General features: G+C 43.6%; 11 protein-coding genes, 1 long non-coding RNA gene and 3 pseudogenes across 13 annotated transcripts in view; 10 read left to right on the top strand and 5 right to left on the bottom strand.

Annotated features, from left to right (window-relative positions):
- The window catches only part of LOC146219452 (uncharacterized), a 5,329-nt gene extending 483 nt beyond the window's left edge, over window positions 1–4,846 (bottom strand). The window contains exons 1-5 of the mRNA XM_084695262.1: window positions 4,754–4,846; window positions 4,001–4,501; window positions 3,783–3,863; window positions 2,288–3,679; window positions 1,826–1,984 (exon numbers count right to left, since the gene is read on the bottom strand). Of these exons, the coding sequence (XP_084551388.1) occupies window positions 1,826–1,984; window positions 2,288–3,679; window positions 3,783–3,863; window positions 4,001–4,501; window positions 4,754–4,846 (2,226 nt within the window). The remainder of the gene's footprint in view (window positions 1–1,825; window positions 1,985–2,287; window positions 3,680–3,782; window positions 3,864–4,000; window positions 4,502–4,753) is intronic.
- Window positions 4,847–11,193: 6,347 nt separating this feature from the next.
- Window positions 11,194–132,167, top strand: LOC146219453 (NACHT, LRR and PYD domains-containing protein 12-like). Its single transcript, XM_084694358.1, is given in 13 exon segments — window positions 11,194–11,335; window positions 12,324–12,427; window positions 13,722–13,780; window positions 76,173–76,289; window positions 80,370–80,424; window positions 80,529–80,757; window positions 80,994–83,091; window positions 97,436–97,606; window positions 112,994–113,167; window positions 117,105–117,162; window positions 117,592–117,689; window positions 128,562–128,608; window positions 131,413–132,167. Coding segments are annotated over 13 exon segments (3,762 nt in total). The 5' UTR covers window positions 11,194–11,310; the 3' UTR covers window positions 131,940–132,167.
- LOC146219454 (stonustoxin subunit beta-like) lies at window positions 17,811–29,679 on the top strand. 2 transcript variants are annotated; one of them, XM_084694362.1, is made up of 8 exons: window positions 17,811–17,860; window positions 17,972–18,200; window positions 18,439–20,215; window positions 20,345–20,512; window positions 21,127–21,297; window positions 26,011–26,184; window positions 27,773–27,819; window positions 28,993–29,679. In XM_084694362.1, exons 2-8 carry the CDS (start codon window positions 18,020–18,022, stop codon window positions 29,526–29,528), a joined length of 3,054 nt encoding a protein of 1,017 aa, XP_084550488.1. In that variant the 5' UTR covers window positions 17,811–17,860; window positions 17,972–18,019; the 3' UTR covers window positions 29,529–29,679. The 2 variants fall into 2 exon arrangements, with proteins under 2 accessions (XP_084550488.1, XP_084550487.1); XM_084694361.1 differs by lacking the exons at window positions 17,811–17,860; window positions 17,972–18,200; window positions 18,439–20,215; window positions 20,345–20,512; window positions 21,127–21,297 and adding an exon at window positions 23,783–23,970.
- On the bottom strand, window positions 103,219–105,021 carry LOC146219455 (uncharacterized; annotated as a pseudogene).
- A 7,289-nt stretch (window positions 132,168–139,456) lies between the features above and the next one.
- LOC146219456 (hemopexin pseudogene) lies at window positions 139,457–139,741 on the top strand (annotated as a pseudogene).
- A 666-nt stretch (window positions 139,742–140,407) lies between these two features.
- On the bottom strand, window positions 140,408–143,656 carry LOC146219457 (uncharacterized). Its single transcript, XM_084695263.1, has 3 exons — window positions 143,555–143,656; window positions 142,833–143,451; window positions 140,408–140,526 (listed from the first exon to the last, which is right to left on the bottom strand). Exons 2-3 carry the CDS (start codon window positions 143,434–143,436, stop codon window positions 140,408–140,410), a joined length of 723 nt encoding a protein of 240 aa, XP_084551389.1. The 5' UTR covers window positions 143,437–143,451; window positions 143,555–143,656.
- Window positions 143,657–143,718: 62 nt separating this feature from the next.
- On the bottom strand, window positions 143,719–145,746 carry LOC146219458 (uncharacterized). The gene is made up of 6 exons (XM_084694360.1): window positions 145,586–145,746; window positions 145,238–145,340; window positions 145,016–145,128; window positions 144,767–144,812; window positions 144,495–144,596; window positions 143,719–144,276 (listed from the first exon to the last, which is right to left on the bottom strand). Exons 1-6 carry the CDS (start codon window positions 145,744–145,746, stop codon window positions 143,743–143,745), a joined length of 1,059 nt encoding a protein of 352 aa, XP_084550486.1. The 3' UTR covers window positions 143,719–143,742.
- An 11,250-nt stretch (window positions 145,747–156,996) lies between these two features.
- On the bottom strand, window positions 156,997–160,872 carry LOC146219459 (uncharacterized). Its single transcript, XM_084695264.1, has 8 exons — window positions 160,766–160,872; window positions 160,418–160,520; window positions 160,196–160,308; window positions 159,945–159,990; window positions 159,673–159,774; window positions 158,947–159,450; window positions 158,729–158,809; window positions 156,997–158,625 (listed from the first exon to the last, which is right to left on the bottom strand). The coding sequence occupies exons 2-8, from the start codon at window positions 160,508–160,510 to the stop codon at window positions 156,997–156,999; spliced, it is 2,568 nt and encodes an 855-aa protein (XP_084551390.1). The 5' UTR covers window positions 160,511–160,520; window positions 160,766–160,872.
- A 9,994-nt stretch (window positions 160,873–170,866) lies between these two features.
- LOC146219460 (pyrin domain-containing protein 1-like) lies at window positions 170,867–171,699 on the top strand. Its single transcript, XM_084694364.1, has 2 exons — window positions 170,867–171,125; window positions 171,560–171,699. The coding sequence occupies exons 1-2, from the start codon at window positions 170,867–170,869 to the stop codon at window positions 171,697–171,699; spliced, it is 399 nt and encodes a 132-aa protein (XP_084550490.1).
- A 634-nt stretch (window positions 171,700–172,333) lies between these two features.
- LOC146219461 (NACHT, LRR and PYD domains-containing protein 3-like) lies at window positions 172,334–175,729 on the top strand. The gene is made up of 2 exons (XM_084695265.1): window positions 172,334–175,343; window positions 175,474–175,729. Exons 1-2 carry the CDS (start codon window positions 173,509–173,511, stop codon window positions 175,727–175,729), a joined length of 2,091 nt encoding a protein of 696 aa, XP_084551391.1. The 5' UTR covers window positions 172,334–173,508.
- An 18,058-nt stretch (window positions 175,730–193,787) lies between these two features.
- On the top strand, window positions 193,788–207,431 carry LOC146219462 (ribonuclease inhibitor-like). The gene is made up of 4 exons (XM_084695266.1): window positions 193,788–193,792; window positions 197,558–197,731; window positions 198,189–198,362; window positions 207,320–207,431. Exons 1-4 carry the CDS (start codon window positions 193,788–193,790, stop codon window positions 207,429–207,431), a joined length of 465 nt encoding a protein of 154 aa, XP_084551392.1.
- A 5,502-nt stretch (window positions 207,432–212,933) lies between these two features.
- On the top strand, window positions 212,934–228,372 carry LOC146219463 (E3 ubiquitin-protein ligase TRIM65-like). Its single transcript, XM_084695267.1, has 5 exons — window positions 212,934–213,167; window positions 213,232–213,320; window positions 217,225–217,404; window positions 226,501–226,547; window positions 227,604–228,372. The coding sequence occupies exons 1-5, from the start codon at window positions 212,934–212,936 to the stop codon at window positions 228,140–228,142; spliced, it is 1,089 nt and encodes a 362-aa protein (XP_084551393.1). The 3' UTR covers window positions 228,143–228,372.
- A 20,090-nt stretch (window positions 228,373–248,462) lies between these two features.
- On the top strand, window positions 248,463–250,223 carry LOC146219464 (uncharacterized). Its single transcript, XR_014750982.1, has 3 exons — window positions 248,463–248,595; window positions 248,988–249,049; window positions 249,140–250,223. It is a non-coding gene; the product is annotated as an uncharacterized LOC146219464 (long non-coding RNA).
- Window positions 250,224–256,214: 5,991 nt separating this feature from the next.
- LOC146219465 (prolactin receptor-like) lies at window positions 256,215–260,003 on the top strand. Its single transcript, XM_084695268.1, has 7 exons — window positions 256,215–256,297; window positions 257,638–257,735; window positions 257,852–257,984; window positions 258,526–258,695; window positions 259,412–259,581; window positions 259,704–259,845; window positions 259,954–260,003. Exons 1-7 carry the CDS (start codon window positions 256,215–256,217, stop codon window positions 260,001–260,003), a joined length of 846 nt encoding a protein of 281 aa, XP_084551394.1.
- Window positions 260,004–273,144: 13,141 nt separating this feature from the next.
- Window positions 273,145–288,358, top strand: part of LOC146219466 (protein NLRC3-like) — a 17,206-nt pseudogene continuing 1,992 nt past the window's right edge.

Consider the following 288,358-nt stretch of genomic DNA (forward strand, 5'->3'; position numbering starts at 1 on the left):
TGGAAGCGGGTCTTAATGTCACCCGATCTTTCTTTCGACACAGGCACCCTGGTATTCACATACAAGATGTACTTTGCCTAAAACCTGTAGTAGACCTCATGTTCTGTTCTGTTACCTCTGAGCTGTCTCAAGCCTCCTCCATGCTGTTTCTCTGTCTCCTGCCTCTGGCTCTCTTATGGAATGCTCTGCAGGGTTCTAAGGTGCTTGAGTTTGTGTGTCTTTTTCATTGAAGAATTGAACCACATGGAGAGTCTAAAAGGGCTTCTTGTCTTAACCCTCTGTTGCATTGTGCACCGTGTTACAAAATGTTTACATTAAAATGATGCCACATTTGAACTTTAATGTTCAAATGTTTGAATGTTGTACTTCAATTGTTTGAACCCTAGTGTAGCAGAGACTATATATTTTCATTTTTATGTATATATTTTGTATATATGTATATTTGTAAATCAAAATAATGAACACTGACAGACACACTATTTTCAGTAAATCCCCATACATAAAAAGTCAACCACAAAAAAAGACATGGCTTCAAATGACATTTTCTTTTGTGCTCAGGCTCTGTGATGAACACAGGTTCTGTCCAAGGGGTCCATATTGATGATATTGCCTGGTCCTCAGGTCCCTCTCACTGTTGGGGAGCCTCTCTAGTCCTCCTCTTCTGAGGAGGCAGAGCAGCAGGTAAAGAGCTTCCTCATTCGACGGAGGAATCCTCTTATCCCCCCCCTTATCTCCTCCCCTCCATCCTTCTCCTGTTGTCCGCCCACTGAGGAAGAAAACCTGCATTAACACTGTATCTGCATGTTCTCCACACAGCTTCCTGGTATATCTGAGAAGTGTGTATGTAGTAGAACGTGTGCATGTAGCTTCCTGGTAGCTGAGAAGGTACTCACCAATGCAACTCTCCTGTTCCACGTCAGCCGGGACCTCACTGGTCTGTGAACAGACAATACTAAGCATGTAAGACCATCAACTATACTGTAGAGCAATGGCATCAACTTCCAAACTGATGTATATTCATACCACATGTGCAATGGTAATATTCAGTCTGATGAAACGTGTCAACAAAAGAATGATGTCATGTTCACACCATGAGGAGTCTTGGAGCCTCCTGAGGGAAGAAACCATGGATGCTCAGCAGTGGCTCATCTTCTAGAAGCAACAGCATCTTGGCAGAAGCTCCATCCAGGGTCTTGCTGCTGGTGAGGCCAGCTTCCAGGGCCGGGGTTGTGGTGCCTCTGAGGCCAGCCTCTAGATCCAGGGTCTTGGTGCTGGTGAGGCCAGCCTCTAGATCCAGGGTCTTGGTGCTGGTGAGGCCAGCCTCTAGATCCAAGGTCTTGGTGCTGGTAAGGCCAGCTTCTAGATCTAGGGTCTTGGTGCTGGTGAGGCCAGCTTCTATGGCCAGGGTTTTGGTGCTGGTGAGGCCAGCCTCTAGATCCAGGGTCTTGGTGCTGGTGAGGCCAGCATCTAGATCCAGGGTCTTGGTGCTGGTGAGGCCAGCCTCTAGACCCAGGGTTTTGGTGCTGGTGAGGCCAGCTTCTAAGGCCAAGGTCTTGGTGCTGGTGAGGCCAACCTCTAGATCCAGGGTCTTGGTGCTGGCGAGGCCAGCCTCTATATCCAGGGTCCTGGTGCTGGTGAGGCCAGCCTCTAGATCCAGGGTCTTGTTTCTGTTGAGGCCAGCTTCTAAGGCCAAGGTCTTGGTGCTGGTGAGGCCAGCCTCTAGATCCAGGGTCTTGGTGCTGGTGAGGCCAGCTTCTAGGGCCAGGGTCTTGGTGCTGGTGAGGCCAGCTTCTAGATCCAGGGTCTTGGTGCTGGTGAGGCCAGCCTCTAGATCCAGGGTTTTAGTGCTGTTGAGGCCAGCCTTTAGATCCAGGGTATTAGGGGTCGGGGTTGTGGTGATGGTGAGGCCAGCCTCTAGATCCAGGGTCGTGGTGATGGTGAGGCCAGCTTTTAGATCCAGGGTTTTAGTGCTGTTGAGGCCAGCCTTTAGATCCAGGGTATTAGGGGTCGGGGTTGTGGTGCTGGTGAGGCCAGCCTCTAGATCCAGGGTCTTGGTGCTGGTGAGGCCAGCCTCTAGACCCAGGGTTTTGGTGCTGGTGAGGCCAGCTTCTAAGGCCAAGGTCTTGGTGCTGGTGAGGCCAACCTCTAGATCCAGGGTCTTGGTGCTGGCGAGGCCAGCCTCTATATCCAGGGTCCTGGTGCTGGTGAGGCCAGCCTCTAGATCCAGGGTCTTGTTTCTGTTGAGGCCAGCTTCTAAGGCCAAGGTCTTGGTGCTGGTGAGGCCAGCCTCTAGATCCAGGGTCTTGGTGCTGGTGAGGCCAGCTTCTAGGGCCAGGGTCTTGGTGCTGGTGAGGCCAGCTTCTAGATCCAGGGTCTTGGTGCTGGTGAGGCCAGCCTCTAGATCCAGGGTTTTAGTGCTGTTGAGGCCAGCCTTTAGATCCAGGGTATTAGGGGTCGGGGTTGTGGTGATGGTGAGGCCAGCCTCTAGATCCAGGGTCGTGGTGCTGGTGAGGCCAGCTTTTAGATCCAGGGTTTTAGTGCTGTTGAGGCCAGCCTTTAGATCCAGGGTATTAGGGGTCGGGGTTGTGGTGCTGGTGAGGCCAGCCTCTAGATCCAGGGTCTTAATGCTGGTGAGGCCAGCTTCCAGGGCCGGGGTTGTGGTGCCTCTGAGGCCATCCTCTAGATCCAGGGTCTTGGTGCTGGTGAGGCCAGCCTCTAGATCCAGGGTCTTGGTGCTGGTGAGGCCAGCCTCTAGATCCAGGGTCTTGGTGCTGGTGAGGCCAGCTTCCAGGGCTAGGGTCTTGCTGCTGGTGAGGCCAGCTTTCAGGGCCGGGGTTGTGGTGCTTGTGAGGCCAGCCTCTAGATCCAGGGTCTTGGTGCTGGTGAGGCCAGCGTCTAGATCCAGGGTCTTGGTGCTTGTGAGGCCAGCTTCAAGGGCCAGGGTCTTGGTGCTGATGAGGCCAGCTTCTAGGGCCAGGGTCTTGGTGCTGGTGAGGCCAGCTTCCAGGGCCAGGGTCTTGGTGCTGGTGAGGCCAGCTTCCAGGGCCGGGGTTGTGGTGCCTCTGAGGCCAGCCTCTAGATCCAGGGTCTTGGTGCTGGTGAGGCCAGCCTCTAGATCCAGGGTCTTGGTGCTGGTGAGGCCAGCTTCCAGGGCCAGGGTCTTGCTGCTGGTGAGGCCAGCTTTCAGGCCCAGGGTCTTGGTGCTTGTGAGGCCAGCTTCAAGGGCCAGGGTCTTGGTGCTGATGAGGCCAGCTTCCAGGGCCAGGGTCTTGGTGCTGGTGAGGCCAGCCTCTAGATCCAGGGTCTTGGTGCTGGTGGTGCCAGCTTCTAAGGCCAAGGTTTTGGTGCTGGTGAGGCCAGCCTCTAGATCCAGGGTATTGGTGCTGGTGAGGCCAGCTTCCAGGGCCAGGGTCTTGGTGCTGGTGAGGCCAGCCTCTAGGGCCAGCTTTGAGGCCTTGCCTCTTTCCAGCTTCCCCTCAGCAGCATGAGCCTCAGCCTCCCTCAGGGTGAGGTCGAGTTCAGACTCAGCCAGAGAAGCTGCGGACAGCTGAGATGCAGTCAGATGTCTGGTCTGACTGGTCTTCATGTCACCTCCAGCACTGGCCAGGGCCTTGATGTCCTTCTGGTCCTGGATGATGGCCTTGATGGTGAGGCCTTTCTCCATTGAGGCAGACCAAGACTGGAGGGAGAATTAAGGTTCAGTTGCCATTGAAAACAATCTCCCATTTGGTCACGATTACACTGAACCCAAAGCCAACTATGAATCAATCTGCTTTCTTCACCTTTTCTGCCTTGGGATCAGTGGCCACGGTGATGCTCTCCTTGATGCTGAAGGAGCTCTCAGCACCTGGCTTGTTATGACCCTGTTGATAGACAGTTCAAACAGTGAGACTTAGTTTAAGAGCTAGTTTATGCCCATATGTTCTGGAGCTGTCGTGAGAGAAACGTGAAATGTGAGTGATTTTGACATCTATAAGCTACAGACTGAAAACACAATGACCTTGTTCCCCCTTGCCAACTCATCGACCACCTTCCTGGTTGCCTCCAGAGAATGCAGGTTGTAGCTGTCATTCAGCAGGCAGAAAGTAGTAGACTCCACCTCAAACCTGTCAAAGACAGCCTTCACCACATCCCGGGCCAGAGCTGAGGTGATGAACACAATCTTGTGCACCGGGACGTCCCCGTACGGAGCCAGGACAGAGGTGACGGTGTCCTTCAGCAGCCACCGGATCTCCTCCATGGCAGCCTTGGCCCTCAGCCCGTCTACGGAGGTCCAGGTGGTTCCTCCCTGTGTACCTCCACCCAGCAGGTGGCGGAAGGTGATGGTGACCAGCCTGGGGGTGAGCTCTCCAGTTTCCTGCAGGAGACTGGGAGCTCCGGGGACCTCAGAGGTGGAGTGAGAGGGCATCAGGCTGTGAGGAAGGCCAGAGAGCAGATGTCGGACCTCTGTCTCTACAGACGGTCTGAACATCATGTTTCTACGAAGTCCCTCCATGGTGACCTTCACCAGAGAAAAATATAAGAGAGTTAGAGAGATAGAGAGAGAAAGAGAGAGAGATAGAGAGAAAGAGAGAGACAGCGCGAGGAGAGAGAGAGAGAGAGGGAGGGAGGGAGGGAGAGAGAGAGAGAGAGAGAGAGAGAGAGAGAGAGAGAGAGAGAGAGAGGAGAGAAAGTTGTCAGTCAGGGAAATAAAGGAAATCCTTTGTTCCAGAATGTGAAGTACTGTTTCTCTACACCAGGTTGTTGTCCATACCTTTTTGCCAAACAGCCCAGAGAGACGACACTCCTTCTCGGTCTCTCTAAGAATCTCCTGCTGGATTTTCAGAAGCTGGTCGCGTCTCTTCATATACCAGACCTGAGTACAGAAACACCATCAAAAGATCAATTCTGTGCAATCACACACTAACACCTTGAATAAATGAATGTGACACTGTTACTGTCTTCAATATAGAGACCGTAATACAAGTCTTTGGTTCTCTGGGAGTTTATACTGTGAACAAGGTACACTATGAAGCTCTCACCCTTATGGCAGTTAGCTGTCGCAAGTCTTGATTGCAGGCCCGACACCTTCAAAATAGAAGAAATGAGCAAACCATCCCTTTTTGAATGACAATTGTTTCTCTCTCTCTCTCTCTCTCTCTCTCTCTCTCTCTCTCTCTCTCTCTCTCTCTCTCTCTCTCTCTCTCTCTCTCTCTCTCTCTCTCTCTCTCATACACACACATTCACACACAACAATCACATATACACATATGTGCACAGACATGTATTTTGTAACTCCCGACAGAAATACTAAGCCTGTCTCACTTTCTGATGAAGCATTCTTCCCCAGAGAGCCACTCGGTGATGTCCTTCAGAGTAACCGAGGATGGAACCGCTCCTTGCTCCAGTAAGGACATGAACTGCCTCATGGTTGTTCTCTGGGAGACAGTTGTGTCAATGTCTATGCCAGTCATCATATATAATGCCACTGTCATCAACCACAGTGATACTGTTGCATTTGGTTATGGTTTATCACCACAATCTTACCTCATCCAGACATTCTGGTGGTGTCAAAAAGTCATACAGCTCAGTGAACTTCACAGGAGCATGTGGATCAATGGTGGGAAGTTCCCAATTCATGGCTGCAGGTCCGTGTGGAGAGAAACATGTGTATCAAGACTACAGGGAGTAACATTGGTGTACAGGTTTGGTAATGTTATGTTTTATATCGAATTATTTGTGTTGAAATATTGTTTTTGAGGACAAAAAAACACACTACATGAGACTGGTCTCCTGTTGAGACACCAAAAGTCATGAATAGGCCTATACAGTTTGAACATAGTACATTGTTTTGTACATACTGTAGGCAATAACCTTCTTAGGCGTTAACTTACCTCGCAGTGAATGAGGAATTTGTTGGTTTGTCTTTCGTTTTTTGTGTAGTTGTAATTGTAAAGAGGCAGTGCTTGTGTTCGATGATTTCTGCTGTGTTTGGTACATCATATTCATGGTAACTTTAGAATGGAATGTTTCGACACTGTGATTCATTCATTGTGACAATGGTTTGGAATTCCATCAAACGTGTTTGATCTTCTTGGGATTGTCATGGATACAAATAAATAAATAAAACATTTTAGCACCCTAATAGGTCAATCTTTTATTAAGTTAATGTTAAAAATCACAATATTTACCAATATCTTTTGAATTCTTATTGCTATTCAAAAATATGCATGTCACAATAATCGCTATTCCAAAAAATTCTCAACAAGAAAATGAACATTATATAAATGATCATCAAGATTTTACTGCTAACTAAACTGTCATCCATCATGGGGAATCAAACATAGGTTTTAACAAATTAAATGTGACAAAAAACTGTTAGTGTGATAGATTTTGTTGTTGATTTATTTTATTTTGAAATCTGATCAAAAAGTTCAATAGGTATTAAAAACAGTCAACGGGGCATAAAATGGAAATTCATTAATATACAGTGTTAATCTATGATCGACTTGTTGAGCCTTTTGAGAGCTGTGATTGTTTAGTCATACCTGCAGAGGCCGGTAGGGGGAGCTTTCGGCCACGATGCCTCATTCTCAATGAAGCTGCCAGAAGAAATGCATGTGTGTGATAAAGAGGGGTGTTGGTGGGGGGGGTCTGACTCCAGCACTCAGGGACTCCTCCAGGCTCCTGCACTGTGTTGTGTCTATCTGATGACTCTAAGAGCGTGGAGGGTGGTGTTGTCACTCAGGGACTCCCTCAGTTTAAGGAGGTGGGCAGCATCGCCACTCTCAGTCAGGTATCTGCACCCCAGTCCTGGTAGCCAATCACAGCACTTCTCTCCAGTTGTCAGACATGTCTCCCCTCCTCTCCTGTGGCTGTGTCTCTGGGCTTCTTTCCAGTGGCCCTGGTCCCAAGTGGCCCCAGCTGGGGAGCTCAGTGGTGCTAATCAGGGAACGAGCTGGAAGAGCTTGGAGAGGAGTGCAGCAGGGGTGCTGTCCATGGTGCTGATGGCAGGTCACTTCCTGCTGTAGAGACCAGGGCTGCTGTCTGATGGCAGGTCACTTCCTGCTGTAGAGACCAGGGCTGCTGTCTGATGGCAGGTCACTTCCTGCTGTAGTGACCAGGGCTGCTGTCTGATGGCAGGTCACTTCCTGCTGTAGAGACCAGGGCTGCTGTCTGATGGCAGGTCACTTCCTGCTGTAGAGACCAGGGCTGCTGTCTGATGGCAGGTCACTTCCTGCTGTAGAGACCAGGGCTGCTGTCTGTCGAAACTCACCAAACATTACAAAATAAAGTTTCCACTACAGTTACTGTCATACATCTATGGCATTGACTATTCAAAAAACATGATTACCTCCACTAATACAATTTTGATCATTGATGTGGATGATTCACATCAAAATGCCAAACCCAAACGGGAAATGCTATTAATTGTTTAATCCGTCACGACTTAATAACTTCTGCTAAACTTGACGGTGTCAAATGAACGCCAAAATCACTCAGGAAATGCATGTCACTCTCTGTATATGGTTAATATTGCACGCAGCACAGATTCTTTACCACAGATGATATATACTGGCTGTGCTGTGCAGCTCCAAGACAGTCATGGGAAAATGCCCTTGTCTCAGTGAGCCTGACTCTGGCTCATCCATGACCCACAGGAGGCCTGAGGCAGGGTCCACCTCCACAGGATGAGACACAGTAACAGGTGGGCTGAATCACTCCGTATGATGCTCAGTTGATCCTGTGGATGATGTGTAAACCACACTGGGCTTCCTCCCAGCGGGGGCTTTCCAGAGAGAGCTGGCTGAGCGCTCAGGCATTTCCCAACCCTCCCTGAGCCGCACCATGCCAGCTGGATGGAACGCTCTCATCCGTATGTCACCCCGGTACAGACACTTTCCCTTCACTGGCGCTGAGCAGGCCAACATTACACTGCAGTTCGCAGCGATGAGCCGATTTCCTAATGTAATGGGAGCCATCGACTGCACTCACGTTGCTATGAGGGCCCCATCTGATCATGAAGTCGCTCATGTGAACAGAAAACCCTTCCACTCTATTCATGTGCTGTGATCTGGGATGCACTCATGTGTTTGACACATGTTGTGGCACGGTGTCCTGGCTCTACTCAGGATTCATTTCTCCTGTGAAACAACAATGTGGGGAACAGACTTCACACAGGTGCTGTGCAGGATGGCTGGCTTAGTGCTCATATATGTCATTTAGGATCATTAGGCTACGGTCAAATAAGGCAATGATCTTGTATTGGCATCGGAGTATGTGGTTAATGTATACCCGTAGGTGACCATGGTTACCCGTTGCAAACTTGGCTCCTCACCCGCTCACAAACCCCCAGAATGAGCAAGAGCGGCGCTACAATGCTGTACATAGTGGGGCTGGGTCAGTGGTGGAGCGGACCAGAGGGCAGCTGAAAGGCTGTTGGTGCTGCCTGGATACAACTGGTGGCATGCTGCTTTCCAGTCCACAGAAGGGGTGTGGCATTGTGCTGCATGCAGTGTGCCGGGATGCAGTGTGCCGGGATGCAGTGTGCCGCGATGCAGTGTGCCGGGATGCAGTGTGCCGGGGTGCAGTGTGCCGGGGTGCAGTGTGCCGGGATGCAGTGTGCCGGGGTGCAGTGTGCCGGGGTGCAGTGTGCCGTGGTGCAGTGTGCCGACATGCAGTGTGCCGGGATGCAGTGTGCCGGGGTGCAGTGTGCCGGGATGCAGTGTGCCGGGGTGCAGTGTGCCGGCGTGCAGTGTGCCGGGATGCAGTGTGCCGGCGTGCAGTGTGCCGATATTGCAGTGTGCCGACATGCAGTGTGCCGGGATGCAGTGTGCCGGGATGCAGCGTGCCGGGGTGCAGCGTGCCGGCGTGCCGTGTGCAGCGTGCACGCGTGCACGTGGTGTGCCTCCCTCCACCACAGGCCGAAGCAGAGATGGAGGAATCTGACCCGGGGCCCCCGAACATGAGGCCCAATGCAGCAGCCTTACAGCTTCAGTCAGAGGTCAAACACAGCATGGGGAAAAGCCAGACAAGATGGATTTACTTTTTGAGTTATTTTATTGCGTCACATAAGTTCAGACCATCATTAACATGTCAGACTTCTGTCCCTGTTTCCCTCATGGTGTTCACAATGTGGTTTTGTGACTGCAGCACAGCGCAGGTGAGGACACGGCCAGTCTGTGACTGCAGCACAGCACAGGTGAGGACACGGCCAGTCTGTGACTGCAGCACAGCACAGGTGAGGACACGGCCAGTCTGTGACTGCAGCACAGCACAGTTGAGGACACGGCCAGTCTGGCGTCCCTCAGCAGTGGAGGCACACGGTGCAGCTCTATCTGCTGTGGAGATGCTGCCACACATGGGTCCCCCCTCTCCCCCTCCCCCTCCTCCCTTGATCATTCTCACCACAAGCAAACACATGGCCGGGCGCCCCAGAAAGGAGCAGGAAGGCCACACTGGATATAAACAGGTAACACCTGGTGGACAGGTGTGCTTCATGCAGCTTGGCTTTTCCACAGGCTAGAGAGCCTCCACAGAGCCAGGTCATACATCACTGGATACGTCTCATCTTTCCCAGCAACATTAACACCAAGAACAACATTAACAATGGTGAACGTCGCCTCACGTTCCAAATCCATTATTAATCAGCTAGTAATCAGAAGGTTGCCGGTTTGATTCCTGGCCGTGCTAATGACGTTGTATCCTAGGGCAAGGGACTTCACCCTACTTGCCTCGGGGAATGTCCCTGTACTTTCTGTAAGTCGCTGGTTAAGAGCGTCTGCTAAATATAAATGTAACATAGCCTATTTTTATTCTCATTAACATTGAACATAAGACATCAACGTTAACCCTAGCATGTAGCTACCCACCTAGCATCCATTACGCTGCTAATCGGTTCACACTGCAGTTAAACAGGTGGTGGAAGAAATACTCAGATTCTTTACTGAACATAAACACTACAGCTAATATAACAAGGAATCTCTGCCAAGTGTCTTTTATTGTCATGTCAATCCTATACATGAAACAGTACACAATGAAACCAAACAATGTTCCTCCAGGGCTCCAAGGAGAGGGTGACAGACAACTACATAGCATCTGTATGTGTCTGTCTGTGGTTCACATATCTTGAGAGCCATTCATCTGATTTGGTGAGACGTACACACACCTCTGTGAAGCACCAACTCTTGGAATTGCGTTAATGGAAGACACCTTGGGAGGAGCAATTCAGTGAGGGATCCCCTCCTCCAGAGACGGTTGGTGAAAGAGAGGTGCAGAACACAGGCATAACATAGTCATACAGCAGGGATGTGTCAATGGGTGCTGAAACACCAACATGCAGTGTTCAACTTGGGCCAGAGTTGGTAAATGTCAGTTTAAGCAGAGGTAGCCACAGGGCTGGGGACTGTGATCAGCGCAGCATCACAGGCAGGAGGATGAGGAAAGGGACCGGGAACTCACTGTTGTCTGTCAGGGAGACTGATGTCCAGCTCTGACAGACTACCACAGATCCATGTCCACTGGTGACCAGGTCCAGCTCTGACAGACTACCACAGATCCATGTCCACTGGTGACCAGGTCCAGGATTAGCAGACTACCACAGATCCATGTCCACTGGTGACCAGGTCCAGCTCTGACAGACTACCATAGATCCATGTCCACTGGTGACCAGGTCCAGCATTGGCAGACTACCACAGATCCATGTCCACTGGTGACCAGGTCCAGCATTGGCAGACTACCACAGATCCATGTCCACTGGTGACCAGGTCCAGGATTAGCAGACTACCACAGATCCATGTCCACTGGTGACCAGGTCCAGCGTTGGCAGACTACCACAGATCCATGTCCACTGGTGACCAGGTCCAGCGTTGGCAGACTACCACAGATCCATGTCCACTGGTGACCAGGTCCAGGATTAGCAGACTGACGACCAGGCAGATGCTGACAGCTCAAACCCCCCACACCACAGGGGGTTCAATTCAGTGTTCAGCTCTCCTCCCCTCTCCTCCTCTATCCACTCCTCTCTTCCCCATCTCCTCACCTCCTCCTCCCCCTTTCTCCCCTCTTTTTTGGGGCATGCATGCACCCTTACAGAAGTACGTTCCAGTAATGAGACTCCAAACAGGATCAACTGGTCCAACCACAAGTGTGTGTGGGTGTGACACATTCAAATATGTACTGTATGTTCATGAACAGTACCAATAACAACAGCAGTAAGAGGAGTCTTCAAGGTTGGGATCAGATGAGTACAAGGCAGCATTACAGGTGATCAGACTGTCAGCATTACTGTCAGACACACACAGAACCAGATGGAGCACAGAGAGGAGGCTGATGGTGAAACCAGAGTTTTATAAAGGTCAGTAGAATGGTGTTTATTCACATGTTGGAGAGTGGATGATTTACTGTCAGTCCAGAATAGTTTATGATTAAGTAAATGAGCATCCCTAACCCTGGTCTGATGTCTTATCCTTTCAAATACTGCAGGTGTGTTTGTTTGACAGCATCGATCTTAGGCTGTACAATATAACCTTGTTTCATGTCCATTAAACATGTCTAGTGTGTCTGTAAATGTGATCTTAGGCTAATGTGTGTTAGCAACACTGTCTAAACAGTCAGTGGTTAAGGACCTCCTACCTGTGATGATTGACAGCAAGGGGATGTACTGTGTTATCAGTTAACAGTGGCTAGGGAAGGAGACAGGCAGTGACATTTGACAACACTGTATATGTGTAATACAGGGTTTAAATAATGTTGTGTTTTTGTATCATATTTGGAGTGCTTTGGTTCTCTTTAGACTTGGACACTAATGCTAACAGCTTTTGATGATGGGTCAAGGAGCTGGCTAGCTCATGACAACCCAGGATGACATAAACTCAAAAACTTCAATGCACCATCTAGTGTAAACCTGTTCCACATGTTCATCTGTGCACTGGTGAAGGTTTCATTTGCACAGTGCAAGAGTATCCTGAGCATGAGAGAGACCCTGATCAGAGACAGGACAGAGAGAGGAGGGTTCTGGCAGGGCAGGTGATCAGAGACAGGACAGAGAGAGGAGAGTTCTGGCAGGGCAGGTGATGTAGGTGTCACACCCACAGCCATGCTCCAGCTTGTGCTCATGTTTATATGTGCCCTAGTGTTTCCCTGTGGTCTCTGTGTGATTACCTGCACCCGTGTCTTGCTAAGAGTCTGTGAGAGGTTTGGAGTTTGCTTGTTTGTCATAGTTTGTTTCACCTGTGTCTAGTTTGGTGGAGTTTGTATTTATGGTTCCTCCCCTGGTCAGTCTTTGTCACTTCCTTGTTGTGTACATGGTGTTGTGTACGTGTGAGTATGTCCTCTTGGCCCAGGTTCTTGGAGGAAAAGGAAGCCTGAGTGTTTAGTTCCTGCCTTGCCTGCCTCTCCCTGTGTTGGGGTCCAGCCTCCACACTCACACTGTGACAGCAGGCTGCAGGTGAACCAGGAACATCCACACTTACAGCACTGAACACACTACTGGGAAAATCATGTTACAGGATGACAAGTCAGATTTATGGAATGATTAGGGGTTATTGTACATTGAATTTGTCCATAATGTGTTTATGTGATCTAATTCAGTCAACATTCTTCTAAGTTATTGGACCCACAACTCCTGGGAACACCTAACATTTCTGCTGGGAGCGTCAAGCCAAAACCAGCTGCATTTCCTCCTACGTGACATTCTATAGAAACCATGTTGCAGCACAGGACTGGAATGTAGCAGAGAGACGTCTAAACCAGACAAACGAGAATCAGACTAAACTCTACAATGTAGAAAGGGAGGCAGGGAGAGAGATTAAGAAGGGGAGTGAGAGAAAGAGGAAGGGTGGAGGGACAAGGACCATATGTACAGAAGATGGGAGAAAAAGAGGGGGGAGTTTGAATTCTGTGTGAATCTTTGTTAGGTTTGCAACTCAGACATCCTGACTACCTCCACCTGTATCTCCCTCCAGCTCTCCTCCACCTGACTACCAAGACCTGTATCTCCCTGTACCAGATCTGACCAGATCAGTTTATCCTGATTCATGGTCTCTGTACCAGATCTCTGTCTTAGTGGCACCTTGAGGTCCCCAGTGTCCATAGCAGCTGGAAACACAACAATGTTACTGTATATAGACCCTGTTAACAGAGGGTCTTTGTTTACAAAGCGTTTGGATTCATGAGTGTAAACCATCCTGGACTCAGCACAAGTATTGTTGGAGTCAGAGCAGTGAGGTAGTATAACTGCTCCTGGATACAGAGGTAGATATAGTCATCCTTTATAGTACCCTCCAGGTCTGCCTTGTGGAGTGGTTGGTTGTAGTGTGGAGGTTGTAACCTGCAGTATATATACATGTGGAGGTTGTAACCTGCAGTATATATACATGTGGAAGTTGTAACCTGCAGTATATATACATGTGGAGGTTGTAACCTGCAGTATATATATACATGTGGAGGTTGTAACCTGCTGTATACTGTATAAGGAGCTTCCTGTATTGATGGCCTTACAGGAAACAGGACAGCTGCATGACATGCTGGTGTCCAGAGACAAGTTGCTGGTCTCTCTACTCACTGAGCAGCCCAGTCTCTCTGGAGAAACATCACGTTTCTGTCAGATGCAAGTCTGCACATGATGTCACTGAGGGACTCAAAAGGCCTTAATACTGGATGGGAAAAGATCCATGTATCAACATTGTAATCTGTGTTTTAGAATTATACTAAGCAACCAACAAAACATTACTGTGTTTCAGGGCACTGCCTCTAAAATGAGTCTCTCTGCAGAACATGACATGGACACCAAAGCTAAGAGGTAAGATGAGAATCCATAACTGTTCATGACTGTTCTCCATCTCAGAGCTCAACAATGATATCATGACATCATCATTAGTCAGAATAAATGAGAGACTGAAGGTCTGTCCTGTTGTGTTGAAGCCAAATCCAGCAGGAGAGACCAGCCTCACCTGTACCCAGCTGTGTGTCCATGAAGAGTGACAGGTCTATGGAGGCACCTATCGTGTTCAGTGATGGAGCAGGACCTTCTAATGAGGAAGGGTATGTACTGACCTCTGCTGGTGTTCAATGTTATGTGATGAAGGTGACATGGTGTGAAGAAGCCATCTCTACTGGGACTCAGAGTTCCTAGTATTATAATGTATTTGTCTTATAGTTTATTTGTGATTATAATGATAGTTTTTAAATGTATTTGGGCCCATATGAATCAATGCAGCATTTCTTATTCATGTCAGAGCAGAACCTGCTGTTGTGTATTTTTATTCAAGTTTTCTCCAAATTTCAAGTACAAAAACTGGTCAGGAATCTCAGCAAGTTTGAAAATGTCATTCAGTCTTCACAAAGGTTTCTTCAGGTAGTGTGTGCTAGGAGGTGTGATTGTGAAAACAGTCTTGTAGAACAGTTGTTGGTAGAGGGGAGGAGTAACACTATTAGCATAGGGTGCTAAAGTCTTCACTCTGGTGGCAGAACTAAGGTTAGGGTTAGACTAGAGCAGCGTGATAACTGGAGCAGGGTCATAACTGGAGCAGGGTCATAACTGGAGCAGGGTCATAACTGGAGCAGGGTCATAACTGGAGCAGGGTGATAACTGGAGCAGGGTCATAACTGGGGCAGGGTCATAACTGGAGCAGGGTCATAACTGGAGCAGGGTCATAACTGGAGCAGGGTCATGACTGGAGCAGGGTCATAACTGGAGCAGGGTCATAACTGGAGCAGGGTCATAACTGGAGCAGGATCATAACTGGAGCAGGGTCATAGCTGGAGCAGGGTCATAACTAGAGCAGGGTCATAACTGGAGCAGGGTCATAACTGGAGCACACATCTGTGTGTGTCTGTGAGGCCCACATCACCAAAACAATGTTACTTTACATATATTTGTCACAACCCTGCTCCTGGAGAGATACCATCCTGTAGGTTTATATTCCAACTCTGGTCCTTGAGAGATACCCTCATGTAGGTTTACGGTCCAACCCTGCTCCTGTAGAAATCCTCTCCTGTAGACACAAACAGCAGCTCTAACTAGTTCAGCTAACCTGAATGTGAGCTTAGAACACAGACGTTTCCTCCTAGTGGAAGCCTTCAGTTAAACCAGTCCTAAACTAACCAGGTACTGTATTTTTTGGAAATAAAGTCACAGTTTAAACCCTGATAAAAAAAATTCTTGTGGTGGTGCGTCTTATATTTATAGCACGTTTTTATAACAAAACAAGCGAAGCAGGTTCATGCTGGGGGACGCGAGACCTAGCGCGTCAGCAAATCGTCATCACGTGTCAAGGTACACCCTCCTAATAGGGCGGGGTATATAGCAGGGATCCCAGGTCCTGCATTGCTAGTGCGACACAGACACTCTCGGTCTCCTGCGGCCTCCACCTCCCCGGCCTCCTCCCTTTTGTCTGGTTTTTCTTTTTCTTCTTCCTCAGGGGGAATGCTTCGCTGCTCTCTGCCCAGATGTCGAGACGGTGTCTCAGGAGACGGTGTCTCAGTTGGGTGCGGCAGGGGGCCGCTGCGAGCACAACCATACGCCAAATCAAATATTACAATAATGTATTGTAACGTGTAATAAAGTATCAAGTAACATAACATTACTGAGGTCTCCTGCCTGAAACAACATTAGACAACAAACAAAACAACAACACTTTTTTCGTGAATGCTATTTAAATATGAGTTAATTCCCGGGTAATAGAAGACATACATTATGCAATGTATAATGTGTGTTACACAACGGCATGCTGTAAGAACGCCTATACTCGTGCATTGCTTGGTATTATTGTTCCCGTATCAAGTGCGGCCTATATTCCAGTGCAGTTTATACTCCGATTTACAAACACAAAGCTCCCATTCTGGTGGGGTGCGGTTCATAGAAAATGCGCCTTATTTTCAGAAAAATACGGTAGTTATAACTTTTAAGTAGTTATACATTTTAAAATACTTGACATATAATGTCAATACTGAGTTTTTCTATAATAGCTTTACATGCAATAAAAAGAGATCAGTGACTGACAAACATAACCTCCCTCTTCCTACACACACATTCACACAAACACACATACACAAATGTATGGTCACCCTAGTCATAACCTCCATGCACACACACACACACACACACACACAGACAGCATGAGAGTCAAAGCCCTGCAGGTACCAGGCCTGGTATGAGCACAGACCGGGCGGGGCTCAGCCCACTTAGACTGGTTGAGACCAGAAGGTCTTAAACTCCTGGGTGGAGGAGTGCTGCAGTGTCTAAAGCAGGCTGCTAGCAAACATGCAGCCCTATGTGAGGTGGACCCTGATGTCATTCTTCAGTGTCTGGTTGAAACACACTGTGGTGGAAATTCTGAGAATCAATTGTAATAAAATGGTACATGTCTCTCCATACCTATTGATTAACGAACAAACAATTGAACACAGAAACAACCATCTTTAACACACAAACATTAGACAATACACAGAACAATCTGCAGATTGGCTCAAACACGGAGAAGGTCTAAAGTCATCACCTGTCTCCTGCATTTCATTCATCAGACAATAACACTAAACCATGTGGCCATGAAACATACGATGTATGTTCCTCTAAAAGCACCAAAATACCTCAACGGATTCTCATGCCCAACACATCTTCAGCTGCAACATTTGCTTTTCTACAGGTACACTCTAGCACTTTTTGAGGTTCATGTTGTTTAATTGTAACTTATTTATGTCACACCCGCGCACGGGCGCCAGCCCTCTAGAGGGGGACATTCACCCTAGAGCACCTAGCACCAACCTTCTTCTACACTGGGCTCCACACCTGTGGTGATCAACACTTCCTATTTAAGCACTGGGTGTCCTTCCCTCTTCACTCTGTCATGAAGTTTGTTTGTGTAAGTCCGCCTTCTTGGTTTTGGATGTTACCTTTGTTTCTGAATTACTTTTTGTTGGACTGAACCATCCTCCTGTGGAGCACCCCTTTGTTAACCTTTTTTGAATAAATCATTTTTGTTGCACCTGATCCGCGCTCTGCATGTGTAAACCCCGGCCTGACAGTTTAACTACATGCTCTTAAGGCAGGCTCAGTGGTGGGGCAGTGCCTGGACTCACTGGGGACTGTGGTGGAGATACGGATGCGGGGCAAGCTCTTGGCCATCATGGGCAATGTCAATCACCCCCTCCACCATGTCCTGGCAGGACAGTCCAGCAGCTTCCGTAGCGGGCGGCTCAACACCCTACGTTCTCGGACTGAGCGTTTTAGGAGGTCCTTTGTCCCAGCTGTCATAAAACTATATGATTCCACACTGTTTTCCACTATACATCTTATCTACACTGTACATAACCTTATTGTATTGTATTGTCTGTTTGTATTGTATCGTGTTGTCTGTACATATTGTCTGTAATTATTGTTAATATGAGAGCTGTGAGAGATACCTGAATTTCCTCATGGGATTAATAAGGTATCTATCTAGCTATCATTTATCTCTTATGGTTCTTCCCTTTGGCACTTTTTTGGTTTTTCACAATGTATGCTTCAAGTTTTGGCTACCCGCAATGTTGTTGTTATGATCAGTGACCTATGCACTTTTGTTAAGCTCTCTCTTGAAAGTCGCTTTGGATAAAATCGTCTGTTAAATGAATAAATGTAAATGTATGGTTTAAGGAAATTATCGATTACTCAGACAGCTAGTAAACAGGAAACCCCCTCATCGAAAGGAACTAATCAGTGCCATCTAGTGGTATAGAAGATAGTTTACTCTGTATCACTCTTAAACTGAATCTGTGTATGCATGAATGGAGACAGTTCAGTATTTTGGTCGGTTCATGTGTTTAAGTAATGTCATCTCTTGTCCACAGAGATCAACAGAAGTCAGACCAGAGTCACCATGACGACTTGTCTTCTATATTCACAGTGAGTTTTGTGTTCATTTAAAGTACAAACAAGACAATAATCATTTTAATCCGATTGTACTACTATGTATAGAGTTCCTGGTTCCTCTGATATCTTCCCTCCCTGTTTCAGGTGCTTGAGGAGACTGTCATCAGGTTTGTAAAGGAAGAGCTGAAGAGGATGAAGAGGATTCTTAGTCCAGATTTCCCAGAAGGCTTAGAGAGTCAGAGGGAGGACCAGGAAGTGGTGGACCCTGAATATCAGAAGCAGGAGAGCAGTGCCAGAGAGGGAGCTCTGAAGATCACACTGCACGTCCTGAGGAACATGAACCAGAAGGAGCTGGCTGACACGCTGGAGAAAAGTAAGAGACTCCATATTTAGTTTTAGTTGACCGACTGATGGTTTATGATGGAGATACATGTTAAGAGAATCAGAGTAACTTTCAACTGGCAAAGTGCAATGATGGAAAATCAATGTTTATGTATAAGCCATCAATGTCTGCCATATTTAGAATCTGAAAAACTATTCTGAACTGTTAAGTAACTTTCTCTTGCAAACTAAATCCCTGTGAAGAATAACATCTGTGTTTGGTCTTTCAGGAGATATTTTTCGTCATAGCCTCTCACGTAAATTAAAATCTAAACTGAAGAAGAAGTTTCAGACTGTCTTTGAGGTCATAGCTCAACAAGGAAACCCAACTCTTCTCAATAAGATCTACACAGACGTCTACATCACAGAGGGTGAGATTTCAGAGGTCAATAAAGAACATGAGGTGAGACAGATTGAGACAGCATCCAGGAAATCAGCAAGACCAGAGACAGCCATCACATGCAACAACATCTTTAAACCCTCAGCTGGACGAGACGCACCTGTCAGAATTGTTCTGACAACAGGAGTTGCAGGCATTGGAAAAACTGTCTCTGTGCAGAAGTTCATCATGGACTGGGCTGAGGGACTAGCCAATCAGGAAATCCAGTTCATCTTTCCTCTGCCGTTTCGAGAGCTGAATCTGTTGGATGGAGAAGAGTTCAGTCTGATGGAACTTGTCCATCACTTCTTCTCAGAAACCAGACAATCAGGAATCTCCAACTACGACAAGTACAACGTTCTGTTTGTCTTTGATGGTCTGGATGAGTGTCGACTGCCCTTAGCCTTCAAAAAGAACAAGAGTTGGTGTGATGTCACAGAGTCCACCTCAGTGGATGTGCTGCTGACCAACCTGATCAGAGGAAACCTGCTTCCCTCTGCTCTCATCTGGATCACCACTCGACCTGCAGCAGCCAATCAGATCCCTTCTGAGTGTGTTCATTTGGTGACGGAGGTACGAGGGTTCAATGACCCACAGAAGGATGAGTACATCATGAAGAGATGCAGTGATGAGACTGTAGCCAGGAGAATCATCTCACACATCAAGACATCTAGGACTCTTTACATCATGTGCCACATTCCAGTCTTCTCCCTAATGTGTGTGACAGTCCTGGAGCACATGCTGAGAACAGAGAAGAAAGAGAAGATGCCCAAGACCCTGACTGAGATGTACACAACCTTCCTGGTGTTACAGACCAAACAGAAGAAGGTGAAGTATCATGGGAAAACGGAGACAGATCCACACTGGGATGAAGAGAGCATTAAGAGCATTCTGTCACTTGGAAAACTGGCCTTTCACCAGCTGTACAAAGGCAACCTGATTTTCTATGAGAAAGACCTGACAGAGTGTGGCATTGATGTCAGTGATGCCTCAGTGTACTCAGGAGTGTTCACACAGATCTTCAGACAGGATGGTAAAGTCTTCCAGGAGAAGGTGTTCTGCTTTGTCCATCTGAGCTTTCAGGAGTTTCTGGCTGCTGTGTTTGTGTTTCTCTCATTCATCATCAACAATGAGAATCTGATGTCTCAGTCCACCTCAGACACATCTGACATCCACCTCTGCAAGAGTGCTGTGGACAAGGCCTTGCAAAGTAAGAATGGACACCTGGACCTTTTCCTCCGCTTCCTCCTGGGTCTCTCAATGGAGTCCAATCAGACTCACTTACGAGGTCTACTGACTCAGACAAGATGCAACATACAGAGCCATGAGGAAACAGTCAAGTACATCAAGGAGAAGATCAGAAAGAATCACTCTCCAGAGAGATGCATGAATCTGTTCCACTGTCTGAATGAACTGAATGACCATTCTCTGGTGGAGGAGATCCAACACTACCTGAGCTCAGGAAGTCTCTCCAGTGAGGAGCTCTCATCTACACAGAGGTCAGCTCTGTTCTTTGTGTTGCTGACTTCAGAAGAGAAGATGGACGTGTTTGACCTGAAGATATACTCCAGATCAGAGGAAGGTCTTCTGAGGCTGCTGCCTGTGGTCAAAGACTCCAGAACTGCTCTGTATGTATAAAGCTATTTTAATAATGATATGATTTAGGACATATTGTGATGTGATATTTGATTATCGTATGACCCTATCGTATAAACTATGAGTCTGATGAATTGTCATGTTCTCCTTATGTCATGCAGGCTGAATGACTGTAACCTCTCAGAACGGTGCTGTGAAGCGCTGGCCTCAGCTCTCCCCTCCTCAGAGTTTACAGAGCTGGACTTGAGTTACAACAACCTGGGGGATTCAGGCATGAAGCTGCTCTCTGCTGGACTGGGGAATCCACTCTGCAAACTGGAGACACTGAGGTCTGTAATTACATTCACCAAGAGACAACCAATATTACACAACACACTGGTTGTACGTTTGTGGTCTATTAAAGGTACAATGGGGCCGGCCAAAGAATATTCAGGGAAACCAAGGTTTGTTGTCCACAAGTCATTCAGGTACAAGGCAGCAGGCAGGCTCAGAGTCAGGGCAGGCAGGAGGTCAGGACCAGGGGAACTAAGAGGCAGAAAAAGTAATCATGAGACAATATTAAAGTTATAATAGTATTGTATTTGTATGGTTTATTTGAGACAATATTCAGCTCTGGAAAAAATTAAGAGACCACTGCACTTTTTTTCCTTCTTAAAAAAAAAGTGAGGAACAGAAGGGTAACATTTGCAGTGGCTTCTTACATTTTACACTTATGTTCCTCACTCATTGTCCTTCTCAACATTTTTAAAAAGGAAAGAAAAAGGTGCAGTGGTCTTTAAATTTTTTAAGGAGAGAAGCTCTATATGAGAACACCTTGTCAACCTGATGTTTTCAGCTTGCAACAGATATTTGCCACAACACCCATGGGATCAGACTGATATTCGATTCTACTTCTAAAGGGTAGAATTGCTTTTGATCCCTCCCTAATGATAAACTTCTACAGGCTGTCAGGCTGTCACATCACAGAGGAAGGCTGTGCTTCTCTGGGCTCCGTGCTGAAGTCAACCTCCTTCCTGAGACAACTAGATCTAAGTAACAATGATCTGAAGGATGCCGGCATGAAGCTGCTCTCTGCTGGACTGGGGAACCCACTCTGCAAACTGGAGACACTGAGGTCTGTATATTTATGTTCTACATGAGCCATTAGTAAGGTTATAATTGTACAATGTATTTGTGTGGTTGATGTAGACAACAGAGTTGAGTCTCAAGTTGGGTATAAACTTCATGCAAAGAATGAGATATGCCTTCTACTCTAGTCATCAGTGAGGACTATTTAGATAAGAAACAGGCAGATTTGCTGCATCTGAAACATTCAAAAAGATATGTCAATGTTTCGTTAGACAGGATTGTTTTCTGGAATATTCCACCGGTACAATCCAGCACAGTGAAATCAGCTTCTCAGGCAGGTTAATATTTCACATTGGTTAATGGCTACTATTTCATTGTGTTCAAGTCAAATGTTATTTGTATAGCCCTTTTTACAAGCAATTTCACAGAGGGCTTCACACACGGCCATAAAACTGCACCTAAACCAACCTAAACCCTCAAGAAAGACAATGACAAACTCTCTGGAAAACTTATAGTTAAAACATTTAAGAAAGCTTGGTAGGAGCAATTCAGTGAGAGTTCCACTCTTCCAGAGGTGGTGAGTGATTCAGAGAGGTGCAGATCATAAGCAAAGCATAATCATGCATCAAGAGTAGCGATAACAATAAAATGTGCACATGGATGTTGAACACAGATATTCCAACTAGAGTTCCAACTCAGTGCTCTGAGTTGGCACGTGTCAGTTTGGGCAGTGGTAGCCACAGGGCTGGGAAGTAGGATCAGCACAGCATCACAGAACAGAACAGCCAGGTAGATGGACAGGAAGGAAACAGGAACGCTGTGTGCTCCATCATGAGCCCCAGTAGCGTTTTTTGGCACAAGCTACATGAAGAGAGGGGCTGCAATTTCCCAACCGCGGCACGTCATATGCAGTGGCGCCTTAATGCACAGGCTTACCTGGGCTTAAGCCCGGGGCCTCGACCAATCAGGAGGCTCTTAATAACAATACAAAATAATAATGTTGATTAACGTCCGTATTTGCGGTGTCAGTACTCTGCTCTACAGTGGCATCCGGTGGTGGATGTTGAGGGAGGCCCACCTCCCCCTTATCTAAACAAAATGTAACAAAATGTAACAAAAACTATAGAGGGTAGAGTGTGCTTGCTTGCGTTGGTTGCAAATGGGTACATTTATGAAACAAGCCGAAACCCCTTGAGACAAGCAATTTTAACAACGGTGTCACCACCGGCAGTATTTTTCAGATGGAATCGCGATTCAAACAGTAGCTACCATCTGCTAACTGAAACTATGCCCCTAAACGCGACTTTTTGGTCTCTGTCAGTCTAGAGCCCTGCTGGAGAAGCTGCATTGTGCTACGAGCAAGCTAGCCTAGCTGCTGTTGCTAACCAAACTTCAGTAAACTGAGGGGATTGTTTGAATGCGCCGGAAATTAAAAATGTTTCTTTTTACATACATTTTAGGCTGTGGCATTGAAGACAGAAGACCACACAAGCTTGAGTTTAAATACATTATTTAATGTGACATTACTTACTGTACATGCAAGTCTTAAATTGCTTAAATTTATAATGCTGCTACACCATGGCACGATACAATACTTGCTGTGAGTGCAACAGCAATGCACGTTATATCCATGCGTCGTTGCTAACGTGTGCTGACGTTGTGACGTAGGCTGCACAGTTCCCTTCGTTGACCCAAGGCACTTTTTGCCACAAAAACTGAATTTCAGCCTAAACCATGCAACGGAATGTAAATAAAAATACAAGCAACTCAATTGCTACCAACACAAAACTTTTGACATTTGCGATTAGCGGGCGGGGGGGCCTCAAAAAATGAAAAAAAAAACGTCTATAGCCCAGGGGCCTCAAGTGCTATTAAGACGCCCCTGGTCATATGTCCGTGTTGCTGAGATACAACAGGTAGTGCGTTCGTGTGTTCACACCCATTGTCGGACGTTCATTTGGTGGGGGGGGTCGGTTATGGTGGTGGGCGGGGGTTATGGTGGTGGGCGGGGGTTATGGTGGTGGGCAGGAGGCGCCAGTTGTAAACCTTGTTGTGGGGGGGGGTGGTGCAGGGGAAAACCTGGATCCTAGAACCAAATGTGCTCGGACGGCCACTGATGAGGCCGATGTCCACTTGGCAACTTCGTCCAATGTTGGCAGAGCAGCAACCTGGCAGGTGTTGACAGCTCAACTCTCCACACCACAGGGGGGTGAGGGGGGGAGAAAAAAGTAGGATTAAAGAATGCAAAGGTACAAATAAGTTAAAATAACTGTAAGGCAGTTCAGTCATAAGACTGACTAAAAATAACAATAAGGGTTTTTGATGGAACCCTAAACACCAAGACAATGCCAGCCTCACTAATTGAAACATGAAGTCTGTTCCAAAGGAGAGAAGCTCTATATGAGAACACCATGTCCACCTGTTGTTCACAGCTTGAAACAGTTACTCGCCACAACACCCATGGAAAATAATCAGACTGATATTCTTTATTTATACCTCTACAGGGTAGAATTGTTTGTGATCCCTCCCTAATGATAACCTTCTACAGGCTGTCAGGCTGTCACATCACAGAGGAAGGCTGTGCTTCTCTGGGCTCAGTGCTGAAGTCAACCTCCTTCCTGAGACAACTAGATCTAAGTAACAATGATCTGAAGGATGCCGGCATGAAGCTGCTCTCTGCTGGACTGGGGAACCCACTCTGCAAACTGGAGACACTGAGGTATGTATTTATGTTCTACATGAGCCATTAGTAAAGTTATAATCGCACAATGTATTTGTGTGGTTGATTTATACAACAGAGTTGAGTCTCAAGTTGGGTATAAACTTCATGCCAAGAATGAGATATGCCTTCTAGTCAGTGCCGGTCCTTCCTATAGGCGACATAGGCAGCTGCCTAGGGCGGCATGAAGAGGGAGGAGGCAATTTCCGAAGTGCAGCCATTTAAGTGAACCCTCCCGCTGTCCTTGAGTCTCAAACACACTACCAGCAGGGGGGTGTTGGGGGGGGGGTTGAAGGTGAACCTTGCCGAGGGCACTAAATGTGCTAGGACCGGCACTGCTTCTACTCTAGTCATCAGTTTGATAAGAAACAGGCAGATTTGCTGCATCTGAAACACTCAAATATACCGTACATATAGATTGGCATATATTGTATTTAATGTTTGTTTAGTTTACACAGAATGAACATTTTTATGCAACTGTTTCTGAATGTGCAACATGATTGCACTCTCTTTGGGTACCCTTAACAATCTGTATGCCATTGCCTTTCGCAAAGAGAGAAATGGAGGTACTCTCATCTTTAGCCCCTTTATAGACTCTGCTACCTAAATCGGAAGCACACAATCTCAATTTCCCATTGTGTATGTGTGTGTCTGTGGTTGTTGTGATGTATTCTTTTTAACTTTTCACGAATGTTAGGGTCCCTAGGTAAAGTAAGTTAAAAAAAATAACTATTTGAGGGTTTTCTCTGCTGTTAAATATAATAGCAGTCCTGTTTGACCCTGAAGACAACACAAGGGTTAAGATATACTATTCATCATATTATTATACATGTACCTGGGCAGTGAGTTTAGCATCTGGAGGCTGTTGTTCCTGTGGTTGACGCCTCTTCCACTACATGAAGGGTTTCAAATTAGGAAGGGCAAAAAAAGTGTGCTTGATGTATAATACTACTGTATATACTGTATATGTATGGAAGTGGCTATTCACATTTATTCTGACATACTTTACTTTGTAGGATGGTAACTTGCTCAGTTGTGCATATATGTCAGGTTTTTTAAAGCAAATGGTTCAGAGAGGAGCTGCTCGGCCTACTGCCGTTAGAAGGACACACAACTGGCAATATAGTCTTTGGGAAAAAAATGTTTAAGACATGGTCTGGATATGAAGCGTGTGTGCATGCTTGTGACAGATGGGGCTCCATCCATGACAGGGAAAGTGAATGGTTTGGCAGCACGTTGGTCCGCTGTTGCACCTCAGTTGATCTCCTTACACTGCATTGTACATCAGGCAGTGTTGTGTGCAAAACTAAGCTCAAAACGGCAATGGACAGGGTGATTCTGTTTATTTGGCTCTTTTATTGTTTTTGTATGCACCTTTTGCTGTGCAAACTGACCAAAGTAAAAAAAGCGAATAAACCTTACATATTTTTCAATAAATTAGTTTGTGTTGGTTTTAAAATGTGTCATTACGAGCAGCCTCGCCACTGAAATGACTGGCCCAGCTAACCGACTGGCCCAACTGAATTTGTAATTTAATGGTCTAGTGCTAGCTTTGCCAGGCTGAGTGGAGAGGAGAAAGTGCTCTGCTGTACTGTCGCTGTTGTTTATTAGGTTGTCATGACTTTGTGAGTGATTAACTTCCTGTCACTGTTCAGTTGCTCATCCTCCTAATTGTGTAATTGTGATATTTCATAGAATTCTGAAGCAGCGGCGGCAATGATTTACGCTACATCGAGCTGTCATAGAACTCGGTTTAGAGAGAACTTATTAAAGGGAGAGGTCACGTGGCCGTGAACATTGCTTTCTGCGATGGTGGATAGATATGATCCATGTTCTATGTCTCGACTCGGACGTCTTGATGTTCCATAGAACTACTAGCACCAAACTGAACTCAAACCTTCCTGAACTGGGGGGAAAGGTCACTCTGTCTAATGAGGAGGAGGAGCAGCTATGACAACACCTGCCAAATGAACCCCTCTGTGCTGACTCACTCTGGAGGCCCAGATGGATTCTGTCCCAACATTCATCCTCTTTCTACAGGCTGTCAGGCTGTCTGGTCACAGAGGAAGGCTGTGCTTCTCTGGCCTCAGCTCTGAGGTCCAACCCCTTCCACCTGAGGGAACTGGACCTGAGCTACAATCATCCAGGAGAAAAAGGATTGAAGCTGCTCTCTGCTGGACTGGAGGATCCACACTGCAGACTGGAGAAACTCAAGTAAGGAGATGTTTGTGTTTTTATATACCTCTTATTGTAATGTTGCTTGACACTGAAAGTATGTTCATAGGCCTTGCATTTCACGATGATACAATTACAGACTGCATGGATTATTCAACCTACATTAATAAAACATACCTGGTGATCAACTACAATTTATTGGGAACATCTAGATGTGTGTTGAGCTGTGGTACAACTATTATTGGTGAAACGACCCAAACCCCATCTCTGCAATCATAATTAATAAAGGCTGGTTTAAAGTACTTCTTCCTGCCTCTATGTATAAATGCTCATGGGTAGCCTTAATGGGTTCCATTCAGACCTTCACATTAAGTATTTTACTGTTATATGTCAACAACACATTATCACCTGGCTATACCCAACGTTTAGATCTGTTTTGGGGTATTTATGCAAATGAGCACATACCCAATTAGATTATGCACCGTTTGCCCATCCTAACAAAATATTTCAAAAAACGTGTAAAAAACGTGCAATACATTCTCGCGGTGCGCTACTGGGAGACGTGGAGGGAAAGGGGGCGGGGGGGGGGGGCAAATGGGTGTCTGATGTGGTTAAGGGTGTTCAGCTATGTCGAGCTAACGCCCGAACGGTCCAGTTCAGAGCAGAGCCGACGGGAAGAGTGACCACAAACATCCCACAGCTGTCTTGGGGTCAGCACTAAACATCGGGCGTGTGAAGACGAGAGAGAGAGAGAGAGAGAGAGAGAGAGAGAGAGAGAGAGAGAGAGAGAGAGAGAGAGAGAGAGGAGAGAGGGAGAGAGGGAGGGAGGGAGGGAGGGAGGGAGGGAGAGAGGGAGGGAGGGAGGGAGGGAGGGAGGGAGGGAGGGAGGGAGGGAGGGAGGGAGGGAGGGAGAGGGAGAGGGAGAGGGAGAGAGAGGGGGAGGGAGAGGGGGAGGGGGAGGGGGAGGGGGAGGGGGAGGGGATATTTGTTTTTGCTTTTTCCTTACTCAGGACATATTGAGGATACAAAATCAGTTGAGTTTGCTTCTTTTGCAATTTGTCCTACCTTTTTTCACAAAATGACTGGAATGAGGTTAAAACCATAGACTGTATGTCTTAAAACAATCATGTGTCTGGTAGGCCTAAACAAAATATGCCCTACCTGTTTGAACTGTTTTCATATTTAATTTTCAGCTGCTTCCAAGTGTGTTTTGTGCCCATAGGATTGTTTCACCACTTGTTCAGCTGTAGTAAGACGTGTGGTTAAATGTCAAATAAATAGACTGCATTAAAATGTACTCATTGACCAATTGTCTGTCTTTTGCAGTAGCAGTTGTTGTTTATCTTTCAGAAAATGTTTTCATACTCGCCTACACACATGAGAATGTCTAATTCCTGTGAATTAGAACTGAACTAACTCAGATCAGCTTTTCTGGAACCAATATCTCTGTGCTTCCCATCTCATCTCAATATCTCTGTGCTTCCCATCTCATCTTCATCAAGTCAAAGTTCCGGAATACAGAGGAATACATCTCAGATGATAAAGATATAAATAATAGTCAGTTGCTAAGTCACTTAGCAACAGGTGAAGTGTCATTTCCTCATAATTCCTCTGCTTATCCCTACAGTGTGGATCATGTTGGAGAGTGCAGGATCAAACCTGGTCTTAGGAAATGTGAGTATTGACTGCTACTTAGTTCTAGTACACAGGGTCATACAGGGACAATACCATTAGTGACTTTGACACTGTCAGAAATGGACACACGTATGTGCCCTCCCTTCACCCTCCCTTCTCCTCTCTCCTCCTTCCCCTCCCTTCTCATCTTCCCTGTCCACCTCCCCTCTCTCCTCCACCCTCCCTTCTCCCCTCCCCTGTTCTCCTCTTCTCCCCTCCACCCCTCCTTTCATCCCTCTCCTCCCTCATTCTTCCCTTCCCTTCCCTTCCCTTCCCTTCCCTTCTCCCTCCCTCCCTCCCTCCCTCCCTCCCTCCCTCCCTCCCTCCCTCCCTCCCTCCCTCCCTCCCTCCCTCCCTCCCTCCCTCCCTCCCTCCCTCCCTCCCTCCCTCCCTCCCTCCCTCCCTCCCTCCCTCCCTTCCCCTCTCTGCTCTGCTCTGCTCTCCTGTCCTCTCTTCCTCCCAGTAGCTGCTGTGCGTTTCCCCTCCCTCCTCCCTCCCCTACACCCCACTATTCTCCTCTCACCTACCTTCATCTCTGATAGAATGTATTTCTGTCTGGAGGCAGGTAGGCTGAAAAGAGAGGCACGATACTGAATAAAGTTTTGACCTTGTTTATTAGGCGACGTCGGATCACGCAACCAGTCAGAGTAGATTGGTCAGCATGAGTGAAAAACATGTCTGTCAAATGGCATTTATGTATGGCTGGACAGTACAGATAGCAACCACCAAACATGCCCTTAAACAGTACACATTCCAACATGAGCTTCTTTGTGCATCTTCCTGCATTTTATCTCTCCAGAGTTTGCACAAAGCACATTCCCAGATCTATATGTGTCCGTCCAGGGGCGCACGAAGCGACCTCGTGACCCCAGCTAGGGACAGCCTTACATATAGGAAATCTGCATATCAATCTCCTGTTCCCCTTTCCTCTCTCCTATCTAACCTCTTCCCCTCCTCCCTCTCCTCCAACTCCACCCCCAGGGCTCGCAAAGAACTTGTCCAGTACCGTCCGGAAGCGCAAAATGAACCGTCCAAATAGAGTAGATAAGGGGGGTGGGGGGAGAGGAGGTCAGGGGGGTGGGGGGAATGAAAGGGGGGGGGCAGGAAGAGGGAGACATTCTAATGTGAATGATGATGATCGGTAATATACTGTGTCTTGGTCTCCCCCATCAGATGCCTGTGAGCTCACACTGGACCCAAACACAGCATGGAGAAACCTCTCTCTGTCTGAGGAGAACAGAAAGGTGACAAGGAGGAGAGAGGAGCAGCCGTATCCTGATCACCCAGAGAGATTTGAGTGTTCACAGGTGCTGTGTAGAGAGGGTCTGTCTGGGCGCTTTTACTGGGAGGCAGAGTGGAGTGGAGGATGGAGGGTTCATATAGCAGTGACATATAAAGGAATCAGCAGGAGAGGATGGGGTGTTGACTGTGTGCTTGGATACAATAACAAGTCCTGGAGTCTGCAGTGTCATGGTAACAGTTACTTTGCCTGGCACAAAAATAAGAGCACTGCCATACCTGACCCCCCCTCCAGCTCCCACAGAGTAGGAGTGTATCTGGACTGGCCGGCCGGCACTCTGTCCTTCTACACAGTCTCCTCTGACACACTGACCCACCTGCACACATTCCACAGCACATTCACTGAGCCCCTCTATCCTGGGTTCAGGGTTAATCCTGACTCCTCTGTGTCCCTCTGTCAGGTAGAATAGTCCACACACACACTCTCACACACTGTGCTTACATAGATATTACTGAAGATTTAACTGTATTGTAGGGCTGTTTTGGCAGCCCCTTTGTCACTGGTCCCCCTCAACAGTTGAAGAGGGAGGTGGACCGAGGAAGACTGAAATTATCATTAAAAGTTGTGTTCTTGTAAATATTATTCTAAACAGCTTTTAATGTCGTGTTTGATATGCTTTTGGTTCTTATTTTATGTATTACATTGTATTATATATATGCTATAGAGCTTTCTGATAATGGGTAGTCATGCCAGCCGCGTATTGACATAAGCATTGATAAGTATTCTTATTGCCCTCTGACGTCATCTTCAAAATGAGCGATATCAACGAGTCAGCTGCTGAGTTTTACTATCCAGATGATGCTGAAAAGATTTGTAATCGAAAGTGAGGATGAAGACTCTTTGAATCATGTGTCGTTATTTTGTGTTTTTTAGTATTTTAGCAGCACCATGTTGTCCGCTTTCTATCAAAAGTAATGAGTTGCTAGGCAACACATGAAACACACCATGAGAAGACTTGAGAGCAAGCTACTAATAGCCTAGAGGTACCATTTATTTTCATTTAAAAAATGAAAAGAAGCTATAAATGCCATATAATAAACTACCGTATTTCTTTGAATAAACGCCGCGGCGCTTATTAAATAAAGTTCATTTTTGATGCAGCGTTTACTCAAGGGCGGCGTTTAATTAGTAAGAGAGATTTCGTGAATTGTAGCTGCAGTGCAATGATAGACAACTTTGTTGCTGGCATTTTGACAAATGAATCATGCAGCTAAAAACGCAGGTTTCATTTACTACCGCAGATCTCACCAGATCTCACCAGGCCCCTTAACCGTCAGGTGAAATTATTGAGTGTTGAGCTTAGCGAGGCACAGGGAAATGTACTTAAGATGTACAATACACATGAAGGGTTGCTACGATATGTTTTAATGAAAACTACATCCTGCACATAGTTTACAATATCTAACCTTGGTGCTGCCTCAGCCTATAGGCCTATACGTGCATTTTATGACGTTTAATAGCCATGTCTAAATGCATTTAATTAGGCTATACCAGACAGTAAACGTTATGTGATTAGCATTAGCCTACCCTGGTGGCCGAGTTTCCCACTCATTGCTGTTGGGCTGGGGGTCAGACATAGCGTCCTCTTGAACACTCTACGCCACAAATCCAAATGAAGATAATTTTGCCAGCTTTGCCACCCTTTCATCCTGCTCTTTGCGTTTGTGCCGCTTCCTGCAGCCACTTTTGTGTTTAAAGGGCATGGGGTAGCCTACTTATCGCTTACTCAACACGCAATGCAACACAACACAACAGGATGGGAAACAATAGCAACATGTGTGGATGGGCTATAACAATATTACCCAGACATCCTTGCTATTTTCGATATCAATAGCAAAAGGCAAATGAGGCAAGATGAATTATTTGCTGTTGTTAAGACTGACTAAAATGTTTATTGGGCAGGTGATAGCTCATAATTATGAATAACTGATACCAAAATTGAGAAATGTTTGCGAATTGATGGGACTGGATCATATGTATTTTTTTCAGTGTTTTGAGTGGAGCGAGGGGCCCGGTCTGTTCTTCAATGTGACAGCAGATGATTTGGCCGATAATGTTGTCTCACTTCTACGATGAGATCGAGGACGGGCCCCCTTTTGCCATGGGCCCTAGTGCAGCTGCACTCCCTGGACTCCCTATAGTTACGCTACTGCCTCCTTGTCTATTCTTTGTCTCTGAGTGCGGCAACTCCCTTTCTCATTGGCTATCAATTAGGTGTGCGTTGTGTAGAAATCTGAAGCAGCATGCCGAAACGTTAATACACGTTAACTTTCAAACAGAAAGCTGTGCAGAAAGTTATGTAGTACATGAGTAATACATACTGGGGTTGAATGTAACTGATTAAATAACAGTTTTTTCAGATTTTTGGGGTGCGGCGTTTATTCGAGGGCGGCGTTTATTCGAAGTAATACGGTACTTATTACTAACCGAGAGTGAGGTCATGCCGGGAAATATCAAACTGACGCTGGAACATCTCTCCTCTCCTTGTTGTGTCTCCTCTCCCTCCCTCTCCTTGTTGTGTCTCTGCCCTCCTCTCTCTCCCTCTCCTCTCCTTGTTGCGTCTCTGCCCTCCTCTCCCTGTCCTCTCCTTGGTGTGTCTCCTCCCTCCTCTCCCTCCCTCTCCTCTCCTTGTGTCTCTGTCCTCCTTCACTGCACTCTCACAGTGCGTCTGGATTTCCACTTTACAATCCTCATCACTCTCCTCCATGTGTCTTCTCTCCCCCTGCAGTGAGCACATTCTCCCTCCCCCTCTCTCTCCCCACTTTTATTTCCTTGCAGCAGTTGATCTCTCTCTCCCTCTTTCTGTACCTCTCTCTCTCCCTTTATAGTATCTTCTGTAACTGAATAATATGTTTATCATTTAGTCTGAGATCAAGTCATGTTTAACTATGTAATATCTCAATGTATTTGGTTATAAAGGTCCATTTATTGTAGTCACAGGAAATTGTCAGACTGGAACAGACTGTTGGTTAGCACGCTCTGTTGCAGTTTGGTCCAATTCATCAATTGTCATATCATGTAATAAAGGCATTTCCTACTTTTAATGAGGGATTCTGCATTTTTCTACAACATGGGTACATCAAGTTTTGATGGTGGTTGTGTCCGAGTAAGAAAATAATTCATGTGCTTTGAAAGATGTTGTCAATGAATGCATTTTGTGCCTAAGCAATGAAAATGTATCTACAGTTTAGCTCCATGTATGAAGAGTTGTGACGTAAGTACTGTAAAAATGTGAAACTAAATAACTGGAATCAATCTGTCCATCTGTTGATTGGCTGATGAGCTTCAACAGAGCAATAGTCAGGTCACACAGCTGACTGAGTGGACTTGATTTAAGGGTTAGAGGCTGAGCTAATGATACCTGATGAGAGAGGGGAGGGAAGGAGAGGAGGAGAACGGCGTCCTCAGTTGATCCATTAGGAGAGAATGAGGGCGAGAGAGAAGGACGAGTGGGACTGAGGATGACATGCAGGAGGAGAGAGAGAGAGGAGGAGAGAGGGGGGGGGGTAGGGGTGCCATGTCCCAGTCAGAGAGGGACAGGGCAAGAGAGGAGGAGAGTTCCCCGAACAACGTTCATTAGGGGAGTTTAGGGGGTTTGAGTGATACTGGGAGGGCGGGCCTGAGGGTGGGACCAGTGATGGGGTGGGGGCAGGGCTCAAAATTGACACCCGCCAAGCGCCAATAGCGTGTAGATTTTTGGGCTGGCGATTAAATTGTGTCGATGCTCCGCCATTTGGCGAGTGAAATTGCGGAGTACAGCTCCCGACTACCGCGCCCGTTATGGTAAAAAAAAAAAGCTTGCACCGCAAACAGTTGTGCGCGCATCAGAAAACCGGGAACATACCTTTTATAAAAGTTAGAGATTGACACCGATAATACAAATAGTTCGATTTAAAAATACAAATAAGGTCGAGGATGACAGCATTTAAGAGAGAAAGCAATTCCCCATTGATCTGTCACATCTGAATTTTGATTTGGGTCACGAAACCAGGGTTTTTCCTGCATAGAGAATATTTGGGCGCGCGCCTAAGCTGTTTTACCGAGCGCCTATAAAAAAAAATCCCGAGCGAATGAAAAATGTCGCCTATGAAAATTTCAGCGACTATGTTCTCAATAGTATGTTTCAAGTAGGCTACAGCCGAACCCTCGTTCTGTTTGAATCAATAGTAATCGAGTTGATAAGCGTGTCTTCTTATCTGATCAATACGCAACTGTGAGGTGCGCGAATGGACAGAGTGGCCACTAAACTGTCGTTCCGCTGCGAGGGCCGGTGTTGTATCACCCGATGCATGACTCTCTGGATTGGCACCCCCTCGCGGGAGCGCACGCGATTCAAAGAGTGAAGGATTTCGTCTTGATATCGCATCCGAAAGAAGGGGAGACACAAGTCTCACATTATACCGTCTTTGTTGTTGAATTCAAGAGAAGGATGTCTGTTATCTGTGTAAATATCAGATGCTATTTTCAACACAAAATCCTTAAAATTCGTCATTCAAACGGTATAGTAAAGAACGCGAACCAACATTCTTGCTCCACGACATCGCATACCGGCCCGACATGCACGAATACACCAATACAAATGCAAATGAAATTTCCACTCAAAATGCTGACAAAGGTTTGATTAACGATTTCCAACGCAGCCTCCATTGGTATTCTTAACGTGGAATGATAGTGTAGGCACAAAGAAAAAATAAAAGGAAATTGCAAAACACCTGGGAATAAATACATTGATTAGAATATATATATATATATAGGCCCATATATATATATTTTTTTTGGAGCACCGAAGACTCATTTTCACCCAGGAAAAACCCTGCATTCTGAGAGTGATTTACAATTATATTAAAATCATAGGTAAAGGTTGTTTACGTCAAACAATTTCAGCGTACGTCTGAAATGCCAGGTTTAATTCTGGCCGGTAAAAAATATTATTGGCTGGTAATTTTTTTCATCTACCATCCATTTCGAGCCCTGGGTGGGGGGGCATAGCGGGGAGGGAAGGGGGGCTGGTGTGTTTGATACGTCCTCCTCTAGGGAGAAATGGGGCAGCATCAGCATCCTGAGATGATTCCATACTGGGTAGTGGAGCGGAGGGTTGGGGTGGCACGGGGGCAGATTTCTGGGCATGGGGGCCAGGAGTAGGGTGGAGGTCTGGGGGAGGGAGTGGAGGACTGGGCTCTCAGTGGCCCCCACCCCCCGGTGCTTCTGCTCCATGGACAAACTCCCCACCAAGGGGGAGAAGAGGTGGAAAGGGGGAGGCGGGGGGAAGGGAAGGGGAGAGTGAGGGACAGAGGGGAACAGGAGTCCAGGGGGGGCCTTGTGCTCCTGCAGCCAGCACCCCCACATCCTCCCTCCTGCGTCCTCCTCCACCCCCCCTTTCAACATGGGAAACAGGCACGGGACAGGGGAAGGCAGATCCCCCATCAAGAATGTTGGAGAAACAAATATAGAACATGACGCCCTGTAGGAATACTCACGGTGGAAGATCGAGGCCCCAAACAAAGAGTGGAAAGTGATAGTCTCACAGGCAGCAGGGCAGTGTGGGGTGATGGAAAGAGCAGCTGTAACGTATAGGAGAGTTCGCTGTTGGAAAGAGTATTGCCATGGCAACTAACGGAGCCGGGAGGACGTTGTATTGAAGGCACTTCAGTCAAGGAGTTAAAGAGTTAAAAGTTGTTCTTACTTTCAGAACAGTAAAAAGAGCCACCTGTCCAATATATCCAGAAAATAAACCCCCAACTAGATCTTTCTGAATCTGAATCACATACAGTACCAGTCAAAAGTATGGACACATTTTCCCATTCAAACTTTTGACTGGTACTGTATGTATTCATTAAGACCCTGTAAAGGCCCACCTTCGGACCATTTCGCAAAACACACAGGCTGCAACGAAACATGGGTGACTTTGGTCATTTGGATGAAGGCTGCCCCTAGACATTTACCTGTAATTCAACATTGGAGATGGTCAGTGAGAGCCAAGGTAGAAAAGGATGATACCTGGTGGGACTTCCCTGCTTTCTGCCTGCTGAGGCAGAGGAGGGCCTTTCTCATTCCAACACGTTTGTCAGTGTTCTTCTTCCCCGTCCTCTGGCCTGTGAACACAGTCGGTGCTCAGGTTCCTCCAGGGGGAGTCTGGATAACACGAGGACAGATAACATGGGGAAGGAGCCAACTGCACTCACCCTTATCTCATCACACAAGTGAGTTCAAAGAAAGACCTGCTGACTGATATCAAGTAAAAGATGTATTTGGAGAAGCACCCACAGCAGTCAAATCCCATCCTGTTTTTCCATCCTGGGATCCTCCTTTTAACACCAAGCCAGCCCCTGAAGAAAATATGTGAAGTCAGAGGAACTTTTATGCTGTCTGATCAAGGTGAGTCCTTTCTCTCCATACAGCTGTTGTCCAGACCCCTATGTGTGTTCCATCTCTGAAGGACCAGTGCATCTGAGTGTGGGGCTAGGATGTGTAAGATTGTAGGACTTACCGTGGTTACAGGCCTTAGCTTACCAAACTGCAGGCAAAACTATTGGCCACATGAACTGCCCCAAGCCATGGGAAAGGTGGACCCTGGAGACCAATGTGAGATTGTCTCACTAGATGTGGAGTCCCCTATACGACTAAAGAGACAGGCAGGGTTGGAACAGGATCCTGTGATGATTTTTACCGTAGATGTAGGTTGTATTCCTGTCCCAGATTGTAGTTCCATCTGGGATGCAGTTAGAGACTGCACTAAACTAGAGGCTGGAGAGGCCCAGCAGGTTGAGGGGAACACAGAGAGAGGCCGGCCCCTCCAGCATGCCCCTATCATGACCAAAAGCAGGTGTGGGCTGATCACTTGTGGCTCTGTGACTATGGGACTGAGGTCCACCCTGCTGGAGGACTGGGACATGTGCTCCTGTCTTTCTGCTTTGCTTCTCCTCAATTGTAACTCACGTCAAGCTCAAATAATAACTGTTATATTTGATTCAAAAGAGTGTTTGCGTTTCCTTAAGTAAGAAACTAGAAACGACAAAGGTTCTATCTGGACCTTGATACTTGATAGTCATAAATAATTGTTACATTAAATATTGATAAAGCTACCGTTATTTTAAATGAACCCATACTATACCGTCTCAGCACAGCTGGGAATGTCCCAGACAGCGCTCCATACTACCATGTGTTGTCCAATCACATGCGTTACTTAAATCACTTCACGGAACTCAGACAAAGTGAAAGTTCACAATGCTTGTTAGGAGGAGAGAAACAGCGAGAGAAGCAAAAGCTGAAGATCGGGAGAGGTTGTAGAATGGTGTGTTCAGATGTCAAGGTATCTCCATGTGTTGTCCCACACTCTAAACCACCAGGACCAGGATTCAATACAACATGAACCATCTTCTGTCCTTGATACCACAACACTTGGAAAGTCTTGACATTGTTTTAATGAGACAAGTTTAGCACCACTAGGGGGCAGCATTAAGACATGGCTGCATTGTGAACCACTTGTCTGGGCCTCCTGTTTGTGTGTGTCTGTGTTCACCCCACTACCACAGTACAAGCACACACACTTAGTTAACAATGAACACCCCCCCCCCCTCTCTCTCTCATCTCTCTTTCCCTCTCTCCTCTCACTCTCTTCCTCCTTCCCTACCTCTGTCTCTTTTCCTCTCTCTCCATCTTTCATGTTTTTTTACTCCCAATAGCTACTTTAAATGTCAAGTGTTTTGCTGGCATGTGTGGATACATAATTGGAAGAAGCCTGTGACAAAGTGGGTGAGAACGCTCCTCTTCTCACCACATGGGTTAGGGTCAGAGGTCACCACTGTACCATGTGTGTTCTTGTTCCTAGGATTTACCTGTGCTATTTTAACAGTGCTTCAATTACTATCTCTGTTTGTTTGTGTTAGCATTTGGTTACAGCATCAAAGCACATACACACCACACTGCTAGCATAGATACCTTTCATTATGATGCAGGATGGAACATAAAAACAGGTTTGATTCATTATGTTCATACTCATCATTGCTTGTTCCTTCCAATCATACATACATACATACATACATACATACACACACACACACACACACACACACACACACACACACACACACACACACACACACACACACACACACACACACACATACACACACACACACACACACACATACACACATACACACATACGTTCTTATAGTTATACACATATAGTTGACAGAGTATTGTGTATAGTCTGCGGTCCTGTCTCTCCTTCTCACCTTCCCTATCTTTCTTCCTCACCTCCTTATATCTCCTCCCCTCCTCACTTCCCATATCTCCCCTTGCCTTCTCTCCTCCTCTTTCTACCTCTGTCCTCAAATCCACCTATTTACCCTTCTCTCCTCTCTCCTCCCTTCTCCTCCCCTCCTTCCTTTCTCCCCTCATGTTAGGCCATGCATATACCCTTACAGAAGTGAGTTCTAGTAATGACACTCCAAGCAGTGAGGGGTTCATGTTTGGAATAGTGAATTATACCTAATGTATACACCACCTTAAGTAGAGCTTAAAATAAAACTGAATCCATTTCCTTGTTTATTAATTACTGTCTATTTCCCCATCATTCTTATAAGTCATGGGACCTACAAATCTTGGCAGCACCCAACATTTCTACCTGCAGCGTCAAGTTCCAAACCATTGCATTTCCTCATACATGAAATGGTTTCTACAGAACAGGCTGACAGACAGATAGACATCAGACAGCAGGAATGATGTGTGGAGTTGAGGAGTGAGGGCCTGTTGTCAAAAAGAAGAGCTTCATATCCCTTTTCTACATATGTAATACATTCCATCAGTTACAAAAAGAAAATAGATTAACATTGTAAACATTTAATAATTTATGAATGAAGAAAGTCCAAGTCTATCTACTTTTTGCCAAAACTCACAATGAATGTCACAGACTCTATCTTTAATTATCTCTGTCCTCTTTTCCTCCCCCCCTTTCTTTCTCTCTCTCTTTCTCTCTCTCTCTCTCTCTCTCTCTCTCTCTCTCTCTCTCTCTCTCTCTCAGTTCAGTTCAGTTCAGAATGCTTTATTGGCATGACAGTTCGGGTTGAGCAGTATTGCCAAAGCAGTCCCTATTGAAAGGACATTTTACAGTAATATATGTATCATAGCATTTACATTATAACAATAATAATATGGCAGTACACTATAACAGTAGCATAGTAAGAGTAACAGTAACACATAAATGCTTGTTAATATACAGAAAGGTTTTAACAGTTGTACAGGGTTGGTTCACTGTCCCTCAGGTTGTGACATTGAGAGACATATCTAGCGGCAAGGCTTGCAGTCGGCCCTTCGCCCAGAGATATCCTTAATTTCTCGTTTAAATTAAGCTCTGTGTAGTTTTCAATTAATTCCTTACATTTTTCCAGATATTGATCTCTTATACTTCTATATTTGTAACATTTAAGTAGGAAATGTTTTTCTGTTTCAATTTCCCCTGATGTACAGTGTCCACAGATTCTGTACTCTTTAGGTAACCATGTTTTTTTTATGTCTTCATTTTCGATTGCAAGGGTGTGGTCACTCATTCTGTATTTAGTGAGCAGCTGTCTCTGCTTTATGTCCTTAACAGTATATAGATATTCAGCCATTTCATATTTTCTATTTAGACCCCGATAGCAATCTAATTTGTTTTGTGTCTTGGTTTCTTTCTCCCAGTGTTCTACGTAGGAGTTTTTGTTTTCTGTTGTGATTAGTTTAATTCTGTTTGGTGTTAGTAAAGGTGAAGAAGGTGTACCAGGTGGTAACTGGTTAACTGGTTAGTCTCATAACCAGCTGGCACAGGGGGCTACTCTCAGGGTTACCTTCATGGACTGCAAGGGCTTTAGATTGGAGGGTTTCCTCAGGACTGGATTTTAAATGGGTGTAAAATGTTAATGATCTTTTCTGGATTTCTAATGTTAAAGGGAATCGGCCTAATTCTGCACAACATGCATTTGTGGGGGTTTTTCTTTGGATATTTAATATATTTCGACAGAAATCAGCATGTAGAGTCTCTATTGGGTGTTTTTCCCAACTATTGAAGTCTAGATGGCTGAGTGGGCCCCATATCTCACTTCCGTAGAGAGCAATAGGCTTGATGATGCTGTCAAATATTTTACACCAAATATTAATTGGGATGGTTATTTTGTAGAATTTTTTTTTATTGCATAGAAAGCTCTACGAGCTTTTTCTTTAAGTGCATTTACTGCCAAGCGGAAGCTACCAGAGGCTGTCATTTGTAGGCCTAGGTATGTATAACTCATTGTGTGTTCTATAGTTTTGTTTCCCAGTGTGAATATGTGCCTCTTTTCCTGACATTTGGGCTTTTTTTGTATGACCATGATTTTGGTCTTTTTATATTGACTTCCATTGCCCAATTTTGGCAGTATTCTTCGAGTAAAACCAATTGCTGTTGTAGTCCTTCTTTTGTGGGTGACATCAAAACCAGATCATCTGCGTAAAACAGGGATTTGATTTCTGTGTCGTGGAGAGGGAGGCCGGGTGCAGTTGATTGTTCAAGGGTCTCTGCTAGTTGATTGATAAAGATGTTAAACAGAGTGGGGCTTAAGTTACAACCCTGGCGGACACCCATCTTTTGAGAGAAAAAATGTGTGTGTTGTTCTGCAATTTTAATGCTGCATTTGTTGCCTGAGTACATAGATTTGATGATGTCAAATGTCTTCCCTCCAATGCCACATTGGAGGAGTCTGTAGTACAGTCCCTCATGCCAGATGGAATCAAAGGCTTTTCTAAAGTCCACAAAACAGGTAAAGATTTTGCCATTTTTTGTTTGGTGTACATTTTTTTCAATTAGTGTATGTAGGGTGTAAATGTGGTCTGTGGTGCGATATTTTGGAAGGAACCCTATTTGAGTTTTGCTGAGTGTACTGTGTTCATTAAGGAAGTTTAGGATTCTGTTGTTTAAGATACTACAGAATAACTTCCCCAGATTACTGCTCACACAGATACCTCTGTAGTTGTTGGGGTCACATTTGTCTCCACTCTTGTAAATAGGTGTTATTATGCCTTGATTCCAAATGCTAGGAAAGTGTCCAGATTTGAGTATTATGTTGAATACCTTTAGTATTCGCTGTCAACTGATCACCACCTGGTGGTGAGTTGGCTCCGATGGTGGGGGAGGACGCCGGTCAGGCCTGGCAGGCCCAAACGTAATGTGAGGGTCTGCTGGGAACGGCTGGCGGAACCCTCTGTCAGAAGGAGCTTCAACTCCCACCTCCGGGAGAGCTTCGATCATGTCTCGGGGGGGGCCGGGGACATTGAGTCCGAATGGGCCATGTTCCGGGCCTCCATTGTTGAAGCGGCTGACCGGAGCTGCGGCCGCAAGGCGGTCGGTGCATGTCGCGGCGGTAACCCTCGGACCCGGTGGTGGACTCCGGAGGTGAGGGATGCCGTCAAGCTGAAGAAGGAGGCCTATCGGGCTTTATTGGCTGGTAGGACTCCTGAGGCAGCTGATGTGTACCGGCAGGCCAAGCGGAACGCGGCTCTGGCAAAAACCCGGGCATGGGAGGAGTTCGGCGAGGCCATGGAGAATGACTTCCGAACGGCTTCAAAAAGGTTCTGGACCACCATCCGGCGACTCAGGAGGGGGAAGCAGTGCTCTGTCAACACTGTATACGGTGGGGACGGTGCGCTGCTGACTTCGACGGGGGACGTCCTGGATCGGTGGAAGGAATACTTTGAAGACCTCCTTAATTCCACCAACACGTTTTCCGACGTGGAGGCAGAGTCTGGGGACATCGGGGGGGGCCCTCCTATCTCTGGGGCCGAGGTCGCCGAGGTGGTTGAAAAGCTCCGCGGTGGCAGGGCCCCTGGGGTGGACGAGGTCCGCCCGGAGTTCCTTAAGGCTCTGGATGTTGTAGGGCTGTCTTGGTTGACACGACTCTGCAACATCGCGTGGACATCGGGGACAGTGCCTCTGGACTGGCAGACCGGGGTGGTGGTTCCCCTCTTTAAAAAGGGGAGGGTGTGCTCCAACTTTAGGGGGATCACACTCCTCAGCCTCCCTGGGAAAGTCTATTCGGGGGTCCTGGAGAGGAGGGTCCGCCGGATTGTCGAACCTCGGCTTCAGGAGGAGCAATGTGGTTTTCGTCCTGGCCGTGGAACAGTGGACCAGCTCTATACCCTCCGCGGAGTCCTGGAGGGTACATGGGAGTTCGCCCAACCAGTCTACACATGTTTTGTGGATTTGGAAAAGGCGTTCGACCGTGTCCCTCGGGGGCTCATGTGGGGGGTGCTCCGAGAGTACGGGGTACCGGATTCCCTGATCGGGGCTGTCCGGTCCCTGTACGACCGGTGCCAGAGTTTGGTCCGCATTGCCGGTAGTAAGTCGAACTTGTTTCCGGTGAGGGTTGGACTCCGCCAGGGCTGCCCTATGTCACCGATTCTGTTCATTACCTATATGGACAGGATTTCTAGGCGCAGCCAGGGTGTTGAGGGGGTCCGGTTTGGTGACCTCAAGATCGGGTCGCTGCTTTTTGCAGATGATGTGGTCCTGTTGGCTTCATCGGGCCGTGACCTTCAGCTCTCACTGGAGCGGTTCGCAACCGAATGTGAAGCGGCTGGGATGCGAATCAGCACCTCCAAATCTGAGGCCATGGTTATCGACCGGAAAAGGGTGGAGTGCCATCTCCGGGTCGGGGAGGAGATCCTGAACTAAGTGGAGGAGTTCAAGTATCTCGGGGTCTTGTTCACGAGTGAGGGAAGAATGGAGCGCGAGGTCGACAGGCGGATCGGTGCGGCGTCCGCAGTGATGCGGGCTCTGCATCGGTCCGTCGTGGTGAAGAAGGAGCTGAGTCGAAAGGCGAAGCTCTCTATTTACCAGTCGATCTACGTTCCTACCCTCACCTATGGTCACGAACTATGGGTAGTGACCGAAAGAACGAGATCGCGAATACAAGCGGCCGAAATGAGCTTTCTCCGCAGGGTGTCCGGGCTCTCCCTTAGAGATAGGGTGAGAAGCTCGGTCATCCGGGAGGGGCTCAGAGTAGAACCGCTGCTCCTCCGCGTCGAGAGGAGCCAGCTGAGGTGGCTCGGGCATCTGATTAGGATGCCTCCTGGACGCCTCCCTGGTGAGGTGTTCCGGGCACGTCCCACTGGGAAGAGGCCCCGGGGAAGACCCAGGACACGCTGGAGGGACTATGTCACTCGGCTGGCCTGGGAACGCCTCGGGGTCCCCCAGGAAGAGGTGGTGGAAGTGGCCGGGGAGAGGGAAGCCTGGGCCTCCCTGCTTAGGTCGTTGCCCCCGCGACCCGATCCCCGGACAAGCGGAAGATGACGAGACGAGACGAGACCTTTAGTATTCCTGTCTGCATTTCTAGGGAGCTACTTTTAAGCATTTCATTTCTAATGAGGTCGGGACCACAGGCTTTTTTGGTTTTAAGGGACTGGATCTTTATTACCAATTCTTCCTTTGTAATCGGGAAATCAAGTGGGTTTTGGTTGTTCTTAATGGTTGCTTCTAGTTTTCTTAATTGCTTGATTGTTAGATTTTGGTTTTGGTTCATACTTTTTAGTGGGATTTCTTCATATAGGCTTTCAAAGTGGTTTTTCCAGATTTCCCCATTTTGGATAGGTGGTACCACTTCTCTTGAGGTGTTCATGTTATTCCACCTTTCCCAGAATTGGTTTTGGTCAATTGACTGTTCTATATCATTAAGTGTTTTATACATGTAGTTGAGCTTTTTCTTTTTAATAGTTTGTTTATATTGTTTGAGGATTTCGCAGTACCTCAAGCGTAGTACATGGTCCTCTGGCCGGAGGTGTTTCAAGTTTGAGTATTTTCTCAGTTCCTTTCTCTTTTTTTTGCACTCATTATCAAACCATTTCTCTTTTTTAATTTTGTGAGGTTTAATATTTACTTTCTGTAGGCCAGCTTCTTTTGCAGCATTATGAAAGATATGGTTTATATCTCTCACGGCCATCTCAACACCCTCTTGATCAGCATCATATTGATTTTGGTCACAGAAGCATTTAATTTTGTTGGTCATTTTTGTTAAATTTAAAGCTAATGTAAATTTGTTGGCACTGTCTGTGTCCCATCTGTAGGGCTGGATAAGTTTGTACAGTTTAGAGGGATCAGTCATTGTGCTATTATTGCAATTTGGCTTTTTCAGGAACACATTGATTTGATTGTGGTCTGAGAGTGGGCTTTGCTGCCTTACAGTGAATGCATTGAAGCAGGAAGGGTCTATGTCTGTGGCAGCATAGTCTACTACGCTGCTTCCTAGTGTTGAGGAGTATGTGTACCTCCCTAAGGAGTCCCCTCTGATTCTGCCATTTAGGAAGAACAGGCTTGAGGTGCGACAAAGATGTATTAATTCCCTCCCACTATTATTTACTACTCCATCTAGACTATTCCTCTGAGTTATGCTTGGTGTCATGTATAGAGGACTCAGGCCAAACACATGGTTGTTGCCCTGTGGGTCTATATGGTCAGGTTCGGTTCCTGTCCTTGCATTCAGGTCTCCGCACAGCAGCACATTTCCCTGGGACTGGAAATGGCTAATTTCTGTGAGGAGGAGGTTAAAGATATCCTCATTGTAGTAGGGGGATTCTGCGGGGGGATATAAATTGCACAGAGGTATATATCTTTTTCTATGCTGCTAAGTTTTTGTAGTTTTAGCCAAACGTGTGACTTCCCTTGTTTGACGACAGCAATGTGGTTGGCCAGGTTCCCTTTGTACCATACCAGAATTCCACCAGAGTTTCTACCCCGGTGGACAGTGCTCAGTTTCAATGAGGGTACTGAGACTTCATAATATCCATATGGACAGTAGGTTTCTACGTCTGCATTGCACCATGTTTCTGTTAGGATAAGGATGTCAACATTTTCAATAGATTTGAGGAATTCAGCATCTGTACTCTTCACACCTAATGCTGAAGAATAAAGGCCCTGAATGTTCCAACAGCTTATGTGAAGTGAACTCATTAAATTAGCAAAAAGAACCTTTTTTCGTGAGACAGGATATAAATGTAGCTCTGTAAATGGATCGATTAGATATAAATAAGTATATGTAGATAATAAAAAATAAAATAATTATATATAAAATAATAATAATAAAAAAAAAAAATAATAATAATAATAAAAAAAATTAAAAAATAATTAAAAAATAATAATAATAGTAAAAAACATACACACAAAAATACATAAATAACGATATACTGTATACACTGTGTATAAATATATATATATATATATATATATTTCTCTTTTTATTTTTTATTTTTTATTTTTTTTCTCTTTCTCCTCGTCCCCTCCCTCCTCATTATTTTCCTCCCTTCTCTTCCTTACCAAGGTACCAATGACTAATGTACTAATGAATTGTGGAAACAACTCTCCCCATCCCCCCACCCCTTTTTTTTTTTTTTTTTCCTCCTTACTTTCTCTCAGAATGTAGATGTGACTGCTCTCAGTTTGTTGCCAGTCTGCTACATAAGTAGTGGAGCATGTTTTTGATTTCTCCTAGTTCTGATGAGTCTGTGGGTGCAGGTTGGGCGAGGGCAGTAGCGTAGCTCCGCTGGCTCAGCTGTTGGGGGGTTCTGGTAGTGGGAGGTGCTCTTAGGTTGGTCCTTCTGGCAGCTGGTTGCAGGTTTGAGGGGGAGGTCTGGTTGGTCCTTCTGGCAGCTTGGTGCAGGTTTGAGGAGGAGGTCGGGTTGGTCCTTCTGGCAGCTGGGTGCAGGTTTGAGGGGGAGGTGGTGGGGCATGGGTCAGTAGGTGCCCCTCTGCTGTTGTGTGCTCCTGGAGGCTGAGGGATGTATCTGTGGGGTTGGGGAGGGGGTGGTCCATAGTGGCCTCCTCTTCTAGGGCCGAGAGGGGGGGTTCCTAGACTGCGACCCAAGGCAACGTCTTTTAAGGTCTTAGCAAATATCTTTACTCCCTCCCTGTGGAGATGCAGTCCATCATAGAGGTCCCAGGTGCCGATGGTCTGGTGGTGTGCGAGGTAGATGTTAGGAAGGGCTGCACATCCTCTGCTGATCTCTGTGTTGATGTCATGGATCACGTGTGGGGGGGTGTCGGTGCGGGGTAGCAGTGTTGATATGACTATCTGTGAGTCAGGAAATGCTCTGCAGGCCTTTTCAGCAACTTTCCTTATTGCTGTAGCTGTGCCATGGCGAAGGGAGTTAAGGTCATTTGTACCCGTATGGATCAGGATGAGTTGTGGGTTCCCAAGGGTGTGATGGTTGAGCAGCTGCAAGGCTTGACCTGTGTTTCTACAGCGTTTGTATAGGACGCTTTGTCCAGGAAAGAGTTTGTTGGTGTCAATGTACTTTCCGTTGGAGTCCATTAAGAGAACCACCTCTGGACCTTGCTCCTCTGGAGTGGGGGGGGTAGGAGGGTTGAAGGTCTGTTGTGTGGCATCTTGTGTATGGTTCTCCTCAGGGTTAGGGTCAGGGGACCGTTCATTGGGTCCTGTTTGTCGGCAGGAGGGAGGGGCAGCATGATGATGGCAGGCCGTGGTGTCTGAGATGGTGGTTTGGATCTGGTGGAGTTGATCCTTAAGGAACTGTAAAGAACTGATCATTTTGACCTCGTTCTTCTCTGTATCTTCCTTCTGTCTTGACATCTGCTCATGGAGGACTCTGTTCTCTTCCTTCAGCTCTTTCAGTGTTCTTCTGAGGTCTGAAATTGTCGTCAGACTCTCTGTTTTGATTAGCTGGATCTCTTCTTTGAGTTGCTGGATGGAGCTGCTTGCTGGTTTAGTGAGCCTGGCCTGGGTGAACTCTTTGAATTCAGCCAAGTTCATCTCAAGTAGAGCTAAGCTTTCCATCATTTTCGGCTCCCTGTAGGAGGACTGTACCCTTAGTGTAGTACGTAATTTTCAGTACTGGATTGTCAGTGGCCAGGTTCTCATCTTCACATATTGTGAGTCTACCACCTCTTCCAATGCCCTCTTTTACTATATGTTGATAATGGTTACATAAGGCTATCTTCCAGGCTTTAAAACATCCAGTGTAGAATATAATATTGTTCTTGGTCCTTCTATTATTTTGCTGGACGTAGTCGGCAAAGAGAGTGTGGGGATGGTCATGTAGAGTCTTTTCTTTGTGCTTTTTCCTAGCATTTAGACTTGTACAGTTTATAGGGTATTTTACTTCTAAGCTAGCTCCTTGGCTGTGCTGTATACTGCTACCAGCATTGTTGGTTGTCATGGTAATCAGGTATTGTTTATGGTTCTCTAGCTAGCCAACTGTCAAAACTAGCAACAATGTTAACTTTTGCTTGCTCAATTGCCCTGTTATATGTAGACCAAGAAAGACAAGAAAGACCTTTTCACTTTACCAGGTTTGACCAGGTTTCTGTTTGTCTTCTTGGCTTCTGTGAAAGTGGCTTTGGGTTCGGTTGCCACTGTTTGTCCAGTAACTGGCCAGTGATGGGTTGGTTGTCGGTTGTTGACACTTGAAAGTTGTTCTTTGCTGGAGCTAGTTTCTCTTCTTATTAAGAGATGAGTATCTTTTCTTTTTTTTTTCCTGTACTATAAGAGAGAAGGTTATACCCTTTCTATTATTTATGTTTTCAGAGTTATTTACGCTCACTGTCTCACTTTTTGGTCCATTTTTTGAAGATTTTTAGGAGCTCATCTTTCTTGTGGCTGCTTCTCTTGTGGCTGCTTCTCTCTCTCTCTCTCTCTCTCTCTCTCCCTCTCTCTTTACCTCCTTCTCTCTCTCATCCTCCTCTTTCTATCTTTCTCCCTTCTATTTGTCTCTCTTCTTTTCTCTCCCCCCTTTTCTCAATCCCTTTCTGTCTTCCTCTCTCCCCACTTTCTCTGTGTATTGTCTCTCTATCTCTCTCTCCCTGTCTAGTTTTCTCGCTGCCTCTGCCTCTGTCTCCTCCCTCTTTCTCTCCTTCTCTCTTTCTTTCTGCCCTTTTCTCTCTCCCTGTACTTCTCTTTTTCTCCATTTCTCCGTCTTCCTCCCCCTTTTCTCTCTTCCTCTCTCTTTCTCTCTCTCTCCTTTTGTCTCTCCCCCTGCTGTAAGGGACTCCTGGAGACAGTGTAACCCCCCTCAGTCTCACCATGTGTCCATCTCTGGGTTATCTTTTACCCAGAGGTTTATGTCAGACATAACACTCTCTGGTACCTCAACTGGTTAGACTAGCTCTGTCTTCTGTCGCGGGGAGAGACAAGTTCAACAACTACGCTTCCTCATTCATGACACGGTTTTTACACAACAGAGGCCGACAGACTGGTAGACATTAAATATGGACAGGGATCATGTGAACAGCTGAGGAGTGACTGGCTGGTTCTCAGAAATAAGAGATTTATATCAGTTTTTCATAAATATAATACTTCAGTTCCAAAGATATTTTAAACATTTAATAATTTATACATGAAGCACACCTAAATAAAACTAGTGGCATCTTCCAAGTTAGAGCCTTTGGTCTTTTTGCAGAACCCTACAATGAATGTCACAGAATCTGTCTTTATCTCTCTGTCTCTCTAATTCTCTCTACCTTTCTCACAATCTTGTCATCTTCTTTCTCATTCCCTAACCCTCCCTCTTTTCTCAATCCCTTTCTTGGTCTTCTTTCTGTCTCTTTGTGTATTTCTCTCTTTCTCCCTCTTATTCTTCTCTTTTCCCTCTCTCTCCCTGTATCTCTCTTTCTCTTTTCTCTCTCTTTCTCTGGCTTCCTCTCTGTCTCACCCTCCTTCTCTCTCTCCCCTTCTCCTGTCTTTCTCTGTCTTCCTCTCTCCTTCTCTCTCTTCCCATTCCTTCTCTCTCTCCCCATTCCTTCTCTCTCTCTTCCTCTGTCTTCCTTTCTCTCTGCAGAACCTAGTCCTCCATCACTATGGAGGACTAAATGTGACAAAATTAAATACATAAATAAATACATAAATAAATACATAAATAAATACTTAAATAAATACTTAAATAAATAAATAGACATCTCTAAAGTGATGTTATTGTTAACATGTGGCCTGTTCACAGTCCCGTTTATTGAAGCAAGCGCATGATCAGGTAGAGGGTCAGAGAAGTGTGTGCGTCTTGGTTGTGCCAGGCTGCCAGCACAGTTCTACAGCTCTACACCAGGCATAAACCATTACAGGTTACGTTTTAGGGCCATTTAAGGTTTTGTTCAGGTTTTATAAAGCCTCAAACACTGCAGTTCCATGAGGACAGTTCTATCAAATGGCTTAAGCATTTTTAGCAAATTCCCGCCTCTTTACATTTAAAATGAAATGCACATTTCATTTTAAATGAAAAGGGGCGGGACATAAGCCATTTGATAGAACTGTCCTCATGGAACTGCAGTGTTTTAGGCTTTATAAAACACAATTTTTTCCTGAACATGTTTAAATGGCCCTAAAACGTAACTTGTAATGGTTTATGCCTGTGGAGCTGTAGAACGGTAGCCTGGCTCTGCCCTCCTACGTACTTCCGCTCAATTTGGATTTTGCTTCTGTACTTGGTCTGGGAGCTAGGCTCTGAAGTCGGTTTCTATAAACACATTTTTTGTAGGTCCAATCAGCGAACAGAGGGAGTGGCTGAGAACGATGACGTTAATGTCGTGCACTAGTTTGAGTAGTTCAGTAATGGCGGCGGAGAAAGATAAGAGCGAAAGTATTCTGCGGTTGTGGCAGCAACGCTGCCGAATATCCATAGGTTAAAGCCAGAGCAAGAACATTCCTTGCTGAGTTTAGTTGGTGGCCATGATGTTGTGGCCCTCCTCCCCACGGGGTTCGGGAAAGGTTTGATTTTACAGCTACGGCAGCTAGCTCCGTTACAGTAGTGGTGAAGGAGTTGGCTAAGGCGAACGCTTGCGATTGGTTATGGCAAATCAGAGTGGCTCTGGGCAGATCCAATAGTTTTAAACTTCAACAGAGGACCCGCCTTCAAGGAAGTTAACGTTTGTCAATGGAGATATTCCAGACCCTCTGTACAAATGAAATGTACGAGGGTCTGGTTAGGACCAGGCTAGTAGAACGGTGCTGGCACAACCAAAACACACACACTTCTCTGACCCTCTACCTGATCATGCGCTTGCTTCAATGAACGTGACTGAGAACAGGCCACATGTTAACAAGAACATATCTGGTTCAATCGTTTTCAAAGTGGACCATTTGCGTTTCAATAAGATTGAATATGTCTGCTCCTTGATTGACAGCTCAGGTCTGACAGTTTGCTATCAAACACAGTGTCCAATCACAGTGCTCCAAGAGTAAAACATTGCCGTCCAATAAGGACAGGTCTGTGCAACTGCTTATGTCCCGCCTCTTTCATTTAAAATGAAATGCGCATTTCATTTTAAATGAAAAGAGGCGGGACTTTGATAAAACTGCTTATGTCTCGCCTCTTTTCATTTAAAATGAAATGCGCATTTCATTTTAAATGTAAAGAGGCTGGACTTCGATAAAACTGCTTATGTCCCGCCTCTGTCCTCATGGAACTGCAGTGTTTTAGGCTTTATAAAACACAGTTTTTTCCCCTGAACATGTTTAAATGGCCCTAAAACATAACCTGTAATGGTTTATGCCTGGTGTAGAGCTGTAGAACTGTGCTGGCAGCCTGGCACAACCAAGACGCACACACTTCTCTGACCCTCTACCTGATCATGTGCTTGCTTCAATAAACGGGACTGTGAACAGGCCACATGTTAACAATAACATCACTTAAGAGATGTCTATTTATTTATTTAAGTATTTATTTAAGTATTTATTTATTTAAGTATTTATCTATTTAAGTATTTATTTATTTAAGTATTTAATTTTGGTACATTTAGTCCTCCATCTCCTCCCTATCTTGTTCTGTAGTACAGTGTTGTCTTCTATTCAGGTTCCACGTCCTACTTTGTTCAGGCAGCATCACACACTCTAGCCAGCCAATGTTAGCAACTAACCCTATTTCTCCTCATCTCCTCCCTCGTCCTCCTCTATCCTCTCCTCTCTTCCCCATCTCCTCCTCCCTCCTCCTTTTGCCCCACTTTTTTGGGGCATGCATGCACCCTTACAGAAGTAAGTTCCAGCAATGAGAATCCAAACAGGATCAACTGGTCCAAACACAAGTGTGTGTGGGTGATTGTATGTGGGTGTGCCACTATCAAATATGTACTGTATGTTATTGTACATTACTGTCAGACACACACAGAACCAGATGGAGCACAGAGAGGAGGCTATTGGTGAAACCAGAGTTTTATAAAGGTCAGTAGAATGGTGTTTATTCACATGTTAGAGAGTGGATGATTTACTGTCAGTCCAGAGTAGGTTGTGATGAAGTAAATTAGCATCCCTAACCCTGGTCTGATGTCTTACCCTTTCAAATACTGGAGGTGTGTTTGTTTGACAGCATCAGAATCAGAATCAGAATGGGATTTATTCGCCATGAAAGTTTGCACGGACAAGGAATTTGCTTTGGCAGGAAGGTGCATACAGTAAACATATAGGAATCTTAAATTTAAATATGTGGTCTAACTATACTAAGGATACATAAACTAGCAATACTAAGTGGAATACAATTAAAATAAAATATACAATAAAGTAAAATATAAGTTGCCAATTTACAATATAAAATACAATATAAAATACAAATATTACAGGAATTGAATGTAGTGCAAAATGTAAATAGTTTTTAATACATTCAGTCAGTTTGAGCTCTTGGCCTTGTTGAGGAGGCCAACAGCGGAAGGGAAGAAACTGTTTGTGTGGCGTGAGGTTTTGGTCCTGATGGACCGCAGCCTTCTGCCAGTGGGGAGTGACTGAAACAGGGAATGTCCAGGGTGGGATGAGTCAGCCACAATCTTCTTCGCCCGTCTCAGGGTCCTCGAGGTGTGCAGGTCCTCGAGGGAAGGCAGATTGCAGCCAATCACCTTCTCTGTAGTGCGGATGATACGCTGCAGCCTGCTCTTGTCCTTGGCAGTGGCAGCAGCGTACCAGGTGGTGATGGAGGAGGTGAGGATGGACTCAATGATGGCTGTGTAGAAGTGCACCATCATTGTCTTTGGCAGGTTGAATTTCTTCAGCTGCCGCAGGAAGTACATCCTCTGTTGTGCTTTCTTGGTGAGGGAGCTAATGTTCAGTTCCCACTTGAGGTCCTGGGAGAGGATAGTGCCCAGGAAGCGGAAGGACTCCACAGTGTTGACTGGGGAGTCACACAGGGTGATGGGGGTGAGTGGGGCTGTGTTCTTCCTGAAGTCCACAACCATCTCCACTGTCTTGAGAGCATTGAGCTCTAGGTTGTTCTGGCTGCACCAGGTCACCAGGTTGTCTGCTTCCCACCTATAATCAGACTCGTCTCCACCAGAGATGAGCCCAATGAGGGTGGTGTCGTCCGCAAACTTCAGGAGTTTCACGGACGGATGACTGGAGGTGCAGCTGTTGGTGTACAGGGAGAAGAGTAGAGGAGAAAGGACGCAGCCCTGGAGAGATCCAGTGCTGATGGACTGGGAATCAGAGACTTGTGTTCCCAGCTTAACGCACTGCTTCCTGTCAGACAGGAAGTCTGTCATCCACCTGCAGGTGGAATCAGGCACGTTCAGCTAGGAGAGCTTGTCCTGAAGCAGAGCGGGGATGATGGTATTAAAGGCAGAGCTGAAGTCCACAAACAGGATCCTGGCGTAGGATGCTGGGGAGTCCAGGTGCTGTAGGGTGAAGTGGAGGGCCATATTAACTGCATCGTCCACAAACCTGTTGGCTCTGTAGGCAAACTGCAGGGGGTCCAGTAGAGGGTCTGTGATGGCTTTAAGGTGTGCCAGCACTAGGCGCTCAAAAGACTTCATTACCACAGAGGTCAGGGCGACGGGTCTGTAGTCATTATGTCAAGTCAGCCTGGGCTTTTTTGGCACAGGGATGATGGTGGAGGATTTGAGACAGGCTGGCACATGGCAGGTCTCCAGGGAGGTGTTGAAGATGTAGGTAAACACCGGAGACAGCTGGTCAGCGCAGTTCTTTAGGGTGGCTGGAGAGACAGAGTCCGGCCCAGCTGCTTTGCGGGGTTCTGTCTCCTGAAGAGTCTGTTAACTTCTCTCTCCTGAATAGAGAGGGTCGTCACTGTAGAGAGGGGGAGGGGGGAGGCCTCACGGGTGGAATGGGGTTGTTCAGGACTGTCCAATTGTCTTTCTAAACGACAGTAGAACTCGTTCAGTTCGTTGGCCAGAAGAGAGTCGTTAGTGGAGTGGGGGGCTCTGGGCTTGAAGTTGGTGATCTGCCTGAGGCCTCTCCAGACAGAAGCAGAGTCGTTAGCAGAGAACTGGCGCTTCAGCCTCTCTGAGTACAGTCGTTTAGCCTCTCTCATCGCCTTGCTAAACCTGTTCTTCGACTCCTTGAATCTGTCCCCGTCCCCACTCCTAAACGCGGCCTCTTTGTCAAGCCTCAGCCTTCTGAGTTTAGCTGTAAACCAGGGTTTGTCGTTGTTGTAGCTCACCCTGGTGCGTGTTGGTATACAGCAGTCCTCACAGAAGCTGATGTATGATGTCACCGCCTCTGTGAGCTCATCAAGACTATTGGAGGCAGTCATGAACATATCCCAGTCAGTAGAGTCTAAGCACATCCGCAGTTCCTCCATAGTCTCACTGGTCCACAGTTTCGATGTCCTCACAGCAGGCTTGCAGCGCTTAAGCTTCTGCCTGTATGCAGGAATCAGGTGAACCATGGCGTGGTCTGAGTGACCCAGTGCTGCTCGGGGAACCGCATGGTATGCTTTACTGATTGAACAGTAGCAGTGTTCCAAAGTGTTCCCTTCTCTGGTAGGGCATTTGATGAGTTGTCTGTATTTGGGGAGTTCTTGAGTGAGATTGCCTTTGTTAAAGTCGCCAAGCACAATAACCAAGGAATCCGTATTTTCATGCTCCACGCACATTATCTGGTTGGCGAGCACACGTTGAGCCTGGTTGGCGCTAGCCTGAGGGGGCATGTAGACGCCGACCAGTATGAATGAAACAAACTCACGTGGCAAGTAAAAAGGTTTACAGTTAATGAAAAATGATTCCAGATCAGGAGAACAGTGCTGCAGAATCACTGTCACATCTTCACACCAGCCACTGTTAATGTAAAAACAAATACCACCACCTTTTGTTTGACAGAGAGCACAGGGTCACGATCCGCTCTCAGCAGTTTGAAACCTGCTAGCTGTAGCGCAGAGTCTGGGATCAATTCACTCAGTAAAGCACAAAACGGAAGATGAATGAAAGTCTCTGTTTTTCCACACCAGTAGCTGAAGTTCATCCAGTTTGTTGCTCAGTGAACGCACGTGTCAGAAATATTTATCTATCAAGCATTGCACAGTCAGTCGATTAACAAGTTTAAGAAAGCTTTATTGCTTGCGGCCGGCCCACAAGGAGACAAAAACATCACACGCCGTTGTGCTACAAAGTTTGTCCGCTAGCATGTTGCGCTAGATACCTATTTAAGCAGAACCGCTCTTTACAGTCATTGGTTAAGACAAAGGCATGCAAATGTTCCATTGCTCTTCTTCATTGGCTCCTTGCAGACCTGGCGCGCGTGTGTGCGTGCGTGTTTGAGTGTGTGTGCCTTTTGACCCCTGTAAGCTTGACCACATGATTCACCCAACACAGATAAGGCCAGACATCTTTTATGGCCTCTCCAGTAAGAGAGTGGTCAGCCCAGGTCACCTTGTTTACATATGCCTCGTGTTCCCCAAAGTTCAGATTTGGGGGTAGGCCTCTCTCTACACACAAGGAATGCTGAACACAGAATCATTCTTATACAGGATAAATGTGTTACATCTTCAATTTTCCCAACATATCCCTCCTGTTTATCCTGAATAAAATGTCTTATTCCCAAACCACGCCTACACACAGTCAATAAAATAAAAATACATAAAATAATTCATAAAAATCAAAAATGTGTAAAATTCAATAAGACTACACAGCATTATAGTCTAGTAGTGTGAATGCTTGGACATGAAGGAAGCCAATGGTATTGGGATAAAAACCCTTCATCACTCAACAGTGATCATTTGACGTCTGTTGCATTCACCAACAGACCTGGACGTCATCTCAGATCTCCTTCACACAAAATCAAAATAGAAACAAAGATTGCAACAAAGAAATCAATACAGAAATTATCAGGATATAAGAACATGCCTACTTGTTGTCAACATGATCATCTCTAAAACCATCAAACATTCAGTACACTGTCAGTCAGGTTTTTCTAAGACAGGCCCTGATTGTGCTCTTCCTCTCCAGGTTAGGTGATAAGCATTTCTCTCCAGGTCAGGGAGTCATAAACCTCAGTTACCCAAACAAAAACCTGTTTAACCCTTAAGTCACCCCAGATTTTGTCTCCAAATGTACTCCCCCAGTCAACCTTATCTCCATTTTATAGGTGGCAAAAGCTTCTCCCCCTCCCCCGAAGGTGATCTCCTACAGAGCAGTCAGGACTTACGATCAACAGACATTTCTTTCCAGCCTGCTGCTAACTCTTTTACAACCTTTGCATGATAAGACACATTACTTTGGCACAAATCCTGAAATCTCATTACATGTTGTCAATTTCTGTTTCTTTTCAAATTAATATAAATTTTCTGTAGTAGAACCAAGTTTATCAAAAACTAAACATGAAGCTTAAATGCAATTCCCAAGTAATACTTCATCAAGTCACAAATGAAACAGCATTGTTATCACCTCTTCCGACAGACTATAACTGTTCTCAAAACATTCAAACTTCTGCCCTGGAACATAACAAATCAACTGGAACGTATTTACGTAACTGGTAGAACGTATCATGATAGGAGTGTTTGTACCTAAATTTTATTCCACAGAAAGGTTTCTAACCTATCTCAAGATTAAAACTTCACTTCTAAATCTATTTAACATTTGCATTGTTATCAATGAAACAGTTAGATCTTTACGTCTCCTTGTTTCTTAAAGTCCAATTTGCTGAAACGGATGCCATGATTGTGTGCATGATGATTGTGTAATCTTCTCATAGAAAATGTAGTGTAGTTGATCAAAACGGCAACCTCAACGCACTGTACTATAGGCACAGCGCGGAGTTTTCCTTAATTGGACGTCGAACAAAATGCACGCTTGACTCACATGTACCATGTCATCCTCTCTGAAACTAGCCAGGAATGACCTTGTTCACCTTGGGTCATTTTCCAGGACTTAACGTGTCAAATCCGTCACCACAATCCAGTCTCCTTAGGTCAGGGACCTCTCACTGGATTGAGACAGCATCTCTCTCCTGTCTGGAATTTCAGAAGAAGTAGACTAGACCAATTAAAATTACATTCTTACAGAGGTCAGTTGAAAGCAACTGACTCGTCATCGGCCCATTCCTGAATCTTTACAACATTTTTTTAACTCAATAAAGTTCATGCATATCTTGTTCTCACACAAATCGGGTATGCTAAAAAAGTATTTCTTAAAGTTTTTCTTGAATAGTTTGCAAATCCATATGCTGTGAACACTCTTTCGTTATCACTCCCTCCTGTTGAGACATGATTAAACTCATGGCTCACTATTATAGCCTAACGAAATAGATTCTTCAGTAACATAAGTTCTTCCTGTGAATTTACACAACCCCTCATTTTGGTGACAATTCTTGCATATCTCTCAAGACAGTCTCATCCCCATTATACCTTTTCTAATGTAAAGACAGACCTGTATGGCTGCCTCTTTTGCTGCCACATCTGCTTTAGCATTCCCAGAAAAATAAAATCAATGTCATCAGTATGAACTTCTAGTTGAGCAAACAAATTCTTCATAATCAATATCTTTCCTTGTAGATAGTCACTGAGGTTAAAACATTGCATCTTTTAACCATAGCGAACAGTAATGAGATGCTATTTCATTGTTCAGTAAACATAAAACTATTGTCATAATGTTGAAGCACACATTATACCCTGTGTAATCTGTTGAATCAGTTGGAATAGCACTGTGCCCAGTTGCGGTCTAGCTTGGCGCATGCAAGACAGTTGGACTTCCCTTTTTTGCGAGTTTAAACATTATCCATTCCAACCACTAATTTTCTGTCAGTAAAACCAGTTCTTAATACTAGTGTGTTCTGCTCGTCTCAGCGGTGTTGTCTTTATCTGTCCTATTGTTTCCACTAGGAGCATCATACAGGAGCAATCACTTTTTCAAACCATAGTATAGGGAAGAATATTATTAATATTAGCAACAGTAAGCTAAATATGGTACCACAGATGTCACAATACTACGGGTGAGGAAATGGGTCACCCATCTTTTTTCTACCTTTCCCTGCTTACTGTCTCCTATCTTTTTAGCCTATTTAGTCTACACCCTATGTCTCTGTTGGCCGTTGGTTTCTTCACTGAGGTTGAGACGCGCCTTTCTTTAAGAGAATGACTCCCCTTTGTAGTCAGACTTGTGCCTCAAGACTGTGGTGCGTAACTAATCAGTCCCTGTATTAATGTCCCTTACTTTCTTACAATGTGACAAGAATCTCCAAAGTGTCCTCTACTATTTTGACTGCAGTGGGTGTGGTGAGTAGTACCTGTTATGGTCCCTCCCACCTGGGCTGGACCAGTTCTTTCTTTTAATAACTTTAATCAATACCCAATCTCCTGGTTTGACTCATCCACGCTTTGGTTTACTGCTTCACCTGGAACAGAATTTAGCAGAAGATATCTCTTTTCTAGTTAGCATTTTGTATAAAATCGGTTAACGTTTTGATCCACCTCTTCAGGAATTTGGACTACTTCTAGTAGAACCAACACAAGTTCTTCAGAATTCTTATCTTTCCAAGTGATCATTGCCCTATTTTTCCATTGTTGAGCAAACATATATGACAAGAAAATAACACGTCATTTGGTATTCAACTCCTATTACTTATGTCTAGAAATCTGTTTCTTTGTTCCCTTTTAAACAAAGTCAACTGTTAGTCTAATTTCTTTCACTCCAAAAACCTTTCTTTGTTTAGACCTGTTAAGTTTAAGACCTATGTCATTTTAGATTCTCTGTTTAACCAAATCACACCTCTTTTTGTCAAAGACATGATAAAAACCATTGTCATCCCAAATCAGAATTTATTCTGTATGTTTCTCAAATGAAAATATAAACCACATGATGTTCTTAATGTAGCTATTAACCAAACATTTTTTCCCAACTATATTTTATATAAAGGTCATATAGGTAGAACTTCATAACCTGCTTTGGCTGCAGTCCAAAACAAGCTAATTAGCACGAACCATCATAACCACAATTTATCAGACTTAATGAGTCTTCCCAAATTCTTTCAGAACAAAGGTTATAATAACCCTCCTTATGCACTAATACCATTCATTAATACAATCTCACCACAGTCTAACTGTTTATCCCAACCATTGTGTCATGCTCTTGACAAAACATCAAAATGAAACTTAAAGCCAAATTACAATCAAACTCAAAATAAAAGTATATTTTAGTTATTTTCTCTTTCTCATTTGTAACCAAATTGAATCCAATACCTTTATCAAAACTCTTAAAAACCCTAGATTTGACTATTTTGACTTAAAATGTTTTCCCATATACCTAAAGTATATGCGATAGTTCCCTTTTCAAAACATCAAAGTGTTTAAACCAATAAACAAAACACATTCCTTTGCCAAATAAAAACAACCTTCCTGTGTAAACACAAACTTCCCATAAGTTCCCATAACACCCAAGGTTGCCATTATTGACTAAATCTCACTTTTGATTTCAAAATTAGCCTTCTACTAATTCTCTGAGCCACATTTTAATTTGCTTTAAACTATCGTTATCATAATGTTGTTTTATCAAATCAATGTTCGGACAGTTAACTGCTCCTAGACCTAAGTCACTCATGCCAGTATTTCGCTCCGTAATCACGTCAACCAAACAATGCCCTTTAGACAAAAGAAAATATAAATTCTCCCTTTTTCTGTTTTAAACCTTTAAATTCACAATTTGACAAGAGTAACATAAGCCCGAAAAACAAAACCTTATTCTATAACTTCTCAAAAGTCTTATCAAAGCATGTAATACAGAATACTCCTTTGAATATTCTTATATTTACCAGCCATTGTGCCCTCGGCATGCGTAATGCACGGACAATTCTTCAAATCTCAATTTTGCGGACCAAAAACCCTAAATGAAAATATTTAATTTTAATATTTTATAGTTTGTATTATGATTTAATGCAACACTCTTGTCACTTTCTCAATTACTCTTAATTTTTAATAACTCAAATCTATCACTGTTTCCATCAGCGCCCGCTTCAAACTCGAATCAAACAAACAGCGCGCTCTGGAACAAAGCAAAAACTTTTTTTTCTTATTTTTTCTTTGAACAACACAGATGGTTGGCGTTTATCTTCTATTCACTTAATTTTGCTCTATAACTCTTCTGATTGTAGGTATTAGAACCAATTTTTAAACCAGGGGTGTAATTTCTGCATTCTTATTGAATACCTTCACACAGATATGCCTCTTATAAATACAAGTTCTGGTCGGAAAGGTTTCAAAAACCTCCCTGTTTGGCTAGGAATTACAACAAATGTTGATCACGCATTTGTTAACCACCAAACTTCGAATTCATCCAACGAACAAATCTTTCAGCATTAATACTCACATAATTATGCAGAATTACCCTCTGGGAACACCTTTCCTCTGAATTTCTGAAACTCATGTAAAATGTACTCAAACAACCAAAAACCTTGTTAGCAAATATTTCAAAATACTCATCACGTAACATGTTTTAAAAATCACCAAATTAATATCAAATTCGCCTATTTCTCTAAATTTGCGTCTTTTCAATCTCTCAATTTCTCTGCACGTGCGTCATGCGGTTACTCATCTTTGATCTCATATGTCAAGCTGCAATTCCTTTACTAGCCTGTACCCGCCGCCATCGCTGTTGATTCTATCTGTAAACTATGACAAATACCTTTGCCATTTTTCCTGTCTCTCTGGACACTCACAAAACCACAGCCTTGATCTTTCCGATCCAAGCGCTGTCTTTCTGGCAATTTTTTCTGACATTATTCAACAGGCAGCGGACTGGCAAATTCCTAGAATCATGTCAGCCCTCTTTGTGATTCATTTGAGACAAATTACCACATTATCCTCACTCTTTAACCCAAAAAACGGAATTCAAACTTCAATTTCACCATTGAACCCAAATTTTGGTTTCCATATTTCTAAGCAATTCACACTTCCACTGTACAACTTTTAAAACAAGTAACCATGGTTATATTTATATAGAACCTCGATATTTACAATTCTATCAACTCTTAGTACTATTTTAATAACAACATAAAAATGAGGCCTTAACAACAATCGCAAATTATTCCCCCTTGTATACACTTCAGTCCTTCAGACTGGATCTTTTTTACGGGCGCACGGAGATATCTTTTACCTGTAGCCTTCTCACAGGCTGTGGACAGCCTACCCGCTTCACTGGTATTCTACAGAACTTAGTAAAATAGGTTACTAATGCTGCTTCCCGGACTCCGGCACCACATCTTAGCAAGTATGACTCTGTGATTAGTCTTCACTATCTCACAACTGGATCTGAATTAAGCAAATGTAGGTGATAGAACTGCACGTCTAATTTAACTTTAACTTAAAAATCGAGAGTTCAAATTCTGCATTGTACACTGAAAAGTCCTATCTTTTGTTCACACATATATCTGAGTCCTGGTCGTCCAGGCCTCAACCTGTTCGTTTGGCTAGGATTTAATAACACATGTTTGTAAGGCAAGTGTCTACCACCAGACCCAGATCTATCAAAACAATTACATCTCAGCAACAATAAACGCACTAATGCAGAACTCCACTCTCTAATGGCATGTCAAACGCCTTTATCACCTGTAAATTACAATTCCCAATTCATCAGCAATAACAATCAGTTATTATGTGTCAAATTCAACCAATATACATTTACAGGTCAAGATCCATTTAGAGTTTTAGTGTACAACTTCACAGCGGAGTATTTCATCCCTCAGTTTTACTGCAATGGCATTCCCACATTAATCAGCAATAATCTTTCCATTTGGTTAGGTATTTAACTACCACCAAACTCAGATATATTTCAAATATCTCAGTTCTGGTCGGTCAGGCCGTAACTGATTCTGTTTCCCGGATCTCCCGGTGCCATATTCTTAGCAAAACCTACAGTCTATTTACTTCACCGATCTTTCTGCTCCTAATACGTCACAGATCACGGATCTCAGTAAATATGACGCCCTACTTGCTGCACTGGGCTTTAACCAGATCTTAGCAGATAGGGATCAGAGTGCACCTTTAACGACTACACTATGGAATTTTTCTCAACATAGGCCTAAAATAAAACAAAGTTGACTATATATATACAATGTATTCTTACCTTGTCCATCAAAAGCTGTGCCTCTTAGCTAGTCCAGAATTCCGTCACCTTTCCACCCCCAAATCCCCTCCCCCCCAAAAAAAAATTTGCCTCTTTTTAAACAGCCATATTTGCTGCGAGGTTCTCCATCGTCATGCACGTCTGCACAATTTTTAATTCTTGGTTATTGGGTTCTGGATGGTGGAATGGATGTTGGAATCCGGCTCGAAGGACCATCGTGTCAGAAATATTTATCTATCAAGCATTGCAAAGTCAGTCGATGAACAAGTTTAAGAAAGCTTTATTGCTTGCGGCTGGCCCACAAGGAGACAAAAACATCACACGCCATTGTGCTACAAAGTTTGTCCGCTAGCATGTTGCGCTAGCTAGCTATTTAAGCAGAACCGCTCTTTACAGTCATTGGTTAAGACAAAGGCATGCAAATGTTCCATTGCTCTTCTTCATTGGCTCCTTGCAGACCTGGCGCGCGTGTGTGCGTGCGTGTTTGAGTGTGTGTGCCTTTTGACCCCTGTAAGCTTGACCACATGATTCACCCAACACAGATAAGGCCAGACATCTTTTATGGCCTCTCCAGTAAGAGAGTGGTCAGCCCAGGTCACCTTGTTTACATATGCCTCGTGTTCCCCAAAGTTCAGATTTGGGGGTAGGCCTCTCTCTACACACAAGGAATGCTGAACACAGAATCATTCTTATACAGGATAAATGTGTTACATCTTCAATTTTCCCAACAGCACGTTGGAGAGAAATATCCCCGGTAACACTGTGCGTGCCCCACGCCGACGGAGTCGTACCAGTGCACCGGCTCGTTTGCCTCTTCTCCGGAGCTTCGCTGCTAGCACAAAGCCGAGGGTGGCTTTGACTATAATTCCCACTAACTTATTCCCACAACAGCATCATCCCCTCCAGACTGGTCTCCAAGCTTGTGGACCTGGGACTAAGCACCCTCCCTCTGCAAGTGGATCTTCCACTTCCTGACGGGGAGGCCACAGGTGGTGAGAATCGGTGACCGCACCTCATCTGTACTGATCACCAACACAGGTACCCCCCAGGGCTGCGTGCTCAGCCCTCTCCTGTTCTCCTTGTTCACCCACGACTGTGCGGCAACGCACAGCTCCAACTTCCTTGTTAAGTTTGCTGACGACACAACCATCGTGGGCCTCATCTCTGACAGTGACGAGTCAGCCTACAGGGAGGAGGTTGACACCCTGACATCATGGTGTCAGGACAATAACCTCTCTCTCAACATCAGCAAGACCAAGGAGATGATTGTGGACTATAGGAGGCGGCAGGAGGAGGAGCATGCACCCCTACTCATCAACGGATCTGAAGTGGAGAAGGTCAGCTGCTTCAAGTTCCTCGGGGTGAACATCAGTAACGACCTCACCTGGTCTGCTCACACGGACTAGGTGGTCAAATCGGCCCGCAAGCGCCTCTTCTTCCTGAGGAGACTGAAGAAGTTTGGTATGGAGTCAGTCATCCTCACTAACTTTTATAGATGCTCTATAGAGCATTCTGACTAGTTGTATCACAGTGTGGTATGGGAGCTGCACAGACAGGGACCGCAAGGCCCTACGAAGTGTGGTCCGTTCAACTGAGTTCATCATCGGCAGGAAGCTCCCAGCCCTACACAACATCTACCACACACGTTGCCCTAAGGAAAGCCGGCAGGATTCTAAGAGACTGTTCCCACCCATCCTTCAGTCTCTTTACCCCGTTGCCTTCTGGCAGGCGTTACCGCAGCATCCGGTCGCGCACACGCAGACTGGACAACAGTTTCTACCCAAGGGCCATCAGGCTTCTGAATGGACTCTGATATGGACATTGATTTACTGCACACTAGTCACTTATACACTGTCACTTTAAGCTACTGGTTGCACTATCAGTAACATTGCACTACTGTACCTCACTGTACCGCCACCAGGCTCCTGTATGGTCATTGACATAGTCACTGATCTGCATTTTGCACTATTGTATTGTACTACACCTAGGTTAGAATAGGTTATAGGGTTGAAATAGGTTTTATGTTGCATTTAGGGCTAGTATAGTGTATTATTTATTGTTATCTGTAATTTAGGAAGTTTTAGTATTAGGGTTAGTATAGTCGATTATTTATTGCTATCTGTATATTTAGGCAGTTTCACTTATTTAAGCTCAGCATAGATGTAGAGTATGTTCTGTGTACTTATATGTTATGTTATGCCAGGTTCTTGCGTTGTCTTGTCTTAAGAATTTCAGTGCCCAGTCTGACCTTGTGTTGTTCTGTGTACCTGACAATAAAAGACTTTAAACTAATTCTGCCGCTGGAAGTAGAAAAGTGGGAAATAAATCCACAGGAGTTGTAGTCCTGATGTTTAGAAGTACTGCTCTTGTTAGAGAACCCCGGAAATCTTGGCAGAACACTGAATTAACAGACAAAACAAGACAAAACAGAGAGCACCTAGCTACCGCGGCTGCCTTCGTCGGCGCCATCTTGATTAATAAGCAAACTCAAAATCTCTCACAGACTCTTAGCAAGACACAGTTGTATGGAGAGAGATATGTCTCAAAAGTATTCGTAAATGCAAGTACCATGATCCATAAATGTTTCACGATTTACAAATGTGTTTTGCGATCCACAAAAACAAAATTCTAACTCGTGATTTGTACGTTTGTATTTACATAAATGTGCTATGATTTGTACACATAGATGTCCATTCGTAAATATATCGTTTGTAATTTCTTAAAGTGGAACTGAACTGCGATTAGACACAGTGATATTATAATAGTATATACATTTAATGACTTAAAAAATACATATAACATACAACTCTATGCCATATTCTATAAATAATCGACATTTCTTGTGTGTAAATTATGAACTTAAAAAGAACTGGGCGCCGCCATGTTTAAATGACATACACATCTGACGTCACGAGAATGGTTGCTCTCAATTTAAACCCGTCAAACTGCATTAAAAATGGAAGAAAATCGACCCATCATACCCATCCCTGTTCATCCTATGGCGTATGCTTACGAACCACTACGTTATTATGTACCCGCAGGACCGCAGTTGTCCCATATGATGCAGAATATGTGTTTTTGTCGGATGTAAAGATGTAAATATAGTTAACACTCACAAGTTGAACAACACCGAGTGGTGATGTACTTGTAGCTAGCTAGCTACTTGTCGTAACTGCAGACAATGTCAACAGACAGAATCGATCTGATCAAAGACCTGCATAACCTGGGTGTTTGGTGGTCCACCAAAATGATCGTTCATCATTGAGCACAGGCTCTTTCCCATGCTGTGTGAGGAGAAAGACCTTTTATGTTAGCTTACACAGGATCAGACCGAACATGTGTAACCCAGGGGCGGTGTGTTCATTAGGGCGATATGGGCGACGCACTGCCAAACGGGAAAAGGAAGGGATTTTTTTCTAATCAATTATATCACGGCAACAGTCGTTATCAGTGTTCTAATCTAGACGTCTGATCTGCCACTAAATGTCCAATCAGGCGAAAGTCGTGCTTCAAATGGCCCCGCCCCTTTTGGGGCGATTTCAGTCAGGTTGAAAATCGCCCCTGAAGTCTCTCATAGACTCTCATGTAAAATCTTTTTTTTCAAATATCAGAGCTTTCAATAGGCTACAATCTCTATGGGTTCCGGGAGGGCTTGCACTTACTCGCTTTCGTCATACGTAACATAACCATAAACGTAACTAAGAAAAGAGTGGGTAGCAGCGTCAATCACTTACTAACTGTCAAGATGGCTAGAGTTCAGTGCAACTCGATTGTCTCTTTGAAAGAAGTTCCTTTTTGTCGGTGAACAAATCAAGATAAATTGGCAACGAAACAATTAGGACCTCCCAGACCAAATTTAATAATTCAACAGGTTTCTACTAAAGGGGGAAAGTCTTCCACCCGAGGATTTTCCAAAAATTGGTATGAACGAAAAACCTGGCTAGCAGGCTGCGATGTAGCTAATGCAGTCTTCTGCTACCCCTGCTTAACAACTGGTGTAACGGACATGCACCATCTTTCAGAAAAGATTAAGAAACATGAGCTGTCAAAGACCCACATGGATAGCTGTTTGAGATTGTCTGCTTTGGGGAGAGTGAACATTGCCACTCAACTGGATGAGGGATACAGGCTAGCTGTCCGCCGCCACAACGATGAGGTTAGCAAGAACCGCCACATCCTCAGCCGGCTAATCCAGTGTGTGAAGTTTTGCGGAGTGTTTGAGTTAGCTTTGCGAGGCAAAGATGAAACTGAGGACTCCACCAACCCTGGTATTTTTCTTGGACTTGTCAACTTTGTGGCACAGTTAGATGAGGTGTTTGATGACCATCTTAAAAATGCTAAAGTTTTCAAGGGCACATCAAAGACCATTCAAAACGAGCTACTGGAGTGTATGCTAGCGGTCATGAGGGAACATATTGTGGAGGAGGTGAAGTCGGCGAACTTCGTAGCTATCCAAGCTGACGAGACCACTGACGTTTCTACACAAACACAGCTGGTGCTTGTGCTGAGGTACATAGATAGCAACCACAAAGTACAGGAGCGCTTTTTTGAGTTCCTTCCCATCTCGGAATCAACCTCAGTCTCAATCGCCAGTGTGCTTTTGGAGAGACTGAACGTTTATGTTCATTTTTACAAATCTATACAATTGGCCAGAATATGGTTGTTCATATTTACAAATCTATACAAATGGCCAAAATGTGGTCGTTCATTTTTACAAAGCCATACAGATAGCTGTGTTTACCTTTTCTAGAAATTATTTTCAAATTCTGTTTTCAGGCAAAATGTCTATGACTGTTCATTTTCACAAATCTATACAAGAGAGCAGAATATGGGAGTCTATAAAAATTTCTTATTACCAATAACTTGCATCAATGTTTTCAGTAGCCTCTATCAAAAGCTCCTGCTTGCTTGTTGTGAATTATGCTCAAGTGCACATATTTCCAATTCAACAATGAGGCCTTTTTGAAGCAAGTAATGTGTATATCAGAATTATTTAGTTAAACTTAGCAGCACCTCATCATTCTGGTTTGGTCTTCAATGTGTAAAGCCAAGATGCCCAGACCACACTAGCTCAAGCCTCACTTGTTCACTCCCCTATTTGGGACAACGTAACTTTGCTTTTATTAAGTAGCACTTTGGTCATATCCTACATTCCACAAAATGTAGTTCGAAAGATCCACTTCTCAACAATTTGTCTACTTGTTATTGCCATGCTGTTACTATTTATTGTGTAAGAGTGGATTTCTCTTTTACTCTTAAACAAAAGCTCTTGTTGATCCTGCAATCTGAACAAATACCAAGATGCTGTATTTTTAGCTGATATTTCATTTGTTTATGGAAATGCATATTGTTTATGCAGTGTTGAGGAATGGGAAAGAACACCCTTGATTATTTTTACTGTGATAACTTATTTTGCTTTTGTAAGCCAACACTTTGGAGATCAGTCAATAAATGCTCCTGGTATTGACTTATTTGCTGCCCCTGTCTTCATGTTATTGCTGGACATATCTTTTTTTAAATGTGTGTAGGTCACCTAAATCATCAGAAAAATTGCCCCCCCTGAGATTTTTTTCAGGACCCGCCACTGCCTACACATAGCTGGTAGCCTAAGTTTCAGTTACTAGTAGCCCCTTCAAGTTGTGTGAAACATGCTCACTGGTTGAGTTGATAACTTGTTCGCTGCTAGGTTAAACAAACTACAGTGTAGGAAACGTTACGTAACGGAGCTAGCTTTGGCTACTGTACAATCAGATGTAAATGTATGAGCTAGATAGCGTAGCTATGTCAAAAACGCCATTGTGTGTATTAATGTTAGCGTATTTAACAGGTTTATAAATATAAACCACTTCTGTAAAGTGATCCCTGCAAACTCTGAATTCGGGGACAGCTGGCGGGCTTTGGCGCTGTATAGATGCAAGCCATTTTCGTAAAACCGGTTGCCGCTTGGGTAGGACATGATAGTGAATGCCTTATGTCTTGTAAAATGTGTTTGTACAACCAGCCAGTAAGATCCTACTTAACACCTTGTTTTAGCTGGTTCGTTTAAAGCAATTTATACCTCTGTTCTCCCTGAAAATCTATCAATGTCTATCTTGATGACTGCTAGCAGACGGCAGTCACAGTACCTAACCATTCTCGTGACATCACAGACATGACGATTCAAAGATGGCTGCGCCCATTAGTTAAATAGAACAGTTTTAAACGTTTTTATTAACAAATGGAACATTTTGCTCTTTTAGTTGTCTGATAAAGTTTTGTGATTTTATTTAAATAATTATATGAGCCGTACTTCATAAATCAGTTCAGTTCCACTTTAAAATACTTAACATTTTGTGTGTGCATTTCTCATGGTCTGTCATTTGTAAATCTACAATTCGCTTGTGAAGTGTTGAATCTGCATTTGTGGATCGCCCAATACACGCGTGCAAATCCTTCTTCCTATGACATAATTTTGAGACAATCTTTTCGGTCTTTTGAGATCCACTGTTCTCCTGATCTGGAATCATTTTTTATTAACTGTAAACCTTTTTACTTGCCACGTGAGTTTGTTTCATTCATACTGGTCGGCGTTTACATGCCCCCTCAGGCTAGCGCCAACCAGGCTCAACGTGTGCTTGCCAACCAGATAATGTGTGTGGAGCATGAAAATACGGATTCCTTGGTTATTGTGCTTGGCGACTTTAACAAAGGCAATCTCACTCAAGAACTCCCCAAATACAGACAACTCATCAAATGCCGTACCAGAGAAGGGAACACTTTGGATCACTGCTACTGTTCAATCAGTAAAGCATACCATGCGGTTCCCCGAGCAGCACTGGGTCACTCAGACCACGCCATGGTTCACCTGATTCCTGCATACAGGCAGAAGCTTAAGCGCTGCAAGCCTGCTGTGAGGACATCGAAACTGTGGACCAGTGAGACTATGGAGGAACTGCGGGTGTGCTTGGACTCTACTGACTGGGATATGTTCATGACTGCCTCCAATAGTCTGGATGAGCTCACAGAGGCGGTGACATCATACATCAGCTTCTGTGAGGACTGCTGTATACCAACACGCACCAGGGTGAGCTACAACAACGACAAACCCTGGTTTACAGCAAAACTCAGAAGGCTGAGGCTGGACAAAGAGGCCGCGTTTAGGAATGGGGACGGGGACAGATTCAAGGAGTCGAAGAACAGGTTTAGCAAGGCGGTGAGAGAGGCTAAACGACTGTACTCAGAGAGGCTGAACGCCAGTTCTCTGCTAACGACTCTGCTTCTGTCTGGAGAGGCCTCAGGCAGATCACCAACTTCAAGCCCAGAGCCCCCCACTCCACTAACGACTCTCGTCTGGCCAACGACCTGAACGAGTTCTACTGTCGTTTTGAAAGACAATTGGACAGTCCTGAACAACCCCATTCCACCCCCCTCCCCCCCTCTACAGTGACGACCCTCTCCATTCAGGAGAGAGAAGTTAACAGACTCTTCAGGAGACAGAACCCCGCAAAGCAGCTGGGCCGGACTCTGTCTCTCCAGCCACCCTAAAGAACTGCGCTGACCAGCTGTCTCTGGTGTTTACATTTATTCATTTCATTTATTCATTTAGCAGACGCTTTTATCCAAAGCGACTTCCAAGAGAGAGCTTTACAAAAGAGCATAGGTCACTGAACATAACAACGAGATAGTCCCAAACATTGCAAGCAGCCAAAACATGAAGCATACATTGTGAAAAAAGCTAAACAAGTGCCAAAAGGGAAGACCCATAAGAGCATGTAGTTATACAAGTTACAAATAAAACAACATGAACCACAAAAGTGCAGGACTGTACCTGTAAAAGAACAATCAACAGTAAAATATTACACAGCAAGTACAAGACTTAACTTCGTTATATCTAACCTACAATAGCAACAAGTCACTCAATAAGAGTCGTAGTGATCCTGGAGGAAACTAACAAATCCAGCCAAGCATTCTTAAGTGCCGTTGTACTCCCGGAACAAGTGCGTCTTGAGCCTTTTCTTGAAGGTGGGGAGACAGTCAGTGTCCCTGATGGAGGTGGGGAGCTGGTTCCACCATTGGGGCGCCAGGCAGGAGAAGAGCTTGTGTTGGGACCGGGCAGTCTTGAGCGGTGGGACCACCAGGCGGTTGTCTGAAGAAGACCGTAGGTGACGGGTGGGGGTGTAAGGTTGCAGGAGAGACTTGATGTAGATGGGTGCAGTCCCGTTCACTGCTCGGAAGGTCAGTACCAGGGTCTTGAATCTGATACGGGCGTTGATGGGTAGCCAGTGGAGGGAGATGAGGAGCGGCGTAACATGGGAGCGTCTGGGTAGATTGTAGACCAGGCGGGCCGCTGCATTCTGAATCCTCTGAAGAGGGCGGGTTGCACATGCTGGGAGACCAGCGAGCAGCGAGTTGCAGTAGTCCAACTTGGAGAGGACCAGTGCTTGGACTAGCAGCTGGGTGGAGTGCTCAGACAGGTATCTCCTGATCTTTCGGATGTTGTAGAGGGTGAATCTACAAGACCGGGAGACTGCGGCGATGTGGGCCGTGAAGGAGAGCTCGTCATCCATTGTAACCCCAAGGTTCCTGGCAGAGGATGAGGAGGTCACCGTCGCAGATCCCAGGGTGATTGACAGGTCGTGGGAGATGGAGGGTTTAGCCGGGATGATGTTTACCTACATCTTTAACACCTCCCTGGAGACATGCCATGTGCCAGCCTGTCTCAAGTCCTCCAGCATCATCCCTGTGCCCAAAAAGCCCAGGCCAACTGGACATAATGACTACAGACCCGTCGCCCTGACCTCTGTGGTAATGAAGTCTTTTGAGCACCTGGTGCTGGCACACCTTAAATCCATCACAGACCCTCTACTGGACCCCCTGCAGTTTGCCTACAGAGCCAACAGGTCTGTGGACAATGCAGTTAATATGGCCCTCCACTTCACTCTACAGCACCTGGACTCCCCAGCATCCTACGCCAGGATCCTGTTTGTGGACATCAGCTCTGCCTTTAATACCATCATCCCCGCTCTGCTTCAAGACAAGCTCTCCCAGCTGAACGTGCCTGATTCCACCTGCAGGTGGATGACAGACTTCCTGTCTGACAGGAAGCAGTGCGTTAAGCTAGGAACACAAGTCTCTGATTCCCAGTCCATCAGCACTGGATCTCCCCAGGGCTGTGTCCTTTCTCCTCTGCTCTTCTCCCTGTACACCAACAACTGCACCTCCAGTCATCCGTCCGTGAAACTCCTGAATTTTGCGGACGACACCACCCTCATTGGGCTCATCTCTGGTGGAGACGAGTCTGATTATAGGTGATAAGCAGACAACCTGGTGACCTGGTGCAGCCAGAACAGCCTAGAGCTCAATGCTCTCAAGACAGTGGAGATGGTTGTGGACTTCAGGAAGAACACCGCCCCACTCACCCCCATCACCCTGTGTGACTCCCCAGTCAACACTGTGGAGTCCTTCTGCTTCCTGGGCACTATCCTCTCCCAGGACCTCAAGTGGGAACTGAACATTAGCTCCCTCACCAAGAAAGCACAACAGAGGATGTACTTCCTGCGGCAGCTGAAGAAATTCAACCTGCCAAAGACAATGATGGTGCACTTCTACACAGCCATCATTGAGTCCATCCTCACCTCCTCCATTACCACCTGGTACGCTGCTGCCACTGCCAAGGACAAGAGCAGGCTGCAGCGTATCATCCGCACTACAGAGAAGGTGATTTGCTGCAATCTGCCTTCCCTCGAGGACCTGCACACCTCGAGGACCCTGAGACGAGCGAAGAAGATTGTGGCCGACTCCTTCCACCCTGGACATTCCCTGTTTCAGTCACTCCCCTCCGACAGAAGGCTGCGGTCCATCAGGACCAAAACCTCACGCCACACAAACAGTTTCTTCCCTTCCGCTGTTGGCCTCCTCAACAAGGCCAAGAGCTCACACTGACTGAATGTCTTAAAAACTATTTACATTTTGCACTACATTCAGTTCCTGTAATATTTGTATTTTAGATTGTATTTTATATTGTAAATTGGCAACTTATATTTTATTGTATATTTTATTTTAATTGTATTCCACTTAGTATTGCTAGTTTATGTATCCTTAGTATAGTTAGACCACATTTACATTTAAGATTCCTATATGTTTATTGTATGCACCTCCCTGCCAAAGCAAATTCCTTGTCTGTGCAAACCTTCATGGCGAATAAATCCCTTTCTGATTATGGTTTGTCGTAGTTTGTTTCACCTGTGTCTAGTTTGGTCGAGTGTATATTTATGGTTCCTCCCCTGGTCAGTCTGTCGCTTCCTTGTTGTTTCGTGTACATCGGGTTATGTACGTGCTGGTGTCCAGAGACAAGTTGCTGGTCTCTCTACTCACTGAGCAGCCCAGTTTCTCTGGGGAAACATCACGTTTCTGACAAATGCAAGTCTGCACATGATGTCACAGAGGGACTCAATTGGCCTTACTACTGGATGTGAAAAGATCCATGTATCAACATTGTAATCTGTGTTTTAGAATTATACTAAGCAACCAACAAAACATTACTGTGTTTCAGGGCACTGCCTCTAAAATGAGTCTCTCCGGGGAGAGAGAGGAAGGGGGCACTGCTTCTAAAATGAGTCTCTCTGGGAAACATTACATGAAAACCAAAACTAAGAGGTAAGATGAGAATCCATAACTGTTCATGTTCTCCATCTCAAAGTTCAGCAGTGATATTATGACATCATCATTAGTCAGAATAAATGAGAGACTAAGGGTCTGTCTCTGTTGTGTTGAAGCCCAGTCCAGCAGGAGAGACCAGCCTCACCTGTACCCAGCTGTGTGTCCATGAAGAGTGACAAGTCTGTGAGACGACCAATCCACCTCAGAGAAGAATATCGTATCTTTGAACCAAAGTATGAAACATGACGTTCTACTGTATTGATGTTGAAGACTTCCTGTCAACACCATAAACAGGACCCTATGTGATGAGTAACAAGTCATTGATGATTCTGATCTGCCAGGGCTCAACAGCAGAGACCTGTACCCAGCTGTGTGTCCATGAAAAGTGACAGGTCTATGAGACAACCAATCCACCTCAGAGAAGAATATTGTATCTTTGAACCAAAGTATGAAACATGACGTTTTATTGTATTGATGTTGAAGACTTCCTGTCAAATCAAATCAAAATCAAATCAAATTTATTTGTATAGCCCTTTTTACACGCAAGCATGTCACAGAGGGCTTCACATACGCCCATAGAACTGCCCCTCAACCAACCTAAACCCTCAAGGAAGACAAGGAAAAACTCCCAACGGGAGAAAAAATGGAAGAAACCTTGGGAGGAGCAATTCAGAGAGGGATCCCCTCCTCCAGAGACGGTTGGCAAGAGAGAGGAGCAGAACACAAGCTAAACATAGTCAACTGTCAACATCATAAACAGGACCCTTTGTGATGAGTAATGTAGGTGGTGAATTGTAAGGCCAGAGACGCTTCGTGTTTGTCCCCGGTTTGTCCCTGGCTTGGGAAACAATTTAATTCTGGTTAGATGTTCAGGGAGATAATTGACTCGTTAATATCTGACTCCAATTTTAGAAATGTGCACAAGTGCGTTACCTGTAACCTTGAGCGCTAAACAGTTAATGACATGAAACTCTGACGTATCAACCAGACTAGATCAAAGTTTTCACCGCCGTAGCGTGATAGATATGTTTCAAGGAGAACAAGTAACTTAAAATGCGCAATAATAGTTTATTATCTAACTAGAGAGGGTACAATTTCTGGGGAAATTGTAGGGTGTGCTTGCTTGCCTCAGTTGCAGGTGGGTCCATTTTCTACGGTGGCCCTGAAGTGCAAACCACACCCCCCTAATATGAGTACATCCCCCAAATGAAAATACTCACCCCCAATACGAGTCAAATCCCCCCAAATCGGATGACTTGTTCACCTCCCCCCAATACAAAAACGCGCTCCCCCAAATGGAAAACGACATTACATTAACTCAAAAACACATTACATTAACTCTGAACGGAAAGGGTAGGTACTACACTTTAGCGCTGATTGGATGCAGTAGGCTAGCTAAAAAGAAATACAAAATTGATCGACAGAAGTACAAAATGCAATAGCCTGGCAGAGTTAGGTGCACCATTTGTTTGGCTATCGAAGAATGTAGCAAATACTAGGCTACTTAGGCAAAAGTATTTTGTGTTAAATGTAAAAATCGAAGGCCAAACAACTATTCTGGTCCACGTTACTCTGTCATTGTGGCATTTCGTTCTTCTGTAGTGGACTATTCGTTTTTTCTTCTGAAAAGGCTACTTATATTGTGAAACAATATAATTGTTTCATAGGAATGACCCTGATTCAAATAAAGAGTAGTGTAATGACTCTGAATTGTAAACATTAATGTTTCCTCTTTCTTTCCAATCAAAACGATTAAGTTCATGATAATGACAGAGTTACGTGGACTAGTTGTTTGGCTATCGATGTTTACGTTTAACACACAATTTATGCTTTTGCATACGTAGCCTATGCTACAAGCTTCGATACCCAAATAAATGTCCTGGTGCACGTAACTCTGTCAGGCTATTGCATTTTGTACTTCTGTCGATCAATTTGTTATTTCTTGTCAGTTAGCCTACTGCATCCAATCAGCGCTAAACTGTAGTACCTACCCTGCGTTTTTGTATTGGAGGGAGGTGAACAAGTCATCGGATTTGGGGGGAGTTGACTCGTATTGGGGGGAGTATTTTCATTTGGGGGATGTACTCATATTAGGGGGTGTGGTTTACACTTCAGGGCCACCGTAGTTTTCCCTTCTAGTGATATTTCAAGCATTTAGCCTACTCATATTGCATAATTCATTAAGAACACCCTTTGAAACAAGGAACCCCCTTTGAAACAAGCTGGTGCGTTCACACTGCAGCGGGGCGGGCAGAGCGGGGCGTCGTCTTCCAATTCATTTTCAATGAAACCAGGCATTGATGCTCGCGTAGGGCATTGTGGGAAGGCGAGCGGGGCATCGACGCTCGCGTAGGGCATTGTGGGAAGGCAAGCGGGGCATCGAAAGTTGGATTTTCTCAACTTTATGTAAATGAGGAGCGTCAAAACGCTGGCGTTGGCCAATCGGGTTGGTTTCTTGTTTCTTGTAATGTAGCAACTGTTGGTAATGGTAAACATTTCTAGGTTTAACAATTTCAAGATGGAAGAGCAACTCATCGTATGTGTCTTCATACCCAGTATTGTATGATACGTCTATGTTCGATTACAGAGACTTAAACAAAACAAAAATGATGCCTGGCGCAGGGTTGCTGAGGTTGTAACTTTCTTCTGTGCTAGCTATATAGTCTAGCTAGCTCACCAGGCACACAATTGACATCCAACGTTGAAATGCTGGCTGGCAGCCACTCGCTATCCATGCAGTGAATGTGTAGTGGCTAGTCATAATCTAGCGATTGATTTGCAGAGATTTCGAGTAATATAATAAAAGGGTACACATGTCAACGTTTATGTCTGATGTATCTTTTTTGTAGATAAGATCATGTCAGATCTAGAAAGCGTATCGGATTTTTGCTTAATGTGTGTAAAAGTTGTATTTTGTCTGCACATTTGCCATGACATTATACAAACTACAACAGTGATTTAAGAGAAAACTACAGCTCTGAATGAATCTGTCTGACACGCCCCCGAGCGTGGTGCACTGTGGGAAGGCCAGCGGTGCAGAGCGGTAAAAAACGCTGCAGTGTGAACGCACCATAACAACGTTGTCACTGGCAGTATTTCAGATGGAATTGGGATTCAAATAGTACCTTCTGCTAACTGAAAATAAGCCCCCCCAAAACGTAAATAAGTTCGATATTAATTTAGGGGGACATGGCTAATTCAAAAGCAGTTTGCTAGAGGCAAGCTAGCTGCTGTTGCTATCCACTCTCCACTGATTGTTTGAAAGCGCAGGAAATTAGAACGTTTCTTTTGTAAGGGATAATCTATAGTAGACCCGACAGGGCGAACAGCACCCCGATGCGAAGCGGAGGGGTTTTGTTTCGCCCTGAAGGGGCTTATTTCCCCGATAATGATAACACAGAGAACGTCTCTATCACCTTGTATCCATGCGTCGTTGCTAACCGGTGTTGACGTAGTGACGTAGGTTAGTGAGTACCCTTCGTTGACAGAATGCACTTTTTTGCCACAAAAACTTTGTAACCGCCTAAACTGTGCAACGGTACGTAAATCCGAATAGAAGCAACGCAATCGTGACCAAGACAAACTTTTTGACATCGACGTTGTCTATGTAGTCCAAATATTGACTGAGCCTTAGGGGCGCGAAAATAAACAATAATAATAAAATATATATGTGAGATAACAATTGTTTGTGCTCGCCGAAGGCAAGCACACCCCAATAAGAAGCAAAATCATATCAAACATGACATTAAAAGCTGTTTAAAGCTATATTTGCAAGAACGCAACTTTTAATGATAATTTCAGAGTCTTCCTCTGTCCACCTTCCTCTTCAACTGTTGAGACCACCTCTCCAGAGGTGTGTCATTAAGGTGTGATTGTCATTTTAGCATTCATGCAAATCAACGACTGTCCCAGATGAGTGTCTGGGTGACCAGTGACAAAGGGGCTGCCAAATACAGCCCTACAGTAACAAGTCATTGATGATTCTGATCTGCCAGGACTCAACAGCAGAAACCAGCCTCACCTGTACCCAGCTGTGTGTCCATGAAGAGTGACAGGTCTGAGAGACAACCAATCCACCTCAGAGAAAAATATCGTATCTTTGAACCAAAGTATGAAACATGACGTTTTACTGTATTGATGTTGAAGACTTCCTGTCAACACCATAAACAGGACCCTATGTGATGATTAACAAGTCATTGATGATTCTGATCTGCCAGGGCTCAACAGCAGAGACCAGCCTCACCTGGACCCAGCTGTGTGTCCATGAAGAGTGACAGGTCCATGGGTCAACCTATTGTGTTCAGAGACAAAGACATTACTACTGAACAGAGGTAAGAACATTATCTATTAATAACATTCCAACTTCCAGATTCAGTGATGGATGAGGACCTTCTAATGATGAAGGGTATCTACCGACCTCTGCTGGTGTTCAGTGATATGTGATGAAGACAGTGTTGGAAGGTCCTCTGTTGTCTGCATTGATATTATGACATCATCATTAGTCATTACATTTACATTTATTAACTTAGCAGACGCTTTTATCCAAAGCGACTTCCAAGAAAGAGCTTTACAAAGTGCATAGGTCACTGATAATAACAACAAGATAGCCCCAATGCATTGCGGGTAGCCAAAAACAAGAAGCACACATTGTGAACAACCAAAAAATAAGTGCTAAAGGGAAGAAACCATAAGAGCATGTAGTTAAGCAAGTTACAATTAAACAACATGAATCTTTTAGTGCAAGTGTACCTGTAGGAAAGCAATAAAAATAGGATTAACTAAAACAGAATACAACTGTTTAAATCAGCTACCACTAACCAACAAGAGCAACAGTCTAAGCAAGAGTCATTGTGATCCTTGAGAAAACTAGCATTGGGTTCAGCAAACCATTCCTAAGTACCGTTGTACTCCCGGAACAAGTGCGTCTTGAGCCTTCTCTTGAAGGTGGAGAGAAAGTCTGTGTCTCTGATGGAGGTGGGGAGTTGATTCCACCACTGGGGGACCAGGCAGGAGAAGAGCTTGTGTTGGGACCGGGCGGTCTTGAGCGGTGGGACCACCAGGCGGTTGTCTGAAGAAGACCGTAGGTTGTGGGTGGGGGTGTAGTCAGAATAAATGAGAGACTGAAGGTCTGTCTCTGTTGTGTTGAAGCCCAATCCAGCAGGAGAGACCAGCCTCACCTGTACCCAGCTGTGTGTCCATGAAGAGTGACTGGTCTATGGGTCTACCTGTTGTGTTCAGAGACAAAGACATTACTAATGAACCGAGGTAAGAACATGTCTATTAATAACATTCCAACTTCCAGATTCAGTGATGGAGGAGGACCTTCTAATGATGAAGAATATCTACTGACCTCTGCTGGTGTTCAGTGATAGGTGATGAAGACAGTGGAGGGAATGTCCTCTGTTGTCACCTATGCTGGTGTTTAGTGGTATGTGATGTAGGTGACCTGGAAGTTCTGGAAGTATAAAGTAGTAATTTGCTTCTGACATTCCTACTAACTATTCCTAGTGGGTGTCATTCTAGTGAGGAAGGGTGTGTACTGAAGTCTAGAACTCCTAGCCTGGCTGATGTTCAGACTATGTGGTAGAGGTACACAGTGACAGCCAGCTGTTGTTTAACATGATTCCTAAAACTGGTTGTTCCCATCCTTGATTGTGATTGGCTATATCGCGTTCCATGCTGTTGTAAAATCCAGCATAACCTTACAGGTTGTCCCATAGACATATATACATGTCTATGGGTTGTCCTCATAACATTCTTTAACATTCCATATTACTGCGAATATTTCAAATAAAAAAAGACGGCAAAGGTGTCCATCTGGCTGTTGCGTGGCAACGATTTATGTAGGAACTATACTTTGTAGTGGCGGAATAATGACGGTTTATTATAAAAACTATTTATGAAACCATATGAAATATTTGTAGTAACAGTTTTAGAAAAGCAATAAGCCCTGCGAGTCTGTGTTTTGCGCTGATTTTAGAACAGGTAAGAGTTTTTTTGGCACTCCGCTTCGGGCCTAACAACTCCCCTTACCTGTTCTAAAATCAGCGCAAAACACGGCCTCTTGGGGCTTATAGCTTAAGTCATTAACATGTGTAAGTGGTGCATGTCTTCTCTAGTTATCTCTGGTCTTAACCACTAGACCACCATCAGGCACATCAACCCCTGACCTCCTTCTTGTGTTTGATCAGTGAGAGACAGGAACACAACCTACCAGTCCACTGTGCTGCTTCAGGGTTTCCCGCAACACTTTGCAGTTAAGACAGACGTATTAGCAATACTCGCCTGCTGCCTGGTCTACGTTGTCAAAAAAAAAACAAATTCCGCTGTGTTCCTGCCAGTTTTGTCCCTTTCATTCCAACGGCAGTCTCACTTCTCTAGAGAACTTCGGTTTTGGAGGAGAACCCTTGACAATACTGACAATAACACAGAGACATTTAGTCTTTTAGCAGACGCTCTTATCCAGAGTGACTTACAGTAAATACAGGGACATTCCCCCCGAGGCAATTAGGGTGAAGTGCCTTGCCCAAGGACACAACTTCATTTAGTCATGGACGGGAATCAATCCGGCAACCTACTGATTACTAGCCCGATTCCCTAACCGCTCAGCCACCTAACACAACAATAACAAACTGTCAAGAAAACAAAAAAACTGTAACTTTCCAAGACCAAATGTGCTGATGCAGTAACCTCCATCCACATGAACACAGCATGAGAGTCCACCTACCGAGCTGCTCTCTCTAATGCAGGAGAGACTCAAGCAAACTCCAGGATGAGCATGTCAGTGTGTTTGGGAGTTAGAACTGCTCTACTTTAAAAGACTTGAAATGTACACATTGAATTTACATACAAATAAAAGAGATCAGTGATCTAGTGTTGGTGTGACTCCCTACACATAAACTCCCTACACACACACATACACCCACATTCACACACACTCACTCACACACACACACACACACACACACACACACACACACACACAGCATAACAGTCAGAGTCAAAGCCCTGCAGGTAACAGGCCTGGTATGAGCACAGACCGGGCGGGGCTCAGCCCACTAACATTACATTTCTTCATTTCGCAGACACTTTTATCCAAAGCGACTTCCAAGAGAGAGTTTTACAAAAGTGCATAGGTCACTGATCATAACAACGAGATAGCCCACAACATTGCGGGTAGCCAAACATGAAGCATACATTGTGAAAACCAAATAAGTTCCAAAGGGAAGAACCATAATAGCATGTAGTTAGACAAGATACAATTAGACAGCATGAACCTCAAAAGTGCAAGAGTGTACCTGTGGAAGAAGCAAGCAACAATAATATATTTCACGGCGAATACAATAATTTAAGACAGTTACAACAAACCAACAAGAGCAACAAGTCTCTCAATAAGAGTCATTCATTGCGTTTACATGATGGAATCAATTTTAATCTAGCTTTATTCGGATAATGCGAATTTTGGGGGAAACTGCTATTATCCGAATATATGGTAGTGAATAAACCGAATCACTGGCCGTAAGCATGTCATATCCCAGTACAATATGTGGCGCTGTTTTCATTACAACTAGTGGTGATACAGCCTTTTCCGCTTGACCTCTTCACCACTACCAACAACATCAACATTTCGAGAAATACAGCGAACGGAGAGCAAGGTAAAGCTACGTCCCTCTACATTTCGTGCATGCTGACAATAGGAGTACTGCAAATGCAAACGGCGCTATTGGCTCGCGTTGTTTGTTTGTTTCTGCTGGGCCGGCTCCCGGCAGTGACAACTTATCGTCTTTTTCGACTACCAGGTCACGACCTGGGAGGGCGGTGGCATTTCTCAAGCATGCGCAAAGACGCAGAGTCCAGTTCATAGTCCAATTCACCGTTTACAAGCATGCAATGTCCGAATTATCAACCGACTCGGACCGAGTTATCTTGGGGTGTCGATCGGATCGTAGTTGGACCGCAATTATTCGAACAAATGTGTTTACAAGAAACGGATAATTCTATTTCAGTCCAAATAAGCCAGTATTTCAAATTCATGTAAATGCGGTGACTGTGATCCTGAAGGAAACTAACATCAGGTCCAGCCAATCATTCCTAAGTACCGTTGTACTCCCAGAACAAGTGCATCTTGAGCCTTTTCTTGAAGGTGGGGAGACAGTCAGTGTCTCTGATGGAGGTGGGGAGTTGATTCCACCATTGGGGGGCCAGACAGGAGAAGAGCTTGTGTTTGGACCGGGCGCTCTTGAGCGGTGGGACCACCAGGCGGTTGTCAGAAGAAGACCGTAGGTGGCAGGTGGGGTTGTAAGGCTGGAGGAGAGACTTGATGTAGTCGGGTGCAGTCCCGTTCACCGCTCGGAAGGTCAGTACCAGAGTCTTGAATCTGATGCGGGCCGTGATGGGTAGCCAGTGGAGGGAGATGAGGAGCGGGGTAACATGGGAGCGTCTGGGTAGATTGTAGACCAGACGGGCCGCCGCGTTCTGAATCATCTGGAGATGGCGGGTTGCGCATGCTGGGCGAGCAGCGAGTTGCAGTAGTCCAACTTTGAGAGGACAAGTGCTTGGACTAGCAGCTGGGTGGAATGCTCAGACAGGTATCTCCTGATCTTACGGATGTTGTAGAGAATGAATCTACACGACCGGGAGACCGCAGCAATGTGGGCAGTGAGGGAGAGCTCATCATCCATGGTGACCCCGAGGTTCCTGGCCAAGGATGAAGGGGTCACCGTAGCCGATACCAGGGTGATTGAGAGATCATGGGAAATGAAGGGTTTGGCCGGGATGATGAGGAGTTCTGTTTTGGCGAGGTTCAGCTGGAGGTGGTGCTTGGTCATCCAGTCGGAGATGTCTGTGAGGCAGGCTTCAATCCTAGCTGAGATCCCCGGATCAGTCGGTGGGAACGACAGGTACGGCTGCGTGTCATCAGCGTAGCAGTGGTAGGAGAAACCATGGGAGGTGATGATTGGTCCAAGCGAGGTGGTATACAGGGAGAAGAGGAGGGGTCCAAGGACGGAGCCCTGTGGGACACCAGTAGAGAGCTGTCGGGGGGGGCGACACTCTTATACAGTGAGTCAGGTGGCTGAACGGTGAGGGAGTCGGGCTAGTAATCAGAAGGTTGCCAGTTCGATTCCCGGCTGTACCACATGACGTTGTGTCCTTGGGCAAGGCACTTCACCCTACTTGTCTCGGGGGGAATGTCCCTGTACTTACTGTAAGTCGCTCTGGATAAGAGCGTCTGCTAAATGACTAAATGTAAATGTTATGTAAATGTCTGTGTGTATGCATGAATGGAGACAGTCCAGTTTTTTAGTCTTAGATATTATATCATGTGTTGTCATCTCTTGTCCACAGAGATCAACAGAAGTCAGACCAGAGTCACCATGACGACTTGTCTTCTATATTCACAGTGAGTTTTGTGTTCATTTAAAGTACAAACAAGACATCATTTTAATCAGATTGTACTACTGTGTACAGAGTTCCTGGTTCCTCTGATATCCCTCCCTGTTTCAGGTGCTTGAGGAGACTGTCATCAGGTTTGTGAAGGAAGAGCTGAAGAGGATGAAGAGGATTCTGAGTCCAGATTTCCCAGAAGGCTTAGAGAGTCAGAGGGAGGACCAGGAAGTGGTGGACCCTGAATATCAGAAACAGGAGAGCAGTGCTAGAGAGGGAGCTCTGAAGATCACACTGCACATCCTTAGGAACATGAACCAGAAGGAGCTGGCTGACACTCTGGAGAAAAGTAAGAGACTCCATATTTAGTCTTAGTTGACCGACTGATCGTTTTTGAGGAAGATACAGGTTAAGAGAATCAGAGTAACTTTCAACTGGCAAAGTGCAGTGATGGAAAATACATGTTTATGTATAAGCCATCAATGTCTGCCATTATATTAAGAATGGGAAAAACTGAACTGTTAAGTAACTTTATCTTGTAAACTAAAGCCCTGTTAAGAATAACATCTGTGTTTGGTAATTCAGGAGAGCCTTCTTATCATAGACTCTCACGTCAACTCAAATCTAAACTGAAGAAGAAGTATCAGACTGTCTTTGAGGGCATAGCTGAACAAGGAAACCCAACTCTTAATGAAATCTACACAGATCTCTACATCATAGAGGGTGATAGTGGAGAGATCAATAAAGAACATGAGGTGAGACAGATTGAGACAGCATCCAGGAAATCTGCAAGAACAGAGACAACTATCACATGCAACACCATCTTTAAACCCTCAGCTGGACGAGACACACCTATCAGAATTGTTCTGACAAAAGGAGTTGCTGGCATCGGAAAAACTGTCTCTGTGCAGAAGTTCATCACAGACTGGGCGGAGGGCCTAGCCAATCAGGAAATCCAGTTTATCTTTCCTTTGCCGTTTCGAGAGCTGAATCTGTTGGATGGAGAAGAGTTCAGTCTGATGGAACTTGTCCATCACTTCTTCTCAGAAACCAGACAATCAGGAATCTCCAACTACGACAAGTACAACGTTCTGTTTGTCTTTGACGGTCTGGATGAGTGTCGACTGCCCTTAGCCTTCGAAAAGAACAAGAGCTGGTGTGATGTCACAGAGTCCACCTCAGTGGATGTGCTGCTGACCAACCTGATCAGAGGAAACCTGCTTCCCTCTGCTCTCATCTGGATCACCACTCGACCTGCAGCAGCCAATCAGATCCCTTCTGAGTGTGTTAATCTGGTGACAGAGGTACGAGGGTTCAATGACCCACAGAAGGATGAGTACATCATGAAGAGATGCAGTGATGAGATCCTGGCCAGGAGAATCATCTCACACATCAAGACATCAAGGACTCTCTACATCATGTGCCACATTCCAGTCTTCTCCCTAATTAGTGTGACAGTCCTGGAGCACATGCTGAGAGCAGAGAAGAAAGAGAAGATGCCCAAGACCCTGACTGAGATGTACACAGCCTTCCTGGTGTTACAGACCAAACAGAAGAAGGTGAAGTATCATGGGAACACTGAGACAGATCCACACTGGGATGAAGAGAGCATTAAGAGCATTCTGTCACTTGGAAAACTGGCCTTTCACCAGCTGGACAAAGGCAACCTGATTTTCTATGAGAAAGACCTGACAGAGTGTGGCATTGATGTCCGTGATGCCTCAGTGTACTCAGGAGTGTTCACACAGATCTTCAGACAGGATGGTAAAGTCTTCCAGGATAAGGTGTTCTGCTTTGTCCATCTGAGCTTTCAGGAGTTTCTGGCTGCTGTGTTTGTGTTTCTCTCATTCATCAACAACAACAAGAATCTGATGTCTCCATCAGTTTCCACCTTCAGCAAACTTTTGGTTCTTTTCAGAAAGAACCCAGAAGTCAGATTCTACAAGAGTGCTGTGGACAAGGCATTGCAGAGTAAGAATGGAAACCTGGACCTTTTCCTCCGCTTCCTCCTGGGCCTCTCAATGGAGTCCAACCAGACTCACTTACGAGGCCTACTGACTCAGACAAGTAACAAGACAGAGAGCCATGAGGAAACAGTCAAGTACATCAAGGAGAAGATCAGAGAGGATCCTACTCCAGAGAGATGCATGAATCTGTTCCACTGTCTGAATGAACTGAATGACCATTCTCTGGTGGAGGAGATCCAACAGTACATGAGCTCAGGAAGTCTCTCCAGTGAGGAGCTCTCATCGACACAGTGGTCAGCTCTGGTCTTTGTGTTGCTGACTTCAGAAAAGAAGATGGACGTGTTTGACCTGAAGATATACTCCAGATCACAGGAAGGTCTTCTGAGGCTGCTGCCAGTGGTCAAAGACTCCAAAACTGCTCTGTATGTACAAAGTAATTTGATAGTAAATATGATTTAGAACATGTTGTGATGTGATATTTGATTATCGTATGATCCTATCGTAAAAACTATGACTCTGATGTGTCATGTTCTCCTCATGTCATGTAGGCTGAATGACTGTAACCTCTCAGAACGGTGCTGTGAAGCGCTGGCCTCAGCTCTCCCCTCCTCAGAGCTTACAGAGCTTGACTTGAGTAACAATCATCTGAATGATTCCGACATGAAGCTGCTCTCTGCTGGACTGGGAAATCCACTCTGCAAACTGGAGACATTGAGGTCTTTATTTATGTTCTTCATGAGACAATAGCAAAGTTACAATAGCACAATGTCTTCGTATGGTTGATTTTAGACAATATAATTTATTCTCAAATTGGGTATAAACATCATGCCAAGAATAAGATATGCTTTCTGTCATCAGTGAAGAGTAGTTTGATAAGTATTTGACAGTATTCTGCATACCTTGGTTATAACAAGTGGTTATTTGAGTTATTGTTGCCTTTCCATCATTTTGAACCAGTCTGCCCGTTCTCCTCTGACCTCAACAAGGCATTTTGGTCCACACACCTAGAGATGGTTGTGCGTGAAAATCCCAGATCACCAGTTTCTGAAATACTCAGACCAGCCTGTCTGGCACCAACAAGTTGCTGCCATGTGATTGGCTGATTAGCCAATTCTGTTAACAAGCAGTGGCCAGTGAGTGTATTTGGGTAGTGTTAACAATCTGCCCTTGTCCAAAGGGTAATCAGCTTATCTGAAAGGTAAACTCTTAATCTATTTTGCATGACGACACAACCTGTCATCCATCACACACTTTGTGAACATCTGGGGTTTCCCTCATCACAGTGCAAAAAGACTGAATTTAATCTGTTGACACCACTTGTTTTATTATAATACTGACATGAGCAGTCATGGCTTTAGCAAAGAGAGAACTGGAGGTACTGTCATCTACAGCACCTTTATAGATTACAACCCAAATCAGCAGCACTGCACGTAAAGGCCCTGTCACACCATAACGTTCCGATCAACGTTCTCTGAACGTTCTAATCATTCAATTTCGAGCGTTCTAGGGCGAGGTGGACACATCTGGCGTGTGACTAACGCATGACTAGCGTGGGACTGACGCATTAGTAGCGCGTAACAGCGACCAAGAAACGATGAATAACAACCAAGTACCGCTAGGGTAACGACTGACTAACGATAGCCAAACGCATGCAACGTTAGTCAAACATTCCACAAATGTTTTTCAGAGTTATCCAGCGTTTAAAATTAAACGTTGAAAAACGCTGGTCTCCATGAGAACTTTTGTGCATGTTCAAACCTTTTTTTTGGACCAGCATTCTCCGCCGATTACCGCCGATTACCAGCGTCACCAACGTTCACACAACGCTCCTCTGGCGCTATACCAGCGACCATGGACGATTACCAACGTTTTTTCTAACGTCATACGTTGACCAGAACATTATGGTGTGACAGGGCCTTTAGGGTCAGCATGTTAGGGTCAACTAAGAAAAATAAGCATTTTTAAGCTGCCCCCCCCCCCACACACACACACACACACACACACAGTTGCGTAGAGAGGTATAGGCTTTGAGATGTTAATTATGAACAACCTTCTCTATCGCAACACTGGGCCCTCGTGGGATCCCCAACATCTCAGATTGACACACAGAAGCAGCAAAAATCAACTGTACTTTATTGGATATACAACTCATAATAATAAAGCATTGACATGGTAAAAGTCAAGAGTTCCCAAAAACGAAAACGTATCAAATAATCAAAACAGTAAAGCATTTTCAAGGACAAAAGTTTTGTAGGCAGTGTGTAAGCGTGATTGACATAATGTGAGGTTGTATTTATTTTTTGACCTGCGAACATTTTGGACACAAATTTCTAAACCATGCGCGGTTTACGCTGCGTCTGTTTATGCGAGTTCGGTAGTAGTGCCCGCTATGCTTCCTCATTTTGCATAGTAGGCTGTTTATCAAACCTGACACTCATCAGGCAGTCAGCGCATATTCCGCCCTCAAGCGCAATTAGCGCGCCTCTAAAAGAACAATGGTCCCGCATGTTTCTATCATGGATCTTCCTATGGGAAAAACAGAATGCAAGCTTAAATTTAGTAACGTGCATGAAGTAACCGCTAACCTGAAAATATTACAGTGCCGAACATTTACATTTATTAATTTAGCAGACGCTTTTATCCAAATAGACTTTTAAGAGATAGCTTTACAAAAGGGCATAGGTCAATGATCATAAACAACGAGATAGCCCCAGAAACATTGTGGGTAATGTAAAGTGTGTCAAATCTGGGTGGTCAAGAATGATACAAGGTTAAATACCAGACCAAGTTATTTGTAGTTTATTAATAAGTAACTAGAACATGCATTTCCTGCTGAAAATGCGTTGGAATGCTGAAATCTGAAGTAAAAAAAATCAAATGGCTGAAAATACAGAAATGAGAAAATACCCTCAAGCTGAAATTAATTTAACAAATGTATGACTTACACAAAAGAGGGAGTGTGGAAGCTGAACTGCATCATCTAACGAAGCTCAGTGCTTAAAAACTATGCGGGAGAATACGTTTGAACGTTGTGAAGCAATCGAAGAAATAGTTGAATTTCAAGAGGCAGTGTTCAATGTTTTGATTGAATGAAACATACAGCAGTAGTAGGGCAGATACAGGAAGACACAGCGACACTTTGTTGCAGAAGGATGATGGTGCACGTTTTGTCCGTGGACCATACAAGGATTAATCAAAATAATCATGTAGACGTGTTTGAGTAATCACATTACTAACTAGAGAGCATACAATTTCTGGGGAAATTGTGAGGGTGTGCTTGTGGCTGCCCCAGCTTTCCATACACTCCTGGTGTTTACATATTTCAAAAAGCATTTAAGTGTATGACTACAGTTCTGACCATTGTGTTCCCTTGATAATAAGTTTGTAAAAATGACATGCATCACTCAGATGGAGGAGAGGTGATACTGGTTGGTTGGAAGAGAAGGAGGCCAAATGTAGCTCATGAAGATGCAGCGCTAGATAACTTATTAAATTGTAATCAGATATAAACAACTTGTTGGTTGCCCTATTATGTCCTATTATCCTCCTATCATCGCCCTATTATGTAATTTGAACGCCCTGAACGGCATCATTTGAGTAATGAGGGCAAGCGTAGGCTTATTGATTACTTAAAAAACGTTAAGTTTCATTATGCATCATAGAGGAGCCTAGTTAGAGAAGGATTTAGCAGTTTAATATTAGAAGCCTATTTTATTAATAATTTTCAGAGTAACCTCAAACCTTTCTTTTGTTTCTTTGACCTTACATTTTCTTTGAGGGCTTAGTGGTCTCGGTTTAACATCATTATTTATAGCGACATAATTACCGGACACTGTTAGCTCGCAATGTAGACAAAGAATGCCCCTGCAACAAAGTTGTAACTTGGTAACAAGTAGCCAGCTAGAAACCGAGCAGAAGTTTGTAGCCATATAAAGGCCTATAAATATAGGCTACTTAATTTGGCTGCAAGATTCGCTGATTTTGAGTGTCCAAGATATGATGGATTCTGATCTGGATCAACAGTCTAGCCATGTAGCTAAGGCTTGTCCGGGAAGAGTACATTTTTTTTTTACGGCAAGTCTGGAAGATCAATTTAGGCTAGTGCTACTTGCCCCGATGCACTGGACAAGTTATTAAAACTCAAACAAAATAAAATGCAATGTTAGGCCTACTTCACGTTATGTGCCACTTGTTACGTCTATCGATTTTATTTGAGCGAATTCTGCATCAGTAAAACCACCAACCCAAGATCTCTACAGACCAGCTAATTTCCTGCTCAACACTTCAACGGGGGCTTATTACTTGAAAGATGAATTAGGCTATTTACGGTCGTCTCAGTTACACCATGAGGGGTGGGAAATACTGTGATTTGCTTAAGAAGGCAAATGGCTAGTAAAACATAACATTTCATAATAATTTCAATAAATCAAGCAGCGCAGCAAGACCCAGTAAAATGTATATCCTACAGCTAAGCAAGGCTGAAGCAGGCTGACATTAATTATTTTCATGAACAGACAAAGTTTTGACATTGACAAAGTTTAGGCTGTGGCAATGAAGTTCAGGTTAGTAGTCAGATACTTTCACCTATTGAAAAACTTTTGAGTAAGGGGAAAGCCAAACATGTTCCGTCGCCGTTTGACTTTCTAAACATCTCTAAAGAGATGTTTTTGTTAGCTACTCATTAGTGTCTCGGGTAGGCTACAGCGTTGCAGTGAGCCGCCACACTGATTTGAAACCACAGGTAATGGTCATTTCACCAACAAATCGTTTATTAATGTCAAAATAAATCCTACCACAAAAATGTATTTGTGAGGAATGTTTATTTTAACGATTGAAAACAGATGCATCATGACCACTGTAGTATGTGTTGCCCAAGCAACAGAGGCTAATGTCATGATGCTAATGCTTCAGTGAAATAGTAGACTACCGTTTCCGAAAGTAGATGTGGGCCTACTTACTTAATAATATCAGCTAATATTGTACATTACATTTCACAATTATGTTTCACACCACAAAGTAAAATGATTAAATATCACCCTGGCCTCTTTGCTTGTGGCGTTTCTGCAGCTGCCTTGCAGATTAGTATCCCCCAAGTTAACAGATGGGAAACTAATGTTCTGCTAGAGATAGTCACGCGAGTTTTCGTGACGTTGGTGACGTTAGTGGCGTCAGTGACTGTGGCTAGCAAGTTAGCCACCGTTAGCTTCACTTTTTGCCACAAAAACGTAATTTCTACTTAAACCGTGCAATGGAACATAAATCCCAATACAACCAACGCAATCGCTACCGAGACGAACCTTTTGACATCGCCGTTGTCTATGTAGTCCAAATATTGAGGCATCCTTAGGGGGGCGAAAAGAAACAATAAATAATAAATAATATATATGTGAGATAACAATGGTTTGTGCTCGCCGAAGGCAAGCACACCCCAATTACACATGTAAACGGAGTAATTGTATTATTGGCATAAACTGACAATTGCTATCGGGTTTCTCATGGTCAAGTGAACGCACTCAGTGGCGTAGTAGAACAAAACAGTAGCATTAGCATAGTAGTTAGCAAAATAGATATTAGCAGCATCTTCAGAATTAGTAGTTGTAGTGTGGCATAAGATATAGCAGTATCAGTAGTGGTAGTAGTTGTGTTGTGGTGCTCTTAGTCTTTTAATGAGACGAGTTGACTGAATCGCTTGTCTTGTGTCTCCACTAATCAGCTAATACGAGTCACCTGTGTAAGAGAATGGCGCTTGTTTGTGTGGTTGCCACGGTGATGGTGCAGCTATGGCTGCTAATGCGCTGAGGGCAGAGAATACCAGAAATTTAGCAAGAATCCACACCTCAAACAAGTTAACGTAGACGCAAAACTATACGTCCAATCCAAAAAATACAGATATTTTCTGAGACCCAAGACTCTTCCGAAACCAGAGATGTCCTTTATATGTCTGTGTGTTCAGAAATACGACTATAACGGCAGTTTATAAATCTTGTTATTTTTTGTTTTCTGTGACGAATTTGTCACCACATTTGCATTGGACTCTATGGGGCAGAGGTGGACTTTCGTGGGGCTCTGAACAAATGTGTAAGTCTTTTGGATTCCACAGACAACTGTCTACAACCAGCACAAAATTAGCTATCTATTGATCCAAAAACGAACCATGAAGAGCGAAAATTGTGGCAATGCTGGCAAACTAGAAATATGTTTTGAACGACATCCGAAGCTCCCCTCCGCTCTAAGCGATTCAATCTGCACTCTGGGCTTTCTCGTAAACACCCATGTAAATCTCAGAAACGGTTTGAAAAAGTCATAAAACATAATCAGTGATATAAAAAAAAAGTTTAATAGATATCAAAAAGCTGAATTACATAAAAAAACGTTTTAAAGTTTAAATGGTGGCTCTAGCTGAAAGATTGAGGAAGAAGAAGGATTTGGAAGTTGAAGAAGTTTTAAGAAGTTCGAAAGGATTTGAAAGAACCCATGTTAAAAAAATATTATGAATATTGATTTATATTAGTTCAACCATAAGAGGTACAAAGCTGAAAAGTTATAGCGCCCATGGCCTGAAACTGCTGAATTTTTTGATAGCTGAACGGTTTTAATAGCTGAAGATTTGAAGGCGCTGAAAGGTTGCGCGGAAGAAATAGAAGAAGTTGAATAAAGATTCAAAAAACAATAGTTGGAATGCTTCCAACAATGATGTAATCACAATGAATACAACACACCAGAATTTTCTCAGTCTAGAACAGTAAAACCAGTCGATGATGTCATGCAGCTTCACAGAGCAAAGAGTTACAGAGTAGATTAAACAAAAGCATTCGTGAGAAAGTAGTCTTGACAGAAATCAGAGAGAGTTCTGCCCAGTCCAAATTCTGTCTCCCTGTCCTTGGGAGATAGGTCTTGTACCCCCCAAGAGAAGGAGGTGTTTGTCAGGTGATTGGTCAGAAGACCACAGGGAAGGAGTCTGGTCATCCAATTAGGTGTCCAGGGCATGAGTTGTAGGTCGGGGTGGGTAGTCCAAAGACCTGGGGCCTCATGTATAAAAGGATTGCGCAGCTTTCATACCAGAAGATGGCGTACAGCCAAAACTCGAAAAGTACCTACGCACAGAAATATTCAGATGTATAAAACCGGTCGTACGCCAGGTCCTGCGCACCTTTCCTTTATAAATCACAATCAACTGCACGAGATTGACCGCACGTGAATGAGCCACTGACCCCACCTTGCCTTCTCCCATAAATGAATATGCAGATGGACCTATAAATGCGCTCCTGAGGTCATTTCTTTGTCTGAATTACCATATTTCTTCAAATAAACGCAGCCCTCGAATAAACGCTGCACCAAAAATGAACGTTAAACACCGCAGCGTTTATTTGAAGAAATACGGTGACTGTGAGATCAAGGTACTGACAACAGAGGTGAAGGCGAGAAGATGTGTCCTGTTTGGTGGCCTGTCATCAGGTATTAGCGACAAAAGAAAGTCGGCGGAGTGGAAAACTGTCACAATTTGCGCCCTTTCTTGTTTTTAATCTGTAGCACTTTGAGATTTTATGAAAGTGCATTACAAATAAAATCATTATTATTATTATTATAGGGCCATAAATGCTGTGGGGTCTGCCGGACCACGGCAGAAATTAAGAAGAAATGGTCAGATGTAAAACTTTAAATGAAGAAACAAGTGGTGGCGCATCGTAACAGCATGGCAGCTATAGGGTTAGCGTGACATGCATTTCCTGAGTGATTTTGTCGTTCGTTTGACACGAAGAAGTTATTATAATAAGAAGTTATTAAGTGGTGGCGGATTAACCAGCTATATAGCATTTCCCGTTTTCGGTTTTGGAATTTTGATGTGATCATCCACATTAATGATCAAACTTGTCTCCAGCTGTGTCTCCAGGAGAAGGGGGGGGCTGTTTCTCCAAGAGAAGGGGGGGGCTGTGTCTCCAGGAGTCCTGGGGGGCTGTGTCTCCAGGAGAAGGGGGGGGGGGGCTGTGTCTCCAGGAGAAGGTCTGATGAGTACGGGGGCGGGTGGGGCAGGGGGGAAGGGTGGGGGAAGGGTGGGGCAAGGGGAAAAGGGCATCTGACGAGAAAGGGGGGTAGGGCCTCCAAGGGAATGGGGCATTTGAGAGTGGGCTGTAAATCCAAAAGTGTATCAGACCAGATGGTCTGATTGGTTCTGCATGAGCAAAAAGATCCATCCTCCACAGCCCATACATCACCTTATCTCTCAGGCCGACACTTCCACTCCCATTGGTGAGAGGCCTCATTGTGCTCACACCAGTCCCTGAGCATCACCATGTTCCCTCCCATGTCAGTGTGCTGACCTTCAGCATTCTTACACACACACCAAAGCTACATTTCAGCACAACATAAGTTACCGCACAGACCCAGAAACATCCTGTTGCATAATCCCATCTGTTCTTAATGAAAGTAATTGATCACAATTGGATTTATGTGTTTTAGTATTAAGCAGGGAGTCAGGTGGCTGAGCAGTTAGGAAATCGGGCTAGTAATCTGAAGGTTGCCAGTTCGATTCCTGGCCGTGCCAAATGACGTTGTGTCCTAGGGCAAGGCACTTCACCTTCCTTGCCTCGCGGAATGTCTCTGTAATTACTGTAAGTCGCTCTGGATAGTTTTTTGGAATCAGCATTAATCCTGAGATCATTTACAACCTTGACTAATGCCGTTTCTGTGCTATGATTGGAACGAAAGCCAGATTGGAAAGTGTCAAATGCACAGTTAACGTCTAGGAAATCATTTAACTGTTTAAAGACAACTTTTTCCAGAATTTTGCTTAAAAAGGGAAGGTTGGAGATGGGTCTAAAATTGTTTAGAACTGAAGAGTCTAAATTAATTTTCTTCAGGAGGGGTCTCACCAGGGCCGTTTTAAGTTCAGATGGGAAAATACCTGTAAGCAGGGAACAGTTAATAATGGCTAGAATGTCCTTAGACACAGAGTCAAAGATACTCTTAAAAAATGTGGTTGGTATGGGATCAAGAGGGCATGTAGATGGCTTCAGTTGTGACACTACCTTGCTCAGCATTTCTATATCAGCCAGTGCAAAAAAGCTCATACTGTTACAGCATGGTGGAAGGGGATCAGAGAACAAGCCATTTTGAATTTCTTGAGCAATATTTTTCCTAATATTCGTTATCTTATCTCTGAAGAATGCTGCAAATTCCTCACATTTTGAGGTGGAAAAGAGACTATCATCTACTTTAGGGTGCAGGATTTATTATAAATCCTAAGGTCTATAGTTGAAAAAAGTACCCTGGAATTGTTAGAATTTGTAGATATCAAATTAGAGAAATGATCCTTCCTAGCATTTCTTATTGCTTTCTTAAAGACTGAAAGTTGATCCTTAATTTAGATGAGTGAGTTCTAAATATTACCAACGCTGCAAGCAGAGTGAGTTTTTTCGAAACGAAAGCTAGCTATAGCTAGCTTTAGATAGCTTCCGTTACCTAGCAACCTAGCATAACACTCGTAGCAATGCTACTACCTGCTAGTGTTACTTGTTGGCCTCCTAATTGTAAATTTTGAAGCCATACTATAGCGTTTGTCATATAGTTTTTGTCTATCGGAAAATAGTCGGTTGGAATGTTCAGAATCACATATGTGTGACGGTACTCTGTGGGGCCCGCTTTCGAACAATCACATATATGTGACGCTACTAATTAACGGGTTAAAGATATCAAGGTGGACCTGTAGCTTGGTCTTTCTCCATGTACGCTCAGACCTTCTGCAGGATCTCTTAAGTTTAATAATTTCCTCATTTCTCCAAGGAGCTTTTTGTTTGACAAAACAATTGTTGTTTCAATGGTGCTAGAGAGTCAAGTGCTGTCCTTAATTTTGTATTTAGAGTAGCTCATTAACACATGATGGCCCCGCATCTGGGGTATTGGTACTAGTTATGTTCATCATTACTTTGAAATTCTCAGCTGCTGCAGAGTTAAGATAGCGTTTCTTAATAAAACATTCAGCACTATTTTTAACTTTAGGTAGCAGTGCTGTAAAGAAAATACAAAAGTGGTCAGAAAGAGTAAGGTCACAGACAAATGATATAACAGTTGTTAGACCCTTTGTAATTACTAGATCAAGGGTGTGGCCACAGTTGTGAGTGGGTTCAGTGATGTGTTGTGTAAAGTCCATGGAATTTAAGAGATTCACAAAATCCCTGGCTCTTGAGTCGTTCCCATTATCCACATGTATGTTAAAATCACCAGTGATAATAATCTTATCGTAGTTTGTGTGGAACAATGGAGAGTAGTTCTGAAAAGTCTGTGAGAAAAGTGGGACATTGCTTGGGTGGCCTACACAGTTACTGTCAGAACAGGAGGCTGGCACTTTAGAACAATGGCATGATATTCAAATGAGGCAAAATCATCGAAGGATATACTCCTGCAGCACAGGGCATCCGTGGTTATGGTGGCAGTCCCGCCCCCTTTTTTACCAGTTCTAATGGACTGAAAAAAGCTATAATTGGGAGGGGACGCTTCAATAAGAGTTGCAGACCCATTTTTGTTTAACCAGGTTTCTGTTAAAAACATACAGTCTAATTTACGTTCACATATAAGATTGTTAATGAGAAATGTTTTGCCTGATAGTGACCTAATATTTAGTATTGCCATTGAAATATTTTCTGGATATAGTGGCTCGCAGGAAGGAGAAATATGCCAGGGTAAAGATAGAATATTTGCTGAGCTTCTATTTTTACTATTGTATCTATGCCCTTTGTATTTACCTATGCGTTGGGTAGAGATTAAAACTGGAATAGGATTATAGGCGCATGCCATAATATTATATGAGGCAGCCTGTTCTGAGGTAGTGGTGTCTGTAGAAAACATTGACAGATTCAGATTCATTTATATAAACAGTTTTATTGGAGTATCTACCTTTGGGGCATGAGTCTGTGATGTTTTCTGCAGGATGTCAATGCCATGTCACTTTAACTGTTTTCAAAAGTAATTGGTTAATTGACATAAAATGAAGCCTAAACAAAGCAGTGTGTCTTTGTAATCATCATAATTATAATCAATAATGGCCAGGGGCGTTTCTAGGATTCAAAGAAAGGGGGGGCTTAGCCCCAAGGGGAGTGGCATGTTTGCGTGCGGCAATTATTTTTTATTTTTTTATCCTCTTTTTTTCAGATTGATGCTATAGTGCTTGGCAAGCTCATCTAAGTGTGATTCACTTAAGAAGTTCTGAGATTTAGGGCTGCATGCCTGGATGAAATGTTTGGCGCAGACATGCACAACTTTGGGAAGTTGTGTCGGAGCATTTCCAGCGAAAATAAAATTGAGATATTGGTTGTGCAGAGGCTCGGATGAAGGAATTAAATAAAGATTTGTGCTTGCATTTGTACATCCAAGCACTGAGCAACTGTTGTGCTTTGTTTGTTTGCTCCCCATGATGTCTCTCTAGGAAAAACCGATATCGCACTTGCCCTTTTGCACGGTGGTAGCTCAGTTTCTCATGGGCGGGCCAGATGATCTGGGCGGGCAAAGCAGAGAGAGGGAGGTAACCTTTCTCGTATCTACGTCACTTGGAGGAGATTTTCAAACAGAGCGTTTGAGCCTTGATTTTGTCAAAGGCGGAGAAGAACACCAAGGGCTTTGTTTAGACCTATCGAAAATTCTAGCCACTGGGGGACCAAAGGCAGGCTAGGGGAACTCATATTAATGTTAAATAACCTCATAAAATGAAGTTCTCATGTCATGTCACCTTTAAGATAAGTTCAAACATTGAAACATAACTGATCGAAATCCAGAAGCCAATTTTATGACTTGGCATAAAAATATCATGTAATAATCTAGTTTAGGCTATGCCTTGGAGTAGCCTAGGCCTGACAACAAATGCCTATACATTTCTACCACAGTAGAGGAAAATAAAAAAAACTCCACTCATTTCCTTCTAGACCTGTAGACCGCTAACCTCCGTCACACCGGCTCCTTCAGCCCTGTCAATCTCCTGCTTCTCTCTCTCATCTGACTGGGTGGAGCTGCCACCTCTTCTAAAGAATGTTCTTATATCCATCTGGTCAATGAATTGGATGATATACAGGCACAATAGCGTTATGAGGGACACTATGACATTTAGTTTTCACTAGCATTAACTGATTATAAATAACAACATTCTATATGGACTGCTAATATTGTTTTGAAATACTAGAGAGATATATCAATGCAAAGGATAGTGAGACGTCGGTAGTTATTTCTTGTATTTCGAATTCGCTAGTTCACACTCTTGCTAACTGGGGATAGTTTCTAACAAAGTAGTTAGCTAGCTTAGTTTTAACATAGCCCACTACAATATTCGCTTTCATTTGCCTCATATCAAATAAACCTAAAGCAGGTAACACTCGCTAACAACTACAGATAGCCACATTCTGTAACTCCTTGTACTTACAATTTCACTCCGTGCATCATTTACTTTGAACTCCTTGGCTATAATACTGGCTGTCGTTGACGTCGAGACGGTACTAGTGCCCGGGGTTTGTATCGTAAAGTATGATGACAGGCTATTGGATTATAATTTGTTAGAGTTATAAATAACTTTTCCGTGTGAAAAAACAATAGTGTAATTATTATTATTAAAAAAAAATTAAGACAATAATGCCAAATGATTTGGGGGGGCTGAAGAACATTTTCGACGCCCCTGATAATGGCGTAGGCTATCCGTTCTTCAACCCTGTGCATGAAGGTGTTTTAAGATTATACAAAGAGCATTTATTCCACCAGTCCCATGGGTCTTCAGAGACATAAGTAATGCTTCACTGACCAGTATCTGTGGAACGGGTATAGGTTCAGCAGGCCCAACATAGTTTATCTAGATAGGTTTTATTGTAATTCTGTAATATATATATATATATATATATATATATATATAACACTTTAGCCTTCAGTGGATGCATACGTGAATGTTTGCTGCTAAAAGATAAAACCATACAGATTGCTAATCAAGTGGAATCAGCCACTCGCAATGCAAGTGAACTCTCAAACAGTGAAATGCTGGTGAGGGAGATGAATATGCTACCAAAAAAGGAACCAAAACGTCCTAACAGCACAAGTGTAACGCCAGAGCCTTCTGCAGCTGGTAATTGGCTTCTACGATGCTGTTTCGGCTGAATTAAAACGTCTGCTTGACGCTGACATCATCGAGAAGATGGACGCTTCTTCCTGGGTGACCTGCCAATCTTTGAGACTCAATGAAAGAACTCAACAATAATACGGATGTGTACGGACCTCAGGGAGCCCAGCAAGGTGGTGGTAGCTGATTGTTACCCCATTCCTCACATGGAGGAGCTCCTTTCAGAACTCAGGGGAGAAACCATGTTCTCCACCATCAACCTCGCAAATGCTGACTACCAGGATCCTCTACATGAGGACAGAAGAGACCTGACTGCCTTCATAACCCATGAGGGGCTTTTCAGATACAAGCGAGTTTGCGGTGGACTAGGATCTGCGCCATCAGCATTTCAGAAAGTGATGTCCAGTCCTGCAAGGTCTACCTGGAGTTCAGGCGTATCTTGATGACATCATTTTCTACTCATCTTGCCGTGCTGATCATGAAACTCGCCTTAAAGCGGTACTCTACAGGTTACATAACGCTGGACTACATCTGAATACAGAGAAGTATAAATACTACCAGGAAAACCTGACCTATCTGGGACACACCATAAGTAAGGATGGCTTTCTACCGAACGACAACCTCATTGTAGCTATTCGTGATGCTCCAGCACCCAGTGATGCTATATCTCTCAGGTTGATGTGGAAAAAACATCATACTGTTGTAATTATGAAGATGGTTAATGATTATGGACCCAAAGATATTTGTAATCACTCTTTGGAATATGCTATACTAATTGGAAATCATATTAATACAAGTTGTATCATGGGAAACCAAATGCAAAGCTGTTTTGCTGATTACTGTTATTCCTAAACAATAGTAGGAGACGTGAAGCCCTAAATATAAGGTTTAAATAATTAAAGGATGAGTGGGGGAGAGGAGCATGTGTATGCTTTCATAAAAGACCAGGATGCATAGCTGTAACTTATGAGACATATTTGTGGCCTTACGCCCAGAAGCCTAATGCAGCTGGCTGTTCAAGGTCAGAAAGAGCCTAATTTCAAGCAGTGTCTATGTAGGAAAGTACCTGTTTTGAATCCCCTGAGACAAGGGACCCGCTTGGTAAGATTACCTAATGTCTACGAAACCAACTAATGTCGTACCATATTAACATACAATGGGGAGAAGACTATATAAGTTAAATTGTCCGGAGAAAACTTCAGTCTGATCCCGGGATCACGCTCACGTTCTATTGGCAATCTTTGTTACCTGAGAACCAATAAAACACTTTGCATCAACCCTGCTGAGTTCCAGTGCTGTTTTTACATCTTGAGAATTGACTGAAGACGTACAGAACTTTTGTTTCATCAAGGTCCTTCCTTGGCCTGACAGCATGGTACTCCAAGTTCATACAGAACTACGCAGCCGTCATAGAGCCTATGAGAAATGTACTCCATAATGCTGCATTCACATGGACCAGGGAGGAACAGAAAAGCTTCCAGCGGGTAAAACTACTTAGAACTGACAGTTCAGCACTTGCTCTGTTTGACCCCTCTCTGCCCACCATTGTGTCCACAGACTATGGCATAGGTGGTGTACTTACGCAGCTACATCCAGACAACTCTGAAAGAACCGGGGCTTTTGCTTCTCGTCACTACTGTCTGAACCAGTATCATGAGGAGTAGTGTGTATGTGGTCACTACTGTCTGAACCAGTATCATGAGGAGTAGTGTGTATGTGGTCACTACTGTCTGACCCAGTATCATGAGGAGTAGTGTGGATGTGGTCACTACTGTGTTCGAACCATTCCAAAACATACCAAAGGATGTATTGTGTTATTGTATTGTAACTTAGCAATTCAGTGGGAGAGTTCCAGTCTTCCAGAGGTGTTCGGTGTTGAAGAGGTGCAGATCATAAGCAAAGCATAATCATGCATCAAGAGTAGAGATAACAAGAAAAAATGTTTGTGATCCCTCCCTAATGATAACCTTCTACAGGCTGTCAGGCTGTCACATCACAGAGGAAGGCTGTGCTTCTCTGGGCTCAGTGCTGATGTCAACCTCCTTCCTGAGACAACTAGATCTAAGTAATATTGATCTGAAGGATGCCAGCATGAAGCTGCTCTCTGCTGGACTGGGGAACCCACTCTGCAAACTGGAGACACTGAGGTATGTATTTATGTTCTACATGAGCCATTAGTAAAGTTATAATCGCACAATGTATTTGTGTGGTTGATTTAGACAACAGAGTTGAGTCTCAAATTGGGAATAAACTTAATGCTAAGAATGAGATATGCCTTCTACTCATCAGTGAGGACTAGTTTGATAAGAAACAGGCAGATTTGCTGCATCTGAAACACTCTAAAACATGCTGTACGTAATGATTGGCTTATATTTTATTTCATGTTTTGGTTTATTTTAGACAGAAGGAAAATGTTGATGCAACTGTTTCTAATGTGCAACATGATTGCAGCCTCTTTGAGTAGTGTTAACAATATGTATGCCCTTGCCCAAAGGGTAGTAAAATACAGCTTAATTTAATTTTCAACCTTAAACCTATTTCGCATTGAAACACAACCTGTCATTCATCAAACTTTGTGAACATCTGGGGTTTCCCTCTTCACAGTGGAAAAACATTTACTTACACTGTGAACACCAATTGTTTTATCACAACACTAAAGTGTGCACAGGGGTGCAAACTCATCAGGGATGAAAAAGGTGACAAGGATCCGAACCCCCTCGGGGGTCCGGGGCATGCTCCTCAGGGAATATATATATATATATATATATATATATATATATATATATATATATATATATATATATATATATATATATATATATATATATTTGTTATATATCATCTATATATTTGTTATATATCATCTATATATATTTGTTATATATCACTGACTATGCATATATTATATATATATATTATATATATATATAATATATATATATATGATATATGCATAGTCAGTGAACACTAAAATGAATGTAATAACTACCACCAGCTATTGACTTTTGAAACGTGTAATTTGTTGATGGTCCCTAAACATACGCGTTGTTTAGGCAGCCGAAAGCATTGGCTAAACGGCCGGTCGTAGCGGTGCTAACACCGGTTAAATTAACATAATAGCCTACTGGGGGTCCGAATATCTGTTAAATATCGAACTTCAAACCAAATTTACCACGGTCATTCACGAGCCTAAAATACAATACAATCAAATGATCTCTGTCCATGACTGCACCTTTAGCTTGCTCTGGGTAGCCTATGTGCCCCACACATAACTGAACTGCCCGCAATAGGTAGGCTCGGTCGTTATCCCCAAAATAGCATTTTGTGGCCACGAATTAGCATTTCGTTTTGGATGTCATGTCTGGGGCTCTGGGAGTTACAGACCCGAAGACTCAAAATAAAAAGCGTGCGTGTCATGTTGACATTGTTGACAAACAACAAGCTTGAAAAAAAATATTCATAACAGCTTGCTATCGCAGACTAGGATACTTGGAGGACCCCCCCCCTCCCCACACACACATTTTTATTGCAGATCTACACGAATCACACAAATGACCTATTTTGGATCAAAAACTGTGAATTTCGCCGAAAGGTGACGAGTTTGCACCCCTGTGTGCAGTCATGGCTTTAGCAAAGAGAGAAATGGAGGTACTGTCATCTTCAGCACCTTTATAGACTCTGTAACCTAAATCAGTAGCACACATAATTTCAATTTCTTATTGTGTACGTGTGTGTCTGTGGTTGTTGGGATATTATATATATTTTTTTACCTTTTATGAATGTTAGGGTCACTAGGAAACATAAGACATTTGAAGTAAAACATTTTTTTTTATATATATATACAGTATATATATTTGAGGGTTTTCTCTGCTGTTAAATATAATAGCTGTCATGTTTGATCCTGAAGACAACACAAGGGTTAAGATATACTATTCATCATATTATTGTACATTTACCTGGGCAGTGAGTTTAGCATCTGGCGGCTGTTGTTCCTGTGGTTGACGCCTCTTCCACTACATGAAGGGTTTCAAATTAGGAATGGCAAGAAAAGTGTGCTTGATGTATAATACTACTGTATATATGTATGACTTGCTATTCACATGTATTCTGACATACTTTACTTCATAGGATGGTAGTGTTCCATCTGAGATGCAGGAATAATCAACCAAATGCCCCATACCAAGTGAGATTTCAAAAACATATCTGCTCTTTAAAAAAGTCAAAAAGTTGAACACAGAACCTCAATCTTTTATTGGTGCTTTCCACACATCACAAAAGGTGACACTGGCGATTGAATTTCTTGAGGTTGGCCCTGCTAACATAGTTAAATAAATACTGACAGGCATTCTCTGTTATTCCAAATAAATATGTATTTGCGAGAGTGTGACAAATGTTTCTATTTGCAAGTGTAAAAAATATGTTATCATATATCTTGTTGTATTATAAACAACGTAACGTCTTTGCTACTTTACGTTTATAACGTTTATTTTTAGGTTCTTATTACATTAATTACACAAAGTGCTCAACTAGGGTTGCCAACTTCCTCAACCCCAAATGCGGAACACTTTCTCTCTCACTCCCCCCCCCCCCCCCCCCCCCAGCTTCTGATGGTCGTCTGCACTGGTGATGCAAGGCCCTTCGTGTTAATATTTCCATGCACTCGCGCTCCCTTCTGACACGCGCACCTGTTCGCAGTTCACTGAATATGAATACCGGCCGGCGAGGCTGTGATTGGAAAACGGGACTGGAGCTGTCCCGGACGGGACAAATCAAAATCACTCATAAATGGGGATGTCCCAGACAAATCGGGATGGTTGGCGATCCTATGCTCAACAGAGTATGGCTTCGTGGTAAGAGCGCAGGCTCTCACTCAGACAAAGTGAGATCGCATCTGCTCACCCCGTTTTAGTGGAAGTATATGCTAAATGAATACATTATTATATGATAATGTAAGCTAGCAGTTAAGGTTTTGGAACATGCTTTTGCAACCGGGAAAGGGATGGCCACATTTGAACGCTGGTAAAACTACAGAAATATGTAGGCTATGTGCTTGTGTACAATCTTATATCTGTATCTATCTCTGTCTATCTAGCTCTGGCAATCTATCTGTATCTCTGGCTCTCACAATTAAATGTATTCTATAGCGTCCGTAAATAGGCCTATGTCTCCTCTATAACCTACGAATATTAGTGATTTCTGATGTCTTTTAAGCATTTGAATAAAACGCAGTTTGTCTCAGCTACTCGACACTTCGACTCTGATCACGTGGTTTTTGCCCATTTGAAGCCACGCTCGACACGTTTGTATCGGTACCAATTGTTTCGAAAGGTCGATACCGCTTCGTGAGCACGGTATCGAGCGTAACATCACTAATTAGTAGCCGGTCCAGAACAAATACGTTCACTGAGGCTTTTTTACAGTAATTTAGAAGCAAATTACCTCAGGTTTACCACAGAAATGTCTCAGGGTATAAACCAGGACCTTTTGTAGCTAATGGGCTACAGAGCGACTGAAGTGGGATATTTTTCAGTTGGAATCCAACTCGTTGGAACAAGTTCGGCAGGTAGGTTGACATTTTACCACTTTATATGTATAAATAATTTTTTAGTTGACTGCGGCAGGGTGTGGGGAATGGGAGGTAGTTACAAATAGCTAGAAAGAGTCAGCAGGAGAGGGCTGTGTCCTAGTCAGGGTTTCTCTGGGATTTTTCTCAGCAGCGGAGGGAAAGTAGTAGTAGCCGCTCGCTGTTTTAGGTTTTTTTATTTCGTGAGTGATTACCCTGTCAACACACCCATGTGGGGCCCATGTGGGTTGTATATGGGCTAGTGAGTGGGCCCCATATGGGCTGCCCACATGGGGCCCAGTCAGTTTTGTCATGGGGTTCCATAGGGGCCCCATGTGGGCAAGCCCATATGGGCTGAAGGTGGGCTTCGGGTGGGCCCTAGCTAAATCCCACATGGGCAACCCAGGTTACTCCCATCTAGGACCCACTAGCTGGGCCCCATGTGGGCTGATTATGGGTCCCTGATAATACTACGTACCCTATGGTGATTTATTTAAACAAGTTACAATAACAAAGAGACCAGTAATACAATGAATTACATTTTAATTTGTGTTAGAATGCAGAAAAAAATCAGTAGCACAAACATAAATTCCGTACCACACAAAGAATGATCGAAAACTTGCATAAACCTTAACCTTATTTCACACATTAGATTTTTTTTGCATGTCTTTCAATTATAATTTTATCTATAAATGTTTAAATATTCCACATCATTTCTATTAGAGTTCAACAATTCCCTACAGTTCATAGTTAAGACCCTAGACTTAACATATAGTACATACCAGTTCAGACATTACGTTTGTGTTCGCCAGTTTTTCCTCCATGTTCATGACATCTTGAACCGTCTTTAAGGGGAAACCCTCTGGGGTAGAAGAGACGGTGGAGACGGTGGTTCCACGCTGTTGTAACAGCGTTTGCAGCATCCTCCTGTGAATCTTTTGTGTTTCTTTCACTTCCTCAAGGAGGGTTAAGATGCGCACGAACATGGAGTCTCTTACTGGAGATTGAGCGGTAGGCGGTGACCTTAAGCTGGATGTAGTGTAGGATGGAGCGGTAGGTGGTGACCTGAGGCTGGATGTAGCGTAGGATGGAGCGGTAGGTGGTGACCTGAGGCTGGATGGAGCGGTAGGTGGTGACCCGAGGCTGGATGTAGCGAAGGATGTAGCGGTAGGTGGTGACCTGAGGCTGGATGTAGCGTAGGATGGAGTGGTAGGTGGTGACCCGAGGCTGGATGTAGCGTAGGATGTAGCGGTAGGTGGTGACCTGAGGCTGGATGTAGCGGTAGGTGGTGACCTGAGGCTGGATGGAGCGGTAGGTCCGATGGGGCTGTCATCATCCTCATCCTCACTTGTAAAAATGACTTTCCTAGAATGTTTTTAATACAAGCACAATCAATGAGTTAAAGCATTTTAAACATGTGATGTTTACTTAATTTATTACATTTAATATTATCTATTATTTAATCATATATCTCTTGTATTTTGTCAGTTTTGGAAAAAGTGACAGCCCTAGTATACATCCCTCATTTTGACAGATTTGAACACAATACACTTAACAAAAGTCTCACAAAACTTTCCCTCCCTGTATCATTGGGAGAGTGTCAGCATCCATTGAGTATCTACCATTTCACGATTCAAATAGACTCACCTCCTTTTGCGCTGTCCTTTTCCCAAGTTCTCGGAATCAGACTCGGTCAGGACATCTGTATTTTCCTCGTACTCAACCAATTTTGAGCGGGCAACTCCATACGTTGCTGTGGGAGACAAACAAATGTGTGGCAGTGAATAATGATGACAGGCGTTCTATACATAATCCCTTACTTAATACACATGAATTTATGATTACCGGCTTTTCTCTTGACCGTCAACTTGTATGTTGCCCAATCAGTGTGCGGCTCCAGTTGTTCTGCGACCGCCTTTGCCATGTTGATCTTGGCTGGTGGCCAGTAACATTCGTCCTCCTCACCCCCGGTAAACCATTTTGTTGGAATAACTGCCAATCCGCCATTATTTTCAAATGCCACTATGGCGAAAGGCAACATGCTTAAAGAAAAAAAAATACATACAGTTGCGAGAAAAAGTGAAAATGCAGAAATCCAAGTAATCCCAAAGGGTTCACATACTTTTTCTTGCAAATGTGAATAAAAAAACAAATCGGTAAATCAAAACGAACAATACAAAATAAATAAATAGCACACTAGTGCAGGAGTGGCAATGCCACGTATCCAGTCTTGAATGGCAACAAAACCATTTTTGTTTTTAACTCCTCAACAGGTAACAGCTGCAAGTGTTCAGATAAATTGAAAACAAAAAGAATTCCAAGACGTGAGGAGTCCATTGGATAGTTGAAAAAGTTTTTGTCAGTTTCAAAGAAATTACACAGGACTTCAACAGTTCCAGAATGTGACAAAATGTTCCGCACAATAAGAACCCTTCCCCCCACAGAAAAACAGTTATCGCCACGAGAGGAGGAGATCATTGTCTGTCCATCATTGTAACGCCTGTATTGATCCCATGTTGCAGTTGAATTAATCATAGGTCCAGAAAAGTGGAGCTGTTTAAGTGGGCTGCAAACTGATTTGCTCTTTTGGCTTGCCACTTTCTGTTTCTCATGGAGCCGCCTGACTAGTTGTTGGACAGGGTTTTGAGGCCGACGGACAAGTTTTTTAAGTTTACCTAAAAATGTCTCGAAGGGAAATGCTGAAATACTATCTAACGGGCCGAATTTCCGTGCATCTTGAGCTAAGTGGATCAATGAATGCATGTTATAGCTGACAAAATCATTGCCATAAATTGCAGCAAAATCTGTTACGAAGAGTTTCAAAATCTCCTCCGCATAGTCTAAATTGTCAGGAGAACATAAGGCAGGACTCAGAAGAATTCTCATTGACACAGATAGAAGTAAAAAGTTTCTGTACATTCTACTGGGAATATTATTGAGGAGAATAACAGGGCCAGTGTAAAGTAAAAATTGCCGAAGCTCTGTAGCTTTCCATTTACCAAATTCAAACATGGATCGTGGTCTCCTTGCAAAATGGCTAGGTATATATTGCCTGATAGACACCATATATGCAGACATTACAACAAAAAAATTCCGGATTTCTGCGGCCCCTTCAACCAAAAAAATATTAACTTGCGCATTGCGCCCAAGCACACAAGGTGCATATAATCTAAAACAAAACTGCTAACTAATCCTATACCCAGATCATTTAGGGGGAGGCTGACAGTTGGTGCTGTTGATAGCCTTGCCTTTCAAATTGCTCGTCTGTCCTGAGCTCTGCTGATATTTCAGGATAAACCACCTTCCTATTAATGTACTGGCCTTTTTGAGTGCACCTCTCACACCCGTAATACCCAGTGTGGCCTTTGGAGCATTTAAGAAAGACGCAGGTGCATCACAAATAAAAGCATCGGGTAATGGTACACTGAAATGTACACCATTGTACACAATACCTCTCTGAGAAACGGCTTTCATATCTACAATGAATTCTTGCAAATACTCTTGGACATTTTTGGGTTTGGACACACCGGAGTACACTCCAATTACAAACACATCACACTCTGGAATTTCCTTAATCTTTCCCAGAATAGGCCACAGACTCATACTGGAGCTACGAAATAAGGGCAATCCATCTATATTAATTTGAAGTGTGAGAGTATCTGTCATATTTGCTAACTGTCCAAGAGATGTTAGTTCAGCTATGAGCATTTTCGATTCCAAAGTGGTACTATGACCCTCCATCCACAGCCGAAACATCGCAAGATCTGTCAGTAGACATAAGAGTTCTGGCATCCATTGGGATATCAAGGCCCTTCCTCCTTAGGATTTTAAGAAGTGCAGACAGCGCTGTTTGTGGTATGTTGAATTCTGAAGCCCATTCTGCAAGCCCACATTCATCATCATCATTATCCTCTTCCAAGTCGGAAGATGCATCTCCATGCGAATCACAGTCACTATCACCAGCAGGCACCCAGTTTTCAGAATCCATATCATCAAATGAGGAAATGTTGCAATCATAAAAGACAGAAGAATTCTCTTCAAAATCATTTGATGACTTCTCAAAACAGTTCTGATCACAAGCATTGTAGAAAGTATCCATGGAATCTTCTCTTTCAGAGTCCTTTAACAAATCATCTTGTGGGTATTTCCTTTCAGAGCGATCCTCATCGATTTCAGAGTCTTTTGCCAACAAATCATCCATCATCAACTCATTTTCAACAAGACGCAAAATCAATTCGCTGATATTTTCCTCTTTTTAGTTCTTTCTGAACACGCCATTGTTTCTAAAAAAGAAGAAGAAAGTATTTAAGTTTTTAGCTATGATTAAAAACTGCTTGTTAAAACTAGTACTAATAGAACTTTTTTTGAATTTCATTACATTAACTGCTCTTACAGGGACTACAGGTAAGTATTTAAAAAGTGACCTTAGTGACAAAAATACTTATTTTTAGTGTCAAATTACTCTTTTTAACATATATACACAGGTAAGTATTGCATACAGTCAAATTACATACAAAAATTAAAATCCCAGATCAGTAATACCACTTTTCTCCAGACTGAATAATCTATTAATTTGTATAATTACCTACTGTGTGTCTCACTGCTTTTACTTTAAACTTCTATGGATTATACTAATGAACTGAATTATCTAACATAACTAGTCTTTGACCCACAGCCATTTACTATATTATTTTCACACAGATTACAATTAAAGTTTTAAACACTGACAACCGCACACTACTTATCAAAACGTCATGCAATGCTGCTTTAACCTTCATGACTGGGGAACACCCAGAGGATGTGCCGTTAGCATTTACTAGCGATTAGCATTATCTTAGCCTGCTAAACAATACAGTTTTCACTCCTTATTGCTCACACAGAAAAGTAGTAGCTGTGTGTACAGTGTACACGACGGGCGAGCGAGCGAGCGAACACACACACTCTCTCTCGTTTGCCGTGTGTATGAGAGTGTGTGAGCACACCTATACAGCGCTGACACACACACACACACACATTCTGCAGACTAATAAGATAATAACTGAAAATAATATCCAGTCTAACAGAACTGCTATTACAACAAGAACTAATAATATCACCACAGCTAAAATCACGTTTATTTCTGGAAAAGAGTACGGCAAAGAGGCGAATTTAGCATGTTGAGACTATAGCCTAACCATCTCTCTCCTTCTCATGTGTGCGCGCGCTGCGCTCACCTCCTTAACTTTCTCCATAGCCCATCAAAAAAGAACCAAATCGTCCCTCTTCAAAACAACTACACAACGTACTCATCCAATTCGAGGAAACCGGAGGGAAGGCAACAGACAAGAAACAAGCACAAGTGGAAAAAGCAGACGATAAATTGTAGCTTGTGCTACAGCTTGTTTTAACCACTTGCTAACTAGGCCTGTTTGACTGCCTTGCTAACAAGTTTACAACCAAATCCTTCCAAACAATATGTGTAAGTCAACCACTCAAAATAAGCTCAAAACATGCTTGATATTAACTTAATAAATTGGACTTGTATGTTCAACACCATGCTTTAACCAGGTTTAATTACCATAGCTAGCTGAAAGCTGCTAGTTAGGCTGAAACCTCATTGGTTTACGTTCAAAACTGGCTAACCGAACACTCTCCAAAAAAGCTTTTAGTAAACCTCATGCGTGAAAAATACATCCCCCGTTTAAGTATACATAGAGGCAGATTCTTACCTGTTTTTTCGTGTTAAACTGATGGTGTCTGAAATCCAATCGTCATGCGACTGACTGCTGCAGAAGTTATCAGACAAAGACGCTCTGACGTTGGTACTGGTACTGAAGGCGGGAATTTTTTAGGCGGCAAATTCAAAAAACTATATATTTTTGAAAGGCAGCAAAGTTACGTTTTTTTTTTGCTCCGTGATGGGGTGGAACTGGGAAACCTAGATAGTACAATAATGTAATAAAATAATAGTAAATGTATTTTATTACAATATTGTCTGTTGAAATTCATATTTTGTCTTAAACCACTATTAAAGTGCAATGGCTACACTTCTAAATAGCTAAAAAGCCTGATAACATTTAAGTAAAAAGTGGAACTAGCCAGTGACTGTTGTTAAAATAAGCCTATAACAAAAGCATCCATAATCAATTTTGAATATCTTAAGAGTGGAGCCCAGCTGGAACCCACTTATGCCCATGAGTAGTTTAGCCCATCTTATGCCCATCTACTGCCCATGTGGGGCCCAACAACAAAGCCCCCTTTGAGCCCATGCCCAGCCTAAGCCCATCTAGCCCAAGTGAGGCCCATGTGGGGCCCAACTAGACGTGTTTGCAGGGTAACGTCCTGTCACTGTTCAGTTGCTGATCCTCCTAATTGTGATATTGTGATATTTAGTTAAATCCTGAAGCATGATGTTACGCTACATCGAGAACTTAAAGGGAGAGGTCGCGTTAGCCTGGCTCTGCCCTCTTACGTACTTCTGCTCAATTTTGATTTTGCTTCTGTACTAGGTCTGGCCATGAGGTAGTATTTCAGATATTACAGGCAGGGGCGCCGCCAGGAATTTCGGGGCCCATGGCAAAAATTCAAAGGGAATAATTTATTTTTATTTATTTAATGTTTATTTCAGGCACAATGGCCCATACACAAATACATTACATACAAGAGACATGAATCTCCTTAAAAAAAATGCTTAATTAAAAACAACACATGGCCTATGTACAGTGTAGCAGTAGTCAGTGCAAGCCCAACGTCACAACACGTTAGCAACGACGCATAACTACAACGTGCATAGATGTAGTAAGACTGTTGCAGCATCATACATTTAAGTAATTCAAGACTTACAGTAAGTAATTTCACATTAAATAATGTATTTAAACTCAAGCTTGTGTGATGTGTCGCTGTCTTCAATGCCACAGCCTAAACTTGATGTCAAAAGATGGCAGCAATTTTTTTTTCATTTCTGGCGCTTTCAAACAATCCCCTTAAGTTTGGCTATCAACAGCAGCTAGGCTAGCTTAGCACAATTTACAGAGGTCAGCTTCTCCATCGTGCAGGGCTCTAGTCTAAGATCAAATGGTCGTATTTGGCATTGTTACTGACAATGATCGCTTCAAGCAAACATCTTTTGAATTAGCCATTTCCCAATAAATAAATGTCAAACCTATTTACGTTTTTTGGGGGCATATTTTCAGTTAGCAGATGGTACTGTTTCAATCGCTATTCTTTCTAATACTGCCAGTGACAACGTTGTTAGAATAGCTTGTTTCAAGGGGGTTCAGCTTGTTTCAAAGCAGTGTTAATTTCGTAGACGAAAACTATGAAGAAAAATGTTAGTTAACGACCTTTTTCTCATGACTAAAACGAGACGTGACGAAAACGGATCTTTGAAAATAAAAACTATGACTAAATATATTATAACTTTCATTAACGAGACGAGACGAAAATGTTGGTGGTTGACAAAGTCACAATACTTTTTTTTCTCCAATAATTTTCTAGTTAGATAGATTCCTCCTCTCTGTTTCTTAAGCGCGCTCTCATCTCTACTGCTGTCAGTGGCCGATTCTCGTCTCTCGGCCAAGTTTCGAGCGAGTTAGAGGCGTGTTCGGGCGAGTGTTATCAACCCATGCAATTGGCAAGATATGTCGTGTTGCTATAAAGTACACAGGCAGCATAGCTAATTTAGGTAGTCACCTGAAGAGGCTACATGGTATTTGCATACATTGCATAGCATCATATTCTTCTGCATCGCATCTCATTGAATCACATCTTGTCAAATCGCACTGCATCGCAATAGGGGTGAATCTTATCGTATCGCATTAGTAGTTGCTTTTATGTATCTTTAATGTATCGGATTGTTGGCAGTGCATCGAGATGTGTATTGCATCGTCCTCAGTTATGGAGATGCACATCCCTACTGAGAAGGGGAAAAAAGGAGTTTAATATGGCTATTAAATGTGACTAAAACTAGACTAAAATTTTTGAGTTTTCGTCTACGAAAACTAGACTAAGAAGGATTAAAATGACTAAATGTGACAAAAACTAATAAGCATTTTCGTCTAAAGACTAAGACTAAGTCCAAAATAGCTGCCAAAATTAACACTGTTTCAAAAGTGGTTCTTAAGGAACGAATGCAATATGAGTGGGCTAAAAGCTTGAAAATATGACCACTGTAGAAGGGAACAACTTAAGGTGACGTTAAAGTCATATACGTTAGGTTCATTCTACATAACGTTTATTCATTTAGCAGACGCCCGTATCCAGAGTGACTTGCAATAAGTACAGGGACATGCTTGTACATGAGCAGCAAAAAATGTAGGCTATGCTTTTAAATCTATGCAATCTTCATAAATAATAAGTAGGCATTTTTATATAAAATAAAAAAAAATATTTAACCTTTATTGCCAAACACAAGTAAAAACAAAGATCATTCACTGTATTATTATATTTTAAATGTCTTATATACTCGATGATGGTTTATATAATATAATTTTATGTTACTTTTTGCCTATTTGACAGGGGCCCCAAATCTTTTTTTCGAGTCATTCGTTCATTTCAGTGGGGGGGGGGAACACATATCATATTTTCATGTAGGTTAGTGCATGACATGTGCACCAGCAGATACTATTTCAAAAGAAATTCCTGCATTAAAATAATGTATCATGACAGTTTGTATGATTTGCTTATTTATTATCACACTAGCATTTTATTATCACAGCAAACAGTTACACTGCACTAAATTGTAAGTGTAAATGTAAAGTGAAAATAACAAAACCAGTCAGTATGATGACTTGAGCGAATATCATTCACGTCTTACTAAAACGGCGGCCACGCGAAAGGGAATGAGGAAACTGTTAACTCTACTACAAAATACAATGCGGGTCACGTGAAAAAAGGATCCAAAGACTCGTAGAACGACCAGGTGGGGAAATTAACGAATCGTTCCTCTAGCTACCAGCACAGAGCCTATGCAGGTCACGTTAAAAATGATCCAAAGACTCGTACCCAAAGACCGAGTCGGACGAATCATTTCTGTTTACTTCGACGAGCCTATGCAACAGTCCCGATGCGCGGCCATGAGCAAATGAAAGAATCACTCTTTGAGAGGACTCGTTACTCCCGAGTCCTTATAAGGATTCGTTCAAAATGAACAAATCGTTCACGAACGACATATCACTAGATGACGTTGATGTTGTGCGCTGGTGTTGTAGTTCCGTAATGGCGGCGGAGAAAGATGCGAGCGAAGCCACATTCGGTCCGTTGCGGCAACGCTGCCGAATATCCATGAGCTAAAGCCGGAGCAAGAACATGTGTTGCTCATCCCTTATTGTTTACAACGTTAACAGGGCTACTTGGTTGGTGTTGCCTTTTCAGCTTGAGATATACAAGGTGTGTCATGAGAGCGTGTGAAATGGTTAAAATGCGTGTGTCTCACGGCCAATGCGTGAGAGTTGGCAGCCCTGTGTTTGTCAAAGGTTTGCAGCATATTTGTAAATGCTGTTTTTTTGACCGTGTTTAATGGCTGCATCTCTTTGGCTATATAGCGAGTTACGCTATCTGTGAGTGTGCGCCATTTTGCGCTGTCACATTTACATTTGCACTGTCTGGAAAAGGCATCTGTAACAGAACTGTATGGAAGACCCCTTTCTAGCTTCAGCTGCAGTTGTTGTTCACAGGTTGAACAACTGGGTGGGATAGACAGTTATGTATTGCTAGGTGAGATGTTGGGTTAGTTGCCTCTTTTCGTTTCCACTTGTTTTAAACAAAGTTGACATACCGGCTCGTTCACGTTAATTGGCTCTCATCTCATTCGACTTAAAGACAAAATGTTTCCACACCGAAGCTGAAGATTGCGGCTTTGAAACCAAGTCCATTTTTACCTATTCTTCCTATCTAGCTGTAGATGTCACGAAACAGAACACTTTATAACACAGTGTGTTCACGCCTTCTCTTCACCTGTCGGCAGGGCCGGATTAAGACAATGGCTTTTAGGGGCTGCAGCCCTGGGCCTCGCCACCAGGGGGGCCTCAGGTTGCCCGATGTCGAGTGAGTCAACGGCACCACGCATAACATTACAAAAATTCAGAGGGGCGAAATAACGTGCGAAGCAGAGAGTCTGGCCAAAATCCGCGATGGGACTAAACTCGAATAGCTTCGGAAACTTTTTATGGTACAAAATCGTTGTCAATCAAAAGGAGATGCAGTCTTTCGACACACCCTCCAATCATCAAGCAGAAGCCCAGCGTTCAGGCCAGCCCACTCCTCCATTCACTCCCAGAGACGCTGAGCGTCCAGAGAAGAATAAAATGGAAGGGGAAAAGATGCCAGGAGGAACTGAAAAAGCCAGGTAAAAAAAGAAAGATGTCACTGTCACTTTATAAATCTAGGTTCCTGCAAGGGTGGAAACAATATGTTTTCTCAAAAGCCCTGAATCTTTCAAGTAAACATTTGGGTTGTAATTTCCGGAAAATATAGCTAAGAATATGACTCCAACGTAATGTTCATATTAGGCTAGGCCTAATCAATTTTGCACTGAAATTAATGTAAAAATGTCCGCTTGCGCACCATGCGCGCTTGCATTAATGTGTTCCGATTTCACCTCACATCAAAACCTTGACTAGGTAGGCTATTAGGTTCGGGTTAAGCACCAAATGTAAATCAGTTTTTTGATATTTTAGGAGAAGCTGAGCTTCCATTGCAGTCTTAAAGAAATCGCCACTGCACACAACACTTTTTCTGCTTTTGAGTTCCATTTTCACTTTCTCTCAGCCTACTACCTTGAACGGACCACCTAGCTACGTAAACACATTCCCGAATTCAACGGCGGCGTCATTATTTCCATCAGCGTAACCGGCGTAGTGCAAGCGTAGGGTTTGGGTTCGGTGGGAAAATGTTTTAAGGTTCGGCCAAAACCGAATCCCGTCCAAAAGCCCAATATTCGACCGAATCCGAATCCTGGATTCGGTGCATCCCTACTCAATAGTCATGACATTCTGCACCAACTTCTTTCTTTTCTTTCAACTTATTCTCTACTTTGCAGAGCTCATTGATGAGTTTGTATTGAGAAAGAGCAGAAAACTGACCTTTTAATATCACTGATATGATGATGGTGAGTCACATGTTTAAACTGATCATATTTATAGAGTGGTTCTGTGGACTTTAAAGCATTGATGTGTCAGTGCACCTGGCGTGGGTTTGTGGGCGTGTCATGATGTGCGTCGGGGCGATATAGGGGCCTCATCCTGGTAATTAGCCCCAGGCCTCAAGATGTCTTAATCTGGCCCTGCCTGTCGGTGTCCGCTCTGTGTGTGAGGAGACGCTAGTCCCGCCTACGCTTTCGACACAGAAAGCAGACAAGATGACTGAGGCAGCGGGTTCGACTAAAATGTTGGTGACATTCGTTTTTATGTAAAAATTAATACAATCATTATTTGTTATAAAAATGATCAGTTGCAATATATTGCAGCACCCAAAATTATTGCGCTCATTTCCATATCCCGTGCGATAAGTCAATATATTGACTATCGCGACAGGCCTACAGAGTACCCGCCTACAAGGAAGTCAACGTTTGTCAATGGAGCGAGCCCAGACTCTCTGTACAAATGAAATGTACGAGAGTCTGGTTAGGACCAGGCTAAGGTAGCGTGGCCGTGAACATTGCTTTCTGGAATGGTGGATAGATATTATACCATGTTCTATCGGACTGCTTCAGAATAGGGGCTATAGCCCCAACTAATTTGTTGTGTTTATTCAAGTCAAGTTTGGGACTTGTTTTTTTTTCTGAGCGGGCTTTATGCAGCAGACGTCCTGATGTTCCATAGAACTACTAGCACCAAACTGAACACAAACCTAACCTTCCTGAACTGGGGGAAAGGTCACTGTCTAATGAGGGGGAGGAGCAGCTATGACAGCACCTGCCAAATGAACCCCTCTGTGCTGATTCACTCTGGAGGCCCAGATGGATTCTGTCACAACATTGATCCTCTTTCTACAGGCTGTCAGGCTGTCTGGTCACAGAGGAAGGCTGTGCTTCTCTGGCCTCAGCTCTGAGGTCCAACCCCTTCCACCTGAGGGAACTGGACCTGAGCTACAATCATCCAGGAGAAAAAGGATTGAAGCTGCTCTCTGCTGGACTGGAGGATCCACACTGCAGACTGGAGAAACTCAAGTAAGGACATGTTTGTGTTTTTATATACCTCTTAATTAGTGCTGTCAGTTTAACGCGTTATTAACGGCATTAATGCAAGCCCATTTTAACGACTTCCATTTTTTTATCATGGGATTAACATTCTTTGTGGCCTCGTTTTTTTCACACGCTGTTGCAACAACTACTGACGTTAGAAAAATTACATCAACACACCGGATCTAGCTAGACCGGAAACAAAACAGGCACGATGCACACTTGTTTGGGCTTGCGAGCCTGCTAAAGAGTAGTCGGCTAATGTTACGTTTTGAGTGGATGGCGAGCGTGAAACGCCGAAATAAATGCCATTACAATTTTGAATGGAAAGTTTACTTTTAAAAGTTACCATGTGGTTCCATTGACAAGACCAGAGTGATCTGTGTGTTTTGTTATCGTGAACTGAGCTATCATTGCAGCACGTTCAGTCTGAAATACCACTGGATGGCGAAGCACACAGGTGATGCAAATTCTCCGCCCCCTCATCAAAGCCAGGCGATTGCAATGTTGTTTTCAATGTAAAAAAAAAAACATTGCACCAAGCAATCCGATCCACTTTTCCATGTTGATAAGAGCATTAAAATGAGAAAAAAAAATTGGACAAAAAGATATCAAGGGATATTTAGAATAGATACAAATGTGCAATTAATCGCGAGTTAACTATGACATTAATGCGATTTAAATATTGTAATCGTTTGACAGCACTACTCTTAATGTAATGTTGCTTAACACTGATTATACCATGGTCTGGGTGAATACTCAATTCTGATTGGCTGCAGGGGTGTCCATTATCGGGTGATAACGGACACCTACTGCGTCATTGCAGCAAAACTGTCTTTTCGCCGTTCTAAATTAGTCCGCTGGCTAGACAGGAGTCTGTACAAAATATCTGAAATAAGTAACCATAACAACAGTGACAGAGTCAAAGCCTCCATTTACAATTTTGAAAGACTTTAACAAGCTAACTTGTATTTACAACAATGAGTGACTTCAATATTTATTTTAACCTATATGAAAATGTTTCTTTTCTGAATGTAGTGTGTTAGTGTCACGTAACCGCTCATCTCCCATCCCATTCGCTATTCACCTCGCTTGTCAATCTACTTCAGACAGGCTGCGGTTGACAAGACACCTCGTCAGGCATTATCCCTTACATATACGTCCACGTATGTTAATAGGCCTTGCATTTCATGATTATACAATCACAGACTGCATGTTTATTTAGGACAGTGGGTTAGGAAGAGAAGCCCTATATAATCTACAATAGCCTTTAGTGCAATTATGATTATATAGCTACTAGGGATGGAGATTTGAACTGATTTCACTATTCGAATAGTATCCGAAATTATTTTCGAATATCCGGATGATCTATTTTTGTTAATGTGGTTCCGTTAATTAGCCTGCTGTGACACAAAGCATACAGTAAACACATGAACCACCACACATTCTGGCAATAATTGGGACTGTTCAGCTATTAGATTAAATAAGGGTTGAATAAAGAAAACAAATGAAAGATCAATTTATTAACATGACGAAAAGACAATGAACTTGAAAAAACGCTGCGTCTTCAGACGTAGGCTCTTAATTTGGCGGAAAAGCGATTAGCCTATTATTATGTGAAATAAAAAGTAGGCTACATTGGACTAAATTAAACACATTGGGAAGGCTATCCATGATAAAAACGAAAGACACACATGGAGAAATATTGCATATTAACTTGGAACCAAAATCCTATAGGATACGGTGCGCCACCACACAATGCAAACATAAACAGCCGATTACGCTAGCTCTACATGGCTACTGGTAAGAAAATAAATAAGCCACAACTGCATTAGCCGTACGCATTTTTATTCAGGAAAATGAGCATGTAAACATGCTCAGGGGAGAGGCCAGTACGGAGTCGATTTCGGAGCAGGCCGGCGTAGAAAAAACTGCAGGAACTGAGGTTTCTGCGAGGTACTGCTTAGCCAGGACACAATGCTTCTTGTAGCGCCAAATGAAATGAAAGGAGACTCGAAGCAGAACGCAGGCGTAGCCTACCTTTTTTTGATGGTTTTCATAATTTCTAACGTCACAACTATTAGAATCCACAACACGACGCGACGGTTTTTCATTAAAATCGTTTTTTTTATTAAACTACGCTCATAAGTATTCGAAAAAAGTATTCGAATACTAACTTACTTTAAGATATCCGGATATTCGATTAACCACGCCCATCCCTAATAGCTATGTGGAAGAAATTGCGATTTCCTGTGTGCTTACATTATTCACTAATCAATAGAACTAGTCATTGGATACTAGTTAGTATGTTCTCATGTAAGCTTGCTATTAATAAGAGTAGATTGTGTCTATGTGTCAGGGTTAATAGATGTTCGGGGTCAGGAGAAAGTGCTGGCTAAATGTTCCTTGTTATGGCTACAAGGAGAGCTCCAACTATGAACTCTCTAGGCTGAGTGGTCATGTGTTGGGAGCTGTGAATCTTTTCCTCTGAGACTGTTGTAACGTCATTACTGCCTGACTGTCACTATCTATGTTTACATTCTTGTGCCCTATAAAAGATGGTCCTCCAGCCTTCAGGGCTGAGAGAGACATGATTGAGACCTAAGCCTGGTGTTGTGTTGTCATTTATGGTCAGAGGTCCGATTTTCTCTCCCAATCTGCAGATTGATAATACTTATTGAAATCCAGAACTCAACTGAACTTAGTCACTCCGTTTATGAAGAGACGGACAAAACACTTTCTTCATCAGCTACGATCATAATTGTATTTCCTGTTGTCTATTCCAGAAAGTTGGTTTAAGTGAAAACAGTGAGTTTAACCCTGAGATGAGGGAAACTGGGTTTTCTGTACCAGAAAGAGAGGAAACACACAACCCTCTACAATGTGAGTAAATCACTCGCATATGCGACCAAATTTCATGCTGGGCGTGAAATCTTTAATTAGCCAATGGATAGTACATTTTTCAATTTCACTGGCCTGTGACTGAGTTAGAGGCAAATAATAAGTTTAGCGCAGATTTCAATGACGCACTGTCGCTTGACTGCGAGTTAACATGGTTGGCTGCTATGACAACGGACGTACAATTAGTTATTTTGCTGCTGCTAAACAACAAAAACGGAGATTGCCAAAGTAATGGAAAGTCGCTAAATTTGACGCTTGTCGCTGGATTTTTGTCGCTAGGGAAGGTAAAACGCTACACTGGCTCTGTCGCTTTGTCTCACAAAAAGATCGACTTGATTTTACGGCACTCGTCAGTCGTCACGCTCAAAGAGATGGATGCAAACAAGATGGCCTACAATTCCAGTCTGAGCATAAAACGCTTAAAGGTCACATGATATACTGTGGTTCCCTATTGCTGTATCTGAAGTATCTTTCCCGAAATTCAGCCTTGGTGCATAATTACAGCCACTACGAGCAGTCCCTCAATGAGCTTTCCTCAAAACACGCTGTTTCTGTGTCTGTAGCTTTACATGCTAATGGGTCAATGACATGACATGCATAGTTTTGTGTCCGACTGCATCATTTTCTTTTTAAATAGTTTGAATCAATTCATGACATGCATCACTTTATATTTTTAATCTATTTAGTTTGAATACATTTTCAGTAAATTAAATAAAAATATATTATTTTGTGTTTTGGCATCTCAAACCCCCAAAATGTCAGGTGGCGCAACCGTCCGTGCAAATTAACAGACCAAAAAAAGTATTGAAAATTGTGTTTTAATGATAATAAATTCAAAGTAAGATACTGTGGCACGATTTTATGTTTGAAACCTTTCAAATAAATCAAATTTTCCAAATATAAATACTTTGATCTAGTTGAGATCATTAAAAAAATTTGTCCAGCAATTTGTATGTTCTCAAATGTCAGGGTGGCGCAACTGTAAAAATGTGGCTTTTATTCTGAAGTGGAATGTCATTAATAGTAAACAGGATATTGCATCATCCAGAGGACCCCAACTGACCTTTATGACGAGTGAAAAGGTTGGTAATTTTCTCTCAAATTTTGATAAAAATAGCTACTTTCACCTCATAGTTAGATTGGTACACTTTTTATGTCAGGTGGTACAACCAATGTTAAACTAGGGAAATGTTTTTATCATAAAACTCTTTTTATATCAAAATATTATATGAATGACCTTGAACCTGAACTCAAAAACTAATACAGGCGTCCAACTAGAGGCCTGTTTAATTTGAAATTAGAGGGGAAAGTCAGGTGGTGCAACCAGTCAGTCAGGTGGCGCAACTGCAAGGAATTTAACTATACATTATATCTTATAATATTATTATTAATTATTATATGATATATAAGGCTCTTAGATTGTCTATTCATTTTCTAAAATGTTTATTAGTTTAATATTAAAGATGGTATACAGTTTCAAACATTTTTATGATTTTTTAAAATGATTTTAGATGCCATTATCAACTAAGGAAAAATCTGCACGACACAGGGAGCGCACTAAAAATGATCCGGCTGCAAGAGAAACATACCTTGCAAAAAGAAAAGAAAGGTATGATAAACTGTAATGCAAGCCTGGATTTTGTAGGTGTTACTTTTATACAGTTGTCAGACCTTTCAAAGTTTGTAATGGGAATATGCCAGTTGATCAGTTCTCATGTTTTGTAGTTATCAGAGGAGGAAGAGAGAGGGAAAAATTGTGAAACCCCCCATCAGCCAGCTGTCCACAACAGAACAGAAAAAAGCAAGACAACAGTGGAAGAAAGACCAGAGAAAGCACAGGGAAAGGAACAGGGCTATGGAGGACATTTTGAATTTTACACCAGAGTCAATGGATACTACTCCCATAGAAGTCCCAGCAGAGTTTCAACCTAACCCTCCTAACATTGATAGAGGGAATATTGTCAGTTTAGATCCACCCAGAGCATCCTCAACACCAGAGAGAGTAGCCAACAGTAATGTGAAATGGCTAAGAGAGAAAGCTAAATTGCGCCGTAAAATGCACAAAATGAAGAGTGAGATGGAAGTTGCCAAAAAAGAGTCTGAAAAATTAAGAAAGCGCGTAGAAAGATTAAGGGCCAAAGAATCGAAGAAGCAAAAGAAAAAATTGAATACTGAAGGGAAACGATCAGGGAAGAAACTGGCCATCCAGAGAAAGGAGAAAGTAGCTGACTTCCTCTGTCGAGATGAGAACAGTCGCTTACTGCCAGGGAGAAAGGACACGGTCACAAAAACAAAATTAAACAACAGAGGCGTGTCTTGGTCAAACCTTTAATTGAACTCCATCCGCAGTATAACTGTGAAATGCAGAAGTCACACTGGCTGTCTTACAGACAATTTGTTCGGTATTGTCCTTTCTTTGTTACACAACCAAAAGTTTCAGACAGGAACACATGTGCTTGTTTGGACCATGAAAATGTCAAACTCCTTTGTGACAAACAGCAGCAGAAAGGTCTTCTGAAAACTGCTAGCCTTTCTCAGCTGTTGTCCTCAATCGCATGCAGTACAGAAAACAAGCCATGTATGTATAGAGTCTGTCCACAATGTTGCTACAATGAGGTTGAAGTTTCAAGACCTCAGACAGAAGAGAGTGTGACCTGGAGTCAGTGGAAGAGAAAACCTGTGACAGAGGGGCTTAAGACATATATGAATTTTGTTAAAGAAGCCCAAATTGGACCCTGTACAGAACTGTTGAAACTTTTCAACCAGAAGCTCGACGGCCTAGCCAAACACCACTACAATTGGCTACACCAAGTTAAAGAATGCAGGGCTTTGAAAGAAAGCCTAAGAGAAGATGAGGTCGTCCTCCATATTGATTTTTCCGAAAACTTCTCCTGCAAGCTTAATAGTGAGGTGCAGTCTTTCCATTTCGGAGGAAGTCGGAAGCAAGCTACTGTCCACACCTGTGTAGCTTATACAGCAGCTGGCTCACAGTCCTATGCCACCATCTCTGCGTCTCTTCGGCACGATGAGAGAGCTGTGTGGGCCCACTTGGAGCCAGTGCTGAAGGATGTAATGAGGAAATGCAACCCATCCCCCACAACGTTACACGTAATGAGTGACGATCCTGTCACTCAGTACCAAAATAAGAAGAATTTTTATTTGCTCAGCACCATCCCCTTCCTCTCAGGCTTCAAGCAGGTGACCTGGAACTTCTCGGAGAAGTCCCACGGCAAAGGCGCCCCCGATGGAGTTGGTGGTGCAGTTAAGCGCACTGCTGACTGAAAATGGGAGCAGACGTCCAGACCCCAGAAGATTTTTACAGCCTTGTAACAGAGAGGAAATCTGACATCAGGTTCTTCTGGGTGACTGAGGAGAACATCAGAAAATTTGATGAAGCAGTTCCTGAAGCTGTGCCACCTGTAAAGGGAACTATGGCGATACACCAGGTCATCTCCACTGAGCCAGGGAACATAATGCACAGGGAGATCTCCTGCTTCTGCAACAGACCACATATCTGCCAGTGCCACAATACCACAAGGGTCAACTTGCAAACAGCCGGTACCCAGGCCAGTGCCCAAGATGACGATCTGAATGGGAAGTTCATCTTAGTGAAATACGAAGGTCAGCCATTCGTGGGACAGGTTCTTCAGGTTATTGGTGATGAGATTGAGGTGAGCTGCATGCAGCAGTTGGGAAGAAAGAATGTGTTCACTTGGCCCCATCCAGCTGATATCATTTTTTACTATATAAAGGATGTGCTCAAAGTAATATCAGAACCAGAGCCTCTTAATTCACGGCACACACGGCTAACTCATTCAGACTGGGACTGCTTTAGTTGCCACAACTGAAATGGCATATCAGCTCTACAAGAATTAAACAGAGAGTAGCCAACAGTAATGTGAACATTTCTGTTTTATGTTTTGAAATATTTTGTCAAACATTACTTTTTTGTTAAATAACAATACGTTTTTATTTTGTGTTTAGTTATTGTTACATTCCAGTTGCTATTAATTGAATGTTTTAAAATCTTGGAATACTTTCTATGAATGAATTTGAATATATTTAGACGTTTCAATGGTGTTATGTTTAAATATTACACTAAAGTTTTAAACTAAAACATGATACTTTAGAGTGTGACTTTGTTGTTGTTAATTTACAATTCATTACAGTGTATCTAATCAATCTGTTGCACCACATCCTATACCGAATGTGATCCTGTGGCCTATATCCTGTTTTTGATCTTTCAACTACTTTTATTTTAAAAGTCTTGATAAATGTGATCAATTTACTACCTTAACATCAGCAGAGACTGTTAACAAAAATATTTTTTTTGGTATTTGAAATAAAAATGCAATTATTCTGCATATTTCCTGTCATTACTACTGTTGTCAGGTGGCACAACTGAATCGTCAGGTGGTGCGACCAGGTAACATTTGTATTTAAACCAATAAATAATAGGTTAAAGTGACAAATGGTTTTAAACTATTATGTGCATAGCTATTGTATTGAATACATTAATTTGTATATTCGTAAAACTATTTTTCTGTCTTTAAATGTAAAATTGGATGCTTAACATTTACAAAATACCTGGCACTAGGCTGCAACAATCTTAAATTGTTGTAAATACCAAAAAGCAGACACAAAATAATAATCTGTTAAGCACTGTATACACACTAAGGAACACTTGCTAAAAAATTCACTTTGAGTAAATGGTAGGTAAATATATATATTTAAAAAAATATTTGGTTGCGCCACCTGACATTTTTTGGGTGGTGAAGTTAAAAATACAGTAAAAAAATGAATTTAATCACTTTGAAAAGTTATTTATCAAATAAGACTTGTTTAAATACATTGCTCCAATGTCAAAAACATGCATTACATCCATTTTGAAAACACTTTAAAAAAATATTTTTTTAAAGCTTCATTTGTCATTGACCCTAATGAGGAGGAGAGGGGCGGCAACATGCGCTAATGTTTACAACGGATGTATCGCAATGGCTCGTAGCCCCCGTTGCTGTAAGATGCGATCTGATCTGATCACCCTGGTTTGCAGAGGTGCACACTCATAGTAATTTCAACTAGAGAGGGTACAATTTCTGGAGAAATTGTAGGGTGTGCTTGCTTGCTTTAGTTGCAGGTGGGTCCGTTTTCCCTTCTAGTGATATTTTTATATTTCAATCAAGCATTTAGCCTACTCATATTTAGTACTCATATTGCATAATTCATTAAGAACAGCATTTGAAACAAGGAACCCCCTTTGAAACAAGCTACTGTAACAACGTTATCACTGGCAGTATTTCAGATGGAATTGTGATTCAAATAGTACCGTCTGCTAACTGAAAATAAGCCCCCCAAAACGTAAATAAGTTTGATATTAATTTAAGGGGACATGGCTAATTCAAAAGCAGTTTGTTAGCTGCCGTTGCTATCCACACCACTGATTGTTTGAAAGCGCAGGAAATTAGAACGTTTCTTTTGTAAGGGATATAGACCCGAAAGGGCGAACAGCTCAAAGCGGAGGGGTTTTGTTTCGCCCTGAAGGGGCTTATTTCCCCGATAATGACGTTCTATAAATCATCCCGCTTATTACACGGCTACTTGCCAACAAAAATAACTTAACACAGTGTGTCTTTTTACAATGTATTTGTTACCATTCGTATTGTTGATCAGCAGAGAAATAGTTTGCCAAAGACGTTGAACTTTATAGACTTTGAACGTTCTTTAGGGTTCAAATCAGCGTTTAATAGGCCTATTGTTTCGTTGATCGTTCCTTCCTTCATTCATACTACATACATACTGTAGGCTAGGCTAGTGTTGTAAGGGTGAACTAGCCAGTGAACTATACAAATAATGTAAGATATATATAATTTAGGCCGAAAATGAACTTCCCCTATTTGAAAGACCAGCAGCCGTCTGCGCTTAATCAAACTCATCTCGTTGCACTTATTGAGAACTGGTCGCTATTTTCCAACAGAGAGGTACCGGTATGCCATTCTGAATGATAAAAGGTGGGTGCAAAATCCCTTCGAATTTGAGAATCCTCCTCAGGCTTTGCTTGAGTTGACGCTTAGTCCTGCAGAAAAAACAGAGTTGTTGCAGCTCAGCTGCGATCGTACTGACGCTACGGATCTGTGACCTTATCATTCTGGATAAGCATTTCGTCAGAATATCCTGGCCTCAGTAGAGCCAGCAGGCCTATTTCTAATTATATGCTTATTCCTTTCACTACCACGTACATGTGCGAATTGGGATTTTCTGTGCTCACAAAAATGAAGACAAGCACAGAAACTGACTGAATGCTGCGCCTGATATGCGCGTTGCGCTCCTCCTGCACCACGGACTGAAACGCACTACAAAAACGCAGACAGGTGTTTAGTAATGATCCATAATTTAATTTCAGCAAGGCCAGCTTTGTGTTGGCCCAAGTTGAGGAAACAGTAGTGGCTGAAATGTTTGGCGCAGACATACAAAACTTTGGGAAGTTGTGTCGGCGCATTTCCAGCAAAAATAAAATGAAGATACTGGTTGTGCAGAGGCTTGGATGAAGGAACTAAAAAAATACTTATTGTTTTGATTTGTACATCCAAACACTGAGCAACTGTTATGCTTCGTTCGTTTGCTAGCCATGATGTCTCTCCAGGAAAAACCGATATCGCACTTGCCTTTGCACGATCGTAGCTCACTTTTTCATGGGCGGGCCAGATTATCTGGGCGGGCAAAGCAGAGAGAAGGGCGGTAGCCTGGCTCCTTGTGACGTCGCAAGGAGCAGATTTTAAAACAGAACGTTTAAGCCTTCATTTTCTCAAAACACCCAGGGCTTGGTTTACACCTATCGAAAATTTTAGCCACTGGGGGACCAAAGGCAGGCTAGGGGAACTTATTAATGTTAAATAACCTCCAAAAGTTAAGTTTTCATGTCATGTGACCTTTAATACTTTTTTTTTGTTTTCAAGACAATTTAAGATTAGGCCTACTGTTCCTTGTTCAGATTATTTTTGCTCTGCTTAACAGCTCTGCCAACTGCGAAAGAGCCTTCAGTGCCCAAAAGAGAATACAATCAGATGTCTGCAGCAGTCTCACATCCTCATGCCTTTCAGACCTGATCCTTATTTCAACAGAAGGCCCAGAGCTTCAGCAGTAGGCCTATGAACCATTAGGTGCGTTTCATGTGCGCTGCGTGAAACGACCGGCGAGAGTAGCCGCTTGCAGTCGGGAGGAGTTGAAAACGGCTCTGTAAAGTCAGACATTCCAGCTTCTCGTGGTTTTCTGCGTTGACGTCAGTCATGGCTGATCAAGCGCTGTTTGCTTACTTTACTTTATTTATAATTAAACTTAGTCTTTCCGTTAGTGAAGAGGCGGACTAAAACCCTTTCTTCAACTAATTTTGTATTTAATTAAACTGTTTGGTCCGGATTTGAGCGTTGGCTAAACTGAAGGTGTCAGAATAATTACAAAACACGCGTCAAAGTTGTTGTGTGTGAGTCTGGCCAATCATGAAATAGCAGTTGCTCTTGAGAAAATGCGCTCGGCTACACAGTCGGCAGTTCTCGAATCGATCTCACGGTACTTTGATGGCTACGTCACAGTGACCTAGCCTTGGCGCTGTCTCAAGTCGGACAAAAAGTCTAACTAGAATTCACTGTTTCAAATCAGCCGTCTGCAGCGCTGCATGAAGTCAGTCCATGTCGAACGCACCTAGAGTCAGCACTAGAGAGGTGGCTGAAGTCAAGTAGCAAAAGAAAGCCATTTGCTAAAAAATTGTATATTAAATGAGTATGCAACATAAAGAATAATTCAGACAGATAATGTACTTGGTATTGTTCCTGAATTTCATGTAAAAAGTCTGGCGAGTAAAATAAAAAATGTACTAGCCAATGGCGAAGGTAGCTAGCTATGTTTTCTGTTCAAAAAGTATTGTCTTGGTGAGCCTTTGTGAATAAACGTTTTCAGTTCTCTACAAAATGCTGGCTAATTGCACAGTAGTATGTGCCTGCTGTGAGCTGATACAGTGACCGGTCCACCGTTCTATCAAACGTTACACAACCAATTAAACTTCATCTTTAGACTCTTAACTTTAATGCAGAGTTTCGATTGGTTAATATTAGCCGTCAATCACTCCCTTTGCGAGACACAAGTGTAGATGACTTCACACACGCAGTTGAATAATCACTCACGGACCCTCCCCCCTCACACACGTTGGCCAACTCTGGGAGACTCGCTCCCTCCTCCTTTTTCTCCATGAAGAAAAAAGAGAGAGCCCTGTCATCCACCCTATTGTTTTTGAAGCCGTATAACACATAAAGATGACGTGAAATTCTCTAGTTTTCCATACAGAGCTAACCTGGTATATACTGAACATGTCCCTGTTAATCTGTGCTGTGGAGGTTGATGGACCCTCCTCAGGGTTTCCCGCAGCACTTTCCAGTTAAGGCGGCCGACTAAGCAACACACGCCTGCTGCCTTAACTACGTCATCCAAAAAAAGAAGATTAATGCTGTGTTCCTCCGTCCTGTTTGCTCCCTTTCATTCCAAACCGTCCCTTCTCTACAGAATGCATTAGTAACTACTTACATTTACATTTAGTCATTTAGCAGACGCTCTTATCCAGAGCGACTTACAGTAAGTACAGGGACATTCTCCCCGAGGTAAGTAGGTTGAAGTGCCTTGCCCAAGGACACTACATCATTTGACACGGCGGGAAATCGATCCGGTAACCTTCTGATTACTAGCCCGACTCCCTCACCGTTCAGCCATCTGACTCACTAACCGAGAGTGAGGTCATGCCGGGAAATATTAAACTGAGGCTGGAACGTATCGGCAAAGCCGAGGTTTGAAATTTCCTGGCATGACCGAACGGTCGAGGTTAATAAGTAGTTTATTATATGGCATTTTTAGCTTCTTTTCATTTTTTAAACGAAAATAAATGGTACCTCTAGGCTAATTGTAGCTAGCTCTCAAGTCTTCTCACGGTGTGTTTCATGTGTTGCCTAAAAACTCATTACTTTTGATAGAAAGCGGACAACATGGTTCTGCTAAAATGGCTTTAATTTCAACACAAAATAACAACAAGTGATTCCAAGTCTAGTCTTCATCCTCACTTTCGATGACAAATCTTTTCAGCATCATCTGGATGGTAAAACTCAGCAGCTGACTCATCAATATGGCTCATTTTGAAGATGACGTCAGAGGGCAATAAGAATACTTATCAGACCGCGGTCAATACACGGCTGGCATGACTACCCATTAGCCAATCAGAAAGCTTGTACCGTTGTTGCCATATAATAATCTATCATACAAACGACCCCCCCCCCCCCCCCAGAACACATTAGGCTAGACTCTACAACCCCCCATCCCCTTCCCCCCCAGTCTGACGGCAAACCCTACCACCTTAACTAACACTTTTTCGGTGGGAAACCCTGCTCCTCCTTGTAATGCCCAGTCATGCTTTGTTATAAAGGAGGAGAAAGTAAGATGTATACCTCTGTAGGTCTTTCTGAATACCTCTCTGTGGCAGCAGACAACATATCTGTATCATTCTGTGATGAAGAGCATTCTGTTCTACAGTACTGTATGCATTCTTTGCAATAGTGAGAACTTAAACTGCAAGAGGTTCTATTGTGGTAGAAGGCTCAACAATGCAGGTAACACCATCAATGACCTTTGGGAGAAATGAAGCCCCCAAATTAAATCTCCACAAACACACTAACATGTTATGTGGGCACTTGTGTCCTCGGGGGTGATAGGCTTGGATGAGCTCCCTCCAGGGATGCCTTCAGCCACTGGTCGCCCAGCGTTCTGGCTCAGAGCCAGCTCTTCTGCCTCTGTCAGAGGTGGTGCCCTCCTCTGCCTTCTTTCTGTTAGTCCACTACAAGTCCAATGTTCATATACTGAGCAGGATATTAGGTGAGACAACATCTATGTGTTAAAAAGGCATTCTTACAAGTTGAGACAGCCACTGAATGATATGTACTTGATTTAATCCTGTTAAATATGATTAAAACAATCATGTGTCTGGTAGGCCTAAGCAAAATATGCCCTACCTGTTTGAACTGATTTTATAGGGTTTTAGAGGGTTTTCACCGACGTCACGTTCTAGGCGGTAACCCGGATGCGCGGCCATTGTGGAGGCACTCAGTTTTTTTACACAATGGAGTATTGTGCGCTTTGGATACTTTAAGTGAATGTAGTCATGTCTAAACAACCGAAAAGCTCATCAAAACACGTCCAAGATGCAAAAGGCATATATAGGGAAGGACTTGGACCACAAGAAAAGGCGCGATATTTCGAGACATTACGCAGACATGAAAATCCCTCACCTTTCGGCGAAATTTGCCGTTTTGAAACCAAAATAGGTGACCTACGTGAATTGTGTAGATTCGATGAGAAATTGTTAGGGGGCGCGTGTCAGAAGGGAGCGCGAGTGCATGGAAATATTAACGCGAAGGGCCTTGCATCACCAGTGCAAACCACCATCAGAAGCTGGAAGCACTCCTGGCCTCAGTGAATGATGGTTTCAATTATTTTTATATTTTCTGGTATGTATAAGTTAAGTTACCCAGGAGCTCTGTTGACATAGATTTAGCTAACGTTAACTACAGCTTGATGAGTTGAGTCATTGAACACAGCAGGAGAGAACGCAACGTTAGCCAGCTAGCTAAATCTCCGGTGGACAATTCCAAATGAATGTATGCAGCCCTTAGTGCCACACAACAGTGACACTGACAGATCGAAAGCTAACTTGAGACAATATAAAGATGGAAAACCAGGCTAAGAAACGTAAACGTAATTACCTTCACTAGACAACGTTTTACCAATTGGACAAACGGCTATATTTGTTTCAAGCTCCAAAAACTATTTTTCGCTCAAATCAGCCCAAAAAATTAACCATGGAAGTCCCTAACTAGCATCACATCAGGCACAGAAATTGCATGCATTAGCAGGGCACTCGCTGTGGTGGCGTATACGGGACCGGTTCTGGTGGGCCGGTCTGGATCAAAGTCCAGGGCCTATTTTTACTCCCAGTCCGTCCCTGCCATTCAATCAATAAGCAGACCTGCCAACCTGTACGCAATTTGTGTAGCAGATACGCATTTTGACTTCAAAGTACGCTGGTACTTGTATTGGCTGTCAATCAAGACGAGTTAAGTTACAGCATGTCCACCATCTCTTGTGGGGGCTTGCATAATACTTAGTCAGGAATTGCTCCTCCCAAGGTTTCTTCCATTTTTTCTCCCCATTTTTTCTGGGAGTTTTTCCTTGTCTTCCTTGAGGGTTTAGGTTGGTTGAGGGGCAGTTCTATGGGTGTATGTGAAGACCTCTGTGACATGCTTGCGTGTAAAAAGGGCTATACAAATACATTTGATTTGATTTAAGGAGGCCATAATAATTTTCGACTCATGGCTTAAGTTACGTTTCTCCAGCTCTCCCCAGGTTGGCAAAAAAGTATCTCAAAATGCATCAGATTGATGCTTTAAAATATGGAATATTAAAAAAATTCTTATGGGGGAGCATGCACCCGGACCCCCTTAGAGGGGTAATATCCTTCTCACCTTTTTCACCCCTGACTCGTTTTCATGCCTGATTACGATTTATTGGCGGTGCAGATCCCTACGAGTTAGCTCCCTCTTCTTAGATCTGTGACGACCCGGTGATTCTTCCTTCAGTTGTGTATCCCAATTTAGTCAACTACCTGGTTTTCTCGCCGAGCCCATACACAGCGGAATACTTTAAATCCTATAAAGGTTTGGAAGCCTATAACGAGATGGTGTGTGGATGGGTGAGGGAGATGCAGTACCAAGTTATCAACAACAGTTGTGTTGTGAAGGCCAAAGTAAGTAACGCAATAACGTCTTTAATCAACCTAACATATTCCAAATGTCTTTCTCGGTCTGTCTTATTGGTACAACCTGAAACACGGCAATAATGAACCATTTTCCTTGATGACGTTCGGGATGTACTTCAGTGTCTGTGCTTTGTTGTGATGCGGAGTGCCTCCAATATGGCAACTTCCGGTCTGATGACGCGTTGTGAAAACCCTCTATATTTCATTTTCAGCTGCTGCCAAGTGTGTTTTGTGGCCATACGATTGTTCCACCACTTGTTCAGCTGTAGTTAGACGTGTGGTTAAATATCAAATAAATAGACTGCATTGAAATGTACTCATTGACCAATTGTCTGTGTTTTGCTGTTGCAGTAGTTTATCTTTCAGAAAATGTTTGCATACTCGCCTGCACGCATGAGAATTTCTAATTCCAGTGAATTAGTATTAAACTAACTCAGATCAGCTTTACTGGAACCGATGACTCTGTACTTCCCATCTCAGGGTTCATCAAGTCAGAGTTCAGGGTTAGGCTCAGAGTTTGTAAAACCTGCTTTCTGGAATACATCTCTGATAATAAACATAGAAACAACATGTTTACTTTTGTCACTTAGCAACAGGTGAAGTGTCATTTCCTCATCATTCCTCTGCTTATCCCTACAGTGTGGATCATGGTGGAGAGTGCAGGATCAAACCTGGTCTTAGGAAATGTGAGTATTGACTGCTACTTAGTTCTAGTACACAGGGTCCAATGTTTCCCACAGATTAGAAAGCTATTTGTGGCGGGGGGGTTCATAATTCCTTCGTTAATAATTAGTTACACAGAACTTTATTATATTAAATATTAATCCAAAATGATTTACACCTTCACAAAATCAACAACAAACAAATAATTTCTGCATGTGCAGGTACCTACCATATATGCAGGAACATACCTTTAGCTACGGCATTAATGCTGAAGGCTCGATGATATAGCTGTCTGTCTTACTAAAACAGCGTATTTAGGCCGTTCTCTCCTCTCACCCCTCCCCTCCTCCAATTCCACCCCCAGGGCTCGCAAAGAACTTTGTTTCTCACTGTCCAGTACCGTCCGGAAGTGAAAAATTAACCATCCCAACCTGAACTTGCCCCGTTTTTGTATTTTGACATAGCCCCGTTGCTGTAAGATGCCTCAAATTTTCCCAATTCTCATCTGATTGCGCTGGTTTGCAGAGGTGCACACTCATAGTCATTTCAATGAGGGGAATAGCGGATATCGCGCGCCATAACAACAGCAGAATGGTTATCCAAATAACAAAGAAGTATACAACACTCGCATTACAGCATGTGTATTCACACACATACTTGATGCTATCTACCTTTACATTAGCAACAGTAACTCAGCTGTTAGCTGCAGAGCTAATGTTAAAGCCACATTCTAAGGGTAGCAAGCTCGCTAACCATATACAGTAAAGCAACAAAATGATATAGCGTTAGTTAACTTACTTGTCCGAGGTTTGTAGCTGGACCAAGCAGAGTTAGTACTGCTCCAGAATTTTATTTCAGCATGCCAGCTTTGTATTAGCTGAAGTTGAGGAAACAGTCGTGGCTGAAATGTTTGGCGCAGACATACAAAACTTTGGGAAGTTGTGTTGGCGCATTTCCAGAGAAAATAAAATGAAGACACTGGGTCTTGAGGCTCGGATGAATGAACTGTAAAAATACTTTACTACATCCAAACTGAGTAAATGTAATGCTTAGTTCGTTTGCAAGCCATGTCTTTCGAGTATAAAAACACTTGCAAGGTAATAGCTCAGTGTCTCATGGGCGGGCCAGATTATCTGGGCGGGCAAAGCAGAGAGAGGGGAGGTAAGCTTCCTCTTTGTGACGTCACAAGGAGGAGATTTTCAAACCGAGCATTTGAGCTTTAATTTTCTCAAAGGCGGAGAAGAATACCCAGGGCTTGGTTTACACCTATCGACATTTCTAGCCACTGGGGGACCAAAAGCAGGCTGACCTTTAACAAAGTCTGAACACAACAGACAGCATTATTAGCAGTATTGAAAACAGAGTTGCATCAATCCTCCGAGTTGCTGGCCCAGAGTTGAACGTGATTCTTAAAGTGTTCCCAACGTATTTAATTTTGGTGTGACAGGCTTTGCATATCGCATGCGATGTATCCAGTTTGTGCTTCTCAGCCTGTTGGTAAAATCCCAAATGAAGTTCCATATCTCAGCTTTTAAAACACTTTTTAAGGACGATCTCACAACCACCCTCATCCATTTTGCTCTGGCAGGTATGCGAATCGCGACGAATGACGTCAGATAAATGAGACCCAGATGAGACAAGAGTCCACATGGCTCAACATTAACATTTTTTGGTGGGTTTGAAACTTACTGGCCCCAAGACAATTTTTACTGGCCCCCCCTATGTAATTTCTCATTGTTACACCAAAACCAAAGACTTATAAGTTGTGTTATTCTGTTAACATGTTTAACCATTTATTAAACACATCCTGGATATAAAAAGAACAAAAATTTATTCACATTTCTAGTGATACAAAAATAAAAAGGTAATAGTCTGCAAAACAATTGACTTTTAACCTCAAACGTGACGTGCTCTCTTCCCTGCTGACAGCCATCTCTCTGCACAACTGAAACTTCTGGTCCCTCAATGCTAATATATAAAAGCTTCCATAGCATTTCATCAGTATGATACTAAGTACCCAAGTCGACACCATTCTTCTGCTGCAGTTCAATAGAATGTTGGAACGAGGCGAACGGCTGGCCCGTCTTAATTACATGATATGCCGTTGTTATAAGTCGTGCAATAACACGATGGGCATCTACATTGAAATTCCTGACCAGCATAGTCAACAGCCTGGAAGATGGATTGTCAACCATCCGCTTAGCTGTCACGCAAACCAGGTGCTGTCTGCTACTGCTAGCATGGCTGGTCAGGTAGCCTATTGTTTTCGAAAATTGTCGGTGCCTCTGTAAAATGTAAAAATGTCCACTTTTGTCTGCTTAAGACGGGAACATACGACAAATGACACAGTGCATCTTCGTTCCATAAAAAAAGGTTGCTTCCGTTTGAGCTCGTAGCTCTACTTTGCTGCCATCTTCACTTTATTGTCTCGCGCCAGTCTCGCGCCAGTTGTTAAAACATTTATCGAGATTAGAGAATTACAATTTGACAACCACTCGTCACTCCTCAACTCTTGATTTGCCAACTGTGCGCCCCACGAGCTGCAAAGTTATTTATGCATTGAGCAGATAAAGCAGCAAAACATATGAAGGATGTAAACTTTTACAATGCACATTTTTTTTCAATCAATAATTTGCAGTGGCCCGATCGGGCCAGTGAGTTGCTAGTTTAACTGTCCCGACGTTACTTTTTACTGGCCCCGGGCCATCGTTATTGTCGAGCCCTGGGGGGGGGAGAGAGAATGAAAGGGGGAGGGCAGGAAGAGGGAGACATTCTAATGTGAATGATAATGATCAGTAATATATTGTGTCTTGGTCTCCCCCATCAGATGCCTGTGAGCTCACACTGGACCCTAACACAGCACACAGAAAACTCTCTCTGTCTGAGGAGAACAGAAAGGTGACATGGAGGAGAAAGAAGCAGCCATATCCTGATCACCCAGAGAGATTTGAGTACTATCCACAGGTGCTGTGTAGAGAGGGTCTGTCTGGGCGCTGTTACTGGGAGGCAGAGAGGAGTGGAGGATGGGTTTATATAGCAGTGACATATAAAGGAATCACCAGGGGAGGAGTGGGTGACTGTGAGCTCGGATCCAATAACAAGTCCTGGAGTCTGGAGTGTCATGATAACAGTTTCTCTGCCTGTCACAATAAGAAGAGAACTGTCATACCTGTCCCCCCCTCCAGCTCCCACAGAGTAGGAGTGTATCTGGACTGGCCGGCCAGCACTCTGTCCTTCTACACAGTCTCCTCTGACACACTGACCCACCTGCACACATTCCACAGCACATTCACTGAGCCCCTCTATCCTGGGTTCTGGGTTGGCTCCTCAGTGTCCCTGTGTCAGGTAGAATAGCCCACACACACTCTCACACACTGTGCTCACATAGATGTGATTGAAGATTGAACTGTATACAGTTGTAATTGATATCCCAGAGTGTTAGTAAATATTGGTGTGTGTTGAATGTTTGTTTTGTTTTCATTGTTGACAAACAACAATCCTCCCTTTGATCTCTGTTCCACTGAATGTGATTAACTAAATATTGTCTGACTGCCTAAATAAGGAGAAATAAAGATGTTTTATACAGGATTATAGAAGACATGCTGTGTGTTCGTAGGTGACCCAGTGGTCCTACACACACACACACACACATCAGGGCTCAACATTAAAACATTTTGGCACTGGCCCTACCGGGCAGTGCCTACCGGGCCAGGGGGTTTGAAACTTACTGGCCCCGAGACAATTTTTACTGCCCCCCCCCCCCACCCCTCAAAGTTGTAATTTATCTAATCTCTCTGCACAACTGAAACCTAATATATAAAAGCTTCCATAGCATTTCATCAGTATGATACTAAGTACCCAAGTTGACACCATTCTTCCGCTGCAGTTCAATAGTCTGGCGGAACGAGGAGAACGGCTGGCCCGTCTTAATTACGTGATATGCTGTTGTTATAAGTCGTGCAATAACACGATGGGCATCTACATTGAAATTCCTGACCAGCATAGTCAACGGCCTGGAAGATGGATTGTCAACCATCCGCTTAGCTGCCACGCAAACCAGGTGCTGTCTGCTACTGCTAGCATGGCTGGTCAGGTATTGTTTTCGAAAATTGTCGGTGCCTCTGTAAAATGTAAAAATATCCACTTTTGTCTGCTTTATACGGGGACAAACGACACAATGCATCTTCATTCCATAAAAAAAGTTGCTTCCGTTTGAGCTCGTAGCTCTACTTTGCTGCCATCTTCACTTTATTGTCTCGCGCCAGTCTCGCGCCAGTTGTTAAAAAATGTATCGAAATTAGAGAATTACAATTTGACAACCACTCGTCAATCCTCAACTCTTGATTTGCCAACTGTGCGCCCCACGAGCTGCAAAGTTATTTATGCATTTAGCAGATAAAGCAGCAAAACATATGAAGGATGTTAACTTTTACAATGCAAATTTTTTTTTCAATCAATAATTTGCAGTGGCCCGATCGGGCCAGTGAGTTGCTAGTTTAACTGTCCCAATGTTACTTTTTACTGGCCCCGGGCCATCGTCATTGTCGAGCCCTGCACATGTACACACACACACATGTACACACACACACACTATTACCCACTTGAATATACACTGTTAGGGATGGGAAGTTTTCATGTTCGACTATTAATAACGTTGAACAATTAATCGATTATTTGCTAAGGCATGACGTCACTCCCCCTTCCCCCCATGGTTTTCCCCCCACCCATCACCCCCTATGCATTAAGGTCAAACACGCACACAACAGGACTGATATTTCAAAAAAATATTAAGGAAATGCGCCATTTTGGAGTCAGCTTTATTTTTCACTGCGCATTATGCCATCAGACGGATTTACCAATCACAGGCCCATCTGTTTTTTTTTCTCATGAAAATCAACATATTCACATGTTCTCGGGTAAGACGTGTGCGAGTCAATTCACTGTCAGTCCAGCAGCTGAAAAAACTTGTTCAGACGGAACGGAGGTCGCAGGTGTACTTGGATTGCACTGTGCCAATTTATCTTGGGTATCTTTCTGAGTAGTTTTTCCACCAGTCTGTGGGATTTGAATCCAGGGGAGGTGGCTGGTCATTGAGGTAGCTAAAATGTTGTCTCTACCACCACCTCCTCTCTACCCACCACCTCCTCTCTACCACCACCTCCTCTCTACCCACCACCTCCTCTCTACCACCACCTCCTCTCTACCACCACCTCCTCTCTACCACCACCTCCTCTCTACCCACCACCTCCTCTCTACCAACACCTCCTCTCTACCACCACCTCCTCTCTACCACCACCTCCTCTCTACCCACCACCTCCTCTCTACCACCACCTCCTCTCTATCACCACCTCCTCTCTACCACCACCTCCTCTCTACCACCACCTCCTCTCTACCACCACCTCCTCTAACTCACTGTGAGTGATAAAGACGGGTGTTTGTAGGGGCGGGGGTGTAACTCCTTCTACCTTGGATCCTCTCTTCCTCTCCTCTTCCTGGTTCTGACCATTCACTCATTTCCATCCCTTCAGCGCTCTGTGTCTGGAGGACAAAGGCTTTTTCACAGGACGACAACAGAAGGATTGTTATCTGATGTGACCTCCACCTTTCTGTGTGTCACCATGTATTTAACATCAATATGGTGTGCAGAAGTCTAAACCAGTGTCCATGCACTAAAGCCAGATCCAGGGCGTTCCTCTCACTGACACACTGGAAGTGAGGGACCTCTGAGACTAAAGATCCACAATGTCCTCTCCACACCACTGGGGGGCGACATTCCTCAGAGGCTGAGAGCAGCAAGAGAGCCAGACAGAGACATGCAGCTGTGGAGGAACCTGAGCAGAGAAGAAGAGCTCCAGTCACAGCCCCGCTCTGCTGAGCCACCAGAGCCTCTCTCTGTGTTGAGGAGACACTCGTCATGGTGGACAAACACAGTGGTTCCCAGAGACAGAGCCCAGGTACTGGAGAAGCTCCCCTCTGCACATCAGGACATTCATCACTCCCTAGCCAAGAGGGATGGAGCACATGAGGTCAGGGGATGGATCAACTTGGTGGAAGGCTGTGTGCAAGTGAGCCAGTGTGTTGTTTTGTTGTGTGTGTGTGTGTGTGTGTGTGTATGTGCATATATGCATGTGTGTGTGTGTGTGTGGTCTTGTGTGCACCAGTGTTGTTGTGCTTTAATATGAAACAGTCATGCAGTCAGTCCCCATGACCAGACACTAGGTGTGTTCGACTTCATGCAGCAACGGCGGCGCCGACAGTTGGCTGCAGCCGGCTGCCTTGAAGCTGAGAATGCCATTGGCTGCTTCAAGTCAGCCGGGCTGCAGGCGGCTGCAGGCGACGCCGGTGCTGCATGAAGTCGAACACACCTACTGCTCCATGTCTGTATACAGGTCACATGACCAGACACTGCTACCATGTCTGTATACAGGTCACATGACCAGACACTGCTACCATGTCTGTATACAGGTCACATGACCAGACACTGCTACCAGGTCTGTATACAGGTCACATGACCAGACACTGCTACCAGGTCTGTATACAGGTCACATGACCACACACTGCTACCATGTCTGATTCTAGAGCTACACAGCCTCCAGTCCTCTCTTGTATCCCTCTGTAGAATGACAGAGGGTTAGACAGTTTCTTTATTGTTCTCTGTAGTTTTTCATGAACAATCTCCCACATCAGATCTCATGTAACTCATGTCTACACATAATACATGATGTCGTCTTTTTTGACTTTACTATCTCACCGTCGTAAAAGCCTTGAAGTCACAATGCTAAAGAGAGAACAATATCTTCACATGACTCCCTCCACTCCACCCCCATCCTTAATGTGAATTGAATCGCCATTGTGTGTGAAATGAATCGCCATCCAGTCAGAGCCACACACAACAGTAGGGAGATGTCACACACCAAAGGCCAGCTTTACCCTTTTAGAAGCATCTTCAAATCTTGTTTTCAACCAACTTAGGAGAGCAAACAGGAGCGCAGCGGCCCTGGGCGTCCACACACTGGGTGAGGAGGATGGAGGAGATGCAGGCGGCGTCCTCGCCCAGCAGATGGACGTGGGGTTTAGGATGGAAGAAGGGGGGTCAGATGGCTGAGCGGTTAGGGAATCGGGCTATTCATCAGAAGGTTGCCGGTTCAATTCCTGGCCGTGCAATATGACCTTGTGTCCTTGGGCAAGGCACTTCACCCTACTTTGCCTCGGGAGCAATTTCCCTGTACTTAATGTAAGTCGCTCTGGATAAGAGCGTCTGCTAAATGACTACATGGAAATGAATGAAGAAAGAAGAAACCCAAAGTGGGGAGAAAGAGCCCAGGAGGAACTGGAAAGAGCCGACTGCTGAAAGAAGATGGAAGGAGGTTTGAAACCGAGGGAGGAGGAGCAGGGAGGCAGAGCTCCCCCAGAGTGGTCAGCTCAGTGTTGTCAGGGCAGGAGGGGCTCCCTGCTGGGTGGGAGGAGATCCAGGAGTCTCAGAGAGAGCACATTCCTCCTGCTGACTCCCTCCATGATAACTCACTGCTGTGGGGAGGGGGAGAGAGCGCTGTTTGAAGTGACCAAAATGCAGTGGCACCTTGACTCTTTAGTGAGCAATTTCAACCCTGATACAGTAGTGTCAGTAGGTCTATGCTGGGAACACGGAAGTATGTTAAATCAATAGTAGAATAGTTATGGCATTTTATGACATGGATCAAAGGGGTTGTGCTCTATATAAACTTCACATTCTATAAAACACGTAATGAAAAACAATTAGCAGTCACAGCATTTAGAAATGGTGTGCTAATCTGCTCCCTACTTCTTTATGCTTCAGGTGTGCATCAGTGGCCCCCTAGTGGATCACTGGTGGAACTGCAGGTGAGTGCTGCCTCTAGCCAAGCATCAACAGTACATAGTTCTGCTGCTCTAAGGAGGGACACAAGAGTTCTCCAGAGAAGTCATGTTTAAAAAATGTTAAAATGAATCCATCTCTATCTGGTCTTGATGCAGATTGATCAATTTTCAAATAACCAACCCCCATCTTATCATACATAAAAGAGTTCAGGTAAAACAATAGTTGTTCACACCATGGACTGTATATGGTTCACACACACCCACAGATATTGCAAACACAAACATGGAAATGAAAAACATTTACCTGTATCATGGCTACAATGTAGCAATACCTTTCATACCTCATAAAACCAGACTTTCCAATATGACCAACTTGAGTAGAACTGGGCATTTATTAATGAAACACACAAACAGGTTAAATAATGTTTTTCCTCAAACTGCTCACCAGGGTACAGGATATCTCTAGGCCTGGAGTGACAGCCCTCCCCTTCCCTGTGCGACCATGCTGCCCAGGACTGGTGGGTGGGATGCTGGGGGCTCATCAGGACTGGTGGGTGGGATGCTGGGGGCTCATCAGGACTGGTGGGTGGGATGCTGGGGGCTCATCAGGACTGGTGGGTGGGATGCTGGGGGCTCATAAGAACTGGTGGGTGGGATGCTGGGGGCTCATCTGGACTGGTGGGTGGGATGCTGGGGGCTCATCAGGACTGGTGGGTGGGATGCTGGGGGCTCATAAGAACTGGTGGGTGGGATGCTGGGGGCTCATCAGGACTGGTGGGTGGGATGCTGGGGGCTCATCTGGACTGGTGGGTGGGATGCTGGGGGCTCATCAGGACTGGTGGGTGGGATGCTGGGGGCTCATCTGGACTGGTGGGTGGGATGCTGGGGGCTCATCTGGACTGGTGGGTGGGATGCTGGGGGCTCATCAGGACTGGTGGGTGGGATGCTGGGGGCTCATCTGGACTGGTGGGTGGGATGCTGGGGGCTCATTAGGACTGGTGGGTGGGATGCTGGGGGCTCATCTGGACTGGTGGGTGGGATGCTGGGGGCTCATCAGGACTGGTGGGTGGGATGCTGGGGGCTCATCAGGACTGGTGGGTGGGATGCTGGGGGCTCATCAGGACTCAGTGGACACACCTGGACCCAGGAAGGCTTGAGGCTTCAAGTGTCTGTGCCAGAGTCCATGAGCTCTTTGGAGAGAGATGCAGGGAACAAGGGAGGAGAGGAGGAGGAGGAGGAGAGGAAGAGGAGGGTGGGGAGGAGGAGGGAGGGAGAGGAGGGAGGAGAGGAGAGGAGGGTAGGGGGGAGGGGGAGGGTGTGAAGGAGGAGGAGGAGAGGAAGAGGAGGGTGGGGAGGAGGAGGGAGGAAGAGGAGGAGGGAGGGAGAGGAGGGTGGGGGGGAGGGTGTGAAGAAGGAGGAGGGTGGGTAGGAAGAGGAGTTGGAGGAGGGTGTGGAGGAAACGTGTCACCAGTGTGACACAGTCACCTGTGGTATCCCAGCTTGTCAGTCTTGTGTTTGTTATTGTTGGTCTCCTCCCCTTTGTGTGTCTCCTTTCTTCATGTGGTCAGCTACTCTGTCAGTTGAGTTCTCTGTGGTGGTGATCCTTCAGTCAGCTACTCTGTCAGTAGAGTTCTCTGTGGTGGTGAACCTTCAGTCAGCTACTCTGTCAGTAGAGTTCTCTGTGGTGGTGATCCTTCAGTCAGCTACTCTGTCAGTAGAGTTCTCTGTGGTGGTGAACCTTCAGTCAGCTACTCTGTCAGTAGAGTTCTCTGTGGTGGTGAACCTTCAGTCAGCTACTCTGTCAGTAGAGTTCTCTGTGGTGGTGAACCTTCAGTCAGCTACTCTGTCAGTAGAGTTCTCTGTGGTGGTGAACCTTCAGTCAGCAGATCAGTTGGTTTGGTTGGTCCTCAGGTTCATATTTATTGTGATTATTGATGTATTTGATCAGACATGTTATTGTGCTTTTCTTGAGTTTCTCTTTGTTTCAGCAATGTACAGCTCCTTTACATGTGCAAATATTGTCCCTTCAAAGTGAGATACCTTTTGAGCACTATAAAATTAAGAAAGATATTAACAGGATATTTACCTCATACATGTAAGGACTAAAACCCTCCGTCAGGAAGGAACTGTCCCTACAATAAGACAGGTGAATGATATCAGCAGTAATTGGTTTCTGCTCACCAGGTGAACCGAGGAAGCCGACATGAAGGCTTGTGAGTCTCCTGAGCGTGGAGTCTGGAGTTTGGTTGAACAGGAGAACATGAGTTTGGGTCTTCTCGTCTCTTTACCTTAAACTTTAGTTTATGGTCAACCGGTGTATGGTCAAACAACTATTGTTGCCTCAAGACGATTGAATAAAACGTATGGTTACATGGCTTGCTTCTATGTGTGCTCAGTGTCAATGCAGACTGCCTTCATTTTACAGTTGATAAACCTCAGGATCGCCTCTGAAGCATTAGCCTCTCCAGTGACTTGTACTGCTACCTAGCATGTTCCTGACAGCAGCAGAACTATGTTCTGTACCAGCTTGGCTGGAGGCAGCACGATCACCTGCAGTTCCACCAGCAATCCACTAGGGGGCAGACCACACACGCACAGCTAATGCACAAACCATCAGGGAGCATATTGAATCACCATCGTCAAACACATTGACTTCTAGTTTGTTCTTAATTATGTTTTTTATAGACTGTAAAGTCTATCTAGATTGCAACACTTTTGAACCACGTCACACAATGCCATAACTTTTATCATGTTGATTTCACATATGAATATATCAAGGTTGAAATGGCTCGCTGCTAAAAGAGTCAAGTTGACACTTCATTTTGGTAGCTCTAATCTGCTACAGCACAACAGCGCTCTCCCTCCTCCCCACACCAGTGACCATGCTCATGGCCCGGGCCCTTCCGGAACAGCACAGGTTTTTCCTGGAGCTGCTATCCGGAGCAATGAGAGTGATGTATAAGACCCCATTGATATGTTCACACGATGGAACTTTGATCACCACTGGGTCTTCTGAGCCCTCTTGCTGCTTTCCCATGACCATCCTCCTGCCTCCTTAGAGGTCAAACCGTCTACGACACAGACCTAATGGACAGCCCCTGTGTTCCTGTGAAAGTCGCTTCTTTCACCCTCTTCAGGAAGGTTGACGCGGGCATGTGTTGTCCTGACGGCCTGTGGCCCACAATGACCACTTTGAGAGTGTCAAGGTCATTGTGGGCCACCACTGCTACCACTTTGAGAGCGTCAAGGTCATGCTCATGGCCCAGGCCCTTCTGGAACAGCACAGGGTTTCCCTGGAGCTGTTTGGCTGTGACCACTAGCTGACATCCACAATGTCCACAAAACAACAAACCTACAATGGAAGCGGGTCTTAATTTCACCAGATCTTTCTTTCAACACAGGCACCCTGGTGTTCACATACAAGATGTACTTTGCCTAAAACCTGCAGTAGACATGTTATGTTCTGTTACCTCTGATCTGTCTCAAGCCTCCTTCATGCTGTTTCTCTGTCCCCTGCCTCTGGCTCTCTTATGGAATGCTCTGCAGGGTTCTAAGGTGCTTGGGTTTGTGTGTCTTTTTCATTGAAGGATTGAACCACATGGAGAGTCTAAAAGGGCTTCTGGTCAGCTGCATTGTGCGCCGTGTTACAAAACATTTACATTGAAATGATGCCACATTTGAACTTTAATGTTCAAATGTTTGAATGCTGTACTTAAATTGTTTGGACCCTAGTGTAGCAGACACTATATATTTTCATTTTTATGTATATGTATTTGTATATTTGTAAATCAAAATAATGAACACTGACAAACACGCCATTTTCAGTAAATCCCCATAAAGAAAAAGTCAACCACAAAAAAAGACATGGCTTCAAATCATATTTTATTTTGTGCTCAGGCTCTGTGATGAACACAGGTTCTGTCCAAGGGGTCCATATTGATGATATTGCCTGGTCCTCAGGTCCCTCTCACTGTTGGGGAGCCTCTCTAGTCCTCCTCTTCTGAGGAGGCAGAGCAGCAGGTAAAGAGCTTCCTCATTCGACGGAGGAATCCTCTCATCCCCCCCCTTATCTCCTCCCCTCCATCCTTCTCCTGCTGTCCGCCCACTGAGGAAGAAAACCTGCATTAACACTGTATCTGCATGTTCTCCACACAGCTTCCTGGTATATCTGAGAAGTGTGTATGTAGTAGAACGTGTGCATGTAGCTTCCTGGTAGCTGAGAAGGTACTCACCAATGCAGCTCTCCTGATCCACGTCAGCTGGGACCTCACTGGTCTGTGAACAGACAATACTAAGCATGTAAGACCATAAACTATACTGTAGAGCAATGGCATCAACTTCCAAACTGAAGTATATTTATACCACATGTGCAATGGTAATATTCAGTCTGATGAAACTTGTCAACAAAAGAATGATGTCATGTTCACACCATGAGGAGTCTTGGAGCCTCCTGAGGGAAGAAACCATGGATGCTCAGCAGTGGCTCATCTTCTAGAAGCAACAGCATCTTGGCAGAAGCTCCATCCTGGGTCTTGCTGCTGGTGAGGCCAGCCTCTAGATCCAGGGTCTTGGTACTGGTGAGGCCAGCTTCTAGGGCCACTGTCTTGCTGCTTGTGAGGCCAGCCTCTAGATCCAGGGTCTTGTTTCTGGTGAGGCCAGCTTCTAGATCCAGGGTCTTGGTGCTGGTGAGGCCAGCCTCTAGATCCAGGGTCTTGGTGCTGGTGAGGCCAGCTTCTATGGCCAGGGTTTTGGTGCTGGTGAGGCCAGCCTCTAGATCCAAGGTCTTGGTGCTGGTGAGGCCAGCCTCTAGATCCAAGGTCTTGGTGCTGGTGAGGCCAGCCTCTAGATCCAGGGTTTTGGTGCTGGTGAGGCCAGCTTCTAGGGCCACGGTCTTGGTGCTGGTGAGGCCAGCTTCTATGGCCAGGGTTTTGGTGCTGGTGAGGCCAGCCTCTAGATCCAGGGTCTTGGTGCTGGTGAGGCCAGCATCTAGATCCAGGGTCTTGGTGCTCATGAGGCCAGCCTCTAGACCCAGGGTTTTGGTGCTGGTGAGGCCAGCTTCTAAGGCCAAGGTCTTGGTGCTGGTGAGGCCAGCCTCTAGATCCAGGGTCTTGGTGCTGGTGAGGCCAGCCTCTAGATCCAGGGTCTTGGTGCTGGTGAGGCCAGCCTCTAGATCTGGGGTCTTGTTTCTGGTGAGGCCAGCCTCTAGATCCAGGGTCTTGGTGCTGTTGAGGCCAGCTTCTAGGGCCAGGGTCTTGGTGCTGGTGAGGCCAGCTTCTAAGGCCAAGGTCTTGGTGCTGGTGAGGCCAGCCTCTAGATCCAGGGTCTTGGTGCTGGTGAGGCCAGCTTCTATGGCCAGGGTCTTGGTGCTGGTGAGGCCAGCCTCTAGATCCAGGGTCTTGGTGCTGGTGAGGCCAGCTTCTAGATCCAGGGTCTTGGTGCTGGTGAGGCCAGCTTCTATGGCCAGGGTTTTGGTGCTGGTGAGGCCAGCCTCTAGATCCAAGGTCTTGGTGCTGGTGAGGCCAGCCTCTAGATCCAAGGTCTTGGTGCTGGTGAGGCCAGCCTCTAGATCCAGGGTTTTGGTGCTGGTGAGGCCAGCTTCTAGGGCCACGGTCTTGGTGCTGGTGAGGCCAGCTTCTATGGCCAGGGTTTTGGTGCTGGTGAGGCCAGCCTCTAGATCCAGGGTCTTGGTGCTGGTGAGGCCAGCATCTAGATCCAGGGTCTTGGTGCTCATGAGGCCAGCCTCTAGACCCAGGGTTTTGGTGCTGGTGAGGCCAGCTTCTAAGGCCAAGGTCTTGGTGCTGGTGAGGCCAGCCTCTAGATCCAGGGTCTTGGTGCTGGTGAGGCCAGCCTCTAGATCCAGGGTCTTGGTGCTGGTGAGGCCAGCCTCTAGATCTGGGGTCTTGTTTCTGGTGAGGCCAGCCTCTAGATCCAGGGTCTTGGTGCTGTTGAGGCCAGCTTCTAGGGCCAGGGTCTTGGTGCTGGTGAGGCCAGCTTCTAAGGCCAAGGTCTTGGTGCTGGTGAGGCCAGCCTCTAGATCCAGGGTCTTGGTGCTGGTGAGGCCAGCTTCTATGGCCAGGGTCTTGGTGCTGGTGAGGCCAGCCTCTAGATCCAGGGTCTTGGTGCTGGTGAGGCCAGCTTCTAGATCCAGGGTCTTGGTGCGGGCGAGGCCAGCCTCTAGATCTAGGGTCTTGGTGCTGGTGAGGCCAGCCTCTAGATCTAGGGTCTTGGTGCTGGTGAGGCCAGCCTCTAGATCCAGGGTCTTGGTGCTGGTGAGGCCAGCCTCTAGATCCAGGGTTGTGGTGCTGGTAAGGCCAGCTTCTAGGGCCAGGGTCTTGGTGCTGGTGAGGCCAGCTTCTAAGGCCAAGGTCTTGGTGCTGGTGAGGCCAGCCTCTAGATCCAGGGTCTTGGTGCTGGTGAGGCCAGTTTCTAGGGCCAAAGTCTTGGTGCTGGTGAGGCCAGCCTCTAGATCCAGGGTCTTGGTGCTGATGAGGCCAGCTTCTAGATCCAGGGTCTTGGTGCGGGCGAGGCCAGTCTCTAGATCTAGGGTCTTGGTGCTGGTGAGGCCAGCCTCTAGATCTAGGGTCTTGGTGCTGGTGAGGCCAGCCTCTAGATCCAGGGTCTTGGTGCTGGTGAGGCCAGCCTCTAGATCCAGGGTTGTGGTGCTGGTAAGGCCAGCCTCTAGGGCCAAGATCTTGGTGTTGGTGAGGCCAGCCTCTAGATCCAGGGTCTTGGTGCTGGTGAGACCAGCTTGTAGGGCCAGGGTCTTGGTGCTGGTGAGGCCAGCCTCTAGGGCCAGCTTTGAGGCCTTGCCTCTTTCCAGCTTCCCCTCAGCAGCATGAGCCTCAGCCTCCCTTAGGGTGAGTTTGAGGCCAGACTCAGCCAGAGAAGCTGTGGACAGCTGAGATGCAGTCAGATGTCTGGTCTGACTGGTCTTCATGTCTCCTCCATCACTGGCCAGGGCCTTGATGTCCTTCTGGTCCTGGATGATGGCCTTGATGGTGAGGCCTTTCTCCATTGAGGCAGACCAAGACTGGAGGGAGAATTAAGGTTCAGTTGCCATTGAAAACAATCTCCCATTTGGTCACGATTACCCTGAACCCAAAGCCAACTATGAATCAATCTGCTTTCTTCACCTTTTCTGCCTGGGGATCAGTGGCCACGGTGATGCTCTCCTTGATGCTGAAGGAGCTCTCAGCACCTGGCTTGTTATGACCCTGTTGATAGACAGTTCAAACAGTGAGACTAAGTTTAAGAGCTAGTTTATGCCCACCTGTTCTGGAGCTGTCGTGAGAGAAACGTGAAATGTGAGTGATTTTGACATCTATAAGCTGCAGACTGAAAACACAATGACCTTGTTCCCCCTTGCCAACTCATCGACCACCTTCCTGGTTGCCTCCAGAGCATGCAGGTTATAGCTGTCATTCAGCAGGCAGAAAGTGGTAGACTCCACCTCAAACCTGTCAAAGACAGCCTTCACCACATCCCGGGCCAGAGCTGAGGTGATGAACACAATCTTGTGCATCGGGACGTCCCAGTACGGAGCCAGGACAGAGGTGACGGTGTCCTTCAGCAGCCACCGGATCTCCTCCATGGCGGCCTTGGCCCTCAGCCCGTCTACGGAGGTCCAGGTGGTTCCTCCCTGTGTACCTCCACCCAGCAGGTGGCGGAAGGTGATGGTGACCAGCCTGGGGGTGAGCTCTCCAGTTTCCTGCAGGAGACTGGGAGCTCCGGGGACCTCAGAGGTGGAGTGAGAGGGCATCAGGCTGTGAGGAAGGCCAGAGAGCAGATGTCGGACCTCTGTCTCTACAGACGGTCTGAACATCTTCATGCTCCTACGAAGTCCCTCCATGGTGACCTTCACCAGAGAAAAATATAAGAGAGTTAGAGAGAGACAGAGAGAGAGAAAGAGAGAGAGATAGAGAGAAAGAGAGAAAGAGACAGCGCGAGGAAAGAGAGAGAGAGGGAGGGAGGGAAAGAGAGAGAGAGAGAGAGTTTTCAGTCAGGGAAATAAAGGAAATCCTTTGTTCCAGAATGTGAAGTACTGTTTCTCTACACCAGGTTGTTGTCACGTACCTTTCTGCCAAACAGCCCAGAGAGACGACACTCCTTCTCGGTCTCTCTAAGAATCTCCTGCTGGATCTTCAGAAGCTGGTCGCGTCTCTTCATATACCAGACCTGAGTACAGAAACACCATCAAAAGATCAATTCTGTGCAATCACACACTAACACCTTGAATACATTAATGTAACTTGCACTGTTACTGTCTTCAATATAGAGACCGTAATACAAGTCTTTGGTTCTCTGGGAGTTTGTACTGTGAACAAGGTCCACTATGAAGCTCTTACCCTTATGGCAGTCAGCTGTCGCAAGTCTTGATTGCAGGCCCGACACCTTCAAAATAGAAGAAATAAAGAGCAAACCATCACTTTTTGAATGACAATTGTTCTTTCTCTCTCTCCCTCCCTCTCTCTCTCTCTATCTATCTCTCTCTATCTCTCTCATACACACACATTCACACACAACAATCACATATACACATATGTGCACAGACATGTATTTTGTAACTCCCGAGAGAAAGACTAAGCCTGTCTCACTTGCTGATGAAACATTCTTCCCCAAAGAGCCACTTGGTGATGTCCTTCAGAGTAACAGAGGATGGAACCGCTCCTTGCTCCAGTAAGGACATGAACTGCCTCATGGTTGTTTTCTGGGAGACAGTTGTGTCAATGTATATGCCAGTCATCATATATAATGCCACTGTCGTGAAGCACAGTGATATTGTTGCATTTGGTTCTGGTTTATCACCAAAATCTTACCTCATCCAGACATTCTGGTGGTGTCAAAAAGTTATACAGCTCAGTGAACTTCACAGGAGCATGTGGATCAATGGTGGGAAGTTCCCAATTCATGGCTGCAGGTCTGTGTGGAGAGAAACATTTGTATCAAGACTACAGGGAGTAACATTGGCATGCAGGTTTGGTAATATTATGTTTTTATATCTAATTATTTGTGTTGAAATATTGTTTTTGAGGACAAAAAAACACACTACATGAGACTGGTCTCCTGTTGAGACACCAAAAGTCATGAATAGGCCTATACAGTTTGAACATAGTACATTGTTTTGTACATACTGTAGGCAATAACCTTCTTAGGCGTTAACTTACCTCGCAGTGAATGAGGAATTTGTTGGTTTGTCTTTCGTCTTGTGTGTAATTGTAATTGTAAAGAGGCAGTGCTTGTCTTGTGTTGATGATTTCTGCTGTGTTTGGTACATCATATTCATGGTAACTTTAGAATGGAATGTTCGACACTGTGATTCATTCATTGTGACAATGGTTTGGAATTCCATCAAACGAGTTTGATCTTCTTGGGATTGTCATGGATACAAATAAATAAATACAACATTTTAGCTCCCTAATAGGTCAATCTTTTATTGAGTTAATGTTAAAAATCACAATATTTACCAAGATCTTTTGAATTCTTATTGCTATTCAAAAACATGCATGTCACAATAATCGCTATTCCAAGAAATTCCCCAAAACAAAATGTACATTATGTAAATAATCATCAAGATTTTACTGCTAACTAAACTGTCATCCATCATGGGGAATCAAACATAGTTTTTAACAAATTAAATGTGACAAAAGACTGTTGGTGTGATAGATTGATTTTGTGGTTGATTTATTTTATTTTGGAAGCTATTTTGGAATCAATAAGTTCAATAGGTATTAAAAACAGTCAAAGGGGCATAAAATGGAAATTCATTTATATACAGTGTTAATCTATGATCGACTTGTTGAGCCTTTGAGAGCTGTGATTGTTTAGTCATGCCTGCAGAGGCCGGTAGGGGGAGCTTTCGGCCACAATGCCTCATTCTCAATGAAGCTGCCAGAAGAAATGCAGCGTGTCCAAGCATCTTTATTGATATCTCCCCTTTTCAGGTACAACATGAGTATTTGTGCTCTTGAACTTTAGAATATGTTGGATAAATTGTTTTGTTTATGTTTTATTAACATGCCAATGTGTGTGATAAAGAGGGGGGGGGGGGTCTAACTCACTGTGAGGGATAAAGAGGGGTGTTGGTAGGGGGGGGGGGGGTCTAACTCACTGTGAGTGATAAAGAGGGGTGTTGGTAGGGGGGGGGGGTCTAACTCACTGTGAGTGATAAAGAGGGGTGTTGGTAGGGGGGGGGGGGGGGGTCTCACTCACTGTGAGTGATAAAGAGGGGTGTTGGGAGGGGGGGTCTGACTCCAGCACTCAGAAACTCCTCCAGGCTCCTGCACTGTGTTGTGTCTATCTGATGACTCTAAGAGCGTGGAGGGTGGTGTTGTCACTCAGGGACTCCCTCAGATCAAGGAGGTGGCAGCATCACCACTCTCAGTCAGGTATCTGCACCCCAGTCCTGGTAGCCAATCACAGCACTTCTCTCCAGTTGTCAGACATGTCTCCCCTCCTCTCCTGTGGCTGTGTCTCTGGACTTCTCTCCAGTGGCCCTGGTCCCAAGTGTCCCCAGCTGGGGAGCTCAGTGGTGGTAATCAGGGAATGAGCTGGGAGAGCTTGGAGAGGAGTGCAGCAGGGGTGCTGTCCATGGTGCTGCTGTCTGATGGCAGGTCACTTCCTGCTGTAGAGACCAGGGCTGCTGTCTGATGGCAGGTCTCTTCCTGCTGTAGAGACCAGGGCTGCTGCCTAATGGCAGGTCTCTTCCTGCTGTAGAGACCAGGGCTGCTGTCTGATGGCAGGTCTCTTCCTGCTGCAGAGACCAGGGCTGCTGTCTGATGGCAGGTCACTTCCTGCTATAGAGACCAGGGCTTCTGTCTGATGGCAGGTCACTTCCTGCTGTAGAGACCAGGGCTGCTGTCTGATGGCAGGTCACTTCCTGCTGTAGAGACCAGGGCTGCTGTCTGATGGCAGGTCACTTCCTGCTGTAGAGACCAGGGCTGCTGTGTGATGGCAGGTCACTTCCTGCTGTAGAGACCAGGGCTGCTGATGGCAGGTCTCTTCTCATGTATAAACGTTGTGTACGCTGGTTTCACGCACACCGTGTGATGTTTAAAAAATGAACTTGACGTGAGAATGTGCGGCCCGTCCGCAAAGTCTTGTCTGGCTCTGTAACGTGGCAAATTCTATCTGAAAAGTGCCGAAATTCACCAAATATTACAAAATAAAGTTTCCACTACAGTTACTGTCATACGTCTATGACGTTGACGATTCAAAAAACATAATTACCTCCGCTAATAAAAGTTTGATAATTGATGTGGATGATTCACATCAAAATGCCAAACCCAAACTGGAAATGCTTTTAACTGTTTAATACGCCACCACTTAATAACTCCTGTTAAACTTGAGGGTATCAAACGAACAACAAAATCACTCAGGAAATGCATGTCACTCTCTGTATATGGTTAATATTGCACGCAGTACAGATTCTTTACCACAGATGATATATACTGGCTGTGCTGTGCAGCTCCAAGACAGTCATGGGAAAATGCCCTTGTCTCAGTGAGCCTGACTCTGGCTCATCCATGACCCACAGGAGGCCTGAGGCAGGGTCCACCTCCACAGGATGAGACACAGTAACAGGTGGGCTGAATCACTCCGTATGATGCTCAGTTGATCCTGTGGATGATGTGTAAACCACACTGGGCTTCCTCCCAGCGGGGGCTTTCCAGAGAGAGCTGGCTGAGCGCTCAGGCATTTCCCAAACCACCCTGAGCCGCACCATGCCAGCTGGATGGAACGCTCTCATCCGTATGTCACCCCGGTACAGACACTTTCCCTTCACTGGCGCTGAGCAGGCCAACATTACACTGCAGTTCACAGCGATGAGCCGATTTCCTAATGTAATGGGAGCCATTGACTGCACTCACGTTGCTATGAGGGCCCCATCTGATCATGAAGTCGCTCATGTGAACAGAAAACCCTTCCACTCTATTCATGTGCTGTGATCTGGGATGCACTCATGTGTTTGACACATGTTGTGGCACGGTGTCCTGGCTCTACTCAGGATTCATTTCTCCTGTGAAACAGCAGTGTGGGGAACAGACTCACACAGGTGCTGTGCAGGATGGCTGGCTTAGTGCTCATATGTGTCATTTAGGATCATTAGGCTACGGTCAAATAAGGCAATGATCTTGTATTGGCATCGGAGTATGTGGTTAATGTATACCCGAAGGTGACCATGGTTACCCGTTGCAAACTTGGATCCTCACCCGCTCACAAACCCCCAGAATGAGCAGGAGGGGCGCTACAATGCTGTACATAGTGGGGCTGGGTCAGTGGTGGAGCGGACCAGAGGGCAGCTGAAAGGCTGTTGGTGCTGCCTGGATACAACTGGTGGCATGCTGCTTTCCAGTCCACAGAAGGGGTGTGGCATTGTGCTGCATGCAGTGTGCCGGGATGCAGTGTGCCGGGATGCAGTGTGCCGCGATGCAGTGTGCCGGGGTGCAGTGTGCCGTGGTGCAGTGTGCCGGGATGCAGTGTGCCGGGGTGCAGTGTGCCGGGGTGCAGTGTGCCGGGGTGCAGTGTGCCGGCGTGCAGTGTGCCGGCGTGCAGTGTGCCGGCGTGCAGTGTGCCGGGATGCATTGTGCCGGGGTGCAGTGTGCCGGCGTGCAGTGTGCCGATATTGCAGTGTGCCGACATGCAGTGTGCCGACATGCAGTGTGCCGACGTGCAGTGTGCCGGGGTGCAGTGTGCCGGCGTGCCGTGTGCCGGTGTGCAGCGTGCACGCGTGCACGTGGTGTGCCTCCCTCCACCACAGGCCGAAGCAGAGATGGAGGAATCTGACCCGGGGCCCCCGAACATGAGGCCCAATGCAGCAGCCTTACAGCTTCAGTCAGAGGTCAAACACAGCATGGGGAAAAGCCAGACAAGATGGATTTACTTTTTGAGTTATTTTATTGCGTCACATAAGTTCAGACCATCATTAACATGTCAGACTTCTGTCCCTGTTTCCCTCATGGTGTTCACAATGTGTTTTTGTGACTGCAGCACAGCGCAGGTGAGGACACGGCCAGTCTGTGACTGCAGCACAGCACAGGTGAGGACACGGCCAGTCTGTGACTGCAGCACAGCACAGGTGAGGACACGGCCAGTCTGTGACTGCAGCACAGCACAGGTGAGGACACGGCCAGTCTGTGACTGCAGCACAGCACAGTTGAGGACACGGCCAGTCTGTGACTGCAGCACAGCACAGGTGAGGACACGGCCAGTCTGTGACTGCAGCACAGCACAGGTGAGGACACGGCCAGTCTGTGACTGCAGCACAGCACAGGTGAGGACACGGCCAGTCTGTGACTGCAGCACAGCACAGGTGAGGACACGGCCAGTCTGTGACTGCAGCACAGCACAGGTGAGGACACGGCCAGTCTGTGACTGCAGCACAGCACAGGTGAGGACACGGCCAGTCTGTGACTGCAGCACAGCACAGGTGAGGACACGGCCAGTCTGGCGTCCCTCAGCAGTGGAGGCACACGGTGCAGCTCTATCTGCTGTGGAGATGCTGCCACACATGGGTCCCCCCTCTCCCCCTCCCCCTCCTCCCTTGATCATTCTCACCACAAGCAAACACATGGCCGGGCGCCCCAGAAAGGAGCAGGAAGGCCACACTGGATATAAACAGGTAACACCTGGTGGACAGGTGTTCTTCATGCAGCTTGGCTTTTCCACAGGCTAGAGAGCCTCCACAGAGCCAGGTCATACATCACTGGATACGTCTCATCTTTCCCAGCAACATTAACACCAAGAACAACATTAACAATGGTGAACGTCGCCTCACGTTCCAAATCCATTATTAATCAGCGAGAGAGAGAGAGAGAGAGAGAGAGAGAGAGAGATTAAGAAGGGAAGTGAGAGAAAGAGAGAGGGACAAGGAGCGGGACTGGGTACAGAAGCATCTGTACAGAAAGGGGGAGAAAAAGAGAGAGGGGTAGGCAGAGGGACATTCACACTTCCTGACTACCTCCACCTGTATCTCCCTCCAGCTCTCCTCCACCTGACTACCTCCACCTGTATCTCCCTCCAGCTCTCCTCCACCTGACTACCTCCACCTGTATCTCCCTCCAGCTCTCCTCCACCTGACTACCTCCACCTGTATCTCCCTCCAGCTCTCCTCCACCTGACTACCTCCACCTGTATCTCCCTCCAGCTCTCCTCCACCTGACTACCTCCACCTGTATCTCCCTCCAGCTCTCCTCCACCTGACTACCTCCACCTGTATCTCCCTCCAGCTCTCCTCCACCTGACTACCTCCACCTGTATCTCCCTCCAGCTCTCCTCCACCTGACTACCTCCACCTGTATCTCCCTCCAGCTTTCCTCTAACTGACTACCTCCACCTGTATCTCCCTCCAGCTCTCCTCCACCTGACTACCTCCACCTGTATCTCCCTCCAGCTCTCCTCCACCTGACTACCTCCACCTGTATCTCCCTCCAGCTCTCCTCCACCTGACTACCTCCACCTGTATCTCCCTCCAGCTCTCCTCCACCTGACTACCTCCACCTGTATCTCCCTCCAGCTCTCCTCCACCTGACTACCTCCACCTGTATCTCCCTCCAGCTCTCCTCCACCTGACTACCTCCACCTGTATCTCCCTCCAGCTCTCCTCCACCTGACTACCTCCACCTGTATCTCCCTCCAGCTCTCCTCCACCTGACTACCTCCACCTGTATCTCCCTCCAGCTCTCCTCCACCTGACTACCTCCACCTGTATCTCCCTCCAGCTCTCCTCCACCTGACTACCTCCACCTGTATCTCCCTCCAGCTTTCCTCTAACTGACTACCTCCACCTGTATCTCCCTCCAGCTCTCCTCCACCTGACTACCTCCACCTGTATCTCCCTCCAGCTCTCCTCCACCTGACTACCTCCACCTGTATCTCCCTCCAGCTCTCCTCCACCTGACTACCTCCACCTGTATCTCCCTCCAGCTCTCCTCCACCTGACTACCTCCACCTGTATCTCCCTCCAGCTCTCCTCCACCTGACTACCTCCACCTGTATCTCCCTCCAGCTCTCCTCCACCTGACTACCTCCACCTGTATCTCCCTCCAGCTCTCCTCCACCTGACTACCTCCACCTGTATCTCCCTCCAGCTCTCCTCCACCTGACCATTTTACATAATAGATGTTACATATTCAGGTGTATGTGTGAGAGGTGTTCACTGTGGTGTAAGAGTTTCCCACTCATGAGTATGAGAGGTTTTCAGTTGTCAACGTGTGAGGTTTCGTTTTCACTAGTATACTTGAGAGGTGTTCAGTAGTGACTGTGAGTGTATTTCAGTTGTGTTTATGAAAGGCAAAAGGTCTTCAATAGTGTGTATGAAAGGTGAGTTTGAATTATGGCCTACAAGGCCCCTCATACTACACGGCCCCTAATACCTCAAAGTGACCTCCCTCTGCTGACCTCAGACCAGCTCCTCTGCTTCGTCCCCTTCCATCAGAGCCACCTGCTGACAGTCTCACCTGCTGACACAGTCACACCTGCTGACACAGTCACACCTGCTGACACAGTCTCACCTGCTGACACAGTCACACCTGCTGACACAGTCACACCTGCTGACACAGTCTCACATGCTGACACAGTCACACCTGCTGACACAGTCTCACATGCTGACACAGTCACACCTGCTGACACAGTCACACCTGCTGACACAGTCTCACCTGCTGACACAGTCACACCTGCTGACACAGTCTCACCTGCTGACACAGTCACACCTGCTGACACAGTCTCACATGCTGACACAGTCACACCTGCTGACACAGTCACACATGCTGACACAGTCTCACATGCTGACACAGTCACACCTGCTGACACAGTCTCACATGCTGACACAGTCACACCTGCTGACACAGTCTCACATGCTGACACAGTCACACCTGCTGACACAGTCACACCTGCTGACACAGTCTCACATGCTGACACAGTCACACCTGCTGACACAGTCTCACATGCTGACACAGTCACACCTGCTGACACAGTCACACATGCTGACACAGTCTCACATGCTGACACAGTTACATCTGCTGACACAGTCTCACATGCTGACACAGTCACACCTGCTGACACAGTCACACCTGCTGACACAGTCTCACATGCTGACACAGTCTCACATGCTGTGTGAGGGTGTCCTTTCCTCATCCAGGGCTCCAGACTAACTTGTTTTACTAGGAGCACTGTAGCCCCTAACTGAACATGTTGGGCCTACACCTTAAATCAACCTGCAAAGCACTTATTTACATTTTCCCCATTTTAAATGTATTACTGATAATGTGCTGTTGTATTTTAGTTTGCAGTAGGGCTGATATAGATCCTGATATAGCTCGTTTCATATCCCGATAACGATACATATCACAATATGGCACATTTTCTTTCAATTTAATGAATAAATAGTTGATATGAAATGACCACATGAAGAGGCTCTCAATTGCGGCCATTTTGAAAATATTTGAAATGTTATCTGTGCAACCTCAAAATATATTTGGGAGTGTAGCAGACTATTTGTACATAATTCTATGGCCAGGTTCAATTGGACACTGCACCTTGAAGCGTGCAGTGAGGTCTTGGCTATGTTGTGGGTAGCTAGTCTTTTTCAGCTAATTCTCACATTACCAACTTTTATCTCCTCCTGTTTCCTTTTTATATATATATATATATATATATATATATATATATATATATATATATATATATATTATATAAAGGGGTGTACCTCCTTCTGGTTCCTATTGGTCCATATATGCAGGTGAGCACATACTCTATTGGTCCATATAAGGAGGTGGATGAGGCATGAAATGAGAGAAGTAGGGTGAGGTACAGGTAAAAGTGAAAGTCTAAATGTTTTGCACAGGACTATGTGAATCTGTAAGGCAGATTCTCAGACTGAAAAGCAGACTTTAAAGTAAGTGATTTTACAATATTATTTCAGAGTTTCAATGTACACATACATTGACAGACAAGGTCATATTCTGTAGGGGGTAAAATATTGTCCAAACAAAACGATTTCCCCTATGGTTTAAAGGAAGATGGGAAACTAGAACAGTGTATTAGCATGAACCAAATAATGCCAATACCAATAGAATTCCAGTTGTTTGACTATATGGGTTAAATCAGAGCAAGAATGGTCAACGTATGGTTAAATGAAATACGCATTTAATAACATTGCAAATTAGTGAAATCAATTACAAGGCAAACATGTTACAAAATGAAAGCTTTAAATCTTACCTACTCTACCATGATCATTGTAAATCAGAGAGAGAGAGAAAGAGGTGAGCAAGGAGTAGGACAAGCCAGAACTGAGGAGAAGGTCTCAGGAGATGAAGAATCCACAGAACAATGCATTACAATCCCTTTATGCACAAAGACAACCAATCACACCACGTCTTGAATGGGGTGTGAGGGCAATCAAGTTGAGACCGCCCAGAAACTTCAGACTTTAGCATATGAGAGGTGGGGGCAGGTTTGACACCCAGCTTTACAATTCCATATTTACTTCATGGCCGATGATATGATGGATATTCTGGAGAAGGCAGGCCGGAAGGAGTCACAACAAAGGAAAGGAGTTGACTTTGGTTTGTTAGTTGAGTGGCCCGGATCAAAGAATCAGTTCAAGACAAACTGATGGCATGAGTGTAAACTCTGTCTCTCCGCCATGCTTAAATACATGAGTTGGACAGCACAGATATAGAATGCACAGAATTACTTCCTTAACGGGTTTCAGTGGTCAGTGCACTGATACACTAGAACGTTCAGCAGGTGAGCTGGTCCCACTGTCTCCCCACTGTCTGGCCTGCGTGCGTGCCATGTCTATATTCTGCTCAGTGGAGGCCTCGCTGCAGGACCTCTTTACCTTACAGAGACTCAGGCTGCACATGTACACAGAAAATCTGCCTTACTTTATGAAGGTCCTTCAGTACCAAGTGAAAACAAATCCAACTATGATCTAAAAAACGTTCATTGTTTCACTTACAGTTTTTACAATCGCTATGACAGTTTTTTCAATACCTTTAACATTTTTCTAAACTCTTAACGCACCAACACACCTACCACACACAATTGCCAAAACAAAGCATACAAAAAATGACACCATGTCTTCCAAACACTAACACACGTTCTCTTTTCACAGTAACATTTAGTCAATCATAGCACAATGTCATAAAAAACACTAACATCAGATGGAATTACAGAAACTGCATTCATTTATGCAGGTATGTGTCAGGTCTCACAGTATATGGATTATAGATTGTGTTTGCAATGCAGTTTCTTTTGAAGCCTCTACATTTGTGTTTTGTTGAGTTTAGAAAATGCATGCATTTTTTTTTTTTGCTGCAGAAATTCAGAACAAAAAATGAATGACCGATGTCAGAATAGCTTTATATAATGTATGGTTACTGTATTGAAAAAAAAGAAGACAGAAACATAATTGCTGCAGTAAAGGACACGCTGCCTCGGCCGGCCAGGGGGCATTTGGAAGGATGAGACTCACCCTGCAGATCTCTTCTCCCTGCTGCCCTCTGGGAGGCGCTAGCGGGCCACCACAGCCCACACCTCCAGACTGCAGAACAGCTTCATCCCCAGGGCCATCACAGAACTACACACCCACACAGCCCTCCTACCCCCCACCCAACACAACTATATATATTTTTCATATATTTATGTGTGAGTGCGTGGGGTTGCAAGCATGCTTAGATGTGTTGTAGTGTTGTTGAAGGGTGTATGTGGATGTAAGCATTGTTTTTTTGTTTGTTCTAGTGGTTGCACAAGCAAATGTTGTTGAGTATCTAATGCACTATGACAAATAAAGTCTATTCTATTCTAATGGTCAACCGGTGTTCAATCAACTATTGTTGCCTCAAGATGATTGAATAAAACGTATGGTTACATGGCTTGCTTCTATGTGTGCTCAGTGTCAATGCAGACTGCCTTCATTTTACAGTTGAAAACCTCAGGATCACCTCTGAAGCATTAGCCTCTCCAGTGACTTGTACTGCTACCTAGCATGTTCCTGACAGCAGCAGGACTATGTTCTGTACCAGCTTGGCTGGAGGCAGCACGATCACCTGCAGTTCCACCAGCAATCCACTAGGGGGCAGACCACAGACGCACAGCTATTGCACAAACCATCAGGGAACAGATTGAATCACCATTGTCAAACGCTGTGATTGCAAATTATGGTTCTTAATTATGTTTTTTATAGACTGTAAAGTCTATCTAGATTGCAACACTTTTGAACCATGTCATACAATGCCATAACTTTTATCATGTTGATTTCACATATGAATATATCAAGGATGAAATGGCTCGCTGTTAAAAGAGTCAAGATGACACTTTATTTTGGTAGCTCTAATCTGCTACAGCACAACAGCGCTCTCCCTCCTCCCCACACCAGTGACCATGCTCATGGCCCGGGCCCTTCCGGAACAGCACAGGGTTTCCCTGGAGCTGTTTGGCTGTGACCACTAGCTGATATCCACAATGTCGACAAAACAACAAACCTACCATGGAAGCGGGTCTTAATATCACCCGATCTTTCTTTCGACACAGGCACCCTGGTGTTCACATACAAGATGTACTTTGCCTAAAACCTGTAGTAGACCTCATGTTCTGTTCTGTTACCTCTGAGCTGTCTCAAGCCTCCTCCATGCTGTTTCTCTGTCTCCTGCCTCTGGCTCTCTTATGGAATGCTCTGCAGGGTTCTAAGGTGCTTGAGTTTGTGTGTCTTTTTCATTGAAGAATTGAACCACATGGAGAGTCTAAAAGGGCTTCTTGTCTTAACCCTCTGTTGCATTGTGCGCCGTGTTACAAAATGTTTACATTAAAATGATGCCACATTTGAACTTTAATGTTCAAATGTTTGAATGTTGTACTTCAATTGTTTGAACCCTAGTGTAGCAGAGACTATATATTTTCATTTTTATGTATATATTTTGTATATATGTATATTTGTAAATCTAAATAATGAACACTGACAGACACACTATTTTCAGTAAATCCCCATAAATAAAAAGTCAACCACAAAAAAAGACATGGCTTCAAATGACATTTTATTTTGTGCTCAGGCTCTGTGATGAACACAGGTTCTGTCCAAGGGGTCCATATTGATGATATTGCCTGGTCCTCAGGTCCCTCTCACTGTTGGGGAGCCTCTCTAGTCCTCCTCTTCTGAGGAGGCAGAGCAGCAGGTAAGGAGCTTCCTCATTCGACGGAGGAATCCTCTCATCCCCCCCCCTTATCTCCTCCCCTCCATCCTTCTCCTGCTGTCCGCCCACTGAGGAAGAAAACCTGCATTAACACTGTATCTGCATGTTCTCCACACAGCTTCCTGGTATATCTGAGAAGTGTGTATGAAGTAGAACTTGTGCATGTAACTTCCTGGTAGCTGAGAAGGTACTCACCAATGCAGCTCTCCTGATCCACGTCAGCTGGGACCTCACTGGTCTGTGAACAGACAATACTAAGCATGTAAGACCATAAACTATACTGTAGAGCAATGGCATCAACTTCCAAACTGAAGTATATTTATACCACATGTGCAATGGTAATATTCAGTCTGATGAAACTTGTCAACAAAAGAATGATGTCATGTTCACACCATGAGGAGTCTTGGAGCCTCCTGAGGGAAGACACCATGGATGCTCAGCAGTGGCTCATCTTCTAGAAGCAACAGCATCTTGGCAGAAGCTCCATCCTGGGTCTTGCTGCTGGTGAGGCCAGCCTCTAGATCCAGGGTCTTGGTACTGGTGAGGCCAGCTTCTAAGGCCAAGGTCTTGGTGCTGGTGAGGCCAGCCTCTAGATCCAGGGTCTTGGTGCTGGTGAGGCCAGCTTCTAGATCCAGGGTCTTGGTGCTGGTGAGGCCAGCCTCTAGATCCAGGGTCTTGGTGCTGGTGAGGCCAGCTTCTAGATCCAGGGTCTTGGTGCTGGTGAGGCCAGCCTCTAGATCCAGGGTTTTAGTGCTGTTGAGGCCAGCCTTTAGATCCAGGGTATTAGGGGTCGGGGTTGTGGTGCTGGTGAGGCCAGCCTCTAGATCCAGGGTCGTGGTGCTGGTGAGGCCAGCTTTTAGATCCAGGGTTTTAGTGCTGTTGAGGCCAGCCTTTAGATCCAGGGTATTAGGGGTCGGGGTTGTGGTGCTGGTGAGGCCAGCCTCTAGATCCAGGGTCTTAATGCTGGTGAGGCCAGCTTCCAGGGCCGGGGTTGTGGTGCCTCTGAGGCCATCCTCTAGATCCAGGGTCTTGGTGCTGGTGAGGCCAGCCTCTAGATCCAGGGTCTTGGTGCTGGTGAGGCCAGCCTCTAGATCCAGGGTCTTGGTGCTGGTGAGGCCAGCTTCCAGGGCTAGGGTCTTGCTGCTGGTGAGGCCAGCTTTCAGGGCCGGGGTTGTGGTGCTTGTGAGGCCAGCCTCTAGATCCAGGGTCTTGGTGCTGGTGAGGCCAGCGTCTAGATCCAGGGTCTTGGTGCTTGTGAGGCCAGCTTCAAGGGCCAGGGTCTTGGTGCTGATGAGGCCAGCTTCTAGGGCCAGGGTCTTGGTGCTGGTGAGGCCAGCTTCCAGGGCCAGGGTCTTGGTGCTGGTGAGGCCAGCTTCCAGGGCCGGGGTTGTGGTGCCTCTGAGGCCAGCCTCTAGATCCAGGGTCTTGGTGCTGGTGAGGCCAGCCTCTAGATCCAGGGTCTTGGTGCTGGTGAGGCCAGCTTCCAGGGCCAGGGTCTTGCTGCTGGTGAGGCCAGCTTTCAGGCCCAGGGTCTTGGTGCTTGTGAGGCCAGCTTCAAGGGCCAGGGTCTTGGTGCTGATGAGGCCAGCTTCCAGGGCCAGGGTCTTGGTGCTGGTGAGGCCAGCCTCTAGATCCAGGGTCTTGGTGCTGGTGGTGCCAGCTTCTAAGGCCAAGGTTTTGGTGCTGGTGAGGCCAGCCTCTAGATCCAGGGTATTGGTGCTGGTGAGGCCAGCTTCCAGGGCCAGGGTCTTGGTGCTGGTGAGGCCAGCCTCTAGGGCCAGCTTTGAGGCCTTGCCTCTTTCCAGCTTCCCCTCAGCAGCATGAGCCTCAGCCTCCCTCAGGGTGAGGTCGAGTTCAGACTCAGCCAGAGAAGCTGCGGACAGCTGAGATGCAGTCAGATGTCTGGTCTGACTGGTCTTCATGTCACCTCCAGCACTGGCCAGGGCCTTGATGTCCTTCTGGTCCTGGATGATGGCCTTGATGGTGAGGCCTTTCTCCATTGAGGTAGACCAAGACTGGAGGGAGAATTAAGGTTCAGTTGCCATTGAAAACAATCTCCCATTTGGTCACGATTACACTGAACCCAAAGCCAAATATGAATCAATCTGCTTTCTTCACCTTTTCTGCCTGGGGATCAGTGGCCACGGTGATGCTCTCCTTGATGCTGCAGGAGCTCTCAGCACCTGGCTTGTTATGACCCTGTTGATAGACAGTTCAAACAGTGAGACTTAGTTTAAGAGCTAGTTTATGCCCATATGTTCTGGAGCTGTCGTGAGAGAAACGTGAAATGTGAGTGATTTTGACATCTATAAGCTACAGACTGAAAACACAATGACCTTGTTCCCCCTTGCCAACTCATCGACCACCTTCCTGGTTGCCTCCAGAGAATGCAGGTTGTAGCTGTCATTCAGCAGGCAGAAAGTAGTAGACTCCACCTCAAACCTGTCAAAGACAGCCTTCACCACATCCCGGGCCAGAGCTGAGGTGATGAACACAATCTTGTGCACCGGGACGTCCCCGTACGGAGCCAGGACAGAGGTGACGGTGTCCTTCAGCAGCCACCGGATCTCCTCCATGGCGGCCTTGGCCCTCAGCCCGTCTACGGAGGTCCAGGTGGTTCCTCCCTGTGTACCTCCACCCAGCAGGTGGCGGAAGGTGATGGTGACAAGCCTGGGGGTGAGCTCTCCAGTTTCCTGCAGGAGACTGGGAGCTCTGGGGACCTCAGAGGTGGAGTGAGAGGGCATCAGGCTGTGAGGAAGGCCAGAGAGCAGATGTCGGACCTCTGTCTCTACAGACGGTCTGAAAATCTTCATGCTCCGACGAAGTCCCTCCATGGTGACCTTCACCAGTGAAAAATAGAAGAGAGTTAGAGAGAGACAGAGACAGAGAGAGAAAGAGAAAGAGATAGAGAGAAAGAGAGAAAGAGACAGCGCGAGGAAAGAGAGAGAGAGGGAGGGAGGGAAAGAGAGAGAGAGAGAGAGTTTTCAGTCAGGGAAATAAAGGAAATCCTTTGTTCCAGAATGTGAAGTACTGTTTCTCTACACCAGGTTGTTGTCACGTACCTTTCTGCCAAACAGCCCAGAGAGACGACACTCCTTCTCGGTCTCTCTAAGAATCTCCTGCTGGATCTTCAGAAGCTGGTCGCGTCTCTTCATATACCAGACCTGAGTACAGAAACACCATCAAAAGATCAATTCTGTGCAATCACACACTAACACCTTGAATACATTAATGTAACTTGCACTGTTACTGTCTTCAATATAGAGACCGTAATACAAGTCTTTGGTTCTCTGGGAGTTTGTACTGTGAACAAGGTCCACTATGAAGCTCTTACCCTTATGGCAGTCAGCTGTCGCAAGTCTTGATTGCAGGCCCGACACCTTCAAAATAGAAGAAATAAAGAGCAAACCATCACTTTTTGAATGACAATTGTTCTTTCTCTCTCTCCCTCCCTCTCTCTCTCTCTATATCTATCTCTCTCTATCTCTCTCATACACACACATTCACACACAACAATCACATATACACATATGTGCACAGACATGTATTTTGTAACTCCCGAGAGAAAGACTAAGCCTGTCTCACTTGCTGATGAAACATTCTTCCCCAAAGAGCCACTTGGTGATGTCCTTCAGAGTAACAGAGGATGGAACCGCTCCTTGCTCCAGTAAGGACATGAACTGCCTCATGGTTGTTTTCTGGGAGACAGTTGTGTCAATGTATATGCCAGTCATCATATATAATGCCACTGTCGTGAAGCACAGTGATATTGTTGCATTTGGTTCTGGTTTATCACCAAAATCTTACCTCATCCAGACATTCTGGTGGTGTCAAAAAGTTATACAGCTCAGTGAACTTCACAGGAGCATGTGGATCAATGGTGGGAAGTTCCCAATTCATGGCTGCAGGTCTGTGTGGAGAGAAACATGTGTATCAAGACTACAGGGAGTAACATTGGCATGCAGGTTTGGTAATGTTATGTTTTTATATCTAATTATTTGTGTTGAAATATTGTTTTTGAGGACAAAAAAACACACTACATGAGACTGGTCTCCTGTTGAGACACCAAAAGTCATGAAAAGGCCTATACAGTTTGAACATAGTACATTGTTTTGTACATACTGTAGGCAATAACCTTCTTAGGCGTTAACTTACCTCGCAGTGAATGAGGAATTTGTTGGTCTGTCTTTCGTTTTTTGTGTAATTGTAATTGTAAAGAGGCAGTGCTTGTCTTGTGTCGATGATTTCTGCTGTGTTTGGTATATCATATTCATGGTAACTTTAGAATGGAATGTTCGACACTGTGATTCATTCATTGTGACAATGGTTTGGAATTCCATCAAACGAGTTTGATCTTCTTGGGATTGTCATGGATACAAATAAATAAATACAACATTTTAGCTCCCTAATAGGTCAATCTTTTATTGAGTTAATGTTAAAAATCACAATATTTACCAAGATCTTTTGAATTCTTATTGCTATTCAAAAACATGCATGTCACAATAATCGCTATTCCAAGAAATTCCCCAAAACAAAATGTACATTATGTAAATAATCATCAAGATTTTACTGCTAACTAAACTGTCATCCATCATGGGGAATCAAACATAGTTTTTAACAAATTAAATGTGACAAAAGACTGTTGGTGTGATAGATTGATTTTGTGGTTGATTTATTTTATTTTGGAAGCTATTTTGGAATCAATAAGTTCAATAGGTATTAAAAACAGTCAAAGGGGCATAAAATGGAAATTCATTTATATACAGTGTTAATCTATGATCGACTTGTTGAGCCTTTGAGAGCTGTGATTGTTTAGTCATGCCTGCAGAGGCCGGTAGGGGGAGCTTTCGGCCACGTTGCCTCATTCTCAATGAAGCTGCCAGAAGAAATGCAGCGTGTCCAAGCATCTTTATTGATATCTCCCCTTTTCAGGTACAACATGAGTATTTGTGCTCTTGAACTTTAGAATATGTTGGATAAATTGTTTTGTTTATGTTTTATTAACATGCCAATGTGTGTGATAAAGAGGGGGGGGGGGTCTAACTCACTGTGAGGGATAAAGAGGGGTGTTGGTAGGGGGGGGGGGGTCTAACTCACTGTGAGTGATAAAGAGGGGTGTTGGTAGGGGGGGGGGGTCTAACTCACTGTGAGTGATAAAGAGGGTTGTTGGTAGGGGGGGGGGGGGTCTCACTCACTGTGAGTGATAAAGAGGGGTGTTGGGAGGGGGGGTCTGACTCCAGCACTCAGAAACTCCTCCAGGCTCCTGCACTGTGTTGTGTCTATCTGATGACTCTAAGAGCGTGGAGGGTGGTGTTGTCACTCAGGGACTCCCTCAGTTTAAGGAGGTGGGCAGCATCTCCACTCTCAGTCAGGTATCTGCACCCCAGTCCTGGTAGCCAATCACAGCACTTCTCTCCAGTTGTCAGACATGTCTCCCCTCCTCTCCTGTGGCTGTGTCTCTGGGCTTCTCTCCAGTGGCCCTGGTCCCAAGTGTCCCCAGCTGGGGAGCTCAGTGGTGCTAATCAGGGAATGAGCTGGGAGAGCTTGGAGAGGAGTGCAGCAGGGGTGCTGTCCATGGTGCTGCTGTCTGATGGCAGGTCACTTCCTGCTGTAGAGACCAGGGCTGCTGTCTGATGGCAGGTCTCTTCCTGCTGTAGAGACCAGGGCTGCTGCCTAATGGCAGGTCTCTTCCTGCTGTAGAGACCAGGGCTGCTGTCTGATGGCAGGTCTCTTCCTGCTGCAGAGACCAGGGCTGCTGTCTGATGGCAGGTCACTTCCTGCTGTAGAGACCAGGGCTGCTGTCTGATGGCAGGTCACTTCCTGCTGTAGAGACCAGGGCTGCTGTCTGATGGCAGGTCACTTCCTGCTGTAGAGACCAGGGCTGCTGTCTGATGGCAGGTCACTTCCTGCTGTAGAGACCAGGGCTGCTGTGTGATGGCAGGTCACTTCCTGCTGTAGAGACCAGGGCTGCTGATGGCAGGTCTCTTCTCATGTATAAACGTTGTGTACGCTGGTTTCACGCACACCGTGTGATGTTTAAAAAATGAACTTGACGTGAGAATGTGCGGCCCGTCCGCAAAGTCTTGTCTGGCTCTGTAACGTGGCAAATTCTATCTGAAAAGTGCCGAAATTCACCAAATATTACAAAATAAAGTTTCCACTACAGTTACTGTCATACGTCTATGACGTTGACGATTCAAAAAACATAATTACCTCCGCTAATAAAAGTTTGATAATTGATGTGGATGATTCACATCAAAATGCCAAACCCAAACTGGAAATGCTTTTAACTGTTTAATACGCCACCACTTAATAACTCCTGTTAAACTTGAGGGTATCAAACGAACAACAAAATCACTCAGGAAATGCATGTCACTCTCTGTATATGGTTAATATTGCACGCAGCACAGATTCTTTACCACAGATGATATATACTGGCTGTGCTGTGCAGCTCCAAGACAGTCATGGGAAAATGCCCTTGTCTCAGTGAGCCTGACTCTGGCTCATCCATGACCCACAGGAGGCCTGAGGCAGGGTCCACCTCCACAGGATGAGACACAGTAACAGGTGGGCTGAATCACTCCGTATGATGCTCAGTTGATCCTGTGGATGATGTGTAAACCACACTGGGCTTCCTCCCAGCGGGGGCTTTCCAGAGAGAGCTGGCTGAGCGCTCAGGCATTTCCCAACCCTCCCTGAGCCGCACCATGCCAGCTGGATGGAACGCTCTCATCCGTATGTCACCCCGGTACAGACACTTTCCCTTCACTGGCGCTGAGCAGGCCAACATTACACTGCAGTTCACAGCGATGAGCCGATTTCCTAATGTAATGGGAGCCATCGACTGCACTCACGTTGCTATGAGGGCCCCATCTGATCATGAAGTCACTCATGTGAACAGAAAACACTTCCACTCTATTCATGTGCTGTGATCTGGGATGCACTCATGTGTTTGACACATGTTGTGGCACGGTGTCCTGGCTCTACTCAGGATTCATTTCTCCTGTGAAACAGCAGTGTGGGGAACAGACTCACACAGGTGCTGTGCAGGATGGCTGGCTTAGTGCTCATATGTGTCATTTAGGATCATTAGGCTACGGTCAAATAAGGCAATGATCTTGTATTGGCATCGGAGTATGTGGTTAATGTATACCCGAAGGTGACCATGGTTACCCGTTGCAAACTTGGATCCTCACCCGCTGACAAACCCCCAGAATGAGCAAGAGCGGCGCTACAATGCTGTACATAGTGGGGCTGGGTCAGTGGTGGAGCGGACCAGAGGGCAGCTGAAAGGCTGTTGGTGCTGCCTGGATACAACTGGTTGCATGCTGCTTTACAGCAGTGTGCTAGAAACGTATTAGCACTGTTTATCTTCTCTGTTGATTCCCTCGCTTTGTGAGGCGTCTGACGTCAAGCGTGTCACAAAGCGAGCAGCGAGCGCTGCTGCCTCTGGCACTGAGCGCTTCTGCCTCCGAAGCTGACATCACATTTACGCTGTTTCTGAAGCAATTACTGGATCGATTAAAAACATTAAAAACGTTTTTACTCATAAACCTCCACATTCTTAAGAGACATTCGGATTGGGAAGAGCAGTTACTTTTAGAGAAATAAAATTCATGTATTTCTGTCATTTTCTAACTTAGCAAAGACACCCGCCGTGCCGAGCTGGACCACCTGGCGGGCCGTATGTTTGACAGCCCTAGTTAGAGGCTGAGCTAATGATACCTGATGAGAGAGGGGAGGGAAGGAGAGGAGGAGAACGGCGTCCTCTGTTGATCCATTAGGAGAGGATGAGGGCGAGAGAGAAGGACGAGTGGGACTGAGGATGACAAGCAGGAGGAGAGAGAGAGAGTGGAGGAGGAGGGAGGGGGTAGGGGTGCCATGTCCCAGTCAGAGAGGGACAGGGCAAGAGGAGGAGAGTTCCCTGGATTCATCAGGGTAGTTTAGGGGGTTTGAGTTAAACTAGGAGGGCGGGCCTGACAGGGGAAGTCAGATCCCCCATCAAGAATGTTGGAGAAACAAATATAGAACATGACGCCCCGTAGGAATACTCACGGTGGAAGATCGAGGCCCCAAACAAAGAGTGGAAAGTGATAGTCTCACAGGCAGCAGGGCAGTGTGGGGTGATGGAAAGAGCAGCCGTAACGTATAGGAGAGTTCGCTGTTGGAAATAGTATTGCCATGGCAACTAACGGAGCCGGGAGGACGTTGGATTGAAGGCACTCCAGTCAAGGAGTTAAAGAGTTAAAAGTTGTTCTTACTTTCAGAACAGTAAAAAGAGCCACCTGCCCAATATATCCAGAAAATAAACCCCCAACTAGATCTTTCTGAATCTGAATCACATACAGTACCAGTCAAAAGTATGGACACATTTTCCCATTCAAACTTTTGACTGGTACTGTATGTATTCATTAAGACCCTGTAAAGGCCCACCTTCGGACCATTTCGCAAAACACACAGGCTGCAACGAAACATGGGTGACTTTGGTCATTTGGATGAAGGCTGCCCCTAGACATTTACCTGTAATTCAACATTGGAGATGGTCAGTGAGAGCCAAGGTAGAAAAGGATGATACCTCTTGGGACTTCCCTGCTTTCTGCCTGCTGAGGCAGAGGAGGGCCTTTCTCATTCCAACACGTTTGTCAGTGTTCTTCTTCCCCGTCCTCTGGCCTGTGAACACAGTCGGTGCTCAGGTTCATCCAGGGGGAGTCTGGAGAACACGAGGACAGATAACATGGGGAAGGAGCCAACTGCACTCACCCTTATCACATCACACAGGTTAATTCAAAGAAAGACCTGCTAACTGATATCAAGTAAAATATGTATTTGGAGAAGCACCCACAGCAGTCCCTCAGAGCAGAGCAAACCCCACCCTGCTTTTCCATCCTGGGATCCTCCTTTTAACACCAAGCCAGCCCCTGAAGAAAATATGTGAAGTCAGAGGAACTTTTATGCTGTCTGATCAAGGTGAGTCCTTTCTCTCCATACAGCCGTTGTCCAGACCCCTATGTGTGTTCCATCTCTGAAGGACCAGTGCATCTGAGTGTGGGGCTAGGATGTGTAAATTTGTAGGATTTACCGTGGTTACAGGCCTTAGCTTACCAAACTGCAGGCAAAACTATTGGCCACATGAACTGCCCCAAGCCATGGGAAAGGTGGACCCTGGAGACCAGTGTGAGATTGTCTCACCAGATGTGGAGTCCTCTATACGACTAAAGAGACAGGCAGGGCTGGAACAGGATCCTGTGATGATGTTCTCTCACATTGCTTCTCTCAGTCCAGCCGAGACTCACCTGTAGAGAGAGGTGAGGGTGAAGGCCGGGCGAGATGGTCTATGTGGACTGAAGAGAGAGGTGAGGGTGAAGGCCGGGCGAGATGGTCTATGTGGACTGAAGAGAGAGGTGAGGGTGAAGGCCGGGCGAGATGGTCTATGTGGACTGAAGAGAGAGGTGAGGGTGAAGGCCGGGCGAGATGGTCTATGTGGACTGAAGAGAGAGGTGAGGGTGAAGGCCGGGCGAGATGGTCTATGTGGACTGAAGAGAGAGGTGAGGGTGAAGGCCGGGCGAGATGGTCTATGTGGACTGAAGAGAGAGGTGAGGGTGAAGGCCGGGCGAGATGGTCTATGTGGACTGAACAGAGAGGAAGGACAGGAAACCCTGAGAGCACGGGCTGAGTCACAGAGCACCTTCACCATCACATAGGAGGGAAAACACATGGGAGCTTACAGGATTATTAGCTAAACAATGGACACCCAAACATGAACTATGTATAGAATAGAGGTCCAGGGATATGGACCCCCCCTACCAGAAGGCCCCCACCTGCTTCAGAACACTTGCCCGTAGTTCAAGGTTTAATACCTGTCCCAGACCTACTGGTACGGGAGAAGGAAGTTGATAACAGTGTCTTATTTAACCGAGCTCAAGCTAACCAATGGTACAGATGGACCGTGTATACAGGAAAAATGAATAACTGACAAGACTGTTATGTGTGCACCAAGGCTAAACCTGAGCAACTGTATATTGTGTTCACTCATTTAGGATGGGGAAGTTGTGAAGAGACAATGAGTGAATGGATGCGTGTGCCCGAAAATAGAACTAAACAATACGGCCCGATGTGTGAAGCTGAATGCCTGGTGTATTTGGGATCCCAAGAGTTTGTTGACCTAACTGAATATCATGATGAACGAGTGGGTGCAACAATGATGGAAATGTGCCACAAAATGGATGTTAAACTGCCCTTTATTTCTTATGAAGTAGCTCCCCCTGTCGGAGTCACTTTGACTCTGGGAAAGCCCTTCCAGTGTTAGGAAAACATTGGTACCGTAGGTTTAGGTAGTATTCCAGTCCCAGATTGTAGTTCCATCTGGGATGCAGTTAGAGACTGCACTAAACTAGAGGCTGGAGAGGCCCGGCAGGTTGAGGGGAACACAGAGAGAGGCCGGCCCCTCCAGCATGCCCCTATCATGACCAAACGCAGGTGTGGGCTGATCACTTGTGGCTCTGTGACTATGGGACTGAGGTCCACCCTGCTGGAGGATGGGACATGTGCTAATGTCTTTCTGCTTTGCTTCTCCTCAATTGTAACTTGCTTCAAGCTCAAATAAAACCAGTTATATTTGATTCAAAAGAGCGTTTGCGTTTCCTTAAGATCATCTGAAACTAGAAACCACAAAGGTTCTATCAGGACCTCGATACTTTTCTCATAAATAATTATTAAATTGAATATTGATAAAGCTACCGTTATTATAAATTAACCCATACTGTGCCGGCTCTGCACAGCTGGGAATGTCCCAGACAGCGCTCCATACTACCATGTGTTGTCCAATCACATGCGTTACTTAAATCACTTCGCAAAACTCAGACAATCAAAGTGAAAGTTCACAATGCATGTTAGGAGGAGAGAGACAGCGAGAGAAGCAAAAGCTGAAGCTACAGAAGTTGTAGAATGGTGTGTGCAGATGTCAAGGTATCTCCATGTGTTGTCCCACACTCTAAACCACCAGGACCAGGATTCAATTCAACATGAACCATCTTCTGTCCTTAATACCACAACACTTGTAAAGTCTTGACATTGTTTTAATGAGACAAGTGTAGCACCACTAGGGGGCAGCATTAAGACATGGCTGCATTGTGAACCACTGGTCTGGGCCTCCTGTTTGTGTGTGTCTGTGTTCACCCCACTACCACAGTACAACCACACACACTTAGTTACACAATGAAACACAATGTTAACTATCTCTATCTCTTTCCCTTTCTCCTCCCTCTCTCTCTCTCTCTCTCTCTCTCTCTCTAAATGTCAAGTGTTTTGCTGGCATGTTTTGATATATAATTGGAAAGAAGCCAGTGACAAAGTGGGTGAGAATGCTCCTCTTCTCACCACATGGGTTAGGGTCAGAGGTCACCACTGTACCATGTGTGTTCTTGTGCCTAGGATTTACCTGGTCTGTTTTAACAGTGCTTCAATTACTATCTCTGTTTGTTTGTGTTAGCATTTGGTTATAGCTTGCATCAAAGCACATACACACCACACTGCTAGCATAGATACCTTTAATTATGATGCAGGATGGAACATCAAAACAGGTTTGATTCATTATGTTCATACTCAGCATTACTTGTTCCTTCCAATCATACACACATACACACACATACATGCATACCTCCGTTCATATAGTTATACACATATGGTTGACAGAGTATTGTCTATAATAACTCCCACACCACAGGGTGTTCAATTCGGTGTTCAACTTTGGTGTGCATGCAAGCCCCAACTCTTGTTGCATGCACTCTTACAGAAGTAAGTTCCAGACTAGTTAAAACGAGACTCCAAACAGGATCAACAGGTCAAAACACAAGTGTGTGTGGGTGTGACACATTCAAATATGTACTGTATGTTCCATGAACAGTAACAATAGCAACAGCAGTAAAAGGAGTCTTCAAGGTTGGGATCAGATGAGTACAAGGCAGCACTACAGGTGATCAGACTGTCAGCATTACTGTCAGACACACACAGAACCAGATGGAGCACAGAGAGGAGGCTGATGGTGAAACCAGAGTTTTATAAAGGTCAGTAGAAAGGTGTTTATTCACATGTTGGAGAGTGGATGATTTACTGTCAGTCCAGAATAGGTTATGATTAAGTAAATGAGCATCCCTAACCCTGGTCTGATGTCTTATCCTTTCAAATACTGCAGGTGTGTTTGTTTGACAGCATAGATCCTAGGCTGTACAATATAACATTGTTTCATGTCCATTAAACATGTCTGTGTGTCTGTAAATGTGATCATAAGCTAAAATGTGTTAGCAACACAGTCAGTCAGTGGTTAAGGACCTCCCACCTGTGTTGATTTGCAGGAAAAGGGTGCACTGTGTATCAGTTAACAGTGGCCAGGGAAGGAGACCAGCTATGACAGTTGACAAGGAAACTATACATGTGTAATTAAGGGTTTAAATGAACATATCAAATGTATATATCATATTTAGAGTGCTTTGGTCTTATATAGACTACAGACTGGGGAGCTAGTACTAACAGCTTTTGAGTGTGGGTCGAAGAGATGGCTAGCCTATGACAACCCATCATGGCATAAACCTTCATTCAATACACCCCCAGGTGTAAACCTGTTCCACATGTTCCTCTGTGCATTGGGGAAGGTTTCATTTGTACTGTGCAAGAGTATCCTGAGCATGATAGAGACCCTGATCAGAGACAGGACAGAGAGAGGAGGGTTCTGGCAGGGCAGGTGATCAGAGACAGGGTAGAGAGAGGAGGGTTCTGGCAGGGCAGGTGATCAGAGACAGGACAGAGAGAGGAGGGTTCTGGCAGGGCAGGTGATCAGAGAGAGGAGGGTTCTGGCAGGGCAGGTGATCAGAGACAGGGCAGAGAGAGGAGGGTTCTGGCAGGGCAGGTGATGTAGGCTGCAGGTGAGGGAGGACAAACATCCAGAGTTACAGTACAGAACACAGTACAGTGATCATCTCAGTCATCTGAGAGGAGATTAAATCAAAAGATTATTTCGTAAAAGTATTCCTTTTAATCTGGGGTGAGACTGAGTTTGGTTATCTCAGTGTTGCACTTTAAATAGTGTTTGGTTACTTCTGCAGAATCGTCCAGAAAGTGTTGCAATCACTATAATGTTGAATCTCAGGAGTTTGGCGAGATCCTTTTGAAGGCCTATGTGTTGTCTGGACTTGCTGTATCAATGGACTCAGTGAGTGATTATTTGTTGTTGGTCTTTATAATCAGAATAAAAGGGAAGTGTCTTTCTTGAGGCAGGTAAAACAGTTCATTGGTTAGTTACTCAAGCTTGGGTGTTGTTCAAACTGGTTCACAGATAGGTGTGAAGGGGATGTAACTTTTGGATGGTGTACTTAAAATGTTCATACCTTGGATATACTTTATAATATATCTACACAATATATATAATTGGTTTGGTTCGTAGATTAAAATCCATTTGATATCAAGGTTGACTGTCTTATCTTAACAGGAAAGGAAGTTACATTAAACCATGAAATTATATCAACACAGCCTTAAATGGAAAGCATAAATTGTCACACATAAATTCCAATAATCCTTCTAGTGTTCACAAACAGTATTGTCTTTGAAAGATGTTTGTAAATCCATTAAATGTCTGTTTTGGATGAATCCTTTGTTTAATCCAGAATTTTCTGGAGTCGAAAGGTTGAGGAAGGTGGGCCATTTATCTGGCTCTTCTCCCTCCCCGTTGGAGAAGGAGACGCCAGGTCTGGTATCAACCTGTTGAGGCTCATCCAGAAAGATAATGGAATTGTAGGACGCATCATTTAATGCAAAGTCAGGGGTTCTTGTGCTCATGTGGTCGTCAGCAGTACTGTACCTTACTGAGGTGTTCAGAAATGACCGTGTTGAAGGTTTGACTCTGCTACAACATATTAATTTAGAAACATTTTGTCTCTTAAAGTCTAGTTAACCCTTGTGTTCTCCTCGGGTCATTCTGACCCATCAGTCATTGTGACCCACCGTCGTTTGCGACAACTTTACCGCACACAAAAACAAAGTGAAGCATTTTCTTTTTTTCGTTGGGCTGTCTCAGACCCCCCACATTGCGAAGGTTAAAAGAAAAAAACATTTATTTGCTTTTGTATTGGGTAAAATTGGGTAAACATAACGATGGTTCGTTATGAACCTTTTGGTCATGTGACCCGAAGGCAGCACAAGGGTTAAGACATTTTTGAACTTTATTTTACTAAGCAACACACAATCCACTCTCTCCGGTGATCCACAATGGCCACAAGTAAACCAAATCCGCTGTTGAAAACTCTGGAGCAGCTAGAGGAAAAGGAGCTGAAGAAGTTTAAATGGTTCCTGAAGAATGACGTTCCAGATGGGTTTGATCCCATCCCAAAGAACAAGTTGGAGCATGCTGATGAAATGGACACAGTGGATACGATGGTGGAGACATACACATTTAAACGAGCTCTGAAGATCACTGTGGAGATCCTGGGAAATATGAATCAGAATAATCTTGCTGAACGGCTGATGAGTATGTGTTTATGGGTATTATTAGTATTTTTTCTCAAATTGGAAACAAAAACAACAATGCTGTGATAATGCATGCTGCAATCTCATAAGTTGGTATACATTATATCTAGAAATATGTTGTATTCACTCCCAGAAATGCAGTGTAAAGGAGATGTTGCCCTCCTTTCTGTGTCTGCAGTGTTATTGTAGTGTATCTATCACTTAGGACTGCAGACACTGTCAGGACGACTGACACCCTTCTCTTAACTAAACAAGGTGACATTATATTAGTGGTAGTTCAGCACGCTAACACCAACCCCAGTCCACACAGGACAGGAAACCCAGCTCAGATACAGGACATAATCCTAACATGTCACTCACAGCTCCACAGAGTGGAACACCTGAGAGGATGAGACAGTGCAGGCCTGACTCTTCCTGTCTTCTCTCTCCTCAAAGGTGTCAGTGGTGCTGAAGAGGCTGGTGGCAACAGTTCAACTTCCTGTCTTCCTCAGGAAGTCCAGGGTTCCTCCAACACGACTGAGACTGGAGGCCATGCTGCTGCTCCTGGTGGAAACCCCTCAGAGCAGGGTACATAAGAAATTATCATGATAAAATAGACTGTTATGGTACATAGGAAATGATCATGATAAAATAGACTGTTATGGTACATAAGAAATGATCATGATGAAATACGCTGTCATGGTAAAAGATGAAGCATAGGCAGTATATGTATATGAGCTATAGAGAGCTTAGAGAGTAATGTTGGAAATATTCATGTCACAAGTAATGTGTGTGTGTGTGTCTGTGTATGAAGCAGCTACTCATCTGTTCTCCAACAAAGCTCAGGATGACAGCACCGTCATTACTCCAGTGTTAAAGAACACAGATGTTGGAGGCAATGTAATCTACAATATAACCAACAATATAACCAACCAAATTGTGGACCATCAGAAAAAAGGTGACAACATAATCATTTGGCTCATGTGGCTGTTGTCAAGTATCAATTACAAAGTAAAAAAAATACAAATAAAGAAAAGTCTAGGTTACAATATGATATGCTATGAATATGATTTCAGTAAGCCATTGAGCATCAGTAAGGAGAGCCTCCTTCTGTTCTGAACTCATGCTGCTGATACATGGTGGCGTCTCCATCCATTCAGACAAGTTACACACCAACCTTTCTGTTTGTTTCAGAGGAAACATCTCTGACCCCACAGCAATGCATCTCCCCACTAACGTAAGACAGTAGACATGTATTTTAATGTGGAATCATAAGACATTACAACAATGAAGTGGAAATACTATAATTCTGACTGTGGAAAATACTGTATGCTTACAGTAGGTGAGGCACTTTCTCAAAGCAGCAAATCTGTTATTACTGTTCAAATAAAAAACAATATTGACATGATTCTTTTCACTTCTTCAGACACCTCAATGAAGACAGAGGGAGAGAGACAAACAGGAGTGGTGAAGACAAGGGTGAGCCTGTATTTTGAACTTGCTTTCTTTTATAATTTTTTGGCCTGCCTTTCAAAGCCATCAACAAACGGCTTGATAAAGAGTAACAGCTCACCCCCTCATGCTCAACAGTACAAACCCTCTTAAGTCTCCCTGTTCATTAAAGTCCTACATTAACATTAGGCTCAGTCAGGACTAAGCCATATGATGTCCTGTTAGTGTATGTCTTTATAGTCTATATTATACAGCAGGTACAACACTGTTCATTACAGCCCTATATTAACATTAGGCTCAGGACTAAACCATATGATGTACAGTAAGTGTATATCTTTATAGTCTATTTTATACATATATTCTCTCTCCTCAAAGGTGTCAGTGGTGCTGAGGAGGCAGGTGGGAACAGTTCAACTTCCTGTCTTCCTCAGGAAGTCCAGGGCTCCTCCAACACGACTGAGACTGGAGGCCATGCTGCTGCTCCTGGTGGAAACCCCTCAGAGCAGGGTACATAAGAAATGATCATGATGAAATACACTGTCATGGTACATAAGAAATTATCATGATGAAATACTGTAATGGTACATAAGAAATGATAAAGTTGAAATATTGTTATGGTACATAAGAAATTATAATGATGAAATTGTACCATGAGTCTTACGAAAAGATCATGATAAAAAAGTAATTTTACTGTAATGGTAAATTTGTTGTCAATAATTTGGAAGGTAGGGAGCTGACTGATGGATAGAATGAAGTGTATTACGTTAGCAATAATTACAATCATCATCAATCATAAAGACACCATACAAAATATGAATTAACTTTTCCCCAATTAATTTTAAATCTTGTAATGAAGAGGCTATAATATTAGGCTGCTCATTCATTTACAAATTGGGATATCTTAATTGTATTTGAATTATATGAATTACAAATGTTTAAATGTTTGAGTTCACATGTGGATGTTTTTTTTTGTAGATAAATATGCAGAAAAGATCAAAGACAACAAACTCAAACATCAAAGACTTCTAAAATCTAAGTATGAAGAAATAGTTGATGGGATGAAACAGCATGGTGAGAAGATCTCCCTGGACAGTATCTACACAGAACTCTACATCACAGAGGCTGGAGGTGGAGAAGTCAATGACCAACATGAAGTACGACAGATTGAGGGAGAATACAGGAAGATTAGAGGGTCAGAGAAAAAAGTTGAATTCAACGACATCTTCAAATCCCCAGATGAACAAGACAAAGTCATCAGAAGAGTTCTGACCAAGGGAATTGCTGGCATCGGAAAAACATTTTCTTCACACAAATTCTCTTTGGACTGGGCAAACAAAAAACAAAACCAAGACATTGATTTCATTTTCCCACTCCCTTTTCGACAGCTTAATTTGTTGGAGAAAGAGGAGCACACCTTGATTGGTGTAATCCAAAAATGCTTCAAAGAAATGGAGAAAGAGTTTCTTACTGCCATTTTCACAAGGGGACAAGAAAACAAGACAGAATTGAAAGTTCTGTTTATATTGGATGGTCTTGATGAGTTCCAGATGCCCCTCAACTACAAGAAGTACGAGAGCTGTGATGATGTCACAGAGCCAAAGACCATAGATGTGCTGCTGACAAACCTGATCATGAAAGATCTGCTTCCTTCTGCTCTCCTCTGGATCACGTCCCGACCTGTCACAGCCAATCAGATCCCTGATGAGTGTATTGACCTGGTGACAGAGGTACGAGGGTTCAATGATGATCAGAAAGATGAGTACATCAAGAAGAGATGCAGTGATGAGGACCAGGCCAGGAGAATCATCTCACACATCAAAACATCAAGGATCCTCTACATCATGTGCCATATTCCAGTCGTCGCATTCATTATTGCAACAGTTTTAAAGACCTATGGAGAAAAAGAGATGCCCAGGAATCTAACTCAAGTTTACTTACACTTCCTGGTTGACCAAGTCAGAAAGATGAATGTGAAGTACAACAGGAAAGCGGAGACTGATGCACCCTGGGACAAAAATAACATTAAGATGATTCGATCACTGGGGAAACTGGCTTTCACACAACTGGAAAATGGCAACCTGATTTTCAAAGAGGCAGACCTGAGGAAGAGTGGCATTGATGTTGAAGGAGCTGCAAACTGCTCTGGGATGTGCACAGAAATCTTTTCAGAAGATAAATGGGGTGGTGAGGAGAAGGTGTACTGCTTTGTCCATCTGACCATCCAGGAGCTTTTTGCTGCTCTGCATGTGTTTCTGTCATTCATTAACAACAACAAAAATGTAATGGAAAAACAATTTTACAAGAGAATAACCTTCCTCCAACCGGCTGTCAGATTCTACAAGAGTGCTGTGGACAAGACCTTAGAAAGTGAGAATGGACGACTGGACCTCTTCCTCCGCTTCCTCCTGGGCCTCTCAATGGAGTCAAATCAGACTCGCTTAACAGGTCTACTGACTCAGACAAGACGCAACACACAGAGCCATAAGGAAATAGTCAAGTACATCAAGGAGAAGATCAGAGAGGATCCTTCTCCAGAGAGATGCATGAATCTGTTCCACTGTCTGAATGAACTGAATGACCATTCTCTGGTGGAGGAGATCCAGCAGTACCTGAGCTCAGGAAGTCTCTCCAGTGAGAAGAAGCTCTCATCTACACAGTTTTCAGCTCTGGTCTTTGTGTTGCTGACTTCAGAAGAGAAAATGGACGTGTTTGACCTGAATATATACACCAGATCAGAGGAAGGTCTTCTGAGGCTGCTGCCAGTGGTCAAAAACTCCAAAGCAGCTCTGTATGTATAAGGCAATTGTTTTTTTTTTTATGATATTGCAACAGCACATATTGTGATCGATTATCATATATGTTCCTACAATACAAAACATGACTCTGATGATGTATCATGTTCTCCTTATGTCATGTAGGCTGAATGACTGTAATCTCTCAGAACGGTGCTGTGAAGCGCTGGCCTCAGCTCTCCCCTCCTCAGAGCTTACAGAGCTGGACTTGAGTAACAACAACCTGGGGGATTCAGGCATGAAGCTGTTTTCTGCTGGACTGGGGAATCCACTCTGCAAGCTGGAGACACTGAGGTCTGTATTCATGTTCAACATGACACAACCAGTGGCAGCTGGGAAGCCCCCGCAGCCCCCGCGAGGCAGGGGGCCCCCCACACCCTAAGGGCCCTGCCCTGCATATCAAAAAACAGACTAGGCCAGTGGTCACCAACCTTTTTAAGACCAAGATCCCTGACTTTGACCTGATGAAGGCAAGATCTACCTATCAAGGAAATTGATAGAAAAAAAACTGCCCAGCCTGTACTTCCAATTTGATGCCATTTACTTTATATGTGTAACAGTATTTGAATGACAGATTAAATGCTCTGGTTTTAACATATAATCTTTCAAATGTATGCAATCAAAAGAACTAGGTACAAAATAACACTGTAATTAAGCAGTCAATCAAGTGCAGTTCTATGTCCCATTTAATGCAGCATCACTTTTCACCATGCCATCAGAAGGCAAACCTGCTAGAGCAATTTTCAAGTCGATGTTTAGTGACTCAAGTCATGGGTCATTACGGCATAGTGCTACAAAACCAGAGCGCACACCATGCATTGCCGGCGCTCCATCGGTAGTGATCGCAACCAGTTTAGGAATGGGGATTTCCTTTTCACTTACATATTTTTTTAACGCATTGTAAATATCCTCGCCTTTCGCTCTCTCCTTTAAGTGCAGTCCTTTGTAGAATCCTGGAGCCATTCTGACAAAAACAGTAAGCTGAGCTGTTTTTACTTGTCAATCTACGTCCTCTGACAGTGACTCGACCCTCCTTGTCACTGTTGTGACTGAGCGGTAGGCTACACTACGAGTGCAGTTTTTATGTTGTTGTCTTTGAAAATAGTCTCGGCAGTAATAGCTACAGTTTTTTTGTTTTTAGCCAAAAGGTGACTTACAAGAAATGATGCTTCAGTAGCAGCCTCATTTTGAGCAGCAGATAAAGGTAAAAAGGGATTGCTGGGCCTTCAACTCAGATTTCATCTCATCAGCTTTTCTTGCACGTATTGCGCTCTTGACTGGGTAGCCGTCTTTAAATTTGAGGTGGTTGTGTTGTTGTGCCGCTGCAGATTTCCTCTTTTGCATATAGTGCTCGTTTTTGGTGGCACAACATACATACAGACTTATCTTTCACCATGGTAAAAATAAACTCCTCTTCCCATTCTGGATGGAAATTGTATGTTTTCGCCGGTTACCTCCAAGGGCGTAGGTTTGGTCTCAGCTTTGGTAGGGACACTGAACACCCCCCCCCCCCCCCAAAAAAAAAAAAAAAACAACAAACAACAACAAACAAACAAACAAGGAAAACACTGAGCGCGCTCATTGACAGCCCCAAGTTTCAACTGCTAGGTAAAGGAATTCCGTAATGTAGGCAACGTAACAGATCTTCATCCACTTCCATGGGCTACATAGTCTCAAAATCCCTGAATCTGGCAACAATGGCTTTTGCCTATCTTACGTGCCTTTTGCGCCATTAACCCTATTGAACGCGCACATTTCAAAATGGCTAATCATTAGGCTACGTTTTGCTATATGACAGCAGAGACATGAATAAAAGAAAATATGCAAGTGGTGCTCAAAAGCGCAGCAATAAACTGTTGTCTGAACAAGTTCAAGCAACACACCCAAAGATTACACACTTATTTAGACCAGCCAGCAGGGGCAGTTTTAGCTAGTTGGAGGCCCTGTGCAAAGAACAATTTTGAGGCCCCCCATAAGCCGTAAACCCCCAGAAGGAACCCTGTGTGTATGTGAAGTATAAACTGCATTTTAAAGCTAAAAACGTTACTGTTGCGCCTGCCCAGATGCACTTTACAGCCTGGATACCGATCTAACTAGACAACATTTGCAATCTAGGTGAACACTCAAATTATTTAAACTATAGACCATAGCATTACACATATCAAAACAGAACAAAAACAACAATAGAACTCCAAACAACACTTATTTAACTAAACTAATGCCCTTAACTTAGTAGCTTTTCAACTTGCCGCAGGGCATTCTGGGTACCAAGAGCAATGCACGAGTATAGGTGATCTTACAGCATTGTGTAACACACTTCGGTTGTATGTCCAGAAATAAAGCCAAGTCACTCATTTAGTGGCAGAATCCATTGTTATGTCTACAAAATTATTTTAAATACAGTATATGTTTAGCTAGCTTGCAAATCCTGAGGATAGCCTACTGTAGCAGACCTTTCGATGTGACAACGGACATGGGTGTTTTGTCCCTCGGGAGTTGCCGTAGGCTTGATGCTGAAAGCATTACGTGAAATCAGTGAGGGCTGTTCGAATGGTGATGTCAAGAAGAGCAGTGGTAAAATACAAGTTATGAAAAGAGACCGCGTCCGTGTCTTATTGTCCACACGATTATATGTATCTAAAACCAACTTACAAAGAGCTCGGTTACACTACCAAAGTTGAATTAGTAATGTTGTTAGCGATGCTAGCGTTATTTTGCTACCTAGCCTATAACATTTCACTGGGTCTTGCAGCTGTTTGATTAACTGAAATTATTATGAAATATTATGTTCTACTAGCCATTTGCCTACTTTAGCAAGTCACTGTATTTCCAAGCCCTGATAATGTAACTAAGACGACGCAGTAAATAATTCCTCTTTCAAGTAATAAGCCCCCGTTCAATCATAGATCCACTCAATCATACACACTCCACCACACGACAAATTATCCTGACAGAAAAATGACCTGAATCATATGTTCCATGCGAGATTTAAGATACAATTTAGCTATAAAGAATAGAATTAAAGAATTGTGTTTTCATGCTTGATTTGAATTGTCATTCGTTTGCAATGACAAGTGATTTATTTAATTATAAATAAAAAAAATGTTTTTACTATACGGCGAGGCCCCCCTGGGTGCCGAGGCCCCGGGCAACTGCCCGACTTGCCCAATGGGCAGCACCGCCCCTGCCAGCCAGAGAGGAATATTATCAACATCTCCACAGACAAAACACTACCGCGGGTAGCTAGCAGCAGCACGTCTTCAACAGCAACCAAAAATAAATATACTTGCTTAGCCTAGGCTACTTATTGGCAAGAATAAATGTTTTCCTTAATTCCATTGATTGTTTGTTATATCGGGGATGCTATCCTTGGTGCCAAACTATCAGAAGGCTAGCGTTGTCTTTGGTTTTGAACAATGACAAATGTGTGGCGGCCCACGGAAACCCTTCACATCGTGAACATGGGTCTTTCTGGGTATTATTTATATTTGGAAACTACAAACTCACCTCAATACAAATCTGTTTAAATCACTCAGATATCTTTATCACAACTTAAGTTACATCATTTTAAAGTTGACCTGCGTCAAAAAGTGATAAGGGAGAAAATTGCATTCCAAGATTCCACTCAGTTTCATTCTAATTAGCCTGTGGCGAATATGGAAAAGAAATCATTTTGTGCGTAATCATGTTGTGAATGTAAATGTCGGTTTAAGTATAGGCTACATTAAAAACTTCTCAGCAACTTATTTTGAAGTTTAACAGCCTGACTTCATTGATCAGTTGGGGCTGCTGAAGCACTCAAAAGAGCAGGCAAACTGAGCATTTGATTTGAAATGGCTTGGAAATGTCCAAAAAACGTTGAAATGAACTGTTTTTCATAAGTAATTATATACTTTTTGTACATTACAATGACATTTAGGGTGTTAACTATAGAAAACATAAAACATCTCAATTTTGGCAGATCTTTTATGGCTTATATAAGCCAACAATATATATCATATAACCAACAGTGAGCGGCCGCGACATCCGACGGGTTTCTGCAGGACGCCACACAAATAGGCTGCTGTGCTTTTGTTATTTCTCTCTCACATTGGTGAATATAGGCTATATTTAAAGGTAGACAGCAATGTATAAGATAGGATGGAGATACATTTTGAGTGGATTTAGGGGAGGGGCCTCGAGCTCCGACTTTGCAGGGGGCCTCTGCAAAGTCCCGGCCGCCACTGGACACAACTATAGTTATAATCTCACACCACATACTGAATCAAACACTGGTTGTAAGTTTGTGGTCTATTAAAGGTACAAGGGGTCCGGCCAATGAAAAGTCAGGGCAGTCAAGGGTCATAATCCACAAGGCAGAGTCATTCAGGTACAAGGCAGCAGGCAGGTTCGGAGTCAGCCAGGCAGGGGGTCAGGACCAGGGGACAGTTGTAGTCAAGACGACTTAAACCGAGACCAAGGTGTATCGAGACCAAGACAAGACCAAGACTGGGCGATACCGAGTCAAGTCCAAGACCAAGGCAGGGCGATACCGGGTCAAGACCAGACCACTCAAAACACCCAAGCACTAGGGTTTGACTAGGTAAAAAGTGAGATTTTAGGTGGCCTGGCTCCTTATCACAAACACATCTAGCAAGCAACTGAAACTAACGCCCTGAAACATACAGAATGTTACATAGCTAATACTTGCAAAATCTCTTTGTGTAATGGGGGAAGAGAAGAGTTCTGAAGAGTTTTGGTACAGAGGCAGATTACAAACGTAGCTGGCTTTGCTACCGTCACTTACGCCTAACTTAATTTTTGGTAATGTTTTCTTTCTAAATGCCGGTAAAAGTTTTATGAAGGCCTAGTCCCAGCCTCATCAGTGAACGTCTCTTTCTTTTGGACGTTATTGTAAACTCTTTGTGGTTCAGGTCTTCATACCTATTCAACATAACACAACCACAGTTATAATCACACCACGCACTAATTCACACAACACACATTGGTTTTGAGTTTGTGGTCTATTAAAGGTACAAGGGGGCTGGACAAAGAATATTCAGGGCTGGCTAGGTTTGTCATCCACTCAGGTACAGGGCAGCAGGCAGACTCAGAGTCAGGGCAGGTAGGATGTAAGGACCAGGGGCCTCATGTTGTATATGCACAAAAAGCTTGCGTACGCTGGTTTTCACGCACACTTTGTGATGTATAAGATTTACTTGACGTGAGAATGTGCGGGCCATCACGGAAACTTTTGAGCAGACGTGAGAATGTGCGGACCGTCCGCAAAGTCTTGTCTTCCTCTGTACCATGGCGAATTCTAACTGAAAAGTGCAGAAACTCACCAACATTACAAAATAAAGTTTCCACTACTACGTTTGATGTTGACTATTCAAAAAACATAAAAATAAAAGTTTGATCATTAATGTGGATGATCACATTAAAATGCCAAAACCCAAAACGGGAAATGCTACATAGCCTTCTGTTTAATCCGCCACCACTTAAAAACGTATGTTAAACATGAGTGTGTCAAACGAACGACAAAATCACTCTGGAAACGCATGTCACGCTAACCCTATAGCTGCCATGCTGTTACGATGCGCCACCACTTGTTTCTTCATTTAAAATTTTACATCGGACAATTTCTTCTTAATTTCTGCCACAGTCCGGTTCTCTGAACCCACAGCATTTATGGCCCTATAATAATAATAATGATTGTATTAGTAATGCACTTTACATTTAGCTAAATCTCAAAGTGCTAAAGGTTAAAAACAAGACAGGGCGCAAATAGTGACCGTTTTCTACTCCGCCGACTTTCTTTTGTCGCTAATACCTGATGACAGGCCGCCAAACAGGACACATTTTCTCGCCTCCACGTCTGTTGTCAGAACCTCGATCTCACAGTCAACGTATTTCTTTGAATAAACGCTGCAGCGTTCATTTTTGGTGTGGCGTTTATTCGAGGGCAGCATTTATTTGAAGAAATACGGTAATTCAGACAAAGAAATGACCTCAGGAGCGCATTTATAGTTCATCTGCATATTCATTACTGGGAGGAGGCAAGGCGGGTTCAGAGGCTCGTTCATGTGTGGTCAATTTCAAGTTGATTGTGATTTATAAAGGAAAGGTGCGCAGGACCTGGCGTACGACCAGTTTTATACATGTGAATATTTCTGTGCGTAGGTACTTTTCGAGTTTTGGCCGTACGCCAACTTCTGGTATGAAAGCTGCGCAAACATTTATACATGAGGCCCCAGGTGAATTAAGAGGCAGAAAAGACTAAAGGAGGTAGAAAAAATACAAGGAAGGCTTCTGTAGGCTTGACAAGAAGAACTGACCCCAAGCAGAAAACACAGGGATAAATGAGGGTAGGAAGGAAGATGGGAGACACCTGAAGGGGGTGGAGACAAACATGAGATGGGTGAAACAGATCAGGGTGGGACAGGCATATATTTCTGACATACAACTTCATTATATTATTGTAGATTGACATGGTATTGTGTTTTGTGTCTGTGTGCTAATGTACTGTTGTCCCTGTGCTTGACACCACTATCCCTGCATCAAGGGTTGTGGGTCAGAAATAGACAGAAAAGTGTCCTGTGTGGTAGATAGACCTGCTAATGGATGTTATATATAATACTTTCTATGTGTATTGTACTACTATAGCTCTGGAAAGAATTAGGAGACCACTGCACCTTTTTCTTTCCTTTTTAAAAAAGTGGAGAAGGATGATTTTGAGTGAGGAACAGAAGGGTAAAATTTAAGAGGCCACTGCAAATGTTACCCTTCTGTTCCTCCCTCAAAATGGTCCTTCTCCACTTTTTTAAAAAGGAAAGAAAAAGGTGCACTGCATGTACATGTATTTCTGACACTATAGGTTGGTACGATTTCATTTGAGATAAAGGAAGACTGATATCTTCTAGAGGTAAAAATAAAGAATTAGTGTTTGTAATCCATATCATGATTAACTTCTACAGGCTGTCAGGCTGTCACATCACAGAGAAAGGCTGTGCTTCTCTGAGCTCAGCTCTGAAGTCAACCTCCTTCCTGACACAACTGGAGCTAAGTAACAATGATCTGAAGGATGCCGGCATGAAGCTGCTCTCTGTTGGACTGGGGAATCCACTCTGCAAACTGGAGACACTGAGGTCTGTATTTATGTTCAACATGAGACAATAGCAAAGTTATAATAGCACAATGTCTTCTTATGGTTGATTGTAGACTATCATTTATCCTCCAGTTGGGTATAAACATCATGCCAAGAATAAGATATGCTTTCTGTCAGCAGTGAGGAGTAGTTTGATAAGTATTTGACGGTATTCTGCATACCTTGGTTGTAACGAGTGGTTATTTGAGTTATTGTTGCCTTTCTATCATCTTGAACCAGTCTGACTGTTCTCCTCTGACATCAACAAGGCATTTTGGTCCACACAACTGCCGCTCACTGGATATTTTCTCTTTTTCTGATCATTCTCTGTAAACCCTAGAGATGAGCAGTTGATCGGCAGTTTCTGAAATACTCAGGCCAGCCTGTCTGGCACCAATAACCATGCGCACCTTTCCTTTATAAATCAAAATCAACGTGAGATTGACCGCACGCGAACAAGCCACTGACACCGCCTTGCCTCCTTCCATATATGAATATGCAGATGGCCTATAAATGCACTCCTGAGGTAATTTCTTGTCTGAATTAGCGTATTTCTTCAAATAAACGCGGTTTGAACTTCAGCACGTTGTCTTGACCACGTCTACATGCCTTAATGCATTAAGTTGCTGTCATATGATTGGCTGATTAGCTATTTGTGTTAACCAGCAATTGAGCAGGTGTACCTAATAAAGTGGCCGGCGACTGTATTTGAGTAGTGTTAACAATCTGTAAGCCCTTGTCCAAAGTGTAATAAAACACAGCTTATCTGAAATGTAAACTCTAAATCTATTTTGCATGAAGACAAAACCTTTCATCCATCACACACTTTGTGAACATCTGGGGTTTCCCTCATCACAGCGCAAAAAGACTGAATTTAATCTGTGGACACCTTGTTTTATTACAACACTGAAATGTGCAGTCAAGAGAGAATGGGAGTTCAGTCAAGACAATCACGTATTAGATTTGAGCATTTATTGTTACATGACATGGACGTGTAGATAAACTTTGGCGGAGTGGATGATCTATGGGATGCACTCCCAGCCTCCTCGATGCAACACATACATACACAACATATGAAGCAGGGAGCAATAGAGATATAATCCCCCTGAAGGATAGAGCATACAGACAGCATGGGGGAGAAGGGGACGGTGGAGGGCGGCAGAAGCACTGATCATACAACAACCGGGGTGAGTGTGTGCGTATCCGCGCGTCTTTTAAAGACGCCTTATCGGACGTGGCCTAATGAACATGCGCTGCTAATATGGGTGTAGTGGGCGGAGGAAAGGAAGGTGGAGTAAGACAGCTTATGTCCCTGATAAATGATGACTCGTGCTGCCCGATTGCCCTGCCTGAACTAGCTGCGCTTATGTACTGTCATCTGCAGCACCTTTATAGACTCTGGAACCTAAACCTTGATGTAGATTAAGAAAAAGCTAGGATTTCGAAAAGTATCGCTTCGTTCCGCAAGAGTTCCGTTCCATTAAGGTGGATTATTCGAGTTCTAGCTAAGTAACCAAGGCAACTTATACCTCTGAACTAGCCTGCTCCGTGTCAGGTTTATGGTCAAGCAAAATTAAGATGTGTTGTAAATCATTTCAAACAGGCGGAAAAGAATGTCAATAGACAGTTCTGCCGAGTGAACTCGAGCGCTCAAAGCACTTCTATTCTGTCCATGTTCAGAAACATAAGTGCAGACTTTTCATCTTACAATATGACCTGGCATGAATGGATGTATGTGTATACTTGATCTCCAAAGAATGAATGACTTCAAATTAGGGCTGTCAAGCGATTGAAATATTTAATTGCGATTAATCGCATTATTTCATATGATTAATCACGATTAATCGCAAAATTATTCAATCTATTTAATCTGTTAAAATCTTACCCCAATAAAAGATTGTTTGGTGGAAATAACATTTAAAGGGTGTACTTAACTTCAAATAGGCCTAACTGGATGATAATGTCCATATAAATTCAGATTGAACAAATCTTAAATTGTGAGGGAGTTTTATTCACTCACAAACTATACTGCTGTATAATAAACATCCACAAAATTAGACTTATTCTGGAATATGAAATACATGTAAGACATGTTGTCTCATAGCCTTTACGATATCCTGCTCCATAATATTCAAATCTCACTCAAACATACTTCATATACTTAAGCAACCCAGTGCCGGTCCTAACACATCTGGCGCCCTAGGCAAAATGTATCGAACGCAAATCGTCGTGCTGCCCCCCCCCACAACGCAACACGAATATATGGTGAGTCAGGTGGTTGAGCGGATAGGGAATCGGGCTAGTAATCAGAAGTTCACTGGTTCGATTCCCAGCTGTGCCAAATGACTGTGTGTCCTTGGGCAAGGCACTTCACCCTACTTGCCTCGGGGGGAATGTCGCTGTACGTACTGTAAGTCGCTCTGGATAAGAGCGTCTGCTAAATGACTAAATGTAAATATGACGTGGGGCGGTGGCGCCCTCTGCTGGTTGTTCAGGACGGTCAATGAATGGATGCACTTCGGAAAATGCCGCCCCCCTCGTCATGCTACCTATGTCGCCTGTAGGAAGGACCAGTGGGCCTGAAGCAACCACATATTGACTTTAATATTGAACAATACAGTTTCTATCTTGTTGAACCTAGTCAGCTGCTCGCTTCTTTTGCGAGTGTTGTCTGCCATATTACCGGAGCGAACACTGCTGCTACCGCTAACGCTGCTAACGCTGCTGCTAGTTGTGTGCTTTGCTTGCATGTGATAGTTTAGGCTAGAAGTACTTTGGTGATAACTAAACTCAGCCTGACAATCAGTACACACAACCTAACGGTGCGTTCACACTGCAGCGGGGCGGGCAGAGCGGGGCGTCGGCTTCCCATTCATTTTCAATGAAACCAGGCGTTGACGCCCGCGTAGGGCATTGTGGGAAGGTGAGCGGGGCGGCGAAGCTCGCATAGGGCATTGTGGGAAGGCGAGCGGGGCAGCGAAAGTTGGATTTTCTGAACTTTATGTAAATGAGGAGCGTGAAAACGCCAGCGATGGCCAATCGGGTTGGTTTCTTGTTTCTTGTAACGTAGCAACTGTTGGTAATGGTAAACATTTCTAGGTTTGAGTCAAACTTTGACAATTTTCAAGATGGAAGAGCAACTCATCGTATGTGTCTTCATACCCAGTATTGTATGATACGTCTATGTTAGATTACAGAGACGTAAACAAAAATATGCCTGGCGCAGGGTTGCTGAGGTTGTTGGCGTCCTTGGTTTGTTGTATTTTGTACTTTAATTCAGTTTCTTCACATTACGTAACTTTCTTCTGTGCTAGCTGCATAGTCTATAGCTCACCCGGCACACGATTGACATTCAACGCTGAAATGCTGGCTGGCGGCCACTCGCTATCCATACAGTGAATGTGTAGAGGCAAGTCATAATCTAGCGAATGATTTGCACAGATTTCGAGTAATATAATAAAAGGTTACACATGTCAACGTTTATGTCTGATGCATCTTTTTTTCCAGCCGGAAAAAGACCCGTTACATAGAGTGCTGGTGGCATTTAATCTTTCACTCGGCCTAAAAAAAGTGTGGAAAAAGATAACCTATTGTGTGCTGAAGATAAGATCATGTCAGATCTAGAAAGCGTGTCGGATTCTTGCTTAATGTGTGTAAAAGTTGTATTTTGTCTGCACATTTGCCATGACATTATAGAACTACAACAGTGATTTAAGAGAACTACAGCTCTGAATGAATCTGTCTGGCACGCCCCCGAGCGTGGTGCACAGTGGGAAGGCCGGCGGTGCTGAGCGGTAAAAAAGTCTGCAGTGTGAACGCACCGTTAGTTTTGTCAACCGAGCCGTCTCTGAACTTTTTGAAACGGAACTTCCTCTCTCCATCATTCAGCTACCGTCGGCAGTCAAAATCATGTGACGACAGGTGATTCCCAGGGTCAGAAAGAAACCTGCGTTAACGGCACTATTTCTTTTTTTTGTCGCGTAAAGATGAGATTGCGTTAACTTTGACAGCCCTAATTAAAATACAAAAGTTAAGAAATAATGTCACTTTAACTGTTTTCAACAGTCATTGGTTAATTGACATCACGGGTCAGAAACTGGTCAGTGATGCATTACTTCTGTATTTGTGGAAGTGGTATAGGTTCAGCAGGCCCAGCATAGTTAACTTGATAGATTTTATGTTCATTCCTAAAACATATATATAGAAAAACACTTTAGCCTTCAGTGGACGCATACGTGAACTTTTGCTCTTAGAAGATAAACGGTCTCTGGATAAAGCCATACAGATTGCTAATCAAGTGGAATCAGCCGTGCGCAATGCAAGTGAACTCTCAAACAGTGGAGTGCTGGTGAGGGAGATGAATACGCTGCCGAAGAAGGAACAAAAACATCCAAACAGCACTGGTAACTCAAGAAAATGTCAAACTAATTCTAAATGTACACGAAAATGTTACCAATGTGACTCAAATAAGCACCTGTCAAACTGTCAAACGGATCAGAACAGACAGTGAAGAAGAAATTGAGAAATTGCGGTTCCACCCTTACCTGCCCCTACAGCTTCATCTGTACCTACCATGGGCTGTGTGAAAAACTTGGTGCAGAAAGTAAAAGTAAGAGATTATGTGAAACCTATGCAGCAGACATAGAGGAGGCTGCCCTTCTCTGTCAGGAATGCTGTTTCTGCTGAATTAAAACTTCTGCTAGACGCTGACATCATCGAGAAGATAGACCCTTCTCCCTGAGTGTAACCAATCGTGGCAGCGGCAGCAGAGAGCTGACTGCCTTCATAACCCATGAGGGGCTTTTCAGATACAAGCGAGTTTGCTCTGGACTAGCATCTGTGCTGTCAGCATTTCAGAAAAGGATGTCATAGTGCTGCAAGGTCTACTTGGAGTTCAGGAGTATCTTGATGACATCATTGTCTACTCATCTTGTCGCACTGATCATGAAACTCGCATGAAAGCGGTACTCGACAGGTTACATGACACTGGACCACATCTGAATACAGAGAAGTGTAAATAATACCAGGAAAACCTGACCTACCTGGGACACACCATAAGTAAGGATGGCCTTCTACTGACTGATGACCTCATTGTAGCTATTCGTGATGCTCCAGCACCCAGTGATGCTGCGTCTCTCAGGTCCTTCCTTGGCCTGACAGCGTGGTACTCCAAGTTCATACAGAACTACGCAGCCGTCATAGAGCCTATGAGAAATGTACTCCATAATGCTGCATTCACATGGATCAGGGAGGAACAGAAAAGCTTCCAACGGGTAAAACTACTTAGAACTGACAGTTCAGCACTTGCTCTGTTTGACCCTTCTCTGCCCACCATTGTGTCCACAGACGCCTCAGACTATGGCATAGGCGGTGTACTTACGCAGCTACATCCAGACAACAAAAAGAACCAGGGCTTTTGCTTCTCGTCACTACTGTCTGAACCAGTATCATGAGGAGTAGTGTGTATGTGGTCACTACTGTCTGAACCAGTATCATGAGGAGTAGTGTGTATGTGGTCACTACTGTCTGAACCAGTATCATGAGGAGTAGTGTGTATGTGGTCACTACTGTCTGAATCAGTATCATGAGGAGTAGTGTGTATGTGGTCACTACTGTCTGAACCAGTATCATAAGGAGTAGTGTGTATGTGGTCACTACTGCCTGAAACAGTATCATGAGGAGTAGTGTGTATGTGGTCACTACTGTCTGAACCAGTATCATGAGGAGTAGTGTGTATGTGGTCACTACTGTCTGAACCAGTATCATGAGGAGTAGTGTGTATGTGGTCACTACTGTGTTCAAACCATTCCAAAACAAACCAAAGGATTTATTGTGTTATTGTATCTCACTGGTGAATTCATCTTTTAAGTTTCATGTCACAATAACACAATCAAGCTAACCATTCCTGAACAGTGTCATATATTCATTGATAGTTTGATCATGTCAGTACATCAGTGATATATATTATTACATTTCATATTATATGATTAAGAAATACCTCAGGAAGACCACATGATGTCTCATTGTATACATTAGACAGGATCGTTTTGAGAATATTCCACAGGTACAATCCAGCTTAGTAAAATCAGCTTCTCAGGCACGTTCATTTTTCACATTGGTTACTGGCTACTTTGCCATTGTGTTCAAGTCAAATGTTATTTGTACAGCCCTTTTTCAAGCAATGCCCCAGAAGACCTCACACACACCCAGGGCCATTGCTAGGAATTCTGGGCCCCCTGAAAGAATATTTGGGTGCCCCACCCCCTCCCCCCCATAGCCGTAGGAACATATTTTATCAGGGGGCCTTAATGTTGCGGGGCGGCAGGGATGGACTGGGAGTAAAAATAGGCCCTGGACTTTGACCCAGATCGGCCCACCAGAACCGGCCGTATACGCCACCACAGGTGCCCTGCTAATACATGCACATTATTTTTGATGTGATGCTATTTCGGGAGTTCGATTCTTAATGCGAGCGCGCGGAGCCAAATCTTTGGGCCTTTATTTGAGCGTAAAATAGTTTAGCTTTATGTAAAATAAACATAGCCGTTTTTCAATTGGTAAAACCTTGTCTAGTGAAGGTGATGTCTTTTTTTCTCTTAATTTTTCACTCAAGTCATATAATTTTAAATTCTCGTGCTGTCAGGGGCTGCTGCAGCACACTGAGCACTCCTAGTTCCCGCAGCCATGGCCCCGCCCCTCGACTTTTCATTGCCAAAGATCAATTGAACACAACTTTTTTTATTAGACTATATGTATTATAATGTTGTCTTTATTTTTCTGTTTCTCTAAGTTCTTGACAGTGCCTGACGCAATGCTCCAAATTTGTTTATTTTCAATTAACCACTCAACAAGGAGTTACTGCACTGTAAAAAATAAATACAAAATTACCGCACTTTTTCTGTAAATTATACATGTTTTTTTCTGTATTTCTGAATTACAGTAAATACAGATAGAAAGACAATGGCAAACTCTAAATTTATAATTTTACATAAGAATTACAGCCAAATGTTATTACTTAAAAATACACTAAAATGTCTGGTTTTTTTTACAAATAATAATAACATTTTCACAAAAATGTTCTGTTAAAACACATAATTTCACTTCATCAAAACTAACTATTTTAACTGTTATTTTGCAGATATGTACTTTCATCCCACGGACAAATAACTTAACATAATTTTTGGTTTAGACATAGGAACCTTGAATTGTGAACTGAGCTTGGGTAGTTGCTGCATGCAATCCCAGCATGCACCAGTCAATATCAAAGACTACAAAAGCCTGCAAACCCTTTTAGGGGCTATCTCGTTGTTTATGATCATTGACCAATGCACATATAGTAAAGCTCTCTCTTGGAAGTCACTTTTGATAAAAGCGTCTGCTAAATGAATAAGTGTAAAAACGCCAGAGTAGGAAGAAGGAAAGTTGATTAGATAGTTGTATGGCGGCAACGCTCCTGTTACCCAGAATGCCCCGCGGCAAGCTGAAAAGCTACAGAGTTAAAGGTTTAAACTTGGTTAGATAAGCATTGTTTGGAGTTTTGTTGTTGTGTTCGTTCTGTTTTGATATGTGTAATGTGATGGTTTTTAGTTTGGATACATTAAGTGTTTACCTTGAGTGTGAATGTTGTCCAGTTAGAGGCCCATTTAATCTGTCTTACAATTTGATATGCGACCATAAGTAAACCATACCATTTCGTACAATTTGCCGGCACTACAGGTATACTCTGAGGCGCCGGTAATGTCTGTAGTATTAGAATACAGCATCTGAATGCTATGTGTTGGGCACACGAGATGCTTTGAATGAACATTTTAAATCATTATAACATAATTAGGCTTCATTCATTATTTTTATTTGTTGAAAATGATGTTTTTTACAGAGAGGCTATATTAATAAAAGTCATATTTACCGGCAAAGAACAGCCTGTAATATGATATTACAGATTTATCTTGTACATTTGGTACTGGAAACTTACATTTATTTTAAGGTTAATTGATGTTAATGAAACATTATTTTTTTACCGTAATTTAATGGGTGTAATCTGGCGTCCCAGCTGCCAGATTGTTCCTGTCTTTTACACTGTTTGACTTTGACTGTCTTTTACACCGGGGGACTTGGGATGTCTGACAGCGTATTAACGTTTGGCGAATTATAACCTTACTTGTCTTTTCTGTGGATGATATTTACTGGATAATTTTGTAATGTCAGCCTCAGGTGATTATTTGACCCTGCTGACCACACGTAACGTTAAACGTTAGTGTCATTCGGTTACATTTACATTTATTCATTTAGAAGACGCTTTTATCCAAAGCGACTTCCAGCCGAGAGCTTTACAAAGTGCCTAGGTCACTGATAATAACAGCAAGATAGCCCCCAAAACATTGCGGGCAACCAAAACATGAAGCACATATTAAATCAGTAATGTTAGTAGCTGGCTAAGCGCTAGCTCTCAACATTAGTCACTCCAACATCGTAACGTTAGACGAGGCGAGGCTGGCGAGCTATGCTATTTCTCGTGAACCACAGACTGTGCAGCTAGCTAAACACTCACGTGTCTTAAAAAACAAATCGCTGATATTCTGGGCCCCTGATGTGCTCCTGGCCTCTTCTTCCTCTCTTCTCTTTTTTTGGCGTCCCGATTTATGTTTCTGTTTTGGCATTGTCAGTTCTGTATTGATAACCATCTGGCTGCTGCTGCAGTTCCGTTAGCTATAACGTTAAGAAGGGTTTTATTGCAAAAAAAAAAAAAAATTGTGGCTTTGTTTAAACTCTGATGCATTAGTATGAGTATTAGTTAGGCACAGGGGTGGACTGGCCATCGGGGATACAGGGAGAATCCCCTGTGGGCCGACGGGGTTGGGATGGTCCAAAATACCGGCCCAATTCCAGTAGCAACCGGCCCTCTGACATCGCCAGCATCTCATATTATTTTACATGTCACAGCTTGAATACGTATTAATTGCTCTAAGACCTGTTGTAGTCTAGAAACACTGACTGAGCTTTACTGCTCCTCGCGATCTGTTTTCACACTCATGGTGCTGATTTTCTGACGTGTCTTCTGAAATGTGTTCTTACGGACTTCGGAAGTTTAACGTAAGAAACAGGGGCGAATCTAGGTTCCCACTTTTGGGGGGGCTAAGCCCCTAAATAAAACCTATTATTTTTTGTGTGACCCAGCAAAACTAGGGGGGTCTGGGGGCATGTTCCCCCACAATTTGTTTTTGAAAATATCCTTTTAAATAGTGTCCTCTAGTAGGTTTTAGAAAGAGAAATTAACACTTTTTTTTTTTTTTTAGATCTTTTTTAATTAATTTTTTTTTTTGGGGGGGGGGGGGCTAATTACATTTTTGTCTTAGGAAGCCTACATAATAGGCTACTGGGATTTTTGTGGGCACCCCCTGGACTGTGGGCTCCTAGAATTGTCATCACCTTGCATCACCGCCTTGCACACACCCATAGAACTTCACCTAAACCAACCTAAACCCTCAAGAAAGACAAGGACAAACTCTCAGGGAAACTACAAACTCTCAGTTAAAACATTTAAGAAAGCTTGGTAGGAGCAATTCAGTGGGAGAGTTCCACTCCTCCAGAGGTGGTTGGTGTTGAAGAAGAGGTGCAGACCATAAGCAAAGCATAATCATGCATCAAGAGTAGAGGTAACAATAAAAGGTGTTTGTGATCCCTCCCTAATGATAACCTTCTACAGGCTGTCAGGCTGTCACATCACAGAGGAAGGCTGTGCTTATCTGGGCTCAGTGCTAAAGTCAACCTCCTTCCTGAGACAACTAGATCTAAGTAACAATGATCTGAAGGATGCCGGCATGAAGCTGCTCTCTGCTGGACTGGGGAACCCACTCTGCAAACTGGAGACACTGAGGTCTGTATTTATGTTCTACATGAGCCATTAGTAAAGTTATAATTGTACAATGTATTTCTGTGGTTGATTTAGACAACAGAGTTGAGTCTCAAGTTGGGTATAAACTTCATGCCAAGAATGAGATATGCCTTATAGTCATCAGTGAGGACTAGTTTGATAAGAAACAGGCTGTTTGCTGCATCTGAAACATTCAAAAATACTGATTGGCATTTATTTTATTTAATGTGTATTTTAGACAGAATTAAAATGTTGATGCAACTATTTATGAATGTGCAACATGATTGCAAGCTCTTTGGGTAGTCTTAACAATATGTTTGCCCTTGCCCAAAGGGTAATAAAATACAGCTTAATTACATATTAAACTTTAAACCTACTTCACATTACAACACAACTTTTCATTCATCAAACTTTGTAATCATCTGTGGTTTCCATCATCACAGTGGAAAAATGTTGACTTTAATCTGTGGACACCACTATTACTACAACACTGAAATGTGCAGTCATGGCTTTCACAAAGAGAGAAATTTAGGTACTGTCATCTTCAGCACCTTATAGACTTTGTAACCTAAATCGAGAGCAAACATAATCTCCATTTCCCATTATGTACGTGTGTGTCTGTGGTTGTTGTAATGTTTTGATATTTAACCTTTTATGAATGCTAGGCTCACTTAGCCTGACGTTGTCATACTGATACGTCTGATACCACTCTGTTGGGCTGTGAATATGGGGCGTGTTTCAACTGAAAAAATGTCTCTTTGCTCAATTGGATAGACCTACAACTAATCACAGCAACGTAGTATGTTGTTTGTTTAAAACAAATTCAACTCAAGCGCTCTTTGGTGACGTGGTTGATTACGTTACAGTTGATCATCTGTCCATCATTGTGTAAAGCCCGCCGTGACGATTTGATTTGTCCGTACAGCTCTTGTTCAGACATAGTTTTCCCCCAACCGAGCGACCCCAGACCCAACTTCCTGACCTATTTTTGTTTGTGGGCGGGGCTAAGTTCGGCTGGCACCCAGGCTAAGGGTCACTAGGAAAAGTAAGAAATTTGAAGGTGAAAAAAATGACTATTTGAGGGGTTTTCTCTGCTCTTAATATAATACTAGTCCTGTTTGACCCTGAAGACAACACAAGGGTTAAAATACTGTATACTAGTCATCATATTATTGTACATTTACAATAATAAACACAGAATTTACTGTTGCATGAAGGTGCATACAATAACCAGATATGGATCTTAATAAATAAAAAACGTTGAAAGTATTAATAAAAAAATAAAAAAAGATTGAACAATTACGAGTCTAATAAATATAGCTGCAAGCAGGAATGAAGGGGCCAAGTAGCATTCAATATGGAAATTCAGTAGCTAAAGAAGCACAGCAAGCACTTATAATAAAAATTATTCGCTTTTGTAAAATCGCAATATACTTTTCGGCAATGCGGTGGGGCTACCCCAAAACTTTATATTACCTTCACGGCGTTGTGAAAAAGACGTATACTGAGTTTATAATGATAAGCCGATGCGTTTGTTAAATATTTTGAGAAAAAATGTGCTGGCTAGATGTAGCAGCGTTATATCTACAAAGCACAATAAATCTGCTACTTCTTGACTACAAATCCCCTGACAATGAAACGTTATAGTTACCATTATGATCAGTGGCGGCTGGTAAAGTTATTCTAGGTGGGGCTGTGAAATATTCAGTCAATTCGGTAACCGTCCTAATACAATTGAACACAAACTGCATTATACAAGTTCTCTATGAAATAGTAATTATGTAATTAATGCACACAGCTATAGGAAAATGTCCACATTTGTGGACTATAAATATCATTTACACTCAGTTCATAAATAAATAAATATTAAGGATTTATAAATGAATTTAACACAATCAATTATCTTTGATAGAACGTGCCTGTTCTTATCCACTTCTTCGTTGTTTCTCCTCACCTCAATTCGGTGACCTTCGTCCAGTTGCATAGCGATTGTCTCTGCCTAGCATGGCTATCTTAATTGTATTCTCCATGTGTGCCTTTGTGCACTTGTTTTGTTTTCTCAGATAAATGTTTGATGTCCTTAACTCCTGTAACAGCATGCTGCATCTGTTCCGAATGTTATAAAAAGCAAGCACGGGAAGCAAAATAAGGCATTGACATGACTGCATCCAGCTAGCCAGGCCTTTCTGTTGTAGCTTACCAATTGTGGGAGAAACATCTGTGTATAATTTACCTCTACCCTTTTCGCTCGCCCGTTGTGTAATTTTGATGTCAGGTTGGGCCAAACTTTTATATTTATTTTCTCCACTAAAGTTATCCTCTCAAAAGGATTTTGGAGAGGATATCTGACAGAATTTGAGAAATTAGAACGTCTGAAGTCCGGTCCGGAGTCATTAATTTTCAATACCGTTAAGTAGGCCCTACAGTCGCAAAATCACTTTGCTCTGCTTGGGGCGCTAATTCCGGCGCCCTTTAGGCATCATTTTTGAGGACGCTGATTGGGTAAATATGTATTTCTTGTTAGCAACGGTAAGCAATTCACCTATCGCCAGCAGGTTGGTAGGCGTTTCGAGGGCGCTTTTTGTAGCGCCCCAGATGTTGAGCATGAAGTAAATTTATCCCAAAACTGATCCTACAACCTTGTGTTTCAAAGGATCCTGTCTTATCCCAGTGAGCTATTTTCACTGTTGAGACACTGTGTTCGGTTACGTTTCAAGAAAAAGGAAGCTGTTTGTCCCGTGGCGAGCGTTGTCAGATTTGACCCAAGTATGAACAGCTGTAATTCAGTCATATTTTGACATATCAAGGTGATTGGGGGAGGAAGATTATTAGATGACATGCTCGTGTTGACATTTCCAAAGTTTCGTCTCCATATGGTAAACCGTCGCAGAGTCAAGGCCTCACGTCTGCTTTGGCGTGTTCTTTGTCAAAATCGTTTGCGCGTTATTCGTGAACGGTTTGACTTATCGATACAATTCTAAAGATTTTTCATCTGCATGGTCTGAAGATAATCTGTTACAATTTTCATGAAAATCTGAGAAACTGCCTAGGAGGAGTTCGAAAAAGTTGGCTTTTCATAAAATACATTGACGGAAAAACCATTATGACGACAATTGCGTCACAGGGTTCAGTCGAATTGTCTGCATCTAAGGAATCCAATGTTACCTCAATTAAGAAAAACGGTCTTACGGTTCAAAAGTTGTGGGCGTAAACACGCTTCTAACTTTGACGCCTTGGTGGCGCTATAGTGCTTCAGGGATCAACATGAAACTTGGTGACAATAATCAGGAGACCGATCCAAATCAGTGTGCCAAATTTAAAAACTTCGCACCAATCGGTTCTATGGGCTGCCATAGACTCCTAGTCCAAAGTATAAATATAGCTGCAAGCAGCAATGAAGAGGCCAAGTAGGATTCAATATGGAAATTCAATAGCTAAAGCAGCAAAGCAAAACTTTTAATAAAGTCGCCATAGGGTTCAGTCGTATCGTCTGCATCTAAGGAATCCAATGATACCTCACTTTTAAAAAAACGGTCTCATGGTTCAAAAGTTATGGGCGTAAACACACCTCAGGGATCAACATGAAACTTGGTGACGATAATCAGGAGACCGTTCAAAATCAGTGTGCCAAATTTCAAAACTTCGCACCAATTAGTTCTATAGGCTGCCATAGACTCCTAGTCCTAAATATATCTAAATCTTCTGAGTGAAATTTTATCCTTACTATTGGGATTATACTGCAAGACAGCTACTGTGGTATACTTGGCTACGCTAAACAGTTACTACGGTACCATGACATGCTCGACAATTGTGACTGGATTCGATCCTAGGACCTTATGTTTCACAGCAGCCCGTCTTATCCCAGTGAGCTATGCTCGCTGACGACAAATGCTGTGTTCGGTTACTTCATAAAAAAAAGGAATCTGTTTCTCCCGTGGGGAGCTTTGTCACATTTGACCAAAGTATAAACAGCTGTAATTCAGTCATATTTTGAGATATCAAGGTGATTGGGTGAGGAAGATGATTAGATGACATGCTCGTGTTGACATTTCCAAAGTTTCGTCTCCATACGGTAAACCGTCGCAGAGACGAGGCCTCACGTCCGCTTTGGCATGCTTTTTGTCAAAATCGTTTGCGCGTCATTCGTGAACGGTTTGACTTATCGATAACATTTTAAAGATCTTTTGTAGGCATGGTCTGTAGATCATTTGTTACATTTTTCATGAAAATTGGAGCAACGGCAAATTGGAGTTAGAAAAAGTTGGCATTTCTTAAAATACAAACGACAGAAAAAGCTTCAGGATGACAATGACGCCATGGGGTTCAGTCGAATCGTCTGCTTCTACGGAACCCAATGAAACCTCAATTAAGAAAAACTGACTCATGGTTCAAAAGTTATGGGCGTAAACGCACCTCCAACTTTGACGCCTTGGTGGCGCTAAAGAGCTTCAGGGATCGACATGAAACTTTGCTGAGGATAATCAAGAGACCATTCCAAATCAGTGTGCCAAATTTCAAAACTTTGCACCAATCGCTATGCATAATAATAATAATAAAACTAACAAAAACAATAGGTGCCATAGCAGCTACGCTTCTGCTTGGCCCCTAATAATAAAACTAACAAAAACAATAGGTGCCAAGCTAAACAATATACTAAAGAGCTAAACAATGAGATATAAAATAGATATCAATATAGCATATAAAGTACAAGATAATATACAAAATGATATGAATCGGGTAGCATAGTGCAAAATTACTTGTGGTGGATGAACTGGGTGAGGTTTTGGTCCTGATGGAAATTTGCGGTGGAAATCTTCTTGATAAAGGATGATTAGCCTTAAAAAGCATGATTAGCCTCATACGTATATTTATATCAGAGAAAGCCCTAGTACTTCTCTTCAATATGGTAAAAACAGTTCAGGTGTATGATTTACCAAGAAAATAAATGTAATATGAAAATGCATGTGAAAATCATATTCTATCAGTTAACTGGTGAACACAAGCTTGAAAAGGTGGGTTTGGAGGGCCTCTATGAAAAATAGCAGGCATATTGGAATTTGGTTTGGGAGGGAGGGTGTGGCATCTGAGAAGGCCTTGTCAGGTCCAGAGCTTGGTCCTGGCTTGAGAGTGGTCGTGGTGGAGGAGGAGGTTGGAGAAGTAGGGCAGGGCCATAAAAAGGGTTTGTAATCTTTCTTGTAACGATCCTTCTTCAGGCTGTCAGGCTGTCAAATTGCAGAAGAAGGCTGTGCTTCTCTGGCTTCAGCTCTGAAGACAAACCACCCCCTTCTGAGAGATCTGGATCTGAGTAACAGTGACCTGAGGGATTCAGGCATGAAGCTGCTCTCTGCTGTACTGGAGGATCCACTCTGCAAACTAGAGACACTGAGGTCTGTAATCATGTTCAAAGGACAACTAATAGTTACACATTCAATCACATTTGCATGTTTGATTTAGGTAATGTGGTTGCTTATTGGTTACATTGAAACTGCAAGCCAGGAATGAGATACAACCGTGGGGATGTGATAGAATTTTTAAAAACGTTTTTTAAATGACTAAACAAAATCATTATATCATTATCATTCATTATACATTTTTCTGAATGTTGGCTCAGGCTGGAAAGGGTTGAGACATTAACTTGACTTCTGAAATGGAACCAAACACAAGTGATACTTGTGGAAGGATTCATGTTCAGCACCAATATTAGACAAGTCCTTACGAGCTATTGCCTCAATACACAGACAGAAACATGGAAGATAACATCATGACATATTGTACCAAAATAGTCTATTTATGTATACGTATATACATAGATGAGTCAAGTATGTTATATGATCAATTTTGCAGACTGTCATGCTGTGGGGTCACAGAGGAAGGCTGTGCTTCTCTGGCTTCAGCTCTGAAGACAAACCCCTCCCTTCTGAGAGATCTGGATCTGAGCAACAGTGACTTGAGGAAATCAGATATGAAGCTTCTCTCTGCTGTTTTGGGGAATCCACTATGCAAATTGGAGACACTGAGGTCAGTAATCATGTTTAGTATTTAACAAATAGTTTCAATCACACATGAAGGGGAAAGACAGGAGGGAGGCAGACATCCCAACCTGCAGAGACTCATTTCAGGGAGGTGGCTTCTCGTTTTTCCCATTTTATATGGTATTTACTTTCATTTTGAAATGATTGCTCAACAAGCTGCTGCTAGGTGCTGTGATCGGACGTACCTGCAGAAAAATAACAAGTTTGGAAAGATAGCTCACGGAACATTTATGTTTCATAAATACGGAGATAAGATCATTAAGATAATTAATTAGCAGTACAGTATATATAAGAATATTTAGCAACTGGTTTATGAGGGAACAAGGTTTATTTGATGAATATGTCTAAGTTTAAGTTGTTCATATCAGTTTTGTAATTTGTTACACGCCAATTTATGATTGCTAATGCTACTGATAATTATAATAATAATAATAAGTCTTTATTTATATAGCACATTTCATTTAAAAATTGCAGCTCAAGGTGCTTTACATAAAATCAATAAAAACAATAATACAAGTGATAAAAGTAATAATTAAAATAAAAAATAAGTAAATGTAACTCAACAAAATACAAGCCGCAGTCTTTGCGGGAATCCAAAACACACATGCCGCAGTCTTTGCGGTATCTCGGGCCACAGTCTTTGTGGTTTCCCAATGTAAATCTAAAACATATAACAACCCAGACTAGCCACACTCTTATCTGCGGTCTCTTGAATCCGTCTTCGACTCGAGCTGCCTCTTCAGTTTCCAAAACATATAACAAACCAGACTAGCCACACTCTATCTGCAGTCTCTCAAATCCATCTCAGACCCGAGCTGCCTCTGCAGTTTTCAAAACATATAACAAACCAGAACTCAACAAAACACAAGCCGCAGTCTTTGCGGTATCTTGAGCTAGAGTCTTTGTGGTTTCCCAATATAAAAAAATTAATTACAAAAAATTACCAAATGTAACTCAACAAAATACAATACGCAGTGTTTGCGGGAATCCAAAACACACAAGCTGCAGTCTTTGCGGTATATCAAGACGCAGTCTTTGTGGTTTCCCAATATAAATAACTCATGAGCATAAGGTTACAAGGCAGTCTCTATCCTCTCTGCTACACACTAACTGTTGAGATATTATGAATAGAAAGGGCAGAGTATTATTAACTTTGGTCAGCTTTGGGACAAAAGTTAAGAAACTGTCTATATTTCAATGTCAAATTGCATGAAATTGCACATGGCACTACTTCAGAATGATGTAATCTCAAAGCCAAATATAGCTGCAAGCAGCGATGCGGGTTCCTCCGCAAAATGGCAAAATATTATAACAATTTACATTGTGGAAGGTCAAGAGTTTGACAACAAGAGAGCAAAACTACTTCATGTTGGGCCAACTAAAATAGCCTGAATGGGGATTTGAACTCATAAGCATAAGGTTACCAGAAAGACTCTCTATCCTCTCTGCTACACACCAACTGTTAAATTGAATGAGTAGAAAGGGAATAGAATTAGCTTTGGTCAGCTTTGGGACAAAGGTTAAGAAGCGGTTCACATTTCAAAGTGGAATTAAGTGAAATTGCGCATGGTATTTCATAATGATGACATCCTGTTTAACTAAACAGATATTCAAATTTGAGACAGGCTAAAAGACTGCAGCTGGATTCAAACCTGCATCCTTATACTTTGCAGGTCACTGTCCCAGTCCATTGAGCTATTCTCAGTGTTGAATATTGTCATGCTCAGTTACTGTATAAAAAAGTACGCTGTTTCTTCTGTGGTAAGAGTTGTTAGATTCAGCCAAAGTTTAAAATACTCAAATTCAATCATATTTTGACATGCCAATGTGAAATTGTTGATGGTACTTCAGAGTGATGTCATCTTGAACCCAATAAGGTTTGAAAACCATCAGTCAAAATGATATTTGATTTATTGACACAAAGATATTGAGGCAATGTGGACATTTACATAAATACACCCCTTTCAGACATTTTGTATTACATTTCTCATTCCATTTCACCCTATATAAAAATACACCTGCCCGCACACTATTCCAATCCATGCCGTTTACCTCCCTCCCAGCACAAGTCAAGCCAAAGCAGAAATGCTGTAGTGGACGCATGAATTTAGACGTCGACTAAATATTGCCTCCTACAATCAAAACACAACACAACGCTCGCAACACTGTTTCGAATTTCTAAAAGATGGCTTAGACTGCTTTCCAGAACCACAGTCATCTTACAATGAAGAATAGCTTCATTGGTAAAAGGTCTATGGCACAGCCCATGATGATCTCCTTGCCAACATAAATGTATGAGGCCGACTCTCACTTCCCATTAAACCCCACAACATGCACTCTCAGGGTGACCAACAAGATTATTTTAACTAACAAACAACAATATTACAAACATCCAACTGAACGAACGCAACAACTGAAATCCCTTGCATAGCTTTTGTAACCAAACTATTTACCACAAGTCTTGGCATTTTTTGACATGCCGCACTGCCCCTGCCTGCAGGCTGGGGCAAGAAGGGCAAGCAGGGCCTGCAGTCAGGGGCAAGCAGGGCCTGCAGGCAGTCTGTCAGGGCAGGCCAGCTGGATGAAGCTGTCCTGGGGTCATGGCTGAAGAGAAGCTGCCCTGATTCTGATTCTGTCCAGCTAGAGGGGGGTAGTCCAGCAAGGGATCAGTTTTTCTCTCCGCATCCTCTGTTGAACTCTGTTGAGCAGGCCTCTGCATGACCCTCCAGACCTGTAAAAGTGAAGAAAAGATCCATGTCAGTTGTGAAAAATGAAGCTTTTTACATCTACACTTGACATAAACTACAGTTTTGTCTGTGAAAAGCAATGGCATTACTTGAACTTAAACCCAAATGTGTTGAACTGATGGAGACCCGGCCATGCAAAGTCACTCCAAACATTTGGCTCGATTCCAGGCTCTGGCAAGAGTATTTAGCTCTAAACTGGTCAATATACACATCTGACCAAAGACCAACTCGCCCTTTGCCTGTAAACAGTGATTCTGACTGTCAGAGACCTTTAAATACGCTGACCGAGTGAAACTAGCCTGGATAACGTAGGTCGCTTTCTCAGGAAAATGACAAATGAAATAGGCTTGTTTTGAAAGATTCTATATACCTTATATATATATCTTCAGCAGGCTCTTGTCTACAAAAAGCAGCCATCCCTGACGTTTTAGGAGTAGAATTGAGTGAAATACAATGTTGTTTACACACCGCCAGTGAGCGAGCCGAGTGTGTCTCCGAGGCTAAGTCAAAACAATGTACCCCCGGGACGCAGTCTCACTCCACTTGCAAGTTTTCCACAAATCACAAAAATAATCGGAGCATCTGGCTAAAAGCACAATTCCCACATCTCCTAAAGGCTGCCCTCCTCTACATTTTTGGTGTCGACCTAACTGTAAAATGGTGAACTTTGAACATGACGTGACCAAAACATGGCTGCCGCCTAAGCCTATGCGGTCTCCCTGGCACATAGGCTTATTACAAAGACTTTCACGACCCAAATCAAAATTCTCAGCTGACAGGTCTGTGGGGAATCGCTTGTTCTCCTAAAAGCTGCCCTCCTCAATTTTTTTTATGAATTTGCCGAGATGCTAAATGATTCACTAATTACACAGAGGGAAAAAGCTAGGCTAGCTACTTTTCGAGTTTGGTTTTCCGTCACTTCAAACTCACGATCTAAAGGTCTCAAGTGCTCAAACCTTCACCATAATTCAAGAGTAGTGTACTTTCACGAACCCAATCATTGATTGTAGCTTAAAATGTGTAAAAATAGGATTTAGTGTCACTTTGTCCAATCCCGATCACTGTAAACTACTATTGTTCAAACCCGAACAGGGTTTGGACACCCAGTTTCCGGTCTTTTTGCCACCATTTTCTTTTGCAATCGCTAGCAAAGTGTAAGTAATATTATTTTAAGCATAACAAACAATCTACGTGTCAAATTTCATAAACATATATGGACGTTTACATGTCTAAATAATTTAGGAAAGTTACATTGATGAAAGAAAGCCGAAAGACCACTCGGGCGACGATCTCTACTCTGACATGAGAAGAGTTCAACAAAACATCCAGCAGGTGGTGGTAAACAGTCAAATTGAGATTTTATCGCATGGTTTGGAGATGTTGAAGTGTGATATCTTATTGTCCCCAGATATGTTGACAGCATTATGGTCAGTTTGGTGACCCTGGATCAATTTAATATCCCCGGAAAAACCGTAGCGGCGAGTGTTTACTACGAGGATAAGTGTGGTCGGGTTTGGACAAGGGTAGCGCACGGCTAATTTACCGGCGCCAGCGTCTTTTTACCGGCTCTAGTAAAGGATAAGTTAACTAATTTTTTTTAAACAATATTTAGCTCGAAAGGTAAGAAGTTAAAGCTTAATGTGAAATCAGTAAATCAACTGAAAGCGTGATACAATCATTTTTTATCAATATTTAAAGTGGCATTTTATCAGAATGTTACTGTAGCTAAAAACCGGTCGGGATTGGACACAGTGACGTTACCGAACGTGGCGATTCCAGGTGAAAACAACAATGGCTGCCGAAAAATAATTTATATTCGTAACGGCGAGCTGCGATTGGAAGTGAAATGAAACAGGAGCTAAGAGTGGGGGCTTGGTCAGCACACCATTTCCAGAAAGGATGTGTGTGCGTCTTGCCAAGCAAGTACAAAGCTGCAGTCAGATTGGCGAAATTGTTCGTTTTTATGTTATCTTGTGGAAAGTAAAGTTATCAGTGTAAAGTAACTAGGACAGGAGTAATGTGTTCTCACCTTTTTAGTTTTGGTTAATAATCTAGCTGCAGAATTTTGAATGAGCTGTACTGTAGTCTTTCAGTGGTTTTCTTGGGAAGACCAGTGAAAAGTGCATTACAGTAGTCCAGCCAATTCATCCAGTTCAATACACTATCCGTGAACCTAATAAGCTTTTCCACTCTATTGATTAGGATGTTGTGATCAATTGTATCAAATGCTGCACTGAGATCTAACAGGATAAGGATAGAGACTTTATTTGCATCAGAGTTCACATTTACATATAGTCATTTAGCAGACACTCTTATCCAGAGTGACTTACGTTAAGTACAGGGACATTCTCCCCGAGGCAAGTAGGGTGAAGTGCCCAAGGAAACGTCATTTGGCACAGCCGGGAACCAGCAAACTTCGGATTACTAGCCCAATTCCCTAACCGCTCAGCCACCTGACCAGAGTTTAGTCTGAGGTCGCTAATTATTTTGGTGAGAGCAGTTTCAGTTGTGTGATATTTCCTGAAACCTGACTACGAGACTTCCAGGATGTTATTTTCTTCAAGAAAATAATTTAATTGGACTAATACTATCTTTTCCAGTACTTTACTAATAAATGGAAGGTTTGATAATGGTCTTTATTTTGCAAGTAGACTGTTATCTAATTTGGGTTTCTTAAATAGGGGCTTTAGAACAGCTGTTTTGAAGGCATTTGGGAAGACGCCAGTTCTAAGGGATGTGTTTATAATCTCTTGCACCGGACCTGAGACACTATCAAACACTCGCTTAAAGAATGTTGTAGGTATAGGATCAATATCTGAGGTTGTGGAGTTAGATTTGCTGACGATTTTGGAAAGTTCACTTAGTGTGATACATGTAAATGTGCTCATGGTTATGTTGCATTATCTACTGATGTCAGTTTCAACCCCACTATTAATAATACTAGCTCTGATCAAAGTTATTTTGTTCTTGAAGAACAAAGCAAGCTCTTCACATTTAATTGCTGAGGGTGGAGGGGGGGCAGGGACAGTGTTTAGCAGTTGGTCAATGGTGGAGAAAAGAACTCAGAATTTCTGGCATTTCCTGTAATAAAATTGGAGAAATATGATTTCCTTGCTAGACGGTTTTGTCATAGGTGGTTAGTGTATCTTTGTAGATATTGTAGTGGATAGTGATATTTTTTTCCCTCCATTGTCTCTCTGCTGCATGGCATTTTATTTTCGTTTCACTAACATTTTTATTTCTCAGCCATGGGGAGGTTCTGCTTTTGGACTTCTTTTTGGTTTTCAGTGGTGCAACTCAGTCTAACACAGAAAATAGTGCATCATTGAGGTTCTCTACCATTTCATTCAGAGAGCATTCATGATTAGTTGGCTCATATAGAGCGAATCATCCAGACAATTTCATCATAGCTCTATTGTCTAGATGTCTTCTTTGGACTAAGAATTATTTTGTGTTTTTTGTTAGGATCATTTCCACATTAAAAAGTATACAATAATGGTTTGAGAGGGGTAGATCAGTTATTGAAATATTATTGATGTTTAGTCCAGTTGTTATCACTAGATCTAGTGTGTTTCCGTGCCGGTGTGTTGGGTCTGTTATTTGTTGAGTTAGATTTAGACTCTTGAGGAAATTTAAGAGCTTGATAGTTCTTGGGTCTGCTTTTTCATCTACTTGGATATTTAAGTCTCTGTTTCAAACTACTTTGTCATATCTAGTGACACATAGTGATAATAGTTCAGAGAATTCTTGTATGAATATTGGCGAGTGCTTGGGTGGCCGATATATAATAACAAAAAGTATTGATTCGTTTTTGAGCACTATAGCAAGATATTCACAATGGATATAAATTCACCGAGCGCAGTGATTTTGAACAACAGTTTAAAAAATAGCTGCAACTCCTCCAACTTTTTTTGATTTCCTAGAAACTTGGTGAAAGCTGTAATCAGGCAGAAACGCTTCTATCAAAGTTGCTGTTGCCGTGTCATTGTTTAGCCAGGTTTCTGTTAGACAGATGCGCTCTAAGTTGTTTTCTTTGACCAGATCATTAACGAGAAATGATTTATTTAGTGATCTAACATTTAGAAGGGCCAGTTTCATCTGTGGGGTACTAACAGATAAAACAGGGGTTGATACATTTGTAGCAAGAATATGGATAGTTGTGAGACTTCTAACACGAGTTTCAAGTTTGTAACCATGCATTTTACCATGCAATTTGCTGTTTATGATGTCTAATGAAATAGCATGGTGGCTGTCCTAGCGTAGCTTTTCTTTGGGAAAGTCTATATCACTGAGCTGTTCCATCACAAGGGAATTCATCCGGCGGGTGAAGATCTGTGAGGGCCCATGTCCTTGCAGGAGGCTATTTGAATGTTCTGTTCTGTTCCATGGGAGGTTGTTTGGGATGCGTCAGTCAGCTTAGACACAACAGGGATAGGGAGAGAAACTTGATTTGTGGTCAGGAGCACGTGACTGATGTTTGCTGTTAGTAGTCGAGATCATCTACGGTTTGGGTGGAGTCCGTCATCTTGAAAACGGTCTGCACAGTTCCAGAACACATTGAAATTATCGATGAATCTCAGTTTGTGTGACAAACAGACTGATGGCAACCATGTGTTGAAAGATAGGAGTCGACTGAAGGCTTCTTTTCCTCTGCGAAAACATGCAATCAGCCCACTGATGAATACATCTTGATATATATATTTATTTTTCCAAGTTCAAGTCTTTTATTGTCAGGTACACAGAACAACACAAGGTCAGACTGGGCACTGAAATTCTTAAGACAAGACAACGCAAGCACCTGGCATAACATAACATATAGTACACAGAACATTATTTACATCTATGCTGAGCTTAAATAAGTGAAACTTCCTAAATATACAGATAGCAATAAATAATCGACTATACTAACCATAATACTAAAACTTCCTAAATTACAGATAACAATAGAAATAATAATACACTATACTAACCCTAAATGCACATAAAACCTATTACAACCCTAAAACCTATTACAACCCTAAACCTATTTCAACCCTATAACATATTCTAACCTGTAATACAATAGTGCAAATTTGCAGATCAGTGAATATGTCAATGACCATACAGGAGCCTGATGGCGAGGTACAGTGAGGTACAGTAGTGCAATGTTACTGATATTGCTACCAGTAGCTGAAAGTGACAGTATATAAGTGACTAGTGTGCAGTAAAATCAATGTCCATATCAGTGTCCATTTAGAAGCCTGATGGCCCTTGGGTAGAAACTGTTGTACAGTCTGCGTGTGCGCGACCGGATGCTGCGGTAACGCCTGCCAGAAGGCAACGGGGTTAAGAGACTGAAGGATGGGTGGGAACAGTCTCTTAGAATCCTGACGGCTTTCCTTGGGCAACGTGTGTGGTAGGTGTCCTGTAGGGCTGGGAGCTTCCTTCTGATGATGAACTCAGCAGAACGGACCACACTTCATAGGGCCTTGCGGTCCCTGTTTGTGCAGCTCCCATACCACACTGTAATACAACCAGTCAGAATGCTTTCTATAGTGCATCTGTAAAAGTTAGGGAGGATGACTGAGTCCATACCAAACTTCTTCAGTCTCCTCAGGAAGAAGAGGCATTTACGGGCTGCTTTGACCACCTTATCCGTGTGAACAGACCAGGTGAGGTCATTGATGATGTTCACCCCGAGGAACTTGAAGCAGCTGACCTTCTCCACTTTGGATCCGTTGATGAGTAGGGGTACATGCTCCTCCTCCTGCCGCCTCCTATAGTCCACAATCATCTCCTTGGTCTTGCTGATGTTAAGAGAGAGGTTATTGTCCTGACACCGTGATGTCAGGGTGTCAACCTCCTCTCTGTAGGCTGACTAGTCACTGTCAGAGATGAGGCCCACGATGGTTGTGTCGTCAGCAAACTTAACAAGAAGGTTGGAGCTGTGCGTTGACAGTCATGAGTGAACAAGCAGAACAGGAAGGGCTGAGCACACAGCCCTGGGGGGTGCCTGTGTTGGTGATCAGTACAGATGAGGTGCACCGATTCTCACCACCTGTGGCCTCCCCGTCAGGAAGTGGAAGATCCACTTGTAGAAGGAGGTGCTTAGTCCCAGGTCCACAAGCTTGGAGACCAGTCTGGAGAGGATGATGGTGTTGAATGCTGAGCTGTAGTCAATGAACAGCATCCTCACATATGTATTCCCCTTGTCCAGGTGGGAGAGAGCGGTGTGCATAGTCAGAGCGATGGCATCGTCTGTAGACCTGTTGGACCGGTATGCAAACTGCATAGGGTCCAGGGTGGGGGGCAGCGAGGAGCAGATTTGACTAGCCGCTCGAAGCACTTCATGATGACAGAGGTCAGTGCTATCGAGCGATATCTGTTGAGTGTGCTGATAACACGTGTCGTGTTTGTTGCTAGCGATAAAGGGTTTATTGAAAGGTAATGGAAGCAAATCATGTAAGAGTCACTAATGTAAATGTATTTGTATCTGCAGCTCTTACAGTGTGTTCGCAAGCAAGGTTTGAATAAAGAAATTGTGAACCATCAGTTAAACAGACCATCTTTTCAACCGAGATACATTTACATTTAGTCATTTAGCAGACACTCTTATCCAGAGCGACTTACAGTAAGTACAGGGACATTCCCCCCGAGGCAAGGAGGGTGAAGTGCCTTGCCTTGCTGTAATTTGGCCCGGCGGGGAATCAATCTGGCAACCTTCTGATTACTAGCCTGACTGCCTCACCGCTCAGCCATCTGACTCTCTGATGTCAGTGAGAGGCTACAAGGCATTTTGGAATTTGGTTTGGGAGGAAGGGTGCTGCAACTGAGAAGGCCTTGTCAGGTCCAGAACGTGGTCCTGGCTTGAGAGTGGTTGTGGTGGAAGAGGAGGTTGGAGAAGTAGGGCGGGGCCAGAAAAAGTGTTTGTAATCTTTTTTGTAATGATCCTTCTACAGGCTGTCAGGCTGTCACATTGCAGAAGAAGGCTGTGCTTCTTTGTCTTCAGCTCTGAAGACAAACCCCTCCCTTCTGAGAGATCTGGATCTGAGTAACAGTGACCTGAGGGATTCAGGCATGAAGCTGCTCTCTGCTGTACTGGAGGATCCACTCTGCAAACTGGAGACACTGAGGTCTGTAATCATGTTCAAGGGACAACTAATAGTTACACATTCAATCACATTTGCATGTTTGATTTAGATAATGTGGTTGCTTATTGGTTACATTGAAACTGCATGCCAAGAAGTAGATACAACCATGAGGATGTGATGGAAATTTGTGGGAGAGACATTGTTCCTTTGATGAATTAAGAGTTTTTAAAATGACTAACCAAAAATCATGATAATGAATAATCATTAAGAGTTTAACACAGTAACACAAAGAGAATTCACTATACAGCTCCATCTAGTTTTCTAGACCGGGCTTGAGAGTGGTTGTAGTGGAGGAGGAGGTTGGAGAGGTAGGGAGGTTCCAGGTTGTTTATGACTTTAGAGGGGGTGAGTAGTATTTTAAATTGAATCCTGTATTCAACCTGGAGCCAGTGGAGGTTGAGAAGGACAGGGGTGATGTGATCTTGGCGGCGGGTGGAGGTGAGCATATGGGCACTGAGTTCTGGACTTATTGAAGTTTATTGAGGAATTTACTGCAGCAGCTAAAGACAGGGAGATAGAGGAACCCATGATGGTTTAGGATCTGTCCAAGAGCAAGGCTGTACAGGAGGAAGAGGAGGGAGGTGACCAAGCAATGGATGTCACCATGGTGACTGGACACTGGAGGGTGCCATGGTGACTGAACACTGGAGGGTACCATGGTGACTGGGTGGTGGAGCTTTTGCAGAAGTGTAGATGTTTGAAGATGTATTTTTCTTTAACCTCGATTTTTTTGCAGATTTCTGTGAAACTTGCTAAATAAACAGATCTTGTAATAAAGATAATATCTTGACATATTGTACTAAAATATTCTACTTATGTATACGTATATACATAGATGAGTTAAGTATGTTATATGATCAATTTTGCAGGCTGTCATGCTGTGGGGTCACAGAGGAAGGCTGTGCTTCTCTGGCCTCAGCTCTGAGGTCAAACCCCTCTACCCTGAGAGAACTGGACCTGAGCAACAATGACATCCAGATTCCAGAAATGCAACTGCTCTCTGATCTACAGTGGAATCCACTCTGCAAACTGGAGAGGTTGAGGTCAGTAATCATGTTCAACAGCAAACAACTAATAGTTGCTATGACACATCACACATTGTAATTGGATGCTGGATTTAGAGAATGTGGTTGCTATTTAAATGATTTAGTAAACGTATGCCTGCAAGGAGGAATTTGAGTTATGAAAAATAAAAAGTAGGAGATGTGGTTGTCAATATGAGTCAGTCTTTCAATGATCAACCTGCAATCTTCACCCTGTATCAGGTTTAATCTGGTCAACAACATGGGCCAGTTGCATACATTTAGATTTAGCCTCGTCTTGGCTTTATATGGTCTCAAATTGTAAAGTCAGATTAATCTAATTCGACCTGTCTGTTGTATAAATAGTAAGACTAACATAATTTGCAGTAGGAAAGTCAGCCACTTCTTCAATCGGGCTAAGACTGAGGTAAGAGCTGTGTTGCTATGCCAATGATCTGTTAGTATGTCATTATCTTAGCATCATTTATTACAAAATAAATGAAGTTAGTTAATGTAACTGCAGGAACGTTTAACTGGGCTCTGCTTTTCCACTAAAAAGGCATGACAGCATAAATCATTTTGACACTAGCCATCTGCGTTGGAGTTGTTGATAAATGGAAGTAGTGTTGGAGTTAATTTAAGAAGTTTAAAAACACATTGTTAGTCACTCATAGTGAAGCTTTATGCAATAGGTAAATAGAAGTGTCTATGGCAAGTCAGACTTAAAATCACATTTAAATCTAAGACTAAGTCTATTTTTAGGCAACCGGCCCCAGCATGTAGCACCTGGTATCAGGTTTAATCTGGTCAACACCAGCCTGTAGCACTCTGTATCAGGTTTAATCTGATCAACACCAGCATGTAACACTCTTTATGTCGGAGAAATTTAGAATGGAACATTATATTCTGAAAATACTGGTGCTAGCATTCCTTGCCAGCAGAAAACCCCCTCCTCACATGACTTATAGATGACACTAGGCTTATGTAAACAAACTGACCTCGGCTGACCATTATCTTACTAGAGGTGCAATAAATAATGATATGGTCAAACCTAGGGTCAGAGAACTCTGTAAGTTTCCACGCGCACACTGTCTCTGGGATCGCTCATATTGACAACTGATATGCAGAGGGGGCGGGACTTATCTCCATTAAATGGTCTTACATGATAATTTGTGAACCAGACAAACTTTGTATTGCGATCAGACTTCCTTGCTTCCTTGTCTCCTTGCTGGCAAGCATTAAACTATTGTACTTTCTTTGAATCCAACGACTCTGTGCATTACTTAAGAAACTATCCTAACACTTTATCAGGTTTTATCTGGTCAACACCAGCATGTAGCACCTGGTATCAGGTTTCATCTGGTCAACACCAGCATGTATAACTCTGTATCAGGTTTCATCTGGTCAACACCAGAAATGAAGATAATCCTTCTAATACCAGAGGGCAGTAGAGAGTGTAATGTTTCTTGTAATAATGATCCTTTTACAGGGTGTCAAGCTGTAACATTACAGAGGAAGCGTGTGCTTCTTTGGCTTCAGCTCTGAAATCAAACCCATCCTTTCCAAGAGAACTGGACCTGAGTAACAATGACCTGAGGAAATCAGATATGAAGCTTCTCTCTGCTGTTTTGAAGAGTCAACTCTGGAAATTGGAGACACTGAGGTCTGTACTCATGTTTACAATTGAACTAATAGCTTCAATCACACATGACAAGCTGTATGAGGTCATAACCTGGCAGCACAGCTGTCTCTGTACCTACCCCAACAGGTCTGTGTACCTGCAGGACAATCCTTTTTTGAGGGGGGTGTGTTTGCCTCTGGCAAGCCACAACCTATATTCTCTCTCATATATTTGTTATTATTGGATGTGCTTGCAATATCTCACACATATATTTATTATTATTTATTTTTCCATTGTGTTTAAAATTCTCTCAATTACCTAATGAAAATGTTTTTGTCTTGACTTGCTGATGCAGACAAATGTGGGGTTGAATGGCTCTTGCAGTAATATGTTACAACTGTGATATGCTACTTGAATTAGTATAATTTATTATAATGTATGAAATAATGTGAACTTCCTTTCTGGAACCCAATGAACTAAAAATGAGTATGACAACCTGCAGGGTCAGAGACTGTTCTCTCAGCCCAGATGCTGTGACTACCTGCAGGGTCAGAGACTGTTCTCTCAGTCCAGATGCTGTGACTACCTGCAGGGTCAGAGACTGTTCTCTCAGCCCAGATGCTGTGGCTCCCAGTTCTTAAGTCCTCCCATCTTGGGCTCCACCTTCAGCCCTCCAGTTATCCTCAAGGGGATGTTTACCTCTGTCCATGGACACTCACTCACACATTAATAACAGAAAATAAAGAATGAATATCAACTAAAGACTCAATATAATAATAAACATATTTATTAATCGTTAAGAGTTTAAAACTGCAGGCGATTGCAATGTTGTTTTCAATAAAAAAAATATTTGCACAAAGCAATCCGAACCACTTTTCTATGTTGATAAGAGCATTAAAATTTGAAAAAAGATTGGGACAAAAAGAAATCAGGGACATTTAGAATAGATAAAAATGTGCGATTAATTGTGATTAATCGTGAGTTAACTATGACATTAATGCGATTAATCGCGATTAAATATTTTAATCGTTTGACAGCACTATTTATTACCCTTTGGGCAAGGGCATACAGATTGTTAACACTACCCAAAGAGACTGCAATCATGTTGCACATTCAGAAATGGTTGCATCAACATTTTCATTCTGTCTAAAATGAACAAAAACATGAAATAAAATACAAGCCAATCATTATGTACAGCATGTTTTAGAGTGTTTCAGATGCAGCAAATCTGCCTGTTTCTTATCAAACCAGTCCTCACTGATGACTAGAAGGCATATCTCATTCTTGGCAGTAAGTTTATACCCAACTTGAGACTCAACTTTTGTCTAAATCAACCATACAAATACATTGCGCAATTACAACTTTACTAATGGCTCATGTAGAACATAAATACATACCTCAGTGTCTCCAGTTTGCAGAGTGGGTTCCCCAGTCCAGCAGAGAGCAGCTTCATGCCGACATCCTCCAGATCATTGTTACTTAGATTTAGCTGTCTCAGGAAGGAGGTTGACATCAGCACTGAGCCCAGAGAATCACAGCCTTCCTCTGTGATGTGACAGCCTGACAGCCTGTAGAAGGTTATCATTAGGGAGGGATCACAAACACTACTAGCCTCTAGAGGTAGAAATAAAGAATATCAGTCTGATCATTTTCCATGGGTGTTGGGTAACTGTTGCAAGCTGAAAACAACAGGTGTTCTCATATAGAGCTTCTCTCCTTTGGAACAGACTTCATGTTTCAGTCAGGGAGGCTGGCACTGTCTAGGTGTTTAGGGTTACATAAAAAACCCTTACCCTATTATCAATGCTATAGATGAGATCTATGGCACTCTTGTACTGACAAAATCAAACAATCAATGAATATATGATAATGTTCAGAAATTGTTAGCTTGATTGTGTTATTGTGACATGAAACTTAAAAGATTAATTCACCAGTGAGATACAATAACACAATACATGCTTTGGTATGTTTTGAAATTGATCTAACACAGTAGTGACCACATACACACTACTCCTCATGGAATTATTGAACTCTATTATGGGACTCGTCTCTGGTGATGATGAGTCCACCTCCAGGTGTGAAGTTGACCATCTGATGAACTGGTGCAGCCTGAACTACTTGGAGCTCAACCCTCTGAAGACAGTGGAGTTGGTTGTGGATTTCAGAAAGAGCCTGGTCCCACTCAGCCCCATCATGCTGTGTGACTCCTCCATCCTAACTCCACTGTGGAGCCTTCAGCTTCCTGGGCTCTATCATCTCCTAGGACCTCAAGTGAGAGCTGAACATCAGGTCCCTCACCAAGAAAGCTCAACAGAGGATGTACTTCCTGCGGCAGCTGAAGAAGTCCAACCTGCTAAAGACAAGGGTGGTGCACTTCTACACAGCCATCATTAAGTCTATCTTCACCTCCGCCATCACCATCTGGTACACTGCTGTATTTGTATGGTTGATTTAGACAAAAGTTGAGTCTCAAGTTGGGTATAAACTTACTGCCAAGAATGAGATATGCCTTCTAGTCATCAGTGAGGACTGGTTTGATAAGAAACAGGCAGATTTGCTGCATCTGAAACACTCTAAAACATGCTGTACATAATGATTGGCTTGTATTTTATTTCATGTTTTTGTTCATTTTAGACAGAATGAAAATGTTGATGCAACCATTTCTGAATGTGCAACATGATTGCAGTCTCTTTGGGTAGTGTTAACAATCTGTATGCCCTTGCCCAAAGGGTAATAAATAGTGCTGTCAAACGATTAAAATATTTAATCGCGATTAATCGCATTAATGTCATAGTTAACTCACGATTAATCACAATTAATCGCACATTTTTATCTATTCTAAATGTCCCTGATTTCTTTTTGTCCCAATCTTTTTTCAAATTTTAATGCTCTTATCAACATAGAAAAGTGGTTCGGATTGCTTTGTGCAAATATTTTTTTTATTGAAAACAACATTGCAATCGCCTGGCTTTGACGAGGGGGCAGAGAATTCGCATCAGCTGTGTGCTTGGCCATCAAGTGGTATTTCAGACTGGACGTGCTGCGATGATAGCTCAGTTTACAACGACAAAACACACAGATCACTGGTCTTGTCAATAGAACCATTTGGCAACTTTTTTAAAGCAAACTTTCCATTCAGAATCTTATTGGCATCCATTTCGGCATCTCGCGCTCGTCATCCACTCAAAACGTAACGATAGCCTACTACCAGAGAATGTCTAATATCCGTAAACGGGCTCTGCTACTACTCTTTAGCCAGCTCGCAAGCCAAACGAGTGTTTGGCGTGCCTGTTGTTTTGTTTCCGGTCTAACTAGATCCGGTGTGGTGTTGTAGTTTTTCTAACGTCGGTAGTTGTTGCAACAGCATGTGAAAAAAACGACAAAGTTTGCTAGGCCAAAAAGAGCGTTAATCGCGCGATAAAATAATTGACGCCGTTAATTTGGGTTTGCGTTAACGCCGTTAATAACGCGTTAAACTGACAGCACTAGTAATAAAATACAGCTTTATTAAATGTTCAACCATAAACCTATTTTTCATTGAAACACAACCTGTCATTCATCAAACTTTGTGAACATCTGGGGTTTCCCTCTTCACAGTGGAAAAACATTGACTTTAATCTGTGAACACCACTTGTTTTATTACAACACTGAAATGTGCAGTCATGGCTTTCGCAAAGAGAGAAATGGAGGTACTGTCATCTTCACCACCTTTATAGACTCTGTAACCTAAATCAGTAGCACACATAATCTAAATTCCTTATTGTGTACGTGTGTGTCGGTGGTTGTTGTGCTATTTATTTTTTTACCTTTTATGAATGTTAGGGTCACTAGGAAAAGGAAGACATTGAAGTAAAAAAAAAAATACAATTTTAGGGTTTTCTCTGCTGTTAAATATAAAAACAGTCATGTTTGACCCTGAAGACAACACAAGGGTTAAGATATACTATTCATCATATTATTGTACATTTACCTGGGCAGTGAGTTTAGCATCTGGCTGTGGCTGTTGTTCCTGTGGTTGACGCCTCTTCCACTACATGAAGGGTTTCAAATTAGGAATGGCAAGAAAAGTGTGCTTGATGTATAATACTACTGTATATACTCAGGGTATCCGCGCAGTCTTAAAAAGTATTAAAAGTTGATAAATCCATTTAGGGAAAATTAAGGCCCCTAAAAGGTATTCAAAAATCTTAATCCCGATTTTATGAGGTTTTACATATTTATACAATGGCTGAAGCCTGTCCCTGAAAAAGGTCTGCCGACATCAGGGTGGCTATGGGTGGCACATCAACGATGCGCGCGGACTTAAACAGGTGTCTCAATACTGTGGTGAATCTTCGCTTACTGAACTCAAACATTCAAATATTTCTATAAACCTTGCCTTTTATTCATTAATTTATTATTTTGAGCTTTGTTTCTTCCGAGCTTATCTGAGTTCTGTTGTATGGTTGTGCTCTATAGATTTATTTGCAAACTACAGCTGTTTATTAAGTTTAAGGTTTTTTGCAGATTAGAACTTGAAGTAGAACTTGTCCTTAGAAGGACAAGTGTTCAAAAAGTGTTAAAAAGGTATTGAAATTAACTTCAGGATTCCTGCATATACCCTGATACTGTATATATGTATGGAACTGGCTATTCAAATTTATTCTGACATACTGGTACTTTACTTCATAGGATGGTAGTATTCCATCCAGGGGCGTAGCCACGGGTAGGCCTGTGCCTACCCAGGCCTACCCAATTTGTTCGAAGGCTTACCCTAAAACAAAAATATCTCCGAAGAATTATGCACCAGGTGCACATCGCAAAGTAAATAAGTAAAAAAAAACTGAAAAGATGCCTATCCATATTTTTCTAGGCCTACCATAAAATATTTTTCTGGCTACGCCCCTGATTCCATCTGAGATGCAGGGATAGTCAACCAAATGCCCCATACCAAGTGAGATTTCAAACACATATCAGATTGGCCCTGCTAATGTGTCCTAACATTAAAGCAAAAAGAGCACAGAATGCAAACATGACTGTTACAACTTTAAACTAGAATATAGTGCTGTCAGTTTAACGCGTTATTAACGGCGTTAACGCAAACCCATTTTAACGGCGTCCATTTTTTTTATCGCGCGATTAACGTTCTTTTTGGCCAAGCAAACTTTGTAGTTTCGTTATTATGTTTAAATCTACGTCAAATAAACATTAACTCTGTACTTCACCCGACTTCAGCTTGAACGATTGATTCTCTCAAAAACTTCCACGACACTCCCCTTTAGTTTTTTAGAAGAACTTATTTTACAATGCTAGTGTTTGTTGGCATGCTCCGTCATGTGATCTCTGTCTCTGGATCAGATAGCCATGTTGCTAAAAAGAACAATGATAACAAAGATGGGGGAACCAGAAGTCTATCTACTCAGAACATTCCAAGTCTATTAGTAGCCGGTCCAGAACAAATAAATTCACAGAGGTTTTTTACAGTAATCTAGAAGCAAATTACCTCAGGATTACCACAGGAAATTCTAAGGGTATAAACCAGGACCCTTTGTAGCTACAGAGTGACTGAAGTGGGATATTCTTCAGTTGGAATCAAACTCAGTGGAACAAGTTCGGCAGGTAGGCTGATATTTTACCACTTTAGAGCTATATGTATAAATTACGTTTTAATTGACTGCGGCAGGGTGTGGGGAATGGGAGGTAGTTACACATACGTAGCTAGAAAGAGGCAGCAGGAGAGGGTTTTGTATCCTAGTCAGCTAGGGTTTTCTCAGGGATTGTTTTCAGCAGAGAAGGGGGGGGGGGGGGGTAGTAGTGGCCGTTCGCTGTTGTTTATTAGGTTGTCATGACTTATTGAGTGGTTAACGTCAGTAGCTCATCCTCCTAATTGCGATATCTGATATGTAATAAAATTATGAAGCAGCGGCGGCAATGATATATGCTACATCGAGCTGTCATAGAACTCGGTTTAGAGAGAATTTATTAAAGGGAGAGGTCACGTGGCCGTGAACATTGCTTTCTGCAATAATGGATAGATATGATCCATGTTCTATGTCTCAACTCGGACTGCTTAAGAATAGGGTCTATAGCCCCAACTAATTTGTGTGTATTAGACAGGTTTGGGACTTGAATCCTCGTTTTTTTGAGTGGGCTTTATGTAGAAGACGTCCTGATGTTCCATAGAACTACTACCACCAAACTGAACACAAACCTAACCTTCCTGAACTGGGGGGAAAGGTCACTCTGTCTAATGAGGGCGAGGAACAGCTATGACAGCACCTGCCAAACCCCTCTGTGCTGATTCACTCCGGAGGCCCAGATGGATTCTGTCACAACATTGATCCTCTTTCTACAGGCTGTCAGGCTGTCTGGTCACAGAGGAAGGCTGTGCTTCTCTGGCCTCAGTTCTGAGATCCAACCCCTTCCACCTGAGGGAACTGGACCTGAGCTACAATCATCCAGGAGAAAAAGGATTGAAGCTGCTCTCTGCTGGACTGGAGGATCCACACCGCAGACTGGAGAAACTCAAGTAAGGATATGTTTGTGTATTTATATACCTCTTAATGTAATGTTGCTTAACACTGAATAGACATCTAAGTATGTTCAGAGCAGTGGCGATTTCTTTAAGACTGCAAGGGCTTCCCCTAACAAAAAATTAATGGGCAAATATTTAGGGCTGTCCCCGACTAAGATTTTCTTTGGTCGACTAAGACTTGACAAAAACGTCTGAAAATCGACTAATCGAACTTTGAAACGCTTAAAAAAAAAGAAAAAAAAACGCCATCTGACTCAATTGCTGCTGGACATTGCAGATTCAGCCGCTAATAACCTACTAATAATAAGACTCGTATCACCAGTCCTGTTGTAACCGAACGCCGATGGTATTTAGTATCTCTTACAATGTACTACAACTTAAAAATATTGTTTGTTGACATGCAAATCATCAAAGCGTGCTTATCACTGCCTGAAAACTTGCAGCATGCAAACTTGTGTAGAAGCTGAGTGGGGAACATTGCAACAGAGAAAGATTTTGTTGTCATGGCCGGAGAAGGTAATGTCATTAGATTTGGATGTGATTCTTATAATAAGCATATTCATTTATCAACCCAGCGCATTAGCATGAGCGAAGTAGGGAAAGACCAACTTACGTTTTTCGGGTGATAGGCTACATCATATTCGACGTTGAACTATGAAAAATAAACCGTTGTTGGCAGAGTTTGCATTCAACATTTTTCGAGTCACCCTGTACAATATAAATGTGCTTTCATGAAATACTGCCATACCACAGATTTCTTTGCCATTTTGACTAATAACACTGACAAAGTAGGCTATGGCATAGTTTGTAGTTCTGCAGCAATTGTGCTTGTGCCGTGTCCAAAATACCAAAACAAAACAAAGCACAGATTAACGAAAGGGAAAACAGTAACACCTTTTCTTTTAACTTAAATATTTTTAGAGTTGGTTTATTTGTCTTAAATAATATATTCTACAATTTCTGTTACAACATTTTGTTAATTCAGCAATTATGAAACAAGCGGGAATCAGATCTCACACTGCCATATGGCAGCTCGACTAAAAAAATCTTAGTCGACCAAGAGCATATCGACCAGAAAATCGACTTGTCGACTAAGTGGGGACAGCCCTACAAATATTAACAATTGTGTTAACATTTTAAATGCGTTAGAACACGTTCATATCGAATCAGCTAAATATTCGTTCAGAATCAGCTACATATATTAGCAGCTCGACTGACTTCCTTCTCATACATTCCCGCAGCGCCACAGTGCATTTCTCTGTTGAAGCTCAGCTTCCATGGGGCTGCTTTGAACAGTTTTTTTCAGTGCTTCCAAACTATACGTCATTAGATAAATGCTGCGATTATGTCCCGCCCTGGACGTTCAGCATCTCTGTGGGTGAATGGAGGAGTGGGCTGGCCTGGACGCTGGGTGATTGATTTGATTGACAGCGATTTTGTACTATAAAAAGGCAAGCTCCCGTTGCGGATTTTGCAAGTGAAGTTGAAAGACAAACTGCTGCAACCTATTTCTTGGTATTTGCTTGGCGAAATTGCTAGCCAATTATCATCATACATTTCATACAGTTATACACCACGTTTCAGTTTAACCTAATACCCACATTTCCTCCTTTGAGTTTAACATTGTTTCGTTAGATCGTTTGTTTATTCATTCATACAATAGGCTATGCTAGTGTCGTAGGGGTGAACTAGCCAGTGAACTAGCCAAATGAATTGTAACATTTTATGATGTAGGCCGAAAATGAGCTTCACCTCTTTGAAAGACCAGCAGCCGCCACTGGTTCATAGGCCTTGCATTTCATGATTATACAATCACAGACTGCATGTTTATTTAGGACAGTGGGTTAGGAAGAGAGAAACCCTATATAATCTACAATAGCCTTTAGTGCAATTATATTTAGATAGCTACAATCATAATTGTATTTCCTGGGGTCTATTCCAGAAAGTGGGTTTAAGTAAAAACAGTGAGTTTGTTAACCGTGAGATGAGGGAAACTCTGGGTTTTCTGTTCCAGAGGAAACACAAACTCTGGTTACATTACCACTAGTGCTGTCAGTTTAACGCGTTATTAACGGCGTTAACGCAAACCCAAATTAACGGCGTCAATTATTTTATCGCGCGATTAACGCTCTTTTTGGCCTAGCAAACTTTGTAGTTTTTTTCACATGCTGTTGCAACAACTACCGACGTTAGAAAAACTACAACACCACACCGGATCTAGCTAGACCGGAAACAAAGCAACAGGCACGCCAAACACTCGTTTGGCTTGCGAGCTGGTTAAAGAGTAGTAGCAGAGCCCGTTTACGGATATTAGACTTTCTCTGGTAGTAGGCTAACGTTACGTTTTGAGTGGATGACGAGCGCGAGATACCGAAATGGATGCCAATAAGATTCTGAATGGAAAGTTTGCTTTTAAAAAGTTGCCAAATGGTTCTATTGACAAGACCAGTGATCTGTGTGTTTTGTCGTTGTAAACTGAGCTATCATCGCAGCACGTCCAGTCTGAAATACCACTTGATGGCCAAGCACACAGCTGATGCGAATTCTCTGCCCCCTCGTCAAAGCCAGGCGATTGCAATGTTGTTTTCAATAAAAAATATATTTGCACAAAGCAATCCGAACCACTTTTCTATGTTGATAAGAGCATTAAAATTTGAAAAAAGATTGGGACAAAAAGAAATCAGGGACATTTAGAATAGATACAAATGTGCGATTAATTGTGATTAATTGTGAGTTAACTATGACATTAATGCGATTAATCGCGATTAAATATTTTAATCGTTTGACAGCACTAATTACCACGGTAACTAACCTAACCTGCTTGCTGGCAGCTTTTGTTTAACAAACCATGAATTTCTCCCTCTCTCCTCCTTCATGCCGAGCCTGAAGCAACTATCAGACATGGGGTGTCCTTTCCTCATCCAGGGCTCCAGACTAACTTGTTTTACTAGCAGCACTGTAGCCCCTAACTGAACATGTTGGGGGCACAGGCAGAACATGTATGGGTCTACACCTTAAAAGCAATTATTCACGATTTCTCAGTTTTAAAAGTATTACCGATAATGTGCTGTTATATTGTAGTATGCAGTAGGGCTGTGCGATATTACCAAAATTTCATATCCTGATATAGATCCTTTCATATCCCGATAACGACACATAACACAATATGGCACATTTTCTTTCAATTCAATGAATAAATATTTGATATAAAATGACCACATGGAGAGGCTCTAAATTGCGGCCATTTTGTTTGTAGGGTGTAGTGTATGGCGTGAAACTAGTGCCAGGAGAGCGAGCTCTGTAAAAACGATTTGTAACTTGCAAAAAAGATTTGTGTCTCTGTAGAAAATGATTTGTGTACTTGCAAAAAAGATTTGTAACTTGCAAAAAAGATTTGTGTACTTGTGAAAAAAATTTTTGTGTCTCCGTAGAAGAAAAAGATTTGTGTACTTGTAAAAAAAAAGTTTTGTGTCTCCCTAGAAGAAAAATATTTGTCGGGAGGCGGGAACACTGCTCCCAAAACCATCTAAGCCCATAAATATAGCCATTTCTGTGTCTAGTATCATTGGACATTTTCGTCTGTCTATCACACATGACCTAGGTTGTATAGTTTTTAATAGATTTTGATGTAAATATGTATAAGGATATTTAATTAGACAACCAGTCATTAATAGTTGGACAATGTGCAGCTAAATGGCAGGGAACTATGGAGAGAGATATGTCTCAAAAGTATTCGTGAATGCAAGTACCATGATCCACAAATGTTTCACGATTTACAAATGTGTTTTGCGATCCACAAAAACAAAATTCTAACTCGTGATTTGTAAGTTGGCATTTACATAAATGTGCTATGATTTGTACACATAGATGTCCATTCGTAAATATATCGTTTGTAATTTCTTAAAATACTTAACGTTTCGTGAGTGCATTTCTCATGGTCTGTCATTTGTAAATCTACAATTTGCGTGTGAAGTGTTGAATCTGCATTTGTGGATCGCCCAATAAACGCGTGCCAATCCTTTCTATTACGTAATTTTTAGACAATCTTTTCGGTCTTTTGCGATCCACAAACAAATGGCTGTCTGATTCACAAATGTAAGCCTCTCCCCCCTGCCCCCCCCCCCCCCCCCCCCCCCCCTCCGACAGTGCCATCCTATCCGGTAGGTGGCAGTGTTGTCCTCTGCCTTGATGGTTGTATGCTAGCGCGTTCAATGATTTTGCCGCCTGTAAGGCGCTTTCAGATTCTTAAAGGATCGACTCCTGATGTATGGAAGCAAATCGTGACCAAAATTCAAATAAAAATGCATTTCCAGAAATGCTTTTTCATTTTAAGAATGTGGCTGCATTATTTGACTCATAAATAAAATGAGTAATCAATCATTCTATTTGCATTTTAATTTTCTTCTTTAAGACTGCTCATTCTTTCACTTAATTAAAATGAAAACGAAAAAGACATTTGAAATTTAATTTTCAAAATATGCCCCAGCAAATAGATACCAAAATTCGATTTGAAATCTAAAATTCGAAAATGAAGTATGTGCTATCCCAGATAATCTGGGTCTTCCTCAAGCAACTAGCAACTCAGTTTGTTCTACTCGGTCACGGGCATCAGACTCAGATATATTATTAGTTTCTACCAGCTCAGCTAATTCTATCAATGTATGCACAATTAGAGGGAGCGCCATGATCTGTGATGTGTCCTCTAAAGACTCGGCAATTCAGTCAATTTCCCGGCAAATGTTGTCATGTAATGCAATGCGTATGTGCACACCGCCCCCTACCGAACAAGATGGGTAGCTCGGTCAGCAGGTAGCTGAAAAAGAGAGGCTACTGACGTCACTCTGCTGCGCCGCTCAGAATGCATTTTCGTTTTCGAATTATGGGCAGTTCTTTGCGGGCAGGACACGAAAACGAAAATGCATTTCTGGAAATGCATTTGAATTTGAATTGTGGTCACGATTTTGCAGCCATGTTCTTGAAAATGAAAACGCATTTCTGGAAATGCGTTTTCATTTTCGAATTTTAGATTTCAAATCAAATTTTTTGATCTATTTGCTGGGGCATATTTTGAAAATTAAATTTCAAATGTCTTTTTCGTTTTCATTTTAATTAAGTGAAAAAATGAGCAGTCTTAAAGAAGAAAATTAAAATGCAAATAGAATGATTGATTACTCATTTTATTTATGAGTCAAATAATGCAGCCACATTCTTAAAATGAAAAAGCATTTCTGGAAATGCATTTTCATTTGAATTTTGGTCACGATTTGCTTCCATACTGATGGTGTGCCTTCGACAGTAAGTACAAATTGCTTGAAAATGCCTTACTCGCTAAACAGCGCGATAGTAAGCCAGCTAGCTAGCTAGACATTGTCTTTGTGGGCCTTCTTGAATAAACGTTTTCATTCCTCTACAAAATGCTGGATAATTGCACAGTAGTATGTGCCTGCTGTGAGCTGATACAGTGACCGGTCCACCGTTCTATCCAACGTTACACAACCAATTAAACTTAATATTTAGACTCTTAACGTTAATGCGTTAATGAGTTTCGATTGGTTAATATTAGCCGTCAATCACTCCCTTTGCTAGACACAAGAGAGACACACGAGTGTAGATGATGTAGCGTGGAATGCACGTTTAAGATTAGCAATACTTAATTTATGATAAACTATCGAGTTCTTGGGGTCACCACCTCTGATTTGTTAAAGGGACAGAGGAAACCTTATTTAATAATATTGAATAATAGCACTCGTAATAATCAGTCTAATCTTAAGTAGTGAATTCTATGAAAGGAGAGCATATCAGATAACATTAGGGATACGCAAATATTATACACAATGATTTATTTTAAGCAAATGTAATTGGTATGAACAAATACCAGATAAGTTATGGGTTAGTTTGGCTACAACAGTACAGAAGGTCGTATACCGTTATGGAAGCGGGATACACAAATGGGAGAGCACGTGGAGAGGGAAAAGGGAAGGGGAGAGAGAGAGAGATAGGCCTCAAGAGACAACTGGACAGTTTATGCAATGGTAGGATAATCCTAACGAGATTTAGGTTAAATCATTTGCAAACTAAAATCAAAGGTGACAAATTCAACCACAATATGCCAATGTTCACAAGTAAGAAATATATGCCAGTTTCGTTATCGTCCAATGAAAATAGAACAGCGGAATCTTTTGTCAAGGTTCTGGGCGCTCAGTGAATTTGCAGGTTGAGAGGAATAATTTAGAAATGACACGTTCACCTCCATTTAATTCATTACGAACAAGCAGGGAGTGATTGTTCATCTTGGGTTTTTATAATCCAAGAAATGTGGGGTATCCCTTTTTGAGGGTAAACTTTTCATTGGTCAGTTTACCTGACTGGGCGTTGTCCTGAGATAAGATAAGTGTGAAGTGGTCGGTAGATTGAAGTCAATATTTCAAATGTCCATGGAATGGTTAAACTTCAAAATATAACAATACAACGTTCGGAAATAGTTTTGTTAGTATGGTACAATCATTTTGATATCAAGATTGACTGACTTATCATAACAGTAAAGGAAGTTTCATTAAAAAGATAAAGCATAAATTGTCACACAAATTCCAATAGTTCTTCTTGTGTCCACAAGCAGTATTGCCTTTGAGAGATCTTTGTAAATCCATTAAATATCTGTGTTGGGATAAATCCTTTATAATTCAGAGTTTCTGGAGTAGGGGAGGTTGAGAAAGGTGGGCCGTTGGCTGGCTCTCTCCCTAGACTGAATGAAATCTCAGTCCCACAGACTGAATGCATAGCGTTTCGTTATTTCGCTTTGGGTAATTATATAGTGTGGGTGATGCGGAGAACCTGAGCAAGAACACGGTCTGCCACGCAATTTTGAACGGATTTTATTTAATGGCTATTGCCACCATATTCTGATTAATGGAGTGATGAAAAATAGATATCCAAAGTGCCCTTTGTAAAAACTTTGGACTCTAATATGTTGACAAAATGAAACAAGGTTTTTCACTCAATGTTCGGATTTCCGTTCTGGAAATGTATGCAAAGAACATCATATTTTACAACTTAATCATTTGCTCATTTAAACATAGGCCTACATTTACAGAAAACTAGTAATGAAAACATTATTTGACCTACAATTAGTTATCAACTTGGGAGGTTTCATGTTGATATATTATCCCTATTCACTGGGGTGTCTCCCCTTAACCCTTTTGTCCTTGGGTTGCAATGACCCATTTTCTAATTATTTCCATATCAGAAATTGGGGTTTCTTTCAACCAAAACCTTTCAAACCAAAAAGAACAATGGGTTCTGTACAAAGCTCTTCACAAATGATACATAAATGATCATTTCTCATAGAATTTTGATGTTTCATTCACTTTCATAGCATTCTTCAAAAATAATAAATAGGACATTGAAAGAGAGAAGTGATGAACCCCCCCCCCCCCCACAAAAGATTATTTTATACAGGGCCCTCACATTGTCTGCTCCAACCTGAAACAAATAAAGAACATTGTCCCTTTGCAAGGCACACTTGGAGAAAGTTGAAGGTGTCCATTTGACTACTGTGGTTCATTGCTTATACCTTGTGTTTTTGTCTTGGCCCTAGGCTCAGGGGGAGGAAGAAGTTCCTCTTCCTGCTGAGTTTAACCATATACATTTATACAATTGAGTCATATTTGAAATGAGCACTTTAAGGACTTGTGTCTTATGTTGAGACCACCACCATTAGTAAGTCATTACAGACACTTCAATCACAGCCACACGTTCACACACTCACCATCTGTGTTGCAAGTGGTAAATAAAACTCAAAAGTGTACCTCCAAAATGAGCAGGCAGACACAGTTTCCTGATCATCTAGGACCTCCACTTGAGAAAGTAAATGGTATATTTGATCAATATTCAGCAACCACATATGGCATACATACTGGCGTATGACTATTAGTTTCACTGTTACCTCTGTATGGCACAGTGGGACGACAGTGGGTGGTGGCAGCAACACCACTGTATTTCCTGTCACTGCAGAGAACAGTAATACATTTCACTCCTAAAATATTCATAAATAATTGTTGAATGAACATGGTCACATAGATTACTTGAAACATACATAGGCCTGGGCTTCCAACCTGCTGCCACCAGTTGCCTAATTTTTCTTCCTGTTGGGTGCAGGCAATTTCATTGTTCTATAGGCCTTTTGTAGCTACAAAAGGGACTAATTCAGGCAATACAGTCTTGTACTTGTTGGCCTTAAAATATGTGCAAGCATTGCCCGCTGCTACTTACCGTTTTGAATTATGGTTTTATATTTATCTTGCATTTGCTCCCACGATCGTTTGCCACTGCAGGGTTGCAACTTAAATAATACAGCAACAAAAGTTTAACGTTGTGGAATCCACCCGTGTAATTATGGTCACATCTTCAATAAGTCATGTATCTTACGCATTTAGTGTCTGCTATTTTCTGCCAGCTTGGCAGCAGTGACTTTGTTGAATTTTGTCTAGATTATATGTCTGTATTCCTGATATGCTTGTATTACAATATTTCACGCAGGAGGAGTAGACAAAGTTTGTAAGATTGTCTGCTCCTCTTGCGTGAAATATGCGGCTCTTGTTTTGTCCATGTTTGCGATTGGACATACGATGCAAACACCGCCCCTTTATGTGAACGCGCACGTCTCTAGATTGGAAAGATCTGGGTTGAGTTAGAGAGTTGATAACTGCCGTCGTAGTACCGCTTATCGTGACTGCGATTGTTAGGCTTCGCGTAGCCGGGTAACTGAAATTAATCCAGAGCATGTTGATCTTGATTCGTAGTACAGGCCCCTGGTATGGCATCAGCCCCTTTGAGGCTTATCCAGAAGATAGTGGCATTGTATGAATTCCAGTGAATTAGAATTAAACTAACTCAGATCATCTTTTCTGGAAGCGATAACTCTGTGCTTCCCATCTCAGGGTTCATCAAGTCAGAGTTCAGGGTTAGGCTCAGAGTTTGTAAAACCTGCTTTCTGGACTACATCTCTGATGATAAACATAGAAACAACATGTTTACTTTAGTCACTTAGCAACAGGTGAGGTGTCCTCATCATTCCTCTGCTTCTCCCTACAGTGTGGATCATGGTGGAGAGTGCTGGATCAAACCTGGTCTGAGGAAATGTGAGTATTGACTGCTACTTAGTTCTAGTACACAGGGTCATACAGGGACAATACCATGAGTGACTTTGACACTGTCAGAAATGGACACACGTATGTGCCCTCCCTTCACCCTCCCCTCTCTCTCACCTCCCTTCCCTCCCTTCTCATCTTCCCTCTCCCCCTCCCTCCCTCACTCCTCTCTTCCTTCCCTCTCCACTGCCCTACCCTCTCCTCCTCCCTCCCCTCCACCCCTCTATTCTCACCTCCCTTGATCTCCTCCTCCCCTTTCCTATCTCCTCTCACCCCTCCCCTCCTCTCTTTCCTCCAACTCCATCCCCAGGACTCGCAAATAACTTTGTTTCTCACTCTTCAGTACTGTCTGGAAGTGCAAAATTAACCGTCCCAACCTGAACTGGACTTGTTTTTGCATTTTGAAATTCTGACATTAGAGGAGTTGGGGGGCAAAGAGTAGATAAGGGGGGGTGGGGGGAGAGGAGGTCAGGGGGGTAGGGGGAGAGAGTAGATAATGGTGGTGGGGGGGGGGGGAGTAGGTGGGGGAGGGAGAGAACATTTACATACATTTATTCATTTAACAGACGCTTTTCTCCAAAGCGACTTCCAAGAGAGAGCTTTACTAAAGAGCACAGGTCAATTATGATAAACAAAGAGACGCCCATAAAACATTGTGGGGAGCCGAAACATGAAGCAGACATTGTGAAAAGCAAAAAAGTGCGAATGGGAAGAAACATAAGAGCATGTAGTTAAACAAGTTACAACATGAACCTCAAAAATGCAAGAGTGTACCTGTAGAAAAGCAACAATAATATAATTCACAGCGAGTACAAGAAGTTAAATCAGTGACAACAAACCAACAAAAGCAACAAGTCCCTCAATAAGAGTCATTGTGTTCCTGGAGGAAACTCACATCAGGTCCAGCAAAACATTCCTAAGTACCGTTGTACAGGAGTAGATAAGGGAGGTGGGGGAGGAATGAAAGGGGGAGGGCAGAAAGAGGGAGACATTCTAATGTGAATGATGATGATCAGTAATATATTGTGTCTTGGTTTCCCCCATCAGATGCCTGTGAGCTCACACTGGACCCAAACACAGCACACAGACGCCTCTCTCTGTCTGAGGAGAACAGAAAGGTGACATGGAGGAGAGAGGAGCAGCCGTATCCTGATCACCCAGAGAGATTTCAGAACTGTGCACAGATGCTGTGTAGAGAGAGTCTGTCTGGGCGGTGTTACTGGGAGGCAGAGTGGCGTGGAAGAAAGGTTTATATAGCAGTGACATATAAAGGAATCAGCAGGAGAGGAGGGGGTGATGACTGTCTGCTTGGATGCAATAACAAGTCCTGGAGTCTGAGCTGTGATGATGACAGTTACTCTGCCTGGCACAATAATAATAGAACTGACATACCTGCCCCTCCTTCCAGCTCCCACAGAGTAGGAGTGTATCTGGACTGGCCGGCCGGCACTCTGTCCTTCTACACAGTCTCCTCTGACATACTGACCCACCTGCACACATTCCACAGCACATTCACTGAGCCCCTCTATCCTGGGTTCTGGGTTTATGACTATGGCTCCTCAGTGTCCCTGTGTCAGGTAGAATAGCCCACAAAAACTCTCACACACTGTGCTCACATAGATGTGATTGAAGATTGACCTGTATACAGTTGTAATTGATATCACAGTGTTTGTTGTGTTTGAAAATATTGGTGTGTTGAATTTTTGTTTTGTTTTCTTTGTTGACAAACAACAATCCTGTCTGATTTCAGTTATTCTAAAGGTGGTGAACTAAATAGTGTTTTACTGACTAAATAAGGAGAAATAAAGATGTTTTATATAGGATGATAGAAGACATGCTGTGTGTTTGTTGGTGACCCAGTGGTCCTACACACACACACACACACACATTTACACAATAACATCGCTGTGAGTGAAAAAGAGGGGTGTTGGGAGGGGGGGGTGTAACTCCTTCTACCTTGGATCCTCTCTTCCTCTCCTCTTCCTGGTTCTGACCATTCACTCATTTCCATCCTTTCTGCTCTCTGGGTCTGGAGGACAAAGGCTTTTTCACAGGACGACAACAGAAGGATTGTTATCTGATGTGACCTCCACCTTTCTGTGTGTAACCATGTATTTAACATCAATATGGTGTGCAGAAGTCTAAACCAGTGTCCATGCACTAGAGCCAGATCCAGGGCGTTCCTCTCACTGACACACTGGAAGTGAGGGACCTCTGAGACTAAAGATCCACAATGTCCTCTCCACACCACTGGGGGGCGACATTCCTCAGAGGCTGAGAGCAGCAAGAGAGCCAGACAGAGACATGCAGCTGTGGAGGAACCTGAGCAGAGAAGAAGAGCTCCAGTCACAGCCCCGCTCTGCTGAGCCACCAGAGCCTCTCTCTGTGTTGAGGAGACACTCGTCATGGTGGACAAACACAGGGGTTCCCAGAGACAGAGCCCAGGTACTGGAGAAGCTCCCCTCTGCACATCAGGACATTCATCACTCCCTAGCCAAGAGGGATGGAGCACATGAGGACAGGGGATTGATTAACTTGGTGGAAGGCTGTGTGCCAGTGAGCCAGTGTGTTGTTGTGTGTGTGTGTGTGTGTGTGTGGACTTGTGTGCACCAGTGTTGTTATGATTGTCCTCTGCTTTACAGTTTTTCTCCATTGGTTTGGCTCATTTCTTGAAACAAAAATGACATTCTCAAAACTCTAAGATCATTTGGCAAAACAGTCTTCCAGTTCAGCACAACACTACAGCTCACCAGCAAAAGCTCATATCCCTCCCAAAAGTGTTCACGCATCCTTCAAAAATAGATTCCCTTCCCATATAAAGAGTCAGTGCCAGAAAAATGGCAAAGATCCTTCTCAATTGTTTTGGCTCATTTCTCAAAACAAACCGGACATTCTCAACACTCTTGGTGCTGTAGTGAGGTCAGCAAGACCACACGGAGCCAACATCTTGCCACACCTGAAGAGTGATTCAATCACATCAGACAAACCTAATCAGCCCTTGTGACACCCTCAGTATGCTGATTACCCACCAAACGCCGATGCAAAGGAACCATAGAATTGGGGGGGGGACCTCCCCAATCTCAGCCCTCCTGCTAGCTTGCAAGCTTCAAAGGGCGTGCTTGAGACAACACGTCTCCAGCAACCATTTGCATCCGTTTTGGCGGCATTTGAACAAAGAACATACCTTAATCAGAACTTTTGAGGAAAGTTCTTCCGACTTCACCTTTACCACGAGAGTACAAGGTGGAGAATTATGGGAGGGATATTTGTGTCATGTTTGTTACTTTGTTTTAATGTTGTGTTCACTGAAATCTTGATTCTAGTAACTACTCCTTCTTCCTGAAAGATAACCATGTCATTCTTGGTATCTACACAAAGCTCTCATAATAAAACAATCATTCATCTATATTTTGTAACTGTACTAAGATATCCAGAACAATATTTGAATGATCTTTTGAACCAGCCAGAGACCAGATCACACCTTTGGTAGGTGTGAAGGAAGGAGGGGGGAGTTGACAACCCAGCTTCCCCCAATCAACGTCTGACCCCAGACAGGTCCTCCCTCAAACTCTGAACTGTATAAATATCTGAGATGACCATCAATCTCGGACTCCAGCGAAACCAACCATGGCATGAACGCCATTGGGATTGGCGTTCCAAAGGACGTCTCCAAGCTTCTCCTGAGATTCAACTTTATAGTGATCGCGACACTATCTGGACGTTTCAACAGAAGAACCAAAAACGCAATTATCATTGCGACTTGACTGAGATCCTGCAGACTCAGCCACATGACCCGGCAGCGCAGCCGCGCTTTCACCTCCGATTCTTCAAATGGACCTTTGGCGCAAACCGCCCTCAACCTCATTGATCAACCCCTGATCAAACGTAACTATGGCTAACGCTCTTTCCTCCCAGACATGGCATTGGCGTGAGCTCCGTTTATGATTTGTAAGGATGTAATCATTGACTTACCATTTCTGTATTTCTTTAAGTTAGTCCATTTTATTCTGTTCATTGAAACCAATGACTCATATCAAATCCATAATCTAACTTGTTCATAAGATCCGTTTACCTTACTTGAATAAATTCATTGTAAAGATATTTTGACGTGCGTGTTCACTGATGTTACGATTGGCTCTACACTTAGAACAAATTCATTCCTAAAGATGAGACTGATTATTACATGTTAAATATAGGATTCCCTAATGTCCTAAACCAATATTAGGGTGGTGCCCCGAACTTTATGATAAATTAAGTATTTCTATTTGAACACGACGAGACCCCGCTACAGTGCTTTTGCCAAAATAACGTGGATGATTTGGCACAACACCATGGTTCACCTGCAAAAGCTTATACCTCTCCCAAAACAGTTCACTCATGTGTCAAAAGTACATTTCCTTCTCATTGAAACAGTCAGTGCCCCCAAAATGCTTTGTCCCTTTGGCATTGTGTAAGCACTGCAAGTCCAAATGTTTGGATGTTTTGTCACTATGGCAGAGGACTGTTGAAATATCCTTCTTGTCCACTGATGAAGAAAATGACTTCACCCTGTTGAAATGATGGAGCTGGGTTACACTTATGGAACTATCTAATTGAAAAGTGAATGTCTCAGTTATTCCTTATATTATACTCTAAGTTGTATAATGGGAAATTTGATGCTAAGCTGTGACTGAGTAAAAACAATAGAAGTGTAAGACATTGGTTATAGCAAAGGAGGATGGAGAAGTACCACTCAAAGGAATGCAGAGGCCTAGCCGTAAATTAAAACATACATTTATGGCCGAGCTGCAGGAAAACTCCTGCAAACCAAGTCTGAAACTGTCACCCAGGTCAGGCCTAGGTCTGTGTCTAGGGGTTTCTTATGTTTATAAAGCACGAGCATCCCATACCAACTAGAAGAAAGTTGTGTGTGCACCCAACACGAGCCTGGACATGGTCAGATTTATGTAAGGAAAGAGATGCCAACGTGACACAGCTTCTGTAATCAGAAACCCTAGTATAGGGGCCAATTGGGTGACAAAGCGTAGAAATGGTCACCAACAGAAAGGTACCAATAATGTGAGGATGCATAATGTATCTGTGACCAACAGTGTGGTACCAATAGCAAAAAATGACACAAATAATAGGCAGAAAATACAGTATATAAGTGGATGTTTGGAGAGAACTTGCCAGTCTGCTCTTGGGAGCTTATTCACTTGGATACCTTTTTTTTACCCCGTGTTGGAATAAACTTTTGCATCAATACTCTGAGTTTCAGTGCATCTGTTTGGACTTAGCCTGATATTTGACTGGTTTGGACTTTGAATAATTTTCAACGTTTGGACTTAGCCTGATTTTTGACGGGTCAACACTTAGAATAATTTTCAACGTTTGGACTTAGTTTATTTTTTACTTGTACAGACTTAGGATTTTCTTCACTTTGACACTCAGATTTATTTTTACCATACACGGGAACTTGCAAAATTATTTACGACACCACCTGTCAGTCTTAGCTCAGTTCTTCATTGACAATGGTTACAGTACTGTTTTTGTCTAGCAGACAAACAGAATACAGTTGTGTATAAAACTGAAATAAAGAAAGAAATAGGATTTTAGGGTAGGAGTAGCCTCCAAGGTTCGACATCACACATTGCACTCATACCGCCAAGGAAATTGTAACAGTTTTTATTCACACACAAAGTAACTTCCATTCATCAGAGTAAAAAGACAATGTATACAGCACAAAATAAATGCATAGACAAAAAACAATGACAATGATATGCAGCCTACAGTGCTGTAAATAAAGCTAACAATTCTCTCCTGGTCGCTGTCCTCACCCTCCGTCTCGTGGTCACCATCCTCTCCCTCCTGGCTGGCCACTCGCTGCTGCCTGTCTGGTCACATGCTGCTGCCTGTCTGGTCACATGCTGCTGCCTGTCTGGTCACATGCTGCTGCCTGTCTGGTCACATGCTGCTGCCTGTCTGGTCACATGCTGCTGCCTGTCTGGTCACATGCTGCTGCCTGTCTGGTCACATGCTGCTGCCTGTCTGGTCACATGCTGCTGCCTGTCTGGTCACATGCTGCTGCCTGTCTGGCCGTAGGTTCTCGTCCACTTCACACCGTATATTCTCCCTCGCGATACAACGAGGGAAGAAACGGCGTGCATGTCGCAACCATCCCCTCCACTGATCTCCAGTTATGTCCTCACATGAGGCACCATTGCATGGAGCAGGGACCTTTGATATTGCGCCCGATGCTCATATACTCTCCACCTCCAAGCGGAGAAAAACTCCTCAATTGGACTGAGGAAAGGAGAGTAAGGTGGTAGAAACACCTTGCCCATCCTTGAGTGGGTAGTGAACCATGCGCTTATGAGCGGGCTACGGTGGAAATTCACATTGTCCCATACAGTGACGTATTGGGGTAGGTAAGGCCCTATGAGACCGCTCTCATTTTCAGGTATGAAATCTAAATGAAGATGAGGAGCTTCTGAGTGTTGTGTGGGCCAAGACTGGGGATGGGAGTGGCCACACCACTGTCAGAAATGGCAGCAGCACACATGGTTCTGTTGCCCCCTCGCTGGTCTGGGACATCCACACATTAACATTACGGCCACGTCTTGGGCCCTTGGCCAGGTTGAAGCCAGCTTCATCCACAAACACAAGGATTTGATGGGTCTCATTTCCTTCCGATGCCATTTCCCTGTACAATAGCGTCAAAAAGGAAACATCAAATCAGTCATACAAAAGAGTTAAACATATAATATAAAACAGTTACAGACAATGACATAGGAATGTTCTATGTTCTCCACATGTTCAATATACTACTGGCCACTACTGCAGTGGTTCCAAACCTGGGGTACATGTCAGAATCAGAATCAGAAAGGGATTTATTCGCCATGAAAGTTTGCACAGACAAGGAATTTGCTTTAGCAGGAAGGTGCATACAGTAGACATATAGGAATCTAAAATAAAAATATGTGGAGTATCTATACTAAGGGTACATAAACTAGCAGTACTAAGTGTAATTAGAATTAAATACAATGTGCAATAAAATATAAGTTGCCAAAAATAAAATATAAGTTGCTAAATTACTATATGAAAATACAAAAAATACAAATATACAATACAATCGTACAGAGGTACTACAGGGGTTATTTGGCAGAAAAGGTAGAGGGAATATCATCAATGACAAGATTTACTAAAATGTTACAGTTACATAACCTTAATGCAGCTCTTTGACCCATTTTCTTATTGTATGTTATATTCTTTCAAATAAGGACTATAATGATAATTGTATCATGCAGTATGCTGCAGTTGTTAGGAGAAATCAAATACTTTCATACCTGGATACACAAATCAGCTTAAGTGGGTACTGAAACCAAAAATGTTGGTACCCACTGCTTGATTGTAAAGAGGTTATAATGATGGACAACCAGTAAATGACTTACATGTACATACTGGTACTGCAGCTGTTTCACTCAGAGGTCCTCTCAAATGGTACCCTCTAAATTTGCTTGCTTGTCAATTCAGTTCAATATATGTATTTGTCATTGTCATAGAAAACAACAAAATTCTGTTTAGAGCATTCAAACACTGCATAGTTTGACATAAGTGCAATATAAAATGCAATATCCCTCCAATAAACTTCCCATAAATAACCCCTGGGTAACCCTTAGCACAATCAATACACGTAACAGTAAGAATAACAATACTCAGACGCTCCTCAGTTTCCTCAGATAGTAGAGGCGTTGTTGGGCCTTTCCCACACCTAAGGCAGTGTGAGTACCCAGGACAGGTCTTCAGTCAAGGTCACCCCCAGGAACTTAAAGTTGGGCACCCTCTTTACCTCCTCTGCGCCAATAGAGAGCGTCTGATGGTTATTTTGTCTGCATTTGCGGAAATCTCCAATGATCTCCTTGGTCTTCTTGATGTTCAAGACCAGGTTATTGCAGTGGCACCATGACGCCAGATGTTGCACCTCATCCCTGTAGGCAGTCTCATTGTTGTTGATGAGACCGAGCACTGTGGTGTCGTTGGAAAATTTGACAATGAGATTGGAGGAGTAGGAGGCTAGGCAGTCATGTGTGTACAGAGTACAGAGCAGGGGGCTCAGCACGCACCCTTGGGGGGCCCCGGTGTTAATGAAAAGGAGTGGAGGAGGTGTTCTTGTCCACTCTGACCCTCTGCATGAGATTAGTTAAAAAGTCAGCAATCCAGTTGCACAGTGTGGTGTCTAATCCAAGATCATTTAACTTGGTCCGGAGTTTGAATGGCCGGATGGTGTTAAAAGCCGAATAGTAGTCCACAAAGAGGAGCCATACATAGGTGTTCTTCTGCTCAAGGTGCTCCAGTAGTGTGTGGAGCACAATGGCAATGGCATCCTCAGTTGATCTGTTCTCCCTGTATGCAAATTGATATGGATCAAGTGATGGTGAGATAGCTGCTTTAATATGTTTGATGACGAGTCTCTCTAGGCATTTTGCAGGAATGGAGGTGAGTGCCACCGGCCTGTAGTCATTTAGACCTGTGACCTTAGACTGTTTGGGGATGGGGACTATTATAGCGCCTTGAAGCAGGCTGGGACCCATGATGTAGCCAGCGACATGTTTCATATGCCGGAAAAGACGTCTCTTAGCACCCGGCCTGCACTCCGTCTGGTCCGGGTGCTTTCCTATGGTGGGCCAGTCAGCTGAGGGAGGTAGAGTTTTCCTCTTCTAATCCGTGATGGCCCTGATACCCTCCCAGACCTGCCTAGGATTTGTGGCAGTGTGGAATCTGGCTTCAATACGCCTCTTGTGTTGTTCTTTGGCAGTACTGATGCCCCTCCTTAAAGCAGTCCTGGCTGCACTGTGCGCCTCCGGGTCACCCGAGCTAAAAGCACTATTCCTAGCCCACATTAGTTGTTGCACTCCGTTTGTCATCCAATGTTGTCTGTTTGGGAACACACGGAATTGTCTCCGGCATGTTACGTTGTCCACACAGAAGGAGATGTAATCCAAGACAGCGGAGGTGTGGTTATCCAAAGTGTCCGTGCCCTGCCCTTTCAATACATCCCAGTCTGTGTGGTGGAAACATTTACATTACATTTACATTTATTCATTTAGCAGACGCTTTTATCCAAAGCGACTTCCAAGAGAGAGCTTTACAAAAGAGCATAGGTCACTGAACATAACAACGAGATTGTCCCAAACATTGCAAGTAGCCAAAAACATGAAGCATACATTGTGAAAAAGCTAAACAAGTGCCAAAAAGGGAAGACCCATAAGATCATGCAGTTATACAAGTTACAAATTAAAACAACATGAACCACAAAAGTGCAGGACTGTACCTGTAGAAGACAATCAACAGTAACATATTTCACAGCGAGTACAAGACTTAGCTTCGTTATATCTAACCTAAAAGAGCAATGAGTCACTTAATAAGAGTCATTGTGATCCTGGAGGAAACTAACTAACAAGTCCAGCCAAGCATTCTTAAGTGCTGTTGTACTCCCGGAACAAGTGCGTCTTGAGCCATTTCTTGAAGGTGGGGAGACAGTCAGTGTCCCTGATGGAGGTGGGGAGCTGGTTCCACCATTGGGGGGCCAGGCAGGAGAAGAGCTTGTGTTGGGACCGGGCAGTCTTGAGTGGTGGGACCACCAGGCGGTTGTCTGAAGAAGACCGTAGGTGACGGGTGGGGGTGTAAGGTTGCAGGAGAGACTTGATGTAGACGGGTTCAGTCCCGTTCACTGCTCGGAAGGTCAGTACCAGGGTCTTGAATCTGATACGGGCGTTGATGGGTAGCCAGTGGAGAGAGATGAGGAGCGGGGTAACATGGGAGCGTCTGGGTAGATTGTAGACCAGGCGGGCCGCCGCGTTCTGAATCCTCTGAAGAGGGCGGGTTGCACATGCTGGGAGACCAGCGAGCAGTGAGTTGCAGTAGTCCAACTTGGAGAGGACCAGTGCTTGGACTAGCAGCTGGGTGGAGTGCTCAGACAGGTATCTCCTCATCTTCCGGATGTTGTAGAGGGTAAATCTACAAGACCGGGAGACTGCGGCGATGTGGCCCGTGAGGGAGAGCTTGTCATCCATGGTAACCCCGAGGTTCCTGGCAGAGGATGAAGGGGTCACCGTCGCAGATCCCAGGGTCCCAGATCCCAGGGGGAAACAGTCTTGGAGCCTAGGGATAGCGTCCTTTGGCCATGTTCTCACTGTTCTGACTGTAGTCCCAGTACTCCTGATCCTGGGTGTATAACGCGGGTGTAGCAGAAGAGAGAGGTGGTCTGACAGACCAAGATGGGGGTAGGCCTGGGCTCTATATGCGTCTGCTACATTAGTATACACCTGATCCAGGGTTTGATCTCCTCTAGTCGCACTCTTCTGTCAAGCTTGGCCAAAAAAACAACAAGGATTCTGACTTCCCTGCTTTCAGCCTACCTGCTGAGGCAGAGGAGGGCCTTTCTCATTCCAACACGTTTGTCAGTGTTCTTCTTCCCCGTCCTCTGGCCTGTGAACACAGTCGGTGCTCAGGTTCCTCCAGGGGGAGTCTGGAGAACACGAGGACAGATAACATGGGGAAGGAGCCAACTGCACTCACCCTTATCTCATCACACAAGTGAGTTTAAAGAAAGACCTGCTGACTGATATCAAGTAAAAGATGTATTTGGAGAAGCACCCACAGCAGTCCCTCAGAGCAGAGCAAACCCCACCCTGTTTTCCATCCTGGAATCCTCCTATTAATACCAAGCCAGCCCCTGAAGAAAATATGTGAAGTCAGAGGAACTTTTATGCTGTCTGATCAAGAGGAGTCCTTTCTCTCCATACAGCCGTTGTCCAGACCCATATGTGTGTTCCCATGATCTCTGAAGGACCAGTGCATCTGAGTGTGGGACTAGGATGTGTTGAGGAAGATTGTAGGATTTACCCTGGTTAAAGGCCTGAGCTTACCAAACTGCAGGCAAAACTATTGGCCACATAAATTGCCCCAAGCCATGGGAAAGGTGGACCCTGGAGACCAATGCGAGATTGTCTCACCAGATGTGGAGTCCTCTATACGACTAAAGAGACAGGTAGGGTTGGAACAGGATCCTGTGATGATGTTCTCTCACATTCCTTCTCTCAGTCCAGGTGAGACTCACCTGACGAGAGAGGTGAGGGTGAAGGCCGGGCGAGATCGTCTATGTGGACTGAAGAGAGAGGTGAGGGTGAAGGCCGGGCGAGATTGTGTATGTGGACTGAAGAGAGAGGTGAGGGTGGAGGCTGGGCGGGATGGTCTATGTGGACTGAAGAGAGAGGTGAGGGTGAAGGCCGGGCGAGATGGTCTATGTGGACTGAAGAGAGAGGTGAGGGTGAAGGCCGGGCGAGATGGTCTATGTGGACTGAACAGAGAGGAAGGACAGGAAACCCTGAGAGCACAGGCTGAGTCACAGAGCACCTTCACCATCACATAGGAGGGAAAACACATGGGAGCTTACAGGATTATTAGCTAAACAATGGACACCCAAACATGAACTATGTATAGAATAGAGGTCCAGGGATATGGACCCCCCCCTACCAGAAGGCCCCCACCTGCTTCAGAACACTTGCCCGTAGTTCAAGGTGTAATACCTGTCCCAGACCTACTGGTACGGGAGAAGGAAGTTGATAACAGTGTCTTATTTAACCGAGCTCAAGCTAACCAATGGTACAGATGGACCGTGTATACAGGAAAAATGAATAACTGACAAGACTGTTATGTGTGCACCAAGGAAAAACCTGAGCAACTGTGTATTGTGTTCACTCATTTAGGGTGGGAACGGATGCGTGTGCTCTAAAATAGAACTAAACAATACGGCCCGATGTGTGAAGCTGAATGCCTGGTGTATTTGTGATCCCGGGTCTTTGTTGACCTAACTGAATATCGTGATGAATGAGTGGGTGCAACAATGATGGAAATGTGCCACAAAATGAATGTTAAACTGCCCTTTATTTCTTATGAAGTAGTTACCGCTGTCGGAGTCCCTTTGACTCTGGGAAAGCCCTTCCAGTGTTAGGAAAACATTGGTACCGTAGGTTTAGAAAGTATTCCTGTCCCAGATTGTAGTTCCATCTGGGATGCAGTTAGAGCCTGCATTAAACTAGAGGCTGGAGAGGCCCGGCAGGTTGAGGGAAACACAGAGAGAGGCCGGCCCCTCCAGCATGCCCCTATCATGACCAAAAGCAGGTGTGGGCTGATCACTTGTGGCTCTGTGACTATGGGACTGAGGTCCTCCCTGCTGGAGGACGGGGACATGTGCTCCTGTCTTTCTGCTTTGCTTCTCCTCAATTGTAACTTGCTTCAAGCTCAAATAAAACCAGTTATATTTGATTCAAAAGAGCGTTTGCGTTTCCTTAAGACCATCTGAAACTAGAAATGACAAAAGTTCTATCTGGACCTCGATACTTTTCTCATAAATAATTATTGAATTCAATATTGATAAAGCTACCGTTATTTTACATGAACCCATACTGCACTGGCTCAGCACAGCTGGGAATGTCCCAGACAGCACTCACTAAACCAGGACGTTTTGTAGCTATTATAGGCAACAGAGTGACTGAAGTGGGATATTCTTCCGTTGGAATCGCACTCAGTTCGGCAGGTAGGCTGATATTTTACCACTTTATATGTATAAATTACATTTTGCCTAAGGCAGGGTGTGAGCAATCGTCGTCGTCGTCGTCATCTGCCGCTTGTCCGGGGATCGGGTCGCGGGGGCAACGACCTAAGCAGGGAGGCCCAGGCTTCCTTCTCCCCGGCCACTTCCACCACCTCTTCCTGGGGGACCCCGAGGCGTTCCCAGGCCAGCCGAGTGGCATAGTCCCTCCAGCGTGTCCTGGGTCTTCCCCGGGGCCTATTCTCAGTGGGACGTGCCCGGAACACCTCACCAGGGAGGCGTCCAGGAGGCATCCTAATCAGATGCCCGAGCCACCTCAGCTGGCTCCTCTCGACGCGGAGGAGCAGCGGTTCTACTCTGAGCCTCTCCCGGATGACCGAGCTTCTCACCCTATCTCTAAGGGAGAGCCCGGACACCCTGCGGATAAAGCTCATTTCGGCCGCTTGTATTCGCGATCTCGTTCTTTCGGTCACTACCCATAGTTCGTGACCATAGGTGAGGGTAGGAACGTAGATCGACTGGTAAATAGAGAGCTTCGCCTTTCGACTCAGCTCCTTCTTCACCACGACGGACCGATGCAGAGCCCGCATCACTGCGGACGCCGCACCGATCCGCCTGTCGACCTCGCGCTCCATTCTTCCCTCACTCGTGAACAACACCCCGAGATACTTGAACTCCTCCACTTGGTTCAGGATCTCCTCCCCGACCCGGAGATGGCACTCCACCCTTTTCCGGTCGATCACCATGGCCTCAGATTTGGAGGTGCTGATTCGCATCCCAGTCGCTTCACATTCGGTTGCGAATCACTCCAGTGAGAGCTGAAGGTCACGGCCCGATGAAGCCAACAGGACCACATCATCTGCAAAAAGCAGCGACCCGATCCTGAGGTCACCAAACCGGAGCCCCTCAACACCCTGGCTACGCCTAGAAATCCTGTCCATATAGGTAATGAACAGAATCGGTGACATAGGGCAGCCCTGGCGGAGTCCAACCCTCACCGGAAACAAGTTCGACTTACTACCGGCAATGCGGACCAAACTCTGGCACCGGTCGTACAGGGACCGGACAGCCCCGATCAGGGAATCCGGTACCCCGTACTCTCGGAGCACCCCCCACATGAGCCCCCGAGGGACACGGTCGAACGCCTTTTCCAAATCCACAAAACATGTGTAGACTGGTCTGGCGAACTCCCATGTACCCTCCAGGACTCCGCGGAGGGTATAGAGCTGGTCCACTGTTCCACGGCCAGGACGAAAACCACATTGCTCCTCCTGAATCCGAGGTTCGACAATCCGGCGGACCCTCCTCTCCAGGACCCCTGAATAGACCTTCCCAGGGAGGCTGAGGAGTGTGATCCACCTAAAGTTGGAGCACACCCTCCGGTCCCCCTTTTTAAGAGGGGAACCACCACCCCGGTCTGCCAGTCCAGAGGCACTGTCCCCGATGTCCACGCGATGTTGCAGAGTCGTGTCAACCAAGACAGCCCTACAACATCCAGAGCCTTAAGGAACTCCGGGCGGACCTCGTCCACCCCAGGGGCCCTGCCAACGAGGAGCTTTTCAACCACCTCGGCGACCTCGGCCCCAGAGATAGAAGGGCCCCCCCCGATGTCCCCAGACTCTGCCTCCACGTCGGAAAGCGTGTTGGTGGAATTAAGGAGGTCTTCGAAGTATTCCTTCCACCGATCCAGGACGTCCCCCGTCGAAGTCAGCAGCGCACCGTCCCCACCGTATACAGTGTTGACAGAGCACTGCTTCCCCCTCCTGAGTCGCCGGATGGTGGTCCAGAACCTTTTTGAAGCCGTTCGGAAGTCATTCTCCATGGCCTTGCCAAACTCCGCCCATGCCCGGGTTTTTGCCTCCGCGACCGCCAAAGCCGCGTTCCGCTTGGCCTGCCGGTACACATCAGCTGCCTCAGGAGTCCTACCAGCCAATAAAGCCCGATAGGCCTCCTTCTTCAGCTTGACGGCATCCCTCACCTCCGGAGTCCACCACCGGGTCCAAGGATTACCGCTGCGACATGGACCGACCGCCTTGCGGCCGCAGCTCCGGTCAGCCGCTTCAACAATAGAGGCCCGGAACATGGCCCATTCGGACTCAATGTCCCAGGTCTCCCCGAGACATTATCGAAGCTCTCCCGGAGGTGGGAGTTGAAGCTCCTTCTGACAGAGGGTTCCGCCAGCCGTTCCCAGCAGACCCTCACATTACGTTTGGGCCTGCCAGGCCTGACCGGCGTCCTCCCCCACCATCGGAGCCAACTCACCACCAGGTGGTGATCAGTTGACAGCTCCGCCCCTCTCCTCACCCGAGTGTCCAAGACATGCGGCCTCAAGTCCGACGACACGACTACGAAGTCGATCATCGAACTGAGACCTCGGGTGTCCTGGTGCCAGGTGCACATATGGACACCCTCATGCTTGAACATGGTGTTCGTTATGGACAAGCCATGTTTAGCACAGAAGTCCAACAACAGAACACCACTCGGGTTCAGATCGGGGGGGCCGTTCCTCCCAATCACGCCCCTCCAGGTCTCACTGTCATTGCCCACATGAGCATTGAAGTCCCCCAGGAGGACGAGGGAATCCCCGGGAGGAGCGCTTTCCAGCACCCCCTCCAGAGACTCCAAAAAGGGTGGGTACTCTGAGCACAAACGACAGTGAGGACCCGTCCCCCCACCCGAAGGCGGAGGGAGGCTACCCTCTCATCCACCGGGGTGAACCCCAATGTACAGGTGCCGAACCGAGGGGAAACAAGTATTCCCACCCCAGCTCGACGCCTCTCACCAAGGGCAACTCCAGAGTGGAAGAGAGTCCAGTCCCTCTCAAGGAGACTGATTCCGGAGCCTGTGCTGTGCATCGAGGCGAGGCCGACTATATCTAGCCGGAAACTCTCTACCTCGCGCACCAGCTCAGGCTCCTTTCCCACCAGCGAGGTGACGTTCCACGTCCCTAAAGCTAGCTTCTGCAGCCGAGGATCGGACCGCCAAGGCCCCCGCCTTCGGCCGCCGCCCGTCTCACACTGCACCCGACCCCCATGACCCCTCCTGCGGATGGTGAGCCCACTGGAAGAGGGTCCCACGTTGTCTCTTCGGGCTGTGCCAGACCGGGCCCCATGGGAAAAGGCCCGGCCACCAGGCGCTCGCCATCGAGCCCCACCCCCGGGCCTGGCTCCAGGGGGGGGCCCCGGTGACCCGCTTCCGGGCAGGGGCAACTGAGAACCATTGTTGTATTTCTTCATGGTTGGTTTTTTGAGCCACGCTTTGTCTGTTCTTTCACCTGGAACCTGTTTGCCTTGGGAGACCCTACCAGGGGCATAAAGCCCCCGACAACATAGCTTCCAGGATCACTAGGACACGCAAACCCCTCCACCGCGGTAAGGTGGTGACTCAAGGAGAGGGGGTGTGAGCAATGGGCGGTAGTTAAATAGCTAGAAAGAGGCAGCAGGAGAGGGCATTGTGTCCTAGTCACTGAGTGCAGGGCTCGACAATAATGATGGACCGGGCCAGTAAAAAGTAACGTTGGGACAGTTAAACTAGCAACTCACTGGCCCAATCGGGCCACTGCAAATTATTGATTGAAAAAAAAAAATGCTTTGTAAAAGTTAACATCTTTCATATGTTCTGCTATCTGCTAAATGCATAAATAACTTTGCAGCTCGTGGGGCGCACAGTTGGCAAATCAAGAGTTAAAGGTGACATGACATGAAAACTTCATTTTATGAGGTTATTTAACATTAATATGAGTTCCCCTAGCCTGCCTTAGGTCCCCCAGTGGCTAGAATTTTTGATAGGTCTAAACAAAGCTCTGGGTGTTCTTCTCCGCCTTTGACAAAATGAAGGCTCAAACGCTCTGTTTGAAAATCTCCTCTAAGTGACGTAGATACGAGAAAGGTTACCTCCTCTCTCTCTGCTTTGCCCGCCCAGATCATCTGGCCCGCCCATGAGAAACTGAGCTACCACCGTGCAAGGGCAAGTGCGATATCGGTTTTTCCTGGAGAGACATCATGGCGAGCAAACAAAAGAAGCACAACAGTTGCTCAGTGCTTGGATGTACAAGCACACATCTTTATTTAATTCCTTCATCCGAGCCTCTGCACAACCAATATCTCAATTTTATTTTCGCTGGAAATGCGCCGACACAACTTCCCAAAGTTTTGCATGTCTGCGCCAAACATTTCAGCCACGACTGTTTCCTCAACTTCAGCTTCACTTTACTGTATATGGTTACCTAGCTTGCTACCCTTAGAACGTGGCTGTAACATTAGCTCTGCAGCTAACAGCTGAGTTACTGTTGCTAACGTAAAGATAAATGGCATCAAGTGTGTGTGTGAATACAAACGCTGTAACGCCAGTGACAGTGTTGTACACTTCTTTGTTATTTGGATAACCGTTATGCTGTTGGTGTTATGGCGTGCGCGATATCCGCCTTTCCCCTCATTGAAATTATTATGTGTGCACCTCTGCAAACCAGGGTGATCAGATGAGAATGGGCAAATTCGAAGCATTTTACAGCAACGGGGCTACGAGCCAGCTGAGTTACTGTCGCTAATGTAAAGGTAGATGGCATCAAGTGTGTGTGTGAATACAAACGCTGTAACGCCAGTGTTGTACACTTCTTTGTTATTTGGATAACCGTTCTGCTGTTGGTGTTATGGGTCGCGATATCCGCCTTTCTCCACATTGAAATGACTGAGTGTGCACCTCTGCAAACCAGGGTGATCAGATGAGAATGGCTAAATTCGAGCCATCTTACAGTAACGGGGGCTACGAGCCATTGCGATACATCCGTTGTAAACATTAGCGCATGTTGCCGCCCCTCTCCTCCTCATTAGCATTTAAAGCTACAGACACAGAAACAGCGCGTTCTGAGGAAAGCTGATTGTGGGACTACTTGTAGTGGCTATAATTCTGCACCATGGCTGAATTTCGGGAAAGAGACTTCAGATACAGTATTAGGGGACCACTAAGGCCTATATAAAAGCATCCAAAAACAGCATGTCAAGTCACCTTTAATACCACAACGCTTGGAAAGTCTTGACATTGTTTTAATGAGACAAGTGTAGCACCAATAGGGGGCAGCATTAAGACATGGCTGCATTGTGAACCACTTGTCTGGGCCTCCTGTTTGTGTGTGTCTGTGTTCACCCCACTACCACAGTACAACCACACACATTTAGTTAACAATGAAACACATTGTTAACTATCTCTATCTCTTTCCCTCTCTCTCTCTCTCTCTCTCTCTCTCTCTCTCTCTCTCTCTCTCTCTCTCTGTCTTTCTCTCCTCTCCTCTCTCTCCATCTTTCACTCATTTTTACACCCAATAGCTACTTTAAATGTCAAGTGTTTCACTGGCATGTTTGGATATATAATTGGAAAGCCTGTGACAAAGTGGGTGAGAACGCTCCTCTTCTCACCACATGGGTTAGGGTCAGAGGTCACCACTGTACCATGTGTGTTCTAGGATTTACCTGTTTGTTTGTGTTAGCATTTGGTTGCAGCTTGCATCAAAGCACATACACACAACACCTTGCAAGCATAGATACCTTTAATTATGCAGGATGGAACATAAAAACATGTTTGATTATTTATGTTCATACTCATCACTTGTTCCTTCCAATCATACATACACGCACACACACACACACACACATACACACACACACACACACCTACATACATACATACATACATTCATAGTTATACACATGGTTGACAGAGTATTGTCTATAGTGTGACGCCACGAGAGGCTACACAGCCCTCAGGGGGACAGCTCAAACTAGTGCGAGGACACCGGGGAGAACAAAAACAAGGGGTTTATTAAAGATCCTCAGAATTAACAAAACTTCCAAATCTTACATAGGATTTAAAAACGTATACGGCGCTTCTTCGAGCCGCAGGAATCCTTCTCCTCACCCCACCCCACCTAACTGTGGCTGTCCCTCTTTAACCAAACCCTTTTGGTAATCGGGGTCTGATCAGTCCCAGTGCACGGGACGCCCCGCTTTGAGGGAGGGATGGAGCTCCCGACTCCCCCAGCAGAGGGAGCTACAGCTGCTCAGGGCTGCAGCCACCTCCGGGAATGGAGCCCCCCTTCAGGACCCAGCCTCTGGTGACGTCACAATAGTCTGAGGTCCCGTCTCTCCTTCTCACCTCCCCTATCTTTCCTTCTCACCTCATTATATCTCCCCTCCTCACTTCCCCTATCTCCCCTTGCCTTCCCTCCCCCTCTGTACTCAAATCCACCTCTTTACCCTTCTCTCCTTCTCCTCTCTCCTCCCTTCCTCCTCTCCTCCTTCCTTTCTCCCCTCATGTTAGGCCATGCATATACCCTTACAGAAGGAAGTTCTAGTAATGACACTCCAAACAGGGAAGCATGTATGTTTGGAATTGTGAATTATACTGAATGTATATACACCCCATTAAGTAGAGCTTTAAATAAAACAGAATCTATTTCCTTGTTTGTTTAATAATTCCCGTCTCTTTCCCCATCATTCTTATCATGGTCATGGGACCTACAAATCTTGGCAACGCCCAACATTTCTACTGGCAGCGTCAAATTCCAAACCACTGCATTTCCTCATACATGAAATGGTTTCTACAGAACAGGCTGAAAGACCGATAGACATCAGACAGCAGTAATTATGTGTGGAGTTGAGGATTGAGGGCCTGTTGTAAGAAAGAAGAGCTTCATAACCCTTTTCTACATATATAATACATTCCATCAGTTACAAAAAGAAAAGAGAATAACATTGTCAACATTTAAGAATTTATATACGAAGCAAGTCCAAGTCTTTCTACTGTCTGCCAAAGCTCACAATGAATGTCAAAGACTCTATCTTTAATTATCTCTCTGTCACCTTTTCCTACCCCTTCTCCATTGTTGTCTTCCTCCCCCTTTTCTCTCTTTCTCTCTCTTTCTCTCTCTTCTTTTGTCTCTCCCCCCTGCTGTAAGGGAGCCCTGACCCATCATCTGTTAGACATCTAACTCAAAAATGTCATTATATTCTCGGTTGGGCAGCTTTGTCCTGTAAGTCTTAGTAGTGGTTAAACAGCTGAATAAAGGAAGATGGCTTAATCAAGGACTTAATGACTAGTGACAGATATTGTTTTGTTTAACTCAAGTTTAAAGGTAATGATAGATGCACATTCAAAATGTAAGTAAACAGGTTTATTGCTTGCCATCAAGTTGAAACAATTAGTGCCAGGGTGTTGCGGTGTTGCACAGAATGGACCCAAACGCAGCACAGATACACTGACGCAGGAGTAGTGCCAGGTAATATTATTGGGGTGTAGTCTTGATGTTGTGAACCAGCAGGTTGGCAGGCAGACAGGTACCAGGTACATGGATCCTGGGCACAGAAGGCTGTACGTATTTTAAGGAATACTTGAGGTCTGAAAGTGCTGACTACCACAGAAGCTGTGAGAACAATCTGACGAGGAATGGTTGGAAACCCGGGTTGATGTATAGCAGGATTATGAGGTATTGGGCAGCAAGTGTGGAGGGTCTAGGTAGGATGACACAGGAGAACCAGCAGGGGGTGTAAAAGGGACATAGGCCGTTGCTGTGGCCGTAACAGGGATTAACACACCAGGATTTACCTAGGGTTTGATTTACAGTCAAATTTTGCTATTTAATTTGTGAAGAAAAGAATAAAGGGAAGTACAGTTTCCATTTATGAGGCAAATACCATAATATTTACAAATAACACGTACACAACTTAAAATTGCTTGTAAGTCTTTACTAAATAGCATTTAAACGGTAAATGGACCTTACTTTTTTCTTTTCAATTACAGAAATAATGTAAACATGATTAGCATACAAAGACGATACGATAGCAGGAATGAAAGATGCTGTAGAGCAAATTCCGTCATTTGCTTTTCAGTATATTATATACGTGTGAAATGAGTTGCTGAAAGCAAAGCGCAAAAACTTTGTCGCACTGAAATTTGTAGAGTTAAACCGTTTAACAGTTTCTCACCCATTTTCAGCTCATGTTTTGTATAGGCGGGGCAAAACCCAACCTATCTACATCACATCCACCTATCTACATCAGATCACTGCATGGCTCCTCCTCTCACTTGCCGTAGCGTCCATTATCCGGGTCGTAGGTACTTGAGAGAGGCGGTGCCTTCCACACAAGGGGGTTGATCTACAGCTCCTTCAGGTGACACATTTTACATATTTGTCTGTGCTTTATTTAAATTCAAATTTAGATGGGTACCAACACATTCTTCTGTGGTGTGATGAACTTAAAACAAATGTTCATTTCTGCTTTACACCATTTTTGAATAGTGAAATAGTGAAATGAAAAGAGGCACTGTTTCTTTGTGTAAATGAGATGAAATTAGATCTGACTAGTACTATAACAAAAGCTGACGGTTAGGCACTTATGTGTCAGATATATAGACAGATTTGACAGCATTTATGCAAAAAATATGTCTAAATGTTATAGAACATCCAGAGATGGACATTATTTTAGAATAAAAAAAGAAGGAAGTTATGTTAAATGTGTTCCGCTAGAAAAAGAAATGTACAATAACGAGCCCATAAGTGTAAATGTGGAAGTATTAAAGAACCTCATGTCCCTTGGCGAAACATTTTAATAACGTTCATTTGAGCTGCCCACTGAAACGTTGTGATTAGTCTGTTGCTGAGCTTGCTCCTCTGTCCTTCTTAATGTGGAGGTCCGCAAGTAAAAAATGATGCAAGTTATAATTAGAGTTTACAAATCTTGAAATGATTCCACTTTGTGTTTTTGGTTCAAGGAAGTGATTAGCAATAATAAGTATATAAGTTAATAATAATAATAATAATAAGCTATATATAAGTATAGCATTTGTCTGCTATTAATAGATGTTACAAAGGAAGAGTGACAAGATATGACGCAGGTGCAGGTACTAAACACCGTCCTGTGCCAGAAATGGGTGTGGGATCAACAGACACAATTGGATACTTGAGCAAGATGTTTCGTCCTTATTGACTCAAAGCATATTTCTGTCATGTGAATATGAAAAAATGTTCTTCACATATTCATTTCTAAGTGAATTTTTTTTAAATAATACATCATTCAGGAGGATTAACAGTTGTTGTTCAATAACTTGTTTGTACAACTTGAAAACATTACCACTTTTATCTAACAGATATGTATTCCAGACTTTTAACAATTACTTTGGTAAAAGACAATTTGCCCAGGAATTGTCTTGATGCGTCAAGCTGGACTGATGATGATAATGTGATGTCACAACACTGAAAGGGGAAAGGCATGGTATGTCATGGCAATTCCACCCTGTTTTTCCCTTACATACAAACTGTCTTCTGATGTCATACAGGTGGATACCTCCTCAATAAAAGCTCTAGCTGAAGAGGACATGACACACTTGAAGAACACTGCAGGAGAGAAGAAGAGAGAGCATCTCTGAATATTGAATATTAAACTCCTTTTAATATTGGTAAGTGTTTAATTGTTTTAAACTGAATATATGTTATCAGTTATCCGAAAATATGTACAATTATGATCATAAATTAATTAATTCATGTTGACATTTGTATTAATAATATATAAAAAGGGTATTTAGATGAATGAATGAATACAAATCCATACTGAGCTAAAAGTTTAATAATGATCACCATTCCATGCTATCTTAAACTGACATCTGAATAACTGCAATTTCAATGTTACTGGAATACAAGATGCTTGTAAAAGGTTTATGTTTGATATTATTATGCTGAAAATACAAAGAAACATTTGACTTATGTGACTGACAATCAAATACATAACTGCCAAATGTATCTTTAATTCAATGAAGTTAAGTACACATCATTTATTTAAAATGTATTTCAGAATCGAAAGAAACATTTGGAAAATGATTGGACATAAAATGCTTCTGCTACTTCTGATTATTAGTAAGTTATTTTTTAAAGTTCTAATAGAATTAAACTGAGGTTAATAATTTAAGTAATTGAAAATAATGAGCATTAATCAACTTTAAATAGGTTTGGGGAGCTGTCAAACTACAACTCCTACAACAACCACAGCTTCTCCGACAACAACCACAGCTAGTGCCGCAACAACCACAGCTGTACCAGCAACAACCACAACAGCTCCAACATCAACGGCTTCTCCTCAAACAACCACAGCTGCTCCTACAACAGACACAGCTGCTCCTACAACAACCACAGCTGCTCCTACAACAACCACAGCTGCTACTACAACAACAGATGCTCCTACAGCAGCCACTGCTGCACCTACAACAACCACAGCTGCTCCTACAACAACCACAGCTGCTCCTACAACAACCACAGCTGCTCCTACTACAGCCACAGCTGCTCCTACAACAACCACAGCTGCTCCTACTACAGCCACTGCTGCGCCTACAACAACCACAGCTGCGCCTACAACAGCCACTGCTGCGCCTACAACAGCCACTGCTACTACAATAACAAGCACAGCCACAACTGGCATCAGCTACAAGCTTAGTATTCTCACAATATGTGTAGCTTTAATCATCCAAACACTTTTTTAGAATGAGTTCCTCAAAAATTGGCATGTGTTTTATAGTTGTTTATATTATTAATTAGTAATTATTTAATGTACTTATCAATTATAATGCTTTTGTAGTAGTTTTATGCAAACTCTGTATATAGGGTAACAAGTCAACCTAGAACAGTATGTCTCATTTATCTAACAACAGAGCAGGCTAAGGGCAGGCCTAGTAGGCTTGCCAAAAGTCTCAGGGCGTATCCTTCTATGGGCCTGGTCTAGGGTCCGATTAAGCAATCAGCAGATTGCTCTGTTCCCTCTGATACTTCCACTGGTCAGATTGAGACAGGGAAGCAGCTGTTAGGAGGGGGGTGGAGGTTGCCCTTTATGAAATGAGTCAACATGTATTGAAGGATAGGCCTATCTGTTTATCAGGGTTCCAGGCCGATTGCCAATGAAATATTTGTATGACGTTCATGTCTTGTATAAATATCCCTCTCTGCCATGTAAGTTTTTGGGTTTGTCTCTGGAGCTGAGACAGCCTAGTGAATGTATTCCAATCCTGGCACAATAAAGTAAGACCTTTGTTATAATCGACTACGACTTACAGAAATCCTTGTTGTCCACATCAACTGACCTTGGACCATAGAAAGAGCATATTGAGTCCACAACACTTTCAAAAAGCACAATGTTGCATCCATAGTATAGCATGTACCTTTCTTAGAGCAGACTGGTGTTACTGTTGTTGTTTCACATTTCAGGTTTTTCTAGACCCTGTGCTGTATCCTAATTTCTAACTTCACAGCAAAAATTATCAGTGTGTTTTTCAAAGAAAGGTGCAGATCTTCTTAACCAAATGAATTCCTGTGCTCAGCTAGTTTTATTTCACTGCGACTGTCTTCTTAACAAGGAGTATTTTGTATAAATGTGTTCTTTATTCCTATTGAATGAATGTTAATTTACTATTCACCTAATAAAATGTTTCTTTGCATTTAGATGTATTGGTCCTCCATCTTTCTTTCACACTCTGTGCTATGGTGAGAGCCAGGAAACCAAAGAACAAGACAGACTCCAGATTCATACAGGGTGTAATGATAATCAGGATAGGATGATTTAGTGCCATCAGCACCGCGGACAGCACCCCCAGCAGGAATAGGGGCTTGTCATTAATGGGTGATCACAATCAGAATCGGTTTTATTCGCCATAAAAGTTTGCACTGACAAAGAATTTACAGTGGCAGGAAGGTGCACATTCACCTTGTTTATTAGGCAGCCCATGTCACCGGGGTGGCACTGTCTGACCTGTTTACCCAGTTTTCTTTATACCCCCCCCCCCCCAGGCCTCCAGGGTGAGTTTGTGAAGGAAAAAAAAAATTCTTCACTTTTTATAAAAATATTTTTGAATCATGGAAAGTTGTCACAACATAGCTGTGGGTCATAACGACCTGAAGTTATCACAAAAAACACACAACACAAACCTCAGGAATTAATACTTTCGCACTCCCACCACACACCCGGAATATAACAACAGTCATATGTGTGATATCCAAGACGGATTTAAGAGACCGCAGATTGTGGCTAGTCTGGGTTGTTATGTTTTGGAAACTGCAAAGGCTGCTTGAGTCTAAAACGGATTTGAGAAACCTCAGATAGATTGCGGCTAGTCTGGTTTGTTATGATTTTTTCATTTTTCATTTTTTTTTAAATATATATTGGGAAACCACAAAGACTGCGGTTCGAAACACAGCCAGTCAGTGGTTAAGGACCTCCTACCTGTGATGTAACAGGAAGAGGATGTACTGTGTATCAGTTAACAGTGGCCATGGAAGGAGACAGGCTATGACAGTTGACAAGGAAACTATACATGTGTAATTAGGGGTTTGAATGAACTTATTAAATGTATATATCATATTAAGAGTGCTTTGGTTCTCTAGACTGGGGAGCTAGTGCTAACAGCTTTTGATTGTGGTTCAAAGAGATGGCTAGCCTATGACAACCCACCATGGCATAAACCTTCATTCAATACACCCCCAGGTGTTTTTCTTTTGTTTCTAAAAAAAGGCTAATTGCGGCTACTTTTATTCCATTATTAGATTATGGTGACGTACTGTACATGAATGCCTGCTCCACTTCACTTCATATGCTTGATGCTTCATATCATTGTGCTTTAAGATTCATCACCGGCTATAAATCACTCACCCATCATTGTACCCTGTATTCCAAAGTAGGCTGGCTGTCCCTGTCAGCTCGCAGACTTCTTCACTGGTACACCTTCATTTACAAAGCAATTACTGGACTACTCCCCTCATATCTCTGCACATACCTCACTTTTAATTCAGACTCATCATACAGTTTACGCTCTCTGGTCTTTCTTTCCACCTCTGTCCCCAGAACCTGTACTGAGTTTGGGAAGAGGGCTTTCATGTACTCTGCTCCCTCCGCCTGGAACACTGTACAAAAAACACTCAAATTACAGGAACTCATCACCATGAATGATTTTAAAACTCGAATTACGTGTTTCTTAATGGCGAATTTTGGAGTGTGTAAATGTTTCACTGTGTAGTATTTTTTCCTCAAAATAGTTTTTCTTTCACCCATTGGAATGTATTGGTCTCTGTTTTTTCATGTCTGTGCTTTTGTCTCTGTTTTCTCATGTCTGCTTTCTTTTTATGTTTGTCTTGTATTTGATTCATTCTAGCTGCTGCCATTTTGGCCAGGCCTTGCTCGAAAAAGAGGTCATTTGACCTCAAGCAATTTGCCTGGTTAAATAAAGGTTAAAAAAAAAAGAAAAAAAAAAAAAGGTGTAAACCTGTTCCACATGTTCCTCTGTGCATTGGGGAAGGTTTCATTTGCACAGTGCAAGTGTATCCTGAGCATGAGAGAGACCCTGATCAGAGACAGGATAGAGAGAAGAGGGTTCTGGCAGGGCAGGTGATCAGAGACAGGACAGAGAGAGGAGGGTTCTGGCAGGGCAGGTGATCAGAGACAGGACAGAGAGAGGAGGGTTCTGGAAGGGCAGGTGATCAGAGACAGGGCAGAGAGAGGAGGGTTCTGGCAGGGCAGGTGATCAGAGACAGGACAGAGAGAGGAGGGTTCTGGCAGGGCAGGTGATCAGAGACAGGACAGAGAGAGGAGGGTTCTGGCAGGGCAGGTGATCAGAGACAGGACAGAGAGAGGAGGGTTCTGGCAGGGCAGGTGATCAGAGACAGGGCAGAGAGAGGAGGGTGCTGGCAGGACAGGTGATGTAGGCTGCAGGTGAGGGAGGACAAACATCCAGAGTTACAGTACAGAACATAGTACAGTGATAATCATGTGAAAGGATGAGAAGTCATGTTTCTGGAGATTATTGTACATTTGACTGAGAGTTACGAGTTACATAATTTGTCATAATTTGTTCAGATTGTGTTATATTTGCCCATCATTGACCAAATGATGGGACCCACAACTCCTAAAACCGCCCATAATATCTACTGGCGTCAAGTGAAAAACAATAGTGTTTCCTCATACATGACATCGTTTCTACAGAGCACTGTAACAGCTGAAATGTAACAGAGAAGACATCTGAACCAGATAGACGATAATCAGACTGAACTCTACAGTGGAAAGAGAGAGAGGCAGAAAGAGAGATTAACCCCTTCTTATTCCTGTTAAATGTGCCCAAAAATGCCTAAACAGCATACCCAAACTAAATTGACTGCTGTTCTTGAACCATTTGGAGTACATGTATGTAAATGGACTCTTTTGAAAGCTGACACTCTGAAGTTATGTTCCTTGTTGTCAGGACCCCTGTCAGTCCTACTGGTGTTGAGTAATAGAAGCTTGAACACAAGGAAAGTGAAAGTTTCTATTTCCGCCTAGATTTTGTGTTGAAAACAGAGGCCTGAAGAGGTCTAGAGGTGATAGGTATTAGCTGGAAGACAGCATTGGACCACAGGTTGAACAGACCTGGTTGGCTTTAGAGGGCTGTCACCGGGGCATGGAAGCTCCTATTGAGTCAACCAAGATGTCTATCGAAAGGTCATAGTGTAGCGGCCAAGACTATCCCCGCGTGTCTACATATTAACTCTATGGTTTCTACTCTACTCACTATGGAACACCGAGTTAGTCAAAATTAAATCAATAAATAAATAGGTAAATAAATAGATAAATACATACATAAATAAATATGGCTATGGAATAAATTCTGAAATAAAAAAAGGTGGCAATAAATATAGCATTATATAATTACATCTGAATCCATTTACCGACATCAATAAATAAATACATTTATTTATTTCAAAATGACGTTTTTGTAAAGACAACATTTATTTATTTCATGGGACTTTTACACGCCACATTTATTTCCACATGTATTTCCACGCCACATTTGTTTCCACACTACATTTATTTCTGTGCTGTATTTATTTCAAATCTCACATGCAAACGAGAGGGGCGTGGTTATCGTCAGACCTACGCAGCAGATAGCGATGCTACCTGTATGGGGGTGACAGTGGAATCGCACTGCCGAACGGCATGGCTTGTCAGGATATATATTTTGGCACAGATAGTAGATTTTGTAGAGGTACTTGGGCGGATAAGTGCTCTACAGAACATAGATATTGAAGTCTTAAATAGTTTGAGACTTATCGAGCACTGTTCGTGTGCAAGATGTACAGGTAGTGGGGGGTGATAAGTGCCAGGTAATGTTAGCTAACACAGCTAGCAACAAAGAAGACAATCACTGCCACCACCGCTACATCGCTCTGCTATTATGTATATAACTAGGTCGATAAGGCACCTGATTATAACGATCTAGCCTCACCATTATGCCATGCATTACCATTTAGTGAGACAAGACCTGAAGTGAAGCCAGACCATTCCAGACATTTCCCATACCTTTGGATTTACAGTAGGCTACTGCTTCAAATTGAAGTCAAGTTTCTTAACACTTTGTTATTATTGGCTATTTAAAGTTGCAACTAACCAAGACGTGTCAAGACCAAGACCCCTTCAACAGACGACACAGACATTATGGGCAAAGCTTGTCTACATTGTATGCTTTTCGGCAGTGCGATGCCACTGTCACCCCCATACAGGTAGCATAGCTATCTGCTGCGTTGGTCTGACGATAACCACGCCCCTCTCATTTGCATGTGAGATGTGAAATAAATACAGCACTGAAATAAATGTGGAGTGGAAATAAATGTGGTGTGGAAATACATGTGGAAAAAAATGTGGTGCGTAAATGTCTCAAAAAATAAATAAATGTGGCATTAGGAAATAAAAGTCCCATGAATTAAATACATGTTGTCTTTACAAAAACGTCATTTTTAAATAAATAAATGTATTTATTTATTGATGTCGGTAAATGGATTCAGCTATATAATTATATAATGTTATATTTATATATTTCTTACCATCTTTTTTTATTTCAGAGTTTATTTCATAGCCGTATTTATTTATGTATGTATTTATCTATTCATTTACCTATTTATTTATTTATTTAATTTTGACTAACTCGGCGTCCCATAACTCACATGAGTAGCTATTAGCAATTGTTTGTGACACTTCGGCAAAAAACATTTTTGATTAGTAAAAATGAAGCAACAAGATCGTGGCTATGTGTGGATATAATTCATTGTTTGGACAACTACTCGACATGGTTTGATACTTTGGACCCTTTGGAATGTAAGCAGATGAGGTTTTGATGAGTTGCGTGCATACCTGGAACATTCCTAAGTAATCTTAGGTAAGTAGGCTACAACTTTTTTCTCTGGCATTGTTGAATGAACGGTCACCGGACAAAGACGTTGACGGTACTTTCTGTTGCGAGTTGAGCTTGAATTGGTTTATTTCAATGGAAGCACAAGAATCATAGCTTTCCAACGAGGTATCATATGTGTAGCCATCTAAAAAAATATTTTTTTGAATTTGAGTGCGTTCTCACTGAGGGAGGGGGGCGCAGCATTTCTGTATTGCGGGCAATACAGGACCTCTATCTTAAGAAGTAAGACTTTATTTATATAGCACATTTCATACAAGAATTGTAGTTCACGGTGCTTTACATAAAATCAATAAAAACAATAATACAAGTGATAAAAGTAATAATTAAAATAGCAACAAAAATATAACTAATAAAAGTAGTAAAACCCTTCTGAGATAAAATTACTTAAATGCTTCGGTAAAAAGGTAGGTTTTAGATCTTTTAAAAATGTCTAGCGTGTTTGCTTCCCTAATATTTATGGGTAATTTATTCCACAGTTTTGGGGCATAATTAGCAAAGGCCGAATGACCAATCTTCTTATGACTGCTTCTGGTGACCTCTAATAGGCCTTCATTTGATGATCGCAGTGTTCTAGCTGGTGTGTAGTTTATAAGGGAATTAGCAATGTAGCTAAGTCCTTGTCCGTGTAGAGCTTTGTATGTAAGAAAAAGGACCAGGGAGCCAGTGTAAAGTAGCTAGGACAGGACTAATGTGTTCTCTCCTTTTAGTTTTGGTTAATAATCTAGCTGCAGAATTTTGAATGAGCTGCAGTCTTTCAGTGGTTTTCTTGGGAAGACCAGTGAAAAGTGCGTTACTATCCATTTCGAGCACCACATTATCTGCTTATGGCGGACCTCATGAGTCCCTATTACAAGGTTGACCTTGACACTGCAAAGAACATCTGTAACAACTTTTGGAACCGCATGTGGTAGGTGGTGTACCACCAGTGGTGGTATACTTTCACTCAGATCATCATTTAGATTACATTTGAACAGCTGACAGTCACCATACCTGATGAGGGGCGAAGTAGCAGTAGGCCTAATGTTACATCTTTGAAGCTCTCTGGTAATTGTAGCCTATGAGATAGGCTTGCCAACATCAAGTTCCTGGTCCTACATTTGACCATACCGGATTATTTCCAAGTTCTTCACGTGAAATTGGCGAACAGGTTATTTACATGTGAAGCGGGTTTTATAAAGGGTGGCAGTTGCGTGTGTGAGTCGGAGCCTGGAGTTGAACCTAGGGGTGGGCAAGAGAGCGATAGTGTACTGATGAGTGATGCAGTAGTGACAGGACCTCTATTTAATTGAATTCATGATAGCAAAACTGTTGTGATTATAAGCCTAATATTTGTGATGCCTACTTTCCAAAGAATTTTGGCCATTTAAGGGAAAATGAGGGACCTAATCTACTATGCTATCACCAGCTATCAGAATGACCGTTATCAATCGGGCTCTTAACTACCCTGTTCTTAACCTCAGAGTCTCAGCGTCTCCTCTGAAGCTATTATGTTGAAACATTGCTATGACCTTCAAGGGGAAAAACTGTGCCTGTATGTCCTTTAACATTGTCGATGACAGATAATGTATCTGTTTTTACTAGGCCTTTACAAAATGTTCTGGATGATTCTAGACTGAAGGGCAGTACATGCAAGGGTAGATTAAGGTAGAACTGGAATTCTAATATTAAACTTTCCAAAAATAGTTAACATTTGTTTAGGTAATTATAACTTTCTCACAGAATCAACTCAGTGGAAAACTAAATCAAAATGATTTCTGTCTGATAGGATATACTGTATGCACAATAATCTTATATTTAAACTGATCTATGTTTTAGCGAGGTTGAGTGATTTCTCTGTAGGTTACCCACCCTTCTCCTTCCCAACTATCACGTGTCCCTCTGAGCAACTTATTACTTATAATGTGTAAGAGATTTCAAGGGGATGTTTACTGGTGCCGGGGCTCATTAGAGTCACTACAAAACAAACATTCATAACAACACTAATGTGTGTGCGTATGTGTGTTTAGGATAAATCCACTTAATTTCTGGGTCTGAGGGTCTGAAGACTTACTGTAAATATTCACTTAGTGTCCTTGGAGGCAGTTTCCAATCAGATGCCACTCAGACTAGTCTTAAGGTCCATTACCAGATGTCTTGCCTGTGTTCAGTTAGTTGTTTCCCCTCCATGTCTGTTGTTGTAAGTAAAAACAAGTCTGGCTGCCCTGTAAACATGTGTAGCATCTTAATCATTTGTGATGTCATATTCAGGATTTCCTGTTTCCTGCCAGAGGACTTGGGGAAAGATGTGGGAAAAGGTTCTGGGCACCCTAATACCCTGCTTCTTTTACCATTCCCTATATGCACTGGTAAGTCCCTGCAACATAGGCATCAGTACATTTCTAAGAACATATTTACAGTGCTATGTTAGTTTGGGATTATGATGAGTTTAGAGTTGGTGGTTGGTTTTCTGCTATGCCACCAGGTGTGTCTCCACCAGGGCAACCTGTTCACCTTTACTGTAGATCTCCTGAGAAAGAGACCTTCACATGCCGATGGGAGTCTGGTTCAGATGGCGGACTGCCAACCATGTACCACCTTTACTACAGGAAAGAAGAGTAAGCACTTAAAATATAATGGATCTTAGTCCAACTAAGAAGTCGTTTACTGTGTTTCAGAAGTCTGTATTTACACCCCAATGAATCCTCTAAACTGTCAGTTATATTAGAGGAAATTGAAGCCGATTTTGTGTTTCCTCCTCGGCCTTGAGAGTAAGGACGTTGTTAAAAGTTCTGGACAAAGAACGAAAAGTCTAGCCAGTCCTTGTGTGTGTACTGGACACATGAACACACAGCTAACCATACATGATTATTAATGCACTTCACTGAACATGCTGTGGTTGTATAATACGTGCTGTGTATACTCCCCGTAGGTAATTACGTTGCATATCAGTGATAAGTAAATATAAGTCCATGGGACATAACATTCAACATTTTATTCATTTAGTAGACATTTTAATCGATTGGATTTTACAAATAGTGCTTGTAGAAAAGGACATTAGAAGATCTAGGGTCAGAGTTCTGAAAGTATTTCAGCGGTGTGAGTCACGGCCTGAATTTTCTAACCTCCTGTCGTCATTCATGTTTTGTTTCTGTGCAGTTCGGATGAAACCTTTGAGTGTCCAGATTACCAGTCTGCAGGGGACCACTCCTGCTTCTTTGACAGGACTCACACATTTATCTGGGTCTCCTACAACATTACAATAGTGGCCTCCAACTCCCTGGGCAGAACCAGATCTGACCCCTTAGAAGTGGATATAACAAATATAGGTAAGTACAGTCGTGGCCATAAGTTTTGGCAATGACAAATGTTGTGTTTTGCAAAGTTTGCTGATTCAGTATTTGAGGAAAATGTTTTCGCATGCTTCACATGTGTCTATAGAATACAATAAGGCCAATTCATATTTTTTTAAGCTTTTTTGGGGCAAACATTTTCAATATATGCAAATAGTCCCTTCTTTTATAGCAGTCAGTCTGCTCTTAAGATCCAATCAGAATGACAGAGTGATTTCACCTGGCTAGAACTAGCTCACACTTTCCCCTGTGCTGATGATATGACTTACTGAAATGATGTTGGCAGTCATTTTATGCCAAGGCCCAGCAAGCTTTGCAAACACAAAATGTATGCTCCCAATACTTTTGGCCACGGCTGTAAGTACATATAATAGTCTCACAGATATTGTTTACTGTGTGTACAGAAGTGTGAAAATATTCTGACTGGTATGAGAGCCGTGTACACGCTAACCTGGGTAGAATGAGGATGAACAGATTTTTTCAGTTGCAGTAACTAGGGCCTTTCATCTCCTCCTATAGCTACTACCACAAGTGTTTTTCACCATAACATTAATGCTGCGTTGAATTTGTCGTATTACCATGAGGCAATTCAAAGTTGTATTCTACTTAAATAAAATGGTTTTAGTAACAGCAAAGTCCTAGAATGTTTACAACGTGGAATGCCGATTGTCTGGCTGTTACAGAGTTGTAAGACTCACTCTGGATCCTTTGTTGGTTCGCTTTACGCGTATTCTTACCAAGTGAGGACAGCCCTTACCTGCTAATGACATGGGAACCACCTCATGGGCTGGATGTTCGCTCAGGATGGATCACACCCATCTATCAACTACGCATTAAACAGAAGAAAGAGAACGTGTGGGAGGTCAAGACCATTCATTTTTGTCTATTTACTAATTAGGAGTTTATTATTAAGTTTTACTGTCTTCTCTGTGTGACACGATCAACCTTTCACACCAGTTTGTTTTCTTCTGTTTGCCTTTAAAGGAATATGTCTCAGGCAAACAGACACAGTTTGCTATATACGGTCTCCCCCCCGAGGCTCTGTTCATGGTCCAAGTGCAGTGCAGGATAGACCATGGCCCGTGGAGTGAATGGAGCCCCATGGTCTATGCTGAAATCCATAACTGTAAGCTTCATCCTTTTATATATTTCCCTTTGAATGAAAAGTCTGTATTTGCAAAATGTCAATTATTGGTCACACGCAAGTAATACCCTGTTGTTGTTTGTTTTCTAGATACCAAACCAGATAAATCACGCTGGATTGTGGTTGGCGTCTTTCTGTAATTTATTGTTCTTGTGGGCACGTTTATCCTGTGTGTGAAGAGAAAATAGTGTGTATTCTGTCAAAAGAAATGGCTTCATTTACCATAACGGATAGTTGTGTGTACCATAGTGAAAGTTACATTTGAATCCTCTTTTTTTCCAGTATCAAGCATTGTGTTTTGCCACCTGTTCCTGGTCCAAAGATAAAAGGATTTGATGTGTTTTTTGATGTGTTCCGGGAGTACAACAGTACTTATGAATGGTTTGCTGAACCCAATGCTAGTTTCCTCAGGGATCACAATGACTCTTGCTTAGAGACTTGTTGCTCTTGTTTAGTGGTAACTGATTTAAACTGTTGTATTCGCTGCGAAATATTGTATTTTAGTTACTTATTTTTATTTTTACAGTTGCTTGCTTTCCTACAAGTACACTTGCACTTAGAGATTCATGTTGTTTAATTGTAACTTGCTTAACTACATGCTCTTATGGTTCTTCTCTTTGGCACTTATTTTTGGGTTGTTCACAATGTGTGCTTCTTGTTTTTCGTTACCCGCAATGCTTTGGGGCTATCTTGTTGTTATTATCAGTGACATATGCACTTTGTAAAGCTCTCCCTTGGAAGTCGCTTTGGATAAAAGCGTCTGCTAAATGAATACATGTAAATGAATGTACAACTCCTCAAGGTAATACACAACTTCGTCTGAAACCTCTGCTCACCTCTCCCTGCACATGTCCAGCAGGAAGACATTGAGGCCAGTCTCTTTGTCCTGCATCAGTTTGAGGACGCTCTGCACACACAGACAGTTGGCTGAGCGGTACGGGTTGGGAGCGTCTACAGGGACCATGAAACTTTTGCTGTAGTTTTCGTAACCATGCCCTGCGTAGTACAGTAGACCTGAGGAAAAGAAATGGTGTGATGGGGGATGACTCTTTAAAACATGAATAAGACATACTATAGCCTCATTATTTTATGTATTCGTGGATTGACGTTTTATAAAGTTATTAGATCTATTTAATCTACATAAAACGTTTACATATGACCTTTTAAAATGGTATTGGTTTATTTATTCGTTGTTCATTCAGCAGACTCTTTTATCCACCCGCCCTTTTGTACATTCTAGAGTGTTCATGTACAAAGAGTTCTACAAAGAGTTCTAAAAGAGTCTAGACCATCCCAGTGGTGCGTAACCTACCGTACAGTCCCTTGTGCTGCAGAACACTCTAGAACATCCCAGTGGTGCGTGGCATACCGTACACTCTCTTGTGCTGCAGAACACTCTAGAACATCCCAGTGGTGCGTAGCCTACCGTACACTCCCTTGTGCTGCAGAACACTCTAGAACATCCCAGTGGTGCGTAGCCTACCGTACACAACTTGTCGACTGCGTTTCGCATATCAGACTCTGTGACAGCGACACCACCTTGAAGTTCAGCTGGCGGAGGAGGTTGGGCACGACTGACACCTCGACCAAACAGGCCTCCAGCTTGTTCAAGCGTGCCACCTGGGCGTACCCGCTCATCAAGGTGGACTGGGTCAGGGTCAGGACTGCCACCTGTCACAAGTGCAGGACACAATGTAGAGCCTGACTGCACACCTGGCTACAGAGTTCCCTGTCATCCCCAAACTGCCTGAGGAGAAGTTCAGCACAGAGGAGGACAGGATCCACTGGACTTCAGCCACGCTCCCCTGCTGGAACAACCAGCCTAGAGCAGCAGCATTTCCATGCTGGGGTTTGCTGGTTTGGTGCTGGTTTAGCTGGTGGACCAGCATGATGAAGCTGATCCACCAGCATGGTCTTGCTGGATAACCATTGTAGCTCATTACTTTGTACTGATTTCTGGAGCCAGGACATACATGGGCCTTGTCAAGGAGTTATTTAAGAGAAGGAAATACATTTCCTGTAAATACAGAAATGTAAAAACATACCACTGTGTCCATTCATGGCAATTACATGGAGTTTGATTAACTGTAGTTTGGGAGGAAGATAGTACACCACTCCTCCTTCACTCCAATCAACTCATACACATCATCGGCCCAGTTAAAGCACAGGAGAATGTGAAGGAACCAAACTCCCCGTTTTCCAATTACCAGTTTTGTACAAAGTCTCTTCCACTAATTCAGGCTTGGCTCTGCTACCAGCCCTGCTTCAATAAAAACAGATAATTTATTCAATCGCTGGTGTGTTACTGAACTCGTGAATAAACAAAATAAACGAAAAGAGAAAATATTCTTTAACATTACCATCTGATTGGAATTCATTTTATTATCACTATATGTGTAACAGTCTTAAAATTACTTAGCATAACATCTTATGTCTGGTGACGTAATGGTGTACTGTATGTGTGTGTATGTGTTTGTGTATGTATGTGTGTGTTTGTACTGTGTGTGTGAGTGTGTGTGTGTGTGTGTGTGTATGCTCAGATGTCTCAGCAGGCTCTGGGCCAGGAGCTGCTGTGTCCAGAGGGGGGCCATGGCCAGGCTGCAGCTGCTGAGGGCAGAGTACAGCAATGCCCAGCTCAGCCTGCAGGAGGCGCTCAACCACAGCTTCCAGGAGCCTCAAACAACCTACAGACCAGGAGCAGCTACTGACACATCATTATTGGCTCTTTGAATATGATCTTTGTATGAATGAATAATCATCATTTAAAAGTAAACCTAGACTCACTGGAGGTTGTGGGAGATGTCCATTCAGTGCTGGCAGCACACCACACGTGTTAACCAAATCAATCAAACATTCATGTGTAACTGTCACACACTGAGAGTGCAGTTCTTTGGATACCAGCTATTTAAAATGGATTCAACTGTCAAAAGAATGGTAAAACGACACAGGGTGCACTACAACGATTTATTAATAATAGATCAAATTAAGTAAGAACGAGGCATAAAAAGTAAAAAGGTACCGCGGTGAACATGAAAGTCCAGGATCTCTAAAATACATCAAACACAAATCCAGATCTATGTTCTATGGATGTGAGTAGCAGAGTTCTATGGATGTGAGTAGCAGAGTTCTATGGATGTGAGTAGCAGAGTTCTATGGATGTGAGTAGCAGAGTTCTATGGATGTGAGTAGCAGAGTTCTATGGATGTGGGTAGCAGAGTTCTATGGATGTGAGTAGCAGAGTTCTATGGATGTGAGTAGCAGCCGCGGGGGTTCCAGGGTCCGTCCTGCTGCTCTACTGCAGCCTCTGCTGCTCCTCCCTGGACCCGCTGCGGGCGCTGAGAGAGAAGGGAGCGTCTTTAGTCACGGTCCACCTGCACACAGGGCTCCTTCACACCACTTCCACTCTTGCTCTTTCAGTCTCTTTCCTCTTCTTATCTGTTTTGGTCGGTGTTGATCAGATCTTTGCTCGACCTCCCGTCCTCCGTTTCCCGTCCGGGGGCTTGTCCTCTTTCTTTCTCTTCTGTTCCTTTCCTCCCTCTCTCCCCCTCCTTCCCCCACGTCCTCCATCTTGGTTGCTCGCCCCTCCTTCCTATCTCTCTCCTCCGTTCTGTGTCTTCTTGTTCACCCTTGTTAACCCCCGTCTCTTCTCGTCTCTCTCCTTTTAACACCATCTTGTGGCAGCTGTGGGGTGGGCTCCAATTTACACCGGGTGTTGACAAATCGCCTGGATCCAATTTAAAACATAGCAAAACTCTACACATGAATACAAACATACTGACACAAACTCCATAGTAAACACATCAAAACCAATAAAACCAACTGTACAAAATCTAGAACTAAACAAAACCCAAACAAAAGAATAAACATGCACATATAAAGATCAAGCAGCAGACATCCTATTCAAACCAATGTCCCACTTGGACATCATCTCTCTCCTGATGGTTCCCCTCTCTGCAGGACCCAGACGTGTGGCTCTGGACGGTCACCTGCACGACCAGACTGGGGAGCACAGGAATGCTCAGGAGGGCTATGAGAGGACCCTGGACTTAGTGGTGGACGCCTCAGACACACATCCCATTTACCTGCACCTGGGCTCCATCTACCTGGAGGAGGCCAGGGGAGATGGGCGGGGTCACACCACTGGACCAAATCCTCTCTAACAGGGCCATGGTCATTTCAGTCAGCATGGAGGAGACTGACAACAGTCATTTGCAAATGTTAAGATCAATCTGTTCTCCTGCTCTGGCAGTCATCAGTGTTTAAAATATAGATCAGTGGAGAAAGGACACATCCCTGAAGAGACCCTGTAGATGAGGATCAGACCTCAAACAAACAACCATCCACCCTTACTCTGAATTCTGTCTGTCAACAATCAAGGATCCAGCCCACAACACTAGAACCAAACCCAAACCACAGAAGCCATCTCCTTCAGTGGCAGCCCCTATACTCTGGGATGATCTCCGTCTCTAGTGTCTCTCCAGACAAACACAACGTGTTTATTTCCCCCAGCTTTTAATGAATTGCTTGATACATTTGACCTTGTCAGTTTCTCTCATCCTGTCCTTGTTGGTGTTAAACGCTTGTTGTATTCTCAGCTGTTGTATGTGATCTTATTTCTGTAACTCCATGTACAGCACTTTGGTTGTTAATTACATTTAGCTGAGTTGATTTGAGAATACACCTAAAAGTACACACCCTGCTACCTGAAGGGTTAACAGCTCTCATGATGGTGTTTATATCACAAGACTCTGACCTGTTGTATTTTACTGTTCAGTGTACCTGCTACTACAATGAGTGATGGCGTCTATACGACCAGACTTTGACCTGTTATATTGTCCTGTAGCTGTAGAATGTTCCAGACACAGCTCATCCTCGTTGTGGAAGCAGCACAAACTGCATCACCAGATTTCTTCTCCAGCACAAAGGACAATGCCTGCTGTAGTTGACGTTGTGTTTTGAATTCAGACCAGCAGAAAGCAGAGGTAAGTCCCTCCATGGATTATTATCAGGTCAGGTAGGAAGTGAGGATGATTCTAGTTGAACACTCAGACCTACAATCCTCTTGAATGGAGGACCAGGGTGTTGGTCAAGAGACATGGCTGAACTGTTGGAGCATTTGGTTGGACACTAACATGAAGAACCATATCCAGTAGAGAATGAAGGATTTTAATGGGTTTAATGGTAATATTATCCCCGCCCACAAAAAAATTTGGTCGGGAAGTTGGGTCTGGAGGGGCTCGATTGCGGCAAAACTATATCCGAACAGGTGCTGTTCGGACCAATTAAATTGTCAGGGCGGACTTTATACGATGATGGACAGATGATCAACAGTAACGTAATCAATAACGTCACCAAAGAGCCCTTGGGTTGAATTTGTTTTCAACTAACAACATATTACGTTGCTCTGATTGGTTGTAGGTCTATACAATTGAGCGAAGAGGCATTTGTTTTACGAACTCAGTTGACACACGCCCCATAGTCACAGCCCAACGGAGAGTTTTCAGACTCATTCTGACTAGAATTATGAGTATGACAACGTCGTCGTCGTCGTCATCTACCGCTTGTCCGGGGATCGGGTCGCGGGGGCAACGACCTAAGCAGGGAGGCCCAGGCTTCCCTCTCCCCGGCCACTTCCACCACCTCTTCCTGGGGGACCCCGAGGCGTTCCCAGGCCAGCCGAGTGACATAGTCCCTACAGCGTCCCTACAGCGCCTGACAACGTCAGGCTCGTAATATTTGTTTGTCAGTCTTAGTTTGTCATTGTACTGAAGGTGACTTTGAGTACAAAAGTACAGTAAAGATCCTTGGTCATTCCTGTTAATCATTGTCTACAGTACAGATATCTACTGGACTGGGTGTTATTACAGAACATGTGATGACAGAGGGCAGTTTCAGAGAAGTAAAGCTGTAAAGCTGCTTTAGATAAGATTACACTGTTCATTATGTTTCTTGAGTGTGTTGAATAACTGAATATGATATAATCTCATTTTAAGTAGTCCATTGCAGAGTTAGACTTGGTGATGTTGTCCCCAGTATGAACACCTCTACCAGAAGCTCTGACAGTCCCTCCCTTCCTGACTCTGACTCTCTGATTTAGTCTACTCATCCATCTCAAACACACTGGCCTCTCTTTCTCCCTCTGTCTCTCTGTCCATTTATCTCTTTATCTCTCTGCATAATACACACACCTGCCTCTCTCTCTCCCTAATACATACAGCACACACACGCAACTGCCTTTCTCACTCCAGAGAGATTTTTCATAGGGGTTAAATGTGTTCTATATGTAAGAGCTATCTTTGTGCAGGGGTGAGTTTTAGGGGGGTTCATGTTCATATCTAGTATATAACCAGCTTTCTCACAAGGTTCTGAAATACTGTATTCATTAAACAGCTGCTTGTATCCATGCCAACAACCAGTACAGGGGGAGATTTGAACCTGCTACCTCTTGATCTGTAGTCAAGTGGTCCAACCACTGAGCTCTAACCCTCCTGTCTTCCTCTAGAGTTCTCTGTCTCTGTGGAAACTCCCTCTCTTCCTCTGCATACTGCTGCATATGAAGTCATAAACCATGAGAGGGTGTGTGGTATATTACACATGTACCCTGGGCTTTTGTGGTCATAGACATGTGGCCCAGCACAGTCTTTTAAACTACTATACTGTCTTACAGTAATGTGGGATGGAGACTGAGTTATAGAAGATTGATGTGAACTCATTGCCTTCCCTTGGTTGTGACCTATCAGCCTATCCTGATTCATGGTCCCTGTACCAGATCTGACCTATCAGCCTATCCTGATTCATGGTCCCTGTACCAGATCTCTGTCTTAGTGGCCCCTTGAGGTCCCCAGTGTCCATAGCAGCTGGAAACACAACAATGTTACTGTATGTAGACCCTGTTACTGTGACATGCATTGTACATAACTTCTCTCCTTTTTCCCCCTATGTCCTCAAATCCACCTATTTACCCTTCTCTCCTTCTCCTCCCTTCCTCGTCCCCTCCTCCTTCCTGCTTTTCCCTCCACAGACACACGTCGAAATGACTTTGCGCTCCCGTGGGCGGTTCAGCAAAAAAGGAGGCGTGTTCAGGCGCAAATGTTCCCTGGTGCTATCTTGCAGTTTCCGAAAAACTATTCCGCTACTGACCAGGAAAAACGTGGTCTAAAGTCAATGGCGCATTATTGAGATGTTATTTTAAGGGCGCAAGCTTGGTCCGTGCGCACTGCTGGCAAGGCCAGGGTCTTCTATCTGCGAAGCTACGTTACATTGTTTTGATTTATGGTGTGTTACATTTCTTCAATGATTATAAAAAGATTTTCATAAGAAATGTCTATGTATGTGAACTTGATTTGTAACAACTGTGGCAATTTCCTCCCATGACTGTTTAACTGAAGCTAAATTGGTTAGGTTTCTTCTCCCATACCCATCAGAATCAGAATTCGGTTTATTCGCCATAAAGCCTATGTTACAAAAATACGCAATTTACTGTGACAGGAAGGTGCAAACAATAAACATATACGGGTTTAAATTAAGTACAAAAGTACATTAGTTAAACTAATTCTAAGAACTAAACAATTTAAAAATATATCAATTAAAAAATAATAATATATGTAAAAATAAGAATAAGAATTTGAATGAGCAGCATGAGTGGGCAACTTACTGCAATGAGAAAACTGCTCTGCCTTTCCCGTACAATGTCACTTCTCTATCTTTTACGGCCCTGACAAGAATATCGGTCTCCTCGGCTGTGAACCGCTGGCGTGCGCCTGCCAAATCCGCCGTTATAATAGCAATTTGCCATGGAACAGGCGCTGCTCATAAAGGGAATGTGAGATTATGCTCTGATTGGTTTATTGCACGTTATGCCCAAACCACACCCATTACTAATGCAGCTACTTCAGACCAACCCTTTTTAAATTTCCGCCGGGCGCAAAGTCATTTCAGGCAAAATAACAACCAAACTGAAGTCTAGCCCACAAAGTTACTTGCGCTTTGCGTTTTGATACTTGCGTTTCAGATTGTCAAAATAGGGGGGCCTGAGTGATTAGTTCTAAAAAACTTGTTAAAACTAGGAATGACACTTGCGTCGTTGACTAAGTCAATTAAGCTGGGTGCAAGATAGGGCCCCTTAGTGTTTTGTTCCTGCCTTGCCTGCCTCTCTCTGTGTTGGGGTCCAGCCTCCACACTCACACTGTGACAGCAGGCTGCAGGTGAACCAGGAACATCCACACTTACAGCACTGAACACACTACTGGGAGAATCATGTTACAGGATGACAAGTCAGATTTCTGGAATGATCAGGGGTTATTGTACATTTGATTTGTCCATAATGTGTTTATGTAATCTCATTTAGTCAACATTCTTCTAAGTTATGGGACCCACAACTCCTGGGAACACCTAACATTTCTGCTGGGCGCGTCAAGTTAAAAACAGCTGCATTTCCTCCTACGTGACATTCTATAGAAACCATGTTGCAGCACAGGACTGGAATGTAGCAGAGAGACGTCTAAACCAGACAAACGAGAATCAGACTAAACTCTACAATGTAAAAAAGGGAGGCAGGGAGAGAGATTGAGAAGGGGAGTGAGAGAAAGAGGAAGGGGGGGTGGAGGGACAAGGAGCACATGTACAGAAAGTGGGAGAAAAAGAGGGGGGAGTTTGACTTGGGATAATCCTGTATGAATCTTTTGCAACTCAGACTTCCTGACTACCTAGACCTGTATCTCCCTGTACCAGATCTGACCTATCAGCCTATCCTGATTCATGGTCCCTGTACCAGATCTCTGTCTTAGTGGCACCTTGAGGTCCTCAGTGTCTAGACTCTATTAAAAGAGGGTCTTTGTTTACAAAGGGTTTGGATTCATGAGGGTTAACCATCCTTGACTCAGCACAAGTGTTGTTGGAGTCAGAGCAGTGAGGTAGTATAACTGCACCTGGATACAGAGGTAGATATAGTCATCCTTTATAGTAACCTCCAGGTCTGCCTTGTGGAGTGGGTGGTTGTAACCTGGTGGATGTAGTGTGGAAGTTGTAACCTTCTGTACATGAGAAGGTTGCAACCAGGGTCGGACTGGGACCAAAAAATAGCCCAGGACTTTGAAACAGAGACCGGCCCACCCCCCCCTTCACTTTCCCTCTCACTTTCTTTTTCCATACTTGTCTCTGTCATCTGCTATTTGATGTTGCAAAAGAACAATAATCCTATATTCAATAATGAAAAATCAATTCAACAAAGTAATTTCCATTTAATAACCTTGTTAACTGACTGACTCTTGTGTACAGTTGCAGTGCTGCACCTGACATAGTCTCTCCACTGGACCCTGTCATCACAGCAGCCTCCATCTCTTTCCCTCTGTCACCTGTGCCTGCTTTAATACACAGAACAAAAAATCAAGACAATTGCATTTGAGCCACATAGCACATTTATTATTTAAAGCCAAAAAACATGTTGTGTATATTTAGATGAGTAACTTTTTCTCTTGGCCATTTATTTTACTTCATTTAAAATGTATAGCCTATACAGTATATTGGCTAAGAGTAATACCAAATGTATAATGTTTTTAGTAAAATTAAAACAATACGGTTTGGAATGATATTTGGACGTTCTAAATGTCGAAAATACAGCTGCCTACAGCTACTGGCACCTGGCGCCTCTGGTACAGCCGCATCTTCGGGCTGCAAACTCTCTCCGTCTTTTGACGGCGTAAACATGTATTCTATACTTCTACATTGTGCAGCATTTGCTTGCAGTGCCCGTTGTTTTTCTCCTTTTCCTTTCCATTTCTTTTCTGAAGAAACAACGATGTTAGCTAAAATAGCTCCAACAAATTGGCTGTACCCGGAAAAAGATTGATTTTTTAGCAATCGTGATCTGTTAAATGGACAGACAAGTGCACCGTTAAAGTTTACACGGGGGAAATGCCCACCCCCACCTTTTGAATTTTGGATCGCTCCAGTTAAACAGTTGCTTGGTATTAAGGCCGTCCTCAAAGTGAGCGTAAACTTTTAGGATTTCTTTTTAGTTTGTTTGACCAGCCTTTCGGGAAATCTCCCGAGTCTCCCGATGGCCAGTCCAACCCTGGTTGTAACCTGCAGAATATATACATGTGGAGGTTGTAACATGCAGCATGTGGAGATTGTAACCTGCGGTATATATATGTATGTAGAGGTTGTAACCTGAAGTATATATACATGTGGAGGTTGTAACCTACAGTATATATACATGTGGAGGTTGTAACCTGCAGTATATATACATGTGGAGGTTGTAACCTGCAGTATATATGCATGTGGAGGTTGTAACTTGCAGTATACTGTATAGGGAGCTTCCTGTATCGATGGCCTTGCAGGAAACAGGGCAGCTGCATGACATGCTGGTGTCCAGAGACAAGTTGCTGGTCTCTCTACTCACTGAGCAGCCCAGTCTCTCTGGAGAAACATCACGTTTCTGACAGATGCAAGTCTGCACATGATGTCACTGAGGGACTCAAAAGGCCTTAATACTGGATGGGAAAAGATCCATGTATCAATATTGTAATCTGTGTTTTAGAATTATACTAAGCAACCAACAAAACATTACTGTGTTTCAGGGCACTGCCTCTAAAATGAGTCTCTCGGGGGAGAGAGAGGAGGGGGGCACTGCCTCTAAAATGAGTCTCTCTGCAGAGCATGACATGGACACCAAAGCTAAGAGGTAAGATGAGAATCCATAACTGTTCATGACTGTTCTCCATCTCAGAGCTCAGCAGTGATATTATGACATCATCATTAGTCAGAATAAATGAGAGACTGAAGGTCTGTCCTGTTGTGTTGAAGCTCAATCCAGCAGCAGAGACCAGCCTCACCTGTACCCAGCTGTGTGTCCATGAAGAGTGACAGGTCTATGGAACCACCTTTAATGTTTAGTGATAAAGGAGGAGCTTCTAGTGAGGAAGGGTATGTACTGACCTCTGCTGGTGTTCAATGTTATGTGATGAAGGTGACATGGTGTTAAGAACCCATCTGTACTGTATTTGTTTTAGTGAAGCAATTTAAAGTCGTATTCATAATCTAGAAGCCCAATGTAGCCCTTTGCTTTATGCAAGTAAAATCTCTACTAAAACACAGGGTTAGAGCTGCTGACTGTAGATACTTAAGTATCCCTCATCACATCCCTTTCTGTCTGACTCTCATTCATTTAAAGATCCAGGAGGGAATGTCAGATTTTAATGGGTTTAATGGCAATAGATCAATCAATCTATCAATATTTTGTTTGTTATGGTACTCAAGGTGATTTTGGGTAAAAATGTACACTACAGAATGGGTAACTTACAGACCATGTGATAAAGGTTCACAGTGAGAGATACATAGTAACAACAGATCCTTTTACAACCCATATTGGTGGAAGGTATGGATATATCTGTGGTGTCTACTTTAGTGACTTAAGTTTGTAAGATACTTTGTTGTGTTTGACAGGATGAGACAGCAGAGAACAGCCTCACCTGTACCCAGCTGTGTGTCCATGAAGAGTGACAGGTCTATGAAACCACCTTTAATGTTTCGTGATAGAGGAGGACCTTCTAATGAGGAAGGGTATGTACTGACGTGTACTGGTTTTTAATGTTAAAGTGATAAATATTTGGAAGTATAATGCAATCACTAGATTCAGGATCATTATGTGACGTTTCCTTTGAACAAAGCTTAGATTTCCCAGCCTGGCTGATGTTCAGACCATGTGGTAGAGGTACACAGTGAGTGGGAGCTGTCATTAAATATGATGTCATTAAGATGTGGTGTTGATCTTCTCTTTATTCATCTATAATTGAACCACTAGACCGCCATCAGACACATAAAATCCTTTGATCTCCTTGTTGTGTTTGATCAAGGAGAGACAACTTTAACTGACATTAACACAACCACAACACAATCACAACAAACTACCCTGAAACAAATGCAATTATGGAAGTCATACCATACTACCATTAGAAAATTCCATGTCTGTGCGGAAGAATAACCAACTCATTTACTGACAATAACACAGACACAACCATAACAAACTGTCAAGAAAACAACAACACTGTAACTTTCCCAGACCAAATGTGCTGATGCAATAACCTTTCCCCATATGAACACAGCATGAGAGTCCACCTACCAAGCTGCTCTCTCTAATGCAGGAGAGACTCCAGCAAACTGCAGGAGAAGCATGTCAGTGTGTTTGGGAGTTAGAACTTCTCTACTTTAAAAGACTTGAAATGTAAACATTGAATTTACATAAAAATAAAAGAGATCAGGGATCTAGAGTTGGTGTGACACCCGACACATGAACTCCCTACACATACACACACACACACACACACACACACAGACAGACAGCATGACAGCATGACAGTCAGAGTCAAAACCCTGCAGGTACCAGGCCTGGTATGAGCACAGACCGGGCGGGGCTCAGCCCACTTAGACTGCTTGAGACCAGAAGGTCTTCAACTCCTGGGTGGAGGAGTGCTGCAGTGTCTAAAGCAGGCTGCTAGCAAACATGCAGCCCTATGTGAGGTGGACCCTGATGTCATTCTTCAGTGTCTGGTTGAAACACACTGTGGTGGAAATTCTGAGAATCAGTCGTAATAAAATGGTACATGTCTCTCCATACATATTTATTAACAAACTAACAGTTGAACACAGAAACAACCATCTTCAACACAAACATTAGACAATACACATAACAATCTGCAGATCGGCTCAAACACGGAGAGGGTCTAAAGTCATCACCTGTCTCCTGCATTTCATTCATCAGACAATAACACTAAACCATGTGGCCATGAAACATACGATCAGAGTCCACGTGCATCTAAAAGCACTAAAATATCTCAACAGATTCTGATGCCCAACACATCTTCAGCTGCAACATTTAAAGGAGCGCCATGGAATTTGTCAGACGTATGGTTTAAAGAAATTATCAATCACTCAGACAGGTAGTAAACAGGAAACCCCCTCATGGAAAGGAATGAATCAGTGCCATCTAGTGGTATAGAAGATAGTTTACTCTGTATCACTCAAACATTGTGTCTGTGTGTATGCCTGAATGGAAACAGTTCAGTATTTTAGTCTTAGATATTTAGCCCATGTGGTTCATGTGTTGTCTTCTCCTGTCCACAGAGATCAACAGAAGTCAGAGCAGAGTCACCATGAGGACTTGTCTTCTATATTCACAGTGAGTTTTCTATTCATTTTAAGTACAAACAAGACAATCATTTCAATCCGATTGTTCTACTGTGTATAGAGTTCCTGGTTCCTCTGATATCTTCCCTCTCTGTTTCAGGTGCTTGAGGAGACTGTCATCAGGTTTGTGAAGGAAGAGCTGAAGAGGATTAAGAGGATTCTGAGTGCAGATTTCCCAGAAGGCTTAGAGAGGCAGAGGGAGGACCAGGAAGTGGTGGATCCTGAATATCAGAAGCAGGAGAGCAGTGCCAGAGAGGGAGCTCTGAAGATCACACTGCACGTCCTGAGGAACATGAACCAGAAGGAGCTGGCTGACACTCTGGAGAAAAGTAAGAGACTCCATATTTAGTCTTAGTTGACCGACTGATGGTTTATGATGAAGGTTAGACATATCAAGAAAGTTATGAGTAGTACATAGTAACCCAATGTTCCTCTTATCTGGTTCTATGTGTGAGTATACTAAGCTGTTTCATTATTGCACCTGATAAATGATCATATAGCTGAAATATGTTTAGAAATCTGAATTAGGACATATTGTCATTTCATATTTTTCTGTTTTTTGTGAATAAGTTTAACAAAAAAACATTTAATATGTGTTTTTTCAGATGAGCGTGCTGAGATTTCTCAACAGAAACTCAAATCTAAACTGAAGAAGAAGTTTCAGACTGTCTTTGAGGGCATAGCTCAACAAGGAAACCTACCTCTACTCAATAAGATCTACACAGACCTCTACATCACAGAGGGTGAGATTGCAGAGGTCAATAAACAACATGAGGTGAGACAGATTGAGACAGCATTCAGGAAATCAGCAAGACCAGAGACAGCCATCAAATGCAACAACATCTTTAAACCCTCAGCTAGACGAAATACATCTATCAGAATTGTTCTAACAAAAGGAGTTGCTGGCATCGGAAAAACTGTCTCTGTGCAGAAGTTCATCACAGATTGGGCTGAGGGACTAGCCAATCAGGAAATCCAGTTCATCTTTCCTCTCCCGTTTCGAGAGCTGAATTTGTTGGTTGGAGAAAAGTTCAGTCTGATGGAACTTGTCAATCACTTCTTCTCAGAAAACAAAGAATCAGGAATCTCCAGCTACGACAAGTACAATGTTCTGTTTGTCTTTGACGGTCTGGATGAGTGTCGACTGCCCTTAGCCTTTAAAAAGAACAAGAGCTGGTGTGATGTCACAGAGTCCACCTCAGTGGATGTGCTGCTGACCAACCTGATCAAAGGAAACCTGCTTCCCTCTGCTCTCATCTGGATCACCACTCGACCTGCAGCAGCCAATCAGATCCCTTCTGAGTGTGTTGACCTGGTGACAGAGGTACGAGGGTTCAATGATGATCAGAAGGAGGAGTACATCTTGAAGAGAAGCAGTGATGAGATCCTGGCCAGCAGAATCATCTCACACATCAAGGCATCAAGGACTCTCCACATCATGTGCCACATTCCAGTCTTCTCCCTAATGTGTGTTAAAGTTCTGGAGCACATGCTGAGAACAGAGAAGAAAGAGAAGATGCCCAAGACCCTGACTGAGATGTACACAGCCTTCCTGGTGTTACAGACCAAACAGAAGAAGGTGAAGTATCATGGGAAAACTGAGACAGATCCACACTGGGATGAAGAGAGCATTAAGAGCATTCTGTCTCTGGGAAAACTGGCCTTTCATCAGCTGGACAAAGGCAACCTGATTTTCTATGAGAAAGACCTGACAGAGTGTGGCATTGATGTCAGTGATGCCTCAGTGTACTCAGGAGTGTTCACACAGATCTTCAGACAGGATGGTAAAGTCTTCCAGGAGAAGGTGTTCTGCTTTGTCCATCTGAGCTTTCAGGAGTTTCTGGCTGCTGTGTTTGTGTTTCTCTCATTCATCAACAACAATGAGAATCTGATGTTTCAGTCCACCTCAGTCACATCTGACGTCCACCTCTGCAAGAGTGCTGTGGACAAGGCCTTGCAGAGTAAGAATGGACACCTGGACCTTTTCCTCCGCTTCTTCCTGGGCCTCTCAATGGAGTCCAATCAGTTAGACTTACGAGGCCTACTGACTCAGACAACAAGCAACACACAGAGCCATGAGGAAACAGTCAAGTACATCAAGGAGAAGATCAGAGAGGAGTCCTCTCCAGAGAGATGCATGAATCTGTTCCACTGTCTGAATGAACTGAATGACCATTCTCTGGTGGAGGAGATCCAACAGTACCTGAGCTCAGGAAGTCTCTCCAGTAAGTACTTCACATCTACAGAGTGGTCAGCTCTGTTCTTTGTGCTGCTGACTTCAGAAGAGAAGATGGACGTGTTTGACCTGAAGATATACTCCAGATCAGAGGAAGGTCTTCTGAGGCTGCTGCCAGTGGTCAAAGACTCCAAAACTGCTCTGTATGTACAAAGCAATTTTAATAATGATTTAATTTAGGACATACTGTGATGTGATATTTGATTATCGTATGATCCTATTGTACAAACTATGACTCTGATGATGTGTCATGTTCTCCTTATGTCATGCAGGCTGAATGACTGTAACCTCTCAGAACGGTGCTGTGAAGCGCTGGCCTCAGCTCTCCCCTCCTCAGAGCTTACAGAGCTGGACTTGAGTAACAACAACCTGGGGGATTCAGGCATGAAGCTGCTCTCTGCTGGACTGGGGAATCCACTCTGCAAACTGGAGACATCGAGGTTTGTATTTATGCTCAACATGAGACAATAGCAAAGTTATAATAGCACAATCCCCCCTATTTTGACGATCTGAAACGCAAGTATCAAAACGCAAAGCGCAAGTAACTTTGTGGGCGTGACTTCAGCTTGGTTGTTATTTTGCCGGCGGGATAAATGACTTTGCGCCCGGCGCAAATCTAAAAAGGGTTGGTCTGAAGTAGCTACATTACTAATGGGTGTGGTTTGGGCGTTACGTGCAATAAACCAATCAGAGCATCTTCTCACATTCCCTTTAAGAGCAGCGCTTGTTCCATGGCAAATTGCTATTATAACCGTGGATTTGCCAAGCGGTTCACAGACGAGGAGACTGACATTCTCGTCAGGGCCGTAAAAGAAAGAGAAGTGACATTGTATGGGAAAGGCAGAACAGAACAATTTTCTAATTGCTCTAAGTTTCCCACTCATGCTGCTCATTCAAATGATTATAATTTTCTTTACATATATAGCCTATATATTTTTTTTTAAATATATTTGTTTAGTTCTTAGAATTAGTTTAACTAATGTACTTTTGTACTTAATTTATACCCGTATATGTTTATTGTTTGCACCTTCTTGCCACAGTAAATTGCATATTTTTGTAACATAGGCTACATGGCGAATAATCCAAACTCTGATTCTGATGGGCATGGGAGAAGAAACCTAACCAATTTAGCTTCGGTGAAACAGTCATGGGAGGAAATTGCCACAGTTGTTACAAATCAAGTTCACATACATAGACATTTCTTATGAAAATCTTTTTATAATCATTGAAGAAATGTAACACGCCATAAATCAAAACAATGTATTGTAGCTTCGCAGATAGAAGACCCTGGCCTCGCCAGCAGTGCGCACGGACCAAGCTTGCGCCCTTAAAATAGCATCTCAATAATGCGCCATTGACTTTAAACCACGTTTTTCCTGGTAGGGAGCGGAATTGTTTTTCGGAAACTGCAAGATAGCACCAGGGAACGTTTGCGCCAGAACACGCCTCCTTTTTCGCTGATCCGCCCACGGGAGCGCAAAGTCATTTCGACGTGCGTTTGTGGAGGGAAAAGTCGGCTTTGTGTCGAGTGCAAATTAGGAATGACACTTGCGTCGTTGACTAAGTCAATTGCGCTGGGTGCACGATAGGGCCCAATGTCTTCGTATGGTGTATTTCCGACAATATAATTGATTCTCAATTTGGGTATAAACATCATGCCAAGAATAAGATATGCCAAGAATAAGATATGCTTTCTGTCATCAGTGAGGAGTAGTTTGATAAGTATTCAATGGTATTCTGCATACCTTGGTTGTAAAGAGTGGTTATTTGAGTTATTGTTGCCTTTCTATCATCTCAAACCAGTCTGCTCATTCTCCTCTGACCTCACTGGATATTTTCTCTTTTTTGGACCATTCTCTGTTAACCCTAGAGATGGTTGTGCCTGAAAACCCAGTAAAACAGGCGGAAACAGAATCTCAGACAGTTCCATCGAGTAAATTCCAGTTCACAAAGTACTTCTGTTCTGTCCGTGTTCGGCAACATAAGTGCAGACTTTTCATCTCACAATATGACCCAGCATGAATGGATTTACGTGTTTACTTCATCTCCAAAGAATGTATTAATGTAAATAAACAAGTTAAGAAATAATGTCACTTTAACTGTTTTCAAAAGTTATTGGTTAATTAACATAAAATAAGGCCTAAACTAAGCAATGGGTCTTGACAAGTTCTAATCAATTATGGCGTATCTGTTCTTTGACAACCCTGTGGATGAAGGTGTTCAGATTATACAAAGTTTATCACATTAGCCCTACGGGTCTTCAGAGACAAAGTAATGCTTCCTTGACCAGTATTTGTGGAAGAGGTATAGGTTCAGCAGGCCCAGCATAGTTAACTAGATAGATTTTATTGTCATTCCTAAAAAGGAAAATCACTTTAGCCTTCAGTGGACGGATACATGAACGTTTGTTGTTAGAAGATAAACTGTCTCTGGATAAAGCCATACAGACTGCTAATCAAGTGGAATTAGCTGCACGCAATGCAAGTGAACTCTCAGTGGAGTGCTGGTGAGGAAAATGAATACGCTGCCAAAGGAGGAATAAAAACGTCAGAGCAGCACAGGTAACTCAAGAAAATGTCAAACTAATTCTAAATGTACACAAACCTGGCAAACTCCACAGAATGCCCTGCCGCAAACAAAATATGCAAATCATGTGGAAAGACTGGACATTTTGCTCAAGTGTGCAGCTCAGGTCAAAAACATGAGGTGAGGGAGGTGGTTATTCCCGAGCTGACGGTGTTCTTTCTAAAAGATACTGTCCCAAAAGATAAAAAAATAATGTGCACTGTAGAATTAGACACATGACCTATTATGCAGCCATTCCAGATGATAGTAGATACTGGATCATCAATGTCATTGCTGCCTGCTGAGGTCTATGAGAACTCATTCTGTGACCCTTAAAACAAACTAACCGAGATTCCTGGTGGTGACATACTCAAGACAGAGAATCCCAGTATTGGGAAAACTGGAAAAAAATGGATACATGATGGATGTTCTGCTCCAGCCTCATTTTACATTGTAGAATCAGGTTCACCACTGCTCAGGTTAGACTTAATCCAGGCACTGAAAATGTTCATTGTAGGAAACAGAGTAAAACTCAGATCAGAATAGACAGTGAGAGAAATAGCGGTTCCACCCTTGCCTGCCCCTTCAGCTTCACCTCTACCTACCATGGGCTGTGTGAAAAACTTGGTGCAGAAAGTAAAAGTAAGAGATGATGTGAAACCTATGCAGGCTGCCCTTCTCTGTCAGGAATGTTGTTCGGATGAATTAAAACGTCTGTTAGACGCTTTTAACGCTCATCGAGAAGATAGACCCTTCTCCCTGGGTGACTCGCCAATGTGTATGGACCTCAGGGAGTCCAACAAGGCGGTGGTAACTGATTGTTACCCCATTCCTCAAATGCTGACTACCAGGTTCCTCTACATGAGGACAGCAGAGACCTGACTGCCTTCATAACCCATGAGGGGCTTTTCAGATACAAGCGAGTTTGCTCTGGACTAGCATCTGCACCGTCAGCATTTCGGAAAATTATGTCCATAGTGCTGCAAGGTCTACCTGGAGTTCAGGCATATCTTGATGACATCATTTTCTACTCATCTTGCTGTGCTGATCATGAAACTCGCCTGAAAGCGGTACTCTACAGGTTACATGACGCTGGACTACATCTGACTACAGAGAAGTGTAAATACTAACAGGAAAACCTGACCTACCTGGGACACACCATAAGTAAGGATGGCCTTCTACTGACTGATGACCTCATTGTAGCTATTCGTGATGCTCCACCACCCAGTGATGATGCGTCTCTCAGGTCCTTCCTTGGCCTGACAGCGTGGTACTCCAAGTTCATACAGAACTACACAGCCGTCATGGAGCCAATGAGAAATGTACTCTGTGATGCTACATTCACATGGACCGGGGAGGCACAGAAAATCTTCCAGCGGGTAAAACTATTTAGAACTGACAGTTCAGCACTTGCTCTGTTTGACCCCTCTCTGCCCACCATTGTGTCAACAGACGCCTCAGACTATGTCATAGGTGGTGTACTTACGCAGCTACATCCAGACAACTCTGAAAGAACCGGGCCTTTTGCTTCTCGTCACTACTGTCTGAATCAGTATCATGAGGAGTAGTGTGTATGTGGTGACCACTGTCTGAACCAGTATCATGAGGAGTAGTGTGTATGTGGTCACTGCTGTCTGAACTTGTATCATGAGGAGTAGTGTGTATGTGCTCACTTCTGTTGGAACCATTCCAAAACATACCAAAGGATGTATTGTGTTATTGTATTGTAACTCAGCAATTCAGTGAGAGTTCCACTCTTCCAGAGGTGGTCAATATTGAAGAAGAGGTGCAGATCATAAGCAAAGCATCATCATGCATCAAGAGTAGAGGTAACAATAAAAAGTATTTGTGATCCCTCCCTAATGATAACCTTCTACAGGCTGTCAGGCTGTCAGATCACAGAGGAAGGCTGTGCTTCTCTGGGCTCTGCGCTGAAGACAAACTCCTTCTTGAGACAACTAGATCTAAGTAACAATGATCTGAAGGATGCCGGCATGAAGCTGCTCTCTGCTGGACTGGGGAACCCACTCTGCAAACTGGAGACACTGAGGTATGTAATCAAATTCAACAACAGACAACTAGTTACACAATATCACGTACCACATACTGGCTGCAAGTTTGTGGTTAATTCAAGATACAAGGAGGCCGGACAAATAATATTCAGGGCAGGCTAGGGTCATATTCTACAAGGTGGAGTCATTCAGGTACAGGGCGGCTGGCAGGCTCAGAGTCAGGGCAGGCAGGAGGCCAAGCAGGGAACTAATGCTGGGGACACACTAAAATATTTTTTTGATCTTATAAGATCTTCAAACTGTGAGAGACCACAGACATGAAGACAAAAAATCCTGTATTTAACCGTTTTGCTCCTACAGTGTGTGGTGTGCCATGATTTGACAAAGACAGTGCACCACACACAAACAGATTTCCAACCAGTGTTCCAACTGTTAACACAAGAAATCTTGCAAAAACTGTCAAGATTTATGAATAAGCATGGCGGACGATATGCAGGAAGAAATTGCAATGATAGTGTTTGGAATGACTTTCAGAGATAAATCACGGGAAAAAGGAAAAGGGTTTGCTGTTTCCACAAATCAATTCTATTTAACTTTGTGCTGCGCCGTGACTCTGTTTGTTATGCTTCTATCTTCTCTCAGTTTGCTTTCTGATTGGATATTGTTTAGTTTCACGTGATAAACTCGGCTTCTGTCCTCGGGGTTCCCCCCACACATCAAGATTTCTGATCGCAAATATTCAACATGTTGAATATTTAGGATTCGCGATCGGGGCACCTCCGACGTCCTTCCGAGCAGATTCGGTCACTCTTGACACACCTCACACCAACAGAACATCTGATTAGATAATCTGTAGAACCATCAAGATAATCAGGACGTTACCTAGGATTGTCGGAAGGGGCGAAATCGGCCCGATTATCCTGTAGTTTGTCCCCAGCATAAGAGGTAGAAAAGACTAAAGGAGGTAGAAAAAACACAAGGAAGGCTCTTATAGGCAATACAAACTAAAACTGGCCCAAGCAGAAAACAGAGATAAATGAGGGTAGGAAGGAAGATGGGGACACCTGGTGGGGTGGAGACAAACATGACATAGGTGAAACAGATCAGGGTATGACAGGAATCTGTATAAGACAAACTACTCCATGATATTATTGTAGATTGACCTGGGCAGTATGTTTTGTATTGTTCTGCTAATGTACTGCTTCACATATGGTTAACGCCCTAACTCTGCAGTAAAGGTTAGGGGTCAGAAAAGATGCCTTGTATCCTGAGAGACCTGCTCCTGGATGTAGTATGTAATACATTCTTGGAATACTGTACTACTATGTAACTGGATGTACAATTTTCTACATATTAAAGGGTGGTATTGCATTTAAGATAAAGGGAAAGTTAACCAACCAGGATTGACAGTCATCCGACTTATCAAACCTTCTTTGTGTTTGAGAGGAAAAGAATCAGACTGATAATCTATATTCCTACCTCTGGAGCAGTAGTTCTCAACCCTGGTCCTCAGGGAACACCTCTCCTGCAGGTTTTAGATGTTTCCCTGCTCTAGCACACCTGTTTCAAATGAATGGGTTGTTATCAAGCTCTGTGGAAGCCGGATGATTACCATTCATTTGTTGACAGGTGTTCCCTGAGGACCAGGGTTGGGGAACCCTGCTCTAGAGGGTAGTAGTGTTTGTGATCCCTCCCTAATGATAACCTTCTACAGGCTGTCAGGCTGTCACATCACAGAGGAAGGCTGTGCTTCTCTGGGCTCAGTGCTGACGACAAACTCCTTCCTGAGACAACTAGATCTAAGTAACAATGATCTGAAGGATGTCGGCATGAAGCTGCTTTCTGCTGAACTGGGGAACCCACTCTGCAAACTGGAGACACTGAGGTATGTATTTATGTTCTATATGAGCCATTAGTATAATGGCTCATAAACTGTATATAATCGTATATAGCGTATATAATTGCGCAATGTATTTGTGTGGCTGATTAAGACAACAGAGTTGAGTCTCAAGTTGGGTATAAACTTAATGCCAAGAATGAGATATGCCTTTTAGTCATTAGTGAGGACTAGTTTGATAAGAAACAGGTAGATTTGCTGCATCTGAAACACTCTAAAACATGCTGTACATAATGATTGGCTTATATTTTATTTTATGTTTTTGTTTATTTTATACAGAATGAAAATGTTGATGCAACTGTTTCTGAATGTGCAACATGACTGCAGTCTCTTTGGGTAGTGTTAACAATCTGTATGCCCTTGCTCAAAGGGTAATACAATACAGTTTAATGTATGTATCTATTTCGCATTGAAACACAACCTGTTATTCATCAAACTTTGTGAACATCTGGGGTTTCCCTCTTCACAGTGGAAATACAATGACTTTAATCTGTGAACACCACTTGTTTTATTACAACACTGAAATGTGCAGTAATGGCTTTCGCAAAGAGAGAAATGGAGGTACTGTCATCTTCAGCACCTTTATAGACTCCTAAATCAGCAGCACACATAATCTCAATTTCTTATTGTGTATGTGTGTCTGTGATTGTTGTGATGTATTTTTATGAATCTTAGGGTCACTAGGAAAAGTAAGACATTTGAAGTTAAACAAATAACTATTTGAGGGTTTTCTTTGCTATTAAATATAATAGCAGTCATGTTTGACCCTGAAGACAAAACAGGGGTTAAGATATACTATTCATCATATTATTGTACATGTACCTGGGCAGTGAGTTTAGCATCTGGCGGCTGTTGTTCCCGTGGTTGACGCCTCTTCCACTACATAAAGGGTTTCAAATTAGGAATGGCAAGAAAAGTGTGCTTGATGTATAGTACTACTGTATATATGTATGGAGCTGGCTCTTCACATTTATTCTGACATACTTTACAGGATGGTAGTATTCCATCTGAGATGCAGGCATAGTCAACCAAATGCCCTATACCAAGTGAGATTTTAAACACATATCTGCTCTTTAAAAAAGGGAAGAAAGAAAGTTGAACACAGAACGTCAATCTTTTATTGAGCACAAAAGGTGACATTGGCCATTGAATTAATTGAGGTTGGCCCTGCAAATGCGTCCTAACATTAAAGCAAAAAGAGCACAGAATGCAAACATGACTGTTACAAATTACAACTAGAATATATATATCATTTTTTTGGGAAAGAATATGAAATGTTGAAATAGCCTATATAAAGAAATATGCATGATGGTGTTAAATGACTATCTATAATCCATGAACAGCATACTAATATAGCAGTTCCTTTTCTCGCAGCCTGTGCAGAGCCAACAGGCAGTTATGGTTATTTAATGACTTAACATAGTTAAATAAATACTGACAGGCATTTTCTGTTATTGAAAAAATATATGTATTCGCTAGATACGTTTTTTGAATACTTTTCGTAAATTTCACTTACATTTAATTTCCCCTCTCATTTTAAAAAATAACTTATTTTACAATCCTAATATTGTCCAATAGCCTGAATAGCCTGTCATGTGACCTCTGTCTCTGGATCAGCTAGCGTGTTGCAAAAAAAAACACTGTTAACTGAAGGCGTCTGAAGGGAAGCAGATGTCTATCTGCTCAGAAAATTCAAAGGTAGAGAAACATTTATCATCTGAAAGTCAAAGTCTATTAGTAGACGGTCCAGAACAAATAAGTTTACTGAGGCTTGTTACAGTAATTTAGCAGCAAATTGCCTCAGGTTTACCACAGAAAATTATCAGGGTATAAACCAGGACGTTTTGTAGCTATTATAGGCAACAGAGTGACTGAAGTGGGATATTCTTCGGTTGGAATCGCACTCAGTTCGGCAGGTAGGCTGATATTTCACCACTTTATATGTATAAATTACATTTTGCCTCTGGCAGGGTGTGAGCAATGGGAGGTAGTTAAATAGCTAGAAAGAGGCAGCAGGAGAGGGCATTGTGTCCTAGTCACTGAGTGCAGGGCTCGACAATAATGATGGACCGGGCCAGTAAAAAGTTACGTTGGGACAGTTAAACTAGCAACTCACTGGCCCAATCGGGCCACTGCAAATTATTGATTGAAAAAAATCGCATTGTAAAAGTTAACATCTTTCATATGTTCTGCTATCTGCTAAATGTATAAATAACTTTGCAGCTGGTGGGGCGCACAGTTGGCAAATCAAGAGTTAAAGGTGACATGACATGAAAACTTCATTTTATGAGGTTATTTAACATTAATATGAGTTCCCCTAGCCTGCCTTTGGTCCCCCAGTGGCTATAATTTTTGATAGGTCTAAACAAAGCTCTGGGTGTTCTTCTCCGCCTTTGACAAAATGAAGGCTCAAACGCTCTGTTTGAAAATCTCCTCCAAGTGACGTAGATACGAGAAAGGTTACCTCCTCTCTCTCTGCTTTGCCCGCCCAGATCATCTGGCCCGCCCATGAGAAACTGAGCTACCACCGTGCAAGGGCAAGTGCGATATCGTTTTTTCCTGGAGATACATCATGGCGAGCAAACAAAAGAAGCACAACAGTTGCTCAGTGCTTGGATGTACAAATGCAAGCACACATCTTTATTTAATTCCTTCATCCGAGCCTCTGCACAACCAATATCTCAATTTTATTTTCGCTGGAAATGCGCCGACACAACTTCCCAAAGTTTTGCATGTCTGCGCCAAACATTTCAGCCACTACTGTTTCCTCAACTTCAGCCAACACAAAACTGGCCCTCCACCTCTGGATCATTACTAAATCTCCTTGGTCAAGCTACAAACCTTGGACAAGTAAGTTAACTAAAGCTATATCATTTTGTTGCTTTACTGTATATGGTTACCTAGCTTGCTACCCTTAGAATGTGGCTGTAACATTAGCTCTGCAGCTAACAGCTGAGTTACTGTTGCTAACGTAAAGATACATGTCATCAAGTGTGTGTGTGAATACAAACGCTGTAACGCCAGTGTTGTACACTCCTTTGTTATTTGGATAACCGTTATGCTGTTGGTGTTATGGCGTGCGCGATATCCGCCTTTCCCCTCATTGAAATTATTATGAGTGTGCACCTCTGCAAACCAGGGTGATCAGATGAGAATGGGCAAATTCGAAGCATTTTACAGCAACGGGGCTACGAGCCAGCTGAGTTACTGTCGCTAATGTAAAGGTAGATGGCATCAAGTGTGTGTATGAATACAAACGCTGTAACGCCAGTGTTGTACACTTCTTTGTTATTTGGATAACCGTTCTGCTGTTGGTGTTATGGGTCGCGATATCCGCCTTTCTCCACATTGAAATGACTGAGTGTGCACCTCTGCAAACCAGGGTGATCAGATGAGAATGGCTAAATTCGAGCCATCTTACAGCAACGGGGGCTACGAGCCATTGCGATACATCCGTTGTAAACATTAGCGCATGTTGCCGCCCCTCTCCTCCTCATTAGCATTTAAAGCTACAGACACAAAAACAGCGTGTTCTGAGGAAAGCTGATTGTGGGACTACTTGTAGTGGCTATAATTCTGCACCTTGGCTGAATTTCGGGAAAGAGACTTCAGATACAGTATTAGGGGACCACTAAGGCCTATATAAAAGCATCCAAAAACAGCATGTCATGTCACCTTTAAGGAGTGACGAGTGGTTGTCAAATTGTAATTCTCTAATATCAATACATTTTTTAACAACTGGCGCAAGACTGGCGCGAGACAATAAAGTGAAGATGGCAGCAAAGTAGAGCTTCGAGCTCAAACGGAAGCAACTTTTTTTATGGAACGAAGATGCACTGTGTCGTTTGTCGTATGTTCCCGTCTAAAGCAGACAAAAGTTGATATTTTTACATTTTACAGAGAGACGGGCAATTTTCGAAAACAATACCTGACCAGCCATGCTAGCAGTAGCAGACAGCACCTGGTTTGCGTGACAGCTAAGTTGACAATCCGTCTTCCAGGCCGTTGTCTGCTGGTCAGCAATTTCAATGTAGATGCCCATCGTGTTATTGCACCACTTATAACAACGGCATATCACGTAATTAAGACGGGCCAGCCATTCTCCTCGTTCCCCCAGGCTATTGAACTGCAGTGGAAGAATGGTGTCGACTTTGGTACTTAGTATCATACTGATGAAATGCTATGGAAGCTTTTATATATTAGCATTGAGGTGTTGAACGATCGCCTGGGGACTCCAGGTGCGCGCTGACCAGGGTGCTGGTCCCCCGGGATGAATAGTCACTATGCTATTCTAATTGCACCTCTCCCTAGTTCATGCTCGGGGTTTCACGAGTTTGCATAGGCTGCGTGCGCGGAGATCACACGCCTAGTCGGGTTAGTCGGAGACTCCCTCCGGAATCACTGCACCCAACACAGCGACCACGATGTCGCAGACGTTTTCACCGGGCCTTCCGTCACAACCTCAAGAGATCTTTTGTAGCAGCAAATGTTTATAGGCCCTTTTTTGGGCAACACATCATAGTTTATCGATCACTTATTACTTGGCTATGTTTCCCTCCCGGTTAACGTCCTTCCCACGGGTGATACATAAAACAAAACGCTTTCCTCCCCGTTAGTTTTATCCCACGTGAGACGCAACACGCACCTATCAAGAGTACGTGTGTCTGAACAACACTTCAGGACCCTGTGTTCGCGTAAACACAAGCTGGACAGTATTCGTGTCTAAATGACTGGTCGCGAATCCCCGGGGAACTCACCTGATGTCTAGGCGTGGGGCGCTGAGTGGATGCCTTGGTCTCGTGCGGGGGGCGCACAAATGGGCGGTAGGGCAACGACTGTCTTTGTCAAATTTTTTATTGGCAGAAAATTATAGGAACAAAAATCAAAAGGTCAAAAACAAAATAAAAAAGGAAGCTAACCTCTTTGACCAAGGGCTACAGGAGAAAATAAGAAACGCGGACCCTAGAGGCCACTAGTAAAACAGAAATTAAAAGGTGGTCAGTACAACTGACGAAAAGGAAAACTCTTTAGGTAAAAAAACAGGCACAAAACCAAGCTCAGGTAAAAACTCAACTCGCAACTTCCGACAGGCAGAGAAAGAGTGTTCAGAGTGCTCTCGTGCGTCTGACGGACTCACAATTTTTCATTCTTATATCTTTCAATACGGATGGCCTTGTCTAGACTTTTAGCCATATATGACGTAGGTATCTATCTGTTACACACTTCTCCTGCACTCCTTAAAAGGTCAAATGTGGTTTCACCAATGCAAGCATTCACTAACCACATCCTCTGCATATGTCATACTGAAACATTTTGTCTTAAACTTCTACAAATTAGCAGTTCTACATATCTATTTTAAGATGCACATCTATTAAGCATTCAAAATTTCAAAAAGGTAAAAAAAGTTCAAAAAACATTTTGCAAGCTATTCCTTAAAAGTCATTTGCCAATGCACATTCTGAAAACATATGCGAATGCTAGACATCAAAACTTCTCTTAAAAAATACAAAACTTGATATAAGTATGCATGAAAAAAATGCAAAAACCTTTATATATGTATGCAAGCGTCTAAAAACGTCTTTAATGCTCAACTTGGATATACGTATGCACAAAGTCAAACACATTTGCCCAATGCACATTTTTCATTAATAAGCTTTATGTTTTTGTTTTATCTTGAAAGTATTTCTTCAAAGTCCATCAAAACGAACGCTCCTTCAGGTGCGTTCGACAGAGGGACCAGAGGTTTAAGTTGTGCAGAGAGATGGCTGTCAGCAGGGAAGAGAGCACATCACGTTTGAGGTTAAAAGTCAATTGTTTTGCTGACCATTACCTTTTTATTATCATTAGAAATGTGATTTCATTTTTGTTCTTTTTATATCCAGGATGTGTTTAATAAATGGTTAAACATGTTAACAGAATAACACAACTTATAAGTCTTTGGTTTTGTTGTAACAATGATAAATTACAACTTTGAGGGGGGGCCAGTAAAAATTGTCTTGGGGCCAGTAAATTTCAAACCCACTGGCCCGGTGGGGCCAGTGCCCAAAAATGTTAATGTTGAGCCCAGTGGCGGCTGGTCAATAGAGGGCGCTAGGGCGCCGCCCTTCCTGGTGAGTGTTTTAGATTTTTGTTTTTCATGTAATATATTTTAACAATATATTACATATACATAATATATTACAATAACTACTAATTTTAAGCATGACTGCGTAAAAAATACACAATAAAGTGTTGTGTGTGTGTGTGTGTGTATATATATATATATATATATATATATATATATATATATATATATATATATATATATATATATATATACTAAAATTCAGTTTTGGGATAAATGTAGTTCATGCTCGACATCTTGGGCGCTCGAAACGCCTACCAACCTGCTGGCGATAGGTGAATTGCTGACCGTTGCTAACAAGAAACACATATTTAGCCAATCAGCGTCCTCAAAAATTATGCCGAAAGGGCGCTGGAATTAGCGCCCCAAGCAGAGTTAAGTATAAGGACTGTTGTCGACGTTAACAACACTGTGTTGTTGCTGCCGCAATCGTCAATGGAGGCTGACGGGTCTCTCCCGTAGCAAACAAATCAAAG

The sequence above is a fragment of the Hypomesus nipponensis genome, chromosome 28 (genome assembly GCF_054491055.1).
Source record: "Hypomesus nipponensis isolate SF chromosome 28, ASM5449105v1, whole genome shotgun sequence".
NCBI classification, from domain to species: domain Eukaryota; kingdom Metazoa; phylum Chordata; class Actinopteri; order Osmeriformes; family Osmeridae; genus Hypomesus; species Hypomesus nipponensis.

Excerpts from the sequence above, each read along its gene's own strand:
- LOC146219462 (XM_084695266.1), top strand. Across the intron at positions 197,732-198,188 it reads TGCAAACTAGAGACACTGAG|ACTGTCATGCTGTGGGGTCA; the intron begins GTCTGTAATCAT and ends TCAATTTTGCAG. Across the intron at positions 198,363-207,319 it reads TGCAAATTGGAGACACTGAG|GTGGGAGAGAGCGGTGTGCA; the intron begins GTCAGTAATCAT and ends CCCCTTGTCCAG.
- LOC146219458 (XM_084694360.1), bottom strand. The coding sequence starts at position 145,746 with ATGAATGAATCACAGTGTCGAACATTCCATTCTAAAGTTACCATGAAT. Across the intron at positions 145,129-145,237 it reads CACCAGAATGTCTGGATGAG|AAAACAACCATGAGGCAGTT; the intron begins GTAAGATTTTGG and ends ACTGTCTCCCAG. Across the intron at positions 144,277-144,494 it reads CTGGGCTGTTTGGCAGAAAG|GTCACCATGGAGGGACTTCG; the intron begins GTACGTGACAAC and ends TCTCTGGTGAAG.
- LOC146219459 (XM_084695264.1), bottom strand. The coding sequence starts at position 160,510 with ATGAATTGGGAACTTCCCACCATTGATCCACATGCTCCTGTGAAGTTC. Across the intron at positions 160,309-160,417 it reads CACCAGAATGTCTGGATGAG|AAAACAACCATGAGGCAGTT; the intron begins GTAAGATTTTGG and ends ACTGTCTCCCAG. Across the intron at positions 158,810-158,946 it reads AGTTGGCAAGGGGGAACAAG|GGTCATAACAAGCCAGGTGC; the intron begins GTCATTGTGTTT and ends GTCTATCAACAG.
- LOC146219463 (XM_084695267.1), top strand. The coding sequence starts at position 212,934 with ATGGGACTCGTCTCTGGTGATGATGAGTCCACCTCCAGGTGTGAAGTT. Across the intron at positions 213,321-217,224 it reads ACCTCCGCCATCACCATCTG|CTACAGGCTGTCAGGCTGTC; the intron begins GTACACTGCTGT and ends TTGATCCTCTTT. Across the intron at positions 217,405-226,500 it reads CGCAGACTGGAGAAACTCAA|TGTGGATCATGGTGGAGAGT; the intron begins GTAAGGATATGT and ends TTCTCCCTACAG.
- LOC146219457 (XM_084695263.1), bottom strand. The coding sequence starts at position 143,436 with ATGGAGAAAGGCCTCACCATCAAGGCCATCATCCAGGACCAGAAGGAC. Across the intron at positions 140,527-142,832 it reads CCTAGAAACTGGCCTCACCA|TGGGCGGACAGCAGGAGAAG; the intron begins GCACCAAGACCC and ends TTTCTTCCTCAG.
- LOC146219465 (XM_084695268.1), top strand. The coding sequence starts at position 256,215 with ATGGCGGACCTCATGAGTCCCTATTACAAGGTTGACCTTGACACTGCA. Across the intron at positions 257,736-257,851 it reads ACCATTCCCTATATGCACTG|GTGTGTCTCCACCAGGGCAA; the intron begins GTAAGTCCCTGC and ends CTATGCCACCAG. Across the intron at positions 259,846-259,953 it reads CTATGCTGAAATCCATAACT|ATACCAAACCAGATAAATCA; the intron begins GTAAGCTTCATC and ends TTTGTTTTCTAG.
- LOC146219461 (XM_084695265.1), top strand. The coding sequence starts at position 173,509 with ATGTGGATGTTTTTTTTTGTAGATAAATATGCAGAAAAGATCAAAGAC. Across the intron at positions 175,344-175,473 it reads AAAAACTCCAAAGCAGCTCT|GCTGAATGACTGTAATCTCT; the intron begins GTATGTATAAGG and ends TATGTCATGTAG.
- LOC146219460 (XM_084694364.1), top strand. The coding sequence starts at position 170,867 with ATGGCCACAAGTAAACCAAATCCGCTGTTGAAAACTCTGGAGCAGCTA. Across the intron at positions 171,126-171,559 it reads TCTTGCTGAACGGCTGATGA|GTGTCAGTGGTGCTGAAGAG; the intron begins GTATGTGTTTAT and ends CTCTCCTCAAAG.
- LOC146219454 (XM_084694362.1), top strand. The coding sequence starts at position 18,020 with ATGAAGAGGATTCTTAGTCCAGATTTCCCAGAAGGCTTAGAGAGTCAG. Across the intron at positions 20,216-20,344 it reads AAAGACTCCAGAACTGCTCT|GCTGAATGACTGTAACCTCT; the intron begins GTATGTATAAAG and ends TATGTCATGCAG. Across the intron at positions 27,820-28,992 it reads CAAACCTGGTCTTAGGAAAT|ATGCCTGTGAGCTCACACTG; the intron begins GTGAGTATTGAC and ends CTCCCCCATCAG.